General features: G+C 38.2%; 6 protein-coding genes and 1 non-coding gene across 27 annotated transcripts in view; 4 read left to right on the top strand and 3 right to left on the bottom strand.

Moving 5' to 3' along the window:
- KTN1 (kinectin 1) overlaps positions 1-95982 on the bottom strand; it is a 101806-nt gene extending 5824 nt beyond the window's left edge. For 2 of the 8 annotated variants that reach the window (XM_058162981.1, XM_058162979.1), the window contains exons 1-38: positions 95693-95981; positions 67433-67984; positions 63863-63997; positions 60678-60854; positions 58853-58983; positions 57657-57773; positions 56701-56841; positions 51078-51184; positions 49279-49411; positions 47076-47163; positions 46132-46298; positions 45262-45330; positions 44572-44609; positions 42617-42707; positions 41322-41390; positions 39023-39060; positions 38799-38889; positions 37653-37721; positions 30154-30188; positions 29392-29482; positions 28043-28111; positions 25724-25761; positions 23792-23882; positions 23562-23630; positions 20437-20474; positions 18124-18214; positions 18003-18040; positions 14090-14180; positions 13940-14008; positions 12469-12506; positions 10868-10958; positions 7848-7934; positions 4484-4573; positions 4104-4184; positions 2523-2612; positions 2332-2424; positions 907-990; positions 585-668 (exon numbers count right to left, since the gene is read on the bottom strand). In XM_058162981.1, coding sequence (XP_058018964.1) covers positions 585-668; positions 907-990; positions 2332-2424; positions 2523-2612; positions 4104-4184; positions 4484-4573; positions 7848-7934; positions 10868-10958; positions 12469-12506; positions 13940-14008; positions 14090-14180; positions 18003-18040; positions 18124-18214; positions 20437-20474; positions 23562-23630; positions 23792-23882; positions 25724-25761; positions 28043-28111; positions 29392-29482; positions 30154-30188; positions 37653-37721; positions 38799-38889; positions 39023-39060; positions 41322-41390; positions 42617-42707; positions 44572-44609; positions 45262-45330; positions 46132-46298; positions 47076-47163; positions 49279-49411; positions 51078-51184; positions 56701-56841; positions 57657-57773; positions 58853-58983; positions 60678-60854; positions 63863-63997; positions 67433-67955 — 3642 coding nt within the window. In that variant the 5' untranslated portion in view covers positions 67956-67984; positions 95693-95981. Of the gene's footprint in view, positions 1-584; positions 669-906; positions 991-2331; positions 2425-2522; positions 2613-4103; positions 4185-4483; positions 4574-7847; positions 7935-10867; positions 10959-12468; positions 12507-13939; positions 14009-14089; positions 14181-18002; positions 18041-18123; positions 18215-20436; positions 20475-23561; positions 23631-23791; positions 23883-25723; positions 25762-28042; positions 28112-29391; positions 29483-30153; positions 30189-37652; positions 37722-38798; positions 38890-39022; positions 39061-41321; positions 41391-42616; positions 42708-44571; positions 44610-45261; positions 45331-46131; positions 46299-47075; positions 47164-49278; positions 49412-51077; positions 51185-56700; positions 56842-57656; positions 57774-58852; positions 58984-60677; positions 60855-63862; positions 63998-67432; positions 67985-95288; positions 95555-95692 lie in introns of those variants that run through there. The other 6 variants (XM_058162982.1, XM_058162980.1, XM_058162986.1 and 3 more) reach the window with 6 other exon arrangements.
- Positions 95983-112267: 16285 nt separating this feature from the next.
- TRNAK-CUU (transfer RNA lysine (anticodon CUU)) lies at positions 112268-112340 on the bottom strand. The gene has a single exon. It is a non-coding gene; the product is annotated as a tRNA-Lys (tRNA).
- Positions 112341-112514: 174 nt separating this feature from the next.
- On the top strand, positions 112515-132070 carry PSMA3 (proteasome 20S subunit alpha 3). 2 transcript variants are annotated; one of them, XM_058162977.1, is made up of 12 exons: positions 112540-112697; positions 117009-117101; positions 119832-119914; positions 120987-121110; positions 121612-121713; positions 122131-122204; positions 124732-124804; positions 127830-127895; positions 130070-130116; positions 130856-130923; positions 131119-131183; positions 131908-132070. In XM_058162977.1, exons 3-12 carry the CDS (start codon positions 119892-119894, stop codon positions 131950-131952), a joined length of 687 nt encoding a protein of 228 aa, XP_058018960.1. In that variant the 5' UTR covers positions 112540-112697; positions 117009-117101; positions 119832-119891; the 3' UTR covers positions 131953-132070. The 2 variants fall into 2 exon arrangements, with proteins under 2 accessions (XP_058018959.1, XP_058018960.1); XM_058162976.1 differs by lacking the exon at positions 117009-117101 and having other exon boundaries at positions 112515-112697.
- Positions 132071-138400: 6330 nt separating this feature from the next.
- ARID4A (AT-rich interaction domain 4A) lies at positions 138401-195623 on the top strand. 4 transcript variants are annotated; one of them, XM_058162975.1, is made up of 26 exons: positions 138401-138726; positions 139956-140078; positions 140295-140362; positions 141812-141922; positions 143229-143294; positions 144520-144610; positions 150813-150892; positions 150979-151073; positions 152383-152515; positions 157690-157769; positions 161085-161152; positions 161913-162082; positions 173058-173130; positions 174356-174450; positions 174552-174649; positions 175237-175462; positions 176561-176805; positions 181610-181804; positions 182699-182783; positions 183484-183685; positions 183884-183946; positions 184989-186101; positions 187585-187689; positions 191460-191669; positions 192221-192367; positions 192994-195623. In XM_058162975.1, exons 3-26 carry the CDS (start codon positions 140357-140359, stop codon positions 193095-193097), a joined length of 3861 nt encoding a protein of 1286 aa, XP_058018958.1. In that variant the 5' UTR covers positions 138401-138726; positions 139956-140078; positions 140295-140356; the 3' UTR covers positions 193098-195623. The 4 variants fall into 4 exon arrangements, with proteins under 4 accessions (XP_058018958.1, XP_058018957.1, XP_058018955.1 ...); XM_058162974.1 differs by lacking the exon at positions 139956-140078 and adding an exon at positions 140114-140211 and having other exon boundaries at positions 138403-138726; positions 181607-181804; positions 192994-195622; XM_058162972.1 differs by having other exon boundaries at positions 138403-138726; positions 181607-181804; positions 192994-195622.
- A 1462-nt stretch (positions 195624-197085) lies between these two features.
- Positions 197086-205535, top strand: TOMM20L (translocase of outer mitochondrial membrane 20 like). 2 transcript variants are annotated; one of them, XM_058162969.1, is made up of 5 exons: positions 197086-198276; positions 201465-201508; positions 202663-202744; positions 204094-204240; positions 205276-205535. In XM_058162969.1, exons 1-5 carry the CDS (start codon positions 198144-198146, stop codon positions 205281-205283), a joined length of 414 nt encoding a protein of 137 aa, XP_058018952.1. In that variant the 5' UTR covers positions 197086-198143; the 3' UTR covers positions 205284-205535. The 2 variants fall into 2 exon arrangements, with proteins under 2 accessions (XP_058018952.1, XP_058018951.1); XM_058162968.1 differs by having other exon boundaries at positions 197096-198276; positions 204094-204236.
- Positions 205410-211121, bottom strand: TIMM9 (translocase of inner mitochondrial membrane 9). 2 transcript variants are annotated; one of them, XM_058162971.1, is made up of 4 exons: positions 210892-211121; positions 208948-209011; positions 208579-208674; positions 205410-205968 (listed from the first exon to the last, which is right to left on the bottom strand). In XM_058162971.1, the coding sequence occupies exons 2-4, from the start codon at positions 208984-208986 to the stop codon at positions 205834-205836; spliced, it is 270 nt and encodes an 89-aa protein (XP_058018954.1). In that variant the 5' UTR covers positions 208987-209011; positions 210892-211121; the 3' UTR covers positions 205410-205833. The 2 variants fall into 2 exon arrangements, with proteins under 2 accessions (XP_058018954.1, XP_058018953.1); XM_058162970.1 differs by lacking the exon at positions 210892-211121 and adding an exon at positions 210732-210823 and having other exon boundaries at positions 205414-205968.
- A 176-nt stretch (positions 211122-211297) lies between these two features.
- Positions 211298-282347, top strand: KIAA0586 (KIAA0586 ortholog). 8 transcript variants are annotated; one of them, XM_058162964.1, is made up of 33 exons: positions 211298-211449; positions 213458-213699; positions 214238-214323; positions 215349-215415; positions 216979-217048; positions 218088-218250; positions 218983-219219; positions 220410-220572; positions 221371-221550; positions 222906-223017; positions 223537-223681; positions 226376-226417; positions 227161-227268; positions 228326-228534; positions 229479-229551; positions 230421-230570; positions 231560-231737; positions 234123-234311; positions 235232-235425; positions 237556-237651; positions 238771-238854; positions 240407-240600; positions 241284-241402; positions 242689-242879; positions 244618-244759; positions 244972-245191; positions 248396-248637; positions 249297-249373; positions 251539-251673; positions 252511-252682; positions 254861-254985; positions 256726-256813; positions 281965-282347. In XM_058162964.1, exons 2-33 carry the CDS (start codon positions 213465-213467, stop codon positions 282108-282110), a joined length of 4632 nt encoding a protein of 1543 aa, XP_058018947.1. In that variant the 5' UTR covers positions 211298-211449; positions 213458-213464; the 3' UTR covers positions 282111-282347. The 8 variants fall into 8 exon arrangements, with proteins under 8 accessions (XP_058018947.1, XP_058018948.1, XP_058018946.1 ...); XM_058162965.1 differs by having other exon boundaries at positions 211308-211477; positions 223579-223681; XM_058162963.1 differs by having other exon boundaries at positions 211308-211477; positions 223540-223681.
- Positions 282348-288358: the final 6011 nt, after the last annotated feature.

The raw sequence follows: 288358 nt of genomic DNA, 5'->3' as shown, positions 1-288358 counted from the left end.
AATTCTTATATTCTGAAACTACAGAGAATAATTGTGTAACCCTGTTGCTGCCTCAAGGCTAAATATATCCAACTCCTCCAACTGTCTTCACAGGCTTAATTTCCAGTCCTAGGATCATATTCATGTCTCTTCTGTGAATCCTGATAATGTCCAATGCTGAGAATTGGATAAAACTCTTGAGGTATCATTTGTGTATTCCAACATATTTGCATAAAAGATGGACTTGTTCATTTTTCTTTTCAGCAACTAAAACTTCTTTCAGTAAAGGAAGTGCAGAGTTCAAATGAAACTAAAGATTTTCCTCCAAACAATCCTACACTAAAAGCCAAGCCCAGGTCCTCTGTGTTCTGTGAACATCATGTTCCAAATTCACAAAGTATAGAAATATGAATCCTTTAGTAAGGGAGAGGCAGTCAGATGAAAAGGTATACTAAAGCACTAGTCATGTTATTAAGAGGCAGAGAAAGACTATAAAAGTGGCTAAAGTGGACAAAAGCTAATCGAAATGGTTAGCAGACAGACAGGATTTGGAAAAGTTTCTCCACTTTTCAACAGATATAGTCAGTGGAGGACAGGCCTCTTACCAATGTTAACTCTTCATTCTGCCTTACTGCTTCAGAATATGAGTCATCAAGTTTTCTCTGCAATTCAGTCAACAGATCTTTAAGCTGAAATGAAGTTTTCAGAGGCTTTAGGATGCATTACCATATGTTCCCAACTGACCCTTTATTCAGCAATATAATTTATTTTGATGTAATAAATTAATTTAAAAACATAAAAATCTCCCAAATTGTTGGATGAGCAGGCTTTTCATCTTTGGGTCAACTAAATATTCATACTTCCTGGTAAATATATACATGTGACAGAAAACAAATCTGGCTTCAATAGTTCAATTAGATACATTACCTCCCGGACTTCTGAAACATATGTTGATCGCTCTATTTCTGCTTTTTCCAATTCATGTTCCAAATGTTCCCGTTCCTTTTTAAGCTACAAAAGGAACAGGCAGTCACAAATCACACATTTTATTTCAAGTCTAATCTGGTCTTTTCTACCTCTCTCCCTCCTTCTCTCTCTCTACACACACACACACAATAAATGATATCCAACTTTATCCAATTTTATAATTTCATTCAAATAATTTTTATCTTTAAATTACTGTCTGCACTTTATTGACTATAAAAAAATAGCTACTAATAGAATTTATAATAATTCTAACCATGTAGCTATTTTTTTCACTAAATAGCCATGTTTGAAAACTGGTAGCAAAGCAATGCTGTTTAATCATTGGGTTGTAGACTGGTTCACTAGGTCTTGGTTTAATATCCTGACTTACTGGGAAGACCAGAATGACTTTCCTAATGCATGATGTGGGGAAACTGTTTCCAAAAGAAGAGGTAGGACAAAGAAAGAACAGTACATCCAGATACATATTGTATTCCTAGATGAATAAACTATAATGTATCCATATATTCAGTTTTCTGACAGGTGAGCTTGTTGAGGGCATCATTCAGTGCTGGCAACAGAAGGTCAGGAATTATTTCATGGACCCTTCATGAAATAACTCCTGAGTGGCCCCTGTCAGCCCCAAGTGGCCTTTCCCATTTGTTGAGGGCCTCCGAAAGATAAAGCAACAGATGTAATGTCTAGAGCACAGGCAGAGGAGGAAAGAGTGAATCTGACTGAGTGTGGGTATGTGTGCATGTTCAGACATATTTTGTGGTGATAAGAGAGGTTAAATGTTCTGGATGGAAACTAACCAAGGAGAGAACAAACCTAGAAATAAGGAGAAATTTCCTTATTTAGGAGTTAGAACAATTAACCTCAGTGGAGGTATTTTAGAAGAGAGTGGACAACCGTTTGTCTGAAAAGGTATAGCATTTCCTGTTTAAACAGGGGTTGATCAGAAGACATTCAAGGTCCCTTCCAGTTCTGTTATTCTTTCTACACCAGCATAGCTATGAACTCTTAGGGCAAAAATTAGCTTTGTTTTCTTTTTTAGTTAGTAGCAATTACAGAGAAATCTGAATGAATTAATGGAAGGGTTAACAGTTGGGCTGATCCATAAATTAAATAATCAATTGTCTGATAATCTAATGTATCAGTTTGGGTTTACCTGTGTCTGCCTAATGATTCCTTCAGATAGCTTTCATTTGTATCTTTCATTTTATCCCCTATATTAAGAATTATCATACTGAGAGGAAAGCTGTATTTTTTCTAGACTGATAAAATAATTAAACACTATAAGGATATTTTCAGTTAACAGCTGAATATAGGCTCTAACTAGCTCCCAACTATTTTCAGCATGAATACTGGATTTTTAAAAAATACCTGTTGTAGTTCCTTCTGTGATTCTTCAATTTTTATTTTCCATTTGCTCTCTTCTTCTTCTACACTGCGCTGTAGCCTTTGCAAGATTCCCTCCTAGTGATACAAAATTTCAGTTATGTTGATGCCCACAAGAAATTGAGGCTGAAGAAATATTACCAAATATAACCAGATTTTATAAAGCTCCTTCCTACCGTCTCTGCAAGGACAACTTTGTATTTCTCACATTCTTGCTGCAACATGACATGTAGTTCATCTGCCTCTTTCAACTTCTGTTCCATGACCTATAATAATAAAAAGATTCCATTGATATCATGTACAGAATGCAAGGCAGAGAACTCTCTTTATTCCAGTGAAATGCTGTATGGCTACATTTTGAAAGTTCCATTAGCAATGGATTCTGCATAACCAAGCAATCTGGACAGGTAGCAGGGATTATAATAATAGAACAGGGATAATAATAGAATGTGAATTCAATATATGTTTAGGGAGTGACCACAAACTAAGAGGAATGTTATTTATTTCTTCATGCAACTCACATCTATTTAGCAATTACGTGTTCATCATTTGTACACAATTCTATTTCAAACCCAACCTTACAATGTTAAAAAAAAATATTTTACCTACTTTAAATCTTTTTAATTAATGGTAAATAAGAAAATAAAATAGTGTTTGCTATTATTTCTCATCTACAAAATGCTTCTTGTGCCATATACACACATCTGAAAACAAGATGTTGCTTTTTATTTATTTATTTATTTATTTCACACTTGTTCCTTTAAGAATTTGGATAGGTGGCACTGATAATAATAGAATACAAATGTGAGATGCTAGAATTTTGTCAAAGGGAATACAACATAAAATCAAAAAGAAGAGCTGATGGCAGAGGGACATAGTCGCCACTGGTTTTCTTATTTACCATTAATTAAAAAAATTTAAAGTAGGTAAAATAATTTGTTTTCGAACATTGTAAGTTTGAGTTTGAAATAGAATTGTGTATAAATGATGAACACGTAATTGCTAAATAGATGTGAGTTGCATGAAGAAATAAATAACATTCCTCTTAGTTTGTGGTCACTCTCTAAACATATATTGAATTCACATTCTATTATTATCTCTGTTCTATTATTATCATCCCGATTACGAATTCAACATAAGTTTATGAAACAACAACAAACTAAGAAGGACAATTATTTATTTCCTCAACCAACTCAAACTATATTGAAATTATAATGCCAATGAAAAACTTGAACACAAAAGAAACGAAGTTGGAAGAGAAAACAAACCCAGATGGAACAAAGACAAAGAAGAATAGGGTTGTTAATCGTTTTTGCCAAAGGTCTGAGGAAAAAGCCATATTTGTGGCAACCCATGCTTTTAATCATATTTTTGAACTCCTTAGATTGGATCAACAAAATGCAGTGCTAAATTTCAGTAGCAAAGGTGCATGCTTCTGTTGTTCTACAAAAACGCTTTTCATGTTTTGTTCCGTCAAGTCTGAAAGCTCAGGATTCTGCAGAGGACAATCAATTCTGTAATTAGGCTCTGCAGAAATGTAATCATTCAAAACATTAAAGAACTTTGGGGAAACACTTGTTGGACAAATTGTAAGATTAATCTTGGTGTTACCTATTGTCAATCAAATCTCAAAATATTACCAGTTAATTCTCAAGCACAGAACATCAGTTTTCTCTCTGTTCTCCAGAATAAAAAAAAAACCTGACATAAAAAAAACTACTTAGCTAAAACTAAATTCATATCCAGACTGCACTAACCTTAATGTCATCTGGTCGAGGAGTCTCTTTTGTATGTTCTCTTACTGCTTTTTCAAATCCACGCATCCACTCACTGTGACTCTGAGTATGAAAAAGCACATTAAAAGAATTTGGAAATAAATAAGTAGCACTGCTAATTAACTAATACAGCCAGGTAACCAGAATCTTGAATGGTATGTACAGAATAGCAACTTAGAATTTAGCAGTCACAATTTTGCCAGATAGTAGAAGTGAATCATCCAAAGCTAATTATAATTAACAAGAGAACTAAGGTCACATTAGCAAACCCATTTTTTTCTACTCTTCAGTATTGTCTTAGAAAGCAGTCTCACTTTAAACATGGTTACCCATTTGATAAATTTAAACAAATCAAATCTTACCAAAGTGGAAGGAAGAGAGACTATAGGAAATAGCTTCTGCAATATGTTTCTCATCTCTGCTTCAACAGCCTCTGCATGTTGTTGACTCTCCTGGATTGATAAAAATGAAAGAAAAAAAGAAAAATTAAGTATAAATCTTCTACCATGATGTCACATCAATCTCTATTTCTTGGCCTAAATAGTTCTCAGTTTAATACTAATTCTAAGGAGCAAAAATGATTTCATCTGCTGCCCTTGCATTTAGAACATGGAATGATTTGCTTTAAAATTAAAAGTTTTATATATGCATATATATTTAATATAAAGATTAAATAAAGTTTAAAGCAAATGAAAACTATAATAATCATCAACTTACATTTGGAGAGTCATTTACATTAAATGGGTGCCAGGAAGAAATTTATTACCCAAACTAGTTTGAAAATCATCTTTATCACAGTCTTGATAACAATTAAGTTGTTCTATGCTGCCCCCACACCAAAGAATTTTATTACAATATTATTCCACCTTGCATATTTCTGGATACAACAACTTTTTTATTTTTTCCACTTATTTGCGTGCTTGCTGATCCTTTAAATCAGGATTGAATATTTACACATGACTGAATTAAGGCAAGAAAGCAATACTATATGGGTTGTATTTTGAGAGGCTCAAGCAATTCTGGAACTAACTTCAAATAGTCCAGATTATTTCCACAGCAGTTATGCCATTATTAGGAAACAGTTTTTCTTATTGTAGGAAGCTAGCTCCCAGGTGAGATTCATTTTTCTGCTTCTCCTTCCCTTATCCACTTTAGTCCCACTATGAAAATTCCATGCAGTATTGCATTGGAAATACAGCTGTTATTAGAAAACTCAATTTTGAAGAAAACTTCAAAAGTGACCAGAGCCTTCCAAATTCATTTGCTTATTATGCTAAAGCACTTGAACAGTTATGAGTGGCTTACACACACACACACACACACGTGTGTGTGTGCCACTTGATCTCTCACTGTTTGACCCTCGCCTGAGACTCTATCTTTTGTAACAACAGATGGTAGTTCCTGTTTGCTTCCTCTTGTAAGCAAAGGCAGCTAAACTCACTTAAAATTAAGAAGGAAGCATTCTGACCCCAGGTTTCTAGTTTATGGACACTTAACCAATCAAAGTCTAAAACTCTATTTTCAGCAGAGTGTTATGTGTGTTTGCACCTCAAGGTGCAAAAATGAATGTGATGGAAGAGAATATTTGTAGTCAGGGTTGAACTGGTGGAGTCCTTGGTGCTTCTGAGCTTGGTTGTTTTCTTGCAGATGTTTCATCACGAAACTAGGTAAATTATCAGTTCTAGAGCTGATCATCATCATCCTAGCCCTGATGATGTCACCTAGTTTGGTAATGAAATATCTAAAAGAAAACAACCAAGCTCAGAGAGCAACAACGACTCCAGAAAATGCGATGGTGATCAGGCAATATTTCTGGATACAACTCCTCTTCTATTTTTTCCACTCATTTAAATGCTTGCTGATCCTTTAAATAAATGCAAAGCAAAATTATCTTTTACGTGTCAAGGCAAAAAACTGTCTTTCACCATATACTTTAAGAGGCAGCTTTTATTTTCCTAGAACACTATATAATGGTGACAGAGCTGGGCAGCATTTTTTTTCCTTTGATAAATAATCTGGCCAAAAGAAGAAGGTTCAAGGATTTCAAAGATCGAAAAGCAAGCAGCAACCAACATTTGTTCCTTCCACTTGTTGCTCTGCAACAGAGCAGAATCGAAGGGTAGGTGGGAGAGCCATGGCGGATCTTAAAGCACAGTCCATGGATTAAAGCGATGTTCTTCAGACAGATTCAGAAACAGAAACTGTTTCCCACTAGGTGGACTGCAAATATTCAAATTCCACAAAAAATGAACTTCTCTGGTTCATAGATCTGCCAGATGTTCAAGTTCTCTGTGAGTTATTGAAGTTTTATTTTGCCACCATTCACCATAGTTGAGGAACCTAGCAGTTCTATCCTGTAACTCAACTCCAGCAAACTCCATAAGCATTGCAACACATGCCTGGCAAAACTTTACTGTAATTTTTTTTAGGAGAGGTTCTTCCTTGCAGTTTATTTTTCATCTAGGTGAGTGCTGCTTCAAAACAACTTGAATTTATGGATTATATCACTGGATTAAAAATGACAAATCTTGCACCACATTATATACTTACAAATTTATTATTCTGTACGCTTTTGTGGATCAGCCAGTCCACTACATCATCACACTGTATGGTACAGTTTGTACCCCAAGATTATCATTTTTTATGCAAAAGAATCAGCATGATTACTCTTCTGGAGAGTGTGATTATATTAAGTTTTTTTCCCCAAAAATATAAATCAGTGTATTTAAAAATAAGAATATATAGAAAAGAACTGCTAGTTTGGCTGAAAGCGTAAAAGGAGACTTGCTAATAGAAATGTACAAAACTAATAGTTTAAACTGCTTTCTCAACCTAGCACACACCAGATGGTGCAATATAATCCATATCATCCTCAACAAACAAATACATTAGAACCTTTGGTTGTGAATTAATGGGATTGTAGTTGAGCACAATTAGCTACAATGGGTAAAGCCAGAGTTATTTTCAGTTATCTTAGTTTTAAAGCACATTTTAAAATTTCTGAACTCTAATAAATCTTAAGATTGGTTAAAAGAAAAATTCAATTATTACAAATCTTAAATCTGTACTGTAAAATTCTACCAAAAAATCAGGATGTAGCAAACCTGAATCTGGTCCTATTAAAATGAACTAGGAGTCCCTGTGATAAATTTAACACTGACATAACTGGGTCCTAGTTAAGCGCTTTGAAATATCAGTGGGAGCCTGTGTGTGTAATGCTCCCAGCAAGATCTATGGGTATTAAATTTTATCCAGACAACTGGGACACTGAATTGAGTGCTAAATTTCAAATGTGTTATATAATAGAAGCAAAAAATTGTCTTAAAAAAAACTTACGGGCAGTTCTTTTATGACAGAGTTCCTTTCAGCACAAAACAAGAGAAATTTTCAATGACCAAGAGGATGGCAGATCATCACTCTGCAGACTAAACATCACAGCCCTACAGCTCTAGCATCTGTCCCAAGCAAAACCAAAATAAGCAGCATGCTCACAAATTAAAGGTTTAAAGAAAGAAAGAAAAAGAAGGGTATAAAGATGACAGGCAGAAGCAAAGGTGAAAGTACATGGAGAAAAGAAAAGGAGGAAGGAAGGAAGAAAGGAAGGAAGGATTCAAAAGAGTGTATTTAAAAACTGCAGTAAAAGCTAAATGCTTCCATTTGATTTTAGAAGGCGGCTGCAGAATCACTTCTAGCTAATGCATTGTTTCTAGCAATTAGCATTACAACCTTGGCAGTCTTGTTCACTCTGTCCTGCAGCAATTTTTCAGTTGAGGCCAATGCTTCCATTGCTTTCCAGTTTTTCTTTCGAAGGTCCTAATCATTTTTAGAAAGAATGGTTTCAGTTCAGCCAAAATAAAACGATTTCTGCTTTCACCTCAAAGAGCGAGCATTTGCATTTGAACACGGGGTCACTGCAAAATGGGTCGGTGCTCAGTTTAGATGAGGCATACTAGCAAAAGACAAGTGTGATGTTAAAAAGACAGAGCGTTGATATGGCAAAAAATTCAAAAGCAAAAAAAAGAGCATCTATTTCTGATTTTAGGGCCATAATGGCATCATGAACAGGAACCTCCCCCTCCATACTTTGACTGCATTTGTAAAGAAGAAAATGGAGAAATATTCAAAAGTTATCAGCATACATACATGCATACTGACAAGCATACATACGCTAAATCAGATACCCACTAAGTTGGCTGCATACTCTAGAAATTAACCCAAACAGAACACCATTGAAAATTTAGTGTCATTTGAAGGAATGCAGGGAGGGTTTCTCAAAGAGGTGCTTGCAACCTCCAAAGCATCAGCTTTGTCTTTAAACACTGCTGGGAATGTAGTATATTTTAGGAACAAAGCAAATTATGCCATAGTAGCAAATATCTGTAGCTCAGGTGTAGGACGAGGGTGAAGGTTCATTCTCCGAGCTTGTGGGTTGGTTTCCGAATGTTTCACTACCAGGCTAGGTAACATCTTCAGCGGAGTTTAGGGGATGTTGGTGTCAGTGTTCTTCTGTTTATAAGGGCTTCAGGTGTGTGTCAAGTGAAGGTCTTTTGATGGGTCAGGTGTGAATCATCAGTGGATCTTGTGATAAGGAGGTTATATCAGGTCAGGGTCATTGGGAGGTGACCTGCTTGGGGGGGGGGTTGCGTGGATTAGGGTTATGACCCATCATAAGACGTCACTTGACATGCCAACACCTGAAGTCCTTATAAACAGAAGAACATTGACCTGACATTCCCTAAACTAAGCTGAAAATGTTACCTAGCCTGGTAATGAAACATTCAGAAACCAACCCACAATCTCGGAGAATGAACCTTCATCCTCAAAGCAAATTATTTTAAGAGTTGGAAATTTCAGGCCTACTTCTTGGTACAGAAGGATCTAAAAGGATAATATAGGAGATGAACGCTGTGGCAGTGTAGTTATTGCTGGACTCCAATTACCCACATCTCATACCTGAATTTTGGATAACCAGACTGAGGCTGATGGGAATGTAACAACGGTGTAAAAAGAAGCACCCAGTCTTCTTAGGACACTTTAAGGGAGATCCGGCAAGAGTAAAAAGTGTTGAGCTAGATGAACCAATGATGTGAATATTAGATTACGATTCACATTCTTCTCCTAATTTCTGGTGGCTACCAGGGGAAGGGCAAAACTGTTTTAGTTTATGTTCACTGAGTGGATCAGAAGACAAACTAGGAATTAAACTTTTTTGGCATTATAATTTGTACTTCATTATGTGTTTAACGTGAACAATCACATTTTGATAAAATAATCAAAACTGTGTTAAAATACAAAGCAGCAGTACATTAATCAAAGGAGAAATTCAAATCGGAATTCTGTTTTCCTAGACAATCATCATATTATAAGGGAGTGATTTTCCTCCATGGAATTCCAAAGTTGACAGTTGTGTATTGATTTGAAGGGGAGGCATCCTTATTTTCCTATGTCACAAACGTCTCTAGTAACCTTTTTAGTTTGTCTTCAATATTTTTATAGAATGAAAGCCTAAAATAGCTTTCTAAGAGTGAACAGGAAATTTGCTAATTCAATTATCCCTACTGAATAAACTATACAGTCTATATATCCACTGTCTCTTCCTCTTATGGTGACTGCTGGAAGGAGATGAAATATATTTCAGGGACAGGAGAAATATTTGGGAAGTTCCAGAAGAAAAGTTTCAGAGCACCTTATGCAGTACCCAATAGAACAAGAGATTTGACAACCCTGTGTGTTTCGTTTTGTTGAGCAACAGAAAGATTTAAGAGAAAAGATGAATCATAGAGCTGGAAGTGACCATGGAGGTCTTCTAGTCCAACCACCTGCCCAAGGCAGGACCATCCTAGATAAATGAATGTCCAATGTTTTCTTGAAAACCTATATTAATGGAACATCCACAGTTCCAGAAGGCAAGCTGTTTCATTGACTAACTGCTCTCACTGTCAGGAAATTTCTCAGTAGTTCCAGGTAGGATCTCTCTTTAATGAGCTACTGTTGCTTCTTGTCCTGCTCTCAGATGCTCAAATCAAGTCAAAAGATCTCTCAGCAGGTGAAATGAATAAATATTAAGTTTGCTTCTTTGGTCAAGGAGCTTTTTCTTAATGTTTCAGAAACATTTTCCTATCAACTCTCAAGAAATTTACTTAACCCAGGGGTGTCAAACTCATGGCCCCACCCCCACCCAGTTTAGCGAAGGGGGGAAAAGTCCCGATATGTCATGTGACGATGCCGTGACGATACAAGTTTGACACCCCTGACTTAGCCAATTAGAAAATACCTCATTTTCTTCTTCTGAAATTTGTTTATTATGCAGTGGGACCCTCTCAGATACTTCCAAAAACTTTTCATCATATAAAAGGAAGAGTAAAATCTACCTCTGACTATCTCCTGAAGAGCCACCCTGCTCTTACTGCTGATGGAAAGGGGAGGCCTGAGATATTCATATTCATTTAAAACATTTGTGTTTCACTTCACATCGAAATAATCTTAAGAGTGTTTTATAGTAAAATGCAAACATAAAAAATGGTCAGGTTAAAACAACTGATAAAAGTGTATATTAAAACATGATATAAAGGGTGAAAGAAATCCTCTAGACATGCCGAACTACAGTTCCTATGAGTTCCACAGGGCATGCTGAGGAAAATGGGACTGTAGTCAAGGGATATTCTAGAACGAGAACATTCGGTACCAAAGGAGTGCTTCCTTCAACATCCGTCTGTCCAAACGTTATTTTAGAAGGAGTTACTTACATCGTTCTTTTGCCTCTGTTGCTCCACTGCAAGTTTCAAGGAGCTCAACTCGTTCTGAAGGCTGGTGTTTTCTTGTTCTTTCCCAGAAATGCTAAATCCGTACAAGAAAAGACAAAGTCACAGCCGTGTAGAAGGGAGTAAGACAGGGACTGTGAAGAACATTCCTGTTTTTGTTTCTTCAACAGAAAAGACAGACAATTGATTTCCCCCGTCCATTGTCAATATATATTCAGGATTCTACTTTGGATCATGAGAACTAGAGAATCTGCTCTTTTAAAAATAGATAGAGGCAGAATCCCAGTTCTGATGGATTCAGTTGGAAGCAAGAAGGCAGCAATTGCAAATTCCTCTGCCTGTTATTTGCTAAAATATTTCTCTGCCCTCCAACAACAATTCTGTCAGTTTTAAAAGCTTTCCTTAAAAAGGAAGTGCTGCAAACAGATGCAAAATTTGGTAAACGAAGACACAGACAATATAAAGCATTTTTCTTCTCCCTACTGGCTGACTCTCCCTTCCAAGCTGTACCCAGTGAGGAGAGGCCATAAGGTTGGTATTCCATGCATCACCACTAAGCAGGGGTGAAATCCAGCAGGTTCTGACAGGTTCTGGAAAACCGGTAGCGGAAATTTTGAGTAGTTCGGAGAACCAGCAAATGCCACCTCTGGCTGGCCCCATAGTGGGGTGGAAATGGAAATTTTGCAATATCCTTCCCCCAGGAGTGGGAAGGGAATGGGGATTTTGCAGCATCCTTCCCCTGCCACGCCCACCAAGCCACACCACAGAACCGGTAGTAAAAAAAATTGAATTGTTTTACCTAACGTGAGTGTGAGAATAAAACTAGGAAAAAGAGAGCCCACCAACATTCTCCTGAGCATTTTATAGGAAGCATGTCATAGAAATATAATACATGCCACACAATTATCATTAAATACATTTAACATGTTTGTACAATTTAATTGCCAATAGCTAAATAGTATTTTAGCAAAACCAGCAACAGTGTATAAATACACTGCAACATCACTTTGAGGGCAGAATACATTTTTCTAAAGGATATGAACTGTGCAAGCCATTATTCCCAAGTAAATAAAATGCAAACTTTCTGCACCACTAAGAAACCAATGTCTCTTAACTGTTCACAATAAATATAAAGCCACAGGCAAAACTAGGAGTATTACAAGTGAATGTCAATAGTCAACTATTTTTAAAGGGGCATTTTAAATGCCAAGGAGGTTATTTTTCCTCACACAAATTGTCAGAACAGTACAGATGTGACAATATCTTTGTATTACATATCTAGACCATGTTCAAGGAAACACAAATACGGTTTCTCTACCACTTGTATATTGTTTTTCAAGCAATGGTGTTCAAGGCCACTGCCTTGAGACATATATCAGCTTCATACATCTTGGTATCAACTCTGCTGAAGCTTATAAAGCTTTCCAGGATATACCAGTGAATTTAGACTATGAATACCCAATGTAGCTGAATTGCTGAGGAAAGAGTAACTAATGAAGGGAAACAGAAATGAAGCAGCATCCAGAAGAATATTGTGGTTCATACCTATGTAAAAGACATGCTGAAATAAGTTAACAATAACTTACAGCTGTGAAAGTTGCTCATTTCTGATAACCAAGGATTCCTGAAACAAAGGAGCACTTAATCACTTAACTGAAATGCAGTGAAAACTTCCCCAACTTTAACAGTATTTGACATGCAGCCATTTGCCACCTCAAGGTTTTTCTCTATGCTTTTCCCAGGAGCCTGGAAGCCAACCCATAAATTACACAAAATAATTAGAGCAACATTTATTGCAATATTTATTGCAATATCCATATATTAGCAATATATGGAATTTACCTCTGGACATTTATCTGCTTTTCATACTGATGACACCACAGAAGACACTGAGGTGTTCTTTCAAATTTCCTGCAGTTAATTTACTTCTGATAAGTTTTATTTTGATCTTTAGGGTGTTCTAGGGCACCACTGGACCAGTAGCATTATGATGTATCAGAATGAGGGATCTTTTTTTGTTGTTTAATTCTTTGGGGGCGGGGGATTTGGGAAAATCAAAGAGCAAAAATGGGTTCTTAAGTATCTTAAACCTGTGTGAGGCTCAAGACACATATTTTGCCCCTTTAAATGTGTCTAACAATAGGTAAAACCTCCTCCTCCATGTTGTTGTTGTTGTTGTTGTTGTTGTTGTTGTATGGAGTTGTTACATTAGCCAGGAGACCACAATGCTATTGCAGAGTAGTAGTTTGGCTGCCAATTTACCAGTTCTGTTGTAGAACACACTTGCATGCTTCCCAAATTATGCTGCAGGAGGATGAGCTGGCTTCGCACCAGAAAGACAAGTGGCTCTTCCTGAAGCGTCATCCTAAGATCCCTTCGTTCCCTGGAACCGTTTCGTAAATGGGCGCCATAACTAAGAAAGTTCACAGCTGGCAGGAATCTGCCTGCCTGCACAGAGTACCAACTTGTCTCTCCATCTAAGTGGTATTTATTTACTCACATAGAACATGCTTTCGAACTCTTAGGTGGACAGAAGCTGAGGTGAGTGATGGGAACTCACCCTGCCATGAAATGCTAGGACTTGAACAGCTGGAACAGAGACCATCCCCAGTGTCATTAAGCCACAGAGCCACCATGTCTCTAAAACCAACCTGATTTGAGGGGATGGTTTTGAAGGAATGACATAGGTGTATTAGGCTTATGTCATTTTATATGCTGCTGATCAAATTAAAATTTACAGAAAAACACCTACGGTGCTGCAATGGAATTAAGAAAGGATGGAGACCTGACAAAGGAGTGCTGACGCAATTAAAATATCATTATTATTGAAGTGCATGCTCTGAGAAGGGTAAAATGATAGTCTAGAAAGTAAGATCCATTATTCCAATAAATGAACAGGAAAATCCTTTCTCCTTATCTAGCCAAACACGAGACCTGGCCGATAGTAATTTCAATAGCTAACTGATTTTATTCAAAGTGACTCTTAAGGCAGAGAGCATGCAATACATCTACTGTCTCACTTTTTAACTCTGTAAATTTAGTAATCTGGGGAAATACCTGTTTGCTGTTTTCCTGCTTGATTTCTTGAATCTGTGCTCTCAATAACCTATTCTCTTCCTGTACAGCCTGTAAGAGAGGATAATGTTTTAAATCTCTCTGCCCACTTCACAACTCCCCTCCCGCTCCTCTTAAAACTGTCACAGGCACCTGCAACTCTTTTCTTTGGTGAGCAACTTCTTTTCCCCTCTCATCTAATAATGTTGCCATTTCTTGCACTTCTTCTTCTTTCTCTCTCAATCTGTGAACATGGTTTAAAAAATTACTCATAAAAAAACAAAAAGAACCCTTCAGCAAATTACTCAAAACAGAATCTTTTAGCCAGGAAGCAGTCAGGGCTGAATGATATGGAAACATTTTTTATGACAGGATTGCTTTTCAGGTTTCCCAACTGATTGTTATTGTCATGCTTCTTTGACTGCTCTGGCAACCAACTGTGCCAGAAACTCTCACTGTTCATTTGAAGATTTACTACCCTGATACAAGAGCAAGTCTTCAAGAAAGAGGGCATCACCCAATACAAAAAGCTGTTCCAACCAACACCAAGGACGGGTTTTGGAACCCCGAGAGATGGCATGCCAAAAATAGGAGACTCAGGGGATTTTTAATTAATTATTTTAATAGGGTTTTTAAGGGGAATTTTAATGGGACTTTTAAGGGGAGGGTGGGAACTGACGGGTCTGGGTTGGAAGGGGGGGGGAGGGTAGTGTTGGGTGGGGTGGGAGGTTAGGGTGGGTGAGGGGTAGCCCGTCGGGAGGAAACCAGTTCAAGCGCATGCTCGTGGCGACTATCAAATGGGTTCGGAGGTTATGAAGTGTGTTCCTTTGTGTGAGGTGAGTCTATTTGCAGTAAGTGGGAGGGGCAGATATGGCGGAAGGGGATCGTATCGACATAGGGGTCACGCGTTCGATGTTTGCAGGCGATCGCGTGCCCGATCTGACTTCTCCCGTTCCCCGGATGGTCAAGACCCTCAGAGCCTGGGCCTTCGTCTGATGTTATGCAACGCACGGTCCGTGGCCAATAAGGCCCCCCTAATACATGATCTGATTCAGGGGGGTGCCGCGGATATTATAGGCGTTACGGAGACCTGGTTGGGCACTGAAGGGGGTGTGCCCCTGCTCGACATGTGCCCACGGGTTTCCGTGCATTCCATCAGCCGAGGCCCAGGGTAGGGGTGGAGGGTGGCGGTTGCTATTAAAGAGAGTCTAGAGCCGAGGAGACCACTGTACCTCAGATTGCGGGTGTGAATCCCTCTTTGTGAGGTGGGGTCATAGATGTCAGATGGGCTTGCTGGTCGCGTACCTGGCTCCTTGCTGCGTGACAGCTGCCCTGCCCGAGCTCCTGGAGGTGCTTGCCGGGGTGGCAGTGGAGACCCCCAGACTTTTAGTCATGGGGGACTTTAACTTGCCATCTGCCGGCTCGTCATCGACGGTAGCTCGGGAGTTCCTGGCCTCCATGACGGCCTTGGACCTGACTCAAGTAGTGGATGGCCCCACTCACATCGGGGGAGGCACACTGGACCTGATTTTTGTCTCTGGTCAGTGGTTGAGAGATCTGGACTTAAAGGAAATAGTCATTGAACCTTTGTCATGGTCAGATCACTCTCTCCTTCGCCTGGACTTTCTGACCGCTACCCAACACCGCAGGGAGACGGAACCATTACGGTGGTACCGTCCCAGGCGCCTGATGGACCCAGAGAGGTTTCGGACGGAGCTTGGGCCACTTCCTGAGGGTCTGGCTCACGGCACGGCAGAGGAACTAGCTGCAGCCTGGGAACGGGCTGCGGCTGGGGCTTTAGACCGTGTCGTGCCTTTGCGGCCTCTGACCCGCCCCAGATCCGAACCGGCTCCTTGGTTCTCCGAGGAGCTGAGGGGGATGAAACGCCGGAGAAGACGCCTAGAGAGTTCCTGGAGGTCCAGCCGTTCAGAGGCTGATCGGACACTAGTTAGATCCTATACTAGGACCTACCTAGTGGCACTGAGGGAAGCGAGGCGTTCTTACGCCTCCTCCCTCATTGCGTCGGCAGATAACCGCCCAGCTGCCCTGTTTGGGTGACCGCTCCCTCCTTCACCAGGGGAGCGGGATGACCCGCAGGGACGTGCTGAGGAGTTTAACGGTTATCTATACGATAAAATCGTTCAGCTTAGGGACGGTCTGGACCAAAATTGTGGCGATTCAGGCGGGGTATCTGAGGCGGTCTTGGTGATGTTGTGTGGGATGAGTTTGACCCTGTGACTCCGAGGACATGGACAGGTTGCTGGGTAGATTGAATGCCACCACGTGTTTACTGGACCCGTGCCCCTCCTGGCTGGTGCTGGCCACTCAGGAGGTGACACGAGGCTGGCTCAGGGGATTCAGTGCTTCCTTGTTGGAGGAGTCTTTCCGGCCGCCTTGAAAGAGGCGGTGGTGAGGCCCTCCTCAAAAGCCTTCCTGGACCCGGCTGTTTTAGGTAATTATCGTCCGGTCTCCAACCCGCCGCGGCGAAGGTTGTAGAGAGTATGGTGGCATATCAGTTTCCCCTGCACCTGGAGGAAACTGTCTATCTGGACCCGTTCAGTCCGGCTTCCGACCGGTTACAGCACTGAGGCGGCTTTGGTCGCGTTGGTGGATGATCTCTGGAGGGCCAGGGATAGGGGTTATTCCTCTGCCCTGGTCCTATTAGACCTCTCAGCGGCTTTTGATACCATCGACCATGGTATCCTGCTGCGCGGTTGGGGGTTGGGAGTGGGAGGCACCGTTTATCGGTGGTTCTCCTCCTATCTCTCCGACCGGTCGCAGACGGTGTTGACGGGGCAGAGGTCGGCCCGCGGCGCCTCACTTGTGGTGCCGCGGGGTCGATCTCTCGCCTTCTGTTCAACATCTATATGAAGCCGCTGGGTGAGATCATCAGTGGCTTCGTGTGAGGTACCAGCTGTGCGCTGATGACACCCAGCTGTACTTTTCCACACGGGCCACCCCAATGAAGCTATCGAAGTGCTGTCGGTGTTTGGAAGCCGTCTGGTCTGGAGGGGGAGAAACAGGCTCAAGCTCAATCCCTCCAAGACGGAGTGGCTGTGGATGCCGGCATCCCGGGACAGTCAGCTGAGTCCGCGGCTGACTGTCGGGGGGGGGTCATTGGCCCCGGTGGAAGGGGTGGCGAATTTGGGCGGTCTCCTGGATGAACGGCTGTCTTTTGAAGATCATTTGACGGCCGTCTCCAGGAGAGCTTTCCACCAGGTTCGCCTGGTGCGCCAGTTCGCCCTTTCTGACCGGGATGCCTTGTGCACAGTCACTCACGCCCTTGTGACGTCTCGTCTGGACTACTGCAATGCTCTCTACATGGGGCTCCCCTTGAAGGGCATCCGGAGGCTGGAGTTGGTCCAGAATGCAGCTGCGGGTGATAGAGGAGCCCTCATGGCTCCCAGTGACACCTATCCTGCGCAGGCTGCACTGGCTACCTGTGGCCTTCGGGTGCGCTTCAAGGTGTTGGTGAGCGTCTTTAAAGCGCTCCATGGCATAGGGCCGGGTTACTTACGGGACCGCCTGCTGCTACCAAATACCTCTCACCGACCCGTGCGCTCTCACAGAGAGGGACTCCTCAGGGTGCCGTCGGCGCGACAATGTCGTCTGGCGACACCCAGGGGACGGGCCTTCTCTGTGGGGGCCCCCGCCCTCTGGAACGAGCTCCCCCCAGGACTTCGTCAACTTCCGGACCTCCGAACCTTTCGCCGCGAGCTCAAAACTTACTTATTTATTTGCGCTGGACTGGGTTAGTTTTTTAAGTTATGGGTTTTTAAATGGGTTTTATTTCCAAATTTTAATTATGGCCAATTTAAATAAGTTTTTTATTAGTATTTTAATTGTATGTATTGTGCATTTTACTTGGCTGTGAACCGCCCTGAGTCCTTCGGGAGAAGGGCGGTATACAAATTTAAATAATAAAATAAATAAAATAAATAAATAAAATAAGTACAAGGTAATGTCTCTCTTACTCATTCACACCCCAACAGCATCAAGAATTTACCCCAAGTCAAAATGTGGAAGAATAGATAATGGTGGAAGAAGTTTCACTTTGTTCACTTACATAGCCTCATGATCTTTAATAGAAGTAGCAACAGAAACCTAGTAGGAAAGAGATGGAGGAAAATTAATGTGACAAAATAGCTACAATCACCTGCTGGGTTTTAAAGTTTCATCAACTATACCTGAAGGCATTCTACATTCTTCGAAATCTCACTCTCCTTTTCCTTCAACAATACTTCTAGACTCTTCACCCGTTCCTCTTTCTCCTTCAGTCTGCAAGAGAGAACAAGAGAAAAGTTACATTTGTATAATGGGTGGCTCTTTAAATAAATAAACAGACAATAAATAAAAGCAACAGCAATTGTTATATGACTTCACAGACAAAAGAGCCAGATGGTGAATTCAGGACATGATCACAAGGCCAGCAATGTGGGTCAGCATCTCACCAGAATACAAAGAACACTAGGGTAAAAGCAAAGAAAAAGCAGCGAAACTAACGGTGTAAGTAAGTATTTTGAAGAGTCCTCATGATGTCCAATTAGGTGCTGAAAAACTAAGAAGAATTAACCTGGATTTGTATATAGATGATAGAGTCCCAGAAATACAAGGGCTATAGATTAGCCTGGGAAATTAAAAAAAAAACTTACAAAAAGGCAATGGCAATACATTCAATTTACTGCCAGGAAAAGCACAAGACTAAACCCATGCCTGAAGGATCATTATTTTTTTAAAAAAGAAAATAGAACTATTGAAGCCTAAACCCTTCTTGAACTGGATTTCACTGATATTTCAGTGATTTCATGAATTCTTTACCACTCTTATTAACACAGTAGGCCTACCAGACCTGGCAAGAACTCTTGAACTCTGATTGAGCAGTGACAGGGATGCTGCCTATCAGAAATCTGCCCACTGTCCCCAGGGTTTCCCAGAAATGACTGGGTGTGAGAGCCTTTGCACAGATTGGCTATAAGGGCATGTTGAGATTTCTGTTGTACTGATTGCCTAGTATGACTTTTATCAGCTCTAGCTGTATTTGGTGCTGGTTTGGGAATTCCAGGGGTTACAGTTCTTGCATTCCTATAATTACAACGCCCTGGAAGAGAAATCTTGCATAGTTCATGAGTTCCTCAAATAGCCTTGAGCCACTTGCACATAATTATTGCTTTGGACATACAAATATGTATTAGATATGGTTTTCATATTAGAGCAGAGGAGATCTTTGAATGAAGGACAGTAACTACTGTCCTTTGCTGTACAAATCACTTCCTGAACAGACCACAGGTTATGGCATTTCTGAATTCTGCAAGGGCAGAGCACCTATTAAGATGATCCACTCCTAGTATCTGATGTATTCCTAAAATTTTCAAACAGTACTAGGAGTTCCCTTGACAATTTGCCAAGAGCTGTCTTGTGCATCTTTTCTTATTTAGAGTGACTGGATCCTTTAACAATAGAATTGTGGGACAAAACTCCTGCATACCAGCTGGTATGTTTGTGGGTTTCTTCATGGGAAATATCACTCATACCTACTCTAGTCTGGAAATCAATAGTCTACTGTGGGGAATCCAGCATTTTGTGTCAAAATCTGGGATTCTTGGGAATTTATACAACTGATGAACTATAAAAGATGGTTTGCAGTATGGGCTATTCCACCATTGGATTAGATCCATGCCCCAATTGGATTTTTAGGCAACCAGAGAAGGTATGAGTGGCTGTATACAGCAGGTGAGTAATGTTTTCTTGAAGGAGAATGTCAATGTCTTTAAAAGAAGTGTTGCTGCAGCCTCTCTTGGCATCTCTTCAGTCAGTCACACATGACAAATTTTCCTTCTTATAGTACCTAATTTCCAGAAGAGGTAGACTAATTATCTTGACCAATAGCCAATTACAGTTGTTTCAATATCTTTACTTGCTGTTAAATAACAACTTCAATTTTAGTTACCTAACCTCTAATCAGAGACTTACGATAAGCCTTACCATAGTTTTCCAATTCTAGATTACGCAACAACTGTTCAGCTTTAATTGCAATAATACTAGAGCAACTAATAGATTTAAACTTAATGTCAACCGCTTTAATCTAGATTGCAGAAAATATGAGTTCTGTAACAGAATCATCAGTGCTTGGAATACTTTACCTGACTCTGTGGTCTCTTCCCATAATCCTAAGTTTTATCCAAAAACTTTCTACTATTGACCTCATCCCATTCCTAAGAGGACCATAAGGGGCATGCATAAGCGCACAAACGTGCCTACCGTTCCTGTCCTATTGTTTTTCTTTTCTTCTTCCTATATATATGCTTATACCTCCTTATATTTACCCATATATGTGTTTATTTACTATGTAATCTTTTTGTATGATACCTACATATATTGTTGTGACAAAATAAAATAAATAAATAAATAAATAAATAAAATATATTTTATTAACATTCTATTAAAAAGGACTGCTAGAAAACACCTAAATTCTTGTTATCAGAAACACTGTTATCACTTACTCTTTTTGAAGATCTTCAACTTCCTGAACCAATGTCACCTAACAGAAAAAATACACATATAGGTAGTCAAAAGAAATGTGCAAAATGATGACAAACTTTAAGTCCAAGGGGGGAAAATAAGATAGCAAGCTACAGTGCTACTATGAAATATATACAGCTGTCTTTTGGAATACTTTGACACGTCTGTAAAATGCTACTCTTGGGAATTTAATTAAATGCAGTCAGACTATTTTAGAAAAAGAGCGTTTGTCTGTGTTCTGGAAGACAAAAGAAATAATGGGCAATAATGAAAAGGTGTTGAAATAATATGTTCCTTGACTTCCAGAAATCAAACTAAGCTTTTTCTGAAACCAGCCAAGCTGGTAGCCAGCACACCTCATGGCACTGAAATCCAAAAAAGAATCTTTTTATCCTGATTCTTCCATGATTCAGATTTATTGACTGATCCCCATTTCCTGTATTTTGGGAAGAAGGAAATAGTTTTTCCTTGTAGACTTTATCCATGCATAATCTGTACACCTCAATCCTGTCCCCTCTCATTTGCTTCTTGTTAGATTAGAAAGCCTGCAATATCGCAACTTTTCATTATTGGGAAGCTATTCTACTCTTTGATTATTTTAACTGCCTTCTTCTAAACTTTCTCTTGCTCTATTATATCCTTTTGGGGTTTGTGACCACCAGAACTGATATTCCAGATGAGTTGCACCATTGATTTATATAAGTATATTACAATACTGGCATCTCTAGATACCATTTAGAGTAGCTGTTTTCTTAAAATTCTTCTTGGAATTTTTTTAAAATTCTTCTTCTCGCATTTCTGTGAGTCATCAGAAATATCATTCATGGAAATGCTAGGTCTATCTTTTTAAAAAAATACTTTATTATATTTCTCAGTTTTTCTAGGAGCACAAGGTAGCTTTCATAGAATCTCCATTATTTGCCGCAATAAAGTCAGTGCTTTTTGAGCTCTCCCAATCCTAGTTATTTAACATTATAGTCACTACACTAGCTTGACTGTATTGGTCAACAATAAGAACAATGATGACAATGATGTTAGGAGCTTGAGTTGATGAATTAAATTTGCATATGGCAAAAAAAAATGATTGTTCATTAAAACTATCATTTTTTACATGATGTTTTCATAATGATTACATGGTGTAGACAAGACATATTATCTTAGGAAATTGTTGGGGGCGAGTCATTGGCCCCAATGGAGAGGGTGCGCAACTTGGGCGTGCTCCTGGATGGGCGGCTGTCTTTCGAAGACCATTTGTCAGCCGTCTCCAGGAGAGCTTTCTATCAGGTTCACCTGATCCGCCAGTTGCGCCCCTTCCTGGACCGGGATGCCCTATGCACAGTCACTCATGCTCTCGTTACCTCTCGTCTGGACTATTGCAATGCTCTCTACATGGGGCTCCCCTTGAAGAGCACCCAGAGACTCCAGCTAGTCCAGAATGCGGCTGCGCGGGTTATTGAGGGAGCCGTTCGGAGCTCCTATGTAACACCTATCCTGCGCAGACTGCACTGGCTGCCTGTGGTCTTCCAGGTGCGCTTCAAGGTGTTAGTTACTACCTTTAAAGCGCTCCATGTCTTAGGACCGGGATACCTACGGGACAGTCTACTGCCAACGTCTATCTCCCAACGACCGGTGCGCTCCCACAGAGTGGGGCTCCTCAGGGTGCCGTCAGCCAAGCAATGTCGGCTGGCGGCCCCCATGGGGAGGGCCTTCTCTGTGGGGGCTCCTACCCTATGGAACGAGCTTCCCCCTGGACTCAGACAAATATCTGACCTTTGGACCTTCCACCGCGAACTCAAAACCTACTTATTTCGTCTTGCTGGACTCGCTTAAATTTTAAATTTTAGATTTTATATTATTAAATTGTATGGGTTTTTAAATTTTTTAGTAAATTTTAGTGGGAATATTTTTATCTATAAGTAGCCAAATTAAATAGGTTTTTTAAGGGTTGTTTTTAGTTTTGTACTGTTGTTTTCTTTCTGTATTTTACTTGTGGCTGTACACCGCCCTGAGTCCTTTGGGAGAAGGGCGGTCTATAAATAAAAATATTATTATTATTATTATTATTAGGAAATGCCTTCCTCCTATTGCATACATACTGATAAACCTTTTCTAAGATTTTTTTTTTGAAATATAGAAATCTGCTCAACATTAGAGGAGGCCATGTCCTTCTTTAAAATTTAGTACTCCTAATCAAATTGAATTATCAATTAAATACGCAATCCTATATAATTCATTGTTTTTAAGCCTCTACTGAGAGTTTATTTATTTATTTATTTATTTATTTTATTAGATTTTTATACCACCCTTCTCCCGAAGGACTCAAGGCGGTGTACAGCCAAAAATTAAAAAACCCACAATATTCACATTTAAAACAGAACTTAAAACCGAGCATATTACAAATGGCTGAAATTTAAAAATTTAAAACCCTAAAATAATAACCCCAATTAAAATTTAATAAAACCTTTAAGCCAGTCCCGCTTGAATAAATAGGTGCATTTTCAGCTCACGGCGAAAAGTCCGAAGATCAGGCACTTGGCGTAAACCCGGGGGAAGTTCGTTCCAGAGCGTAGGAGCTCCTACAGTGAAGGCCCTACCCCTGGGGGCCGCCAGCCGACATTGTTTGGCGGACGGCACCCTGAGAAGGCCCTCTCTGTGTGAGCGTACAGGTCAGTGGGAGGCATGAGGTAACAGCAGGTGGTCCCGTAAGTACCCGGGCCCTAAGCCATGGAGCACTTTAAAGGTGGTAACCAAGATCTTAAAGCGCACCCGAAAGACCACAGGAAGCCAGTGCAGGCTGCGCAGGATCGGTGTTACATGGGAGCAACGAGTTGCTCCCACTATAACCCGCGCAGCTGCGTTCTGGACTAGCTGCAGCCTCCGGGTGCACTTCAAGGGCAGCCCCATGTAGAGAGCATTGCAATAATCCAAACGAGTAGTGACGAGAGCGTGAGTGACCGTGACCGTGAGGGCAGCCCCATGTAGAGAGCATTGCAATAATCCAAACGAGAAGTGACGAGAGCGTCAGTTAGGAAAGAAGCACTCAGATGTGTAGGGAGGAACAACGCCAAGTAAAATACACCAAGCTGCTAGCTCATAATGGCTTTACCTGAGTGTCCTTCTCAAGCTGGGCCTTTCTTAGTTCTTCTTTCACAGCCTCTATTTCCTGTTCCAAAGCCTTTTTCAATGACAAAACATATAAAATTGTACAATGGAGACAACACAAAATGAGAATGTTACAAAAACAAATTTGACTAAAATGCAGTGCAGGGACAAACACACTCACAGGTTAATGCTACAAATAATGGAGCATCGACATCCAAATGATCCAATACTTACCCCAAGAGTTTTCTCCTTGGTTGCAACTTTAAGGACTTCAGCTTGAAGTAGTTCCTCCACAGATTTGATCTTTCCATCTTTTTCACTAATTCTTTAGCAAGGCATAAAATTGAAAATGCAGATATAAAGAGCATATTTTAGAAAATAAACCTTAAATATATAAATTCTTGTACAAGATGAAAAAGAGCTTAATCAGGAAGTAGATTGTAAATGCCAGATGGTGGAAAGCAAGCAATATTTCTACATCAGTAACTGGATTTAATAAATACAACAGCGAATAAAAACCTAGATATGGAAGAACTAATAATGCTTGATAGTAAAGAAATATCCAGTTTATTCCATTAAAAAAACATTTATTTTGATATATCTCAGTGTGCTTTTGTATAAAATAGCAGACAGTATATGGAAAACCAATTTCAAAAAGTACATATAGGAACTATTCATATTTACTGAAATTTATTTAAATTTAAAGCTCAGCCATAGCAATTTTAGACCATTTTTAAATTGTTCCAATTCTGAATTTCAAATTAGGCAGAAAGAACAGAACAGAATACTTTATTTGGCTAAGTTTGATTAGACACACAAGAAATTTGTCTCTGGTGCAGACGCTCTCAGTGAATATACAAAGGAATAGAATCATCATCATCATCGTGCCAATAAAAGGGGAAGGGAGTAAAGTAGATAATAATAAGGATAAGTGAAAATACTACAGCCATACTACATGGGTAAATACACACAGACATTAGACAGCACTGTGAGAATTAGCAAACTGATGATACAAGGAGAAAAACTATCCCTGTGTCTAGTTGCTTTGGCATGCAATGCCCTGTAATGCCGTCCCAAGGGGAGGTGTTGAAACACTTTATGTCCAGGATGTGAGAAGTCTTTAGATATCTTCTCAGCCCTCCTTCTATGGAAGGCAGGCTAGTTGCAATTACTCTTTCTGCAATCTTAATTATCCATTGGAGTCTATACCTGTCCTGTTTGGTTGCAGTACCAAACCAGACAGTTATAGAAATATAAATAACAGACTCAATAATTTCTCTGTAAAATTGTATCAACAGCCCCTGGGGCAATCTGCACCTCCTGAGTTGACGCAAGAGGAATATTCTTTGTTGTGCCTTTTTAATGATGGTTCTAATATTAACTGTTCATTTCAAGTACTGGGAGGTTACAGAACCCAAAAACCTGAAGGACTCCACTGCTGATACTGTACTGTCGAATATAGTTAAGAGGTGGTAGAAAAGAAGGGCTTCTCCTGAAATTCACTCTCATTTCTACAGTTTTTAAGCATGTCCAGCTCCAGATTGTTCCAGCTGTAGCACATGGCCAGTTAACATCCCATCTATACGCAGACTCATCACTGTCTTGAATCAGTTCAATGACCATTGTACTGGAAACTTCAGTACTTTACCAGAGAGTTGTAGTCATTGGTATATAGAAAGAACAGCAACTGAAAGAGCATATAGCCCTGAAGAGCACCTGCGCTAGTTGCCCAGGTACTAGATGTAATTTTCCTAGCTTCACCTATGTTAAAAAGCTTATGATCCACCTACAAGTATGAACAGAGAGTGAGCTGATAATCTGCTTAATAATAATCAGTTATTATTCCTTCAATCTACAATTAAGAGTAGGATTAATGCAGGGTGTGGGCTTGGGGGAGAGATAGGCCACTACCTTAACAAAAATCCTTTGCTCACAGAAAAATTCACTGATCAAATATTTTGGTGACTGGGGATTTTTTAAAATATAAAAAGGTATACTTTTTTGGAGAGAGGTAAATGCTGGGATACCAAATGCAACATTCACCATTTCATTTTATATATGTTATCGTTCAGAATTTTTATGTCAATATTTATCCACTTAATTTCAAATAGTAACAGAATTTAAGCATTAAGAGCATATTAAAATTGAAGTCATGCTGCTACTTACACCCTTTGCAGGTCTTCTACCAAGGATGCAAATGATACCTTTGGGGAAAAAAGATGAAAATATATCAGCATTTAATAGGAAAGACTCAAATCACTCTGAAGTGATTGGATGCTTCAAAGGATAATAATGATTACCTGGCACAAATGATACTAGTTTGTATTCATTATTATATAAATAAATAAATAAATAAATAAATAAATAAATAAATAAATAAATAAATAAATAAATAAATAAATAAATAAATAAATAAATAAATAAATAAATAAATAAATAAATTGTTATATTGATGTACTAAGAGAAACTAGGAATAGAATTACAACTGTATTTGTAGCATTGTAATTATAATTACAAACTAGAAAACTAATTAGTTCTATTATTTAATCAAACTAAACAATAGTATTTGGCAACTACTAGTAATTTAATCGTAAGCACAGCTGGCACAGTTTAGTTTCCCAGATTCTTTGTGAAAAATATTCTGTGTGTCACATTTTCACGCTAGTGGCATTCCACTGGAATCCAGTTTTCCCTCCTCTGCGATTTTTGGAACATGGGTCCCTGGAAGCACTATATTAGGAATGATGGGCATATATCTTACCACCAAACAATTGTATTTAATATAGACTGGTGTCTGAGATGAACTTTCCTTCCAAGAGTAACCCTTAAGCACAGCTTAGCTTACAATACAAATTCTCTGCCTGGTAACATTAACTAGCAACCAGAGTATTGTGCCTTCCTCAAGATGTCAATAATATTTTAGAACTGCAGTAAAATCTGTACCATGTATCTCCTACATAAAAGATATAGTGCAGACTCTAGCTGGCTTTTCGGTGTAAAAAAACCTCACAGGATATAGTAAAACAAGTTGTGACAACAGATATGAAATTAGAATAGCAACAATTACAATTCAAAAGTTTCAAACAAAATTCTCTAGATATACAAAAAATATATATATTTATATATATTAAATATATATGAGCGGTGTGGCTCAGGCTGTAAGATAGCCTGTTATTAAAACACAGCTGCCTGCAATTACTGCAGGTTCTATCCCACCAGGCCCAAGGTTGACTCAGCCTTCCATCCTTTATAAGGTAGGTAAAATGAGGACCCAGATTGTTGGGGGGGCAATAAGTTGACTTTGTAAATATATACAAATAGAATGAGACTTTGGTTATTCGGGTTTTCTCCCGCATAAAATTGGAAGTGTCTTGGCGACGTTTCAACGAAGTCTCATTCGTCATCTTCAGGCTTCAGCTTCGTGCTTCTGGGAGCAATGTGTGATTGCAGCTGTTTCTTCCTTTTTGACTGCTAGTGGGGGTTTGAACTGATTGGGTGGGAGCTTGGCTGTGATCTGATTGGATGGGGGTTTGTGCTCTGATTGGCTGGGGGTGTCCTGTTTGGGTGGGGCTTGGTTGTGCTCAGATTAATCTGAGTTGCAGGGGATTTGAGCTGGTGAGCTGCATTGCTGTTGTTTGGCTTCGTGTTTGTGGTCGTGCTACATCTTCATGGTTGGTGTCAATCTGCTGTATGTATGGATTGGAGGGGTTTGAAATGGCTAATGATGCAGCTGCGGTCTGCCTTCTGGTCCTTGGTCGTGCTTCCTGATCAGTGTGGGTTTGGGTCTGCTTTCTGGGTGGATGTGTGGTGGTGACATCTTGTGTGGACCTCGTGAGTGTGGGTCTGGTGTCATTCCTCGTGTTAGGGACTCGTTTGTCAATAAGGGCGGGTTTCCAAATGGCTGGTAGGCGGGAGGTATCATCTCGTTTGTTCATGCTGTGTGGGCGTTTTTCTATCTCGATGGCTTCTCTGATTATTCTGTTGTTAAAGTGTTCAGTTTTGGCGATAGTTCTAGTCTTTTAAAGTCAATATCGTGTCCTGTGGCTTTAAGGTGTTGGACCTTAAAGCAGTTAAAAAGGAAGAAACAGCTGCAATCACACATTGCTCCCAGAAGCACGAAGCTGAAGCTTGAAGATGACGAATGAGACTTCGTCGAAACGTCGCCAAGACACTTCCAATTTTACGCGGGAGAAAACCCGAATAACCAAAGACCTACATATATATGTAATATAAGACAAGAGCACTCAAAACAATATAAAACAAAGGAAACTGGTATTCCCACAGGGGACTCATTTCCTAACCTAGCATCTGGGGGAAAAGCCAGATCATCAAAGCTAATTTAAAATAAAATATTGTCACAGCACCACAATTCTCCAGTGGGATACTGTTATAATTAGCAGGATACTAATAGATGGAAAATGTTATAGCTATAATTACCAGCAATCTATTTGAAGTTTAAAAAAACAAAGTTCTGATAAGATATACCTGCTCAGTCTGTACTTTCCGAAGATTTTCAACTTCACTTTTCAGGGATAAGTTGTCTGTTCTCAATGCCTTTTTACAAACAAAACAGTTTCTAGATTGAAGAGTTGCAAAACTGCTACTGAACTTTAAATAATAATAATTGTTACTATTAATTAAATGTATATGCTGCCCAATTCCCAGTGGCACTATAATGTATATATTATATAATTTATAAATTATTTTTATAGCTTATAAATTATTTAAAACATTAAAACTAGACATTAAAAACAAGAAACAATAAGGAAGATAAAATGGCAGGCTGACAAGCAGAGTGTGGGAAATAAACCAACTTGGGTCAAAGTCATCTTCAGCAAAGGCCTATATGAAGAGCCATGACTTCAAGGCCCTTGGAAACATCAGCAGGGTGGGAGCCATCTTGGGAAAACCTCATTCCAGAGGACAGGCATTGTGACAGAAAAGGGCTCCTTCTTCAGCCCCCATAGAGAGTGTTACTTAAGCACATCAATCCTGGGCAGATTGAATTGGCAAAGCAGGTACAATGCAACATAGATAGTCCAGTGGTGAAATTCATTCGGTTCTATCCGGATCATGCGATCCGGTAGTACTGGCGGCACGAAGCTCCGCCCACCCACCCAGACATCATCATGTCCCATTTTTGACCCTCTGCGCATGCATGGAGGAGGTGCACGCTCACATTTGTGAACCGGTAGCGAAAGTAAGTGAATACCACCCGAGATAGTCCCTCAAAAAATAATAAATTTAATAAAAATTTAATTAAATGTGAACTTAAATGTAAATCCTCAGTACAGATTTGACAAACTTTTATTATTATTAATGCAATAATATTTTAATATAGAAGAATGCTTTACAATTTTCCCTGGGCACTGCAAGACATACCAGAACCTGGCACATATATCTAATGTTAAATGTGTGTACCACATGGGATCATGAATGACACCTTCATATTTATTTAGGCATTCCAGCTTGACAGTCTAAAGTGCACTCAATGACACAGTATCAAATGACACCCTGATGTCCTCACCACAAAAATCTCTGAAGACCTAATCTTATTCCAGCATAAAGAACAGTAACATGTCTTAATTCTTTCAGCAGAAAGGTGGGTAGGTGGGAGTAAAAGAAGCAATTAGTTGTCTACAAGTGCAGTTCTTTGACAGTCATCTGTGGGTACTTATATGTGAGTTGTGTGTCCACACAGAGGCTCATTCCAAACCCTACAAAATCTTCCACATATACTATGCAACTTGGCATGACTAGCTGAAGTACTATGAAATCTTACACACTCCCACACCACTCAGAAGTAAGCCGTGTAACATTCATAAAGTCATTACCTTTAATTCTTCCTCTTTATTTGCCATTTCTATGAGCCCAGTTTCAAGGAGTTCTTCAACTGTCTTTATTTTGTCATCTTTATCTGTAATACTGTAGCGGAGAACATGTACATTGACAACTATTCAAAACTGGTTAAAATAATCAGGATGGCAACTTTATGCACATTTCCTCAAGGGGTGCTTACCACTGAATAGTCTTCACAGAACCAGCTGTAACACAGCCTTAATTCCTCAGAATATCACTTCGTCCAGAAAGTTCCTTCCCATCCTACTTCCTCAATTTCTTTTACTTCAGGGAAGACATTCTTTGGGGGGCTCAGAGGCCACACTTAATTTTGTGAAGGTGGATGGAAGCTAATGATGTTACCTTTCTCTTTGATGTCCTTCTTTCTTGTTTATTGTGGGGGAAGGGGGAGAGAATTGGATTTTATTTTATTTTTTTCACCAATTACCTTAAGCCTACTTTAGATATATATGAGGTTATTTTTACATCTGAAAATAGGGGGGGAAATGTGCAGCTGGAATTTTGGAAGCATTATCCAGTATAAAATTGGGAGAATGCAAGCTAAAGTTTCAATAGCCACGATTTACCAATTTCTGCTTTGCATAGAAATGTCAAGGATGGAACTTGAGAGCGTCTCTATGCCAAGCCATATTTTTCAGAAATCTGTAGCAGACACATCCCACCCTAGGCTATACAGATTTACAGCAAGGTAAACTTGAAAAATGATTAGGAGGTCATTTATTTCCCCCATTCCTTACCTTCTTTCCAGTTGCTCCAGCAATTCTTTGTTAGCCTAACAGGTAAGAAACAAAGCAATAAATGTTAAGTCTACAACTTTCATCCTAAGATATTCAGCTGCTTGGAATCGAATGTTTACATTCACTTAAAGTCATGGCAGAAAACCCACTCCAGATATTTCAATATCATTAGCTGAGCATTCAAATGGAGTATGCCATGGATTTGTTAAAAAGAAGTGGCAGAGAAGGGAGGGAAAAGGACAGTATTTCTGTGGTAATCTGAGAAACAAATATAGTCTGTTTCTTTCACTTTCTCTTTTCTGTTGTTTGCCTGGAACCGAATTAGTTGAGATGAGAGATGAAAGTAAAGTTCTTGGTGCCCTCAGAATGATAGTTTCCTTGTACTATGTTTCACTACCAACCAGATAACATAATAGTGCAGAAATTATAGTCATCAATGCCACAGGTAGCAGTTTACAAATGTGCCCTTTTTTGGGGTCTTCCTCAACTATACTCCTGCCTATACACAAGACTGAGTCCCAAATTTTGTGGCACCTGACTTAGTTCTTCTAACTCTTCTAACATTGTGAGTGAATCTTTCCTTGGCACTGCTCTCTACATTATCTTGCCATCTTTTATGACTGCAACACTAAATTTTATCAATCTTTTATCAATCACAATTTTGATAAAATGAATAATGAAAATTATTCCAAATAGTACCAATTTGCTTCATAAATTGAAGTTATCCATAGTAAAAGAATTCTATTGTTAACATAAATGTAATATTACATTTTTCTTAATCAAAGAAATTTGAAGGATTTTATAACTTCTACTGCTACATATTTATTTATTTATTTATTTATTTAATCACATTTATATACCACCCTATCTCCCAGAGGACTCAGGGCGATTTACAGCCTAATAAAAAACATGCATATAAATACAGAATAAAACACCAATTTAAAAAACTTATTAAATAAGGCCGAATGTTAAAAATTGCAATAAAAATAATAAAACCCCATTAAAACCAAATTAAAATTTGGTGTGTACCAAGTATCCTATACTATTTATACAAAACCAACAACAACTAATTGCATGCCATCAAGTCAGTATTAACTCTTTAGCAACTTGTAGACAGATTTTCCCTAGGATGACCTATCACCAACCTGGCCTTGAGATCTTTCAGAGGGACACCCATTCATTCCATAGCAATTGAGAAGCCTTATTGCTTCTGCATAAGAAGCAATCAATAAGCACCTAAATCTTTGGTCCATTTCAATCGAAATTATTTTTAGTCAACATTTTTTTAAAAAATCAAATATCACCACAGATCCTTTAACATGGGTGGGCACTCCAGATATTATGAACTACAACTCTAGTATCCCTCCTCATGTATGTTTGCATATCTATAATAGCAAAGTACTTTATAGTTTAGCACTATAACTTAATTACTGAGACTTGTTCAAGAAATTATAATAAAAATGCATGATATAATTTTTGTGGAAAAATTGTGGAATAAGATTCAATATATAATGGAATGGATCACTTTTTCTATCATGTATGAAGAGTATGAAGGGCTCCTATTTTTAGTACAGTAAGGAAGACCAAAGAGTTTTCTGTAGACCTTAGATGGCAGTAAAAACCAAGCTTCTAGCAGTTGAGAGATAACAAACATTATTAAAAAATAGTTCTGTAAGTTGAAGTTAAATAAAAACAGATGTAAGTACAAGTTTTACAGAAGACACTCCTCCTTAGGAAAAATCCCATAATGGAAAGAAAAGGAGCAGGTACCTTTCATTCCTAGAAGAAAAAAGAATTTCATAATAAAGTTGATGTACCATTTTCTTACTTAAAGGAAGATATCCTTATCTGGAGTTAGAATGGTGCCCAAAAGGGTTTGAATGACTCATTGAGCAAACTTATAAAGTACTACATATTGCAAAGCTTTTCTCCTGAAAGAAATGTCAACTCTGATTTGTGAATTAAAAGAGTCGTACTCTTCTTCCTTTATAAGGCACCACATATTTATCTCACAAAGCTCAGCCTAGTCTAAGGATCATGTTGCTTCCCTGCATATAACACCGAGGGGATATTAGTAGAGAAGGTAGCCAAACTGCTAGCAAGATATACTGAAGAGTAGATGAACCAGACAATACAACTGTAGGCTTCCATGTACTGGGCTAGTCAATGAATAAGTTGAAGGAGGCCTTGACATGTTTTATTGAGTGATGAAAGATGTGACTCTGATTATTCTAACATTGTTGAGGTCTCCCTCATGAGAGAAACTCAGAATTGTAGATTGCTAGCCTAATTACTTTGAGTTCCAAGAAGTCTGTTAATGAATCCGACAACATTCAACAACCTAAGCCCTGTGTCCACAGCACAAGTCTCCTAAACCCCAAATGCTGGCATTGGAACTAGGATGGGTGAGAAAGAACTTCCAAAGGAACACACCCTTTTCAAGGGCCTTAGACATCCATCATATGAACAACTTTCAAATGCGGTCTCAGTGGAATAAATGACTTGGTCCCGTTGCTTCTCGTCTCAAGAAGGAAAATGATGCCTACTGTAGGGAGTATGAGTGAGCCCTGGCCCATGGAACTGAGCTTTAGAGATGACCTAGGGCTGTTGAATTTCAACCATTTGGCATGCATCACTGACCTGATTAATTCCTGTAAGGGAGGAGGGCCAAGCCTGCCAGAATAGTTCAGCTTTGTTTCCAGAAGCTGCAGGCATTAAGCAGGGGCATCTGCCTCTTCTCCCAGTTGATGCAGAAGCCAAGGTATGATAGGCAACAGACTATCTTGCTCACTCTGTTAAAGAATGAGAACAGAGGAGAAGGTAATCTAAATAGCAGTAGGTATGAATTTTGTCCTAAGAGAACACTACATGTGCTTCAAGGATCTTTATGTTGCCATGTCAAATGGGAGAGCAGTGAGAATGATGGCCCAGTTCAAATCTCAAAAACCTCCAGTAGATGGGGAAATGAACAAGGTTCTTGGAAATAAAGGAAGGCTAGCTAAAAGAATGGAATTTTGGGTTGCCACATGAAACTTATTGCCAGTGAGAATGATTCTATGACTTTGATAGCAAACAGATGGTTGATGGCTTGAAGTATGTGCTTTGCTTTCTGGAATTTCAGGGAAGAACTTCATTAGCTATGTCACTGTACGAAACACCCAGGTGCCTGAATATTAGAAGACTAGCACTAGACAAATAAGCAAAGCCTGTCCACCCAGACTCATTAATGATCTTGATAACATGGTGTCCATTTATGAAGAAGGACTCTTAGATTCCTGCTGCTTCAGATGATAATCTGACTCATGCCAAAAAATTATGGATCCTTGTGTAACTTTGGTTTTGGATAGGAAATGAAAGGAAGTGACCTTAGGCTAAGCAAGTTGCTATCCACTCTTCTTGTGGAAATAGCTGGAAAGGCTTTCTTGTTGTCCTTGTTTTCAGCCAAGAAATCATCTAATGATTTTCAAGAGCATTTTCACCAAAAATGTTGAAAGTTAATTGCAACTAGGATTTATTATTTATTATTTGATTTACAACTTGTCTTTCTCCTGTGGAAAGCACTCGAGGCAGCTAACAGAAGTTAAAACAAAAACTAAATACAGAAATTTAACAAACTGATTCAGAAAATAACGAAATAAATAACAAAATCATCTAATAAATCAAAGTGCTGTTATACTATGTGACAAAAAGACGAGTCTCAAGACGTGCTCTCTACTGATCTTAATAACTGGGCAGATTAACAACCAGAGGTCTAGTCTGCCTTGGTGACCCTGCTCAACACATCTGCAGAGGAAACATTTTCTGCAGGGTTTGAGGCTACAGGAAATACTTCAGCCACCCTTGGAACTAAAAGTAGACCATCCAGGAAATCTGTACCCGCATTCTTAGGAAATGCTTCCTTCTCCACTGGCTGTGAGACTTCTGAACTCTTTGAAAGCTTCTTAGGGATGAAAAAGTGAAATCCCCAAATTACAATCGCCCACACGGGCAGCTCTGCTGATCTGTTTTGAAAGGACTCTTCTTTCTTGGGCTTCAAGATATGCCTTCTTCTTCTGGGTGACTTCAAAGATGGCTGTTGCCATGTGCTTGACTTTCTGGCCAATTTGTTTGGGGGGTTCTCAATTCCCCTAAGAGATTGAAAATATATCACTCACTTAAGTGGGGTGAGCAAACTACCACCTCTGCATAATTAAAAATACTTTGGCCAAGACAGAAGAATACCTACCTGGAAAGGCCTGATCAGGTCACCTGAAGAGGTCATAGTTTGGAGGGTCAGTCCCTGAGAATGGTGCCCCCTAACCACTAAAATCTCTCCTAATATGTCCAAGAAAAATGATGGACATTTTTCTGGATTATCAGAAAAAGTAATAAAGGGAAAAAGGAAGAAATCGAAAAAAGTAGAAAACCATTTAGTCAACTGATATAGGATAAAGCTCTTGTAATGAGCTGCTTACTATGACAGGCAGGACCAAGGAAATGGCTAGGAAGTTATTACAGGGTTACAAAGTTTCTTTGGCTTCCCAATGAAGCAAGCATCTAAGGACACTCTCAGCCATAATAGGAACCAAAATTATGATATGTTGATTTTTACTCTATCAGGTTAAAAGATCCGAGAAGTCAATTAGCAAAAGAAGTCAAAAGTTCCCTTCAAATCCTAACTCCTGCTGCTTTTAGATCAGACCTTAGAAGATAGCCTGTATAAAATAACCTATTATGAGGAACATCAAGAAATATTATGACTCAAAATGTCTGCCTCTACTCCAAGCCTCTTTGTGTCAAAACAAGTCTAAATCTTTTTCCCATTGAAAGGCAAAAGGTAAATGCCTATCTCTGTCCATCTCCACCCATCGCTGCTCCCTTGGCTATCCTGCACTCTTTCACTTTTGCTGCCCTCTGCTCCTACAGCCCTGCCAATCCCCCAGCTGACCTTCATCTCCTTGCCCCCCCCAACTGCAGATGAGGCATGGCTGGCCTTTCTGAAGGAGCTGTTGGCCACATGCAGCCTTCTTGCAAAGCAGCCTTGTGAAAAGTCCTACTCCATTTGAAGAAGGGTGTGGACAGCATCAGAAGGCAATGGGGACTGCTAACGGCCACTACATCAGCCTCAGTACTGTCAAGGCCACCATTGCTGCTGAGGGGTGCCACTGTACAGGATGGCCAAAATGGCAGAGCTTTGGGGAGGGGGGACATAGGTAGGTGGGGGTTGTTCAAGAAGAGGCAGTTTTACAAAGACTCGGGGTTGGGGAAATCTATCCAAAAGTTATTTGGATTGGAGCGTGTTCTCACAAAATGATCAGAGGGGATTTGGTTAGTGAAGGTAACGTGGACTGCCAAGATGCTCTCTCTAATCAATACAGTCAGGTGACATCTTGCTTTACAACTGCTCGGCAATGAAAATTCTGCTTTTAATTACCATCGTTACTGGAGAATTCCTCATATGGTAATATATATATTATTATAAATTAAAATTCAGTAAAGATTCTTGAATAAATAATACTTTTATTATGACCTTGAATTGTTTCCTTACCAGGCTTTTCTCTCCTAACATCTATACTTTATTTGCAAATTCCGCTGAATGTATAGATTTTACAAGCAATTTTTCTTAACGTTGCATTTTTGTCATTATTGTTACTAACCGAGGTATCGCTTGCTAAAATTTTCTCTAGAAGTATATTGTGCACGTGAGTAAAGTTTGAATTTTGAAGAACAGTTGTTTCAAATCCTTTATTCAAAAAGGAAAGTTTATTCTGCATTAAAAGGGGAAATACATTTATTTCTCCTTGAAGACTGCTTTCAACAGATATACCACTAAAGGCTCTTCTGTATCTAAAAATGCCAGCACAGGCGTGGTTGACTATACGGAAGAAAAAACTCAAAATCTAATGTTTTAGCAAGATCACTCAGTAAGTTCATTCTCAACTAGGCATGCTTTGTTTAATCTCTCAACCCATCTACCAACCATGCATATAAAAACTAATAGTTGACGACATGAAAAGTTATATTACACAAATAATGTTCAGGGAATGAATAATGGTTCCATCTGAATGCTTTCCAATCCTATGCTTTTTATTTAGAATAAAGCGTTTAGAAGGAAGCACGAGTTAAGATAATAAAGCATTTTACGAGCCTGAGCTCCTTATAAACACTTACATAAACATTCATTGAACAACACACTTACGCACACACACATATATATATAAATTATAAATATAAGTATATATATATAATTTTAATTATATATATATAAAATTAAAACAAAATCAAAATGACCCAGGTACCTATTCTGTTTTCTATAATCGCTTTTGCAGCAACACTACAAGATCTTACAATGTTATTCACAGCCTCAGAAGTTCCTACTTCCATTCATCTCATTCAAAAAATTGATAGCAGAAACAGCAATATAGAAAACCTATTTGGGGGAACTCTATAAGTTCCTCCTAAACTCTCTTTATCTTAAGTTGAAGTTCTTTGTATAAAGGAATTACAAAAGTGATTTTATCAGAAGGCAAGAGCTCTGCATGGCCCTCAAAACTCAAAATTCCAGAGCTACAACCGCAAAGGTAAATAAAAGTGGCCACCTCCGTGTGACTCCCAAAGCAGCCTTTCTTATAGCTGAACTAAACAAGCCTTCCACCTCCTGGTTCAAACCTAGTTATGCACTTCCATGCCAAACTAGGGAAAAGAGGAGGAGGAGGAAGAGGTTGTGTGTCTCATCAACCTTGGCTATCCACAAGTTATTGTCTGTGTGGCTAGATACTAAATTCAATGTATCATTTTTATTCAAGTTCCACTGAAGTGACAAGCCAGTGGTGGAAGAGAGAAAAATAAAAGGAGAAAAACGAAAAGGAATGAATGAGGATTGGCATCGTAGGATTCCAAATTGTACCATCATTTCTGCTTTTGTATCCATATGTTTTGGGAGGGAGTACTGTAGGTGCAGACAGCTATCTGGAAGACCTGTTGCAAGTCTGCTAAGGACATACGGTCAATGGCAACAGACAGGGACAACTCGCCATGGCCAACTTGCGGTGGCCAACTCGCCACAATATAAGTTGCCACGGCACAGTTTAACAAATACAGAAGTTAAATTAATTTTGACAGAACCTTGGTCAATAATAATAATAAAGAAGATCAATCCAGAAATACAAGAGTTATGTGGCCACCAATAATAAAAGTACCTGAATGAAATGATTAATACAGCACTGAATTATCCTGCAATGAATTGTCCCATGGTGAGTTGGCTGCGGCAAATAGACATGCCGAGTTATCCCAGACCTCATTGACAAGAACTTGGTGTAAACAATTTATTAGAAAGGGAATACCAATAGGTTTACACAGTGGATGAGGCTGCTGCTCAGCCTGGTATTGTACTGCCATATCCAGATCATGTAATGTTGTTCTACATCAAATTAAACTTTAGTAAACATAGCCTATTTATTTTCATTAAACAGAGACTGAACATCCTAAATTATTATTATCTGCAGCAAAGTGTGCCATACCTGCTCAGAGAGGACAGCCTGCAGTTTCTGAATTTCCAACTGAAAAGTTTTGTTTTGATCCTTTAGATCCTAGAATGTAATTGTCAGATCATACTGTTAATCTGGAATTATAAACTTGGGGTTGGTTCTTATCATTTTCTTTAAGAGGAATAGCATGAAAATATGAAGAAATGTTAAATGATTCCTACTGGAACTCGCTTCTATTACTGTCTTGAAAAGGTAAATTTGGGGGAAGAGACACAGCTCTTTATATGCATATCCTCCTATTTCATTCCCTAAACATGGTTTAATTTATCCTTAATCTGATGATTTTAGGATTTTCAAAAATTCCAGATGGAATGGTCCTTGGCAAGTAATTTCAAAGTGGGGTTTTTAAAAGACAATGAACATAGTAACTGCAATTTAGCAGAAGTTAATCAACAAGATGGAATACTGCCAAAATGTGGGGGGAAATTAAATGAAAACAGGAAAGGGGCAAAATAAGATCCAAACCGCTTTACAAAGTGTAAGGACAGCCATCCTGGACGTTTCTAGATATTTCAATTCCCATAAACTCCAAATTTGGTTAATCTGAGAAGTACAGAATATTTATTGTGTGACACATTCACATCACATTTTGATAAAAACACAAGAGATAAAAATACAACATATAAAATATATAATTTAAAATATTATAACCAAGAAGCATAAAGTAGAGGCATCAGACTGCCTGCTCCTGGTTCAGGAACAGGAAAAAAATAAAGAAAACTAATGCTGAAGAAAAGCCAGCATTTAGTAACATTGCCACAATCATAAGCTTTTGGGGGTCTCCAACCTTGGCAACTTTAAGCCCGGTGGATTTCAACTCCCAGAATCCCCCAGCAAAGCAAAGCTGGCTGGGAGATTCTGGGAGTTGAAGTCCTCCAGGCTTAAAGTTGCCAAGGTTGGAGACCCCTGTTATAGACAATAATCCAGACTGAGACCACATTTCAGAATGGACTCCTTAGGTATTTTGATGGAATATGTAATATTCTCCACAATTTAGAGCTTTAGAGCCCATCAATGCATAAATAATTTAATTTTGGCTTTCCTGTTTCATTCCTATTTATACTGTCAAGAGGTTACTGTCTTTTATTTCACTGTAAACAGCTTTGTAAAATGCCATACCTGAAGTTCCTCCTTTGCATCTGAAGCTTTGGAATAATGTCCTTGCAGCTGATCTTCCAGTGTTCTGATTTTGTCATCTTTGACCTGTACACTGAAGGGGAGAAAAAGATTAAAATTAGTTTCCCCCTTGCTCACAAGACCTTGTATGAGACCCTCCCAGTTCCGAACTAATGCATAATAATCACAGCATTGGTTTCTCAAGAAGCAACCTTCACTGGTTTTACCTTTTCTGTATCCGCTCCAGCTCACGAATGGCAACCACCTAGACGTAAAAAAAGATTAGTACAATTTTTCATGTCACATCACAGTAAAATTCAGCAATTATACTCACATTCAATTTTTTTAAAAGGTCACATTTAGTTTCTGGCTCTGCTTTTTGTTCTATGACAAGAAAAGGGACCACACATATCCTTCGCTTGGCTTGAGAAAGGACATGTTGTTTGAAAGGCTATGATGTTTTCAAAGCATCCTGATCTAAGAAAAAACTTACTATCTTTAAGGTAATATCTTAACAAGTGGAAACACTCTAGGAAAAATGGCCATTTGTAAATTTTATTTACAACGGTACATGAATAGATTTAAACGTTTGTATATCGGTAGGAATGAGATTGGCAAGTCAGGTATGTTCACGCATCTCAAGATGTGGATTCTTGAACTTAATGAGGGGACAAGTGCATCTACTTCAGGGGTCCCCAACTCACACGAGCCTTGTTGCATGCAGATCCACTCATTCTCACCTCGTAGTAGGCACTTGTGTACCTATTCGCATGAGCATTGTCGTGGGCACTCACGGCCCCACCCACAAAGTCATTCTCTCTTTTCCCACTCTCTCCGCTCTGGGCCACCAACCCAGAACTGTTGGGGAACTCTGATCTAGATGCGCTAGCTCACATATAAAGTTTTTGTTGTTTCAAATTAGAGGGGGAAGTTGTATACCGAGATTGGTACAAGAAAAGTACAGGTAGTCCTCGGCTTATGACCACAACTGAGCCCAAAATTTCTGTTGTTAAGTGAGACATTTGTTAAAGGGAGTAAAATAGAAGGGCTAAAATAGGAGGAGGAAAGAATATTGTATATGGTCACCACTCGGAGTTATTTATAAAAATAAAAAGATGGGATTAAAAAACCTTAAATAAAAAATATATATAAAAAAGATACATTTGTACAGATAGCCCTCAATTTACGACAATTGAGCCCAACATTTCTCTTGCTAAGCGAAATAGTTGTTAAGTGAGTTTTGCCCTATTTTACGACTTTTCTTGCTACAGTCCACTTGCTACAGAATCACTGCAGTTGTTAAGTTAGTAACACGGTTGTTAAGTGAACCTGGCTTCCCCATTGACTTTGCTTGTTAAAAGGGTGCAGAAGGTGATCACATAACCTTGGGACACAGCAACGGTCATAAGTATGAACCAGTTGCCAAGCATCTGAATTTTGATCACATGATCATGGGGATGCTACAAAGGTTGTAAGTGTGCAAAATGGTCATAAGTCACTTTTTTCAGGGCTGTTGTAACTTTGAACAACTGTTGTAAGTCGAGGACTACCTGCAATCTAAGCAAAAAGAGACTAGGGAAAAATTCAGAGAAGCAACAGAAGGATATTGCTTCTGGAATCCATTTTTGTCTACCAAATAAGTAAACAAGCCTAGGCAGAAAACAATGTTATGCAGTATTCTTTATTTTGTGGTAGGCTCATGTTTGTATGCAATACTGTGTAGTGTATGTTTTCAAGCCAGAAGTTCCTCTGAGTAGGAACAGAGCGATATTATATTGTCTGCAGGGAACCTTATACTTAACTTTTTCTTCTGTTACAATTTCTTTTAAGATGTTATGATTTCAACTACTCTGTATTCTTATGTCCTCCATTGCTGAATGTTTTCTCATGATAACACTTAAAAGTTAAAAGGGATTTTTTTTCATTCTCCCTTTTCCTTTTTAAAATTGTTTGATTCCATTTATTTCCTTTGAGATAAGACTATCTCTCCAAATGGGACACCAAAGAAGGCACTGATTTCCCTATCCATATGGATCAGTGGTATTGAAGCAGATTATCTTTTTTCCTTTTTAATTTATCAGAAAACCCACAGAAGTGGAACTTCTAGTGAAGGCATAGTGAGTTAAATATGTCTCTGTGGAGAGTGGAGACAACTGTGAAAAAGACTGAAGAACCAGTGAGTAGACTCAGTAAGGAAAAGATGACAGACTGCCCTTATGTATTCCAGACAGCTGCTTCTCACAAGGGTTACAGTCTACACAGTGAGTCTGAGTGCCAGTACCTTTAAAAGGACACTAAGTTCAGTAACCTTAATTCTAATTTTGGAAATTGCTTCTTGTTTATGAGCATATGCCAGTACTTTAATATTAGTGGTCTAATTGTGCAGCTTCCAGAATAAGCCTAATTTATTTCATTAAGCCAATAGGATGGTGATTTTTCCAAAATCCTTCTGCTACTGAATAAACAATATTTAGCATTATTAATGGATTAGTCATCACCCTGACTGCCCAGAAAAAGACTACTTACCTGGTTATTTGTGAGTGCCTGCAACTTTTGCACTTCTGCTTTCAGAGACATGTTGATATTCTGGACAACCTGCAGAGGGGAGAATGAGCGTACTTAGTTCTTCTATTCTAGTTCTTCTTAGTTCTTCTGTACTATTTGACAAACTGGATTAATGTTAAAAAACTTTCCTGTACAATTTCAAAATGGCTAACAAAGATAGAAATCAGCAGAAGAGGCCACCAGGGCAGTTTGCACAACCAACTGTAAAATTGACTTTACCCATTCTGAGGTCAGATTTACAAATGCAGAAGAATGAAATGGAAGAATGGACAGTCACCTCAGGCTACAGTTGCCTTGAAATAACAGACACCTCAGAGACTCCGCAGCTACAAAACTAGACTTTCAGGCAACACATTTGAATTTTGATGGATCTGTTTGCGCTACTGAATTAGCAGAGAACTGTTTTGCATTTTGGAGAACAAAGAATGGTATTTCTTCTCTGAACTTGGATAGCATCCAAGAGTGAGGCATTTATAGCATGATAGGATGAAAAGAAAAATGTTCGTGAGGTTTAAACTGGCTTGTTGCAGGCTCAAAAGATTTCTGAAGAAAAGTGGCTTATGGATTATGCTGGTATCAATTCTCACTGTCTGTTCATGTAATCTTGTTTCAGAGTCTAACTTGCCAATTTGTACTCATATAAAGGAATAATTCATATAAAGGAACAATTTAATAATTACCATCCTCTAGATAAAAATTCTCTTAAATCTAAATGTTAAGCATTTTCCTTCCCATCCATGCAACATAATCTAGCTTTTTGAGAGTTAGGAAGAGAAACTCTTCCTAGAGTAATTTGCAATAATTGGGAATTGATCGGAAGCTGACTGTGCACTTTCTAAGATCTACTGCATCTCTTAAACTGCTGACGTTTTTACTGCTTTCATTATAGGTGCCTTCATGCTTGCACAGGCATATCCCTTCCCTTCTCTCGAAGGCAAGAAAATAGAGAGTCCTGAAGTCACAGAACTGAACTAGACCAAGTAGAGATAGTGGTTATTATGAATTGATGAGCAATGCCCCGCTGATAAATACAAGTATAGGAAGAGAAAGAAGACAAAATCAAGGTAACTGCTATCATTGAAATTAGACAAGAAAGAGGAAATGATTAGTCCACTTTTTGTTTACATGAAATATGAACTACATCAACAGCAGCAGATATAACCACCTAACTAATACAACTTGACTGCTACTATTATTTATTTCCACAACTGAAAGATAACTCACTCCACCTTTTCACAAAAAATGTTTCACTGTACCATTAGATCTTCTTCCTTGCCAGTTAGTTTGAGTCGTTCATTGGCTAAGGACTCCTCAGACTGATTTATTTGCTGGTCTTTTTCTGCAATTCTGCAAGCATAAAAAAATCAATAGTGATCTATAGTGGCCTTCTTAAAAGGTAGGCACAATATTCTTTAAAGTTGTTGCAGTGGATTATTCTATTAGTGCTTTTAGAATATACCAGTAAGCAGACACTGTGCTCTCTTGATGAAATGCAGTTTTTAAGGTTTCTAGTATATTTTATTCATAATTCTGCAGATCAACTTGGGTTGAACAGGAAAAGGTAATACAGTAACTAGCAACAATATATATAACAATACATTTTCCATAAAGTAACATCAGCACTTAATTTCAAGATATAGCCATTTAAAGAGGCTTTAGAGCAGGGGTCCCCAAATCCCCAGCCCATGGCCTACTCAGAACCAGGCTGCGCAAGTGGCAGGTGAGTGTGCACATGTGCACAGCTCTGCTTGCATAAATGGAGTTGTGCCCACTTACACATGGCTGCCACTCACTCACTCACACAGAACCATCCCCTCCCCCCTACCAGTCCATCAAGCTGGAAAGTTTGGAGATTGTTTCTTTATAGCAACCTAGCAATAACATACTATTTAAGATGGAAGAAGGAAAGGAATACTTTCACTATTGGGTTCAAGACAGTAACTACTCCATTGAGAATTTCATACAGTTTCCAAGCAATACATGTTTTATTTCCTTATGTTGAGTTGAGGATTTTTTTTTTGTTTACATTTATATCGCCCTTCTCCGAAGACTCAGGGCGGCTTACAGTGTGTAAGGCAATAGTCTCATTCTATTTGTATATTTACAAAGTCAACTTATTGCCCCCCCAACAATCTGGGTCCTCATTTTACCTACCTTATAAAGGATGGAAGGCTGAGTCAACCTTGGACCTGGTGGGACTAGAATCTGCAGTAATTGCAGGCAGCTGGTTTTAATAACAGGCTTCTTACAGCCTGAGCCACCATGGCCCTGGTTTGAGAAACTGGATTGAGAAACTGTGTCAACAGAGAGCCTGAAGTTCAATACATATTACAGAATTCAGGACATTAGTTTTATTCTTCTCTGCTTTTAACCTTTGGCCTTTGTGTTCTGATATAGAGGTCAAAGATCAAGCCAGGTTGCAGCATTTAGTCCTATATGACTTAAACTTTCTTTAAACCTGTCTGACCCTAGCAATGCTAAATCAAGGCCACTACACTGCCTAACCACAGCCTTATCAATGTAATGTTAACTATTATACTAAGGCAGATAGTAGCATTACATTCCCCCTGTTCCCCCCCCCAAAAAAAAAAACAACAACAAGGAAGAGAATTGATAGGGAGATGGTGAGGAGAAACTGTTGAAAAACTGTGATTGGGAATGAAAGAAAACAGCTTACGTACTGCTTTTCAAAACAGTTTCCAGGACAGTTTGTAAAATTTCCCTCCATACAGAAAGTTTCAGAATTAATTGCAAATCTCATTACAGAACCGAAAAGTCATCACCTGTTGCATTAGGGTGCAGGAGTACAAAAATAGTCACAGAAACTAAAGCTATTAGAAATGTTTATTTTTAAAAATGTAGCAGCTTCTCTTCCTGTATCTCATACACAAAGCCCCACAGCTACACACTGATTCATACACAATGCTATTTCACTGTAATGTATGAAAAACAAGAAGGCAACAAAGGTAATTTTTCTCCTAAAACAACATAAAATACAATGACCTGAAAATGTTCAAGCTAAAAGGAAATCCTTAGGAAGATGCCTGTAACTTCTAAGAAGAATTTGTTACAATAGAAGGTAAAAATATTGACAATTACTGTATTTCCTTCAACAAAATCTCTTTCATATGCCCTCATACTCCTTACATGTACAAGTTAGTAATTAGCAGAAGCAACAGAAGGCCTGGCTGTACATGTGGAAAATACTTACACTTTGTGCAATTCTTCAGCAAGGGCTGAAGCTGAATTCTGAAAGTGAAAAGAAACAATGGGAAATTACATTCAGAATGGATCTATGAAAGAATAAAAGGTTTAAAGCACTACTAAATTAGAAGAAGGCTAATTCTTTCTCAGTATTAAAGATTTTGTTTTATTAGTGTTTAAGATGTTGCACTAGGGTCAAGGAGAGCCAGGTTCAAGATCCTGGAGAAAAGGATATTAGAAATCTAATAAATACCTAAATAAATCAATAAATCATACCAATGTAAAATTATCAGCAGGGATGTAACATGTGATTTGAGAAGAGTGACCCATCGCTTCCATCAAATTAATCTGCACTCTCTTTCTCTAGTAGCAATGGCTTTGCCTCTATCCTCCAGCTATCAAGCTACATACTTCCGGTAATAGTTATCCACTCTGAAAGAATTCTGAAAATGAGGTAGAAGATAGCTACTGCAGCTTTCTGTGCCAGAGCACAGTATGGCCCTGTTATAATATAAGATTCACAAAATTCTCATGGAAAGATGCAGGCAGAGCAGTAAGCTGCTCTAGCAAGCTGCACACCTGAAGCACAAGGAAAGAGCAGCAGGGAGAAGACGGAAGAGACTGGCTCCTAGGTAATTGTGGCCACCTGTTCTAGTCTGATCCCAATACATCTAACAGTAGGGCTTGTCACATATACCTGGACTGCCATCTGTGAATGGAACTTCTGAAGCTGAGTTTTCAAACCCTCATTCTGTTCCATCAGCTCCTTTACAAAAAAGAAAATACAAACAGTGAAATACTCTATTCTAAACTAGCAATGTGCATAAATACAATTACACTTTTTACACAACTGTCCTACTAAAATTATTCACTCTGGAAAAATCATAAAGTTGCCCCATGCTGAATCATATAGAAATTACAGAAACATCAACAAACCTGATTATATCATGGAAAGTCTTAATTCACTCAAAGAAACTCATTCACATCAGGGTTATTCAATACTGTCTGTTAGCCCTCCCAGGCAAAACAGACAGAAAACAGGATTACATGAACTAATTCAACTTTATTGTAAGGCTACCTTAGCAGAATCTTGTAAGTTTGAAAGCATAACATTACTACCTCCACTCTTAACTGCTTGATCCATTAGGGTGGGTCCTTCCTAAATTTCTTCCCTTGACCGTTAAGTCACTGTTTCCTAGGCAGCATCGCTTCCCCCCCCTTCCTCAATAGCATCCACACACTCCATTACGGTGCCTTTGGAATCCTTTTCTAAGATCCCCTATGCAATTTCCAAAATATCTGCAATCACAATAGGAGCACAAAGTCAGTGTAAAACAGGATTTGCCCAACCATGCAGATTGTACTATATGTAACAAAAGCCAGGTGACAGCTCACCAATGAACACCCCAGGGAACTAAATTCATTTTTCACATTAGCATTCTGACTCGGGATAAATTGGTTGTTATCAAATTAACAATCTTAATATGCAACAGATCCCGTACCACTGATGTTGTAAAAAAAAATCGAAACTTTAAAAGCTAAACATGATCCCAGCAGAATGTCATACCTGCACCTGTCTCTGCATAGAATCCTCAGTTGTGACCCTCTTTTGTTCTGCTTCCATTAATTGCATCATTCTTTGTTCCAGCTGTTGTTTTGAGACCATTGTATCAGTTAGCTTGCTGTGCAGACTCTGGATTTCATTATCTTTAGTCACAAGTTTATTCTGCACATCTATTACAAGAAGCAAAAAATTACTGCTACTAATTATTTGTTGGGGAGCTTCTTACCATTGTCAGATATCTGCACTATACGAGTGTGAGTGGTCATACTGAATTTTATGAAAGTGTAGGGCATAAATATTTTAGACATACAGAAAAAGAGAGACTGATGTAGGAATGATCTGGCTCAGAACATAAGCAGCACAGTCTCAGCATGAGATCATCTCTCTGGAGAATAGAGACAGAAAGTGCATCACTCTCTCAGATTACTAAGAACAAGCTATTACACGTTAGGGGATTGTAATAGTGACGAATATCTGTAGCTCAGGTGTAGGATGAAGGTGAAGATTCATTCACCAAGCCTGTGGTTTGGTTTCTGAACATTTCATTACCAGGCTAGGTAACATCTTCAGCAGAGTTTAGGGGACCCCTAAACTCCACTGAAGATGTTACTTAGCCTGGAAAGAAATCATATGGAAACTAACCCCCAAGCTCGCATTAGGGGATGTAGCCAGTGGTGGTTCTATTCTGCCAGAAGGCAGTTATGCATGCAAAGATAGCTGAATTTTGCAGTCCCCTTGCCCTTCCCTTCAATGGAGAGACAGGAAAGCTATAGTAGGTAGAAGGGAAACCAGCAAAAATTAGATGCCTTGCTTTGAACAATGTAGGAACTGTATCGGAAATCCCATGCTCCCAACAACACAAAAAGAACTTTAAAGAAACCAGTTTTATCCCACTGATAAAAAAGGAGGGATCATATTCAGCAGCAAGGAAGACGCTCTGAATGCACCTTGCTGGGCAGCCTCATGTTCTGCTGTCCGTTTCCTGAGATAACTTTGCATTTCCTCCCATCTTCGTTCAGCTTCCTGTTGTTGTGCCTTCATGTTTAAAGGAAAGGAAAAAAATATACATGACTGCCTGTATTACTACATCACCCATAAATCATAAAAGAAAAGTCAAATATTTCTTGTTCTTAATAGTTTTGAGTCATGCACTAATGCAAACATATTAAAAAGCAGATTAGTCAAATATCTAAGTGACGTGGAGTAGAATAAATAATTCAAGGCTGAGCCTAAAAAAAGGTGGCCTAAAAATTGAATAATTATAATGCTTATAATAATAAAGGTGTGAATATATTCCAATGTTTCTCAACCTCAGAATTTTAAGGTTTCTTCCAGAATTTTTTAGCTAATATGCTGGCTGGGGAATTCTGGGTATTGAAATCCAGACATCTTAAAATTGCTGAGATTGAGAAACTGACATATCCTTATATAACAAACACATTTTAATGTAAACTAGATTAGCACCATGTTTGCAATTCCACAAAATTCAGAGTCTAAAAAAATATGGCAGGAGCAAATTAAGAATTGTCTTACAAACCTACAAATCAAGCACTATTACTTATAGTCAGGACAGGAACTTATCCATTGTTATCATCACAATAAAATAAGAACAAAGCTATAGAGCCCATACCACTAAATCAGTTGAAGTAATTTACTGAGATAGCTATTCTATTTTTATAGTGTAACCAGTCAGTCATCCAGAATTCCTTTACCATCAGTCTGCCTATCTGTATGCATATGGACATGAATATGAAATTATCTCAGAAGAGGACCTATGCAAGCTCATTAATAATACAGGCTGTTAGGGTGATTTTTATTCATGCTGCCTGCTTCCAGGGAATCTTGTTGCTGTAAGAATAAATGTCTTATTCTATCAGAAATAGATCATTAAAACACAATCTTTAAATTATCTTGTAGCTGCTCCTTAAAAGCAACTTTACTGTGCTATTTTTACAATGTTTTTATACATGTATTATGAACTGATTTAAGAACCAGTATAGAAGAGATGTAATACAATTTTTTAAATAACATATAAAGTAGTACTTCTAATCTGACAAGTACCAATTAGAAAACACAAGTTACTTACATAACGTGTTTTAATAAAATTATGGTTGGGTGCCATCTCTATACCCAATCGAATGAAATTATGAGGCATTTTTATAGAATGCTACAACATATACACTGGCAATAAAAGGGGAATTTATAACTTGGCATTGATTTATAGACAGGTCATAATGTTTCTGTAGCTGGTAATTCATTAAAAGAAGAGTTCACAATGATTGTGTATTCTGTTTGAACTAGTAACATATTGCTTGCCTATGCATCTCCTTTGCGGGGGGTCAAACTGCCCTTTGCAGAATTTTTGCATGATCATGAAATACAGCATTGCACTGATGAAAAACAGGCAGAAAATACAGTTTGTAAGCATGGCAAATCAATACTATAATAGAACTGCCACTTTCACCTCTCTGAAAAAGTCATGCCAAGGTTTCTCTAACATTCAGGAGGACTTTTCAGAGATATAATGGGCATTTGAAAGAGGAAGTAAGAAAAAACAACCATAATTATTTTATTGGTGTAAAATCACACAAACCAACTGGTAAAGGAGGCACTTCAGATGCAACTCCTCTTCCTGAAGCTGTTAGTAATTTTGGGCCATTTTGTCACAATTTTGTAATTTTGTCTTCTTACTATACATATAACAAAATAACAGAGTTGGAAGGGATCCTGGAGGTTTCCTAGTCCAACTTCCTGCTCAAGCCGGAAACCCTATACAATTTCAGAAAAATAGTTGTCCAATCTCTTCTTAAAAAACTCCAGTGTAGGAACACCCACAACTTCTGGAGGAAAATCGTTTGATCTGGCATGAGCATGCTTACCATACCTGTCAGTCATATTATAGAGAAGTCATACTTTCTTTGGATTTCATACAACCAAGAAAAGACAAAATTTCATTAAGGTGCTTCGGGAAAGGATGGATGATTCCAAAGTACTTTCTCACTTTGGATCCAAATGCTGCACACTTCTATTGGCAACCCTCACACGGGAGAAACTGCAAAGTCACATTTCCTCTTGGCGGCTCTGAACCATTTGATTTGCACGTTTGCGAGTACAGAATTTGCCATAACTATGAGACAAGTTGATACTCACCTTTAACTGATTGATGGCTTGTTCTGCATTTTTCTTTAGGAGCTCCTCTTGCTGCAGTTTGTTATTCTTTTCTGTCAGCTCGTTCACTAGTCTAGTGCAATCTTGACGCAATTTGCTCAGCTCTGAAGACTGCCTAGATGCAAAAACAATTGGTTGTTTTCACCATGTTGGCAATGTGAATGAAGAACATTTGGACACAAGATCAAGTCAACATGAGTGAAGGTATGGTAATATTTTAAACATATATGGCAACTATTAAAAATATGACTATGTTACTGGGACAGGCCAGTTCCTTAACTGGTCCAAATATATGTTCTATCAAAAACGAAATTCAGTTTCCAAGTTAAAGAGCAAAGAATCAAGGGAAGCAATTCTTGATTAAATTTTGTTCCGCTCACATGTACAGATTCTGAAATGCTAAAGCAACAAATGAAAATTTACCTCTGCCTCCAAACGTCTACTGTAAAGAAAATCTCCAAATCATCACCCAAAATTCACCAAGATGATTAATATACACTTTGAACAAAGAAGACCCTACGCAAATAATTTCAATGCAAAATAGCAGGAGAAATCATTCAGGCACAGCAATAACTGTATAGTTAACTATAACTAGGTATATTGGTTCTACTTAGTCAAATATAAGTACTGCCTTGAAAATCCAATGCTTGAATTTTACAGGGAGACAGGGAAAATAATTATGGTAAAAATAATGAGAAGAGTTGAGCAAAACATGAGATAGATTATGAATTTATTAAGCATTCTCCCTTGTGCTGCTCAGAGGCAGAAATTCTTCTAAACTTAGTTTGACACTAAATGGCAGAACAGATTGGGATAAATTCCCATGCTATCTCCTACAGCTGAAAAACTAAAATTAATGACAATTAATGCTGAGCTCTCTTTTTATTATCAGCAAGCCTCTTATCAGACTAATCTCCCCTACATTTTGAAAGTAATATGAAGTATACACAGATTGATAATGCTGATTTTTAAAAGCAAATAAAAAGCAATTTTAAAAAACCCTAGAACCATGATGGGGAACCTATGGCATGCATGCCACAGATAGCACACGGAGCCATATCAGCGGGCACACGAGTGTTGCCTTAGGTCAGCTCCAGCACGCGCCAGCTGATTTTTGGGCCTTTTGGTCCCACCGGAAGTCAGGAAACGGGCCATTTCCGGCCTCTGGAGGACCTCCGGGGGTGGGGGGGAAGGTCGTTTTCTCCCTCTCCAGGCTCCAGAGACTTTCTAGGAGCCTGAGGAGGGCAAAAAAGGGGCCTACCGGGCCCACCGGACCATTGTGTGCCAAAAGCGGGGGGAGGGTTGCGTGCGGGGGTGGTCACGTGCACATGTGCGGGAGGGCTGGGCACACTGAATTATGGATGTGGGCACGCGCGCCTGCGACCCCCCACGCTCCCCATGCTTTTGGCATGCAACGGCAAAAAGGTTAGCTATCACTACCCTAGAATTTACTTTCTGTTATAGAAATAGAAAAATATTCATTTTACAGGATACAAAATTATATGAACACTACCTTTTTCTCGGCCCTTCTGAATCCCTCAATGCACTACAATGGATCTAACAGAACCATGCAACTAAGATAAAAAAGATAAAGAGTCTCCTTCCTGCTTAGCTCCGGGTAATTTTTTGGCAACAGTGCACAAGTGGTTTACCTAACCTTCAAAATCTCATTATGATTGTCCACAATAATACATCATGATTATAAAATAACAACAACAACGACGTTTGAAGTTCAAGGCCACAAGATAAAATGTTTTAACGAAATGACTACAATGGCGTACTTGCTTTCCATTTGGTTTGTGGAAGTACTGACAGCATCTCTCAAAATACCATTCTCCTGCTTCAGGCGACTGATCTCTGCTTCCATCTGTTCACGAAGCTGTTGAAACTGTGACCAGGAAAACATTATTGTATTCATTTAAGATAACCGCTTTAGAATTTATGTAGTTCCATACAAAACACAGGGTCTTATTGTTTACAAATCCAAACTGTGAGCTACTTTCATCTTTATTTCTTCAAGAAATAAAATAGTAGTTGTTATGTTTGGGTATTGACGAGGCAGGAGACCAGGTTAGTGACAACAGCTCTTTAATATAGTGTGACCCAGCAAAACTCTGGAGAAAAACCTCTCCTTATATACACTTCAGCCTGAGGCTGCATCCAATCAGAAACGAGATATTTCCCGCCTAAAACTCCCGCCAAAACTTACAGTAATACATTACACTCCTTCCCTCCCAGAAGGCACTTTGCCAATATTTGCATATTACTTCTCTACGTAGTCCTGCAGGTACGTGGGGCGTCTCCTGACTCTCCCGGACCTGCGCAGTTCACTTTCTGGAGTTGAGTCGAGCTTGCCGGAGGGACTTTTCGTTCCTCTGAGCTCCTCCTCCCGGCCATCCGGCCCTGGATTATTCGCCGGCTCGGACCTGCTGTCCTCTAGAGGGACCGGAGGGTGTCGCTGGACCTCGCCTGACTCAGATAAGTCTCTGTTTGGTTCTTTGCTTACGCTTTCTGTTTGTTCTTGGCTCCGGTCAGCTGTGGGGTTAATTAAATCATAGTCAGGGCTGTTCTCGCCTAATTCTGCCTTATCGCTCAATCTGTTTCTTAATTGATCTATGTGGCGCCTCCAGACTCTGCCATCGTCTAGTTCCACCAGATAAGATTTTGGGCCCGTTTTGTCTATGACTATTCCCCTCTTCCAGTTAGGGCCGTCGCTGTAATTATGTGCCCACACCGAGTCTCCTATGTTTAACTCTCGGATTCTATCTGGTTTTGTTTTGAACCCGTCCTGTACGTAGTTCGGGTGTAGCCGGTCTAGCGGGCACCGTAGCTTCCGCCCCATTAATAGCTCGGCTGGGCTGCGGCCGGTGGCCACACAGGGGGTCCTGTGTTGGACGGTTAGGAATGCGTCGATTTGTGCCTGCCAATCGCCGGGGCCGCTTCGTGATAGCGCTTCTTTCGCACTCCGAACAAAACGTTCAGCAAGGCCGTTCGACGCAGGGTGGAACGGCGCTGAGAGGGCATGTCGGATGCCCTCTTCAGCCAGGTACCCTTCAAATAATGCTGCGGTGAACTGTGGGCCGTTATCGGACACGAGGGTGTCCGGTAGCCCGTCGTGGCGAAAAGGTGTTTTAGTGCTGAGATGACAGCTCCAGCGGTTGTGGATTTCATTAGGATGATCTCCAGCCATTTGGAGAATGCATCCACCACAATTAGAAATGTTTGGCCGTGGAAGGGCCGCAAAATCAATGTGTATGCGGGACCAAGGGCCTTGGGGTTTCTCCCACTCCAAAACTGGGGCCGGGGGTGGTAGTGGTCTGGATTCCTGACATACTTGGCATCGGCCAACCCTGTCACTGATTTCCCTGTCCATTAGGGGCCACCAGACATAGCTCCTAGCCAAACCCTTCATCCTCACAATTCCTGGGTGACCCTCATGCAGGAGTTCCAGAACTTTTTTTCTCAGCTTTTCTGGAACTACCACCCTATCCCCCCAGAGCAGGCACCCCCTTGCACAGACAATTCCCTTTTTCTTTACAAATTCCTTGAAACGTCGCCGGGCGGCCATCCCTTTGAACCCAACTGATTACAGTTCTTAAAACAACGTCCCGGTAGGAGGCCGAGCCACTTCCTGCGATGTGACTGGCCCGAGTCCAAAGAGTCAATTAGTAGAACGGGTGTGCCCGGGGTGGGGTCCTCGATTTCCCCTGGCAATGGGCATCTGCTCAATGCGTCCGCATGCCCCAGCTCCTTTCCAGGCCGATGCTGCAGCTTGTAGGAGTATGCGGTCAAAAAAATAGTCCATCTGGTCAGTCTAGGTGAGAGTGCTACTGGCGTTGGGCGGTCGCCAGCCAGTAACCCCAATAGCGGTCTGTGATCAGTAACAATTTCAAATCTCTCCCAAAAACGTATTCGTGAAATTTTTCACCCTGACACTATTGCGAGAGCCTCCTATCTAGCTGGCTGTAATTCCTTTCAGCCGGGACATCGTTCGTGAATAGAACGCTATAGGGGCTTCAGTGCCGTTTGGGAGTCTGTGGCTAAGTACGCTCCTACTCCATAGGGGACGATCACAAACCAATACTAACGGCAGTCTGTTGTTGTATTGTATTAACAGGCTATCGCTTGATAGCAAACTTTTTACTGCCTCAAATGCCCTATTCTCTGACTTCCCCCACGACCAAACAGTGTTTTTTCCAAGCAATTTATGCAGCGGTTCAGCAACGGTTGCCTTGTCTTTTAAAAACACGGCGTAAAAGTTTACCAGACCCAGGAAAGCCTGGAGTTCTGTCTTGTTTTTGGGTGCTGGGGCTCTCTTTATCGCCTTGACTTTGCTCTCAGTGGGGTGAATCCCTTTTTTGTCTATTCTATAGCCCAAAATTCAACAGATTCGACCCCTATCTGACACTTGCTTGCTTTGACTTTTAATCCTGCCGACCTAAAAATGGCCAAAACTTTCCTTAATCGCTTCCCCAGTTCTCTTAAATCTTCCCCTGATACCAACACATCATCGAAATAGGGTACGACTCCCGGTAACCCTTGTAGGAGCCGCTCCATCAAATTTTGGAATAGCCCCGGGGCCACACTCACCCCGAACTGTAACCGGGTGCACTTAAAGGCACCCCGGTGCGTTACAATGGTCTGGGCTTCAGCTGTGCTAGCATCTACGGGTAGCTGTTGGTACGCTTGTGCCAAGTCTAATTTGGCGAAAACTTGTCCGTGCCCTAGTGAGTGCAATAAGTGTTGCACTACTGGAACTGGGTAGGCGCTCTTTTGCAATGCTTTGTTCAAGGTAGCCTTGTAATCAGCGCAAATCCTTATGGACCCGTCTGGTTTTATAGGGGTGACGATTGGCGTCTCCCATTTGGCATGGTCAACTGGCACTAGTATCCCCTGGCTGACTAATTTATCTAACTCTTTGTCGATTTTAGGTTTGAGTGCAAAAGGAACCCTCCTTGCCTTTAACCTAATGGGAGCTATTTGGGGGTCTAAATTGAAGGAGATAGGGGTCCCCTTGTACTTGCCTAAACGGTCCTCGAATACGTCTGCGAATTCCTCCAGTAGGGCGTTTTGCAGGTTGCATCCGCTCCGGTGGACGCCAGTCACCCCCATTCCCAACGCCCGGAACCAGTCTAGCCCCAGCAAGCTTGGCAAGGTTCCCTCGACTAACGTGATGGGCAGGGTCTTTTCGTATGTCCCGTACTTGACCTCGACGGTCGTTGTCCCTCGAACAGGGATGCGGTTGCCCTGGTAATCCTGCACCCGGAGCCGTTGTTTCTGTAGCTTGCGCTTTGCGATGTGCGGCAAGGCTTTCACAAAAGTGTCCCAGGACATGATTGTGATAGCTGATCCTGTGTCTACTTCCAGTCGGCACGGTACGCCTTCAATTGTCGGGTTTGTGAAGATCTTTTCTTCGATGCGGGTAGCTGCGTGGTCTATGGTAACAGTCATTCGGTTTGACTTCGCTCTTTCTTTCCTGGCCAATCGCGGGTCGCCTCGCCGATCTCGCGCTCTGATTGGCTGGTTTGAAATTTCGGCGGGAATGTGGGGTTTGCATCTCTGACTCAGAGCCGCTCTGATTGGCCGATTTGAATTTTCGGCGGGAAGGTTGGGGTGCTCGGCAGACTTGAGCCAGGTGCCCCTTCCTTTCACACCGCCGGCAAATGGCGTCCCTGAACTTACATCTTTGGCGCTGATGTCGCCCCCCGCAACTTCCGCATTCCTCCGGGTCTTCCCTTGTCGATTTTCCGGTGTAGTGGACTTCTTCCTCCTCTTCGCTGGTTGACTCACGATAGGTTTCTTCGTGGTGGACTGTGCTCGGCTTTGCGCCCGCCATCGGCGTGAGTCGCTTTTGTAAGGTGTCTGCTGCATGGTTGGACATCTCATGGGCTCTGGCTTCGTCCAGAGCGTTTGCCAATGTCAGGTTGCTCTTGGCTAGCAACCGTCTCCTCAAACGGATGTCTCTGACCCCCCGTATAAGTTGTTCCAGCAGCTCTTCGTCCAGATCGCGGTACTCGCAATGCTTGGAGGCTTGTCTCAGGGCTGCCATGTAGTCGCTGATAGACTCGCCTTCTTGTTGCCTGCGCTCCCCAAACTCATACCGTCGAACGTATTTGGACGGGGCTGGTGCGTAGTGATTCTTCAGGAGGGTCTGAAGGGTCTGCCACGATACGGAGTGTAGCGGTGTTGGCTCCGCTAGGGCTTCTGCGACGGCGATGACTGCGGACCCACAGTGGCTTATGAAGTAAGCCCGTTTGCGGTTGTCGGAGACTCCCTGTAGCTCGTTTGCCTCCAGGAAACTTTCGAAACGGGTCATATATATTCCCCATGTCTCCTGGGCAGGGTCAAACGGAGTGGGTGGCGTGTAGCCGGTCATCGCTGCATTCGCCGTCACCTTGCTGGGTTTGATTCTCGTAGTGAGTTCAGCTCTGTTCTGGTGCTCTGCCTCAAGATCCCATCCTCGTCGCCAATGTTATGTTTGGGTATTGACGAGGCAGGAGACCAGGTTAGTGACAACAGCTCTTTAATATAGTGTGACCCAGCAAAACTCTGGAGAAAAACCTCTCCTTATATACACTTCAGCCTGAGGCTGCATCCAATCAGAAACGAGATATTTCCCGCCTAAAACTCCCGCCAAAACTTACAGTAATACATTACAGTAGTCCTATCAATGCTTCAGGGACAAAGCTGATATTCAAATATGCAGTGTCTACTAATCATCTAGCCCTGGGGTCTCCATGTAAAACTCATTTGATAATTAAGAGGTATACATGTAACAATCATGACTAATGAAATCAAGATATGGGAAAGAAACTGATGCGAGACTCAGTGTCATTTTCTCTGTTCAACACTGTACAGAAGAACAATTACACAATAATTCCAGTTTGCTTAACATGTTTATTTAGCCACAGGTCTGCAATATCTTGGCATGGAAGCAGGAAAGTCTGCTTGCATAGAGACTGAGCAGATGGTTTAGAGAAACCATCTAGCTAGGAATGTTACAGGATTTTGTTCAGTCTACATTTTTAAAAGAACAAATCTGATTCACTCTTACTAGAGAAATAAAGAACTTACAATTACTTATAATTTGGTACAGCTGCTGACTAATTTTTTTTAATCTACTTGTTAGCCACCCAAAGAAAACACCATACAAATATACAAAAGAAATTAGTATCCTGTGGGACAAAAGCAATTTAAAATTATATAAAGATGAATTCTTTAAAAAATTCTAGCTTATTCACGTTACATGGGACAGAAAAGAAGTTATCAATAAACACAGAGAAATGTAATATGCACCCAAGAGATATATGCACCCAGGAGATATAATGCATATTCCCATCCTAAGCATCTAAATACTCAAGTCAAAATGAACATTTTCATTTTCATTGGAGATGATGACTTTACCTTCATTTTCATCTGCTGGGTTTCTTGATAGCCCCCATGGATTTTGTTTTGGAAAACCCCATGTTCTTTTTCCAATGTGTTAACTCGCTCTCTCATTTTTGCCATAACCAAATTGCTTCTTTCTTTCTCTGCCATCAGTTCCTAGAACCAAATCAGAGAGTATCTCTTTTCAATAGTCCACCTCATTCTGAGGCCCGTGGCCAGTTTACACAAAGCACAGGATTGCAGTTCCCTATCATATTTCTAGGTATGTCTCATAGCATCTGTGAGGCTCAGAAAGCATTCCTGGAAACAAAGAGTATACTTAAGGATTACATTTTGCTTTACAGCATTTAAGCATCTATTTTATTTCCTTTTAATTAAAAGAATCTTAAAAAATATAATCAATAGGACTGACAGACAGACATAATGCTACCAGTAGGTGCTTTAGTACACGGATGTCAAACTCGCCATCTTGTGACGTATCACTACATTTTTCCCCTTTGCAGAGCTGGGGTTGGCGTGGCCTGTGCATGACGCATCCAGCCCATGGGCCGCCAGTTTGACACCCCTGCTTTAGTAGGTTCCCAGATTTTAAAGACATAAGATTTGGACACAGCTCACAATAGAAAAACAGAAAAAGTTAAAAAAAAGTTGAAAAGATAGCTGAGCAGGGTGTAGGGAGGAGGCACCGAATTCTGAATAAAAATAACAAGGAGTTGCTGGAAAGAGTAGGGAGAACAGAGACTGTTATGTATGTTTCCCCGATGGATTTGCCCCATCTTGTCTTCACACCTGAAGTGTTTCCTACTGAAAAGATTTTTTTTAAAAGCCTAATATCAAACCTCCCAGCATAACTGTTTTTATCAGTGGTTTAAATGACATACTGAGCTGTGCTTTCCATGAATGATGGTTTCTCCCTTTATATCTGACTACACCAGTAATGGTACATTTACTTATTCTGGGATTCACTGTACCTGGGAAAGCTGTTTGCATTGTTCCTTTGCAACAGCACCTTCTTCTTTTGCTGCCATAAGCAATTTATCTTTTTCTTGCAGCTGATGGAGCACTGCAGCCGGGTCTCCTTTACTTGCCTGCATGAAGAATAGAAAATGAACTTAAGAAGGAACTAAGTACCAGATCACATGTCACAATAAATCAGTTTAACTCAATCAGAAACCGCAGCAAATCAGAATCATTTTCCTGCCACTTATTTTCCTCCTCAAGCTCACTTCCTGACATATAGTAAGTCTCTGTTATACGTAAGTCCTCAATTCATTCATATCGATGATTACATGCAGCAGCAGTTTCAGAACCGTTGATCTAAGATGATCAATAATTCATCAATTTGGATAGCCAAAGAATTTCTGAACCAGTCAAAAAATTATTGTCAGGCACGTGGTAGATACTATTAAATTCACTAGTATGCATGTGAAATATTTTAGGGTTGCAATAAATAAGCAGCAGAATCTAATTCAAGAACAAAAATTGGCTAAATAGGACCAGAACAGAATATCCTCTGGAAGAACAAATATTGCTGGGAAATAACTTATCACAAAACCTCAATGATTCCCAGTTACCCGTACACCCTCTTTAGAAGCAACTACGCATGCTATTGTACAAAAGCCAAGATGAGCTTTTGTAATAAAACAATGCATTTGTGAATAGAATAGAATTAGAATTAGAATTAGAATTAGAATTAGAATAGAATAGAATAGAATAGAATAGAATAGAATAGAATAGAATAGAATAGAATAGAATAGAATAGAATAGAATAGAATAGAATTCTTTATTGGCCAAGTATGATTGGACACACAAGGAATTTGTTTTGGTGCATATGCTCTCAGTGTACATAAAAGAAAAGATACATTCGTCAAGAATCCTAAGGTACAACACTTAATGATAGTCATTGTGGCATATGTTTCTGCTCAAGAACAGAATCTCTAACAACCAGCAACCAGGAAATGTATCTTATGTGGTGCAGGAACAAAATAGTGACATTATTTGTATTTAGAAGATTTTAAAGGTTTCCTCAAAAATGTTCTAATCCATTGCCTAAAGAAAGAAAATCCAGATTTGTTTGTTTGTTTGTTTTCCAAAGAAGGAAAATGCAGGTATTTATCTGGATGGTAAGCAAATGTAATAGCAATGCTAGCCTCAAAGCACCAGTTACCTTTTGCAGAATTTCCTGTATGGCATTAGATTTCTCCTTCAATAACTCCACCACATTCATGGCCTCCTCTTCTGTGAATATCATGTTCTTCATAACCAAGATAAAATCCTTAAATTTCACATCTGCATTTTCTATAATGAAATCAACAAGACAGTTATAAGAAGAAAGCAGCATATTTTTACAGTAAGACTAGAAGGAAAACTATTATTCTGTGATACATGGAAGACCAATTTTCAGCAGGCTTCTTCATAGGAGCCAGCAAGCTATAAATATAATAAATACCAGTCGTCTTTGCTTACCGACTGCTTATTCAGTGACCACTGGAAATTATGACAGTGCTGAAAAGATCCTCAAAATTGGTCCTCAAACTTGCCTTCATAGCATCCCCCTGTTCAGGAGAATGTGATTCAGGTGCTTCACAACTTGCGTGCATTTACAACAGTTGCAGCTTCCTATGGTCATGTGATCGTCATTTGTGACCTTCAAAGCTAGCTTCTGACAAACAAAATCAATGGGGAAACTGGTCGGAAGTCATGTGCTGGTCACATGACATTGCACTTGGTGACTATGGGTGATTTGCTTCACAACCACAGCCAGAAGTAATATCATAAGATGGGCACAGTCATATGATGCTTCACTTAACAACCATGTCACTTAGCATCAGAATTGCTAGTCCTAATTGCAGTCAGTAAGAAAGGACTACTTGTATTGGCAAATAAATTTTATGCTCATGCCTAGGAAATGTTTGCAAGACAAAACTCCAAACTATAGTCATAAGATCTCTAGTATATTTGGCGTGTAAGGCACAATTAAAAAGAAATAATAGATTAGTGGCAATCTACAGTCATATTTTCCCTAAGCACAGAGAGCAGCTCTATTGGAAAGTGTATTGGAGCCATTTTTGTTCCATCAAAAGCTTATCTTATCATAAATAATAATTTTAGTTTTTTTCCTCTTAAAGATAAACAGAAACAAGAACATCCAATGTTCAGATTATTTCCCACCCAAGATAAAAAATGGATTTCCCGCCAAAAGATAGATTTTTTCATATGTCAACTTCAAAAGAAAAATAAAGGCTGATTATTGGCAGGTTACTTCAAGGGTCCTTATTTTTCTTTTATGAAACTTAAAATAAAAGCTACTGTTCTGACTACTCTTCAAACACCATAGACATCAGAAATGCAGTACAGTCATTACTTTCATGTTTGTGCTCATATTCATCTCAGAACTCTGCTATCATCTTCCGAAAAACGTATTCCAGGAACTTAAAGTATTCCTCTACTTGGAAATTAACATCAGAGTTCAGGCATTTTAGCTTGGTGAGGCCATTAGCAAGTTCTCTGATCATTGTCTCAGAAATATACAGTAACACCTTACTTAAAATACAGAAGTTATTCATTTCTGGAACAGGCAAATCAGCCACAAGCACCAATATCAAGCCTTTATCAGAAGGCCAAGCCAACACAACTCTTGAAGTGCAGTACAGAAAGAATTTTAAATCTTTTTGTATCACCTGAACAGGATCTCTTCTCCTTTTCCTTTCCTGTTACTTCTTCTTGCCTTATCTCCTTCCAATTTTCTTCCTTTCTTTCCTCTCCATTCCCTTGGATTTCTGATGCAACGTGTTCAGCCCTTCCCTTCCATTTACCATTTGATTTCAATTCATTTATCATAAATTCTGCATCTGCCCACAGTCTAAACTTTTCTCAACTAAAAAACCAAAACCCTCAAATTCTTAAGAATATTCTGGCAATGACTATGTATCCGTGCATCATAGCATAACCAACTAGTTTTCCTGGCCATGCCTTCTCTTTTGCACCAATACCTTTATCAGTTTCATTCTTCAGTTTCTTCACACTGGTTTTCTGCAGACCTTCAAGACCATCATGCCTCACCAAATCAGCTGCTTCTCTCTTTCCCTCTGTTACGCTTGAGTCTGCATTATCCATCAGAGGAATATATGTTGTTGCACGAATCAAAGGTTCATCCACTAAAGTCATAACTGGAAATTTAGGAAACACACTGACAATAATACATGGTCACATGAATTTAAAAAGTAGCGCCACTTGGCGTCTTCCAACTCAAGCTACATATGCACCGGCACTTTGGTTATTTCTTGAACAGGTATATAGTCCCTTGATAAAATTAATGTTTTATTAATTATTTATTGCTCACTTTTGATGGTTTGGGGTTGTAAGTTGTTTTTGATATATTATTTTAAAAATTGAAACAAAATGCATATTAAAAATGCATATAAATTAGCAGTTAGGAACTATGTTTCTAATTTTCAGCCAATATAGTATTTGAATATATTCAAATAAAATATAACCTCTGGCATGAACTGACTACACAATTTTAAGTAAACATTTCCCCAAGTCTTAGTCTTCCACATCTATAATATAGGAATAATACTGTCTAAAGTAAAGCACATGCAATATACCTTGTGATACCCAGTGTACACCTGTAAATGAATACACATGGACATGAAACAAACACACACACATGCTATTTCATTATACAATAGAAAATTCTGATGCCCCTTATGTGTACTGGTAGTAAAGAAATTGGAAAGAATTCCAGAAACCATGTTTTCTGCATGCTTTCCCTAATTTATTTACCATAAGGAAAGTTTAGAATGAAATGTCTCACTACAATATAGAAAGTCATATAATAATCTATGCCCTGCCTATTAACACATATGTAACAGTACATGCAAAACCTCATATTCTGGATTTGACTAAGCTGTGCTGTATTGGCCAAAATCTAAGTTCAGCTACCAGAGGAATTCTTGTTGAAGCTATCTTTCCAGTAGATGGCGCTGCAACCATCTTAAATATTTACTTTCAACATGAGAAAGTCCAGTGACCCTAAGAACAATGAGCAAAGTTGTAAGAAATATGATTCTCCAAATGTGAACAATCATGATTTTGGCTTAAAATATATAAACTATTTTTATGGGAATGGATAGCCCACAAAACTTACTACATGTAGTTCTCATCTTATGATCAGCAGTGTCTCCGAGATCATGTGATCACAATTTGGGTGCCTGACAACCAGCAATTTGCAATTTACAATTTACAAGAACAGTAGCATCCTGGGGTCATCTGATTGTTATTTATGACCTTCCCAGCCAGTTTCCAACAAGCAAAGTCAACAAGGCAAGCAGGATTCATTTAACAACTGTGTAATTCGTTTAATGACTATCGCAATACAGATCATAAAACTGCATGCAGTCATGCAATGACTCATTTAATTATCACCTAGCTTAGTAATAGAAGGCCAGTCAGAATTGCAGTCATAAGCTGACGACTATCTGTATATAAAAAACAGACTTATACAGAGAGGTAGAAAGATGTTTGGTAGAAAAGACTGAAGAAAGCAGTGAGTGGAACTAGAGACCAAAACAGAAGAGTTAGTCATTCTCTCTCTGAAAACCCTTGTCACCTTATTTCATCCCCAGTTTATAGAAATATGGACAATTATACCAGCAATCTGAACTGATCATTCACTTGTGTAGGTTTAAATCAGTTCAACTGCCATTACTTGGACCTAGGTTCAGAGTCTGTCCACCCTGACCAATGACACACCCATCTTTAAATAGCAGGTTCCTTCATCCTATCCCATCAAATAACAGTAAAGCATGTCCAACTTTTGCTGGTTCAGCAGCACCATTTTATCTCAAATCAAAGTTTGTTGTTCAACAAATTGGTCTGATAATACAGGAAACAGATGTCCCTTGAAGGATATGCTTCCAAACTTATAGTATGGATAAAACTGAAATATTCCACACAATTGCTCAAAATGGATAGGGGGGAGAAAAACAACAGAATAGGTGTATGTAATGGGATACCTCTAAAGTAGGGATCCCCAACCGACCAGCACCAGGCGGTGCAAACAAGCAAAGCCCCATCCACAGGATGCAGGCAGGACACGAAACCACACACACCCCTCCAGTCCATGGAAAAAGCTCTCTTCATGGAACCACTTTCTGGTGCCTAAAAGGTTAGGGGACACTGCTCTAAAGGTATATTTATACGGTTAAGTGTACAATAATAAATATACATGCAAATGTATTTGCAATGTACCATCATCAGACAGAGGAGGAGGAGATAAACAGAGTAAAGCTTCTAGAGGAAAGGCAGGATGTAATTCAAATGAATGAATATACATTGATTCAAGAAGAGCAAGCATTTTTCTTCTACCAAAGGTAACAATTGTCAGTCATGTCTTAGTTATCTCAGATCTTCATTAAGAATAAAGAAATTATTGAATGCCTGTCAATTGGCACAAATTTTCAGCACGCTATTTCTGCCCTAATCTTTTTGTTGTCAGGCAGGACCTCCTTGGTTCTAGAAACAAATTGTCAGAGAAAACTACAGACTCACAGAACTCTGGATACTGCTATTCTTAATGCCTGTAAACTATAGCCCAGTTCAAGTATATGGATTAAATATTTACAGTTCATAAATAAATCATTTTAGTTAAATGATTCATCTTTTGTGTAAATTAAGTGGATTCCAGACTATGAAAGTCTATGCCTAATGCAATTGGTTACATTCCTTAAGTGAAAAAGGATTGTCATTTATCACAATTAGTAAAATAGGAGAATTCTAAACTAACTAGATTGCATTTTATTAATGTAATTAAACAAGCACAGATTCCCCAAAGTCAAGTATCTGTATGCATACCACAAGCCAGATCTTCCAGTTTTGTGTTCCATTTTATGGGACAACTGGAGGGAAGAGAACATTTCAACTTCAGTTTCTTCTAAGTATATTTGATTCATGAGAATGATGTTGCCAGCCATTTTCCCTCTTACTAGTGCATTTGAGAAGGAAGCCTCTGAGGATTAACACCAAAATTACATCCTCATTTCCACAAATGATCATTTGATTTGAGAATAATTTTGTGATTGAATTTGATGCGCTGAATCCAGAAATACTTAATCCAAGAACGATCACCCACTAAAGGTGATTATTAAAACATCAGATATAAAATGCACTTTGTTACCATTATCTGTCTTTTGTTTTTTTGCAGACACTTTCTTCTTCCCAGAGCTTTCTTGCTTTATCTCAGGATGCAATATGAGAGGATCTTGCTTTCTGGATGTGGACAGAAGTGAATCACTCTTGGCATCCTGATCATCTGTAAAAAGGGGGAAAAAAGGGAGCTATATCAGGCTTTATACTATCCATACATGTTTGTAGGTATGCATGTATGCTGTACATATGTATAGCCATGTACAAGTTGCATGGAACACTTGAATTCATATAATATCATATTATATGTGATACAAGTAGTCCTTGACTTATGACCACAATTGAGCCCAAAATTTATGTTGCTAATTAAGAAATTTGTTAAGTGAGTTTTGCTCCATTTTATACAGTTTTTCTGGCCACATTTGCTAGGTGAATCACTGCAGTTGTTAAATTAGTAACACGATTGTTAAGTGAATCTGTCCTCCCCATTGACTTTGCTTGTTAAAACATCGCAAAATATGATTACATGGTCCAGGGACACTGCAATCATCATAAATATAAAACATTTGTCAAGCATCTGAATGTAATGTGGATGCTGCAATGGCCGTAAGTCACTTTTTTTTAATCCCATTGTAACTTCGAAGGGTCACTAAACAAACAGTTGTAAATCGAGGACTATCTGTATACTATATGTACACATATCAAATTAATCCAGAATAGGATGTGGCTTTGGTACTTCAAATCAAAATAAGTTTAGAAAAACCAAGTAAGATATTTCAGTGGGGACATGAGGATAAAATTACCTTAAAGAGAGAAAATGTAGTATCTATTCCAAAGATGTTCAAGTATTCCATCCATAGTTTGTCAGGGCAGGGAAGCCAAAGGTTTGCACTCATCTTGGTAAGACTGCTGAGGTTGTGATGTGATGTGATGTGACCATGAACCTCTGTCCCCTCCCGGCCTCAGCCATGCGAGCTGGCTAAACGAGCCAGTAATTGAGTTCACGGCTGCTATCAGTCCTGGCAAGGAATCTGCAGCTGCCTGCCAAAGTCTCCCTTATCTTGGGGTTGCCGGGCAACCAGGAAGTCAGCAATCCAGGCCGAATGTTCAGCTCAATTCTCCACGAGTCAAAGAGTTCAGCTCAATTTTTGCTTGTCACAGAGCAGAAGAGCAGCCAGGGCTGCTTTTATACTCTGTGGGGTGTGGCTCCATGACTCAGCACTCTCTTAGCCTGCCCCACCCCTTCCTTTGTTGTAGCCACCTCTCGTATCTCCGAAACCTGGGATCTAGCCAGGCCTGATTGCCAGCAGCCGGGTCTGGAAGCGTGGCCTGGGGGGGGAGAGTCAGGGGACGGAGACCTCGTTATCTCCTCCACCTGGCCTGCTTCTGGCTTCTGGAGCTGAGCCAGAGAAACTGGTGCTCCAGAGGTAAGTCCTGATGGCCCTTCCCCCTCACTTTCCGAGTCACTTTCTGGCAGGGAGGGGCGGCTTTATTAAAAGAAATAGTTTATTAAAAGAAATAACACATTCTTCCTTGTTTGCATGGTCTATGTAGTGTTTAAGTCTTAGGATTCATCAGCCTGTCCCTCTCACAGTGGCATAAAGTTTTCTTACTAAAATGCATGACACATATTTTATGCTACAACATGGTCTAAAAAGAGGATAAGGAGAGACTTGCACATTTTATGTATACTAAGCATGCCCCAATAATTTAGTTTAATAGTAATCTTAAGTATGTCAAAATAGTGTGACAAAGATCACACAGTACAAAATGTAAATGTATTTTTAATTAAATACTAACAATCTGGAATTTATCACTGTATGAAGAAACAGAAAAAGAACTATTCTTCAATATTGTAAATCTAGGGTTGTAGTACCATCTTTCTCATCTTGAATCTACAATACCTCTTGGGTTTCTTTTGGAAAACTGGGCCATATTACCCCACATGGACAAAATGTAAAACTGGCCACGTAATTTTCTTTGTATACAATACAATCTTTTTTTCTTTTTTAATGTTTCTTTTTCCTTTCCTTTCCCTTTAATATATAAAAAAAGTTCCTATCCAATAGTTTTTGCTAACTACTTCTTTGGTTTGCTGTAATTGGATGGAAGGAAAATACGTGTATTGCTTGTCGAACACAGAGATAATGAAACAAATCTTGCTGATTTTGATTTAAGGATCCAGCAATGGTTAAAAAAAAGGTTCTCTATAATCCTCTGAAATTCAGACCTCTTTATGAGGTATATGCTATGCCTGGATCGGCTTTAATATTTTAAACCAAGCAAGTATGAAATGTCACTTACAGCCAATCCCAGATCTACCTGTCAAGAAAGAATAGGAAGCTGCCAGCAGAGCAGAGCAGAGCAGAGCCTTATTTTCAAGGCTAGCAACTTCAAGACAAATTACAGCCACATCCATAATTGCCAGGCTGTGCATCGAAAGACTGTTTTTGAACTGTTCACCTCATTTTGATTCTAGTTGATCATCATCATCATAGATAACATTAAAATCTGGTGCCTGAACTTGCTTAATTTCACTATTGCTTTCCTTTACCTTTACCCTTACCTTTGGGGCTGTGTCATTTAAACTGTAAGCCTGCAGTTAATGACTTTTATTCTGTAGTGGTAGTGTGACTTACTCTTTCACACAATTAACTAACTCCCCGCCAGGGATGAAATGCTCCCAGTTCGGACCGGCTCGCGCGATCCAGTAGCGATGGCGGCGGCTGGTTCGGAGGACCGGTAGCAAAAATCCCTGGCTCTGCCCCCTGCCTCTGCTGAGCCGCACCATCAGCAGAGGTTGGGGTTTTTTTACTTTTGAAAGCAGTTTTTCTTCATCCGAAACATGCCTTTAAAAGTAAAAAAAAAAGCCTTTGAGGATCCCGTCCCTCAGCTGAGATTGGCAGAAACTTTAAACTAAAAAAAAATAATAATTTAAGTCTCCTCTGGCGATCTCACCTGAGTTCCTCATCAACAGAACCTTACTTGTACTCTTACTTGTAGAAAACATGTTTTCTACAAGTAAGAGTAGAGATTCTAAGGCATTTACCTGATTACTGATGAACGCATGGCCACAGCCCAAAAGCAGTTTCACTTTCAGCCCAGATAGAATCAATTGCTTAGCTAATCTATTTCCTCAGAAATCAACTAATGCTGGCTGGCTTTGCTGGCTGAAGAACTCTGGGAACTGAAGTCCACAATAAAATAAAATAAAATAATAAAATAAAATATTTGTGCAGCTTTCTGAGATTTGGTGTGTTTCTGTAGTGTTTCACTCTAATTACACAAACACACAAAATCTCAAAAAGCTGTATGTGGCATTGTGTGTGTGTGTGTGTGTGTGTGTGTGTGTGTGTGAGTTGTGTTGTGTGTGTGTAAAGTGTGAAAGTTGGTTTTTGGTACCTCTTATTGTTTTTTATACTTTGTTTATTATTTTTATTATTTATTGTTATTGGCCACCCCCACCCAGTCATCTGATGACCAAGCCACGCCCACAAATGAAGCCACACCCACAGAACTGGTAGGGAAAATTTTTAGATTTCACCCCTGCTCCCCGCCTCCCCCCCCCAAAAAAACCCTCCAACTAGTAACACAGTCATACCTATTCCATTTTTCTGCTTTTTTTGTCCAGACTTTTTTTTGGACCCAGCTGAATCTGAAGGTGGGGTGGGCTGTTTTGTTACAGGTACAGGCTCCATTTTTTTTCCTGCAGGCTTAGAACTCTCCAACTCTTTTGGCACCAGTTCCTCTGAGTTGCCCTTGTGTTTCTTCTCCTTCTTCTTGCGCTCCCGGAGGCTGCTGGGGGCCTCTGTCACGTTCAATGGAAGAGGGACAATGTGCTCCTCCTCTGACCCCAAAGCATCTGACAGTCGGAAGTCCCGAGCGGTACTCTCCGAGTCAGACTCATGGAGGTTCCCATTCTGGACCTCTTTTTTCTTGCTCTTCTTCTTCTCTGCTTTCTTTTTATCAGTCTTACTAGGCAGAAGCTTTTGGTCCCTCCTTTGTTTGGCCAGGACTTCATCGTATAGTGTTTCTTTCATAAAAAGCCAAAAAAAGAGGAAGATGACAGCAATCACAACCGAAGGTACTAGGATGATAAAATAGGGAGACTCGTAGAATTCCATTGTGCTTTTTTTTAACTACAAGAACAAATCTGCAAAACAAAAATAAGGACAAATGAGAATAAAAACGATTAAGAAAGCTTAAAGGCAGTGTTTTTGCAGCTATATCACTGAAGCGATCATATTTCCAAATAGCCGATCAATTATAATGATTATAATGTTTAGAATAAGCAAAAGGAGAGAAGAGCAGCAATACCATTTTTCATTGTGCTCTGTCAGGCGCAAAGAACCAGGAACAACACAAAGTGTTGATCAGAGCAGGGGTCTCCAACCGTAGCAATTTTAAGCCTGGAGGATAGCAGAATTCTGGGAGTTGAAGTCCTCCAGGCTTAAAGTTACCCAAGGTTGGAGACCTCTGGATCAAAGTCGTTTATTGCTATTGTCAGGAATCTTAGCAGACTAATGCACTCACTACAGAAACTACTAGATAAGCACTGCAAAGTTTAGAGAGAATCTGCTTTAAGAGGCTTCTTCCTATCAGCAATTCAAGGCTAGCCAGTCTTTTCACGCCACTCCTCACTTCAGCTTCAGATTCCATAATGCCTGATTAGAGAGAATTCTGCTTTGATTTGCTTCTCTTAGTTGTAATTTACCAGCAGCCATTCCAAGATAAGAATTATAACTTTAAACAATGATGCCCAAGATTGTTTTTTCTTCTTCTTCCTTTCCTTTCCTTTCCATTCCTGCTTCTTATAGGCACTACCTTTTAAACTATAAAATTAAAGAAATTGATGAATCTAATTGATACAGAAGATATTATATAAAACTATTAAAATCAATTTTATGCAAGAAAATTAATGGCAAGATCAACTGTCTTCAAAAGAAAACAGCAAGACAAAATTTGAATTTTTAATTTGCCTTAGGAAAAGTAAGAAATCCTTTAGTTAAAGAGAAGTTTAATCAATAAAATTCCTCTAAGGTGAAATGTCTACAACCCAAGTTAAAGTTAAAACGTTATTTATTTGATTTGTGAATGCTACAACACTGGTAGTTTTTAAGAAGAAATTGGGCAAACATTTGTCTGAAATAGTATAGAGTTTCCTGCCTGAGCAGGGGCTTGGACAAGAAGACCTCCAAGGTCCCTTCCAACTCTGTTATTCTATTCTATGCTATTTAAATTCTGTCTTTTTACTTGAAGTACAAGAGATAGTAATGACTACAATACTAATACATATCTTTAAAAACCAATAATTTAACCAGTCGTTTAAAATCTAGAGATGGAAGAAGATGGCTTGGGTAGTAGGCCTACTTCAAAGGGCTGACAAAAAGTTCCAAAGAGTGACACGTCTTACTAAACCTAAGCCAAGATTCTGATGCAACTGCAAAAAAGTAAATGCATCCCTTATTTCATCAGCAGAGGTATAGAGCCAAGATCAAGAACAAACATTACTTCTCTTTATGTTGCATACATCAGACTAGACTTAGAATACTGCATCCAGTTCTGGATGTGTTTCAGAAAGACTCTGACAAACTAGAGAATATCTGGAGTAAAGCAACCAAGATGATAGAGCCTGTAATATTTACCAAAAGAAAAATGCAGGGAGGCAATTTAGCTAGCTTGAGGTATCTAAAGGGCTGTCATGTAGAAGTCAGGGCAGAATTGTTCAGAGTTATTCCAGAGGTCAAGAAGCAATATGTCTCAATCACAAGAAAGTAAATTTTGGGTGGGGAATCAGGAAAAATTCCTAATGCTACAAGTAGTTCAATAATGAAATTGATATGTCTCAGGAGACAGTAGATTCTTTTCCACTGGAAGTGTTTAATGGAGAGTTATATTGTACTGTATTCCATGGCTATACAATTCAATTTATGACTGTGTTGTGGAATACCAGTTGTTAATAGCAACACAATTCTCACTATGTCCTTCCAATGACATAGAATATAAAAATCAGTCTCCAGTTCTACAGAGGACAAAACATAAAATAAATATACCTTAATGTCAGAAACATCTTTATTGGACGCATGGGCTTCCTGAAGTGCTTCTTGAACCACTGAAATTATGTCTGCCTCTGAAGTTAAGCATAAGCAGGGAGAAGAAGTGGGTAAGGCTCTTGACTATCCATGGCTTGCTTAGCCAAGCATCATATGAAAACACTGGATTTAGATTTTGTGTGCATCTACAATATACAGCCTGACTCGTTCTTTAATTTCTAAGCTAGAAGATCCCCACCATTCATGTGTCATATTAAGCTCACATAATCAACTTGCAGACAGCGATTGCAGGAGGAAGCATATGAGCATTTTTATCACTAACCCATGGTTTAGCCTGGAATGCTAACTGACCTTAATGAGAAGGGCACTATATTACTATTGTGCATCAGTCATTGCATTTCACTGGAGTCAGGAAGGAAGTATAAATCTCCAGCGTACTAAGTGCTCTACACAATGATCTTTTCCTGAAAATGCTAAAAGAACTATTATATGATATTCACATTCACAAGCCAAAAAAATTATAACAGATCTCTTTGGGGAACCCAACAGAATTTTTATACATCTACATTTATTCTAGCTGAGGCACTAAATTGTAAAAAAAAAGCAAAAAGCAAAAAGCTGTATGCTTGTGAGTAAGCAAAGTTTTTTTTTTTAATTTACATTTATATCCCGCCCTTCTCCGAAGACTCAGGGCGGCTTACATTGTGTAAGGCAATAGTCTCATTCTATTTGTATATTTATATACAAAGTCAACTTATTGCCCCCCCAACAATCTGGGTCCTCATTTTACCTACCTTATAAAGGATGGAAGGCTGAGTCAACCTTGGGCCTGGTGGGATTCGAGCCTGCAGTAATTGCAGGCAGCTGTGTTTAATAACAGGCTATCTTACAGCCTGAGCCACACCGCGGCCCTAAAGTTAAAGTTAAATAATATAGTTAAATAATATAGGATAGGCTGTGTGCCAAATAATAATTATATGATATTAATAATTCAAATTACATTAAACAATAAAACTTTCTAACTTTAAGCTCTCAGGAAAAAGTACAGTATCATCTGTTCAATGAACATTAATCTTTTTTCTGTGATCTAGAAGGCATACATGGATAAAATCAAATAATGCATTCTGAATATCATGAAAGCCATCTAGATGACTTTAATCACTCTCTCTCTCATCCCAACCTACCTCACAGGGTTGTTGTGCAGAAAATTGGAATTGGAACTTTATTTGACCAAATATGATTAGACACCAAAGGAATCAGTTTCCAGTACAAAAGCACTCAGTGTACTTGCAAGCAATAGAGATAATCATCATCATCATCATCATCATCATCATCTGATCAGTCTTAGAGGCTGTTTCCAATTATCTGAGAGCCAAACTGGTGGGAACTGACAGGTTTGTCCCTGGGTGATTTCACCCTGCCCTATTGCTCAGCCTCTTTTTGCCCCTTGGCGATTTGATGGTCCAAGGCTTTCTGACGCCTCTTGGCGTCTTCCTCAGCCTTAGAAGTCTTTCTCAAGGCAACGACCTTCAATTTAAGTTTTGAGGCCGCTCTCTTCACTGCGGACCTCAGCATAGAGGAACTGTCTCTAGGGTTGTGACTGACAATTGGGAAGGCTGATTCCTCACCTCGAGCCCTGGGGTCTCCGCCACAAGCAGCTGCAATCTCCTCCAAAAACCTGAAGGACTCTACTGCTGATACCATCCTGTAGAACAGGGGTGTCAAACTCAAGGCCCAGAAGCTGGATCCAGCCGTGGGGTGCTTAGATCTGGCCCACAAGGCTGCCCTAGAAACAGCGAAGGAACAGTTCACGGTGCCTCTGCCAGTGAAAACAGAGCTCAGGAGAGCACCAAGTGGCCCTCCAGAGCTCCATTTTCGCTGGCAGAGGGTTGCAGGAGTCCGTCACAGCTGAAAACGGAGCTCGGGAGCCCATCTTTGCAGGCAGAGTGCTTGGGCCACCACAGGCGCCCCCGACACGAGTGACGTCAAGCTGGCCACACCCACCTGTCCCCTCCAAGATCAAATACAACCCTGATACTGCCCTCAATGAAATTGAGTTTGACACCCCTGCTGTAGAATATAGTAAAAGGGAGTAAAATAGAAGGGCTAAAATAGGAGGAGGAAAGAATATTAGATATGTTCGCCACTCTGAGTTATTTATAAAAATAAAAAGGTGGGGTTAAAAAACCTTAAATAATAAAAATAGAAATACTACATTTGTACCAGTAGCCCTTGACTTATGACAATTGAGCCCAACATTTCTGTTGCTAAGTAAAATAGTTAAGTGAATTTTGCCTTTCTTGCCGTAGTTGTCACGTGAATAATTGCAGTTGTTAAATTAGTAATACAGTTATTAAGTTAATCTGGCTTCCCCATGACTTTCCTTGGCAGAAGGTCACAAAAGGAGATCACATGATCCCAGGTCACTTATACTCGAGTTTTGTTTTTTTAAAGCCCTCGCTTATACTCGAGTATATACGGCTTATACTGAGTTTTTTTTTTCTTTTTTCACATTTTACGGACGGAAGCCCTGCGGTGCAGTGAGAGGCGGGCGGGGAGCCGCCAGCCTTCTCAGCTGAGGGAGGAGGGTTTCCCCAACCGGTAGGTGCCTCATTTCCCACCCTCGGCTTATACTCGAGTCCCCAGTTTACCCCAGTTTTTGGGGTAAAATTGGGGACCTCGGCTTATACTCGGATCGGCTTATATTCGAGTATATACGGTAAGTGAATTTTGCCCCATTTTACCTTTCTTGCCGTAGTTGTCACGTGAATAATTGCAGTTGTTAAATTAGTAATACAGTTATTAAGTTAATCTGGCTTCCCCATGACTTTCCTTGGCAGAAGGTCACAAAAGGAGATCACATGATCCCAGGTCATTGCAACCACCACAAATATGAGTCAGTTGTCAAAGGTTCCAACATGCTGCAACAGTTGGAAGTATGAAAAACGGTCATGTCAATTTTTTCAATCCTGTTGTACAGTAACTTTGCACCGTCACTAAATGAACTGTTGTAAGTCAAGGACTACCTATATTCTGAATTCCAAGTATCAACATTCTTGTTCTAAACTCCTTTTCCCTGATCTGATAAATGTCATAGTCATCATTAAATAATTTGCTACTCTATAAAGACTTTAGCTTCACAAAACTATCAAAAGTCTGTGTTAATTAGAGCAATGAACCTTCTGAAAATCTTGTTATATTCAGAACAGAACATGAATTGCATTAATTATTCTGTAGCTAATTTTTTTTTATTGAAAAAGTTTTTACAAAAATTTCCCCCTCTTTTCCCCCCCCTTCTCCATCCCCTCCCCCCTCCCTCCAAAACCACCCTCCTCCCTCCCCACCCCCACTTCCCAGAACAAACACAAAGTATAGTTCAAAAGAAAAAACAATCATTTGCTAAATTTTCCCTAACATAAATTATAATTCTCCCCTTCTTCTCAAATCCTAACTTCCCCCATACAAATCAAAGATAAATACATCCTAATCATTCAAAAGCAACTAAATGTAGCTAAATTTCTTAAAGTGTTTCGAGAGCGAAAAGAATTCAGACTAAATGGGTTAAATGCCTCCTAGATGTGCTGGATTACAATTTATATAAATCTCAGATAGAGAAAGCTAATCAACTATTTGCTATTTGTGCCATCTAACAATTAGGCTGTTATATAATTTTTAAATTACTGAATGGGATGCAACTTTCAGTCAAATAATAGTCAAGTCTTCCCATTTCTCCTATCCTTTGAACAGATGACTAAGTACTGTGTAAGTGCTATGTAAGCATGTCAGATCACAGTTGGGGAATGGTACAGCTATAAACTGAATATTGCATTGAGCAAGTGGAATCAGGGAGTTAAGCAGAGAGCTAGCCAGTTCTCAAGAGCATTTGAGAAGTTAATATGTATTTTAATATGTAGTATGATTGAAATGTCTGCAATACTGAGAACCTTGGTTTAGAATAAGTTATAACAAATCTGAAAGAAATTAAGGAGAATATAAATCCTCTTAGTACAATATTTCCTGCATAATGAACCACAGAACCCCACAAGTACTGAATATATCTTTGACAGTCAGTAAAGTCTAAAGAGTGAGATAGGCAAACACATCAGACTTTATTAATACAGTCAAACATGAGTGATCATGAAGTTCAGCATCATCTGAAAGTCATACATTACTCATCCATACCCTGGATTAAAAGAAGGATACACAGATTCAAAATTCCCCTAAATATAAAGAACCATTGAGATGGCCTTAAAAAAACTATGCAGAAATGGTTAATTGAGGACAGCTAACTAAGCAAAAGGAGGATAAAATTGGAAGGGATTGCTAGGTATAACACTTTGAATTTCTGGAGGAATATAAATACAAAAACCAAGTGACTAAATTATTACTTGTGGGGTATCATTATAAATCTGATAAACTGAAAGTAATGCATATTTATATTATTTAAAGAAGCACTGCTTCATTTCTATTTTCATATTCTATTTTCTATGTTCTTAGCCAGCTTTTATTATTTTTGTTAATAAAGTTATAATAAAGCCAGTTTTATCTATTTTTAAACATAGGCAAAATCCAAAGTCTTTTAAATCATGCAACTCTTCTCTTGATTAAACTGATCCAATTAAGCCTTTTGTTGAGCACAAGCTCAGCCCTCCAAATATCCTCTGGGTAAATGCTTTACATTCCAACTATAACAGAGACACATCAAGTCAAACCCATAGTCCTTTGAAAAAGAAAGATCTGAGCAAAGTTTTTTTGCTTTTTTAAAAAAATTGGGAATGTACCCTCTAGAAGTACTTGGTTTTAATCAAATTCAAAATGTCTTTATAGGAAAAATATTTTAAGAATTTTAAAATTAATATAGAATAGAATAGAATAGAATTTTTTATTGGCCAAGTGTGATTGGACACACAAGGAATTTGTCTTGGTGCATATGCTCTCAGTGTACATAAAAGAAAAGATACATTCATCAAGGTACAACATTTACAACACAATTGATGGTCAATATATCAATATAAATCATAAGGATTGCCAGCAACAAGTTATAGTCATACAGTCATAAGTGGAAAGAGATTGGTGATGGGAACTATGAAACGATTAATAGTAGTGCAGATTCAGTAAATAGTCTGACAGTGTTGAGGGAATTATTTGTTTAGCAGAGTGATGGCCTTCGGGAAAAAACTGTTCTTGTGTCTAGTTGTTCTGGTGTGCAGTGCTCTATAGCGTCGTTTTGAGGGTAGGAGTTGAAACAGTATATAATATAATTAATAATTAATATAATACTATATTAATGCATTTAAACCAAGAGTTTGCTAGTATGTCAACAATGTCAGCATTAGACACAAGTTTTAAACATGATTACATTCTCCCCAAAAGAACATTCCTTGAATCCCAGCTATTACTGGATTTGTAGGTAGTGGAGTGTACTTGTGCCAAAAATTACTACTCCTGATTTGGCTGGAATTGGCAAAAGGTATCCCACCTTGGGGGTTGAACTAGAAGACCTCCAAGGTCCCTTTCAACTCTGTTGTTCTATTCTATACCTTGCCTAGTGCCTGACTACCCTTAAAAATGCTTCTATATATTTTAATTGGTACAATTAAAATGTACCAATTACATTTGGGTAGACTATTAATCAAAACAAATTACATGATGTTGATTCTAAAAGACTTCCATGGGGTGTTAGTCACTTATTGGGAACAATTTGAACTGCTGGGGATGAATTTTAAAGCCCTTAATAGCTTAGAGCATCATTATTGGAAGAACTTTTCTTCTATCATGAGCCTGTCCAGTTACTTAGATCAGCAGGAAGACGGCCCTTTGAAACTGCACTTATTCCTCAAAGTTGATTATCTGGCAAAGAGAAGGCTTTTTTCCCATGTGGCTATGAAATGCTCTCCCAGGGAGGTATAGCCATGTGAAAAACAAGATCTTATGCAAAGTTTTCCCCCTTTTTTAATAATTGTAAGACATATCAATATTAATAAAAGCTGCAAGACTCGGCTCTTCACCCAGGTCTTCCTCATGGGAAACTAAGACCTTCACTCGATCACATTTGCCAACTTTTATCTTTACTTTTTATGATTTTATGGCATTTTTGTTTACTTGTTATGACTTGGCCAGAGTCATTGGGAGTCAGCAATTTAAATTATTTTACTATTATTATATACTTTATTCCTTAAACATAAAACTCAGTCAACTGAACATTCAAAAATGCTTCACAAATACCATTGACTGGTGCCAATGGTTGATACAGGTTGCTGCCAGCGTCCTAGGTATCAACCAAGTACCTTCTTAAAATGTACAATGTTCCAAGTAGCGCAGTTTTTGCAGTTCCGCTGCTGTTATTGCAGGTAGTTGCAATTTGTTGATGTATATTATAAAATTCTTGGACACGGAACCAAGTGCCCTGATGAAAATGGATATCACTATTACATGTTTCATCCATAATCGCGTAATTTCAATGGCCAGGTTGCGATATTTTGTAATTTTTTCCACTTTACTATTCCCGTTACTACTGTTACTATTATTTCTTTATTCATATAGTATATAAAGATAAATATTGATGCTGCTGAAGAACTATAAAAATCAATTTTGCTAATCTTTATTTACCCAAAAAGAATATATTTCATTTCCTTCTGTGGAAAAACTAAGTATCTTTGGTACTAATACTTAGTATTGTTCCTTTTGCCAGAAACAATCTCAAGTAGGTGTCCCAAAGGTGCTTTTTCAAAAGACAATTGGACTTTATTTTTCTTGAAGGTGCTTTGGTTCTCATTCAAGAAGCATCCTCAGTTCAGACTGAATGCTGGGGAATGGAAGGATTTATATTTCTTATAACTCTCTACTAGTCTGACATTGACTGGAAGGAATTTTCCCACTTGTCCATGCAGAATGTTTTCAGCTATGCAAAGTTTGAGAGGTTTCTTGCTTGCACAGCCCATTGCAAGTCACCCCACAGCACCTCAATGGGATTTAGATACGGGTTGTGACATGATAATTCCAGAGCCTCCATTTCTTTTCTTTTTCAGGCATTCCTTGATGGGTTGGTTGAAATACTTGGCTCATTGTCATGTTGAACTTTAATTAACAGATGGACTCACATTATCCTCAAGCACCCTCTGGTACAATGAGGAATTCATAATGGTGAGCTGCCCAAGCCCTGTTGCAACAAAGCAGTCGCAAACTATAACATTTCCACCCCTCTACTTTACAGTTGGCATCAGGATTTTTTTTTTTGGTGAAATGTTATCTTTCTGGTACTGTGGTGAAATAACTCTATCCTTAGTTCATTTGTCCAGAGCACATTACTCCAGAACTCCTGCTCATTGCTTAAGGGTTATGAGCAAACTTTAGTCTTCTCCTGGTGCTCTTTCTGGGCAGCAAAGATTTTTCTCCTGGCCATCTTCCATATAGATTTAATTGGTGCAGCTTCTTTTGAATAGTAGATGCATGCACTTTGACATCAATCATGATGAGAGTTACTGTAGGCCATGTGATGAAGTTCTAGGGTTCTTGAAAACTTCTTTCAGCATCTTACATTCTGCTCTCAAGTTGAACTTGTTGGGACAGCCTGACCAAGTTGGCAGTTGTCTGAAATCTTCTCCACTTGTGGAAGATCCTCTATGGTGGAATGATTGATAGCTAATTGTTTGGCTATCTTTTTAAATCCCTTCCTAGATTTGCAAGCATATATAGCCCTATTTCTGAAGGCTTCAAAATGGTTTTTGAGCTTGGCAAGATGATAGCATACACACTTCAACAACAAAGAGCAAATCAAACTAATATTTTAGGTTTCAATAAGACCTCTCAGATCCTATCTAATGATGTTGTAATCAGTTGTACCTGATCAGGGGAAACCGAGTCTAATTTTAGGTATTTGAGGTAGTGATAAATGTTGAGGTGTATTTACTTTTCATACATGTGAAACTGCATATGTTTATTTAAAATAATAATAACAACAACAACAACAACAACAACAACAGAGTTGGAAGGGACCTTGGAGGCCTTCTAGTCCAACCCCCTGCCCAGGCAGGAAACCCTACACCATCTCAGACAGATGGTTATCCAACATCTTCTTAAAATTAAGATAAATGGTGCATGATATTTTTTATAATATGTCCCCATAGATCTATACTGTTAATGTCACATATCTAATCTGAAATATATAGAAAAAGTCAAAAAATTTCAATGGAGTGTACTAATTTTTTCACATGATTATGTTTGGTTCACGAGCCATCAGACTGTGTAATGATAGAGATATAAAGTTAGCAGGTGTGGAATGTAGATTTTGAAGATTTCCCTCAACTGTTCATTAGTATCTTTTCTTTTATGCACACTGAGAGCATATGCACCAAGACAAATTCCTTGTGTGTCCAATCAAACTTGGCCAATAAATTCTATTCTATTCTATTCTATTCTATTCTATTCTATTCTATTCTATTCTATTCTATTCTATTCTAGGAACATGTACATTTTATCCAGTGGTGGGATTATGCCGGTTCTAGGCGGTTCGGCCAAACCGTTTGTTAAATTGCCGGGTCGCCCCGCCCCCTTGCCCCTTCCCTCCCCACCATTACTTACTGGTGTTTGTCCATGGCCGCGTGGCGCTTGGATCCGGTGCACAGCGAGGCCACCAACCGAAGCAGGCCTCCATCCAAGTGTCTCTCTAGCCAGTGATTAAAGCACCTCGCTGGCCATGTGGCCAGTGAGGCGTTTTAATCGCTGGCTAAAGAGACGCTTGGATGCAGGCAGGCTTCGGTCAGTGGGGGCTTTAATCACGTGGCGCTTGGATTGGATGGGGAGCGTGGTGCATGGATCCAATCCGACAGAAGCCTGCCTGCATCCAAGCATCTCTGTAGCCAGCCCATTGAAGCACCTCACTGGCCAGCGAGACGCCTGGATGCAGGTAGGCTTCGGCCAGCAGCTGCGTGGTGCTCGGATCGGGAGGGCAGAGCTGCATAGATCGAGGGGGCAGATTTCTGACAGGTTCTCGCACTTTTGACCTCACATTTATGACCGTCATCATTTATGCCTGTTTGCAGCATTTTGTGCATAGGGACTACTCAGAGGGCTGAAAAAGTTATTTTTGACCTGTCCTCACACTTTTGACTGGTCCTCACACCTACAACTGTCCTCACATTTTACATTTTGCGCCCTATCTTGTAACTATGGTGAAGAGAAGCAGTTGTGAAATGAGTGACATGGTTGCTAAAAATGCTGCATTAATGTGAGGATGGTCATAAGTGCGAGGACCAGTCAAAAGTGCGAGGACTGGTCAAAAGTGCGAGGACTGGTCAGAAATGACTTTTTTTAGCCCTCTGAGTAGTTTCTATGCCCATAGCCATGGCCACCTGGTCACATAACCAGCCAGCCACGCCCACCCAGTCACATGACCAGCTAGCCACACCCCAAAATAAGCCACGCCCACAGAACCGGTTGTTAAAAAAAATGATCCCACCACTGTTTTATCCCTACAAAAAAGACAAGCAAAACTTCAGAGAGGTTCTTAATCACATTTCAACTTGAAAAAGAAATTTCATCAGGAAGCAGCAGCTGGTTTGGAAGATACAAAAAGTCAAGCTGAGCTGGTATCTGGCTAGGCATAATAGGAGAAGAGCTATATTAGTCCATGATGGCAAAAAATGCATCTGGTGAAGTGAGCTGCAGTTCACAAAAGCTTATGCCTTTTCATAAAAACTCTAAGCTGGAAAAAGTGCTACCCACTCTTTCTGATTTCTTGGAGAGAAACCACTTGGAAATGTCAAGAGTGATAAATTATAGTGGAAAGCTTAAAAACCCAAAAGGTGTTAATGGCAAATATTTTCTGCATTATTGTCAAAAAAAATTATAAAGACATGTCCCCATACAAACCAGGACTCAACTTACTTCTCTCAGAAATTAAAAAGAAAAACACATTCCTTCTTTTATCATTCTTTCCTAACCACATTTCCAAGCAAGTGAAGGAAGAAAGCTCTCCTCCACAAAGTTATGTCTAAATACTATAAGGAGTATTATAATATAAATAATATATTATAAATAATAATTATAAATAATCATTGTAGGTAAATGCAAAATGCCAGCAAAATCTGAAAATAATTTATGTTGGGAGTATTATATGAAGGAAGATGGTGATATAAAAGCAACCAATTTACTATGTCCCATATCCAGGACCAACAATCAAGGCATTACAAGGTTCTGAAAACAGAGCAGAGTTGATGTGTCGATTCGGAGACATAACATGAAAACTGGAAAGCACAGTATTCTTCTTTTCTCAAACATGTAAGTAAAAAAATGTAGCTTGGCAAAGTTTCAAGGACTTGGAATGGGGCAGGGAAGAGAAAACAGAGAATTGCTGCAATTTTGCAATTTTCATGTCAAGAGTATAATAACCTGGCCAATGGCAATCATGAAATATTTACTCAGTTTTATCCTCATGGAGAGCAGATTCACTGCAACCCAGCATATTTGAACGACATGAAACTGGAAAAAGACCCTGTTGCGTTCATAGTAAAGAGCATAGAGGAATCTATGCCCACTTGTTTTGTTTAAAATGCTGAGTGTTATAACTAGTTAACAGATTTCTCCAATTGCCAGACAAGATTCAGTATCTTAATGCTTATCCTATTTTCCAATAGGAAAATGTGGACAAATGAACTGACATTTACACTGAATTATAATCTGAAAAGGTTTTTTTTTAATAAAATGATGTATCGATATTTAACACCTGAAAAATTCTCAAAGGTGTATATTGGAATGTCAAACTAATGATTCTTAAAGTTGATGTACATTTGAAACCAGCATTTCTCCTTTTATGGTTGATGGATAAACAGAATGAAAGTAAATATCAGACTTTGTTCTTATATATGACAACTGTTGCAAGGCTTCTATATAAAGGCAGAAGCATATGCAAATCTTCACGAATGGATCATGAAGTTAATGGAACTAATGAAGATGGCAAAACTGACTTTGATTATAGATAACATTTTGATTAGTTTTTTCCCCTGCATGGAAACCCCTTTTTGGATTTTCTGTTCAATAAAGATAAAAATGAATTTTTACTTTGAGAATTGAGGATTAGATAGGTTTTGATTATAGCAATATTATATACTGTATATTGTTTAATAGATATACATTTTTTTTTATGTCATGATATAATTGGATATGGGTAGTTGTGAAGCTGTTATGATTATGGTTTATCTGTTATGTTAAGATTAAGAAATCATATTATACAGTTATTTTTTATTGATATATATATCTTTTATATCTTTTATCTTTTCTATTTTCTATTTTATATATATATATAATATTTATTTTATTTATTTATATTTATATAAAATATATTTATATTTTATTGATTGATTGATTGATTGATATTGATATTGATATTTTATATTTTCATTTTCTATCTCTTTTTGTTAAAGTAAAATAAGAGAATGTTATATCTTATAATTGTATCCATATTGAAGATAATTGGAAGTATCTTTTTTGTTATTGTTTTATGTCACTTTTTAAATTTTCCCTGTTGTTCCTTTGTTCCTACTTTCCCCTTTTTATTGTAATTTTGCATTTTAACTATCTTTGATATTTAATAAAATTTGGCATATAAAAAAGATTCAGTATCTTACTGCAGAGATGCATGACTTTCTTATAGGAGTATTTTTTTTAATATCCAATCAGGAAAGTGAGAACATGCTCAAAATTTACTCCCACTTTGTCTTAGTTAACCCACAGTGTGCTTGTGCATGAAAAAGAGAAGCAAAACCAGAGTGAACAGACAGGTACCGTGTTTCCTCAAAAATATGACCTACCCTGAAATTAAGTCCCAGCTTGATTTTTACATGTGCACCCAATACAAGCCCTACCCCCCAAATTGCGCATGCTCGTGGCGGTAAGTCAATAGGTCCGAGGGTCACGGGGGGAGTTTGTGTTCCACTGGTTGAGGGTGGTTCTATTTGCACGGTATGGGGGAGGGGCAGATATGGCGGAAGTGGGGGCTCGGATCGTGTTAAGGGGGTGCGCGCTCGATGCTTGCAGGCGATCGCGCGCCCCGAGCCCTCAGACTCTTCCCGTTCCCCGGATGGTCAAGACCCTTAGAGCCCGGGCCTTCGGCTGATGTTGTGCAATGCACGGTCCGTGGCCAATAAGACCCCCCTAATTTATGATCTTATTCAGGGGGGTGCCGCGGACTTTATAGGCATTACGGAGACCTGGTTGGGCGCAGAAGGGGGCGTGCCCCTGGTGCAAATGTGCCCGCCGGGTTTCCGAGCATTCCATCAACCGAGGGCCCAGGGTAGGGGTGGAGGGGTGGCGGTTGTGATTAGAGAGAGTCTAGAGCCGAGGGAGACCACTGTACCTCAGATTGCCGGGTGTGAATCCCTCTTTGTGAGATGGGGTCATAGATGTCAGATGGGCTTGCTGGTCGCGTACCTGGCTCCTTGCTGCGTGACAGCTGCCCTGCCCGAGCTCCTGGAGGTGCTTGCTGGGGTGGCGGTTGAGACCCCCAGACTCTTAGTCATGGGGGACTAACTTGCCATCTTCCGGCTCGTCGTCGACAGCAGCTCGGGAGTTCACGGCTTCCATGACGGCCTTGGACCTGACTCAAGTAGTTGATGGCCCTACTCACACTGGGGGTGGTACACTGGACTTGATTTTTATCTCTGGTCAGTGGTCGAGAGATCTGGACTTGAAGGAAATAGTCATTGAACCTTTGTCATGGTCAGATCACTCTCTCCTTCGCCTGGACTTTCTGACCGCCATCCAACACCACAGGGAGACGGAGCCGATGCGTTGGTTCCGTCCCAGGCGCCTGATGGACCCGGAGAGGTTCCGGACGGAGCTTGGGCCACTTCCTGAGGGTCTGGCTCACGGCACGTCTGAGGAACTTGTTGCGGCCTGGGAACGGGCCGCGGCGGGGGCCTTAGACCGTGTCGTGCCTTTGCGGCCTCTGACCCGGCGCAGGTCCCAACCGGCTCCTTGGTTTTCCGAGGAGCTGAGGGGGATGAAGCGCCGGAGAAGACGCCTAGAGAGTTCCTGGAGGTCTAGCCGTTCAGAGGCTGATCGGACACTAGTGAAGTCCTATAATAGGGCTTACCTAGTGGCATTGAGGGAAGCGAGGCATTGCTACGCCTCCTCCCTCATTGCGTCGGCAGATAACCGCCCAGCCGCCCTGTTTCGGGTGACTCGTTCCCTCCTTCACCAGGGGGAGCGGGATGACCCGTTGCAGGGACGTGCTGAGGAGTTTAACGGTTATCTATACGATAAAATCGTTCAGCTTCGGGACGGTTTGGACCAAAATTGCGGTGACTCAGGTGAGACGTCTGAGGGTGGTCTTGGTGATATTGTTTGGGATGAGTTTGACCCTGTGGCTCCCGAGGACATGGACAGGTTGTTGGGTAGGTTGAATGCCACCACGTGTTTACTGGACCCGTGCCCCTCCTGGCTGGTGCTGGCCACTCAGGAGGTGACACGAGGCTGGCTCCAGGCGATTACGAGTGCTTCTTTGGTGGAGGGTGTCTTTCCGGCCGCCTTGAAAGAGGCGGTGGTGAGGCCCCTCCTCAAGAAGCCTTCCCTGGACCCGGCTGTTTTAGGTAATTATCGTCCGGTCTCCAACCTTCGCTTCGCGGCGAAGGTTGTAGAGAGTATGGTGGCATATCAGTTTCCCTTACACCTGGATGAAACTGTCTATCTAGACCCGTTCCAGTCCGGTTTCCGGCCCGGTTACAGCACGGAGACGGCTTTGGTCGCGTTGGTGGATGATCTCTGGAGGGCCAGGGATAGGGGTTGTTCCTCTGCCCTGGTCCTATTAGACCTCTCAGCGGCTTTCGATACCATCGACCATGGTATCCTGCTGCGCCGGTTGGAGGGATTGGGAGTGGGAGGCACCGTTTATCGGTGGTTCTCCTCCTATCTCTCCGATCGGTCGCAGACGGTGTTGACAGGGGGGCAGAGGTCGGCTCCAAGGCGCCTCACTTGTGGGGTGCCGCAGGGGTCGATTCTCTCGCCCCTTCTGTTCAACATCTATATGAAGCCGCTGGGTGAGATCATCAGTGGCTTCGGTGTGAGGTACCAGCTGTACGCGGATGACACCCAGCTGTACTTTTCCACACCGGGCCACCCTAACGAAGCTATCGAAGTGCTGTCCCGGTGTCTGGAAGCCGTACGGGTCTGGATGGGGAGAAACAGGCTCAAGCTCAATCCCTCCAAGACAGAGTGGCTGTGGATGCCGGCATCCCGGTACAGTCAGCTGAGTCCACGGCTGACTGTTGGAGGCGAGTCACTGGCCCCGATGGAGAGGGTGCGCAACTTGGGTGTCCTCCTGGATGAACGGCTGTCTCTGGAAGATCATTTGACGGCCGTCTCCAGGAGAGCGTTCTACCAGGTTCACCTGGTGCGCCAGTTGCGCCCCTTTCTAGACCGGGATGCCCTATGCACGGTCACTCACGCCCTCGTGACGTCTCGCCTGGATTACTGCAATGCTCTCTACATGGGGCTCCCCTTGAAGGGCATCCGGAGGCTGCAGTTAGTCCAGAATGCGGCTGCGCGGGTGATAGAGGGAGCCCCTCGTGGCTCCCGTATGACACCTATCCTGCGCAGACTGCACTGGCTACCTGTGGCCTTCCGGGTGCGCTTCAAGGTCTTGGTAACCACCTTCAAAGCGCTCCATGGCATAGGGCCGGGTTATTTACGGGACCGCCTACTGCTACCGAATACCTCTCACCGACCCGTGCGCTCTCACAGAGAGGGACTCCTCAGGGTGCCGTCAGCGAGGCAGTGTCGTCTGGCGACGCCCAGGGGAAGGGCCTTCTCTGTGGGGGCTCCCACCCTCTGGAACGAACTACCCCCAGGACTTCGTCAACTTCCGGACCTCCGAACCTTCCGTCGCGAGCTTAAAACACACTTATTCATCTGCGCAGGACTGGATTAGATTTTAAATTTATTGGTTTTAAATGGGTTTTATTTTTTATATTGTTTTTAAACATTCGGCCTTTTAGAATAAGTTTTTTAATTGTTATTTTAATCTGTATTTATGTGTTTTTATTTGCCTGTGAACCGCCCTGAGTCCTTCGGGAGATAGGGCGGTATATAAATACGATTAATAAATAAATAATAAATAAATAAATAAATAAAATTAAGCCCTAATTAAGACCCTGCCTACCCCAGGGTGCAGGGGACAGCGCGAGGCGCACGGGTAAAAATTAAGCTAGGGTGGGGATGAGGGGGTGGAGCTGCCCATACTTACCAGGCCTCCTAAACCTCGACATCTGCCTTGCCTTCTTCTGTGGCTGCTACTTCTGCGGCCGCTTGCTGCCACTTGCACGCATCGCCCTGGCCTCCATTTCACCATCAGAGGCCTTCTGGAAAGCCCTATGCAACCAAGAAATGAGGTCCGGATTGACACGCGAGTTCCCCCCGGCCTCCATTTTGCCATCAGGAAGTCTTCTGCAGCTGATAACAGAGCTCCAAATTGATTTCTCAGCTGCAGAGGGCTTTCTGGAAGGCTCTGACAGCAAAACAGAGGGCGAGGGTGACACGTGCAAATGGCAGTAAGTGGCCTCAGAAGTGGGCAGCACTGAGCTCCTACTGGGTGGGGCTGTCGGTGCCACCGCTGTGAGGTAAGTCAATAATTAGACCCCCTGAAAAGAAGCCCTTGCTGTTTTTTCAAAAGAAAATAAGACTCGGCAAAAGAAAATAAGACCGAGTCTTATTTTCAGGGAAACACAGTAGTTGTGCCTTGCCATCTGTCAAAAACTTCTGCCACGTTATCGCTTCTAAATTAATTACGATCTTTGGTCACTTCTGATCAGTAGATATTATCTGCAATACTATTTAACAAATCAAAAGAACTTTGAGAAGAATTTTGCTTTTGTTCATTAAATTTTTTTATTTATGATAACTGAATCTGTTTCAAGGGGGAATGCCAACTCAACCTAACTCAAACTAGTTCTCTCTTTATTAAGCAAACAACCAAGCTCAGAGAGCACCAAGAACTCCAGAGCTCTTTATTATCCTTTCAAAGGGATGGGCAAAAACATTATTTATTCAAGTATGCTTTCAGGATGTAAATACTTTTGACCTTCTGAGCTTCACGGGTGTTCGATTCTGGAACATTTTTGGTTGCTCTTTTTAAATATTCCTTCTGCTTACTATTTTGAATATTTTTCTTTTCTGAAAAAGCAAAGTATATATTCAATAAATTTAAAATTTATGAAGAAAAACATTTCAGGAAGAAAAAATTATTTTGTTGGTCTTAAAGATGACCTCAATTTACTATTGGCATCTAGTTAGAATAACAAAATAACAGAGTTGGAAGGGACCTTGGAGATCTTCTAGTCAACCCCGCCACTCAAGCAGGAGACTACTATGGTATTTCAGATTGTCCAATCTATTCTTAAAAACCTCCAATATTGGTGCATAACTTCTGGATTCATTTCAACATATAAAACACAAGAAATAATAAAATAATAAATAACATAATAACATAATAAAATAAATAAATAAAAATAAATAAATAAATAAAAATAGTCATTCCAGAATCAGTCATCTACAGCTCCATAAACACTTAATGTTGAGCTTGGGAAAATTATTATTAGCAATAAGCAGTAAATACATTAAAATTGTTCTGAAATCCAAGAAATGTAATGTTCTAAATAATAATAATAAACCAAGTTTTGAGTAATATGAAAGAAAGGGAAATAAATCAAAACAACATTTCCAAGGAGAAATATATGTTAAGCCATATCAGGAAATAAAATTGTGTGTCCAATCACACTTGGCCAATAAAAAATTCTATTCTATTCTATCAGGAAATAAAATATCAACATATATTTTGAACTTAGAATAAAAAAAGAATTAATTAAATGGGTCAGCTCTTTCTAAGGGGTTTTCTATCTTTGATGCAAGGAAAAAGAACCCTCAAAATTGATTGCCTTTACACAAACGCATGCACAACATATATTCTTAGTGAATGTTTCCAAATGGTCTTTCCTTATGGATTAAGTGTTTAGATGTGTATGTTACATAGATGTATTTACAAAAATGGATGGAGACAAGGAGCTTACAAATCAGTTCCTTCCCACTGCATAATGCCAAGTCTTTCAATTCCAGCCTTACTTCACAGATTCTCTGTTTTTTGAATCAGCTGTGAAATCCAGCCAGTTCTATCCAGCTCATGCGAACCGGTAGCGCTGTCAGCGGGAGGCTCCGACCACCCTTTGGAACATCATTACATCCCGTTTGTTACCCTCTGCGCGTAGGGCCCACACGTTCCCGTTCCTGAACCGGTAGCGAAGGTAAGTAGATTTCACCGCTGTTTTGAATCCCACTTTTTCACTGCTTTTTTTCTATTCAATCCCAGTCCTGGTTTACTTATTTCATACTCACTTACTGCAATGACTCTTACTGGAATTCCATTTATTTACATGCAAGTATCTGATTTTATTGGTGCTACAATCTTATTTTTCGGGTGGTAAAGCTTCAGTAAAAATATCTTTTGGTGGCACAATCTACAATTCTTTGCACTAAATGTTCAAATGCTTATTTGTACATTTCTGTCCTAATAAACAGAAATATAGTTACTACAACAGAGCATGTTAAACATCCAAAATTTCAGTTTCACAAACGTTTGTTAATCCTAATAAATGCATCAAAATGTGTTGTTCTCAGAATGTGAATATAGGAATTGAACAAACTAAATCCAGTAGAATTTTTTTCTCTAAATAACTTCCAAAATTTAATCTGGCCTTGGAGAAAGCCTACTTGTTAAATAATAGGACACTCCTCATTAGGATACTTCTCATGCTTCCTCTATTTTGCCTGGATCCAAATATCATCTTTGAGATTATATAATAACTTGCTGAACAAACCACAGTGGTTTGCTTCAAAAAAGCTTCATGTACTGCATATTCAAACATTGCCTTTCAGTGCATATTTTGACATCTAGAACTAACAATTAAACCAATGAGCAAACTTGAAAATGTTAATTAAAGGTCATATATGCAACAAAATTATCAGTTAAAAATTAACTCTCAATCATGTCATCACTGAGGGTTAATTTTTAACTGTTGTCTTGCCTGTGTGCACAAGATACATTAAATTATATAAGGATGGAAATATCTTTAGTGATTGAAAGTTCCTAAAATGTTGTTTTGCTATTTAGAAATTTAACTGTAATTTCATTCATGTCCCTGCATAAATATTGCACAATTTTGACCTTTTTTAGAACTTAATTTCCTGGTTTTAAAATAAGAGAATGAGAGCAAAGAAAATGAACAATGTTAAACAGCACTAATAGCTTTCAGTCAATTCCCCCTTTTTGACTTGTTAATCTTATCAGAACTGAAATCACAATTTTATTAAAAGGCGGAAGTTTTTTCAGATTTCCAGAGGAAAAAATGCCTCAGTAATCCTTTTATATCTCCACTGTCCCAATGACAAAATTCTTCTTTGCCTTCCAGCTCCTCCCAAAATTGCATTCTACATATCGCAGTGGGAGACAATGAAGAAAACTTCCTGCAATGACCAAAGTTCATTAGTTCTCACAATGACAAAGCTCATAATCTGGTTCAAACTGCAGCTAAATGCACTTTGCCCTCTATTCTGCAAAGCAAAAATAGGTGGAGCACAGAATGACTATGGGGACAGGAAAGAGAAAAATGTTTCATAGCTAGTTGCATCATCATACCACCCTGCACAAGCTTGAACAAGTCTAGGGTTTTTTTAAATATAGCATGAGACACAATACAACTCTCAATATTATTCTCAGAAAGGAAGAGTAAATGTGCTTTAAAATTCCGTATGTTCTGGGCTTCACCCAGAGCTACCAGCAGACAATACTACATATTTTACAGTATGTATATTATTACATGTTTTGAAAGACAAAATACAAATCTAGAATTTATCAAAAGAACAGAAATATGATTCCCACAGTTTTATATTTTATATACCAATCTTCATTTTGGTGTAGAAAAAATATTTTAATTATGAAAATTGTGCACAACTGTAGAAGTTCAGCAAAGGTAGCTACAAAGCTAAGCTTTAGAATAAATGCCACTGGCATTTTTTAGCATTAGCACTCTGCTAGGAAATGTCCAGAATAAAGACAAAATTATACTAAATAAGTGGGAAGAGAAAATTAAAAGGACTTCTTCCAACAAAACTTTAACTAAATTACTTTTACTAAGAAGAATATTTTTATACATTCTTTCTGGATCCCACCATCTCTTTCAAATCACAGTGAGTAACTTTTATTCATCTTCCTAGCAGACCAATATTTATTATTCACATATTACAATGTAGTACAGGAAAACAAGCTAAAATGCAGTCTTCTGAGTAGGATACAAACTGCTTTGTTCTGGGTGTTTAATAATTCTATGTTTTACCTGGAGGGTCATAAGCCATTAAACCTCTTCTGGAGGAAGTTTTTTCTGATGCTTTCTATAAGTGGACTACGAAAAGCTCATTCAATTTAGGCAAATAAAAGAACAATCAGAACCATGGCCTAAATGAAACAAATATAATTAACAAATACTCCCCCCTATATCTATTTCAGTTATGGGATGCTTAAATACAGGTAGTCCCCAGCTGACTTAAAACAGCTTGTTTAGTGACAAAATTAAAAATAGCAATGAAAAAGTGATTTATGACTGTTTTTCACACTTACAACAGTGGCAGCATTTCAATGGTCACATGATCAAAATTCAGACACTTGGCAACTGACTTATGTTTATGACGGCTACAGTGTCCTGGGGTCATGTGATTTCCCATTGACTTTTGACAAGCAAAGTCAATGGGAAAGCCAGATTCACTTAACAATCATGTTACTGGTACTAACTTAACAACTGCACTGATTCACTTTTTTTTTTTTTTTTGCATTTATATTCCGCCCTTCTCCGAAGACTCAGGGCGGCTTACACTATGTCAAGCAATAGTCTTCATCCATTTGTATACTATATACAAAGTCAACTTATTGCCCCCCAACAATCTGGGTCCTCATTTTACCTACCTTATAAAGGATGGAAGGCTGAGTCAACCTTGGGCCTGGTGGGACTTGAACCTGCAATATTGCAAGCAGTTGCTGTTAATAATAGGCTGCATTAGCCTGTTGCACCACCAGAGGCCCACTTAACAACTGCTGCAAGAAAGGGGCAAAATCAAACAGGGCCAAAATCCACTTAATAACTGTCTCACTTAGCAACAGAAATGTTGAGCTCAACTGTGATCTAAGTCAAGAAGTACCTGTTTCTGTGTTTCTACACAGAATATATGCAGTAGAAATAAGAGAATTTGTGTGCGTGCGTGTGTGCATGTGTATATAACAGTAATTGTCTCAAGAGAGTTAAACTACTACTACTAGCAATCCCAGAATCCTGCTAATAATGAGGGCTACAGGGAAATGCAGTTCAGGAACAGCAGGCTGGGCAGGGGTTCTTCCATATCCGTAGGGAAGGGTGGAATGACAAATGTGGGAGAGGGGTTCAATCAGACCGCACAATCCTCATAAGAATCAACGTCTTGCTGACTGTTCTTACCAACTCATACTAATCAATGATCTCATTTAACAATTTGGCTAATCAAATATTGCAATCAAGACAAACACTAGCCTATTACAAAGAATTAGTACCATGCTTCACTGGTTATTTTGTAGGCATTCTTCAAATAAATGCTACTCTCATTACTTGATCTGATCAAAAGATGATTACACCAAGCTGAAATTGCGAGAAGTGAAGCTTACAGCTTGTTCGTATGCCGAATCAGACATTTTCAAGTCCACATCTAAGAATCCACCGGTCTGGACACATCGTACATATAAAAGCTTGGTCAAGAATACTTTCAGAGTTTTTTTAAAGTCTATCTCTATTCCGTGTGAGATTTTACCCCCTGATCCTTACATTACAAAATATTTCTGGATATTAAAAAGTAGAAATTACTTAGATTAAAAGGCTGAAATGTCACAGTTGTCTGCCTAATAACTTTAAATGGTTAATATTTTTATAATTCAAGTAAATATATTTTCATTAAAAAATTACTGAGGTAATATCAGCGGCCAATAAATTTTACAAATAAATAAATGAAGATCCTGATGTAGAAAATCAAAATCTTCCTAAGTTTGCAGCCTATTATCAGGCTAAACTTTTCAGCAGATCTGAAATACCACTCAGAAGCCAGAAATCTCATGCCTACGTCATATGGAATTTCCTGCCATTAAACTTTGCAAAGTTTAGAGCACAATCCACCAGCATATTTAGGAATAAACACTACAGAATTTTATTCAGAAAGCATATAGACAATATGTATAACACTGCCAATTTTTCTGAACACAAGGGATTACATTGCACATTATTCAGAGACAACTTTGTGATTGCAAGGAGACCACTAAGCATTTCTTAGTGGTCTCCATTACCTCATGTCTTGCCATACTACTACTAGATACAGAGGTGTTATTTATTACAGTATATATTTATAACATCTAATATTATAGAAAACTTGATGAAAAATATTAATAATAATAATAATAATATTTTAATTTGTATACCGCCCTTCTCCCGAAGGACTCAGGGCGGTGAACAGGCAGATAAAATATAAATACACACAATAATTAAAAACATCCCTTAAAAAACTAATTTAAATGCCCAAAATGTTAAAAAACGTACTCCCCCGTAAAATCACAAAATTTTAAAAACCCATCCAATAAAAATAAAAATCAGGCTAGTCCAGCCATACGAAATAAATAAGTTTTAAGTTCGCGGCGAAAGGTCCTAAGGTCAGGTAATTGTCGAAGTCCGAGGGGAAGTTCGTTCCACAGGGTCGGAGCTCCCACAGAGAAGGCCCTCCCCCTGGGGGCCGCCAGTCGACACTGTTTGGCTGACGGCACCCTGAGGAGTCCCTCTCTGTGGGAGCGTACCGGACGATGGGAGATAGAAGCCGGCAGTAGACGGTCCCGTAGATAGCCCGGTCCTAAGCCATGGAGCGCTTTAAAGGTGGTAACCAATACCTTGAAGCGCACCCGGAAAACAACAGGTAGCCAGTGCAGTCTGCGCAGGATAGGTGTTATGTGGGAGCTCCGAGATGCTCCCTCAATTCTGTTGTATTCTCATGATACAACAGGTACATAGAAAAAAATTCAACCTTTCCCAAATAAGTCTTTTCTAAAAAAAGGTTGGACTATGATTCTTGCTGTAGACCATACAGCTTCAGTACTGAAGTTTTAACTAATGTATATGAAACATCCAGGGGTGAAATCCAGCAGGTTCTGACAGGTTCTGAAGAATCGGTAGCAGAAATTTTGAACAATTCAGAGAACCGGTAGCGGAAATTTTGAGTACCTCCCACCGACCCGTGCGCTCTCACAGAGAGGGACTCCTCAGGGTGCCGTCGGCCAGGCAGTGCCGACTGGCGACGCCCAGGGGAAGGGCCTTTTCTGTGGGGGCTCCCACCCTCTGGAACGAGCTTCCCCCAGGACTTCGTCAACTTCCTGACCTTCGGACCTTCCGCCGCGAGCTTAAGACACATCTATTCATTTGCGCAGGACTGGACTAGGGTTTTAAATTTTTAATGATTAAATTTTAGCTTTGGTTTTAAATTGGGTTTTACTATTTATATCTGATTTTAAATATTTGGCCTTTATAATAAGTTTTTTAGTTGAATGTTTTATTTTGTATATTTCTGTGTTTTTATATGGCTGTACACCGCCCTGAGTCCTTAGGGAGATAGGGCGGTATAAAAACACGAATAAATAAATAAATAAATAGTTCAGAGAACCGGCCAATACCACCTCTGGCTATCTCCAGAGTGGGGTGGGAATGGAGATTTTACAATATCCTTCCTCCAGGAGTGGGGAGGGGATGGGAATTTTGCAGTATCCTTCCTCTGGAATGGGTTGGGAATGGATATTTTGCAGTATCCTTCCCCTGGAATGGGGTGGGAATGGGGATTTTGCAGTATCCTTCCCCTGGAATGGGGTGGGAATGGGGATTCTACAGTATCCTTCCCCTGGAATGGGGTGGCAGCAATCAATTTACATTAGCACAATCTCAGTTCCAAACTCAGGTTAGTTGCCTTTGTGACTTGAAAAACTTGCATTTTTTACATAGGCATTCCAGAGATCCTGTCTAAACTTCATTTTCTGAATAGATGTGGGGTGGGGTAGGGGAAAGGAGACAAAGAACATTATTGTAAACTTTGCTTATTTAGGTAATAGGGCTACACAATCTGGCATTCAGCTGCAAACCTAAGCAGATACTTAATTTGTGGTTCCATTGAAATCTATTGTACAAACCAAAAATATAAATTTGGGACTGCTTCATTTGCTATTCTATTAACATAAAACTCTTTCCTAAATTCAGTAACATTTGAAGCATTCTTTTAAGGATATGCAAGCAAACAAATCCTTAGGACATTCTCAGCAAACTACCATTAAAGATCACAGAGAACCACTTTTATTATGCTGAATTATGATGATTAAAACATGACAAATTATATATGAGTCTCATCATAGGCAGGGTTAAAGAGACGCACTGTTATAAAAACAGTTACACTCAGAATATATAATAGATATAGTCCTTGCTTCCTATCTGCCTTTAAAGAACATATGCAATACTTTTAAAAAGGACAAGTGGTGCTGGTGCAATGAAAACACAGTTTTCCTTTGTATACTGCAGTGCTAAATGTTGTCAATAAACCAAAATAATGAAAAGGGGGAGAACTGCATTAAAGTGACAAAATTATTCTGTTTAAGCCATTACTTTTCTCTACTTCATAGTCATCTCCAAAGTCCAATGACAATGTGCCTTTACTGACACTATATATTTTAGAAGGCCACAGAATACTGAACAATATCTGTGTGCATGTGTGTATACACAATTACATTTTTTTAAAAAGGAATTATTAAAATATATTAAAATAGTATTCTTTCCCTTGTGTTTACTATATTGACATTAAATCCTAATGGGTTGAACAAACTTAAACATATTTCACCCATATCAGAGGGAGACTTGTCAAAGAATGTCTTAGAATTGTAGTAACATTCAATCTATTTCATTATCTGATTTTGTCTGAACAACCCTCAAGCTGTTAAGGCATTCTATGTAACAGTTCAAGAAACAATGAACCACAGCATTAAAGAAAATCAATCTCAGCCCAATGCACTGCTAGAATCATTCCAAACTATGAATTTTAAAAGAAAGGACTTAGTACAGTTCAAACACAATAATTGTGGATCAGCTTAGGATTCTAAAATCAAGCTGACACAATACTCAGTAAGGGGTCATAGTTCAATAGCAAAGAATATCTTGGTTTCCATTCTTGCCGTTTTCCAAGGAAAGCCATGAAAAACCCTCGGAGATCAGTTTTCATTTAATGTAATATATTCAATATTAACTACTATACACAGATTAACCATCTGACTCTGTGTAAATCAGTTTCATACAAGTTCTAATCTTGTACATAGAAAATTAAAATTCCTGCTTCACAAAGAACACAAACCAGTTTGTACTTGGACATCACAGAAAACCATGATCAGTTTTAGATGCTTCTGATTTTCCTTTCATAGAAGAAATCAGAGAGACCCTAACCAGGGGCTCATTCCAATTTATTCTATTATACTATGTAAGAGTTCAATGTTGCTTCAACCAGCCCTTTGTTTCCTTATCTATAACCAACCAAAAGGAATGCCTTAATACTTTTTTAAAACTTAACACGAAGTGTTGGGTTAAATATCCTCATATACATATGCTGAATGGCAGTTCTTGGATTTCCCAAAAAAGCAGCTCAGACTTGGAAAGAAGAGAAGTAGAGAAGTGAATGCACATAGGTTTTGTGCTGAATGGACTAGCTTTCTTTTTTCCAGTTGGATATACAATACAGAGGTTTTCTTGTTCCCCACCCAAGCCACACTTAAAACACATCGACTTGGAAGCAAGGCTGACTCAACCCCAGATATATACACCCCAAACTGCAATTCTGCAGACCCCTTCCCAAAGATTGCCTCCCCTCCTTTTCCCCTTCCAGCTCAGTCTCCTGCACCCAATCCCTTGGGGCACATTTTGACAGAAGTAAAAACCCCACAGTCTTATAGAGAGGCAGAGTCTACTTTGGCCCCTTAATCTATATCTATACAAGGGCATTCATTAACTCTGATTAAAATCACGCACGAACATTAAAGAATAAATAAATGGAGAAGGAGAGAAAGGTGGTTCCTAGTAGTTTCAGGAGAGAAAGGAATGCAAGTCCTCATTATTCACCGCACCTTCACACCGTTTCCACAGAATGAAAAGACGGGGCCTTTTAGAGAAGCAGCGATAGGGAAGGAGCCGTTTCTCCCTATTTCTGAGAAAAAAGGGAGGAAAAGAGCGCTCCGAAGACCCCGTAGAAATACAGGATACTACTGCAAGGCTGTAAAGAGTTACTTACTCTCCCGATTCACTTCCTTCCTCCACAAAGGCCGTTCTCTTTCTGGGGAGCAGAAGCAGCGCTAGAGAAAAAACCCTCACAGGTCGGGAGGTGGGGGGTCTTCGGCTCCCCTTCCCCTGCCCTCACTCGCCCGCAAATAGGGCCTGCAGAGAACCTGAGGAGACTCCTCCACGCGGCCACCCTAAAACCCGTGGCCGGATGGCCCCGTCAGCCACTCCCCGCGTACCCCTCCCAGGCCTAGCGGGCCCAGGAATCCCAAGCAGCGGCCCAGTGCCACGGAAGCAGCCCCGTTAAGCGCTCCCACTTCCTCGCTTGGGCGCAGCCGCCGCCGCCGCTGCTTACGAAGTCCCGAAAAAGGAATCAGAACAGGAGGAGATGGCGACCGGCCGCCCGGAGCGACGTACCTGAGGAGGGCAGGAGCTTGGCAGCCGGCGGAAAGGGGAAGAAAAGCTGGTACGAGGAGGAGGAGAAGGAGCGGTGGCGGCGGCAGCGAAGCCAGCAACGAAGAGGCGGCGACGGCTCCGCCTCACACGACGGGCCTTTCGAGGCGGAGAGGAGCCGGGGAGGGAGGGGGAGAGGCGGTACCGACACGTCCGCGGCGTCGGCCCGACCCGGCCCTTCATACATCCAGACAGTCATCCATCGCTTCCTCTCCCCGCCCCGCCGCCTGTTAAAGGGGCGAGCGACTCTCGGCCTTCCTCCCTCCCTCCCTCCCTCCCTCTCTGGAGCAAAACCGGCGGCTGTTGGCACTCTTATTCCTGCAGCCTGCGACTGACTAGAACAGCCCTCTTTGCGGAGGGGGATCTCTGTACATCCTCAACGGCGCGCATATCCTCCTCGCGATCTCCGGTCCAAGATCTTGGCCATCTGTGGAGACCGTGAATGAGAGGGTGCCTCTGAGGATGTGCGAAGTGCCCGCTTTCCATCGCTCGGCTTCTCGCAGCGGTAGAGACGAGGGGGGAACCAAGATTTGTACTCAATTGCTTATCGCTACCGTTGCAGCCTCAGCGCTTGCTGTTAAATTCGGGCATTTGTGTATTTATCGCGTTGGGATTTCTCATGCAGGCTTTCTATTCCGCTAACTTGTCAGTCAAACCAGCCCGCGGTGGTTTCTCCATGTGGCCAAATACTTTTTTTTTTCCAGGGTCCCCATTGCATAGGCGAGAATCCCGTCTTTGTATAGGGTAGCCGCATAATGAGCACATTTTTCGGATATATGAACACGTGGAAGTGGGAGTTTTTATTTATTCAATTTATACAGCCCCTCCGCCCCCATCTCACAGTTGTGACACTGGGCGGTTTATAATTAAAAAGGTGGATGAAATCCCACTTCCTCCATCAGAAATAAGGCAGCAGACTAGGGGCCCAAGTAACCAAACGTTTCGCTTTTCAGAATGCCTGTGCACAAGCAAGACAAAAGGACAGTGGTGTTTTGTAACTGCTCCTATGCAGCTGGCATGCAAGAATATCATGCCTGGGCATGGGGAGAACACAATGCTACTGTTAACTAATAGCCATGTCCAGTGGGTGTGTTCACAAAACAGTAAGCCCATAATCAGAGTTAACAAGTATGTATGCATATCATCACATCCTACACATTAACCAGGATTTGGGATTTATTATGTTGTCAGCCACAAAAAGGCACATTGCAAATTCTTCATTTATTGAATTCTTACGATTCAGCTTCAATCTGTGTTTCAAAAAAAGATAATTGTCTCCCCGTCCAGTTCTCCCGGTCCATTTCCCACACATTCTGCATTATTTGTTAAACCCTTGTGTTCCATAGAATTAAATTAACTTATTCTTTCCTTACTGGATAATGTTTAGTATTACCAGCGTTGGCTAAGACTGATTTATTGTACCTTTTCCTTATAAAGCATTGTGGTTAAAAGTTTGTAGTTAGTCAATAAGCTAAAAATCTTTGTTTCAAATGAAAGGAGTTAATTTTAAATCTTATGAATCATCATTTTAGCCAGTCTATCCACTGCAGGATGAATTCATCTTCTGCATGTTTCCAACCAATACGGTCCTGAGCTTAAATCCTATGAATATTTCACATTAAAAGTTTTATGTCTTGTAAATTACATGTTTTATGTCTTATAATTTTATTAGTTTAAATATTTTGCCTATACTTGAAAAATATTTAATATGTACTTTGATGGGACACCATCACAAATCCAGTTTTATGTACTAAACCAAATTTTTTAAAAAACTTCCAAGGAAATGGTAAACCATTTCTCTATTGTTGCCAGGAAAACATTATGAATTTCTCTAGGAGTAGTCACCAGGAGTGAAGCATAACTCAAGATAAATTTTACTTAAACTACATCAAGCAGGCTTTACCTTGAAGACAATATAAAAATAGAATAAGTATGTAACGTATTAATTTAGTTTTTGTCTAGATCTCAAACTAGTATAACAAGCTAAATTTATTCCCCCATATTCCCTGTGCTAATTCCTATCAGTAAAAAATGAACCTTCCTTTGCCTATCTTTCAAATAATTTCCTTTATTTTAGGCAATTGTTGAGCCTAGAAGCATATCACAGTTTTGTTTTAATTATTTTTATTTAATTTATGTTTACTAGAGCCTTTCTTGAGCTGCATTAATCACAAATGTGTGATTAAATATCAATTTAGAAAAAGAGCTCCCCCTTCTGTCAGCATAGTGAAGAAATACCTATGTATCTCAGTATGCAAGATGAATGGAAATATTATTTTATGCTTTTTATCTGTGGACATATTGCAGAATCCTATCTTCGTGATCCATGAAGCATTAGACTCAGCATTTTATTAGTGAAATTTACAAGAATCCTACCAGCTGGAAAAGAAAATTTAAGATACCTGCTGTGGGACCTTTGGTTATGGATGGGAAATATAATTCAAAGGCTTTAAGTATCCTCATTGTCAATTCTAAGGCTGATTGTTGTACTTGTTGTCATTAGTTTGATCTTTACATTTAATTTTACTGCCCTTTTTCACTGTGTTCCTTGACTTTTATTAGTACATCTTGCAGGTTCTTTCTTTTTTTTTTTCATAGTGTCATCAGCAAGTCTATTTCGCCATGTTCTGTCCATATTGTAGTTTCCTGATTAAAAAATTCTTTCTCATGAGGACAATAAGATGTTCTGGGATTCCAATTTGTCTAAACACCTTCTACAGCTTGATGTGATTGGAATGATCGAAGGCTTTTTGGGGTAAATGAGATGCATATTGATTTCTTTTTGGTGGTCTTTGGCTTTCTCAGTTATCTAGTATGCATCAGCAATAACAGTTTGTATTCCTCAGCCTTTTCTAAAGCCACCTGAAATATCTGGCATCCCCTTTTCCATTTAGGGCTCTAATCTGCATTGGATGATCATAAGCATTATTTTGCTAGCAGATTAAATTAAGGATACTAAACCATAATTTACACCCTCTGTTGTTGTTATTCATTTTTGTTGGTGTTGGAATGTAGATTAAACTCTTTCAATCTGTTGGCCAGTGTGTCAGTCCCCAGATTTGCTGGCACAACTTGATAGCCTAAGCTTGTAGGTCTAATTTCTTTTTGTGCTTCCTGTGTGATTGGTAATGTCGATAACTATTTGATGGGATGGCTCATTGGGAGGACATTCATATAAAAATTTTATACAGTTAGTACTTGACTTACTACTGTAATTAAGCCTGGAATTATGGTTGGCAGAGTCGTAAAGCAGGTGATCACACGACCAACCTGATTTTATGATATTTACAGACTATAGACCAGTTGCTCTAAATCTGTAGTCATGAAAACCTTTGAACGGCTAGTGCTGTCCCATTTGAAAACCATCACAGAACCGCTGTTAAACCCCTTGCAATTTGCAAACCGAGCAAAGAGATCAACAGATGATGCTGTTAATATGGCTCTGCACTACATCCTTCAACATCTTGAATCTCCAAAGACCTACGCAAGAGTCCTCTTTGTAGACTTTAGTTCAGCATTTAATACCATCATTCCAGACACTCTTCTAACTAAGCTAAACCAGCTACAGCTACCTGAACACACTTGCAAGTGGATCATAAGCTTCCTAACAAACAGGAAGCAGTAGGTGAAGCTAAGCAGAATCACACCAGATACCTGTATAATTAGCACAGCCCCCCACCCCCCAAGGCTGTGTGCTCTCCCCACTTCTCTCTCTATACCAGTGACTGCATCTCTAACGATCCATCTGTTAAACTACTGAAGTTCGCAGATGACACAACAGTGATCGGTCTCATTGGAGACAATGATGAATCCCCATAAAGACAGGAGGTTGAACAACTAGACTCATGGTGCGACCGGAACAATCTGGAACTGAACACACTCAAAACCATAGAAATGGTGGTAGACTTTAGGAGAAATCCTTCCATACTTCCACCTCTTAAAATACTAGACAATACCCTCAAAACTACAGAGCACTGCACACCAGAACAAGTAGACACAAGAACAGTTTCTTCCTGAACGCCATCACTCTGCTAAACAAATAATCCTATCAACACTGTCAAACTATTCACTAAGTCTGCACTACTATTAATCTCATTCCCATCACCCATCTCTTTCCACTTACGATTGTATGACTGTAACTTGTGTCCTTACGATTTATATTGATATTGTTTCCTGATTGCTTATTTGTACCCTATGACTATCATTAAGTGTTGTACCTTAGAATTCTTGATGAACGTATCTTTTCTTTATGTACACTGAGAGCATATGCACCAAGACAAATTCCTTGCGTGTCCATTCACACTTGGCCAATAAAAAATTCTATTCTATTCTATTCTATTTATTTGAAGCATTGTTAACCAAATGCAGCACTCATTAAGCAAATGCTGTGAACCCATTATTTGCTATGGGGCCAATTTTTGCCAGAAACCAGAAATAAATGTTTGTTTCCAGGAAAAAAATGTCATAATTTGTGGTCATGTGACTTTGAGTTGCTGCAAATAGCCATAAATATAGGCCAGTTCCCAGGCATCAAAATGCAGTCACACGACTGTGGGGGGAAGGGCAGCTGTTGGAACTTCAGAACCAAGTCATAAGTAGCTTGGAGAGGGGGTGCTTTGTAACTTAGATGGTCACTAAACAAGCAGCTGTAAATTGAGGATTACTTGTATTCAAACTGAAGGATGATAAAGCTGCTAAATACAGATAGTCTCATTTAACCTTGCTTACTTGCAATTACGATGGTGATGAAAAAGTAACATTGCAAGCAATCCTCTCATTTACAATCTTCACCGATCTTTAAAGCAAAGGAAAGTTGAAATAAGAGCATAGGCACAGTTATAGTTTCACTTAGCGGCCACACCCCTTAACAACTGAGTTGCCAGTCCCAATTGTAGATGCTAAATGAGGACTACCTGTACATTTTATTCTCCTTCATGTAAGTTACTGAAATCCAACCTGGTAAAATTGCCTGCTGTTCTAAGTACTGAAGATAAGGGGGAAACCACAATGACTCCTAGTGATTGTAGAGCTCAGTAACCTATATAGATGGAATACATATGGGAAACTTTTTTTCAAAAAAGGAAGAGCCTCTAAGGAAGGGTAAAAAGGCATAGATGAAATCATTTTGCAAGTTTTCAGTTCTTTACATACTGGTAAAACAATTCTGTCATAGATTAATGGCATTTTGCAAGAATCTGAGCTCCAGCCATGTTTCTGGAACTATCCCCAGATCTTGATGCTAGCAGAATCCGTTTTTATTTTCAGTACATCAACATATTTGAAATGTAATATAGTTTCTTCTGTGTTGTGATGAGTGGGAGAACTTGAAATCCCACAGGTAGTGAGTTATATGTACCTAGGAATCAGATTTTATTTATTTTATTTATTTGTTTCAATTTCTATACCGCCCTTCTTCCGAAGGACTCAGGGCAGTTTACAGCCAATTTAAAACAACATAAATATACACAAAAATTTTAAAACATAATTAAAAACTAATTTTGAAATTTGGCCCAACAAATTAAAACAATCCTAAAAAACTTCATAAAACCGCCACTAAAATTTCATTAGGCTAGCCCGCACGATGGAATAAAAAAGTCTTAAGCTCGCGTTTAAAGGTCCGGAGGTCGGGGAGTTGAGGCAACCCCGGAGGCAGCTCATTCCAAAAGGCAGGAGCCCCCACAGAGAAGGACCTCCCCCTGGGGGTCGCCAGTCGACATTGTTTGACTGACAGTACCCTGAGGAGGCCCTCCCTGTGGGAGCGCACAGGTCGATGGGAGGCAATTGGTGGCAGTAGGCGGTCTCGTAAATAACCCGGTCCTATGCCATGGAGCGCTTTAAAGGTGATAACCAACACCTTGAATTGCACCCAGAAGACCACTGGCAGCCAGTGCAGTCTGCGCAGGAGAGGTGTTACATGGGAGCATCATGGTGCTCCCTCTATCACACGCGCAGCCGCATTCTGGACCAGCTGGAGTCTCCTGGTGCTCTTCAAGGGGAGCCCCATGTAGAGAGCATTGCAGTAGTCCAGGCGGGAAGTGACAAGGGCATGAGTGACTGTGCATAGGGAATCCCGGTCCAGGAAGGGACGCAACTGGCGAATCAGGCGCACCTGATAAAAAGCTCCCCTGGCGACGGCTGTCATATGATCTTCTAAAGACAGCCGATCATCCAGAAGAATGCCTAAGTTGCGAACCCTCTCCCTAGGGGCCAATGGTTTGCCCCCAACAGCCAACGATGGAATCAGTTGGCTGTACCGGGATGCCGGCATCCACAGCCACTCCGTCTTGGAGGGGTTGAGCTGAAGCCTGTTCTTCCCCATCCAGACCCGCATGGCTTCCAGACATCACTTCGATGGCTTCATTGGGGTGGTTTGGGGTGGAAATGTACAGCTGAGTGTCATCAGCGTATAGATGACATCTCACCCCAAAACCACGGATGATCTCACCCAGCGGCTTCATATAACGTTGAACAGGAGAGGCGAGAGAACCGACCCGTGGCACCCCACACATGAGGCGCCTCAAGGTCGATCTCTGCCCCCCTGCCAACACCGTCTGCGAACGGTCAGAGAGATAGGAGGAGAACCACCGAAAGACGGTGCCCCCCACTCCTAAACCCCCCAACCGCTGCAGCAGGATACCATGGTCGATGGTATCAAAAGCTGCTGAGAGATCTAATAGGACCAGGACAGAGGAACAACTCCTGTCCCGAGCCCTCCAGAGATCATCAACCAACGCAACCAAAGTCGTCTCTGTGCTGTACCCAGGCCTGAAGCCGGACTGGAACGGGTCTAGATAGACAGTTTCCTCCAGGTACCAGGGAAACTGACATGCTACCACACTCTCAACAACCTTCGCCACAAAGCGAAGGTTGGAGACCGGACGATAGTTTGCTAAAACAGCTGGGTCCAAGGAAGGCTTCTTGAGGAGGGGCCTCACCATCGCCTCTTTCAAGGCGGTACGAAAGACACCCCCCATTAAAGAAGCATTGATAATTCCCAGGAGCCAACCCCGTGTAACCTCCTGTGTGGCCAGTACCAACCAGGAGGGACACGGGTCCAGTAAACAGGTGGTCGCATTCAGCCTCCTCAGTATCCTGTCCATGTCCTCGGGAGTCACAGCGTCAAACTCCTCCCAGATAATATTCTCCAAAACTACCCCCGTCATCCCACCCAAATCTACCCAATCAGCGTCCAGACCGTCCCAGATCCGAGCGATTTTATCGTACAGATATTGACCAAAGTCCTCAGCATGGCCCTGATGTTTTACAGTCCCAGAGATTGTGTGAATTCTGAACTGATCGGTTATTAAAATTATTGACAATACAGAATACAGTATCAGGGAAATGAAATCAAGTTGCAGGGACTTTTGATGATACAGACGTTGAGAAAATCCATGCATTCTCAGATGCACTTTTGAGCTCCAAGTTTAGGAGTCTCCAAATCAATAATTTCAATTTTGACAGGGAGATGGGCAGGTTGAACAAGAAAGTCATATTTCTGTGAGGATGATGAGAGGATAAAATTACACGTGGCACCTTTTAATTTGGAAACTGATTAGAAATGGCTAATGAATATGTCTTTCGGAGCCTAATGAGTAAGACTTATTCTAAAGAAGAATTCCCAAAACATATTCAATAGAAGAATTCAAGCACATGTTCTGTTTTCAAATGAGAAACCTATACAGGTAAATTAAGGAAGCAATATTCCAATTCACATTTTTCAGTGTAAAGGGAAGTCATTGATATTTGGGTATTATATTTCTTATCAACGTAATACCAGTATTCACAACCAACACCAGGATCTACAGTATGTACAGGTTTCGTTTGTACACCATGTGAGTCTGAGCATAAAAGATCAGTTATTATGTAGTGTTGTATGTAGGGGTTTTACTGTATTTACTGTCGAGCACAGCTACATGACTAATTTCCATCCAGACAGATTTGGAGTATTTTGTTTGCAAAATGCTCTCCCTCCCCACATTCCTAGAGACACAATACATTCCTAGTGCTTTGGTACTATGAGTGGGGGAGTGGCGCTGGGGGTTTCTTAGCAGTCTACTTGTGTGAAATGACTAGATAGTGTCCGGCCAGAGATCATCTAGTGCATTGGCATAGCTTTTCCCAGAAAGAGCATCTGCTGGTTCCCACCTGCGCTTGAAACCTATGGTGAATAAGTGATGTACAAAAGAAAATAGCAATATCTTCTCCCATCACCTGTACTCTGCTCCAATTCCTTGTGTCTTCCATAGATTCCCAAGTAGAAATTTATTAATGCAGAGTCTAGGTGCCCTGATAAATGAGCTCATCCCATATTTTATCTGCTGTCTCCACTTTAAACTGTTCATGTAAGCCTTTTTCATTGCAGCTCCCATCCTGAGCTAACAGCTAAAAGTCAGCAACATGTTTGCGCAGAACATTTACTCAGTCTTAGGCAATGGATCTCACAGTTAGTGGATTGACAAGCCTGTTACAATCAGTCCCCAAGAGTCTCACAAAAGTGTTGTGTATGTATCTGTAAAATTTGGGCCATTCCACAGTTGAGACTGGTTTTCCTTTTGCCAGTTCTCTCTGTCAAGGACTCAATTAAAAATCCTATCTAAAATCATTTTTGGGAAGTCGTTGGGGGTTAAGAAATACCTAAATCACATTGAGCGAGATGGATAGTAAATTTCCTTGCATCCCCATATTAACCAGGCAGGCAGCTGTTCAGTATCTGAGCACAGCCGCTGCTGCTACTACAGCTGCTGGATGCTAGATGCTGGGCAGCACAGGAACTATTAGTGAGGATAAATGCTAGTTTGGTTGCTTCATCATCTGGCTTGCCATACGACGCTGATTCTGGAACCGAGAGGACCTGACTTGTGGTGAATGGATTTGTGAGTGGGTGTAGAACCATGCTTTAATCCTGGAGTTTTGAGTGTTCTTTTTCCTCACATAAAGTTGAGAATAGCAGTATAGGAGTTCTTGGTGTCAGGATTTCATGGAGAGCATGACAATAAATCTCTTAACAACTTGACTCAGCACTCAGGAGTTAGCAATAAAAGAGTCGGTAGCAGAGCTTGGATAGGAAAATTGCTTTTGTAGCAGGTTTTGTAAAAAGTCAAAGTAAGAAAATGAACTGCTGTAAAACCCTTCTTTCCATACAGTAAGTAACTGCCCCCAGTATTTTAATCTTGTCTCCCACCATTATGTAGTAAAGGACTTCTTCCACTCACTTCTCATCTGTGGAAGTGGAAGACATCGGTATCAGATTTTGTTAATGACCCAGTCTGGTCTCAAGCTATTTAATTCTCACTTTGGTAGTTTCAGCCCTCATAAAAGGTGGAGTGTATAAATATGACATCAGCATGTAGATGGAAGTGTACTATGATAGTATCAATGGTCAAAGCCCTAAAATATGTATTGTTAGGCCCCAAGAACCAATAACTTGAGGAATTACTTCTAAGTAGTTTCTTTATTGTTCACCTACAGACAGAATCTTGCCAGGCTAAAGCAACTATCTGGAAAAGTATAGATATATACTTTAGATATAAGTATGGATATACTCTATGAACTGCTAAGGAGAAGCTACGGTCTTCCTGCCTACCTGAATTTCAAAGCTCTGCTCCCACTTTGCCCTCTGGGATACAGCCCCTCCCTCCTGATACTTCAGACTTCATTTCACCACAGTATAATGCTCAGGAATATATACAGCTCTTTTCAAATAATTAAAACAGCAACATCATTTACAAGGACAATACAGTTATGAAGTTGAGTACTCCTGCAAGCACATGCACCCATGAGTGAAGACAGCCAGGTTGCAATTTCCAAAGCATGAATATGGAATTCAAGGTTGGTGGCTGAATACAATTCGAATAATGCATAATGTACTTAGTGAATATTTAAACATTGAATATATAATATTCCCTTATTTGTTTAATGATCTACAGATGAGTTTATAGATAAATTATGAAAAACTATATGGGTCTATGCACTTTGGTAGACAGTTTACTACAGATGGAGAAATGGATGGAGAAATATTAAGTTGTGCAAGTGGTGTTTTTTTTTTAAATTTTATTTATTTTTAAACATAAAATAAAAAACCTCAACAAATCAATTCTATTACAACGTGTTGTAAGGGTGTTAACATATCTTCCTGTGCATTCACAAAATAATCATCTCTTCCATACATATATCTTATACTCATTTTTCCTAACATATCTTTCCATTTAACCAATTATAGAATAAATCCCATATTTTATAATATTGTTTATCTTCTTGTTCTCTAATTTCAAATGTTAATTTACTCATCTCTGCACATTCCAACATTTTTCTAATTATTTCATCTTGCAAAGGTAACTTTTCATTTTTCCAATTTTTTGCAAATACAATCCTATCTGCTGTAATAATATTCACAATCAAATATTTTATATCTCTAGTATATATCTCCGGTATAATTCCCAAGAGAAAGATTTCTGGCTTAAAGTCAATATGCTTTTTAATCATTTTTTCCAACCACGTGTGTATTTTAGTCCAATATCTTTTAGCTTCAATGCGTGTCCACCACATGTGGTAATATGATCCAGGTATCTGATAACATTTCCAACATTTTTCAGATTTGTCCTTAGACATTCTAGCAATTCTTGTGGGGGGGTGGTAGATGCCACCTGTAAAACATCCTATACAAATTCTCTTTAAATGCTGTCGACATCGTCATTTTATAATTATACATCCACAATTTCTGCCAGTCATCTAGATCTATCCCATGACCAAAATTCCTCCCACAAGCAATCATTATCTCTTTAACTTGTTCTTCCTCTAACTTCACCTCTAGTAAGTATCCATACAGTTTCTTGATCAGGTTGTCATCTGAACCTGTTAAAATCTCATCAAAACTCATTAGGTTATTATAAAAGCCTTCTGTTTTAACATCATTATCATATCTGGATTGTATTTGAAGTTGTGCAAATGTTGATAGAAAGGTATCAACATTTACACTCTGTTGTGATGAAGAAATTAGAGATAAATACATCAAGAGAAATATAAAAATAAGTTGAATACATGGGAATGGAGTACTTAAGAAATCAAGTTGAATCAAATCAAATGTTTATTATAGTCAATGACTATACTTAAGATGCCTGTATAGTAAAATAAGAGATTAGTTTGCTGTGATATGTCTATGGCTCTCAGCAGGACTAGAAAAAAAGCTACAGCAGATTTTTGCAACCTAGATTTGGCAGGTTTAATAGTAATAACAACAACAACAACAACAACAACAACAACAACAACAACAACAAAGTTGGAAGGGACCTTGGAGGTCTTGTAGTCCAACCCCCTGCCCAGGCAGGAAACCCTACACCATTTCAGACAAATGGTTATCCAACATTTTCTTAACAATTTCCAGTGTTGGAACATTCACAACTTCTGCAGGCAAGTTGTTCCACTGGTTAATTGTTCTGTCAGGAAATTTCTCCTTAGTTCTAAGTTGCTTCTCTCCTTGATTAGTTTCCACCCATTGCTTCTTCAATTAGTTTACATCCTGCCTTTACTTGAAGGATCCAAAAGGGGTCATACTGAATCTGTCCCCCAACTAATCTTCACAAAAATCCGAGAAGGCATAGAGGTTACACAATAGTGATTTTGTTAAATATGACAAATGTAGTTCAATATGAACACATGAAAAGTAATTATGAAAATGCCAGCAAAGAATTCCAGAACTACACTAGTCTCAAAAAAACTACCTAGAAGAAGACTCTAAGAAAGCACTTCCATAGTATTGCCAAGAAAATTACACAGTCTTATCTTTGTAGTTAGCTGGAGATGAACTTTATCATAAGATATAGATATCCTGAAATTCCAGCAATAATAGACCAGGGAATCGCTTATTGAAAGTCTCAGCTGTATATGCAATAGAATATTTTTAAAGTTTTCCTGTTAGGAATCATAGTGAAGAGGATTGAAAATTGAATTAAACAAAGCAACAATATCTTTATATATATCTGTGGCATACTTGGTATGATGTAGTTTTCCTCTAAAAAGTACGTAAACTTGAAGAGGAAGAAATGGCAGATAAAATGAATGTGCTAGGATTGAGATTCTTAAGACCTGTGGTCTTCTGATTTCATCAAAATAAATCAATCAATCTGTGTGATTTACTTGTGGATACAACTGATCAGTAGTAGTGTGCCAGCTAATAATTTAGCATCAAATGGGTTCCTCATCTCATTCTTTATCCCAATAGTTCCTAAATGTTCTCAGTTCACACCACCCTTAGTATTGTTGTAATATTTTCATGGTCCCCCTAAACTAAAGAAATATCTAACAGCTGTGTTTCTTTCAAACATTTAAAATATCTGTCCAATTTGACAACTGCAGCCTTATCCTTTTTTTTAAAGAAAGTTGAAGCTCTCTTTTGCCGCCAGCTTGCTCAAGCAGACTGGTAGGAATCCTCTCTAGTTTGTACATACAAACCTGGATTGCTGTCAGAATGCAAGCTTGCACACACAAAGCAAGATTGCTACAGAAGACACATGGACAGGGACAATAGGTAGACCAGATGAGGATTCCAATTCCACAGGAAAGCTACACCTATGTTTATGAAGATTTGCTGTTGTTACAGACTCTTGCAAGTCTGATCGGCTGAACCTCTTTGTATACCCTGCCTGAGCCACCTCCAAATGTTACCTCATTGTCACTGCAAGAACTCCACATCTTTAAAACTGTTCTTTATTCCAGGGATTGTAGGCCATTAGGAAGGAGGGAAGAAAAAGCAGGGCCTTCTGAGGATCCTCTGTAGGTCAGCCTGCTCCTCCACCTTCATTTTCAAAGCCTATTACATCCTAGATACCCGTTCTTCTCCTCAGAGCCACCATTTCTCTCCCTCCAATTATATCCCTATATTTTTCCTTTCCTTTCTCACTCCCAATTTTGCAGACCTGCTCTGTGTTGCATGTTCCTTTAAAAAAAACCAACCCAAAAGAAAAGTGTTCCTTCCTTGCTTCACAACACAAGGGATTTCTATAGCTCAGTCATCTCAGCCTAGCCATCAAAGAAGGCCAACTGGGTGCAGGACAAGCTCTGGTCCTGTTTTACCTCTATATATGTTGCCACCCGCTTTTCTAGGCATCGCTGCATGGCATAAAGCATTTTGTTTCCCTTTACAGCCTGCCCACTTGGCTATATTGAACAAGCCTATTTCTTTATATCATGTGTGGGATTGAGCAGGCTTGCCGTCAACAATCCAATTAGACAAGCTGCCTTGGTTCCAAACTGCATGGTCAAATACAGACCACCCACAAACTAGCCTGCAGGACCAAGACTTATGCTAGATCCAGTGATAATGGGCCCAGACTACTCATCTGTGGAGGGAGACCAGGGAGTCAATCCCTGCATGGGAGTTCATCTGAGCATCACTGAGTGAACACAGGCTGCCATCCTGCTCTATTCCATAGCAGAGAGGAAGTTCTGGTAGCTGGTGATGCTCCAGGCAGAGGGCTTCTCTATTTCCTTTGAAAGGGTGAACGTAGCTTACTAACCCTTTGGTTACTTAGGCTGAGCTGGGAGCTGTCTTTTCCACAGATAGGAAGACCTCCCACCTGCTGATCTGATCTGCTCGCTGCTCGTATGCAACACCAAATGAGGAGGGAATGTACCGCATGCCACCATGCTCGAGTATCAGTCTTGCATATATAAAACCTGAACTCTGTGAGAATTCAGTCTTGTTCCGTCTGGACAAGTCAGAATCCAGCATGTTTAGGCAAGTACAATTAAGTTCACATAAGAATTTGACTGCGTGCTTTTCATTGCACGCCTCCTCTCCCGTCTCAAAATTGCTTATGATCCCCTGGCCTACAGTTTGAGAACTCCTAGGCCAGAGCATTATCTTACAAGGAAAAATGATTACAGGTAGTCCTTGACTTACAACAGATTGCTTAGTGACCGTTTGAAGTTACAACGGTACTGAAAAAAAGTGACTTATGACCAGATGTGAGATTCACTTACCTTCCCTACCAGTTTGCAAATGTGAGCGCATGCACCACCTCTGTGTGTGCGCACAGCCTTCTGTGCATGCGCTGTAGAGGCAGATGGGCAGAGCCTCCCGCTACCGGCTTGCGCGATCCGGACAGAACCAGCTGAATCCCACCACTGCTTATGACCATTTTTCACACTTATGACCATTGCAGCATCCTCATGGTCACTTGATTTACATTTGGATGCTTAACAACTGACTCTCATTTATGACAGTTGCAGTATCCCGGGGTCATGTGATTACCTTTTTATGACCTTCTGGCAAGCAAAGTCAATGGGGAAACCAGACTCACTTAACAATCATGTTACCAGTTTAACAACTGCAGTGATTCACTTTAACAAATGTGACAAGAAAAGTCGTAAAATGGGACAAAACTCACTTAACAAATTTCTCACTTAGCAACATAAATTTTGGGCTCAATTGTGATCGTAAGTTGAGGACTGCCTGTATTTGGATGCTCTTTGAGAAGGCGGACAAAAATGAAAGAACAGACTAGAAAAATTATTTGCTTATTTTTCTTGGGATAAAACCGGTAAAGTTCTACATTTTTCAACAGTTTCCAGCCCAGCCTAAATAACCAAAGGGTTAGCAATATTTTTGCACTTAGAATATTTTGGCTGCCTTTACATAGCATGCATGCCAATCTATTTTGCTTATTCACATTTTGTTAACACATTCCAATTTTGTGTCTCTGCACCATATAGGTAATCCTCGATTTACGATTATTCATTTGGTGGTTTTTCAAAGTTACAAGGGCAGCAAAAAAAGTGACTTATGACCATTTTCCACATTTACAATAATTGCAGGATGGTCGATTGTGATTGTAAGTCGAGGACTACCTGAACACTACAGGTGATCTGCAACTTATTGCCACAATTGGGATCAGAATTTTTGTTGTTAAGCACAGAGATTGTTAAATGAGTCATGCCAGATTAACCTGTTTGACATGGTTAAGGAATCGTTGCAGTTGTTAAGAGAATGGGGTTGTTATGTGAATCTGGATTCTCCTAATGACTTTGCTTGGCAGAAATTGTCTGGGAAGGTTGGTGATCCCGTGAGCTTGGTGTGTGTGTGTGTGTGTGTGTATAAATTATTTTATGACAGATACAAGTGTAAACATAATTAAAAATACATGTAAAGGATATGAATAAAAGAAAACGTTAGGACAGGGATGGTAGGCACACTGGTGCTTATGCATGTCCCTTACATGCGTCTTAGGAATGGGGTGAGGTCTACAGTAGACAGTCTAAGGTTAAAGTTTTGGGGATTTGGGGAAGAAACCACAGAGCCAGGTAGTGCATTCCAGGCATTGACAACTCTGTTAATTAATCTCTAATTTGGATTGGTTTACCATGAATTTGTATCTATTGTGTGCACTTGTATTGTTTTGGTTGAAACTGAAGTATTCATTGGCTGGTAGGACATTGTAGCAGATGATTTTATGTACTATGCTTAGATCAGACTGAAGACGTGAAGTTCTAGTTGTCTAAGCCCAAAGAGTCTGGTGGCATAAGGTATTTTGTTGCAAGCAGAGGAGTGGAGGACTCTTCTTGTGAAATATGTCTGAACTCCTTCAATTGTATCAATGTCTGATATGCAGTGCGGGTTCCAGACAACTATCATAAATACATGGTGGCTGCCAAGCGTCAAATTTTGATCATATGACTGGGAATGCTGCAATGGTTGTAAATGCGAGAACCTGTCGTAAGTAACTTTTTTCAGTGCAGTTGTAACTTCTAATGGTCATTAAATAAATGGTGGTAATTCAAAGCCTACATATATGGCAAAATATGACTAACAAACTATAATGACACAATATAGTACCCAAAATCAAGTAAGTCACATTATGGCTTAATGCCATGTGCTACCTTGCCTTTAGTTGCTGTACGAAGAGCCATTTGGACTCCCATAAAAAGAATAAGAATTTATATTAAACTTCTCCCCAAGATGTAAGAGAAGTAGTGATGACTGGTGATATCTACTGTAATGTACAGATGCCCCAACTAACAACAATTTTGTTTTTTAAAAAAACTAGTTCCTTTTGTAAGAAAGTATATTTAGGAATTCTGAAAAAAGGATCAGGCTAGGTGTTAAGCAAAATACTGTAGGTATTTTGGGAAGAGCAAAGTCTGGCTAATTTTTCTGAAGAATAAAAAGTTTGTTCCTTTTGTTCTTTTATCTTGATAATAAAATTAAACAACACAGAAAATAAAAAGAAAACACTTGCATATTATTTTTTCCCTACCTATGTGGGTTGTGTGTTTTGTTTTTTTTGCTTTTATATATTTAAACAAAGTAAATTTGGAAGTTCTCTTTCTCTTAGGTCCCTTTGCCAACTTTATACATCTGTATTTCCTCGTGGCTAGTAATACTACAGAAACAGGTTTCAAGTCCATTGCTTATCCACATCTACTCAGAAAAACCAATGGATATAGTAAAATTTCTTGAGCTACTGTTGCTTTTGATTTCATCGATATCATTGGTTTTCTTCCCTAAATTTTATTCTGGAAGGAAAAATGAGAAAAAACAACAACCGCCCAACGTGGGGCTCGAACCCACGACCCTGGGATTAAGAGTCCCATGCTCTACCGACTGAGCTAGCCGGGCCCTGGAGCTCCGGCTTCCTGTATTGAATATCACTCCATTATTATTTTTTTTTCAATGAAGCGCGCGCATCTGAAAACGTCCGCAGTGACTCGACGATCCTGCGTGAGCGCGCCCCCGATACTTTGTGCGGTTAGCTCCACCTCTTTGGGTCCGTAGCCTACCGGAAGAAATCATTCGTCAAGGCGCTTGGAGGCAGCGTCCAATGGACGTGCGCGTTGTTGAAGAGCGACTGAGATGCGCGAGTGGGTGACCATCTGAAGGAGCGAAGGAAAAAAAAAAAAGGGAAAGTCCGGATAGGAGCTAAAAGGGTGGTTTGTTTTTGAAGCTTCCTTCACCATGAGCTCCATCGGCACCGGGGTAAGTGAGCCGGCGAAAGACGAGGGGAAGGAAGCGCTGACCCTCGCCCCGGCGAAGTTGGAGATGGGGGGTATTCAAAGGTGGGAGAGGAGGGGCGCTGGGGGGGGGAGGGGAGGACGAGGAGACGAACTGCTCTGCGCATACGGGGTCTGTGAGGGAGCCACGCGCTTTCTATTACGTCACCAGCGGTTGTCTGGAGAATTGGGGTCCTTGTGGCGGTGCTGAGTCACAGAAGAAAATCGAAAGCGGAAGGCGAGTCTTGACTCTCTTCCTGGAATAGAGTGGGCCTCGGCCTGGGAACTTTCCAGAGCGTCCTAAAACGCTTCCAAGTCTTGGCACCCATTGTCTTTCCATTGACAGGGCCATCGAAGTACGGTTGGGGAAACCCGGTTGGCTTATTGACGACCCTCTTTGGTTTGAAAACTTCCCTGCCAAGTTGCTACCTAGCGACCGGTGTGGGCTGAGAATCTTGAAAGTGAAAGAAGCCCCAATCATGCATTCCCTAGTTACGGGGGCGGAGGGGGGGAGTATCCAGTTCACTAGCGACTGTCCTTTCTTTTATTAATTTCACTTGTCATCTTTCAGAGTGAAAAATGTGGACATTGTTTTACCTAAGGACTTTAGTTTCCTTTGCTATTAGTTGACTAGCCAAATAGCAGCTTTTGAAGGCAGGATGGATTGTTGTATTTCCTACGGTAGGTAGGACCCCTATCTGGGAAGGCAAAAATTCTGACAGGTGCCAAATGAGAGTACTGGTAAGTCTGTTTGCTACTGTTCAAAGATTGAACAAATTTTGATAGCATCATTCATGAATATGAAATCTTTTTTTAAAAAAGCACATTAACTGTTTGTATGATGCATCATTTAGCAATTTTTCTGGGGTTGCAAGATACACTGAAACACCCCCCCCCCAAGTAAGTCAGCTTGAATTTATAAGATTCATGCTTTATACTTAATGAGGATAGGCAGGCAGGTGATAACTAGATTTTTTCCAGTAATGCTGCAATGTAGCAAATACTTAAGAAATGCTGCCTGTATTTCTAGAAGTTATAAACAGTCAAAAAAAATAAGCAATAATATCCTTTATATTTATTTATTTATTATTTAGATTTTTATACCGCCCTTCTCCCGAAGGACTCAGGGCGGTGTACAGCCAGATTAAAACAGTGCAATATACAAATTAAAACAACAGTTAAAATAACATATTATATAATTGGCCGAAAATTAAAACCACCAAATTTGACCCCAAAAATAAAATACCCCAGTTAAAATTATTAAAATTCAAAAAATTTAAAAATTTAAAAAGTTAAGCCAGTCCCGCTTGAATAAACAAGTACGTTTTCAATTCACGGCAAAAGGTCCGAAGGTCAGGTAGTTGACGCAGGGGAAAGTTCGTTCCAGAGGGTAGGTGCTCTTACAGAGAAGGCCCTTCCCCTGGGGGCCGCCAGCCGACATTGCTTGGCGGACGGCACCCTGAGAAGACCCTCTCTGTGTGAGCGTATGGGTCGGTGGGAGGCATAAGGTAACAGCAGGCGGTCCCGTAAGTACCCGGGCCCTAAGCCATGGAGCGCTTTAAAGGTGGTAACCAATACCTTGAAGCGCACCCGAAAGACCACAGGTAGCCAGTGCAGACTGCGCAGGAGCGGTGTTACCCGGGAGCAACCTGTGGCTCCCTCAATCACCCTCGCAGCTGCATTCTGGACTAACTGAAGCCTCTGAGTGCACTTCAGGGGTAGCCCCATGTAGAGAGCATTGCAATAATCCAGACGAGAAGTGACAAGAGCGTGAGTGACTGTGCATAAGGCATCCCGGTCAAGAAAGGGGCGCAACTGGCGAACCAGGCGAACCTGGTAAAATTATATAGCTGTCCAGTCACTTTTAAAATTCTCAGGTGCCATCATCAGCAAATTCTTCAGTTAATTATGCTTGCAAGCATACTAGGCTAAAATATTTGGTGTCATTAGGGAAGTTGTTATGTGTGAATACAGTATGGTGTGTGCCAAATGTTAATCCATAGTTTATTTAACAACAGAAATTAACCAATTGCAATCATGTTATATATGATCTCATAATTTGTTTGTTTTAGCTTGTTGCCTAATTGAAGGGAATTCAAGATGGTAATTGCTTTAAGTTATGCTATTTGGCAAATTTGAGGTCTATGTGATAGATGAAAATAGTGCAAATCCTGAGAGGCACGGAGTTCCAAAGAACAAGAGTTGAAATGATAATACCCTTCTGCCTAGTAGTCCATGACCTCCTTGCCTCATGCAGAATGGGAACTACAAGTAGACAAATCTTACTATATTCTTACTGGCCAGGCAGATTCCATCTTGGGAAAAACAGTGATTCATGATAAAAGGTTTGTAAAGCATCACTAGTACTTTGAATTGGCCCTGGAAACCTAAAGGTAACCAGAGCAATAACTTTCCTAATGCTGTCACATTGTTATGATGGAATTGTCCTGTGAATAAACTCACTACCACATACTGAACCAGCTGAAACTTCTAGGTTGTCTCCAAATGCTGTCTGGTGTAGAATATATTACATTAACCACTCAGATAAAGGTAATTCTTGACTTAACAACTGGTCAAAGTTATGATAGACCTGCCTGGAACTACTTACGACCTGGATTCAAAATTCCAATGGTCACATAATCAAACTTTGGAAAATCAGCATTTACAACCATTTGTACCATTTTGTGATCACATGGCTATATTTTACAATGATTTTACCAAAATCGAACATTTACTTCCAAGTTTTTAGCAAAAGTGCACCCATAGCAAACCATTGGTATACCTTAACAACTGTTGTTCACTTAATGACCCTGATGGCTGCCCTATGACTGTTGCAAAACAGATTGTAAAATCAAGTCAATCATCTGACTAAATGCTTATGATCCTCGTGACATGACTGTCATGGGCAAGTTCCATTATGGTCATAACTTATACTAGTGATCGGAGTATAAGTTACTATTATCAATTCTTCTTGATCCAGGTAATTCATAATAGACAAAATAGCCAAAACTGGACAGAAGTCTTTCACCTGCTACTGATAGGCACAAGTCTAAGAAGATCTTCAGATTGTGAACCAACCCTTTCAGGTAGAGTTCCATCCCATTCAGAATAACTACTAGGGTCAAAGTTGCTGATTTTTTTTATTGAAAAAAACCAACTTCATCTTGGGAGTGATTCAGTCTAAGAATAGTTTGTTCCCTTCAGCCCATTTTGCTGATGGAGCCAAATAATTCATTTAATTCTATAAATCGTGATACATTTAATAATGGTGTAAAATGTGTAACACGCAGACATGATTTTCCTCAACCTGTATTCTCTATATACTCACTTAACAAAATTTTCAATAGTCATATTGGCTGGAGAGTTTGGGGATCATGAGGGATGTTGGTTGAAAGTTTAATGTGATGAATCAGTTGCTATCTCCATTAAACAAATTTGCTGAGGCACACATGTGACCGGAACTACTTTTTGTGGCCTTCTACACAACAACCATTAAGTGAATGCCACACTCATTAAATGAACCCATTAGAGTGGGCATTGTTTTTGTTGGAAATCCATAAAAAATATTGCAAATTGCAGTCGTCACCACAAACCCCTGTAGTGGGTCAGAAATCTGATCCTAACATGCATTTATGTGACTAAAGAGGTGGTACAAATATTTACAATGGCTGGGGATGCTTTATGGGCTGTGAAACACCTGTTTTATGATAGTGGTATCTTTTAACATTGCAAAATGACAAGTTGAGGCGTACATGTAGAGTACAGGAACAGTTTCCAAACAGCTATTGCAAATCATTATTTGAAAAGAGGTGCTTCATACTTTCCTACAAACTATGGGAACTGGGGCAGATTTGGACTCAAAATGCAATATAATGTGATTTTATGGAAATTAATATGAATCTAGTAAGTACTCTCAACACCTGCTATTAATCTGTTAAATGATTCTAAGCATAAAAAGTTGCAGTTTGAAAAGTTAAAGCAACTCATTGCTGTGCTTAGTCTACCAGCAGAGGTTGCTGTTCATTTATGTCAGTCAGTCAGTCAGTCATATGTAAATCACTAGAAGCAAACTTAGTTTCAGCAAAACAAATATTTTCATTTTTTCTGATTGGAATATAAAATATATGGGCACATTTGTTTTTGCTTAGTGTGTTGTTTCAACCAAGGTATGATTATTTGTAAACCATGGTTTATGGCATATAAATTGTAATTCAAAAATAATTAAGAAAACCAGAGTTTAGCATGATGGACAGATCCAGCTATGGACTGATATTTAAAATAATCTGTTTTTATATAGAAGACTGGATAAAAATACTGTTTATTAATCAACAACAGTTATGATTCGATAAGCAAGATGGTGTAAATCTGCCCAAGAATCCCCAAGAATCAGGCAAGTTGTTGTTACTACATAGTAAAAAGTGAAAGTTGATTAATATAAATGGCAATATTATACAGGTAGTCCTCAATTTATGACCATGATGGAGACTGCCCATTACAGTCGCAAATTATGATAGTTGTTAAGCGAGATGACCATATTATGGTTTTGTGTAATGACCCCAATCCCTGCTCCCCGATATGATTGTTAAGCAGAGCACAGGTTACTTCAGAGTTGCTCCCTGCCTCAGGTCTCCCAAGGCCTCTCCCACCCTGAGACATCCCATGCTCCACTAGCTGCCCCTTAGGTTCCCTGCATGCTTTGGTCCTGGGTCCCATACCCTCCTCCCCACTCTCAGTTATTGATTGTGGACTTACTTTTAGAGGATCTCTGGACCTTGTAGGAGGGAAGAAGAGTAGGCTGCTTTGTCTCTGGGCCACGTGGGTCCAGCCTGGAAGTGGGTACCATTTTTGGAACAGGCAAAATTCATTGCAGCTACTCCAAAAATGGTACCCACTTCCAGGCCGGAGCCATGTGGCCCAAAGACAAAGCAGCCTACTCTTCTTCCCTATAACACAATCTCTCTTGCTAATGTGTGGTATGTTGGTAATTGGAACAACCCTTAAAGTCACTCTTTTTTGTCAATAGAATGGTCATATTGAATCCTGCGGCTATATGTTTGTTTTTCAAATTTTGTGACCCAAGGCTGTAATACTTGTGGGTGGTACAGATCTCAGCAATTCTGCCAGGATGGTATCAACACCTGGAGCCTTATTTGGCAGTTGGCTCATAGTTCACACAACTTCTTCCTGAAGGATGGCTAGTTCTGTTTCTTCTCTTTCTTCATCCTTGGGAGGCTGAGCCTCTTTGTTGCTGGTATGCAGATGTTTGTATATACTTGCCACCTTTTTGGTCACCCGTATGTTCCCTTTTTTGCTTTTGATGTTGCTTTTACAAGCAGTAAAATCCTTTTTGACTTGGACAAGTACATTCCTGATATGCCCATCATGCAGTCCTCTTTTAGCTCTTTGCAAAGTTGGTCCCAGTAGAATTTGTTGTCTTTCCTTAATACTCTTTGGAAAACTGCATTCAATCTACTTACTTCTACCTGTTTGCAGCTTTTATTCACTTGGCTATTCCAAGTTTCATCTGAAAGCCACTGGTACTTTTTCTCTGGCTTGTATGGTGTGTTCAGCAGTTGCTTCAATGATGGTTGACTAAATTTCTTGCTAAAGTTGGCAGGCATCTTCTCAGCAATGTCCAGCAATTCAAACTTATTTTTCATCTCAATAGCACATATGGAAGGGATTTTGGTGATGTCAAACTTCTTTTGATGTTGCATAATGTGATTTTGATTATAGCTGCCAATAATTCATGATCTGAACTGTAATTGACAGCTGGATATGTGTTTGACGGCAAGGAATGGACCATTGATTACTGCATAGGACATAGTCAATTTGATTGTGGTGCAGTTTATTTGGTGAGGTCCAAATTTATAACTAATGCTTGGGTTGTTTGAATCAGGTATTCATGATTCAAAATTGATTTTCATGGCAAAATTGAACCAAAGAACTACTTGCATCATTTCTCACCCCAAAACCAAAGCTGCCAGTGATGCCTGTTTCTGCTTGGCTGCCAGTGATATCTTTTGGGGACACTGTTTTAGAATATTTTTGTTGCTGGCATGAAAACCTCTACAGGTAGTTCTTAACTTACAACCATTCATTTAGTGACCATTCAAAGTTGAATGCTTTTTCAAAGTGCTGGAAAAAAAATGACTTATAACCATTTTCTCACTTAAGACTGTTGCAGTATCCCCCATGGTCACGTGACCAAAATTCAGACATTTGGCAACTGGCATGTATTTGTGATGGTTGCAGAGTCTGCAAACAAAGTCAGTGCGGAAGCCAGCTTCACTTAACAATTGTGTTACTCACTTAACAACTGCAGTGATTAACAACTCTGGCAAGAAAAGTCGTAAAATGGGGCAAAATTCACTTAACAAATATCTTGTCTAGCAACAAAAATTTTGGGCTCAATTGTGGTTGTAAGTCAAGGACTACTTGTATTTCAAGCTCTGTTGCATTAGTCATTGGGGCAGAGACTTGGATAACTGATTTTGAGAGGTTTGGCACAAGATTCAGATAGTCATCCACTTATACCTAAAATATTTAAGTATTAAAATAATGTTTCTGTCCCTTAAAAAAATTAGTATTCGGAATATATGCCGAGCTATAATGATTACCACAAAGTTTAAATGAAACCTAACCTGTAATACTTCAGAATGAATTTCTGATTCTTTTTTGGGATGGGAATAAATACAAGGAGAATGCTTATGAACTGTTTTTGCTAATTAGAATAAATGTTCTGGGACTATTCTCTAAGGCTGAAGTCTGCATTCTTCCTCCTGGTGAGTAAATGCTATTGAGTTTAAATGACTGATTTTTTAGAAAATATGATTAGAGTTGTATTTTTATTCTCATATGGGGCTAATAAAGAATATTGTCTTATGTGTTTACATTTGTTTAATAAGTACAGAACTCCTTTGCATTTTGGAGCCTACATGTTTTAATAGTGGGAAACCATTAAATATTGTATTTTATTTATTTATTTTTTATTCCACCCACTTCTCCTGTAAGGTGATTCTGGAGGCTATTCAGGTATCAAAGGATGCAATGAAAGGCTAATGAATACAATTCTATTATTTTTACTTTTTAAAAATAAATCTAATTTGTTTTCTTACAGTATGATCTGTCAGCCTCCACATTTTCTCCAGATGGCAGAGTATTTCAAGTAGAGTATGCTATGAAAGCTGTAGAAAACAGCAGGTAAGATTTGAATTTTTATATTGTGCAATAATGTAGTCAGTTACTTTTGTGGATTTCACTAGTCCAAATAAATACTGTATTAATATTTTTATTTGAACCTTAGAAACAAAATATAAAGAATTATGTTGCAGCTAATTCACTGTAGAGAGACTTCAATTAATATATCTAATTATATCAAGAAAGCAACCTTGAAATATCAACCTTAAAGCCTAATAGGGAGAGGGTCTATTGATTTGGCTTGCCGGAGATGACTAATGGATCCTGTTGGACTCCAGGAGGAGCTTGGGATTTTCCCCAGGGACTTATCATACACTTCACTAGGCCTTCGCTGCAGTCTGGAATAGGCATGTGACAAGGACTATCTGATTGCAGTCAGTTTTTTATTTAGTTTGCATGGCCACCCATCTCAACAAGTGACTCTGAGAAGTGAGCAATATTAAAATAAAAATAAAATGATATTGTGATAGAACATCAAGAGTTGTTGTAGGTCCTCTGTAGGTAGGCTATTGGTTTTACTATTACAGTTTTCAAAGTGGAATGGAAGGCATATGGGCGCGCCAGAGTTTCACCTATATTATGTAAGATACTGTATTGCTTATAAAATTAATTTTTGATATATCAGTCTTTTATATAGTGCCTCTTTATAGGGTTAATCCCATACTGTACTGTACTTGTGAAAAAAATTTAAAATTTGATTTGTCTAGAATTGCTGAGAAGCATTGCTTATTACCTAACCTGTAGTTGTGCATATTTTAAAACAAATGTTTTATTCATTAATTTATTTTTTAATTGAGACTGTTTTAAGTAGAGTTAGTTATTAAATCAACTCACTATTTTAGATTTGGCTTTTAAAATTAAATAAATTCCTAAAATTAAATAAATTTCCCTAAAATGTTTTCTTTTTATTAGGTTACTCAAGTATCCCCAGACATCACAGAATTAAAGAGTTTGAAGAGGCCATTTTGGCCATGCAGCCTAGCCTCTAATCTGTGTAGCAATACAAATTGTATCAAACTAAATGCAATGAAGTATATTATATTTGACCAATTATTATGCTTTATTTTCTCTTCAGTACAGCAATTGGGATACGATGTAAAGATGGTGTTGTCTTTGGAGTAGAAAAATTAGTTCTATCCAAACTGTATGAGGAAGGATCTAATAAACGTTTATTTAATGTTGATCGACATGTGGGAATGGTGAGTTGGTATTTATTATTTAGCTTGTGGCTAAGTGCCAGCATCTTGGCTGATATTAAAAAACTGGGGAGAGTTGAACTTGATTAGGAACTTCATGAGAGACTTAACCTATAGCCCTGGTAGATTCGTACATTTAAAAAAAATCCTACTTTTGTAAAGTACTTCTGTACTAATGCCAAGAAAACAACATAGATATATCCATGTAAGCACAAAAATATCAAGCTTGATTCATGAGAGACTTAACTGAAGTTTTAATGGAAGCAACCCTATAATTAAAATGTGTCTTGGATAATCAACATGTAACTTTCAACATGTAACCAGGAAGCAATTGGGACTTCATCTTGTAGGGGCAGAAATTCTGGTTTATCGAGTTCTCAAAACATGTGCCTGGCAATCACATTCCTGATATAAAGGATACTGTCAGAATGAGGTGTAGAGATTGGCATGTTGAGTTTCAAATTCCTGTCTCCTTAGGTTGTGAAATGTGCTTCTATATTTCAGGCAGTAGCAGGACTTCTCGCTGATGCCCGATCTTTGGCTGACATAGCAAGAGAAGAAGCTTCTAACTTTAGATCCAACTACGGTTATAATATTCCATTAAAAGTAGGTTATGGTTTTATTAGAGCTACTTTTTATCACACCTAAGAAACACCTAAACCATATTAAATTATTGAAATTATTTTAGAAACTTTTAGTTTCCCATACTTTATTATGAATAAATCAAACCAGGATAGCATCTGATTCTATAGTAACTCTAATCTACAGCCAGATTTTTAATCCATAGCTTGGAAGTTATCTTGTTTTGAAATTAATTGTACCTAATTAAATTATAGTTTGTTATTCTAGATAGCATGAAAAGTTGAACAAGGGAAAATAAAGCCACAAAGAGGGTAGGGCTGAGTGGGTGATCTTGGGGCTCACCACTTTTTTTAAAAAAATATAGATTGAATTTACCTCAGTTTATTTTAAACGGAAATATTACTGTCAGTGCTGTAAAATTATTTTCCTTTCTCCCTATAGCATCTTGCAGATAGAGTGGCTATGTATGTACATGCCTATACTTTATATAGTGCTGTAAGACCTTTTGGCTGCAGGTATAAATTTTTCTTATTATTATTCAGTATACCCTGGCATTAAAATTTTAGAGCAAGTAATAACTCACAGTCTATTTCTCCTTAGCCCCTGAATGCTGATAGAATAAAGACATTCTGTAGATCTTATACTTGATTATTAAAGACTTGAGAGAATTTTCAAAGCTGGGAACACACTGCAAATGACATTTTTTGTTTTTGCACTGCTGGCAATTGCTTGGATTAATTCCTGCAGTTTGTTGGCGACAGGTTTTAAATTAAAGAAATGGTTTGTTATTACCTCCTTCCTAGGATTGAGAGCTAATAACTGGTCCAAGGTCATCCAACTGGCTTTGTAGCTAAACTGAGTCTACAACTTAGTCTCCTGATTCCTAACTTGATGCCTTAACCATTATACCAAACTGAATCTATAGGCTCACCCTATATATTCTAAATAACTAGCAGTAACAAATATAATTATAGATTTTGGGGCAATCAGATTAAGTAGAAAGAAAAGCTACAAACCATCCAAAATAGCAACAAGGAGGACACAGTGAGGGAAATAAACTGATACCTATTAGAAAATTTATTGTATAAATAGTACATTCCCAATTCACCCAGATAGATTTTTATTGAGAGAAATGGATTACTATTTCAGTGAATTTTTTTTCTGTCTGCAAAAAGATACTCAAAATGGTAATCGTTAAAAAAAAATCAAACCTTTAGAAATGTTACTAAGTATTCAGTGACCAGGTTAACACATATGTTGTAACAAAATTTGCTCAAATAAGGTTTATTGAATAAACCACGATTTACTTGATTTGCAAATCCTAGATCATAGCAAGAGTACATTTCATAGGTGAGCCTTGTTGAAGAAGTGCAGAACCATTTCCAAATGCTCTGTTCTGCCTAGATGATTATGGTTTGCCTTTTCCAAGGATGTTTCTTGGTTCTCAACATAACCATTTTAGCTTTAGATGAAAGCCTCTTCCGCATGCTTTCAACCAATACGTTCTCAATATACTCCTTATTTATTGACAGAACTTACAGGTCTGCCTATCTCATACAACTATCCCAGGTGGCTCACAACAATCAATAAAAACAGATAAATACAACACTACCTTTTTCCCTAGCCAAGGCGTTAGTTAATTAGTTCATATGCATGTTCTGTTAAAAAGAGGGCATATTTAAAGCAGGAAAACCTATGAATGAATGTAGATTATTGTCTTACAAAGTAATGTACCAAATTGTACATATGGTCCTTGTATTATTCCTCCACTATCCATTTCAGGAGTGTGACTAAATTCTTTTTAATTTGGAAGGATAATAAAAGTGATTGTTTTAGCACTATGAATACCTTACTCTTAGATACCGTGTTTCCCTGAAAATAAAACCCTCTTATATTTTTTTGAACCCCAAAATAAGGGCTTGGCCTTATTATTGGGGGGGGTGTCTTATTATTTTGGGGATGCAGGAGATGGCGAGTATGGCCACCTCATGGCTGCTGTGTAGCAGCGCAACACAGCTGCTCGTCAGCTGTTCATTGGGGCAACCAAAGATAGGAATCTCCCCGGCATTCTTGGCACTTGGCCGCCTCCCATCCATCCCCCTCGCCTGCAAACTCCCGCCCCGCTCCTGCCTTTCTACCGGGCAGCCCCCAATGCCCCCCTCTGGCCCAGCTCCCTTTTCCACAGCATCCGGCTCTTTATCGAGGGGGGTGGCATGTGCGGTGGGGAAGAAGCAAGATGCATGGAGTGAATCTCGCAGTTGTTTGCAGGCAAACATGTAGGGTAAAAAAACCCTCACGAGTTCAAACTTCTTGAACTCACGAGAAGTTTGGTTTTACCCTACAACGTGTTTGCCTGGAGACAACGGTGAGACGCGTGACAGAGCTGCAAGGCAGGTAAATGCACATCTCATGTCTCCCTGGCCCCACCCCTCCCCACCTGCCACCCCCAAACTTCATCCAATTTGGGCAGGGGCAGGAAGCTCTGCCATGCCTGGCGAGAGGGGGGGAGAAGAGATGGCAAGAGAAAGAAGCCCTGTCTTGCTCCATGGATCTCGTTTCTCCCCCACCCCACCTGCCACCGCCCTCGATAAATAGCCGGGTGCTGTGAAAAAGGGAGCTGAATGGGCACAGGCTTTGGGCATCTGATGCTGCCGGGAGTCGCCCAGCAGAGAGGTGGGAGCGGGGCGGGAGTTTGCAAACGATTGCTCCCCTTTACCTTCTGTCCCAAAATTGCTGGCCATGCCCACCCCGTCACTAGAGCTTATTTTCGGGGGAGGGCATATATTTATACCCAAAAATCAAGCTTGGCCTTATTTTCAGGACATGTCCCATTTTCAAGGAAACACGGTACTTAATCTTAGGAAACTACAACTTTTATTCTATGCCAAGAGATACTGTTCTGCTTAATGCCAGGCTGTAGTTTATAGCAAGTCTTTCAGTGAAACAACTATGAATGATGTAGACTTTGCTTTTCTATAATTTATTGACGATTGGGCTACATTTCTCTCTAATAATTTCTAATAAGAAATCTTGATTTTCCAGCTTCATGTTAGGTTCCTATGATGATGATGATGGTGCTCAGCTTTACATGATAGATCCATCAGGCGTTTCATATGTAAGTATGTAAAACTACATCTCTTTAAATGAAAACCAAGAATATTATCCATGAGCTTAGTGAAAATAGAAGTAATTAGAACATAGCAGAAAAGTGTATTAATGGAGGCGAGTGTGAATAGCTAAATCTATTTAACATTAAACAAAATTTTGAGACGTATGTAATAACCATAAGTATCTAAAATCATAAGCTGGTAATTGAAATGCTGATAGTTTTTATTCCAACTATGTTCATGGGAAAATCATAGGCATTCTACAGCAAAAGTGTAAAGTTATCTATTCAGATAAAGATTTAAACCCATTGGCCAGTAGTAACCTTAATTCTGAATATAAGGTAAATTGATTAATCCACAATGCCTACTTCCTGCTTTTACTTAATAGAATAGAATAGAATTCTTTATTGGCCAAGTATGATTGGACACAGAAGGAATTTGTCTTTGGTGCATATGCTCTCAGTGTACATAAAGAAAAAATAAAATATATTCTTCAAGAATCATAAGATACAACACTTAGTGATAGTCATAGGATACTAATAAGCAATCAAATCATACTAGGAAACAATAAAAACATGTAAGTTATAAAGATACAAGCAACATGGATATAGCCATAAGTGGGAAGAATAAGGGTACTAGTAAGGTTGAGAAGAAGAATAGTAATACAGTCTTAGTAGTTAATTTGACAGTGTTGTGGGAATTAGTTGTTTAGCAGAGTGATGGCATTTGGGAAAAAACTCTTGTGTCTTGTTGTTCTGGTGTGCAGGGCCCTATAGCATCATTTTGAGGATAGAAGTTGAAACAATTTATGTCCAGGATGTGAGGGGTCTAGATATTTTCACAGCCCTCTTTTTGACTCGTGCAGTATATAGGTCCTCAATGGAAGGCAGGTTGGTAGTAATTGTTTTTTCTGCAGTTCTAATTATCCTCTGAAGTCTGTGTCTGTCTTGTTTGGTTGCAGAGCCAAACCAGACAGTTATAGAGGTGCAGATGACAGACTGAATAATTCTTCTGTACAGCTGAATCAGCAGCTCTTTGGGCAGTTTGATCTTTCTGAGTTGGCGCAGAAAGAACATTCTTTGTTGTGCTTTTTTGATGTTTTTGATGTTAGGTGTCCATTTTAAGTCTTGAGATACGATAGAACCTAGAAACTTGACAGAGTCTACTTTTGATACTGTGTTGTCTAGTATTGTAAGAGGTGATAGTATAGGAAGGTTACTCCTAAAATCTACCACCATTTCTACAGTTTTGAGTGTATTTAGTTCAAGATTGTTTTGGTTGTACCACAAAGCAAGTTGTTCAACCTCCCATCTGTGTGCAGTTTCATCTTTATCTTGAATGAGACCAATCACTGTTGTTGTCAGGCCTGGAAACCATATTAGACTTTAGGGTTCCAGACGCTGCCACATTTTTCCCGAGGGGAGGAAGGGGGGCTGAGGGGTATGGTAACATTCTTCAAGCGGTCAAGGTTGGATGGTGTTCACATCTGCAGGAAGAGTGGCAAGAAGATATTCGAATGAACTGGAAGAACGTGGGACCATGTGACCATCAAAGGGGTCAGGGGGGTGGGACTCTTGGGGTTTGTATAACTGGGAAAAGAATCCGGAAATTCAGTTTTGGAATTTCACTCATCGTGTGCCAGTTTCCTCATGCTAGTAAAGAACTCTGGAAAACAATGGCTTCTGAGTTTTTTTATGCAGAAGAGGTTTTTCTGGAACCTTGACATTATTCCAAAACTCATAACTTTCTTTTGCTAACGGTACCCTCTCCTCCGCTCAGAGGGGGCCCGTTAGGGGGGTGCTGTTCCCCAGCCTCCGCAACCTCCACAGCGGTGCAAAGACCCAGCGAAGATGGAGGAGCCACGACTCTCGCCTAGGAGGTCACTTTGGATTTTTAAAGACTCTCCACTTGGCTAGAAGACAATTCTGGTGGCCAAAAATGAAATCAGATGTCGAAGACTATGTCCAGAGCTGTGCTACCTGCGCTACCATGAAGTCCAGACCAGGGAAACCCCCTGGACTCCTACAACCCGTAGCCGAACCCACCAGACCCTGGGAAGAGATTGCCATGGATTTTATTGTTGAACTCCCATCTAGTGGGGGAAATACAGTGATATGGACCGTAGTGGACTTGTTCTCTAAACAGGCCCATTTCACTGCGTGCACCGGATTGCCATCGGCGAGAAAATTAGTAAAACTCTTCGTCAAACACATCTACAGACTGCATGGAGTTCCTAAAAGGATAATATCCGACAGGGGTGTTCAATTCACAGCCAAGTTCTGGAGGGAGTTCCTACGGTTCATTGGGTCGTCTCAAGGACTTAGTTCTGCAAACTTGAGTACTTTAACAGAGGGATCTTTTGAGATGCAGTCATTGGTATATAGAGAGAAGTGGAAAAAACATACAGCCTTGGGGGGCTCCTGTGCTAATTATACAGGTACCAGATGTGATTTTGCCTAGCTTCACTTTCTTTTTCCTGTCTGTTAGGAAGCTTATGATCCATTTACAAGTGTGGTCAGGTACAGCTAGCTGATTTAGTTTAGAAGAATATCTGGAATGATGGTATTGAATGCTGAGCTGAAGTCTACAGAAAAGATCTTTGCATAGGTCTTTGGAGATTCAAGATTTATAATAAACGGGCAGAAATGACAGTATTTGTTTTTTACTCAGTGTGCTAGAAGTTAATTTATAACTGGAAAAAGAAGCAAAAAATCTGTGGATTCAATTTCTCCCTCCATCTCTTGCCTCAAATGTTTGTGTTCAATAGTAATGGTGCTACATCACTATCATCCTCTGAATTGTTATATTGTTAAAGGCAGCTTCTAAATTAAGATCAACAAACTGATAATTTTTATTAGATGAAATTATCAATTTGGATATATAAAATATGTTTTGAGAATCACATTATAAATGTTTGTGCACATTTATGGTATATATAATTGTGTGCCATTTTTAAACAATAATCTGTAAATAGGTTTGTTTCAGTGATGATTTTTCTTGAATGTGGTCCTTTTTATTTTTTGCTTTTTGCAGGGTTACTGGGGATGTGCTATTGGTAAAGCAAGACAGGCTGCAAAGACAGAGATTGAAAAGCTTCAGGTAAGACTATATTGTGGCATATTTATTTATTTATTTATTTTATTAGATTTCTAGACTGCCCTTCTCCCGAAGGACTCAGGGCGGTGCACAGCCAAGATAAAAATAAACAATATACAATTAAAAATAGATTAAAAAACTTATTATACAGTTAGGCCGATAAATTAAAATATATAATCTAAAAAACCCCAATTTAAAACTAAAAAATTAAATTTAAAATCTCCCCAATTTAAGAAAGCCCCGCGCGAACAAACAAATATGTTTTCAGTTCGTGGCGAAAGGTCCGAAGATCAGATATTTGGCGTAAACCGGGGGGAAGTTCATTCCAGAGAGTAGGAGCCCCCACAGAGAAGGATCTTCCCCTGGGGGCCGCCAGCCGACATTGTTTGGCGGACGGCACCCTGAGAAGTCCCTCTCTGTGTGAGCGTACGGGTCGGTGGGAGGCATGAGGTAACAGCAGGCGGTCCCGTAAGTACCCAGACCCCAAGCCATGGAGCGCTTTAAAGGTGGTAACCAGAACCTTGAAATGCACCCGAAAGGCAACAGGTAGCCAGTGCAGTCTGCGCAGGAGAGGTGTTACATGGGAGCTACGTGGAGCTCCCTCTATCACCCGCGCAGCTGCATTCTGGACCAACTGAAGCCTCCGAGTGCATCTCAAGGGGTATTACATACTAAAAGCAGTTCTTGTTCTTCTGTACAAATGTCTGATATTGACTGGAAATCTATATGGAGGTGCTTCTGATTTTCCAAAGTTCTTCAGTCCTTTTGACAACGTAAAAGCAATTAAATCATTGACTTGCAATGACATAGCTACTCTATCAGTTCTAACTAGACTCCATCAAAGTATTGCTATCCTTGTAGCATGTATATATAAATCATTGAATGAATCTACCTTTGCACCCTTTGTCTTATTTCAATCTATGGGAGAAAAATCTCACTAAAAAAAGTTGTCCTTAATCATTGCACAATTAAACTAAGCAAGTAAATATAAAGGTGTGCGATGGGATAATTTTGGTAATAGTCACAATATGAAACTTTAGTGTCTTGATAACTTTTTCCTGTGTCACTCAGGCTTTGTAAGAAGACATGGATTTCCTTTCTATAGCTTGAATTCATTTCCAACCACTTTTCATTTAAGATAGGGTGAAAGCTTCTGTTTCTAAATTGAAATTGGTATTCCTTATTTATACTCATTCAAAGAAACTAGGATTGTAGGGTTGTTAGAAGCACTTGTATACATTTTTAGAGCCTGAATTATTTCCTGTTCAGCCTGAGTAGATTAAAATAAATGAAAAACTAAGATTCATGCGACTTCTCATTTAATGCATATGCCATAGAAAACCATAGAAACAGAAAACTGACGGCAAAAAAAGATCTAGTGGTCCATCAAGTCTGCTCTTAAAGTTTTTGTTTCTTTTTTAATTTGTTTTTATTATTGCTTTTTATCCCAAGCATGTATAAACTCAGTTACAGATGATTAAGCTACTGCCTCCATTGGAAGTTGGTGTCAAGCTTCCACTTCTCCTTCTATGAAGTAATACTTTCTAACATTACTTCTCTCCTGTTGATTTGAGGTTATGCCCAGGTGTGTCTTGGGGTTAAAGCAGCAACTGGGATTGTGGTTGCTAAGCAATATAGTCATGTGTGGTCATACTTATGACTGCATCACTTAACAGTGGCAATCCTGGTCCTATTTGCAGTTGTAACCCAAGGACTACCTGTAATAGGATAGATGAAGTATATCCTCCCAATATTTGTTTCCAGATCTCTCTTTGGAGCTTCCCAGTTCGGTTCTCCAGTCCCATCCAGACATGGTTGAATTATATTTTACATGTAGACGTATCAACACTTAATGTTTTTAAATATGCCTTATCTCAGGAAGTTGATACTATCCCAGGAATTGTTGGATGAACAACAACAAAATAAAATAAATCCCAGCTTTAGTAACACATCACATTTGATTCTGTTTTGATGGAATTAGTACAAGATGGAATATAACCTTCATGAGCACTATTTAATATAAATTCTTATACTAAAAGAATTATGCATTATGCATTAATTATATACATATACACTCACACATATACATATATCTTTATAATTGATGCTCTTGAAATCCACTGTTGTTTTTACAATAGTGTTTAACAATTAGTAAAATGCTAATAATACATTCACAGATGAAAGAAATGACGTGCCGTGATGCTGTTAAAGAAGTTGCAAAAATGTAAGTTTTTTTAAAAAGTGACTTTCATGCCAGTTTTTAGGCTAAAACAAAAATAATTACAGGTTGTCCTTGACTTCTGTACTGGAGTCTGCCCTCATGATTGTAAGTCATAATGATCGTTAAAAGACTCAATTGTGTGACAGACTTGATTTTACAACTTTTTGGAGGCATGGTCATTAAACAAACCAATGATTCACTAAGGGTGTGCTTCTTCTGAAAACCAAAAGTAAATGTTGGGTTTTGGCAGAACTGTCGTAAAATACAATCACATTACCAATGGACACTGCAAATGTGGCCTGGAGTCAAGCAACCAAATCTTAGTCATATGACTGAGGTGGGAAGACTGTCACAACTTGGAATCCAGTCATAACTAGCCCCCAGTAGGTACATCGTACTTTTGAATAGTTTTAATTCAAGGACTACCTACTTTTATCTTGATCCGATTCCCAAAGAAAGTGGTCACATGAGAATATTTTGTTATTCTGATAATGGGGCAGGAGATCCTACAGTTTAAATAAATTAGACACAGTTTAAATGAGATAAGAGGCTCTTAGGCATCAAATTTGAATGGGCCAAAAAATTAATGGCACGGCTTTTTATTCTTGGTTTATATGAAAAATATATGAATTTTTATACTATTTAAAATCTGAGAATACGTTGTACATAAATATGGGTAAAACATTTTAATACATATCATTCTACCTGAAGTAACAATTATATTCTCTATTTTTCCTTCTAGAATCTACATAGTCCATGATGAAGTAAAAGATAAAGCCTTTGAACTTGAACTAAGTTGGGTTGGAGAAAGTAATTATCACATTTTTTTTAAAAAAAATTCTTAAATAAGTAAAATCTTGCTCTAAACTTAGATATTTTATATTAATCATTGATAGATCATTGTTTGAGGTATACAACTGACACTATGTTAAGAAAATATTGTTGAATTGAATTTTATTCTCCAATTATACACTGTGTTCTAACTTTTTTTTTTTCCATTCACAGTAACTAAAGGAAAACATGAAATTGTGCCCAAAGATGTTAAAGAAGAAGCAGAGAAATATGCTAAGGTAACTTTGGGAACTTCAGAGCAAATGAAAATGGCTTTTAATTTTATACAATTCCAGACATTTTCAAATAGTTTAGTAATCAAAATTAATTATGCAGTTAATAATGAAAAGATTTCAGAGCAAATGAAAATGGCTTTTAAATTTATACAATTCCAGATATTTTCAAATAGTTTAGTAATCAAAATTAATTATGCAGTTAATAATGAAAAGGTTTAAATATATACTGCTCAGTTCCCAAGATTCATAGTAATTTATAAGAATCATAAAACAGAGTCCAGAATACTTATCCACCTTAAATAAACATTAAGTAACATCAGAATAGAATGTGTCTGTGTTCAAACAATATCAGCCTGGCAACTTTATGAAACATGGTAAAGATGATGCTAGGGGTATCTCCTAGAAAAGATATACCAAAAAAATAGTGCTATCACTGGGAAGATATTTTTATTAAATCTTGTCTTATTTCAATCTTATGGGAGAAAAAAGTATATTTCTGATGTAATGTTGACTATTATTAGATAATGTATAAAAAACACCAGAAAAAAAAAATAAAGTGAAAGGCTGCTCTTGAATTTGTATCTACTTCATTAATCCAATATATCCATATCAAATAAGTAATTTAAATTTCACTATCTGAAAATCTGAATCTTTATTTTTATGTTGCTTATTGGCTTTTTTTTTTAGTAAGGTAGATAATTAAGGTCTGATTTTATTTTCTTAACAGGAGTCTTTGAAAGAAGAGGATGAATCGGATGATGAAAACATGTAACATTTTTACTTGAATTCATTTTGTAATCTGTACTACAGGCCTGCTTATGTATTTTCCATTATGTATGTGCTAGACAATATTTTAATTACCAACTTGCACTAAACCATTTTCCAATTACTGTTTAGAGTTCTTTTTGAGTGACTGGTCCAAGAATTTATTAAAGGAAAACTAAAAGAGATGAGATAGGATAGATTTGAATATTCCTTTACAGACAAGATTTTATTCCTACACATGCACATCTCCTAGTGTGTTTCAAAGCATTGCAAATTGTGTTTATATATCAAGTTTAATCCAGTGAGCACAAGATATTTGGCATATTTGATTAGAATCCATGGAAACATGCAGCTTGCTATGCATCTAATTTGTTTATTCTAGGCAGTGGTTGTGGGAAGTGTTAAATAGACAGTTGGCAAATTTGGAAGCAACAGGAGATGAAAAGTTCCATCTTAAAACGCCACCCCCCCACCCCCACCCCCCTTACTTAACCCATCATTGTCTGGGAAGGGTCTCCAACTTTCTGGAGGAGAACTTGTCCTTTTAATTCTCAATGCTGATACATGGGAAGTAGCATTTCAATTCATATATAATGTATATTATGACTGTTTTTCCTGTTGTGATGAATAATACAGAGGTATTGGACAGGATACCTGTGTGATACTTTAAAAAAATCCTGAAGTACTTATACTAATTACTGTATTTCTCGGAGGATAAGACACACCTTAGTTTTTGGGGAGGAAAATAAGAAAAAAAGCTGATTGGCAGGTGGATTGGCCTCCCAGAATACCCCCAATCAGCTGTTCCCAGAGGTGAATTTTAGCAACAGGTTCTTTGGTTGTGAGCTCTGTGCCTTGCTTTTTTTTCTGCCTCTGAAAGCCTCCAAAACAGAACTTCTGAAAGCCTCTGAAACTCTGTTTGGGAGCTTCTTTTCTGAAGCTGTATTTGAGGGCTTCTTTTCTGAAGCTTCTTTCAGCCTCTGAAACCTCAGTTTGAGAAGCTGGGTGAGGCTACATTCGGAGCCCCACCCAGATTTTCACCCTTTTTTTTGGGGGGGGGGAAGGTGCATCTTATACGCCAAAAAATATGTACTAAATGAATGTGACTAATATGAAATATTTTCCAAAAGTATACTATTATAGCATTTAAATGAGAATGTAAAAGAAATATGTTAAATATATAAGTTTAGACTGTTCTATAAAGTTTGTCAGTTTGTAATTACAGAATAGAAATAGCTTCCCCAGTATCTTATCAGGCATCCTTCAATTATCACTTTCTAGTTAACATCTATTCTGGCATATTGGAATATGACAAGAGATGGGAAAGCAGTATTTACAAATTTGGATAGTGCTATTTTCATCCATTAAACTTTCAGTCAAAACACTGCTTGAGAAAAAAGTTCAGAAGAAAAAAAAAACCTTAAATGTTTTATTCAGTACTTTTCCAGTGAACTTGTGTAGCACATAAAAAATTTCCAGGACTTTTCTAAACGGATTTTAGCTGTATTATATATTTGCTGGCTGTTCATGTACTGTAATGTACATGGCAGTTTTTGCCAAAATGTTAATAATTATGGGCCAATTAAATAATTTAAAACCTGGTTAAATAATCTAAATCCCTTTAATATTATTGTCCTCTCTACTTGCCATGAATAGTAGTCCAAATTACCTAGTTTTGTATAGAAATTATTTTTTAACTGCCCAACATCATACTCGAATATTCAAAGCATGAGGTTGGCAGTTAAACTATTATTGTTTCAATAAATAATTATTCAAAGGCACATGTCCTACCTTAAACTATGTATTTTGCATTTAATTTCTATGCAGGCCACAGTCTCACTTGTTTGCCACTGTAGATTGTCACCCAGGGATTAGATTTGCCAAAAAACAAAAAACAAAACCCTTCCTTTTTGACAAAGCCAGATACTATGGTCCTCCTGTTCTCAGGCATCTATGTTGCCATATTATTAGTAGCTGTAAACTGCTATAATTAGATCTTTATGGTTAGAATTAAGTAGACATGAATAGCCAATAGACTACGAAGACTTTAGGATTAAAAAAAAATCCCTATGTAGAAAAACACATTGTACCCTATGGTGTTTTAATAGCTAGATTCAAAGATTATATACATGCAGCTTTTATACTTATAAAAATAATTTTTCCCAAATAGTAAAAGTAATTGCATAAAAGCAGTGAAGAAACTCTTGGGAACAGAATTAGTTTACATACTTGTACAAATGGCTTGTACTTGGCTTTGGAAAAGTTACACAAATTGTGTAAGCCAAAACAAAAATACAGCAGCATCTTCATATAGCACCAATATTGCAATTTTTACCTCTTATAATCCCACAGTAATAGCCAATCAATATTCTTCTCTGCTTAAGTTCATCACAGTCTTGAAGGCTGTATCTCTCCATATAAATTTACATAACTCTAGCAGAAATTTCTCATTTGTGACCTCATAAAACAGCTAGAATTTAGAAATCCTATTGCTTCAAGCCTTGAAATGTATTGCCTTACTCTTCAGATTGAATCTGAATCATAGACATATTTCTATTTAAGGAAAGTGTAAGGCTACAAACTTAAACATGTCAAAAAATCTTCAATTTCTTATTACAAATATTACAATCAGAACCCAATGGTGAATGGGCAAATTATACTCATGTATAATTTGATGATTATACAATTATATCTTGATGAACGTATCTTTTCTTTTATGTACACTGAGAGCATATGCACCAAGACAAATTCCTTGTGTGTCCAATCACACTTGGCCAATAAAAATTCTATTCTATTCTATTCTAGTTTGAAGAGCAGTGCATCAATCAGGCAAAATTCAAAGACTGATCATCTGAAAAAGTTATGGGTACATATGCTAGCAAAATGGCTGTGAGATGCCATTAATGCGTTATGTAAAGACAACACAGGAAAAAAATGAAAGCCAACAGCATGCATTTACTTCCCCTGGGTTCTTCTATTGGTTTTGAGATCATGAATACTAGTAAAACAGTTTGACTTACTATAAATTTAGCAGACACCTTGTCTTTACTATTATCCAGACGTATTGAAAGGATAATACTTAGAATGGTACTGTGTGAAATATATAAACAGTTACAGATCAAAGTGTTTGCTATCCATAATCTGCCTATCATGCACATAGATGAGGAAACCGTGATTTGCCGAAGACAGGATAAGCAGAACAGGACTGGGTAACAAGGATTGCAAGCATCCCTGTGGTCCGTGACTAATTTTATTCATTTTCTTTGCCTTATTGCTCCCGACTGAGAACTAGTAAGAGTAAAGCTCTAGTCTTAACTGCTTGCAGGAACATCATCAAAGTTTTTATTAGCCACTTCCACAACATGAACTAAATAATCAAATGTATTCATAGTCAAAGATTTGAAAGATCTATCAAACATTTTCATACATATCCTAGGCTATAAGGATACAACCTATGATTTCAAAGTACTTATTTTAGGGCCTATAAGTAGATGAAATGCATCAAGTAATACAATTGTTTCATTACAAGTTACAATTACCATGATTCCAAAAATATTTGGCATACTTAAAAGAGAAAGTCATCCAACAAGACATCTCAGTCATAAAAGTCATTGTAATGTATCATTGGGTGAAGTCTTTGGAAGCAAATAATTTAAATATACTTAAGAATTTGTTTCTGAAATTGGATGCTAAGTGTCAAAGAGCTGTAAAACAATGTATTATGTCCTACTTTTTTTCCTCATCAAATCAGCGTATTTATTTATAACATAGTATTTTATATAAGGTAAATAACTATGGAAAGACAAAATAGAACACTAATCCAGCACTTCCATTAACAGGACATCTCTGCCATCAAATTGGGTGGATAAATACTGTTATTTAGTCGAATTTAAAGGAAAAATATCACAAATTTCAGGATTTCATAGTGAAATATCCCAGAATCAAATTATGGTTCTATCCATGGATGGATAATCCTTTTGTGGCTTTGGGCTTAAAACAATTGGGAAAGTGGCAGCACTGTTTAGGGAAGAATAGTGGGAAATTGGCTATGATTGTATCATGCAGGCATGATCAAGGTTTATATTTGAATTTATTGGGTACGGCAAGTGTCTTTTTCCTTCTGGCTTGTCCCTCAACAGTTTGTCACTTTGTCAGTATTATGGTACTTTTTTTGCTGATTCTTTGATATCTCCTATTGGGAACATCACACCAAGAAAGACACTTCCTTGTGGTTCCGTCAACAATTAAAAGATTAATATAAGGGTGTCAAACTGATGGCCCACTGGCCAGATGCATCACATGCAAGCCATGCCCACCCCAGCTCCACGAAAAACATTGCAAAACATTATATGATGGCAACATGATGCTGTGAGTCTGACACCTATGATATAACTGATAAATAGGAGGTTGCTGTGCAATTGACCTATGGAAGGGAGTAGTAAGATTAGCAACAACAGCCACCCAAATATTCTGGCCCACAGTTAAATGCTGTACTGTTCTGCATTTTCTGCCCAGATTCTGTAGTTTCCACTGGTAGCTGCAATTTTCTGAGGCAGAAGCAGACATGAAGAGCAGGATCAGGCAACCTATTGCACCCTATTATATACATTTTGGTCTGCAATTTCTGCAGGCTGTGTTGCATGGGGCTGCTGGGAGTAGATGGCCAGCATATCTGTATTCTGTGTACTCTCTCTAACCGGCATGGCTGCCTTACTTTGGATAAGGCTTCCTCATCAATGATTTTATTTGAATTTATGTTGATTTTCAATATTTTTAGATAATGGGCACATGTGACTACAACTAATGAATGAAGCAGAATCATACTGACTTACAAATAGTCCTCACTTAACTCATTTTACAATCATTTAAAATTACCAGAATGGGCGCTTTATGGCTCTGCTTTAAAACTTGATAATGCACTTCTGGCTTTTGTAAACTGTTGGGCCCCTGGGCAGTCACATGACACTATTTCAGGAGTCAGTTTTATGACTTCTCAGGGCATTCCTCAGTCATGTGTCCATAATTCGTTATGGGTTTTTTACCTGGTTCTAGAAGTGCTTTTTTGATTCCCCCCTCCCCAAAAAGCCCATTCAAATGAATGGGTGTCTTTAATGACCACGGTATTACTTCCTCCGGTGAGTGTCTCAGTTTATCACTATAACATCTTAATGACTAATTCTGGGGTCACTTAACAGTCAAAAGGCAATGTCTACCCTTAATACATCCGATGAATCAAGGTTCCATCACCAAAGCTTAGATAAATGCATCAGATATTAGTTGCAACTGCTAGCCATAAAGCCCTCACCAGCTGTGAAGACACCACCAGCATCCCGCCCAAAAGCGATAGAAAAGCTGAGAAGAAACACCCATTTATTACAATGGACTTTCAGTGCCTCCACCGTGGTAGACTCCGCAGTGGTCCGATGACTTGCACAGGAGAGGGTCTTCTTCGAACCCGAAGGACCAACCAGGATTCCACGAAAGTCGACCACCTTCAAAAGGCACTCGGGAGAACTTCCCACCGAAGGGAGCAGCACAAACTCCGCCTACCTCCCAACGGCGCTTGCGCCAATCCGGACGTCATACTCCGCTTCCACTTGGGTGCTCCGCCCCCGCCTCCACCCCCGTAATACTGTCCGTGGCCTACGAACCACTTTCCTCTGTAACGGTCGTCACAATCTTTGCTTCCTCTCTCGTTGCTGCCATCGCGGAAGTCGGCTGTTTTCCGCCTAAAGGCGAAATTCCCAGGGCCTCCTTTACTGAAGGTCACCGTGCCGAGGCTTCGTGGCCGCAGAGCTAGGCAGCTTCTACGCAGCAGTCTTGCCTTCTTTTTCCGGCTCCCTCCCTTCCCCTCAGGTTTAAGACGTGACTGAGCGGCGCATAAAATGGCGCCGGCGAAGACGACGGTAAAGGAAAATAAACCCCCCCGGCCAAAAACGCATGCGCATCAGGAGTGCGGTGCTTTCGTTCGTCACCGCTGTTCCCTAGTTTCACCCCTCCCCTTTCCGTTTTCACGAAAAACCAACAAACCAATCAAGTTCCAATCCCCCTCCTTATTTTCGTCGCAGCTTCCGGCCCCGCCGGGCTTCCACCAATCCAGGCATCCGGGGCTTCCCATCCGGATGTTTTTTTTAAAAAAAACTCGCTTATTTCCAATCAGGCAAAGGAACGAGGGAGAGACCGGTGGAAGCTTTGACTTCACTCCCTTTTAAAGTCCGGGCTTCCAACAAGGCTTGGCTGCTCTACGATTTAAGCCAATAAGAAGTCGCTTCCCCTTTCGCTCTCTCTTTAAAAAAAAAGCTTGCCCGTTAGCCCAATCGTCTTCTCAGAGAAGCCCTTCCGCAGTCCAATGAAAGGCGGGAGGCACGCCAAGCACCCAATGAGAGAAGGGCATGGCCCCCTCCAGCGTCAAGCGTGCGGAGGGGGGCGCGCGAGGGGAGGAGCCAATGAGAGGCCGCGCAGCGCCCCTACTGCTCAACAGCTTGTTATTCGGGTGGTGAGAGCAGCGCTGGGCTAAAAGAGTGACACTCGGTCCGTCACTGAGTGGGAGCCGCCGAGTCCGGGCTGCCGAGGGGGCGGAGAAGAAGAGAAGGCGGAGCAAGGCGGGACAGCCCCTATTGCTGCTGCCGCTACTGCTGTCGTCGTTGTCGCCCTCCTCCTCCTCCTCTTTGGCCGCTGCTGTCGCGGCTTGTTCCTGGTGGGGGTCGGACGGTGCCTTCGGCCGGGCTGTCCGCGCTCTACGCCGGGCGAGGGGACCTGCCGCCGTGGACTGCACTCAGCAGTGAGTTTGAGAGGGGTTTGCAAGCGGTGGGGGGGGAGGGGACCGGGAGTGAAGCCGTGGAGTTGAGAGGGGGCCGGGCCGGGAACCCGTCCTCAGTCCGGGGGCGGCCAAGGAGACGGGCTGGCAATTACTCGGGGAAGGGAAGGGAAAGAGAAGATCGGGATGCAATCCTCTTCCTCGGCTTGGAAGGTTGGCTGAAGGCGGGGGGGGGGGGTTCGGGGTCAACCGCGAGGGAGGGGTGGTGAAATTGTGTGTGGGGGGGGGCGTGATTTATGCTTTTTGCCCTTTTTGGGAATAAGCTAGTCCGGTCTTTCTCTTTCCTCACTTAGAAGATGGTCCGGGTGGGATGTTGCTTCTCCCCGCTGCCTCCTCCTCTGACCACATACCCAGGCTGGCCTCGCTTGGTTGTGGGGGGCTGCCTTGGCTTTCTTTGCCGGTTTCGTTCCCTCCACCTTCGCCAGTCGTATTATAGCCTTCCTCTTCTGTCTCAGTTTTACTCACCTACTTAGCCCTCCTTCCACTCCTTCTTCTTTCACTCGGGCCCTCTTCTCACCCCACCGTTTACAGTCAGAAAGTGGGATGGGTGGCTTCCATGAGTTGTTTTGGGGGGCAGGAGAGGCCTCTAGGGTGAACTGAAGGAGTTGTTGGTTGGGATCCTGTTGTACAGGATGCTGAGTTTTTGTGGTTCGAGGAAGAGACCAGGGTTTGTGGGATGGGGGAACATTTCCTTCTGTGGTGAGAACAGAACAAAGTAAAAACAAATGTATTGTAATGGAGGAAGAGATGTACTTTTTTGAAAATGGCACCTGAAAGAGTCCAGACCACTAGACAACACCATATGGGGAACTGCTGGGAAAGGCCTTGAATCATTTGAGGGAGGCTGCTGCTACCAGAAAGGAATAACTTTTTAAAGTGCTTAAATTATTATCACACATTGAGAGAAGGCAGTACTTTGAGAGACTGCTGCAGTCCCATGTAAACGTGATAATAACTCCCACTCCATATATACTTTTGACTAAATATGATTAGAAATAGTTTGAAAGTCTACCTGTATCAGTAGACTGGCCTGTGACCTTAATCTTTATTTGCATAGCTAATATCTTGGTTTCAGATTCAGACATTGACAATGACAGGTGCAATATGTGTAATTTTTCACCCATTACCTGAGAAATCTCTCCCGTATTATTTATATTTTGCATGTATATGGAGTTCCTTTATTTTCCTAACAGGTTGCAAAGAAAGAGGGAGCAACAGTGATGATTGATACAAAGGAAGTGGAGATGAGCAAGAGGAAACTAAGGCTGAATGTAGTACCATCCATTCCTCTTCTAACAGAACTGAAAAAGACCTATGTAATTCTTTACAGCCCTTTTTTCTTATTTTTCAGATGCAAGCTATGCTGACATGACTATTCTAGACTTTTAGAGATTGCTATTTATAGCACCAAAAGTCAGTGCTTTTAATGACTGACAACAGTTTTCATAGGTGATTCTCTTATTCAGAGGTCATTGATCTTTCTTTAAAGTTGATGAATCTGATAACAGTAATCTTTTCCCCTTTGCTTCCAGATTTTCTTCAACTGTGGTACACAAAACGCTTTGAGCTGGAATCCCTCAAATAACCTTCAAATATGAAGGTAAATCTCCATGTCTGTTTTGGAGTGTGTGAAAGCTTTCCATGTCTTACCTGTTCCTCTTTATTTGCTACTTGAGGATGTAACATTTTGCTTAATTTAAAACGAAAGCATGAAAAGGATGTCATTGTATTCCATACACATCCTGAGTTACTGTGGTATCACTGAGCTGTCAAAACTTGTAAAATCAGGTAGTAGACTCTTTCATATTGGACATCAGCGTCTTTTCTCTGAAGTTTGTTCTCAGAAATTAGTAGATAAGTTGTACCTGGGAAAATGGGTCCTAAAACCTGGAGGACAAAGCCTTCATTCCCCTTGTAAGATAAAAAATAATTAAAGGAAATGTTTGCATTTGACTAAAGCAATTAGAATTTAAAAATGCAGAAATATGTTGGACTTCGGTTCATTTCACTTGTTTTTCTGTATTTCTGCATTCATCTTTGAAATGTACAAATTTTGCTATATTTACAAATTACACAGTAATAAAATAAGTAGCAGGGCTGAACTTTTTATCATGTATTAAGTTGTGTAGCAGTCTGTCTCACATGACTGAGCAGCTTACAATATTAAAATTCTGTTTTTATTGATACAATACAAAAATAACCAAATAACAAAAACAATGAAAAGTCTTTTTTTTTTAAAAAAAAGGCTGGTCACCAAGAGAACACAATTATTTTCACTAAGATTACAGTCAGTCTGCAGGCTCCACACCATATTTACGTGATCCACTGGCAAAATTACAAAACCATGTCTTCAGTTCTTTCCAGAATGCCAAACAGTGTCAAAGCCAATCTGCTATACAGTATATTATTTGCTTATAGAAGTAGAAAAATAATTTCTACAGTATGTTGAAAATATACTTTTCCTATTGTGTTGGAGAGAGGAGTAAGACACTGTTTATGCTCATAATTGACAATTTTTTGTTGTTTTTTCTGATGTTACTTGTCTATTTTGACTGATATAGGTGTGGAATTGATATCATTCAACATATACAGTTCAAGAAGACAGATGTATAGGTTTTCCTAAAGTGAAAATAGTATTCAGTATTTAAGATTTCTGGCAGAACATTTGTTAGTGTGGTATAAATGTTACTATGTTGTTTAAGAGTATGCCATTCATTCATTACACATTATGTTTTAATGACTTCCATCCTGACTGTAGGATCAAGCCTGCAGTCCAGTGCAAAGTTACTTAGTCTTAAAAGTGGAACTTTCTTTTGTGTGAGCTACTATACTAGCATCTTTAACATTATTACAAATTATGACATAGGTAGTACTGTGTGCTTTGTTTGGGAGATATAAACATATGTTTTTAAAAAGAAAATGTAAGCCTTTTGATATGCTCTGTTACTTATGACAAAGCTGGAGTAGCAGTCCTGAAATCTGAGAAGCATATCTAAACTCTTCTGTCAGTTCAGCTTTGTTTTTATTGATTTTTCCACTTTTTCTTCAGGCAGCAGATGAGCCTGCCTACCTAACAGTGGGGACTGATGTCAGTGCCAAATATCGAGGTGCTTTCTGTGAGGCAAAAATTAAGACAGTGAAAAGACTAGTGAAAGTTAAGGTAAGAAGAAATGCTAACAAGAGTTTAAAGACCATTAAGGAACATTCTAATCTTCCTTGTGCAAATTCTGGCAATAAATCTGTCTAGATCTGTTTTGTCTAGTTTAACTGCCAATAGTTTTTCATGGCAGCCAGGTTTTCACAGTATAATTTTCCCTGAGAAACTATTAACCAAACATACAAAGAATATGCCCTCCTTATAATTATTGACCTAAGGAAGACCCTCCATGCAGATACAGGTTTACCAAGATGCAGGATAGCTCATTACATTTCTGTTGCATGAATTGTCACTTTCTTCCGATACCTCAGTTAATAAGTTGCATGTACAAAATTTGAGAATTGAATTTCCTCATACAGCTTTTTCTGACTGAATTAGACTGAAGCTGCTATTGATATTTAATATTAGTTTGTTACAAAGAACTAGAAAACTTTGTAAAACTGATATGTTACCTTGAAATTATAGATGTATTTCCCTATGTATTATAAATTTACAAACATTGTGCAGATTCAGAATTTCTAGTTCGTTAATGTGTATAATTGATGCCATCTGCAATTTTTCTCTAAAGAATGAAAGGCCAGTTTTATTTGTTCAGTCATTTCATAGGAAAGAATATCTGAATTAATAGTCCACTTGTATTAAATATGAGTTTTTTAATGATGGTCTGCTAAAGTGTCACCTGATTTAGATTAATTTTAGATTAAAATTTTATGCTCATATTCCTTTAAACCAGCCTCGTTGAATTCACTAACATTACTTTTGATAGAGGCTTATAGTTTGCTCTGTTAGTTTGGCAAACAATTTGTGGAATATAGTTGAACTTGACAAATTTAGTTAAGAATGTAACTTGCTTTCTCACTTATTTGATAGGCATTCTGATAAGAGTAAAGTGTTTTTTTCACATTTGATAGTTTGGCAAACTTATATACAATCTACTCAAACTGCTCAAGCTCCAATGTTACATTAAAGTTTATTTTGTACAAAGGTTGAAATACACTGTAAGACACTTTTATTTGTAAGGAAATTCTAAGTTGCACACCAGTAAAGATGGGGAGAGTCTGGTTTTTCTCTTTCCATAGTAAACTGCATTTCTTAGATAGACCTATGTGCCTGAAATCTCCTGTTGAAAAAGATGAAATTATTTTCACTAACTTTAGCCTGCAATGATGGTCATTTCTTCTTTCTTCATTGGGAATGTCTTGTGACCAGATTTCTGTTTTAGGCTGGGTTTTAGCAAGTTTAAATTATGCATATATTTTTAAAATATTGTACAAATATAATTCTTTGAAATTTCTTTCAAAATAATTAGGTGATCTTAAAACAAGATAATTCAACACAATTGGTGCAAGATGATCAGGTGAAAGGACCTTTGAGGGTATGTGTATAACACTTTCTTCAGTTATACTGATAAGATTTTAAAAATTATATAGGATGACTGAAATAAAACTGTAGTTACTGATTTGGTATTGGCTCTCCAAGAAACATGCATATGTTTTTCATTCAGATGTTGTAAAAGAGAGTTCACTAACTATTTTAGTAACAGGAAAGGAATTGCCAATAGAAGAGAACATCATTAAAAATATTAGAATTTATTTAGATCCACATATTCATGTAACAATTTCATTCAGGAGACAATTTCTAAATTCAATAGTATAGTTTCAGTTTTGATAGTATATATACACAGCTATATTGAAATCAAAAGTTTTAAATTCAGCTGACATTCTTTGGACTGAGGATTAGGCTTGTTATTTTATAATGCTTTACTGTTGCTTTCTACTGATCTAATTTTACTGCTGGGAGTCAATTTGAAAGTGCTGTGAGAAAATTAACTCACTAGACTGATTCAAGTGGTAGATGCAAGATTAATTTGCCCATACTGCTTCTACTAGTACATGAGAGTAGAGAGGGTAAGATGATTGAACCTATACATTAATAAACTTGATAATACCCTAGATGTATTGTCCAGAATATATCAGTTCTTTAGCCTTGACTAAATGGGAAGAGACGAGGACAGATGCTGATGGAGCTTTCTTGACTATTTTAAGCAGTGTGTAGTTCTGCCAGATTGAAAAGTGTGATTTGAGATTAAAGTTTTAATCTAAAGAAATTGTCATTAAACATTTGGGCAGCACTTGTGAGTGTTGAGGCAGAAGCTATCCACCATTTCAGTATATTCCTTGTCAGTTGTAAGGCTGTTTGCTGTACCTGTTGCCTTTAGTTAGGTTTTCTTTATATTTAATCTTAGTTCCATTTGTTTCACTGTGCTCCTTAGCATAGCACAGGTTATTAATGTTTCTTTCTCCAAGTTTTAAAATTATATCCATTTTTAAAAAATCTAGCTGCTTTTGATACATTTTCAGCATATTTCTTGGATAAATAAGGGGAAAGTATACAGCTTTGTTTCACTTCTTTGCTAACCTGGAGCCAGTCTGTTTTGCCATGTTCTGTTTGGCTGTGCTTCCTGTCCTGTCCTGTATATAGTTTTCACATGAAGAAAATAGTGTTCTTAGAATTCCCACTTGGCTAGTGAAATACCTTACTGATGTAAATAAAAAAATCTGCAATAGTACATTAAATATAAATAAACATCATCATTTTAGGCTGGTGCAGTTGTTGAAACCAAGATGCCTGATGGAACCTTTCAAGAAGCTATCATCAGTAAATTGACAGATGCAAGCTGGTATACTGTGGGTAAGTATTATTTTAGGTTTTTTTTATTGCTAAAGACTAATTTTCTTGCACCAAGATATATTTGAATTCCTTTCCATATTGCACATCTTATTTTCTCATGAACAGTTGCCTAGTTTTTATGTTTACTCAGAGACATTCTCTGTGAAAAGAAAATGGTCAAATATGGTGCAGTAATATATTTAAGAAAAAGGACTTTGGGTTTGTTTAAAGCATTTAATTTCAGGAGAATAAGTGGTGCTATCTTAACATGCTTTGGACGAAAGAGGCAAGACTCAAATCTTTCATTAGATTTGAAAGCTCCAACCTCAGTTACATTAAATAAGAATGTATAACACCTACTTTTACTGGTGGTCATGGAATGTTGAAGAAAAATCTGAAGTATTTTTGGGGGGAACTTTTTCTGGGAATGAACTGGTGGTTTTCTGGAAGATAATTCTATATTGGGAATAGTCTGAAGGAGAAATGGTATGATAGGTTTTATATGGGTCTACTGTTAATATTGCATTAAACTCCATTGATTAACCTCATACATTAAAATTACTTTCTGAATCTAATAAACCTATTATTTAAAACATCTTTAATATGCACAAAATATTTATAATGGACATAGTGATTCTATCAAGTTCTTCTACCAGCTTTCTAAATGCGATCAGAGTTCTTGTGCTATCATTTAGGCCATTTGTAAATAAACTTAGCAGCATAAAAAAGTTGAAAACATAAAGGAATAGTTTCAATATTTTTCCATGCAAAAGTGTTCATCTTTTTTTCAATTTTTCAAAAATATTATATATTCCTTGGAAGATTTTGTTTGTGAAATAAAAGAAAATAATATTAAATTTTAGTGTTACTAAAATAGAACCTGTTACATTTTTATGTAGCGATATGATAATGTGAAACACTGATAAATTTCAGGCAAAACATGCAAACATTAAAAAAACCTTTTATTAATGTTTTTTTTTGGTCTTTTTTATATTGATACACTAGAATCAAAGGAAGTGATACATTTGGTTATGAGTTTCAGTAACTGTATATTTCTAGACATTTCAAATAACGCATCGATCTTCTGATACACAAGAATTGCTTTCACAATTGATTGTTGAATATATGAAGTTTTGATATCTTTGGCTTCATAGTACTGCCCCCCTGAAATTATTTCAGAAGCTAAAATAGCATTTACTTTAAATATTAATAAAATTATGGAAATCAGCATTGTACGGGTAATTTACATGGAAAACTTTCTTGATGTTTTTAATAATATGAATAGAGCAATCACTGAGTCACAAACCTGTTTGGAGAAAATTCACAATCCAATCTTTTCTAGTAATAGTTTTATCTTAGGCATGTTTCCAAGATGTTTTTCTTATCTCACTGAAAAGAAAATTATTCTGAATTTAATATATACCCACTCTTTACAAAAACAGAAATAAGATTGATAAAATTAATCTGACATTAATACATCTTCAGTAATTCTAGCAGGAACTTCCCATTTTAACAGCACAGTACATTGACTAGGGGAGGGGAGACTGATATGCTTTCAAGTAGATAATTCCCCACCACCACCGATAGCATGATCAATAGTTGACATTTTAGTAGGAAACACTGTGATAAATGGGGCAGTGATATGGCTGATTGTTAGATAGCTTTAATTGTATGAAGGCCCTGTGACCATTGCTGACTATAGACCATTTTATAGGCAAATAGCATGACAAAATTTTAATGAGTTTTTGGTTAGCTTTCAAGTTAAATACTGCTTTTGTTCTAAACCCATGTAACTATCTGCCAGCAAGTTGTAGAACAGTTTTCCTATTCTAGGAACACTTGATATGTAATTTGCATCTTTCCCTTCGTTTCCTACATACTTAGTGAACTTTGTATTTTAACTGATATTGATTCCTGGAAAAATGCAACAAACATTTTAAAACTGTTTAATGCAAGTGTCATGGATGGCACTATGGAAATACTCAAATTTAGCCTTTTTGATTGTACAAGTAAAAAGTTAAAATGGGCTTTCAGGTGAAAACTTGAATTTGTAAAATTTGTTGTACGGTAGCAGTGAGGCCCCCCTCTTGATTGTGGTTTGTCATATTTGTAATGATATTTGCTCCTTACATCCCTGTAGCTAAATGCTACGTATCTTTTTTGCTCAAGGGAGCAGTAATTAAAGTTGCTCACAACCAATTGGTGGAATTTTGCTATTAAGCCAATGAGCCCAGGGGGTGGGAGGCAGGCAAGGGATATGTTGTAATGTCTTGATTCAATCAAGCAACATACTGAAGGCCAGCAATAAACGAGTGGGTAGTATGTCATGCTAAAAGCTAGGCCTCTTCACCTTTTTCTGCTAATTTCTACATGCTTCTTTATTTCTCCTTTTATTATTACTGTATTTATGATCCTCTTTTTCTTCACTTGCACTATTACTTCTTTCTTCTACTCTATATTAATCTTTCTTTCACTTTGCTGTAAAATTTCTCATAGCAGATATTGTTACCGGGATTTAAGAGACTAATTAAAAAAGATGTATAAAGAATCCTATTTAAAGATAAGCCACTCTGAGCTCTGTAGAATTTACTCCATGGATTATGTACATGGGATTGTATTTTGAGGCAAGGAGAATAGATTATATGAAGATAGCAATTTAGTCTGTGAATATAGGTGCATAAAAACAATGTGGATCAGTACATTCATGTTCATTATTGGATGCAGCTTACATTTGAACTTCACAACATTACCAAAAAACCTCCACATGAAGATTTGAACATTTGTCTTCCAATAATGACATGGTTTTCTTGGACTACATAATTCTATATGTTTAGTATATGTATATAGTGCTTACTATTATTTTAGCATATATGGAATTGCAACTCTAAAAAGATGACAGAATTGACAAAAGCACGAACTTGTATTGCCAGACAAAATAATTTTCTTTCTGTGTGATATTTTACAACCTGATTGCAATACTGTAATTCTAATCAGAATACAGCCTTAATTGCATTTGTAGTAAATGGGTTTTTTTGCAAGAGAAACATGGATTCATGGTATCTTACCTCACAGTATTAGGCTATCTTTGGTAGTTGGTGTCTTGGTTTAAGGTGATTGAGTAGATCATTAAGTTCAGTGTCCAGTCTAAGCTTGCCACCTATTATACTTCACAGCATTTCTTCAGAGGTGAAATAAACTTGAGATCTGCCTGGAACTTTCTGTAAGAACATGACTGGAGTCTTTAATAATGAGAGGTGGGCAAGTATTGAATAGAGAGGTGCTTCATCTCTTGTAGGCACAAAGAACTTTTCTTCCTATCAGTAAAGCGGCCACATATTTTACAAGCTAGTGTAGTTACTTCAGAACCTATTAAAGTGGTACCTTGGTACTCATCGTTAATTGGTTCCAGAAGGTGCAGTGAATACCAAAAACGAGTACCAGACAAATGTTTCCCATCAGGCATAATGTAGTGAGTCACAAGGCAATCGACATTGACAAGTTCTAGCTGTGTGTTGAGTACCAAACAAATGATGAGAACTGGGACAAAACATTCACACTAAAATGCACTGAGTACCAAATTTGATGAGTTTCAAAGCAGTTGAGTACCAAGATATCATTGAATTGTTGACTCCTTATGTGTGTACATGCGCAGTTACTTGTATTGTTGACAATCCCAGAACTGTTGACTGTACCTATGCACATTTATAGTTGGGAACAGCTTTTGATATAGCCATGTGAGCTTTAAAAGTAGGTGCATTTTGCTTATGCATATTATGAAACTTCTTTTTAAATGTTTGGCATGGCTCAATTAATAAAAATGTAATGCCTGGAAAGAAAAGGATCAGTTGTTTCTAGTTCTTCTCTATATTTTATTCTCCAGTGCTTCACACTGTGCTTTTACTTTGAATACTTATCTACTGGTAGTTACTTACATAGTTACTTACTGACTAGGCTGCCCAGTTCAAACTGTGACTCTGGACAGCATACAGCAGTAGTGGTTTTCACTTATCTTCGCTACTGGTTCGGAACTGTGAGCATTCACATGTGCACGCTCGTTTTGTTCACACGTGGGTCTTCTGCGCATGCGCAGGGCATCTGTGATGACATCTGGGCAGGTGGGCGGAGCCTCCCATTGCCTCCACTACCAGTTCGACTGAACCGGGGTGAACCGGTAGAAACCCACCACTGGCATACAATAAATGCAGACAATTTGAGCTATCATAGGTCTTGAAACATTTGTGCAGTAATTGTGAAATATCAAAGCCACATTATTAAACTTACATATTTTAATTTAAATATATTTATTGCTAAGAAACTACAAATGTTTGTATGGGCACTATAACATTGTAAGATAGCAAAACAGGAGTACACTGGTCAGATAGTTCTGGTTTCTGGTATCCTTATTTTAATAGTTTCTTGATAGTATGTTTTTTAAGAACAGCTATATTATTGAAAAAGGGCATGCTCAGGATGACTTTAATTAAAGAGATTTAAAACAGTAAGGAATATTTAGCTGAAAATAAGTAGAATTTGATGTATTTTAGAAAACATTTGTTTCCTCTTTTCCAGTGTGCTTATGCCTGTTCATTGGAAGGTGTTATTATGTAACTTTGACGAATTTATGACCAACAGTTTATTCTAGAAGGTAGCAATAAAAGGAAGGCTCTGTGGAACTAATCATAAATATATTAACCCCCTTTCAGATTTTTGGGTTCTAGTATATCTTTGACACTGAATATTAGCAGTGCTTCCTGTGGGTCATACATATGTTAAGGGAGGGTTTGTAGAAAAAAATATCCTTAAAGCTTGGTATTTGTGCCATTTATTTCATAAAGTCATCGAATTTATGATACACCTGTATGAAAGAGTAATTGTCCTTGCTCCCATTTCCAAAAGTTCAGACAACTCATTTAGAGAGATAGAAGAGCATTTTCCCTGTTTATGAATGGCTAAGTTAAAGTCCGGACCTAAATCCCATAGACATTTTAATTATAAAAAAACTGAACTAAACAGTTTATGTTAAGAAAGTATTATGTGTTATTTAGTTGGAGTTGCTTAGTTGAGGAATGGGCCAAAGCTCTTGCACAGCGCTAGAAGAGCTTGATCATGAGCTACAAGAATGTTTGATTTCAGTTATTGCATGTAAAAGTGATGCAGCCATTTATTAAATCTAAAAGAATAATTTTTCACACTGGAGCTTATATGTTGGAAGTCTACCTTTATGAAACAATTAAAGCTCTAGATTTATTTATGGTTTTTTTTTTTGAACAACTAAGAACATTCAGTGGCATATATGTGCAAAAATTAAAAAGGGAAATGAGCAAATAGTTCTTTACTGTATATACCAGAAAGATACAGTTTGAATTCTGTTCACTTTTCCATTAAACAATGGGGATTAGGATTGTATCATTTATATTCCACTTTTCTAAAAATCAGCAAAATGTAGCAGCACTGTTCATCAGGATGAGAAGAACATATAGAAAATGCTCATCACTGCATGTATGCAAGGTTACATATTTATCTTGTTAGTTTTACTATTATCTGCCTCAACCGAGTGTCCTGTGTTGTTTTAATGATACTGTGAAACATCTGATTTAGGAAGGCTGCTCTTTGTTACTCAAACTTTCACAGAGGGTATGTAAATGTATTACAGAATATGATCAGGATTAGAATAATAGCTCTTGAAAAACAGATGTCTTCAATTTTGATTCCATAATTCCAAGCCAATGTGGAAATAAAAGTCCACACATGTCTGATGCATTATTTGGTTATTTGCTCTCTCTCCCTCCATCTCTCTCTATAGCACTTATGTATTGTACTACTTGTTGGCTGAGCAAAAATTTAATATGGATGTGTGTTACCCATATTTGACTGTTCATGGTCACAAACAGTAAGCCAAGACACAGTTCAACATCATAAAAATAGTTTATTCTGTAGAAAATAAATAATTTCCCCAAATGTTGCAGTAAAATCAAGCAGATGAAGACTGCGCCCTGAGTAGGAGAGATAAAGCTGTGAAAGAGCAGGATACACAGGCAATATCTTTCTTTTAAAGAGAAAGATTATGATTGAGGGTGCTTTTGCTTACAGAAGTCTTACATCTTACACACTTCGATGGTGTGTGTTCTAATTGTTCCATGTATATTGAAAGAACACTTGAAACAAAGACTCCAGTTGGAAAATACTTTACTATTTAATTAACAATAGTTCTGGCTTTGTTTAGTTTTTGATGACGGTGATGAGAGGACATTGAGACGGACCTCACTGTGTTTGAAAGGGGAGAGGCACTTTGCTGAAAGTGAGGTAGGATTTTACAGTTGTTTTTTAAAATGCTGTTTCACTTTTTATTGGGAAATCAGCAAACTGTCTTTTCTAATTTCCTACCTTAGACACTTGACCAACTGCCACTAACAAATCCAGAGCACTTTGGAACACCTGTAATTGGAAAGAAATCTAACAGAGGAAGAAGGTCGTCTCTTCCTGTGTGAGTAACTTTTACAATGCCATATATTTGTAATAGTTTCTTTTCTTTTTTTTGCCTGGGATGAGATAAAGTAATTGGTACATGTCTTATACAAATGTACTTGAGAATTTGGGGAATTGAACTTTATGTTTTTGCACAGTCTACTGGTCTACTTTTTATTGTCATTATATCTGTCAAGTAAAGGAGGAGGGTCAAGTCGGTGCAAACAATAAGGCTACTTGTTTAAAATGTGCCTAATGATTATAGAACTAGTTGATAATACTTTGGACTCAGATGAGGAAGTTGCAGCCCTAGGCCAGTTGTTTACAATCGGTAGAACAGTTCCTGAGGTGGTAAAGAAAGAGGGAGTTCAATGTCTTTTTTGGACAAGTATAGTGGCAGAAGCATGCAGAACCCATGTCCTAAACAACAGGAGATGTCTTCCTGGGTTTATTACAGATTTAGTTATCTATGCTAGAATAATTTAGGAATGCATTTCTAGGCCCTTGTTCTGTGAAAGACTTTAAAATGTGATGGAGGACAAAAGTGATCAGAGGGCAAGATTTCCTATAAATACTGCTATTCAGTGTCTGGTAATACAGGAATTATGCAAAAAATGTTGCATTTATATAGCATGTATTATATATGCAATTGTGATTTTAGCTTTCCTTAGAGCAGGTCTGTTTATTATTTCTTTATGCATGTTCCTAATCTGTATATTCCATTGTTTTAAAAAGGAGATAAACTTAAACAATGAACAGTTTGGGTAGGTAGACATATTCCTGAATATAGCAATAGGGCAGCCTTTAAATACTCCAGATCGGTATTTCTCTATCTAAGCAACTTTGAGATGTGTGAACTTCAACTCTGAGAATTCCCTGGCAAGCATTCTAGCTGGAGAATTCTGGGAATTGAAATTTGCTCTAAATTAAAACCTCATACCTCAACATATGGGTAGAAGCACATAAATCCAGTGATTCTCATTTCTTATCTCAGTATTTCCTTAAACATTTGTAAAAGATCTCTAAGATGTTTTTTCAAAAGGCAACTGGACTTTCTTGGTTTTTTTCCTTGCCTTTTGAAAAAGCACATTTGGGATAATCATGACCTGGATGATTGAGAATCTCCATAGACATTTGTAGATTAGCATCAGAATGTCTACTGATGCTACTTTTAAACGTTCTAGTATTTGCTGAATTGTTTCCCACAAATTTCCAAGAACCTCTGTCATATTGAACTCAAAATTCAATAGCTACAACGAAGTTAGTCTCCTTTCAAGTATTACTTCACATTCTGACAGTATAAATTTTTATATGCCTAATTCTTTTAGCAATGAAGATGAAAAAGAGGAAGAAACTAGTGAAGAGGAAGAGGAAGATAAGAGACGTCTTAATGACGAATTGCTTGGTAAAATTGTCAGTGTAGTATCCAGTACTGAAAAAGGAGAATGGTATCCAGCTTTGGTAAGTAAGAATTTAAAAGTCTTTAGAATGACATCAAAATGATATTTCACCCCAAATTCATGAAATTTGCATCTTGGGAGCACAATGTTTCACTTTTAAGTTTGTACTTTTCTTTATAGCAAAAAAGCTATTTGTGTAATTTATAGAGAAGCTTTATAGCAATAATAATATATTTTCATGTCAGCTGCCTCAAGAGTATATAAATTTTTTTTACTCCTAGTTTTCATTTGAAAATACATATAAAGATATTTTAAATATATTCTATAGAAATATATATTCTACTAATGATATTGGACTGGCAGCGAAGAGACCCAGATTTAAATCTTTGCCATAGAAGCTCACTGGATGACTCTGGACCACCACTGTTTTGCGTTCCAATCTACCTCACAGGGTTACTGTAGCTAAAATGCAAGGATGGAACTCTGCGATTCTTTTTTGACCTCTTGCATAGAAAAACAGGAGAGAAATCTAACAAAAAATGGTAGTATTCTACAGAAATCAGTTCTGTACTTCTGATTTATATGCTGTCCATTCTGTTTATATAGTATAGTAAAGCATCCCTATCATCAGTATTAAAACAGGAGTCACGTGTGAGATGGGCAGCCATATAAATCCAATAAATGAGTGAGTGAGTTGAATGTGTGACAGATATAAAATACCAAATAAAGTTGCAATGATAGGCCTAAATAAATATGTAAATATAGCAGGAAGTAGTGTTTCAAGTCTATAGCAATTTAATTTATTCAAATTTGTTATAGCTCCCCAACTCTAGTGGGTAGTATATAAAACCAAAAAAATCCATAAAAACAAATAAAAGTACACATGCAACCCAAACTAAAACTATGTTAAAAAGAATGCAATAAAACGAAATAGCCATCTCCCAAATACACATTGAAGAAAGGGCAAAGCTGCCACACCAGGTAAATCTGTACAAAGCATTCCTGGTCACAACTGCCACAATTAAAGCAATAGCTACAGGTACAGAAGGGCCCTTGGGTTGTTCGCCAATCTCAGTTGGGGAGCTCTATTAAAAACCAATAATGGTAACATCTCCAACTCCACAGGTCCAGACAGCCACTGTCACTCAGTCACTGTCACTGTTTGTTAAGATTGAGCCAAAGTTTGTTTCACCTCATCCAGATCCAAACAGCCTCCAGACACTGGATTGATATATTAATAGCTTCACCTCTGCAGACCAGGATTGAAATGCAAAGCTAGATATTATCAGTATATTGATAATACTGAACTGGCAACTGACCTCTCCCAGTGGCTCATGTAGATCAGTATTTCTCAACTTTGGCAACTTTAAGATGTTTCATGTAGATCAGTATTTCTCAACCTTGGCAACTTTAAGATGTTTCAAATTCAACTCATAGAGTTTCTCAGTCAAGTGTTGAAGGCCAACACTTAAAATTGCAATCTTAAAGTTGCCAAGGTTGAGGAATACTTATTGGAGGTGTCTAGTGTACAACCGCAATTAAGAATGACCTTGAGAGATAAGAAATATTTCCTTTGGTGGAGCTCCCAAAGGCTTAATGCTCAGAGGAGGAAATGAGAAAGAATCCACTGCAATTGAATGAGCTGTTAAAAGTGGTGGTTTTATTTTTATTTTGTATGGTGTAATGAAATGCAGCATAAAATTCACAGAAACAAAATTTAAAATGTGTATCAAAATATAAAACACCAGAGTAAATTATTCTACAAACACACAGTATGAGTCATGAAGAAAATTATGAATAAAATTAAATCGGGAACCTTTTGAGGGGACATTCCATTGCAATATATGATGTAAAGTTTGTGGGATGTCCTACAGTCACAGTTAAGGATTATCAATCAGCCTCCATTTATATTTCCAGTATTGGCACCTGCCACGGATCTGGTTGTGCGCTATCCAGATTTTCCTTGGGAGGTCAATGTCGAAGGGGCATTGTACTGAATCAGACAGTAAATTAAACAGATCTAGGTTAGAAGTTGCCCACTCCTAAAACAATGTAGACTAGCCTCCTCATGGTGCACCCTGGGCAATGTGACTCTGTCATGGCTAAATAGTCTATACATTCTGCCTGGTGGACTTCACCAGGATCTCCCAGCAGGAAGCAGCAGCATGAATATATATATAAAAAAGGGTGAGATTAGTATGTTCAGGCTTGCAAGATTCTCTTCATGAAGCTTTACAATAAAGTAGAATTAGCTCATCTAGTTGTATTTCCTATCTGGCTTACATCCCCAACAGAAGAGGCTCTGGATGGGATCTATTCCCTCACCTCACCCCCCATGAGCATCAACTAGAACCAATCACTGAGGAAGGGTATGAGCCAATGAAGCAGAGTGCTACTCCTAAACCCCTGAAGCTAGTCCCAGAAGGATAGTGGTTAACAGTGTCAAAAGCTGTTGAGAGGTCAAGGAGAACTAGGATTGATGTCCCACCCTCTTTCAAAAGTAATGAACAAGCACAACCAGTGCTTTCTGCATATTGTTCCCTGGTTTGAAACCATACTGAAATGGGGTCCAACAATGACCTCTTGAGGAAGGGACATACTACCCTGTTTTCCCCCAAATAAGACATCCCCTGATAATAAGCCCAGTCGGGCTTTTAAGCGCATGGCAATAAAGCCAAGCACTTATTTTAGGGTTCAAAAAAAATATAAGACAGGGCCTTATTTTTAGGGAAACACGGTATTGGTGGGACCATTCCCACTCAAATAGGCTGAAATCACCTGATGAAGCCAACCTGTGGTCACCTCTCAGGCTGCTTTAATAATCTAGGAGGAGCAAGGATCTAACAAATAAGGGGCTGAGCTAACAGACAGAGGATGTGTCTACTTCTTTGGGTGCAACTCAAAGAATAAGATTCATCCAGATAACAGCACAAAACTCTGCCTGAGCAACTTGACTAGCAACTCTGACTTGCCTAGTCAAGGTTAATAAAATCTTAATGATTTTATCTGCTCTGCCAGATTAATTGATTATTCCTTACCTAGGTCCTGCAGATGATTCTGTGATCCATCTATCACCAATAGATGGACCAACAGCAGCTACTATAAGGGCAAAGAAATAGTGATATTTTGCAGACCTTATATCTATAATGTATATTTGTACTCGTATTCAGTTGGATTCACTCTTTGTCTTTCTCCAGAGACTCCCCAGTTTTTGTTTCTGGTGTTTCACCTAGTGGAGCTTTTCAGAAAACCAGGGAGCATCCCAGGATTGGTTTACAGAGAGAGTTTGTATAGGAACAATATGGCCCAGTCACAAGCCTATGATAGGCTATAGCCAAGGCCTCAGCTGAACTGCCTGAAAGGTGTTCAAGATAATCCCCAACCTCCCTCTGGAAGCCAACACGGTTCATCAGTCATCTAAGGAGGGTCAACCTAACTTGTCCCTTCTCCCTCCGAAAGTAGGTAGACCCAGAATGTTAGAGGGCAACCAGAGAGAGTTATGTTCATGGCAATCAACTAATGATAATTATAACAAAACTAATGATAACAAAAGGAAATTCAATGGTGAAAAAAGTAAGGTTCTACATTTAGGCAAGAAAAATAAAATGCACAGGTACAGTATATGTGGTACCTTGCTCAATAGTAGTAACTGTGAGAAGGGAACTTGGAGTCCTAGTGGACAACCATTTAAATATGAGCCAGCAGTGTGCAGCAGCTGTCAAAAAAGCCAACACAGTTCTAGGCTGCATAAACAGAGGGATAGAATCAAGATCACATGAAGTGTTAATACCACTTTATAAAGCATGAATGGGTTATATGGGAATAAACCGTCTTGTAAATAGCTTGACCTTGCACCAGGTAAAGCATTACATAATATTATGAGCTTCTCAGATTGGAGTCAGACAATAGTCAGCCTCTATTGAAGCTGTTGAAGATGTGGAATAACGTGGAAGCCGCAAGAAATATAACTCAATAGCCGTGTTGCTGCATTCTGAACCAGTTGCAATTTTTGGACTGCCTTCAAAAGCCATTCTATGAAGAGGTCATTGAATAGTCTATTATTGAGATTATCAGTAAATGTGTCATCAATTTTGGATCTGTTTCTTTTAGTAGGGATGTTAAATAATAGGCACATGTTGGGATAGTTCCTAAGAAGTTATGCGGAATCTTCCCAATATTATTTTCTAGCAGGCTGAATATAGAACACTGGATCCTGGCAGATCATTTTAAAAATCAGTCTGTTCCAATGATTTTGCAAACAAGGTCCATGTTACTGTTTCTATTATGATAATAGAGAACTTATCAAGAAAAAAGGAGTGATAATTGGTTGGATAGAGGTTTTAACGACACTTAAAAGCCAAGCAGATGAGAAATTTAATATTTATTTTTTATTTCTTTTATTTGCTGCTTTCTTGCACAAGCAAATCCAAGAACCTTATTTTGCTTTGTGAGGAGGCACACATCAAATACAATCAAAGCAATGGAATAGGTAGATAATTATTGCTTAAAAGGATGAATCCAAGTGGTATTTTCCTCAAAGAATTATACAATCTCCTCACAATACAACTCAAATGATATTAAGGTGCTGGTCACTGAAGACTGCTTTATAAAGCTCCCATAGATGTTTCTACCTATGCAATAAGGTAGGAAATCTGTAGCTGCTTCTCCTTTGCAAATGCCATGGCAAACTCAGTTCCTATAATAAATTTGGTGGTCTGAATGACTCATTTTAATGCCTACTTTTGCATAATACTATTTACTTATTTACTTTTTCTGTCTTAATCAAATGAGAAATTTCTTCAAGATTAAATATTTGAGATGTGTTAATGGCAAAAATAAGCCTGAGAACTATTTCAGTTTAACTGCATTATTGTTAAAATATTACATGCTTAATTTTTACCTCCATATTACTAAACTTTTTGTGTGTATCTTCAATTAGACCAAAATGGTGTATCATATCACAAAATTTTCAAACCAAGATACCTCAAATATCTGCTAATTTAAACAATGTATACAAAATCCAGGACCCATTACAATTCTTTTGTGTAATTGAAATTATCTTCCTTCATAGTGATTACTTAAGATTGTATTTTTTTCCAGATAATTAAGTGTTCCACCTGGGAGATGCCATAACATAGTTGGAACTTACATAGTTGAAATTTACATAAGATATTTTTTAAAACTAATGGAAGATGGAAAGCTGCTCAATCTAATGTGTTTTATTTAAAACCCCAGGTCTTGTCCCCCAGCTGCAGCGATGACATTTTAGTGAAAAAGGACCAGTGTTTAGTTCGTTCTTTTGCAGATTCCAAATTGTGAGTAAATTTTAGACAACATTCCTATATATAGTGGTGAGAATTTGTGTGTGTGTCTATATGTATGTGTACGTGTACATATGTGTATCTGTGTATATGTATATATACATATATGTAAATATTGATAGATTGTATATTATAAATATTATATAATATAAATATATACTGATTTTTAACTTTTAAAGCAGAAACCAGGAAGAAGCAACTTAAAAGTATTTAATAGGGAACTATTTATTTATTTTACTTCATTTGAGATTATCCTGCGGCAAGTACAACTATTTTGGAAGTCTTAATTATTGGTAACAATTAACAATTACATGCTATGTGTAAAATTACAAAGCATGATTCAGAAGAAGGGCCACTGTAATAATTCATTTTTCTTTTCCATTCCACTAGTGCAGGGGTCTGCAAATTTGGCTCTTTTAAGACTTGTGAACTTCAACTCCCAGAGTTTCTCAGCCAGCTTTGCTTAAAAGAGCCAAGTTTGCAGACCCCTGCACTAGTGCATCTTATCTTGCAGTCCAACTGACATTTAAGTCAAAATATAGCTCTAGATAAACCTTGATGGAACCTACATTTTTTGCAGTCTGGAAGTATAGCATATGCTTCAGATTAATCTAGCAGAAATACCAGACGTATACAATAGATATCCATACATTTGAACATAGCTTGTTATTGACAAAACTTTCACATGACGGTCTCTTACAGTTTTTAACCACTTTTACAATCAGCATATGCATCAACAATTTTATCAAGTGAGTTTTTATAGAATTGGAATTCAAACTTTTGGATATTGGCTTAATCAAAACCACCAGTAAATCTATAGTAAAATCGGAATAGTAAAATCGGAATTTGAACCCAAATCCAAATCCATGTTTTGTTGTCTGTTCTTTTAGGGCCTGACCTAATGTTGTCTTACAAGAAAGGCAAGCCAAACTAGTAAAATTTAAAGCTATTTATTTTAAAATATTTGGATGACTGTCCATATTTAAACAACTCTGCTCACAGCAAAAAAAACATGTCTAGTTTAATAAAAAGAAGGACTAGGGAAGACATGATAGCTGTGTTCCAATATCTCAGGGGTTGCCACAAAGAAGAGGGAGTCGGGCTGTTCTCCAAAGCACCTGAGGGTAGAACAAGAAGCAATGGGTGGAAACTGATCAAAGAAAGAAGCAACTTAGAACTAAGGAGAAATTTCCTGACAATTAGAACAATTAAGTGGAACGACTTGCCTGCAGAAGTTGTGAATGCTCCAACACTGGAAATTTTTAAGAAAATGTTGGATAACCATCTGACTGAGATGGTTTAGGATTTCCTGCCTGGGCAGGGGGTTGGACTAGAAGGCCTCCAAGGTCCCTTCCAACTCTGTTGTTATGTTATGTTATATAAAAACTAAAGAAAAAAATGTTGCCTCAATCAACAACTCTCTTTAGACTCCACCACTCTATCTCTGTGCTTGGGTAACGAGCCAGATTTTAGTGGCCTTTCAGAAGACCAAGAGATGGGGGATTTCTGGATTGCTGTGGGGAATATATTATATAAAGTAGGGACAATCATGGAAAGCAATAACATTGCTTTAGTTATGTATTAGTTAGCTTGTACCTTACAAGGTATGGTTAACAACATCAGATAAATAATGGCTAAATATGAACAAACAAGATCAGGAGAGTACATGATTCCCATGAAAGAGGAAAATAGGTTCAAACGCCATTGTGGAAAATGTCCCTTGGGTGCCATGTAAGGTGAATGTGGCCATCTCTACACTCATTCATCATCAGCCCTGGTGATCAATAAATTTCATTAATTTATTTGTTTTTAAACATTTTCTATGTTGCTGCAGTTGAAATCTCAACTTCTGTAGAAAGGGTACAAGTTTATACATGGTTAAAAAAAGTAAGCTCTAAAAAGGTACAAAAGTAAAAATGACCCAAAGAAAATAAAGATAAACGAGAGTAGAGATGGACACATTCACATCAGGGAAAATTAATAATAATAATAATAATAATCATCATCATCATCATCATAATAATAATCATAATAATAATCATAATAATCATAATCATAATAATAATCATAATAATAATCATAATAATTTAATTTTTATACCGCCCTTCTCCCGAAGGACTCAGGGCAGTTAACAGCCAGATAAAAACACAATACAATATACAATAAAACCCATTTAAAAAACTTATTCAACCGTGGCCAAATTAAAACTATAAAAGACATGATATAAAACCCTGTTTAAAATCCAATTTAAAACCCATATTATGCCAGTTCTGCTCGGAAGAATAAATACGTCTTCAGCTCGCGGCGAAAGGCCCGGAGGTCAGGAAGTTGACGGAGTCCAGGAGGGAGCTCATTCCAGAGTGTAGGTGCCCCCACAGAGAAGGCTCTCCCCCTGGGGGTCGCCAGCCGGCATTGTTTGGCTGACGGCACCCTGAGGAGACCCTCTCTATGGGAGCGTACCGGTCGGTGGGAGGCATATGGTAACAGAAGGTGGCCCCGTAGATATCCGGGTCCTATGCCATGGAGCGCTTTAAAGGTGGTAACCAGCACCTTGAAGTGCACCCGGAAGACCACAGGTAGCCAGTGCAGCTTGCGCAGGAGAGATGTTATATGGGAGCCACGAGGGGCTCCCTCTATCACCCGCGCAGCTGCATTCTGGACCAACTGGAGCCTCTGGGTGCTCTTCAAGGGGAGCCCCATGTAGAGAGCATTGCAGTAGTCTAGGCGAGAGTTGACGAGGGCATGAGTGACCGTGCATAGGGAATCCCGGTCTAGAAAGGGGCGCAACTGGCGAACCAGGCGTACCTGGTAGAAGGCTCTCCTGGAGACGGTCGCAAATGCTCTTCGAAAGACAACCGTCCATCCAGGAGAACACCTAGATTGCGCACCCTCTTCATTGGGGCCAATGAAATTGTTCCGGAACAGTTCATTCTTCAAGAATTTCTGAATGCAAAGCACAAGCAGCTTGATCTTCATGGGGAGGCTGTTCCACATCATCAGTGCTGCTGTAATTTCCTGAGCTTCCCCAGTTTCTTCCTGGTCAAAGTAATCAGTTGGACCAGTAATTGATGGGACCAGGTATTTAATTAAAATGTTTTGATAGATACCAAACTTAACCTTTCAAAACAAGTTTGATATTATATGTGAGGACATAATCTTTCTAAATGTTAAATATTGAAATAACATTTTTCCATAGAGCAGAGAAATTTTTAACATTAACAATACAAGTAACAGCATAAAAGGAAAGAGAAATAGCAGTTAATCAACTTTTTAGGACAAATGTAATGTAAATAATTAATTTTATTGCAGTTATTCAGTAGCAAGAAAGGACATTGAAGAATTAGGTTTTACAAACTCAGAGCTGCCTTCCAATAAAGGTAAATGTTAACATTTGTTAATTAGATTTATAAGTTGATTGTGCTGTATGTATTTAAGTGCCATATGAAGCTTTTAACATGAAAGAAAGAGGCAATTGAAAGTAATGCTTACTGCTTATTGACAGTCCTGTTTGTGCTCTATTCAATTCTGATTCCAAGAAGCAAAATCACTGAAGCACAAAATTCCAAAATATAGTTATGTATGTTACATTTATAGTATCAGAACAAAATATTATGTCACCACTGACATATATGTTATTTTACACAAGAATACGTAATTATTTCAGAGGTGTTTTATAAAGAAAGCTTACTTGACAAGCTATAGCAGTTTTGTTTTGCCACAGGAATTGAATATTGCCACATTAGAACATTATATGTTCAGAGAGGCAAAAGTTATGATGGACATCAGACATCTTGCAACAGTCAATGAATGATAAATTTCACTGGCCCTGCCATAAATTCATCAGTAACAAGTGAACAATTTTGGGTTATTTTAATGTAATTATTTTTCTCCAAGATTAAACATCTGGAACATAAATTAACAGCAACAATAAGCCTGAGAAATGTATCAGATTAATCATACAGTTGTTAAAATCTAACATGCTTAAATCTGACATCTTCTAGAAGTAAATAAAATTCAGCACTGAATTTTATTTACAATCTGAAATCAAAATGGCTAGCAAAGAAGCAGAGTTATTAGTGATTTGCAATGATTATGTAATTTATTCCGAATACCTTGATGGGTAATTTTCCTCCCAAGGGGTACAAGAGGCAAGCTCATTCTTCCATTGGAAAACTATTCCTTCTAATTGGAAGATGGACATGCGTGAAATCTTGGAATCCTCCAGCAGTGATGAAGAAGATGGAGGAGAGACAGGAAGTAATGATGAAGAAGAACAAAAAGGAGAACAAAAAGAGGAAGAAGTAGTGGTAAGCATATTAATTTTTTTCTTCAATATGTCTTAACCAAATATACAGCCACTGTTATTTGTCTTTTATATAATATTGCTCCTCAAATGATTACTTCAAAAACCACAGCCTTTGCTTTCTTCAATCTGGCATTATCCAGATTCTCTGGAAATCCCATATGCCTCAAAACTCTAAAAATTTTAATCCGATACATCTGGAGGATATTAAGTTGAAGGAAGCTGAGCACCTGTTTTCAAAAAGCAAAGTTCATGTGTTCAGTTATGTTTGTCATCAGTGGTGAAAACTGAATTAGAAAGCAAAAAAGCAAAAATTGTTGGAAAACCATGTTATTGGTAATGAGCTAGCTTGAGGGTGCATGCTTCCTGATTTCTCCTATTTAACTTTTTCTGCAAGTGGGAGCAGTTTACAGTCACTAGGAATTTAAATTATCATAGAAAGCATAATGTAAACATTTGAGCCTGGACTCCTCATTTGGATTCTTCTCTAACAAGTAATTTTGGACACTTGCTTGTTACCAATAATCCATAATTGCTATGAATTATTTTGTGCATCTATAACTAACTAGTGAATGATAGAAATAGGAAAAACCTCCAGATTCTTCTATTCCTCCTCAGTTTGAGGACACCTTCTGAAGAAAGACCATTTTTTGTGCAGTAACACAAAGACATAAGAACAGAGATGTTTTAGTAAGCTCTCCAAAGAAGAAATTCTGCGTTTCCAGTACTAACCAAAAATCATGATTATGTACCTCAAATGAGGTTAGTAAAAGGAATAAAAAAACAAACATTCAACCTAGGATCTTAAATACCTTTCTGAGAACTACAGAAATATACTACAGAAAACTACAGAAGATACCAGGGCTATGCAGTGCTTCATATTTGATTCTAAAAAAAGGTGCTTCAGATTTCATGGGGGCACAAATATATCTGCATTTTCTTTTATAATTGGGGGTAAGAGTATATTGTTACGTAGCTCAGGTAGCTATGGGTGCTCTCTGAACTTGGTTATTTGCTTACAGATGTTTCATTATTCAACTAAATAACACCATCAGTGCCATTAATTAATCAGTGCACTGATGAACAAGTTGAGTAATGAAACATTTGCAAGCAAACAAACAACCAAGCTCAGAGAACATCAAGGACTCCACAGTCCAAATACTGGAACCAAACAAATCAACCAACAAAGCTCACTTAACTTCCTGGCCCCAAACTCTGAAAGAATAGCCAGAGATTTAATGAAAGCCAACAGGATAAGAGCTATTTGGATTCCCATGGAGTTGCTGTTCCATAGGGCAAATACTGCATTAGAGAAAGCATGACTGCTACGTAGGTTGCACAAGATGAAACAGCTGGATACATGTGACCTAGAGTAAGTGTAGCCTTCTGGTTCTTGTGGCATGTCTATCAAATAATTTGGCCCTGGGCCTTGCAGTATAGGCAAGTTTGTCCTGCCTTTTGTAGTATTGTAAAGAAGTAGCATTTTTAAATCATTTTAAAAAATCTGAAGTAGCTTTAAATGCTTTGAAAGATATGCAAGGCTCATATTGTACATCATAAAGTTGCTGACTGTGATATAACTTAAACATGGTATTTTAAAATTGTGCATACAGAGTGAAAATATGAACTAAAATGAATCTGAACTTTCTTTGTCTGGGGGCATTTTTAAAGACAGCAAGGCAGGGGGGTTCAATATCCTTTTCTTAATTTCATTAATTTTACACCAAGAATTAAGTATTTTTCCTTTTAATGCACTTTTTATCTGAGTATGTTCTGTATTTGCTAATTTTTATATTTTGACTATGTAATCTGTCAGCTTTAAGGCACTACAGGCAAAACGATGTGATTTTTCTTAATACATTTTCTGGGAGTCAAGAATTTAACTTCATGACATGTATATTCTAGATTTTTTTTTTCATTTTTCATTTATGATTCTGGCTTTGTACATTTAAATAATCCTCCATGGATTTTTCCAGTTTTTCTTATTAAAGGAAAATGTACCATAATTTGTATACATAATATCTTGGTGAGGAAGTACAATTGTTTTGCTTTTCTCTAGACTTTTAACCTGTTTAATATTTTTCATAGCTGAACTCTTTCACTATACAGTAGAATGAAAAGCAATTTTAACGAAATGAAATTTACATTATTTTTTTCTTTCCTATTTTGAGGAATCCTCTCTTGGGTAATGACTGATCTTGTCAGGATTTGAATGCCTAGTAGGCTTATGTCTGGTTAAAATAATACTTACTATTAGTATTATAGTATTATAATTTTATCTCATTCTTTTTTAAAACATCCCAGAAGGTGCCAGCACCTCGTACTGCTTCAGTTCTAGGAAAACTGCATGAGCAAGTTAATGAAATTAGAAGCTGTAGGACCTGACTTTAGAGAAGAGGAAAGTGTACTTTTTTAAAGTTCAAAAGACAGAAGCCTCTGAAGGAAATATATTCATTATAATAGATGAAGAACCTATAGTATGAAGACTGTAATAAGTTATATAGTGTAAACATGACTGTAGTATTATTTGTGCCAAAATGTCACATTGTCATATCTTCTACAGCAAGGAGCTGGAAATATTGAAATGGATATATGGTAACCTGACTACTTTTTTTGGACAGTTGGTCACTGATTAGGAAAATGATGGAGGGTTGGTTTTGTGTTGTAACCCAGAGTGTTGTCTGAGTGTTGAAATTGGTTACCACAAAGTATCAAGTCATATTCTTCCATACCTGCTTTCTTAGAAATGCAGAACTACTTACTGTAGGAAAAAACCAAGAAGTCCTTTTATTGATCAACAGCAACACCATCAAATATTTTTATTTATTTATTTTTGAATATACATCAATATCAATACATGAGCTGTGAGGCATTTGAGTATCATTCATTTGAATACAAGTAGTAGTGATAGTATTAATATAATTTGTTTAAATCATACATGATATTGTAATGTTATACATATTTGTGATAAAATATAGGCCTTCATTATTTAGTTCAATATTTTAGTCCCCCATTCTAATAATATCATTAAAACATACACAGTGTCATCTTCAACATCTAATCTTTCAACATCTAATCTCTGCATCTAGGTGTTACTTTTATTATATTATATAAAAATATGCATAATAATCCCCCTATTTCTTGTTTCTGCATCTGTTCTAGCTACTAGTAAAGCCAAACTTGTGTTACAAAATATTTCCTCAACACCATCATAAATTTTGTATATAGAACTGTTATCTGGAAAACCGCATTATTATTTAAAAAAAAATTGTTTATGGCAGGCCAGAATTTGCTCAAATATATTTTGATTGAGAGAGCAAATAAGAATTACTGGTTCAGATGACAACCAGTTAAATATACCTTGGATGAGTATATCTGTAGTTTATTAGACATTTTTGCTAACATACTAGCTAGTGGGATGGATCAATAGACTGCTAAATTGCAATCTAAACTACATAAATTCTTACATGACACATCATGTATATGATCTGAATATGTTCACTGTGTTAATATTCTGTGTGTTAGGTATACAAGTTTTTTTGAAGCATCATATAGCATCAATTACTTCCTAAAAGTAATACAAAGTATGCTACACAAATAGGATAAATAGTACATTTTTTCATAAAAACCCTCAGCCCTGCATTGATCATTCTAATTCAAAACTCACTTGGCTATAATGCATGTGAGAGCTTATGTCTTATCCTCAGCACCTTCATATGGAAGATAAGATCAAATTACTTGCTTTCATATTAATATTTAGTATTAAGAAAACAGATTTTACTCTCTATAACCATGACTACAGAATGAATTTCTGATTTAAAAAGGAGAATTACTGTGTGATGCCTTCTTACATCTCGTGAATCCTGACTTTAAAGTGGGAGATCTGATCACTACTGGTTAAACTTAATCTCCTTCCATTTCTGGCAAAGAGCTTGTGGCTTGTGAAAAGCTTTTAAATCCCAATTTAAAAGTTACTTTCTAGTCCTCTGACTTGTGGTAGAAGGCTTTTCAGAAAAGCCTTATTATTTCTATGCTGGTTTCTAGTGTTTGTCCCCCCCCCAAAAAAAACAAAAAAAAAAACACCACCCTCTAGTGTTATTTCAAGGCATCTGGCAGGTGAACATTGTTGTATTCCCTTTCCTTCTTTACACCGTATAGCTTACCTATTCTTGTGTAGATATGTTTGGAGACTGGAACTTCTAGGGTGAGGGTGAAGAATTATGTAAATACTGGTAGCTGTTGCAACCCATCCTGAGGGTATTTGGAAAACCTGCTCTCTACATCCTTCTTCAGTTTTGTAACCCATATAGGGAAGCTGTATATGCCGTTAATTTTTCAGTACTTGCTCTGTACTGTAAGTACAGGAATTGTGAGTGGATAATTAGATAATTAGATAATTAGTAGGGACATGGTGGCTCAGGGACTAGGACGTTGAGCTTGTCGAATGAAAGGTCGGCAGCTCAGCGTTTCGAATCCCTAGTGCTGCCGTGTAACGGGGTGAGCTCCCGTTACTTGTCCCAGCTTCTGTCTACCTAGCAGTTCGAAAGCACATAAAAATGCAAGTAGAAAAAATAGGGACCACCTTTGGTGGGAAGGTAACAGCGTTTCATGCACCTTTGGTGTTGAGTTCGGACAGCGCTGGCTCTTCAGCTTTGAAACGGAGATAAGCACCACCCCCTAGAGTCGGCAACAACTAGCATGTATGTGCGAGGGGAACCTTTACCTTTACCTAATTAGAGCAGTGGTTCTCAACCTCAGTAAGTTTTTAAGACCTGTGGACTTCAGCTCCCAGAATTCCCTAGGCAGCATGCTGCCTGGGCATTTCTGGAAATTGAAGTCCACGCATCTTAAACTTCATGTGGTTGAGAAAAGCCAAAACTGTTTCTTCAGAAACTAATGATAAAATATTATACCTTTCTCTCTACATATATTTTTTGCAAACCAATGAGTTTTGTTCACTTTGTTTAACCAAACTTTTGCAGTTTACATACTTTTAGATTGGCTTTAAACACTAGCCAAGATTGGAAGAGGAAAAACAAGCCTAGGGTGACAAAAAATCAGGAACTTTCTGAGTTTGTGCATCTAACACCTGAAGGTTACGTTTATTGAAAACAGAAAAGGAGAAGAAACTTGGATGAGTTAAAGTACAATCTTGTTTCCCTTTCACTTCCCCCTGGAAGTCTGTGGTCTTAATAAGGCTGAAAACAGAATGGCTGTTCATGGTTAGAGGCTGCCTACCGGGTTGCCATGGTAATGCACTGTTGGTTGCAAGTGAGCATGCTCAGAGAAGGGGAAGATTTAGCAGAGGCTTGGCAGACTGCCCGGGGAGGCTTACCAGATGCTTTGAAATGGGCTGTCTCTTTCTTTTCCTTTCATGTAATGTCTGATTTTTTTTTTTAACATGGAAGAGAATGTAAGCAATGCTGCATAACATTGGATTCAGTGCAGCAAAAGGAGGAACGCAAATATTTGCAAGTTAGGCTGAAGTGCATTGAGGCTCCGTGAGCTGATTAGGTAGAAAAGCAAATGTAACCATTTTACATTTGAGAGAAAATGCAGCACCTGGGTAAGGACTATTTGTGGATTCAGGCTGTAACTTATTTAGTGTGCTGTGGATATGGGCCTTGAAGAAGAAGGGTTGGGTTTAGATTTTGTAAGTTTCTGGGTCTTTTTTTCCGGCTTTTTCGTGATGCATGTATTTTCTTTCCTTTGCAAAACGACAATTGGAATCTCGTTATAGCTTTTAGTGTGCCATAAAATAATGGCTTTTAACAAAATGGAGTCACTTTCCATGCAAACATGCTAATACTGAACAAAGTGTGGAGCTTGATCGTTTGTGGAATGTGGAATCTCACCCTTTCCCCTCCCCCTCCCTCATGTTGTTATACACAGTTAATAGGCCACATTTTGCTGGGTGTGAACTGTTGCAGACTGTACTGGCTTTTAGTGCTAGCATTTGTAAATATCCTGCTGTTTTAGGTAAGTGAATAGAAGTCTAGTCTGTAAAAATCTAAATGTTGTTGCTAGAATTTCATTCTAAAGAGCTTTAGCTTTTCAAACAAAAGAGAAGGGGAGGAGAGGAGCTTTGTTGGGAAAAAAATAAAAATGGCATTCCTGTAGATATTTTTCAGACTTAATTTGAAGTAAAATAAACTATTTGGCAATTATTGGAAGGTAAAGTAAAAAAAAACAGATTACTAGAAAAAATAGCTGAGTATTGTTTTATGAAGCAGTGGAGATTATTTCTTCAAAAAAGATGAATATAGGTGTGGAAACAGTGGCACATTTCTATGCTGTCAGCAGAAAAATCAACATATTGAATGCTTGAATTTATAATTTAAAAATTTTACATTCACTGTTCTTGTCTTTCTCCATCTCCATTCTTGTTTTCCACATCTGAAAGGAATAGTCAAAATGGTTTTTTATTTTTTTTTAACAAGCAAAATGCAGTAATAGAGAAGCCACTAGGTAGTTAGAGACCTTGTGACTGCTATAGCTGAATTTTTTAAAAAAATAATCTTTCACATTTAACAGGGTATATAGTTCTATATTAAACAATTACATTATTTGAAGAAGCCCCTATACAAAATTTTTATCAGATATTTATATTGCACGTTTGGACAATGCAGTCATCCCAGGAATAATGGATCAATTCTTAGAAAAAACGGATTTAGGTCCAATCCAGCAATTATTGCTTTACTCATTACAGTAATGTTTGTTTAAGACTCCAGTCTGTCCTCTTGAAATAAATAGAGGTTCTATAGCAGCAGCCTCCTTCCCATTACTTTTCAGCGTATTTAACATGATTAGGAATTTGAACTCAGGACTTCCTTGTTGAAACATAAGCTACTTTCTATTGAATATTGTAACAGTCTTTAAAATATATATTTAATAGATTATGTAAAATAAATTTGAAGAAATTATCACTAAATTATCCAGAAATATGCCTATATAGAATATTTATAACACGTCTAATAGTTGCATATCTCTTGTTTGATGTGATTTGCAAAAGCTGTACATAACAAGGATCCCAAAGTTGTCCCAGTATTTTTAAACCAAATTTTCTGCAACTTCTGTGCATTAAGATACTTTAACCTAAATCAAAAGGGGTTCTCTTTTTTGTCATTATCCAAACAGTGTACAGTATGTGAATTTGGAGACGCTTTAATGTATTGCTTTTTAGTCACAATTGAAAGCATTCATCTTGAAATTTTATTAGTTTTGAAAGCTATTATGAATCTCTTTTAACTAAAAGCAACTCATCTCTCTCTTCAGAGATTGAGAGTTAGCTTCAGGTTTGAATAACTAGAATTCTATTTGAAATATAAAACAAGTTGTCTCTATGATAGCATTAGGCACTTTTGTTTTTAAAACAGCTCTGTTGGACTTCATACTGAATCAGAATGTGTCTATGTTCTTTAGTTTAAAATTTAAAATGCTTTTATTCTAAGAGTTAAACACTTTTTCTACCCAGCAAAGATTTCTGATTTTTTTCCCCTTCAGATTACTTAGAGGTTAATTTCTCATTAGGTACATAGTTTATTAGGAATCTTATTCTGGGCAAGGATATATCGTTAATTTCAATTTTTAATGGCTGATTTTTGACACCATCGTAACATCTTGATTTGAATTTAATGAAACACTTAGATTGTGTTTTAACATTGAAAATAATTCTATCAACAATTGGAACTTAATATATTGTTCAGGCTATGTCATCTAATTGGTGTTAGGGGATTGCTACTAAAACTGTTTAGTTTTGTTGCTATATAAGGTATGTTAACCAAGCACACAGAGCTAACTAAGATTTATCTTTTGCAGTTCCATAAAACCTTGTAAATATAAAAAAAATCAACCTCTATTTGATTGAATGTATTTTCACTGCCCTGTGTGTTCTAGAATGTACATGTACTGCAGCCCAAATTTGCAATATCCATTTGACTCTTATGTCCTTGCAGAAAGGTGGTTGCATGTACATTGGATGAGATTTTCTGCACTGAACATTTCAAATCTGTCCAGCAATTTAATAATATTTCATTAACAAATGTAATACTGCATTTTTCTTAAGAGATAAAACCTAAATTATAACTTTTCTGGAACATTGTAACATATAATTGCATATATAGCATAGTGACTTCTAAAATGAACATTATAGTATTATGAACCTTTTTGCATAAAGTATACATACTGATATATAAATTTAGTTATTATGAATGTGTTCTTTCATACTTTAAATAAGATCGTGTATGGCATCTCTCACTTACAGTATCTGATATCCTCTACGGATAAATAATATTCTGCAATGTTTCAGCAATTCTTACATTTTATTTTTATAGGGAGGCAAAAATGTATTATATTCCAGTATTTTTCCTTTAGAATCTCTCTGAATTTAAATGCATATAGCTATAACCATATTCCATAACCTAAACAAAGATTTCATTTAAAATAGTTACGAAGAAATGTAATTACTCAGTTGCTCAGATTCCTTCATTATACAAAGGTTTGTATGTGTAAGAAGTTCTTGTTTTATTTTGCATAAGGAACAAACAAAAATTAGACTACAGTAAATCTCTAATGATTTTTCCTTTGTTAATCCCACTGCCTTCTAATTTGGAATTTTAGAAAGAAACAGTTCCTTTATTGATTTAAAACAGTACCTGAAGAGTGTTACTGAAGTTGAATACAGCTGGTTGTTAAAGGCTATATAAACATAGATTTATATAGCTGATACGATTTATATGTCTGAAATGGTGTAGAGTTTCCTGCCTGGGCAGGGGGTTGGACTAGAAAACCTCCAAGGTCCCTTCCAACTCTGTTATTACGTTATGAATAGATGTTTCAAAGAAGGAACGATACATTTACTTCATCTGTATTATCTTGTCTGATTCTTTAAAAGTTTAGCTTATTGCCATACCAAGTTAATTGAAATAGTGATAACTTTACAAGGACATTGTTGAGGACATATGAGTGTCATCCTATTTGTGATCTAGTATCCTAGAAGCCTATTTGCTGTATTTTGACATATTTTTGTACATTTAATATTTGATACAAAAATCTATGCTTCTCCACTACTTTTGTATATTTTATTCTTTTGCAAACTTAAGTTTAGATTGCTGTCGTCTAGAGGTTTTCATGCAATACCATAGTTTAGATATTTTTGCTCTTTACCTATTTTATTTTCTTACCAGAGAGATCAAGTTTGTGTACAGTTATTTCCAAATAAACAGGTTTAAGAATAAGGCTGTTTTCTGCAAGATACTTTTCTGGAAAAATACAGAGAATTAAAGCTTTAAACACTTGAAGCTTCAAATCACATTTGTCTTGCTTGTCTTTGTTCAGTTTCCTCTTGAATGAAAAGAATCAAATTACCAATGGGCACACATTCAGAACTTCACATACATTGATTTTACTGAAAGCAACTGAAAGCCTAGGAATTTAGTTCTCTGGTGTTGCTCATATAAGGTTACCCTACTGATCCTTAAAATTTTGACAAATTTACATTAATCTCAAAGGTATAATTTTAACAAATAAAAATCAATATTGATTTGAGTTGCAGTAGACATTTCACTCAATATATCCAATAAACCTCAGTGGCATCAAATGAATTTCCTAAACCTCATGCCTGCTTACGTTTTGCACCAGCCATCATGCACCAGCAGACATGAAGTTCAAGAAATTCATATGCCATTGAGGTTTATCAGATATATTGAGCAAAATGTCTACTGCAATTCAAATCAATATTGATTTTCATAATATATTTACAGAAACAGAGGCACAAATTAATCTTAGGACCATTATGCAGGATTTTAGGACAGGGACACTATAGGAATGAAATACTACTTTAAAGACCAATTTTGAGATTTCTGATAGGGCATTGATCCCCAATCAGTATTTGGAAATAACAGGTTTGCTATAACAATACTGCACGTGATTCATAATGCAGGCATCACTGTTTTCTTTTTAGAAAAGCAGGAACATTGCAATAATTTCAAGCAGGAGCATCAGCATCTTAACATTTTGCAGGATAATACAGTTTCATCCATCTAATTAAAATGTTAATTTTATTTAATATTAGGTCCTATGGAGGCCATCTGTAGAGTTACATGTGCTACATGGCCCCAAGGCACTAACCTGCCAACCCCTGCAATGCAACCCCTGCAATGTTCCTTGGAAGCTTTTGTGTTGATGAAGTGATCTGCATTAAGGAAAGTATGGGAACCACTGAGCTAGAATTAGATAAGAAAATTACGTAGACAAACTCAACTATCGTAATTGTTCTGAAAGCAACTTTCAAAGAATTTAAGCAAGTTGCTGTGATAGCATATAGGGTTGCTAGATAGCCAGATTTGAACTAGAGTTAAGTCACCCCTATCTCCTCTAATTAGAGTAAGGTCCCACTTATTCCCCATCCAGTTAGCTAATCAATCCACATATTATATGGTTATAGAGAGTGAGCAAAGAGAAATGTTATGCCATTTGAAGTAAAGGATGATGAAAGTACAGTAAGAGTAGATTTAAAAAATGCTTTTTGAAAATGCACTGTAACAGAATTTTATGTTTACCATATTTTGATGGAATTGGCTACTTCATAGCCAATATACTTTGGAAAGTGGTAAATACTAACAAAAAATAGGACGTTAAATAACAAGAGGGAATTATTGGAACACCTAGAGAAAGGTGAATTAACACAGAAATGTTATGGAGATGCTCAGTAATTATAGAATGCTGAATGTTAGTTTAACATCTAGTTTTAGTGGCTTCATGATAGTCCCTTTTTCAGGGCTATGTGCTCTTGAAACAGCCCAGTTTTAAGGCTTCTTCAAGCTAAGGATTGGTAGTTGGCTGGGGTCATATGTGCCATACAAACTTAACTGGGATTTTTCTGAATAATTTGATCCTCCTTGTCAGTTTTACTTTTGTTTACAGATACAAAATTTGTTATTCAGATACGTATTACAATGTGTCTTTTTTATTTTTAAAAGCCTGAGGAAGAGCTTGATCCTGAAGAGAGGGACAATTTCCTCCAGCAGCTTTACAAGTTTATGGAAGACAGAGGTAGTATGTTTTAATTTGCATATATATAGATTGCAGCCTGCCAACTCCTCTAGGAATTGCTTTGGATCCTAACCTTTATAATAGGTTTGATTCAAGTTTATCAACAAAAGAAATTCCAGCCCAAACTCTGTCCTTTCAAACTGAGATATGGTTGTATTCATTTTTTGGTTCTTAATTCCCAAAGTATTAATTGCACCTATTGGCCATCTGAAATGTTGCCTACTTGTGACAAATGGTTTACATAAGTTGTTATAGATAACAAAATGTGGAGTAATTTCCTAGGACTATATGTTCTTGAGTGGGAAACTATCTTTAGGTAGGCTTTGCTATTCTGAACTTTTCAGTTGGCCTTTTCACTTATTAGTAAATATCAAAATGCTATATTTTCCATTGATAAGATTTTAAGTCTTGAAGTTCCAATAAGCATTATATTCCACCAACTTTCTAGTAGTGGTTAATATAATGAAGAAATATTATTTATTCATTTCTTATTACTTTTAGATTGAGATTATTATTTCTCTGGAATATGGGGGTCATTGAAGCTTTAGTCTTTGTATTATATATTTTAAAAATATTATCTCACACACACAAAAAGAGATCCTGGAGTACTTGACTTATGACCATAACTGGGGCTAGAATTTCAGTCATTAAGCAAGTCATGTGACCAGACCCAATTTTATGACCATTTTTACCATGGTCGTTAAATGAATCATGCTCTTGTTAAATAAATCTGGCTTCCCCAATTGACTTTACTTATTTGAAGCCAACTGGGAAGTTAGCAAATTGCTATTGTGTGACCATAAATTGTTGCAACTATCATAAATGAAAATCAGTTGCCAATCATCCAAATTGTGATGATGTTGGCCGCTGAAATGGTGCAATGCTCATAACTTCAAAGACATAAGCTATGCTTTACAAAACCACTGTAATTTTAAAATGTTGTAAACAGTTGTACGTCAAGGACTACCTATATTGGGGATAGCATCTATGTCGATGTTCACTTACATCCATGTTTCTAGTATTTGTAATAATACCATTTTAAATATATATTGCTAACTCTATACCTTTAAAATGATCTGTTTCACCAAAGCAGTTACACATGAATTTTTATGTACAGTACTAATCATGATTCTGCAGGCATCAGACAAGTTGAAATGCATTGTTGTATGCTCTAGTGTAAAATATTTGCATCATAATATTCTGTTCTCATGTTTTCATTAATTAGGAACTTCTATCAATAAACCACCTGTTCTGGGCTATAAGGATCTTAACCTCTTCAAACTTTTCAGACTGGTATATCAGCAGGGTGGGTGTGACAATGTAAGCATAACTTTTCTTAAATTTATTCTGAGTTCATGCTATTTAATTTGAAACTAGCAACACACTAACATCCTTTATTTTCTCCCATTCTTTCTTCCAAGATTGATAGTGGAGCTGTATGGAAACAAATTTATATGGACCTTGGCATTCCTATTTTGAATTCAGCTGCTTCCTACAATGTGAAAACTGCGTATAGAAAGTAAGTGATCTCTTTTCTTTCTTAATTTGTATTTAGACATGAACTGGCTGAAGAACAAGAATTGAGTACATTTTATCAAGCTTTTCTTTGAGCAACTCCTTGTCAAATGATCAAATTAGTCTGGATTCAAAGGAATGTAAGAAGCAGAGGGGACTGGGATAGGCGCTAATGATGGCATCTCACTAACAATAACTCCTTTGTGCAGGAACATTTCATTATTCGTAATTTTTCTCTCCTTTTAGCCAAACCTACTTGTAGACTGTTTACTTTCTGTAAAGAAATAAAAGTTTCAGAAAAAAGCAAAACAGTAACAGAACCAACAAATAGAGTTAATAACAAGTGAAGTGCCTGCAAGTCTCATGTATCATACTAAAAATTATTATTGTAACTCAGAAATCAGAAAATTGGAAAGGAGGGGATGGTAACTTGAGAAGCTAGTGTTAACAGCCCATTTTTTAATCTGTTACATTTGAAGGAGCTTGTGGGGATTTCAAAAAGGGTATACTGTCCCTGTGTACTCTTTTTAATTTTGATGGGAATTATTTTTAAGGATGTCCCATAATGAATATGTATTTAAAAATCTGTAGGTATCTTTATGGTTTTGAAGAATACTGCCGTTCTGCAAACATTCAGTTCCGAACCATCCACCACAATGAACCAAAAATAATTGTAGTAGAGAAAAAAGAAGAGCAAATGGAGGAAAAGGTAAAAGAAGAGCCTGAAATGTCTCCTGTTGAGGTTCAGAATGAGATGGAAGAAAACAACTGTAGCAGTGAAAGTGAAAAAGAAGAACTGGAGCAGAAGTCTCAACGGGTAAGCAACTGCCCTGTAAAAAGAATTGTTATAAAATAAGCAATGACTTTCGTAATTTAGTTGAGAACACACATCCTTCCACCGGCTTCCCATTTTCCTCAAATACTGGCTGCATTATCTGTTCTTGTAACACTCTGAACTTGTCCAACCTTTTCAAATGTAGTTTTATGTCCATTATTTATTTCCAATATTTCTACTTGCCCTATAATAAATCTTCAGGATGGCTGAACAAATTCAACAAATTTGTCTACAGAAAGTTACCTTTCCTAAAGCCTGTGGGATTCAGTTAACAGCAAACTAGGATTGCTGTCACTAAGTGATGTGCTTGCCCTTTATAACCGCATCTCTTAGCAACAGAAATTCCAATTCCAGTTGCTGTCGTAAGTCAACAACTACCTGTACATGGGCCTTCCCCAGCATGAGAAAAAAATATTACCCCTTTGTTTTCATGCTGGAGGAGTTGTTGCACTAACTTTATCAGGGTATTATGAAATGAAATGTATTCTTAATAAATCATGATTCCAGTTCACAATTTGAGTTGCTACAGAATTTATAGAGAAAAAAGTTGCATAGGGATTGGCATTAGCAAGTACATTTCACCTTACATATGTATTTCCCGCTACTTCAATTAATATGACCCAGTTATTCCTATCACTGCTCTTCCAGCAGTTGTTCAAGTATCAAATTATAGAGCATTGAGAAAATGATAAACATTTGATTCATTTTGAAAAAGGTTGACTTGCATACTAACTTTATAGCTTGGTTCGTGTATTGTAGTAAATCAAAGTTTAACAATGCTTTATTTTAAAAAGTAACAATCATAAAACATCCTAAGTCATAAATCAAGCATGTCACATTAGAGCTGTATGTGATTAGCCACTGTAATTTCTTGTGTTCTTTTCTTGTCTGGATTTTGTGCAGCAGCAGAATTTATATGTTATGAAAAGCTAACTCTCTTCTGTTGAGAACTATTCTAATTGTCCATTAATTCTTCAGTTAGCCATTAATTAAGAAAAAAACCATCATTATAGAATCTTGCTTCCTGAAAGCAACAATGCATCTTAAGCGGGATGATATTTCACTTCTTTCCTTACACAGGGACGAAGAAGACATATCCGTGATGCGTCTCTCGTTAAAAAAGAAGGTGAAGATGATAAAATACAAGATAAGCTAAAAGACAGCAATAAGGAGAACAAAGACATAGAAGAGATTTCCAGTAATGCAGAGAAGATTGAAAATGATATGGCACTTGCAAACAGAAAGACTACACCAAAGCAAAAGGAAAAGAGAACAAAACAGGAAGAGGAATCTGACAGGGAGTCAGATGAAGAGGAAGAGAGAAGGCAAGGAAGTTTCTTCAGGCTTTTGTCTGGGTTGCTGAACATTACATGGCAATGATAATAATAACAACTTGTGAAGGGGGGTGTGTGTCATTATTTAATAGGCTCAATTTAACAGCAAGGATAGAGCTATATTGGGGTCAGGAGTCTTTTTACCTAATCACTGCCAGGAGGTAGCAATGCCAGTTCCAAAAAAACACAAATGTAACATTTTTTAAACCAGCCAAAATCAGTACGTTTTGTAAAACTTCAGCAAAGTCCCCAGGGCATCTCATGTTAAATCTGGTAAACTTTGATGGTTTTACAAGATTTCGGCCATTTTTATTGTCTGATAATAGCACATTAAGGGGATCTGTATTGTCAATTCCTGACTTAAATGAAGTGTTAATTTTCTTTTCAAAATTAATTCATAATTTTAGCCTTTATAATTACTGAGGTCAGTAGCAGAATCTATAGCTGGATACTAATTCCTATCATCGGTTAATGTTATGTCTTAAGCTTCCTGACACAATGCTTGCATTCTCCTTACTTAGGTGTAGCTACTTTAACCTAAAGAATTCCCAGGATTGTATGCTGTACCCCTTCCTTTTTATAGTTCTTGCATTCCCTGCTCACCTCACTGTGGTTGCTGAAAATTCATCACAATTTTATTTATTTATTTATTTATTAAATTTTTATACCGCCCTTCTCCCGAAGGACTCAGGGCGGTTTACAGCCATGATAAAAACAACAAAAGGATACACATAAAACCATAATTTAAAAAACTTATTTTACAAATGGCCGAATTAAAACATTTAGAATAATACCCAAATTTTAAAATGTTAAAACATTAAGACTAATTTAAAATCCTATTAAAATCCTATGCCAGTCCTGCGCGAACAAACAAATAGGTCTTCAGTTCTCGGCGGAAAGTCCGAAGGTCCGGCAGTTGCCGAAGTCCAGGGGGAAGTTCGTTCCAAAGGGTGGGAGCCCCCACAGAGAAGGCCCTCCCCCTGGCCTTTATATCATTCTAAAATTAAAGAATACATAAAAATACAAGGATATACTCTTAATATGTATACAGTTTTTAATGTATCCTCCCCTTTTACCAGAAAAAGGGGAGGGAACCCATATATATAGTATGGCCCTTTCTACATTATGGATGTAGTCCTGCTTTTTTTAAAAGGAAACATCCATTTTCAACCGTCAAAAATGGTTTGTTCCTTATCTTAATGTATGATTAAAATTAATCCTGGATTAATAGCGATCCATATTTAGGCAGGCAGTCTGTAATCAACCTAAAAAAAGTGGTGGTGCTTCCAAATCTTTATGACTGTAATGGAGACTGAAGATGCTATGCTTGTTTTCAACATGCTAATTAATGCCTTTACATTATAAAATTCCCACAGTGTCATGTCAAAAGACAAGTATAAAGAAAGCCCTGTGTGGGTTTTCTGTGTTGTGTCAAAATGTCCTTAGGACAAAACAAATCTCCTAGTTTTCATCATTCTGTATTACCAGAACTCTAAAATTTGGATTGTTTCTGAGCAAATAGTTGAATTTTATCCTTATATAAAAGGTTTGCAGAATGCAATTAGGCATTGCAATTCTAGCACACAGTTATAATTTCATATTGTATATTTAGGGGAAAGCAGGGCTACATAAATGATATAGAGAGAGATGAAGCACATGACATACACCTTTTCTAATTTTTTTGATGGGGGAGTATCTTTTACAACAGTAATATGGGAATACTATCTGATTCTACAAAGGCAATTTGAGTAATTGGTCCCTTTTCTCACACTAAAATGATAATTTGATAACAGCTCTTAAAGGCTGGAACTCAAATAAAGGCATTCCAAAACCTGAGAAAGTTGCACTTCTCTTCTGTAAGATCTCTCTGTTATCCCCACATTACTAAAGTGGGTATGCTGAAAAATTACTTTTATAACTTCTGAGTCTGTGGCTGAGATAAGATGTAAATTGGAATCTTTATGCTTTCCATATTTTCATCACATTCTAGTTTTTTTTACTATTGGATAATATGTATCCTGCCTAATTAAAAAAAAAGGTTTGAAAGCAGACAATTCAGTATTATGGCAAGAGAGAACAATCTATTTGCTGTTAGTTCAGTGAAAAACATGATAGTTAAAGAACAGTCCTGTGGGTTAGTAAATAGCTTCAAGTAGATTATTCCTGAGAGAATGTAAACCTATCAAAACATATGCCCTCCCCTGCCCTCAATAGGTTATAGTCCTCCCTTAGGAATGAAAGCTAGCTGGGCAACTTTGGGCCAGTCACTCTTAACCCAACACATCTCACAGGGTAGTTGTGTGGAAAATAGGATGCAGGAGTATTAGATATGTTTACTAACTTGAGTTTTTTATATATAAAAGAATTTACTACTTCTTCGAACCCTGTGATGTAGCATATTATCACTCAGCCTTTTAATAAAAACTTGTAATTATTTAATAGTAATAGTTATACACAATGATCCTGAAACCCACTCAGGGGAATGCATAACAAAAAAGTATAGACAAAATTGTGCATCTATTGTAATGTAATATTAAAATACTAAGCTAAATCCATCTTACCTTTTTTTTTCAAAGTAGATAGCAATAGCACTTAGATTTCTATACCACTTCACAATGCTTTACAGCCCTCTCTAAGCTGTTTACAGAGTCAGCATATTGCTCCCAACCATCTGGGTCCTCATTTTACCAACCTCAGAATGGTGGAAGGTTGAGTCAACCTTGAGCCATTTAATATCAAACTCCTGGAGCGAGCAGTGAGTTAGCCTGCAGTACTGCATTCTAACCACTGCGCCACCGTGGCTCTAATGGGGACCTCTCAAAACTCCCAAGAGCTGCTTTCACATATATTAATCTTTTTCATTTAATTGTATTCTTGCGGCTTCTTAACACAGATCATAACTGCTAGGTAAGTTCATAACAAATGCAGCCTTTTGACTTTGCAGGCTTTGCAATCCATTTAAAGTTTTCAAAAGTCAAAATTAGAATAAAAAGAAACAACAACAACATCAACAACAACAAAAAACCCTGGTGACCAAAGTAGAGTTTTCAGTACTGCATTGATGCCATGATGTGTTTAGCAACTGAAATGCATTGATTAAAGTTTCTGGAATCTTCTTTTTAATTTAAAGAGAGAGGAAAATGCAAGCCTGAGAAACCAGATTCCTCAGGATCAGAGAGCAGAACAAAAATGCAATCTGTATACAGGGCATATATTTGGATTGAGCTGTCAGTAAGTTTATTAAATTTAATCTTAGTGTCAAAATTGTATATTGTGATAGATGATCCTGTAGCCATTTTACAATATAATCCATCTAAACATCTAGACACATGAACAGATATATCCATACATAAATATTCTGTCCTATTCTGTGATATGTTCCTGGCTAAATATTATGCTTTTCATTAAAGTACAAGAAAAAATGTAAGTCATTGAGGTTAAACAAACTCATTCAGCATAATTATAGATGTTATTCACAGGGTTCAACATCATCCCAATCTCTAAATTCTCTCTTTTTTAAATGTAATATTCCAGATATAATATTGTTTGAATTACTTGATATCTTCTTGGCATTGTGATATCCTAATGGATTTTACAACTAGAGAGCTCCATTGTAAAAGTAAATGAACAATTAAAATTTAGGAAAGGATTGTAAACAAAATATAGGTAGTCCTAATTTAAAATAGGAATTGGGGCAGGAATTTCTGCTGCTAAGTGACATAGTGATCAAGTGTGATAACACATCACCGCACCACTTAGTGGTGGCAGTTGCAGAACTTTTGGTTGCCATTGTTAGAAAAGCCCATCACTGCCATGGTTTTTATTTACACCCTCCCCCCAGCTTCCCTATTGATCTTGCTTGTTGGAAGCCGGCCGTGAAAGTTACAAGGGGCAATCACATGACCATGGGATGCTGGAAGCCAAGCACCTAGTATGATCATGTGATTGCAGAGATGCAGTACTTGTTGTGTGAGGACCAGCCATAAGTACCACTCGTTCAGAACCATTGTACGTTTGAATAGTTGCTGAATGAGTGATGTAAGGAGGAACACCTATAGATGTACAGGCACCTATAGATAATTAATAAATTAGGTCCAAAATGTTTCTACACATCATTAATTGAAAAGCATTATGAAAATTTGGAGTAGGTAGTTACTGAAATTGAAAAAAGCATATGATTGAAAAATGTTAAATGAATTTTAAGATAGCATATGTGGGAAATTAAATAAAAATGCATCACTTTGTGTAAAACCTGCGAAACTTCAACAAAATAATTACAGTTCTTTATCTGGGACATTGTGCTACAGAAAACAATGAAAAATGCATTACAATACCATGCAGTTTCTGCATGAAATTATTTGCTGTATAAGGGATAACTACTACACATACTATGATTTTAGTTTTTAACTTTTTATTTCATAACCAATTTAGAAGTACCGTTGGGAAGGATGATGCACAAGTAAAAGAAGTATCGTAAGTGGTAGGGAACCACTTCAGAAAACTTCAGTGCAGTAACAAAAGTTAGTCATACAAAGCTGATCATAGTTTTCCTTGCGACTGATCTGGGCGTTGCCTTTTGCTAATCCTTGACATGGGATTGATCAGATGTGTGTAGAAGATTCATTACTTGGAAAGTGCAGGTACTGTCAAGATTTCCTTTCCGAGTCATTTTCCTTAAAGGAAACGGTGACAGCACTATAGGTAACTTGAAAAGAGTGGCATAAATGGGGAAAGTCACAGTTGTCTACATTTGGCCTCTTAATTAATTGATACCTTGTTGTCTATTCTTCAGCAGGGAAGAACTTGACAATCGAGAATCGGAAGGAGAGGAATATGAAGAAGATGCAGAACCTTGTCTTACAGGAACCAAAGTAAAAGTAAAATATGGCCGTGGTAAAACACAGAAAATATATGAAGCCAGTATTAAAAGTACAGAAAATGATGATGGAGAGATTTTGTATTTGGTGCATTATTATGGCTGGAATGTTAGGTAAGGAGAAGAATGGTTACTTGAACTGAATATTGATTATTACCCTGTAAATGTTTAAGGTGTTCAGGTCTATTTCAGATGCCTACAGTATTTCAGTCCTGCTCCCACTCCTTTTTTCTTGAATATCAATGTTCTGAAATATGGTCTGATACAAATATTGTCACACTGGCTCTGTTGAAAGATGGGAACCGGAGTTAAAGTGAGATTTTTTTTTCCTAAAAAAAAAAAGGTTATGGAGAATTGCCCTTCCCTTCGATTTGTATATGGTAGGGTTCTTGTAGAGGTTGGCTCTACATGTAAAATTTGCTGCTGTACATGTTCTGTTCAAAATCAATAATAATTTCATAGTAGATCATGGACAGAATCTGTCCTGTCCTTGCTGTCCCAACAAATTTTAATTAAAGGCTCATATCTTTGTTCGTAAAAAAGGAGAAAGAATAAGAGTTGAAAATTGTATCAGATTATGTGGGAAAATTTAAAAGCTCTGTCAATAAATTATTTGCCAATTGTATTTATCTATTGTTTGAAATAGAATAGAATAGAATAGAATAGAATTTTTTATTGGCCAAGTGTGATTGGACACACAAGGAATTTGTCTTGGTGCATATGCTCTCAGTGTACATAAAAGAAAAGATACGTTCATCAAATAGGATGTAGGATTTATTTATTTGCCTGCTTGCTTATTATGCTAAACCGAAGCAGGATTTTGAGTTGCTAGGATTTTATATCCAGACTTAAAATTTAAAGGGATGATTCTTAGAATTCTGGATGTTAACATGTAATTCCAGATTGCAGGTTACAAGTTATTTTTGTAGTTACTTTCACAAAAGAAGGGAAATTTACCTCTGTGATTTTGCACTGAGGTAACTGGATGCAATATTCCTTTCCTTGTAGATACGATGAATGGGTAAAAGCTGATAGGATTATTTGGCCTTCAGAAAAAGGAGGACCAAAGAAGAAGCAAAAGAAAAAAGCAAAAGTAAGTCACGTTCATAAATTACTTTTCACATCTAAGTAAATTTATAAAAATCTTTCCCTTCCCCTATTACATATTATGAAGTAAGAGAAAATGTATCAACATTAAGACCAGGAAAATGCCCATTTGGACAAACCCAGGTTTTTCTGGAAAGTTTGTGAGTAATTTTTTAAAAAAAATTGCATTTATATCCCGTCCTTCTCCGAAGACTCAGGGCGGCTTACACTATGTTAGCAATAGTCTTCATCCTATTTGTATATTTATATACAAAGTCAACTTATTTCCCCCAACAATCTGGGTCCTCATTTTACCTACCTTATAAAGGATGGAAGGCTGAGTCAACCTTGGGCCTGGTGGGACTAGAACCTGCAGTAATTGCAAGCAGCTGTGTTAATAACAGACTGTCTTAACAGTCTGAGCCACAAGAGGCCCTTTGAAGGGATGCTTCACATTTTTTATGAAATAAAATATTGAGGTGCTTAGAATTATAAGATTTATGATTGAGAGTTCTGATTTTCCAAAGGGTTAATTTGATCTTTCAAAGCAGATCTAGGGAACTCCTATTCCACAAATGGAGATCAGTCATTTGACACTGGTTGTATCCTCTGCTGAGCAGAAGCTCTACAGTGGATATTTTCATGGATTCGGTGATGGAAAAGTCTAAACTTCCTGTGACAATAAGGTTGTTTATGTTTGTATTCAGAGTAAAGAAGACTCTGAAAAAGATGAAAAGAAAGAGGAGGAGAAACAAAAGGGAAAGCGTGGACGTCCTCCTCTGAAATCAACTCTTCTATCAAATCTCTCTTGTGGCCTGTCTAAAACTCCTAATAGTGACAGCAAATCAGGAGTGCGAAGTGCACGCAGCAGCTTGCTGGATTGTTCACCCTTGCTTAATGGGACAGAAGGTACTGCTTACATGTCATGTGCTGTGGCAGTTGGTTTTTTGCTCAGTTGCTCAAGCTGGCAGTGAGGCACATTAAGGTAGAAATGGTTTTCTGATTTTAAAATCAACACGTTCTTGTGTGTGAAATATACAAATAATTGCAAAATTATTAAATGCTTTGCTCTCTACCTCTGTATTATAGCCTCTTTAATTTTTTTAGGTATGCCTCGCAGGCAGACAAGACGTAGCTCAGGAATGTTGGATTCTGACAGAGGGTCAAATGGTGAGAATTTTTAAAAATAAACTTTAGGGAGAAATTTCATAAATTTGGGGAAAGAAAGGGCAAGTGCCAACCCTTAGATGACGAAATATACGGTGCTATCGTCAATGAAGAAAGAATCAAGTATATATTACTTGCCACTTACTGACATAATGAACACTTCATTTACATGAAAGACTTTTTATAAAACAGTTGCACAACATTTTGGAGGCTGAGAGGTGTACTTGGCTTTAAAGTGATGTCTGGGTCTGGACAAAAATAACTTACATTTAAACATAAATATACTTTCCACTAACATAATCCTACAGTACACACACACACACACACACACACACACACACACACACACACACACACACTCACACTCAATCCAAAGATGATAGAAGGTTTAACCCCAATTAATACCCTTTTAAATTATATTTTGTGATATTTTTTTAGAAATTAAAGGGGGTATTTTTTGTCCACAGCGCCTCATTAGAGGCCAAAGACCCACTGAAACAAAATGATTTTCAATGCTAATGAAAATATCAGAAGAGAAAGACTAAATATGCCACTGGAAATAGTATGTTTCATAATGCAAGGACTACCACAGAGAAATATTGAAATTCTATTCTTTTAATTTTATCTTACATTATAAATTAAAAATTAGGTGGCAACTTTTGAAAGGATTTCACTAAAAGTTCTAGAATAGCCACATACAGCCCTTCAGTTTGTAAGGCCTGCCATGTAAGTTGAAGTCTTTTCTTTCTTTATTAAATATTAAGTTCGGACATGACTTGAAATATGAAAAAATGAAATTTTCTTTCTGATATTTTATGTATTTTGCAATTACAAATTACAATTTCCTAAATAAAATTGTGTGGCTGTGTTTATAACTAAAGATTACTTAAACATTTTATATGTTTTTAGATAGTTCTCATTGGAGTACTAAAAGCAAAAATTGCTTTAAACACTATGTTTTTTCTATGTAGTGTATAAATACAATATTTATGTAGATTTCAATCTGAATTTCTGCCTTTTCGCCCTTTAATGTTGTTTTTGATAGACTCCGTTTCATCAGATAGTGAAGCAGATGAAGCTTCTGAAAAGAACATTAATGAAGAATTTTCTCCAGCTAGTTTTGAAATGGAAAATGAAAAACGAACAGTTGATAAGCCTGTGGAAGATATTGCAAAGATCTCACAAATGCTGAAAGAGAATGATCAGAATCAAGTTCATCCTTTAGAAAAATTGAAATTAGAAGGTGAAGAGAGTGAACAAGTGGTTCAGAATTGTGGAAGTAAAAATGATCAAATAGAAGATGTGAAAAAAGAGGTGGAGAAATCACCTAAAGGAAAAGGCCGGAAGAACCGAACAAGAGATTCTTCCCTAGAGAATTCAAAGAATACATTACTAAATCAGGAAGAAACAACCAATGAACCTGTTGCAGAATCTGAACGATTAAATACTTCTTCCTTGGAAAATAAAGGTTTGAGCTCTACTTCTGAGAATGAAACAGATCTCTGGGCAAAAGATAAGAAGCTTATGAAAAGAAAAGTGATAGAACAGCCATCACCTGACAAAAGGGTACGACAAGAGGGTGAGCTGACTGTGCCAAATATTGTGACTAAAGAGAAGGCGAATGAATGTTATGGGGCAGAAGAATGTAAGGATTTCAGGGGTGATGACTCTCTTCGAAATGAGAACGAAGAAATGCCATCATTGGTGGCAGAATCAGATCAACGGCTCCATGTTCGGGGAAGTGAACCCTTCGATTGTTCTTCAGAGGAAAACCGTAGCACACTGTTGAAAGAGGAAGATGACTCCATGCCTCAAATTGGTCCTGAAACTCTCCTTTGCCATGAAGTGGACTTGGATGATCTTGACGAAAAGGACAAGAATGGGCCTGAAAGTTTGGTTGCAGAAAAACAAGATGGTAGTAACCTCACTTCAAATCCCCCAATGTTACCTTCTGTGATCCAGCCAAATTTCTCTGTTGCCTCACCTCTAACGTTCAGTCAGGATGAATCACCAAGCATAAAAAGTGAAAGTGACATTACCATTGAAGTGGACAGTGTGGCTGAAGAGTCTCAAGAAGGCCTCTGCGAGAATGAATCTGCCAATGGGTTTGAAGCTTCCAGCAACTGTAGCATAGCTGGTCCAGAAATTGGAGAAAAGGGTAAGGACTACCTATTCTAAGTACAAAGTTTCTCTGTGGTGATTTAAATTCAGTGAAAATGCATTTTGCAATATACCAAAATATCAAAACTCAGGTCTTCTAACTAAGGGGCCTCTGTGGCTCAGACTGCTAATGCAGTCTGTTATTAACAGCAGCTGCTTGCAATTACTGCAGGTTCTAGTCCCACCAGGCCCAAGGTTGACTCAGCCTTCCATCCTTTATAAGGTAGGTAAAATGAGGACCCAGATTGTTGGGGGCAATAATTGACTTTGTATATAAATATACAAATAGGATGAAGACTATTGCTAACATAGGGTAAGCCGCCCTGAGTCTTCGGAGAAGGACGGGCTATAAATGCAAAAAAATAAATAAATTCCTTATTTAACTTTTTGAAGACAAATGTGGGATTTCTCACATTTTAATTCACTTTTATCCCACCAAGGCTTATAACAATAAAATAACAAGGGTGGGGTGGGGGAGAATAGAAGAATATTTTTCATATTTTTTATCCTGTTCAATTTGGATTGCCTTCGACTATTTTATCTGATACGTATTAATGTTGCATCCATTAAATCAATGGTTTAAACCATTGAATTGAAACCTAATTAGGGTGTTTACTGCAGTGTTTTGATAAGTATATTCTCAGATTTATTTTTTACTGGATGATATCCAGTGGTTCCTTTTTAGAGGAGGATACAACTTGTGCATTAGCAGCAACTTGCATCTGTTAGCAGGAAGTTGTGATTTTGTTCACTGTGACAGCTGTTTCTTCATCTTTAGCAAGTATAAGGAGGCTGTGAGAAAATGCCTTGGAAGTACAATATAAAAAAATAAAATCAAACTATAAAAGTAATCTCCACAATTTCATTAACCTGGTAAAGTACATCTACTCCATAACTGCAGCAGCAATTATTGCATGGGTGGTTTCAGACACACCCACAACACCCAGGCATTCTGTCTTGGGGAGAAGTAAATATTTAGAAATTTAAGAAAAGACAACTTTCCCTTTTATCCTGTTTTTCTGTTTTGCTTGTGGTTTCCCATGTAACTCACATTATCCTCTTGCCTTAAGAATGCATTAGGTCAGGGGTCTGAAAACTTGGCTCTTTTAAGACTTGTGGACTTCAACACCCAGAGTTCCTCAGCCAAGTTTGCAGACCCCTGTATAAGGCGAACTTATAGGAATTGCCTCTGCATGTCTTCGCTGTACTTTCCACACTCTACTCCATGTCCTTCACAAGATGACTCTGTTGCCTTTTTTGACACTTTCCCTACCACCCCTTTGGGGCAATGTTATTATGTCTCTGAAGTTAACTTTCATTGTACAGTGAGTTTGGACTGCTACATATTTTTTCTTTCTGCTGTCATTACGATCTCTTGTGAATGGCAATTTTTCTGGTTCTTTTCATTTCTTATACAAGTAACTTACATTTTAAACAATGAAACATATTATATAGAATGGCAACTTTCATTTTACTTTCAGGACAAAAAAGGCCTGGGGATAACAGTGGTAGTTCACTGGCAAAGCGGCAAAAGCGAACCCCCAAACGAGCAAGTATGATAGTCAAAAGTGAGAAAAATGGAACAGGTATGTAGGTTTTTTTCCAGAAAGGAGTTTGTTCTTTTTGTTTTACGTACTTCTGAATGTTATAAGTACTGTATACAGACCTGAATTTCCTTGAAAATATTTAGAGAAGTGCTCTTAAGAAGAAATTTTGTGGGTTCACAATATATAGTATCTTCTTGTTAAGAATAATGGATAGAATTCTGCATCTGTGTCAGTTTGTAAAGTGCTAAAGCTTTGTGATCATCATCATCACTGCCTGGGTCAATGTGAAAGGATGGGGTGTGTGTGGAATTACAAGTAGCAAAACGGCAGTCCTGGACACTCTGATCTGCATATACGTTTAATAGGTTTCATTGACACTGGCTACCTTTTATTTTCCATCCATCTAGCAACCATTACACCCCAAGCCCATTTCTTCATGTGAATTGATTCACCTCTTCCTGTTAAACTTTAATATTTTCTTTCATTCATATGGGGCTGTTACAGGTCAGGACAATCTTTTACAAGTGACCCTGGCATTCTATGACATCATTTCCAGACAGATATATGCCTTTTGGTTTTTGCAAGCCATTGTTGGCCAGGAGTTATTTATTTATCTAGGGAGCTCATAGATACAAAAGACCCTGCTGAGAGTTTCCTCCCTTCCCCTCCCCCCCTCGATTCTTAATCTCTGAATAATTGTGACCACATTGACTGCTTTACAACCACTATGTTTACTTAATGACTGAAAATTTAGGTTGGAGACTAATCAACCTGTTTTATGAGCATCATGATTTATGACTGTGATGGGCAAGTTCCATTATGACTGCAGGTTGATGATTACCTGTAATATGTTTTGGAAGTATGTACAGTATGTGAGTCTCTGTTTTAGCATTTTAATCTTAAACTGTCATGACTGTATAGCATCCTAGTTGTAGTTCTCTCCTTTTCAGAAATAGTTGTGGGACATTTCATGCGGATGTACCATTTAAATATAAGATGTTTATAGTCTTCTATTTAGATGAAACTTTCAGTTTAATTGTAGTACAGCAAGGTTGTTAAACTCATGGCTCACGGGCCAGCAGCGTCATGCTGGCCCTGGGTACCCTCGGTTTAGTGAAGGGGAAAAAGTCGTAATACGTCACGTGATGACGCGAGTTTGACACTCCTGTAGTACAGGGTGTCAGGAAATTATTATTTGCCTAACTAGTTGGCCAGACAATATATAAACTAACTATGTATGTTTGTAGAAAGGCATGATATTGCTTTAAGGCTGTGCTGCATCATGGCCTCTGGTGGCTTAGCAGACTAAGTCTGTCTGTTATTAACAGCAGCTGCTTGCAATTACTGCAAGTTCAAGTCCCACCAGGCCCAAGATTGACTCAACCTTCCATCCTTTATAAGGTAGGTAAAATGAGGATCCAGATTGTTGGGGGCAATAAAAGTTGACTTTGTATATAATATACAAATGGATGAAGACTATTGCTTAACACATTGTAAGCCGCCCTGAGTCTTCGGAGAAGGGCGGGATATAAATTCAAATTAAAAAAAAATACTGATTGGTTGAGTTCTGTAGCCAATGTATAAAAGGACTATTAAATTATAGCTTGTTTGGGAATCTACAGAGAAGCTACAGCATTGTAACCTGATGACATGCTGCAACTGTATATGTGAGCTTTATGATCGTTGCTTGATCATGGCTAGTTACTGATTCCTCAAGATACTGACTGTTGTGTATTGAACTGTGTTTTGCCAAACTGAAAGAAGACCTTGTTTGTTTTACATGTCTACATTGGTAAGAAGACTTACTGACTGACTTTATACGTGTATGACCTGAAATTGTTTTTGGACTATGTCTTTGCTTTTTCCCTAAAAGTAAAGGAATATCAAACCCCAGTTTGTCTGCAAGCGACTGTTATTGTATACAACCAGTCTCAGTCGTTTTCATGCGTAGGGTACTCTGCTCAACAGTCCACAACCTTGGTTGTGAACCCAGATTACCCTTAACACAGGGCTAGGTAGTCCTGGTGCCCACTGGACATGTTATTCAACTCACACTTATTGCTATATAGGCTTTATTGGCTTGGGCAGATAAAATTAAGAAACTTCTCTTAGTACTACAAACAGTATTCCAGGACAATCTGAAAAATTTCCACATTGTGATTTAGGGAGCATGAAAAATATAGTTGCTAGCTGCCATTTTATCCATATTCAATGTCAGGTTTTAAATACAATTGGAAATAATTCTATAGTTCCCAATAGTTCTGTCTTTTTGTAAGTTTGCACAACCAGAACAAGTCTTAGAATTGAGAATTACAACCAAATCAATTTTGAAGGAGAAATTAGGGAAGCTGATGGAGCCACATCCCAAATGTTACAAATAATGCCCCCAGTCCTGATTTTGTTTGAACTATAATTTTTTGCAATTAGAACAGCAAAAGCTAAGTTCAAATGAATTCATAGTAACAAAACTGACCTTAGAGATATCATTCTCAATCTAACATACTTCATAATGTTATCTATTTAACAAAATGAAATTCAACAGTGAAAAAAGTAAGGTTCTACATTTAGGCCAAAAAAAGCAAAATGTACAGGTACCGGATATGTGATATCTTTCTCAATAGTAGTAACTGTGAGAGGGATCTTGGAGTCCTAGTGGACAACTATTTAGATATGAGCCAGCAGTGTGCAGCAGCTGCTAAAAAAGCCAACACAGTTCTGGGCTGCATAAACAGAGGGATAATATAATATAATGCCTTGGTAAGGCCACACTTGGAATATTCCATTCAGTTTTGGTCACCACGATGTAAGAAAGATGTTGAGACTCTAGAAAGAGTGCAGAGAAGAGCAACAAAGATGATTAGGGGACTGGAGGCTAAAACATATGAAGAACGGTTGCAGGAACTCAGTATGCCTAGTTTAATGAAAAGAAGGACCGTGGTGGTTCAGGCTGTAAGGAGCCTGTTATTAAAACACAGTAGCCTGCAATTACTGCAGGTTCAAGCCCCACCAGGCCCAAGGTTGACTCAGTCTTCCATCCTTTATAAGGTAGGTAAAATGAGGACCCAGATTGTTGGGGGGGCAATAAGTTGACTTTGTAAATATACAAATAGAATGAGACTATTGCCTTACACACTGTAAGCCGCCCTGAGTCTTCGGAGAAGGGCGGGATATAAATGTAAAAAAAAAAAAAAAAGGACTGGGGAGACATGATAGCAGTGTTCCAATATCTCAAAGGTTGCCACAAAGAAGAGGGAGTCAAACTATTCTCCAAAGCACCTGAGGGTAGAACAAAAAGCAATGGGTGGAAACTAATCAAGGAAAGCAACTTAGAACTAAGGAGAAATTTCCTGACAGTTAGAACAATTAATCAGTGGAACAACTTGTCTGCAGAAGTTGTAAATGCTCCAACACTGAAAATTTTTAAGAAAATGTTGGATAACCATTTGTCTGAAATGGTGTAGGGTTTCCTGCCTGTGCAGGGGGTTGGACTAGAAGACCTCCAAGGTCCCTTCCAACTCTGTTGTTGTTGTTGTTGTTGTTGTTATAGTATGGGGAGGATAAAATGGAAGTGGCGAAAAGAAACAAAATATATGATCTTGAATCATTTCCCCCCCCTCAGCATGCAGTATTGTTTCAAACTGCTCTGTCTTGCAGACATGTTAGGATTCCTGAGATTATATTGTCAGCCACAATATTAAAATGTGTTATGTAAATACATATATATGTGTATGTGTGTATATAAACATCTGACACCTCCTAGCACACACATATATGCTCTACAGTATAAATCTGTTTGTGTCTTGTTCTAGGTCAAAGCAGTGACAGTGAAGATCTTCCTGCCCTAGACAGCTCAAGTAAATGTACCCCTGTAAAGCATATTGGTGTAACGAAGCCACAGAAGCTCAATCGATCGCCTGCCAGAGTGGTATCTCCTAATATCAAAGATGGGGATAAGGAGAAGCAGAGAGAGAAGAACCATCATGTTTCCCCAAGAGTGTACAAATGGACGGTCCAGCTTAGTAAGTCCTTTGTATAAATAAACACATATGCAGTGGGTTCTTTTTATTCTGTTTCTGTTTTAAATTGATTAGTAGTTAGTAAAATGGCCCCTTCCTTGTGCTAAAGGGTGGAACATGAGCTTTGATCACTATAAACAAATCATCGGACTTATTATTCCTATTTGATTTTTTTAAACTAGCTGTAATACTACTGTGGTAGTATAGTTTTGGTGATGGCAGTTCCAGTACATCTGGTTGATTTGTTTTATGAATCCTGTGCTATTAAGCAAAATGTTACATGGTTGCCGTTTGCTACCTCCTGCCAGCTTCCCCCTGACTTTGTTGGAAGCCGGCAATAAAATTTGCAGTTATGTGGCTGTAGGACACTGGACCATCAGAATTTTGAGGACTGGTTGTAGGTACCACTTGTTCACTGCCATCATAAACTCAAACAGTTGCTGAACGAATGGTTGCTAAGCAAAGACCACCTGTATATGTAACAATCGCACTTTAGTGTTGTATTTTAGGCTTGTATTAAAAATCTTTTTGCTGATATTTGATTGTATAAACAGATGAATTGGACAATATGAGCAGCACAGAGAGAATCTCATTTCTACAAGAAAAACTACAGGAAATCAGGAAATATTACATGTCTCTGAAGTCAGAAGTAGCGACGATTGATAGGAGAAGAAAACGATTGAAAAAGAAGGACCGAGAAGGTATGCTATATTCATTTGAATGAGTGGTCAGACCATAACTCTTCCATACATCTTTTGCTCCTAGATATTGACTTAGTTTTTCTATTATCATTTGGGGGGGGGTGGGATTAAAATCTATAATTAAGAAAATTATACTTAGCTATAATTCCTGGAAGAAAAGTATATATCAGGAAAATGCAAAATAAAACTTACACAGTGGGGTCAAAACACAAAATATTTGAAGTGCTGGTCCCTTGATATGTGGTTGATCTTATTTATTATTTAATCTTTACATAGAAATTGGCCTGCATTGTTTAGAGTTTGTTATAATTGAAGTGGCATGTAAGTTTAAATAATTAGCCTGTTCTTATGTGTGAACATTACTGAATTCTAAACCCCAGTTCTGGGATGCATTACAGCTGGTTGTTTCCAGATGTTTAAGGTTCCAACTTAAGCTAGTAGTTTTTTGGCAACTTTCAGACAATTTACTGGCCTGGTAGCTGATAGTTAACCTGAACGTGTTGGAAACTTGACACAAAACTTCCCAGTTTGGGTAGATGATTTAGGGTGGGAGTAACATTGCATTATAGTACCAAAGAAAATTGACAGCCATTAACATGGGAGCATATTTTTTTCTTATTTTACAGTGTCCCATACTGGAGCTTCCATGTCCTCTGGCTCTTCAGACACTGGAATGAGCCCATCCTCACCCTCCCCTCCACAGAGTGTGCTTGCTGTTGAATGCAGGTGATACTGGTCATTATCTCCACTTGCTTCATGCAGCAAATTGCTGCCATGGACAGAAATCCGAAAAACTCACAGAAAGCACCCAGTTGGTTTGACATTGCCAAGTATATTGTGTATACTCTTCCACTGCTGGACTTGTCTGTCTCTACTCCTTTGTGCCCCTTCCTCTATTTTGTCCATATAGTTTTTTTAAAACAACACATTTTATTGTGGAGAATAATCTAATTGGCAACTAAAAGATTTATGGGTGCACTTAAGACACCTCTGTCTTATGCTTTGTTTTTTTTAACTTTGCTTTAAACAGAAAAAGGGCACTTAATCTGATTTGAAAACACAGGTATCAATGAAGCATTGGGCATTGTAAAAAAACAGCTTTATTTAAATAAAAGAGCAAGTGCACCAAAAATGGCATCAAAATAAATTAATCAGAAAATAATTACTGCTGCACTTTTTTCACCGAGCTATATCTTAATTCTGAGCAAGAGTCCCACTTTTATTTTTATTTTTTGGAGATGCAGTTGCTTTGTACAGACCTGCCAAAGTAGGTACTCAGCATTGTGCCCAGTTTTAAATTGGACAAAATAAATTGTGAAAGGAAGCGTAGTTGACTGGAAACTACCGTCTTAATGAGTCTTCCACTTTTTATAGGATTTTTCGAGCACATGATTATGCAAATATTTTAATGTTTAATGTTTACAGTGGAATTGTGAATAGGTTTTCAGTGGACTATCTTATCCCTTGGCAAAAGTATTTTGTCTTTTTCTATGTAATTTCAGAGTTTTTATTTTGTTACAAAAGGCAAAAAATAAAATATATAACAATGAAGTTATTTAACAAAATTTCTAAAGCTGATTTTTTTGTGTAAAATAAGGTATCTTGTGACTTGTTAAATATATTTATTCAGACATTGGATGTTGTATTTTTATGTATTTTTTTAAAAAAGAATAAAATTGGGGAGAAAAATTCAAAGTTAGGCTCACTCATTCAATAAAAAATACTTCATTTAAAGAGTTCATATACTCATGGCTTTATGTATCAGCCATACTAGTATATGGAGTCCTTTTGTCTGTTCAATCTTTCACAGTGTACAACTATAACCCAGCACCCTTTCTTGAAAACTTTGGCAGCCCTCGTACTTCTGTTACTTCTGAGGAACAAATTTCTTGGGTTGCCCTTACAATACTTTGTCACAATTTTTCATTTGTTGCGTTGCTGAAGTGAGTTATCTGCCAAAGTTGAGATGTAAAATGACTGTTTTAGCTGTGGATTGTTCCCACAGACTGAAAACAGTTTGTAAATAACTCCAGAAACCATGTATTTAAGACGGTTTGCATAGAATTGTAAATAGTGATTTTTAATCAATTTTTAAAATCCATCTTTGTACAATAAAAAGGGGAATTCTGCCTTTTTCCTTGTTAATATGCTGTAGAGTTATAACAGATTCTCTAGATTGTCAAATTATTAAACATTCACAGTATCTGAAGGTCTCAAGTGGGAGACATGTAAAGGGGTCATTTACTTAAGGCTCAATGTCACCTACAGTTCCATTTTACCAATTTGTCAACCTGTGATTCCAATTCCTTCCATTTTCACAGAGAACTAAAGAAAAAAGTACTCTTGTAAATGCACTTTTTCTGTCTTTTTCTTAAGCAGAGCTATTTCAATGTATGATACAAATTAAGCTCACTTGTGAGCATTAATAAAAGTTACATTTTTAAACTTAGGCCTTATTTTATTTTTTACAGTAGTTGATTTTGTATATTCGCTGTCAAATCCAATTGTTACAAGAAGTATAGAATCATAATAGGTTGTGAGGATTAATTGATAGCATGGTACTAATAGTCTCAGAGAATCACAAAAAGGATAATGCAGGTAGTCCTTGACTTATGACCATTCATTAAATACTTCCAACCATCACATGGGTTAGAGTTACATGATCAATGTTAGGGTATTTGGCAACTGGCATGTATTTATAATGGCTGCAACATCTTGGGGCTCATGGGATTGCCATTTGTGACCTCCAAGGGGCTTCTGACAAGCAAAGTCAATGAGGAAAGCTGGATTTGGTTAAACAACTATATGATTTCCTTAACAACCACAGCAAAAAAGGTGCTAAAATTAGGGACAACTCACTTAATTACTTGGCTGGTCTCAATTCTAGTGGTAAATCAAGAACTACCTGTAACACTTCTACCACCATTACTTATAATCAAGACTCAGAGCAAGTAGAAACATATAGAATTTGAAGTTTGGTTTGAAGTACTACAGTTCCCACTCACTACCAACATGCCTGTCCTAAGGTTAGCTTTTTTTTCAAGCCACTTGATACTTTTCTCACATGAATGACATAGCTTTTTCTAATTCATTTATATGAACTAGATTTACATTATGTTTGAAAACCATCTCTTGTTTTATCACTTTAGAGATCTCATTCTTTTCATTTGCTGCAAAATTGGAAATCTTCCAGAATAAACCCTTCTGCTTTTTGTGGCACACAGTATTCTGAATAGGTCACATGTATTTTCATACATGCCCATTCATACCTTCAAGCAAGTAACATGGCACAAAATCTATTTTTTAACACGTGCACCAAACAACTACAAATCAATATATATTAAACTTAATTACTGTATCAATGTGGTAACATCTTAGGATAGTTATTCTATCAAAATTATATATTGGAATGAGGAAGGCAATTTTCAGTGGTCAGGGCCTCCACTACAAAATTTTTGAGAGTACTGAGGACTACAAAATTGGTAGCACTTCATCATAATTGAGCAGGACTGGTGTTTGGGCTTTTCTGCAACATTGGTTTCCTTAATTTAAGAACAGTGTTATACTTCATATCTATTTCCCATCTCAATATGTAGAGATAACAACTTTCAATTTTTAGTAATACTGTAATGGGTTAGAAGGCTTAAGCTTGCCTTCCTTAAACTGCAACTGCATTAATAGGCAAAACTGTCAGAATGTATTTCCTTATGGGGAAAGGAGCCTGTTATAATGAACAATTAAGAATTAGATTTTTCTAAATAAAGTCTAATAGAATAACTACATTAGATCATTATTGTACCCACAACCGTGAGCAAATTTTTAGAATTTTTAAGGTTCAGTCTTAAACAGAAGTCAATTTTGGAAGATGAGAGAAAAAAATGATCCCGATTCTGAAAACTCATCTGTTCTCAGGCAAAAGTGTAAAGCAAATAGTTTAATTAGTTACCACTTGAAATGAATAATAAAGCAAAAAATAGATAAATATTCCTATGCTGTACATTCCTGTCTTCCATAGCATCTATTCTTCCAAGGTTAGCAATCTTGAGTTCCGTCAATTAAGCAAAGTAATGTATTGGGATTCCAGATACGTGCCTTTTCTGTAACAGCTCCTGCCTTCTGTAACAGCTCCTGCCTTCTTCTTCCTAAGATCCAGAGGGCACCTATGTCTGCTCAGAAAACAGTGAAAACCTGACTCCTCACACCGGCCTTGGACACCTGCACTGTTGCACTTCTCTTTTTTTTAATGGTAATTTCTTCTGAGCTGCCCAATATCAGTGGGAATCAGGCAGTATACAAATTAAATAATAATAAATTCAAACAGACAACCACCTGCCATAACATTCTGAAAAAAATGTAGCCCAGAAGATCCATCTCGGCATGAAGGAATCTTACCAATTTACTGATGTATGAATGAATGAAACAGACTGGCACACCAACCTTGGCAGTCGTTTTGTGAATTCATGTTTCCCCTGTGCAGCCTTTTTAGAGCTTGAATAAGCTCTTAAGGTTTTAAATACATAATAACCCCATAAATGTCTAAAGGTCCATTTACCTTCCTGTTGATAAATTCAGGGAATTATTTCACATGATTTTAGTTTATCATTTTAAATTAAGACATATTCTCTTTTGCTATATTCAAATATCTGTAATCTATCAACATCTACAAGTATGAGTTTGCATGCAAGTGATAAAAAATGACCTGCCTTGCAACAATGGGTTGTTACCAAGTAGAGGCAGTTAACATTTGAATTAGTTTTTTTAAAAAAGAGAATGTTTAAGAGAATGTTGAGCAATCTGTTATATTCTTTTTAAGTTTTGTTTATAAAATTTCTAGCTCTACTATATCACCATTTTTTTAAATTTGATGTTTTCCTAATTTTGTTCATATGTGAAGGAACTTGGTTTTTTTAAAATCAGCTACAATAAAATTTCACCAGCATGGTAAAAGAACCAAGTATCTAGATTTACTTCAGTTAGGTAGCTCTTCTTTCAGGGGCTTTTAAAAAGAATTCTGTGGTGATAACTGAATTGCTCATATTCCTGATGTATGAGACAAGGAAAACTTTGGCTGTAAACACATAAATTGAATTTTTGTTAAGAAGGTACATAGAATCCATTTAGATCAGAGTCCTGGTTTCAACACAGTAAAGTTATTCAATAAATTTCCTATTATTGCTGCCCATTTTCTGTCATGAATGGACTTTGTGCCACTTCTGACCCTCAAACTGTAAATTAAGCGAGATGAAATGTTTACAAACTCCACCCTGAAAAAAAATCAGTGAATGAGTACAGGATCAATTAAAAGCTGATTATTCCCTTAAGACTGATCAAGCGGTAGAAACAAACATACTTTGTGAGTGGCTGATAATTTAAAAAAAAAAAACTCCCTAGGCTTTTGACAGAATCCAGGGAAGAAGGGAAAGACGCCGAGAAAGGGAGACGGGGGCCACAAGAGTAAGGTCCTAAAATGCTTTGGACAAGCTAAGGATTGTTGCTAAGAAAAATCGCGGGAGCAAACGGGTCGGACTAACTGGCAACTAATCGAACATGAGTGTGTGCGTGTGCGGAAGAGAGATCCTGTTTACTGCTATATTTCTTCTAACCAAGCCCGCCTCCAGTGATCACAGCCCAGGGGCTGCTTCGCGGAGGGAGGGAAGGCCAGGCGAGACCGTTCTGCATTTAGAAGCGCCGCCGAAGCCTCCCTCCCTCCTTTCCTCAGACCGCTCCGGCGGTCGGGAGAAAAGGAGGAGGAGGAGGAGGAGGAGGCTGCCCCGCCATGGCATGCTGGTCGCGGAGCGCCCTGCTGTGGCTGCTGGCGGGCGCCTGTGGCCTGGCTTTGCTCGGCTATTGCTTCTACTTCGATCGAAAGCGGCGGAACGCCACAGACTTCAAGCAGAGGCTGAGAGAAAGTAAGTCGCGCGGGAGGGAGAGCGGCCGCCCCTGCGGTCTTTCCCCCGCCTTAGGAAGAAGGCGTGGCCCGGGATGCCCTTGCTAGGAATGGCGGGGCGGGGTTGGGTTGTCCGGAAAAGGGGCAAGGGGACCCGCGTCCTTTCGCAGGCCCTTTTAAGCGGGAGGAGTCAGCCCCACGCTTCCTATCAGCCTGGCCGTAATTTCCCCAGCCCGGTGCGCGGCAGGGCAGATGATTTGGCGGACGGATGCAGGCTGGGGACGGTGGAGGCAGCTTCACGCTTCTAGAAGGGGAGAGAGAGATTTGGGGGTGGAGGGTGGGGAGCTGAATTGCGGTGGAGCCCCTCCAATGGGTGAGTGAAAAAAGAGGTGAAATTAGCGCTATAAACTCAACTCTTTTTGTCTATGGAGACTCTCCGTCACCCAGGTCATAGTTGTCCCAAAGACGCTTTTTTAACAGGCAAGTGGAGGTTCTTTTTCCCGAAGACGTTTCGCTTCTCATCCAAGAAGCTTCTTCAGTTCTGAAGTCTTTCTCTTCTTCCTTTGCCTTTCCCATATGGCAGTGATCCATAGCAGCCCCTGTCCTGGTTATATACTGTATGAAAAATAACAGACATATCGCTGGCAAACAAGGATGTCTTCCTTCTGTTGAGACATAAAGCAATAATTGAGTCCTTGGCCATTACTCACATAGCCCATTATTATCCTCACACTCACAATGGCTGGTAGTGGTTTCTTGGGACAAATTCACAAAACAGCCCAATTAGACCAATGCTACAGATGCTTAGGACAAATCCTCATACTCTTAGCTGTAGATGTATGTGATTTATATGCTCCTTCAGAAGCTCAAGGTGACCTATATAGCATTCACAGTTTTTCCTTACACCCTTAGATCCTCTGCCTATACTGTATTAATTTATTAATTTTCCATTTCATCCTACTTTTCTGTGCCCAAAGAAAATCTGTTTGGTGATAGAAAGTGAATCTAATGGAACAGTATTACTATCAATGCTATTTCATTATTATAAATATGTTTGGCATTTTATCACATTCAATTTTATTTATGTTTCTTTATATTTATGTATAAAACATTTCAATAGCTCATGAATGAGAATTACAAATAAGGAAGAAACCTCTTTCCACACCAGCCATGCACATCTCCCATTTCAATCCTATACAAGTTACTTTGGATCAACAGAGTTTATTGTGACATTTATGTGAGCAGGATTTAGACTCAATAATTTACCTTCGAGAGATCCATCAGATTGAAGATGTAAATGGCTATTCAAGCACATTATAGTAGCAACTTTTTTTAAAGTACCCTTGAAGTACTTTAAAGTACTCTTGAAATGTCAAAAGAGAAATTGGGGAAGTAATTTATTAGGAAGGGATACCAGATGATAGTAATAATTATATTCCCATGACGTTATACTTGAAAAGTAAATTATGATGCTTACAAATTACATTACACATTTTTGCCCATGAAGCATTTAGTTAATAGTGATCAATATTTTAGCAGTAAATCTTTAAAACTGGGTCCCCAAACCCTGGGAAATGGACTGGTACCGATTCACAGTCTCTTAGGAACTGGGCCACGCAAGCGAGCAAAGCTTCATCTGTGCAAGCGTGGGATCTAGGTTGCATGTGAAATCATCACCCATTCACCCGGTCTGTGGAAAAATTGTTTTCTACAGAACCAATCCCTGGTGTCCAAAAGATTGGGGACTATTGCTTTAAAGTATTTACCAAATTTATATGCTGCTCATCTTACTGTACAAGGTGACGATGAGCGGCTAACAACATAATAAAACATATGGAAATAAAACAATTTTAAAATATAAAAACAGATTAGCATTTCAGGAGATAATTTTTTTAAAAAAAAACCACGGGTTTCGAGTGGAGAGAGGTTGTGACCTCTTTGCTACTACAATAGCCCCTTGCCAGCCAACATCTCTACCAGGCTCCCCTGCCAACCAGCATAGCCAAGTTTTACGGCATTTCCTGAAAGCCAGGAGAGAGGTGGCAGATCTCATCTCCTGTGGCAAGATGTTTCAAAGGATGGGGGCCATGGCAAAAAAGGTGTTTCTCCTGGACCCCACTAGTCCAAACTCCTTGGCTAATGAGGGGTGCAGTAAGGCCTTTCTGTCAGCACAAGTTGGGCGGCCAATATCATTGGGCCAAGATGGCTCCTAAAGTATTCTGGACCTATGCTATAAAGGGCTTTAATGACCAACACATTGAATTGGACCCAGAAATAAATCAGCAGTCAATGCAGCTCAGGTAATAGCGGTATTACATGTGCCATACTACGGGCCTCCAAAACACTATGCACTGCTACATTTTGGACTAATTGTAGCTTCCAAATATTCCATTGCATGTTGTGCACATTGCAATAATCCAAAAAAATACCAGTGTATGGGTGACTGAATACAGAGCCTCATGATCCAGAAAAGAGTACAATTGGCTCACAACCTGAAGTTGTGCAAAGGCTTTCCTAGCCACAACTGTCACCTGTTCTTCAAGCATATCCACAGCCACTCCAACTTACCAGAATTCAATTGAAGCCTATTGTTCCCCCATCTGGGCTTGGATGCGGGACCACAGGCTTCAAATAAACTCTGATAAGATGGAGCGGCTGCGGATATGCAGAGCCTTGGGAACCAGAGGTTTATCATTCTTAGTTCTGGGTAGGGTGGCACTACAAACGGTAGCCACAACATCACTTAGATCACTAAGTATGGAGATGTAAAGATGAGTAGAATTGGAATATTGATTATATCTCATCCCACAGTGTTGGATGACCTCACCTAGTAGCTTCATGTGGTACCCTACAAAGGAGCAGCTGTGGGCTGGACCCTTACTTCCTATCAACACCAATTGAAACACTACACTGCCCAGTCCCAAAGAGAAAAATTGGGAAATTCTTAATCAGACTTCCTTGCAATTTTAATAAGTCTAATTTCACACAGACTCCAGGGTCAATTTTTTTTTCTATCACACAAGCTTCCTACTTAGTTATTTCTTTATGTAGGAAATATATTTATCTAGAAGAAAAAAAGTTGAAAATCTAAATATTTAACCTTTGTAGAATAGTAGTAAGGCAAGATACCAAGTTTTTAATTTATTTAAATATTCTCATAGCTCTAAGTTATTAAAAGTAGTTACTAAAAATTTCATATTACTCTTACAGAAAGAAGAAAAGAACAGAAAAAAGCAAAAGAATATGAAGCAGAGGTGAAAAATAATCTTTGGAAATCCTGCAGATTTCTTGGATAGCCTAGTCTTAAAATACAAGTACCATATATTTAAGCTCCACATGAATATTGTAATAGTAGCCATAATTAAATGTCATAACTCTTAGTTTCTATTCTAATTCAAAAAGGCAGCAATACATTAAGAACCTTCTAAGTAGAGGCAAGTTATAGCTGGAACAAAGCTGATTTTGATGCCTAAACATCCATTATTGAATTTGTGCAAAAATTTTACTTTTAGCACTTTTTCCAGATTTTAATGTAGTTGATGGGGAGAATATATGTGCTCTGAGTTTATTTCATAGAATTTCATTAGCACTTTAATGAATTGAAGGGTATAAAGGTATAAATTGAAAGGTATAAATAAGAGAAACTGGGAAAGGATACTCTATGTATTCATCTCCATAGCTATGATACATCCCAAATGAGTCCAGTAATGGAACTACATGAGCATGTTTGACTGTATAGATCTCCCAGTTTTAAATATTTAGTTATACTGTTAAATGTTAAAGTACTAATACAGTAATTGAAACAATAATATGATAATAAAATGCCTTTTAAATGCCAGTACAGGTAGTCCATGTCTTATGACACAGTTGAGCCCAGAATTTGTTACTAAGCAAGAGAGTTGTTAAGTGAAATTTGCTCCATTTTACATCGTATTTTGCCTTAATTAAGTGAATCACAGCAGTTGTTAAATTGCTAAGATGTTTGTTAAGTGAATTTGGCTTTCCCATTGTCTCTGCTTGTCAGGTCGCAAAAGATGATCACATGATGTCAGGACTCTGCACCTGTCATAAATACATGCTACTTGCCAAGTAGCTGACTTTTAATTACGTGACCACGAAGTTGCTGCAGCAAACGGTTATAAGTCACTTTTTTTCAGTGCCATTGTAACTTCAGTCACTAAATTAATGATTGTAGATTGGAGACAAGCTGTAGTCATGAAATATTCGTAGAAGCTGATGCTTTTCTGAAACAAATGGCCATCTTTATAAATTGTAATTGTAACGCCTTCACAAAATCTATTTCCACAACTTAAAAACTTAATTATAAATTTTAAAAAAAAAGCTGTCATCAACTCAGATTAATTCACTGGTTTCCATTTCTTTTTTTTAAAAAACCAAAAACCCTTAGTTACACAAGCTAAAAGAATCTGAAGAAGTACAAGAGTTCTTTCTGCATGAGATACAGCTAGGGGAACTTTGGTTGACAAAAGGTAAAGTTGAGAGAAATATGATAAATATTTAACTTTGAAAATAGTAAAAGTACCCATTTTAATGAAGCATGGTTTGGGAGCATGTAAGGAACTGAATCGAATGTTTCTGCTTCTGAAAATTAAAGTGATGAATAAAGGTGGCATTATTTCACTTGATGTTCATCTACAATGCTGGACGGTAAAAACAAAATGTGAAAGTTAGTTCAGGCATGGAAATCTGAACTGTGATTCCCACTGACACGCAGCATTGGCTATGCTTCCTGGTCCTGTTGAAAATACGTCCAACATTTGGAGTCAATTTGATGCAGTGGTTAAGGAACAGATTAGAAACTGGGAAACTGTAAGTTCTAGTCCTACTTTAGGCACAAAGGTAGTTGGATGACTTTGGGTCAGTCACTCTCTCAGTCCTAAGAAGCAGGCAATGGCAATCCACTTCCAAAAATGTTGTGAAGGAAATTAGACCTAGTCCAGGCATTTGCCAGGAATCAACAGTGACTTGAAAGCACAATAAATAAAAAAAGGGCTTATTTAGAGGGCTTATCTCAGCATTAGCTTACCACAGAATTACCATGTCACAACCCCCACTGTCACTGTTTTGCTTTGAAAGTGGCTTGCATTATAGGTTACAGCTCTGACTTCACTCATGGGACTAACATGATTCCAAACGATACTTCTGTTCATATAAATTTGAAGAATACCTTATTTTATAGTAATTATAAACAGAAAATACTTGAGATATAAAAGATTTCTCATTGGGACAATTGCTGACTTAGAATAATCTAGATTGTTTTATTTGGCATATTTTACAATCCAGTCCTATAATTATAGAAATAATTCACAAGGCAAAATGCCCTAGAATTTTTCAATATGGTAAACAATAAAGAGATATAATTTTATGGCTCTTCTGCCTGGTTAACAGTTCCACTGGTGTTCTACAACCTCCTTTTTTTAAAATAAATCATATGGGTCAGGAATTTATACACCTATTATGAAAACAAATCTATGATGGGCATGTCGGTGATTGGTATTTTGGAAACTCGTAGTAAGCTTGTCATCTGAAATTTTTGTAGAGAGTTTTATACACTTGCAGGGAGTTTTTCTTTTGGCTACTTTTAAGGTAAAGGCTGCAGGCAGAGGGGATGTAGTTGCTGGTCATTTTACTCACCTTTGCTTCACTTGCTGTAGCAGTTAGTATAATTTTATCACATTGCAGCATATAGACAGCAGAAGGTTAAATCAATGTTTAGGGTTAGATACTGAATACAAATTGTAGGTGCATATAATATAAATGATTGAACTGGTTTTAAGAATGATGGATTGAATTTTTTAGAAATATGAATTAATTACAGGAGAGCAGAAGAAGAGTGTTGAGCACCTCATCAATGCCATTTCTGTGTGTGCACAGCCAAACCAGCTAATACAAGTCTTGGAGCAAACTCTCCCTCCGCAAGTATTTGACATGCTTGTGCACAGTATCCCATATACTATTCAAGTAGGTAAATTTGAAACTTTTTAAACATTAACGAATGCAGTAGAATCATGTTTCTCTGCTGTTCAAAAGTGGAACAGCATTTTATATTCATGGCTCATAAAAGACCCTAACATAACCTGCAAAATTTAGAATTCATTAATTCCAAAATCAGACACACAACTACTGGTAGCAGCTAAGCTTTTCAAAAAAGAAAAATCAAGAAGGTATTTCTATGCAACAGTATAAGGTCTTGGGTTTTTTTTCCTGGAAAAAGAAAATTCTTTCAGGCCCCTTATTTTTTGTAGAGTAGCAAGATTTCAATGCTGCTTCATTTTTCTGGGCAAAAGATGAATTAAACTTTTCTAATGCTTTTAAAAGATAGCAGTAAATTTAATTATACTTAAATTAATATTCCCCTCTCACAATCATCAGGCTCACACAACAAGCTAGGCTAAACAAAAATGGAACTGCGTACTTAGAAGACTGAGCTACTATTCTATGCTGTATGAACCAGTGCATTCCATTAAATGACAGATCAATTTATTTATTTAGGTATAGTATGTGAATGCAAGAATCACATTTGTTAACCTGGTGGGTAGCGTGTTATATCAATTAAACCATATTGTTTCTAATGATCTATACCATTCAAGTTGCTAAATTGGTCCATAATTGTTAACTTTTTTATTCTTGAACTTCATATGCCTCTAAATTATTCCCTAGACCAGGATTGTCAAACTCCCAGGCTGTGGGCCAGATGTGTCACGTATTGGCTACGCCCACACCTGGTTTAGCAAAGGGGGGGGAAAAGTGCTGATAAGTCACGTGACTCCACTGTGATGACATGAATTTGACACCCTGCCCTAGACCATCAAAAGTAGTCTCTTTAAGTAAGTTAGAATGTTGTATTCAGAGAAAAAATAAGACTTGCAACCGTCCAAGGAAAGTAGGAGGTAAACTTTGTTATCTAAGAATATAAATATCTTCTTAGAATATAGTTTTTAGAAAATCAAAAAGTTTGACATCTAAGTGCATTATTACTCTATTTCTCCCCATTTACTAGCGATTTGAGACAGCTGTGAGCCAGCAGAATGCTAGAGATGAGTGAGAATGCAGCGTTGCACAAGGTTTTTAAGAGAGTACCTAATGACCATTGATAATTCCAGAAAACCTCTCAAAAGTAACAGTAATTCTTATCTCTTTTACTTTGATTAAATAAAAAATAAAGCTTGTTTTAGACACTTTTACATATAATTTTGGACAACAGATTTTTCTTTTAAAATGAATAATCACTGTATTAGAAACAATAAAAAATAAGATATGTTTTCGTTCTTTATCTGTAACCGATTAACATGTAGAACCAACCCATCTTTCCAGAAAAGATGGAATCAACATTATTCCTGCATTACAGTAAAAGACAATCTTGAAAAAAGCTCCATAAACTCCATGGCTGTTCAATCCCAACTGTAGACCAGATATTTCGAGACAACTGAATCATTCTTTAAGCAATCCTATTTTCAGCTGGTGGTAGGTGTTGCTAGAATAGCACTAGACACCAGGCATTCTCACTTGTAGTATAGGCAATGCTGGCACTCCTTCATGTGGGACAATCTGCTGTTTTCTAACGGGGCTGGCTGAGAAGTCCTGCTTTGGCAGCCAATGCTTCGTTCTGCTGAATATGATACTCCTGAAATCTCATAGATATCCTCTGGGTCATTTTTAAATACTTCTGTAAACAGTGTTCTGAACAAGTTATCTGTATAAGGAAAAAACAGGCGGAACCTACTTGTCATTCAGTTTTTTAATATGCAAAGTATTTTAAAATGCTCTTTTTTACATACACATATACATGCACTACTTTTCATAAACTCTCATCCCAGGGCATCTGATACTACATTTAAATATCTATAGAAACGACATTAAAAACTTCATAAAACATTAGAGATATAAGCAGAGACAAGTACCCAGAACTTGATCAACCCTTCCCTTTTGAGCTTGCTATAATGATAATTTAACACTGTCAGTGTTTTCAAATCAAATTATGAAAATTAAGCATTAGAATATCTTAATTTTTAGACACTAAGATACTAGTGTCTAGTGATGCTTTTTAATATACTTTTCTTTCATTTCTAGTGACAAATGATCAGATATACTACTTTAAAGAATTTTGAACTTTTAGCTTTTATCTAACAATAGAAAGTAATTGCATATATCCTTTTTCTTTAAAATCTATTCCAATACCAAAATAAATGGGAGATTTGGACAGGTCACTGTGTCTATCTCTGTTACTACCAGATTGGATTATGATTTTTTTGTTGGCAATGAGGAAAAACAATTCCAGTACTTAAAAATAATTGTTTTCTTGGATTCTAGATAGAGACTGTCCTACTGCTCTATATAATGACAGCTGCTAGCTTGTATGATTATAACAAAAGAACTTGAAAATACCTGGGGTAATAATCTATGTCACTGGCTATTAACAAGGAATTAATTTTATTTTAACAGAAGTAGAATGCAAATTAAGAGGCAAAAAAATTGCACTATTAGTGCAAGATTTCTAACTTTGCTGATCCCCCTTAGATAGAGCTCACTATGTTAAATACACTTCTAGTAATTTGGGAAGGGAGGTGGGAGATACAAGAAAATACAGAGGACAAGAAAAAAAAATCAATCTTACAAAAATAGTATTCTACCTGTACATCAGATTTAATCTATTGACAACTAAATAGAATAACTATATTCAATTGCATGTCATCTGTCCTCAATTTGACCCAACTTTTTAATTAATATCTAGAAGAGGCTGCTTAGACAAATGAAGTGTTCTTATTTACTCTTGCAACTTGTGAGACAACAAACTACCCATTCTAACTCTATTAGAGGTAGTCCTCGCTTAACAACCACAATTAGAACCAGAATCTCAAGCAAGAAACAAAGCTCTTGTTAAATCTGTGACTGTGACTGCATTCTCAGCACTCTTGGTTATGTTCATTAAGAGAAAGCCACTTGGTCCAGTGATTAAGGGACCAGGCTAGAAAGAAAGCAGGAGACCATGAGTTCTAAACCTGCTTTAGCCACGAAAGCCCGTTGGGTGATCTTGGGCCAGCCACTTTCTCTCAGCCCCACTCACCTCACGCGTGTTGTTGTGGGGATAATAGGAAGAGGAAGGTGTGTTGGATATGTCCACCACCTTGAGTTATTTGTAAAAATAGTAATGGTGGGATACAAATAAATAAAAGTGCTCGCGCAAGAAGTCCCAGGCAAGGAATGCATAGTGCCTATTGCACTCTACTTGGATTTCGGATCCCTCTCCTCTCTAGAAGGAAGTGTCTGAAAGAACTAGCTATTGAAGATGTCAGGTCTTAGCTCTTCCTCCATGGAAGAAAACTCCTTCCACGGGGTACAGAAATGGAGTTTAAATCATCAGGATTTAAGTTCCATTTCTGCACCCTGCAAGAGGATGTCAGCTCTCTTCTATATGTGGAAGGGAACATTAATGGAGCTCAGAGGCTGTGAAAATCACAGCAAGGGATTTCAGCTCCCCTTGGAAAGCAGTTCTTTCAGCCAGCTCAGAGGTAAGAGGGAGTCTTCCTGGCAGACAGCAGCAGCTTGCAAGATTCCCTGCCAGATTCCACATTGACATTCTGGGAAAGCTAGCAGAGAAGATTGCAAATAGTGATCATGTGATTGTAGAACACTTGGAAATTGGTCATAAGAACAGGTTACCAAGCACCCAGACTGCAATCATGTGATCATATTTTACGATAGCCAGAAGTGCTTTAAACAGACCATAAAGCTCCCAGATGTCATTGTAACTTTAGTCATTAAATGAGTGGTCCTAAGTCAAGGACTATGTGTAATTACTTCCCACATTGCCTGCTAGACTCCCAATATGTAATATTCCATGCTGATACCTAAACTAAGCAACTCCAGGGCTGAAGGGGAAAGAGGTATTGATATAATTTACAATTTATATGTCATAAAATATAAAACTTGCCCAATGAAAGCAAGCCCTTTACAATTCATTAATAAACTGTTACTATTAACTGTAATTACTTAGCATGTTTTGTATATACCCTAATATATGAACTGCAAATTTTAAATTAGCTGGCAAAACCATCATTTCCCAGAAATATCTTATCTTGTCTGAATCGCAAAATTGGAATTGAATTAGTAATTGGATTTTGGATTAGGGTAAATATCAATTTGATCCAAGAAGGATCTTTTTACATTTGCTGTTCTAATTAAAGTCTGATTATTGTTGATGTTTTAGCACTAAATCATTTATCGTTCCCTCGTCATGCTGCAACTTTCTAGCTGGCATTAACTTATTGGTTACAACCCAAAACAAATACAATAAGTCACATACTTCTTCTGGCTTCACTTCTCGGCTAGTGAAATCTTTCACACAATCTAGGAAGCAGGTTTCTGTTAGTTTGTTGTATGTTCCAAGAAATTCCTTAAACTGTGAATAAATAAATAGGTATTAAGACTTGGCTGTGCCCGTTCTTCACAGGAAAAAAATATGAAGGACAGATTGAGAACAAATAACATCCACAAAAGTAGGGGCATTTGGGTAGTATCAAATATGTACTTGTTTTGAATTGATAAATGCATTTGATACAGATATTAACTTGCTTTCTTTCTAGGGAAGGCTATTCAAGTGTCACATTATGTGGTAATACAAACATTCAAAAGCACCCAGACACAAACATTCAAAAATGATAACCGTATTTACCTGCTTGATCTGATCTGATTCTGATATTTGTCCAGCCATATTTTAGTTCTGAGGTAACTGCCACCTATGCAGAAAGCAAGATATCTAAGTCAATGTTTATTCCAAAACATTTTTCAATTCAATACTTTGCTGTTTACATCTTTACTGTTTTTAAGGAGGAAGAGCACTGAAAGAATACGAAGGCTCACTGGTCATTCTAATGCTGCTCTGTGAAACAATTCACAAAAAAGACTTGAAGAATTCTTCAGTCTGTAATTTATACAACATTTTTAACCAGCAGTATTTAATATACATTTTCTTACAATCTTTTTGGTGAAAGCAATTATCCAGACATGTGATGGTCTTTTATTACTGGGTATATTTTATATTCCAGCAGAAGCTAGCCAGCCATTTCTAAGAGATATTTCAATTTGGATTTGTACGTAATGCATAAATTGAGTCTCCAGTATTTTAATCACACAAGATTCAAGTAATACAAACTGAAGCGACTTCATAACACATGACAAAACGTTCTTGTGGATTTTGCCTTTGAAATAAAATACGCATTGCAATCTAGAGATAACCCTTTAAATCTCTATTTCTGTTTATTTAATAGATGTTTCCTGATAAGAACTTTTAAGTATTGAAACTGATTTTCTCTATTCTTCCAATAGTATACATTATTTGTGCATTACAATATATTCCGTCAATCCATATATTCTCGGAGCCATATAAGCTTTTGATCATTTCTTCCAGCTCTTTCAGAGGCCCGACATAAGGTGAGGATGGTAATGGCATTGAAATGGACTGTTTCAGTTATTTTGAATCTCAGCAAATAATAAACCTTACTTGTCTTCAATAGAAGAGGTTATCAAGCAATCAGGATATTTTTCCTCTGGGAAACACTTCTGCCAATTTTCTGAGAGGCAAAAGTTCCCTACATTAGTCTGGGAACAGCATGTACTTTATTATCCCTAATACAAAAATGTGTTTTTAAAGAAGGATCCTATATGATGACTCCTGAGCTTGGATTGATATCATGGATAGCAGCTCTGAAGATAAGAGAGAAAAGCTAAGGAAACATTTATTCTCCATTCTTCATAAATAATAGGCTATGTATATCAAATTAGGTGCACATTTTGTGTACAATTTTGTCATGTTTAAGCAACTGTAAATTAAATAAATCCAAGGGGAGTAAGGCTTTGAAAATCACAACAATATTCAACATCAGAGCCAGTACATCCTCAAGGAATATGAGATACCATCACTTTTGGCTTTCCCCAGGCATTTATCTGCCCGCTGTAGAAAGAGAATTTCGGAACAGACAGACATTTGGGTGGATCCAAAAGGATTTTGTAAAACCAGGGCTGACAGCTTTTTTTTGTAATGCTATATTTAAATTACACTTTTAATATTCAATTGCTGATGGCCTTCATAATATTAATTCTAAATCACATTCCAGTCTCCTGGGTCTAGTTTTGAATGAGCCGTAGACCTCATTGGTGCCCAGGAAACAGCTTGATGGATTGTCAAGGTCATGATGAAAGCTTGTACATCTTTTCTTTCCCCAGAGGCGCTGCAGCGCCAGAACATATTGAGAAACTCAGAAGCTCAAATCTCTTTTATCACTGCGGTCCAACGTCCAGAAATGGAAGCAAACGAAGCTTGCTCTCGGTGATTTTGTTCATTCAAAAAAAAAAAAAGCTTTTTCTATCCCACTGACTTTCTCCAGGGAGACTTAGTAAAGGGAGACAACCGCAATCTTTAACAGATGCAACCCTACCGAATGCATTACAAATTCTTACTTTTATTCTTCGTTTCCTTCCTTCCTTCCTCACTTGTGCTTACGACAAACACCAACTCCCCACCATACGAGTGCTTCCCTTTCGTTCGCCTCCACTTACATACCTCGTGGCGGTGGACACGAATCAGCGAACGGCGGAGCCGTCAGGCGGGTTTACCTACCGTAGCAACCACCAAATGTGCGCCACACTGTAAAAGGTCCCCTTCCTCTCATCTAGGCGTTCCTATTGCTTACAAAGGCTGTTTTGATCTCACTTTCACTTAGTAAAGGCGGCAAATCAGGAACCCATATATAGAACGGAATAGCTCTATAAAAAGGGCATGTGAATAGAGGAACCACTCATATAGAAAATTGTTTCTACCCGGAAAATTACCATAACTGAACTGGTGAAGCGAGGGGGGAAAAAAGGGGGTACCGCGAATGGGAACAGGAGAAGAAAGTCGGATTTTGCGAGGCATGCGCAGTGTCTTCGGCTCTTTAGATAGCGGAAGTTCCATCTGCACATGCGTATTCTTTACTCAGGCAGCTTCCTCCTCCCCCTTAGGAGGAAGAGGTTGGACTTCATTTGTCAGTTTGGAAGCGGCGGGAGCTGCGTCTGTAAATGGTTGTTGTGACTATGACAACCAGCGTTTCTAATGGCTGATGGCCGGACGATCATACAAAGATTGATATACAGGAAGAAAAGTGTAGGGAAGTCGGGTCCCCAGTGGGGATGAAAGGTGAGGGGAGATTGAAAGCTATGGCGAGGTAAAGCTCGGAAGATCTTTTCCCCCCCCTCTCCAGTAGCTTTATGGGTTAGTTATGGTTTCCTTATCTTCTGAACAAAAGCAAAACACACCGTCTTATATCCACCTTTGTCTTCATCATACTGCTTCATGTAATTTGGGCAGCTGGAAGTAATGGCACACGGTTTACTATGTTGTAATGGAAGACAGGATTGCCAGCATGATCTCCAACATCCGATGATGGATATGGCACAAGATGAAGAAGAATGGAAGACAGACTAGGAAGACTGTAGATTGTCAGTCATTCAGGACATGGTTGTCCCAAAGGTGCTTTTTCAGGAGGCAACTGGACTTTCTAGTTTTTTCTTTGAAGACGTTTGGCTTCTCATCCAAGAAGCTTCTTCAGTTCAGACAGGATAGTGGGGAACAGAAGGATTTATATTCCTTGCAGACAGCGAGTCATTTGCATCCTTTTAGAGGGTCCTTGAAGCACTCGGAGGTGTCCTCAGGATCACCTGAGTAGTGCTTCTGGTTCCTCTGGTCTGCAATTTTTCTCTCTGGAAATCCATTCCTACTCCCACACTATTCAAAGAGTGTTCATCCCAAATATAGCTAACAGTCAGAAGATTGAGAAGATTTTTCTTTCTCGGCTTATTTGTACCAAAACTGACTCAGAGCTGCTGGAAATAAGACTTCAAAGAAAACCAGACAGTGTTCATGGTTTAAAGGCCTCTGTAGCCATAATGTAACATGGGAACTGTAGCTTGCAGCTATGGAAATCATTCTTTAGTAGCAGATATAAATGTCTTAGCAAAGCTTGAGGTGAATGGATAGATACTTTTGTCAGGAACAACCATCTATTCATTTACCTCAAGCTTTGATATGACCCTTATGTCTGCTATGGTGCTAAATAATAATTTAGATAGATGTTTGCTATTTTAGGGTGTGTTTTTTTGTTGTAGATTGTTTCAGAGCTTAGAATTCATAAATAGTATCTTTAGATATAAATGTTAAGGAAATGAACTGCTTCCTGCAGTTTATGAGTTTGCAAAGAATTTTGGCAGGGAATATTTAGGCAATGCTTGCTTTTTGTAAATGTCTTTGGAAAAAATGAAGATATTTAGAACCAGAAACAGTTATTATTATTATTTCATCTGTGTATGCATATTGAAACCATGTTAACTTTATTTTTAATTTTAGGATGTAGGAATGAAGGGGTGAAGGGCTTCATAAAACCAGGTTTTCTCTGTGGGCAAGTTGACTGTAGAATGTTCTTTAGGATGATTCCAGATATCTTTAATAAGAGTATATTTAAGCAGAACTGTTCTTGCACTCTTTAATAGTGGTATGCCTCATATTTCATTCTGTTAAAGTTCATGGTGATGATTATCTTTTGATAGAGCAGCAGAGTTCATTTTGGTTGAACCTGAAACATGAAGAACAGTTGCAAGTACTTGGCATTGCTAGTGAAGAGAAGGACCAGAGGAGACATGATAGCAATGTTCCAATATTTGAGGGGCTGCCACAGAGAGGAAGGGGTCAATCTATTTTCCAACGCATTCGAAGGCCAGACAAGGAATAATGGATAGAAACTGTTCAAGAAGAGATTCAACCTAGAAATAAAGAGAACTTTTCTGACAGTTAGAACAATCAACCAATGGAACAGGTTGCCTTCGGAAGTTGTTGGAGCTTCATCACTAGAGGCTTTCAAGTAGAGATTGGATTGCCATTTGTCAGAAACGGTGTAGGGTCTCCTGCTTGGGTGGGAAGTTGGACTAGATGACCTACAAGGTCCAACTCTGTTAATCTAATCTAATCTTCCTTTTTCCTCCCTTGTTATATTTAAAACACTGTGTCATCTATTTAGTGTTGTGATTATTTAATAGAAACAGGGCCCAAAGGATATGATGTGAGCTGTTAAAGGAAGTGGAAGACGTTACTAGCTCAGGCAAAGATTTTTTGGCCAGCTTCACTACCAGTAATTTTCTCTTTATTCCACCAGCATTCGCATGAAAAATAAATCCCTTGGTGTTTGGGCAGCACCTACTAGCAGCAAATCTGATGTCTCTGCTAGGAAAAAATTAACTATTTCAGTGAAGAAACTTCGAGAAGTGACTCCACTCAGTCATCAAGAACGTTTAGCATTGGTTAATGATGATGCAGCTAATGTACCATCAGTACTGCTGGCAAACAAAACTCTACATCATAAATCAAGAATAATATCTTCTGGATACACTGCAGAAGGTATACTTAATACTGTTCTTAATTTTCTGAAGCTTAGTAACCGGCATTTTATTTGTACGAAAACATCAAATATCAAATTATACTGTAGATATCTGCAGCATTTTAACTGAGGTTATAACACTTTATAGGAATTTAACACTTTAAATAAAGTCAAGCTTGCATGATCATATGTAATGACACATTAATGCAATGCCTATTTGTTTATTAGACTTATAAAACATTTCACTCCAAAATGTTTCCTGGTTCCTAATTGCATGGCTGTTTTCTGTTAAATTGCTAGCATAGGTGGGACATTCTGTAACTTTTGTGGTTCTATGTTGGTACTGGCATCAGCATATTAATAGTCTGTGTTGACAATATGCTCCATATAACTAATTCCTGCCTTTTCCTTTGTTTAAATGCTATTCTGCAGTTATCTTGATTTGTTGTTCACTTTCTGAATAGCAGAAATAAGAGTTATGCTAGGATGATACTAGAAAATGTTCCATGGGTAAATTAATTCTCGTATAGATACTGTACCAACCATACTTTTTTCTAGGTCTTGTGAACAAGCATACTGGCACAGACCCAGAACAGTTAGCATTACCTGAAAAAGATGCACAGTCTTCACGCTTTTCCTCAGAGGTAGGCTTAGTCATGTTCTGAACATTTCATATATTCATTGATACTTTCCCTCTTTGCCTCTCAAAAATCACAACAGTTCCTCACTCAGGTGAAGCCATTTGCTTTCTCCATTTCAACTGTCATGGAAAATCACTGGGCTTTAAAGCTGTCTCCAACCTCCTTCCTCATCAGTCTCAATTTACAGTCATATTACCATAAAAAATGAATTGGGTTTTTTTTTCTTTCCTTGTTCTTTTCCTCCTTTCCTTGGTTGCCTTTGAAGTTTAGATACATGCAATCAACCAAAGCATTTTTGCTATTTACTTGCATATATAAAATCTGTAATTTGTTTCAGACCTGGAGATAAGTTATAAGCCTTAGTAGCATCACTCAACTCACTAAACATTTTTATATGTTTATATCTAGCTAGCTGATCCAAATGCTAAGAAGTATTTATATTTGTGGTTGTATGTTCACTTGTGCTTTATTAAAGGAATGGCATACCAATTTGGAATGTATTTCATCAGTTTCACAACGTTATTTTGCAGCTGCTGTTCTCAATTTGAAATGGCATAAAATAGCCAGTTATTTATTTCTTTTTTAAGAAAGACTAGATATTTTCTAATTGTACATTGCCTAGGCTTGCTCTGTGAGTGAAATGGGCAATCTATAAATTTGATAAATATATGATTAGTCAAAAATCTATTTTACTTAATTTCCTATTCCCATTGCAACTTTACTATCTTATTTTGCAATTTTTCTGCCAGTCAAAGGGAAATATGGTGTTTAAAAGTTTCCAAGGTGACAATAGCCTGACAATATTCAGATTTTGCACGTAACTGATTTAAATGTGCCCATTTAATGGAGCTTTATTTATTTTTCATATTTCTATGTTGCTGTAATCAAAGGAATCTTGGAATATGGTACCATATTGCTTTCTGCTTTATGTCTTATATAGATATATATCTACTTTTTAAAAGAAAATAAATATATAGTGATGTAATTCTGAAGTTTATTTCAAGTTTCTTTTTCCTTTTCTGAGATAGACATATCCACATAAACCTGCAGTGCAGATTACTTCAGAATGGAAAGGAGATGCAGTTAAGCAGAAAGGTAATATTTTGCCTGCGATTTCATGTTACTGCATATATTTACAACTTTAGGCCCTCGTTTTTGTTTTTTGGAAGGAGATTTGTTTGCCATATTTCAGGTAGCGAATTAAATTAAACCTGAATCGAAAAAGAGAATAAACCTGTTTTTTAAAGCATTCAAACAACCTATTGAAATATTTGCTGACTGTGATAAGAATCAATTTGACACATCCTAGAAAAAGGAAACTTTGCCAATGGCATAAGTTTGAGAACCGGATCTGGAGAATGTACAGCAATGTAAATGTAAACAGCAATATATGTTTATGACAGAAATCTAACTAAGGTCATTTAGGAATAGCATCTTATGCAAAACATTACCCAGCAAGACTGGGTAAGAAATTTAGAGTATGGCTTTTGAAGAAAAGGGACAAATATATTAAAAAAAACACTTAGGAAATGTTGTAAAATATAAATATAAAACTCTAAAGTATAAATGGAAAAGTGGAAGATGAACAGTTAAAGAGACAATGATAGTATGGCCAAAAATTTTGGATACACTATAGAATTAGATAAATGGCAAAGACTATGGGAAAGAAATGGTAAGTTGACAGTGGCAACTGCCTATAAAGAAAACTTATACAAAATGTTTTATAAGTGGCACTTACCACCTGTGAGACTAGCAAAGATGTTCCAAATCATGTCCGCCTAATGCTGGAAATATAACCAAACACTGGGCATATATTATCACATATGGTAGACATGTGTGACACAAAGAAATATTGAACAAAAACACATACATGGTTAGAAAAAATGTTAAATCTGCATATAGATTATAAATCAGAAATATTTTTGTTAGGTATAATACCAGAAAAGTATGATAAGAGGAAATTGTATTTAATACTGCATGTTCTGACAGCGGCAAGGATTGTATTTGCACAGTGCTGGGAAAATAAGGAAACACCAAGAAAAGAAGATTGTGCAGAAATGGATAGACTGACATTAAAGATAAAAAAAAGAAGAAGATACACAGTACTTTCAAACATGGGATTTGTTTTATAAATGGTTGGATAATAGAAGTCGAATTTAGGAGCTGCAAAAGTGTTATGTAAGCAAATTGACCTAGACAATACACTGTACACAAAGCATTTATGTATATTAAATGAAAATGTATAAATAAACTGTTAAAAAAACCCTTTAAAGTATAAATAAGTAGTAATTAGTTCTACTAAAAGAGGAAGGATGCATTATCGAATGCTGCTATTTATAATATACAATATTTTTATTCTGTATCTACTTGAATGTCTAATTTTTGATATTGTATAGTAGTTATGCAATAACAAAACTAAAGAAACAAAACATTTTTTTGCAATCTCCTTGATAGCAGGATTGAAGCTATGCCTTAATACGAATCCCAGATTCAAAGAATAGAATGTTTCCATCTGAGATAGAGTTGCTGAAAGCTATGTATGATACTGTGATTGAATTTCTCCTTGCAAACAGTGAAGTAGCCTTTCCTTCTTTAGTTTTTGCTAAGAAGGGACATTTTGGCTCCTGATTAAAATAGTTCACTCTCTTTGCTCTACAGCATCAGATATCTTCATCTCCCAGTATGACACTGGACAGAAGGAAGCTGTAAGAGCTGCATTCAAACAGCGGTAAGGACAATCGCCTGAAATGATGTGTTATCATTTTTAATCAATCAGACATGTTGAATATGAAGTAAGAGGGTAAAGGACGTTTGTCTCAGAATTTATTTATTTATTTATTCACATTTCTGAATCGCCCATCTCTCGCAAAGAGTGACTCTGGGCAGGATACCATAAAATATCAGAATCTAAAAATAGCATATAAAAATAAAGTTAAATTTGATACTTTTTGAATTTGTACATAATGTTGAGCTATCTGGCATATGTTTTTAGTTTTATTAAAAGGTAATTATATAGAGAGGAAGCTTGTTAATGTATTATATCATTGAGCTTTGCATTCCAGTTAAAAGGATTAGCTGGTTGGTGATAGGAAGGATTTCTGTCTGCCTGAAATTTTAAGCAGAGGAAACCAAATGGGGAAGAGAACCCCAGACAATCCACTTTTATTATTGAAAGGAAATTTGTTTCCTGAAAATATAACAATAATAATAATAACAACCACAACAACAACGAGTTGGAAGGGACCTTGGAGGTCTTCTAGTCCAACCCCCTGCCCAGGCAGCAAACCCTACACCATTTCAGACAAATGGTTATCCAACATTTTCTTTAAAATTTCCAGTGTTGGAGCATTTACAACTTCTGCAGACAAGTTGTTCCACTGATTAGTTGTTCTAACTGTCAGGAAATTTCTCCTTAGTTCTAAGTTGCATCTCTCCTTGATTAGTTTCCACCCATTGCTGCTTGTTCTACCCTCAGGTGCTTTGGAGAATAATTTGACTCCCTCTTCTTTGTGGCAACCCCTGAGATATTGGAACACTGCTATCATGTCTCCCCTAGTCCTTCTTTTCATTAAACTAGGCATTCCGAGTTCCTGCAACCGTTCTTCATATGTTTTAGCCTCCAGTCCCCTAATCATCTTTGTTGCTCTTCTCTGCACTCTTTCTAGAGTCTCAACATCCTTTTTACAGCGTTTAAATATCTTTTAAAAAAGAAAAAAAATTGTCTCAAAAATACTATATATCCTTATATGTCTGTATTGTACATACAGAATCCAGAATGTTCCTGTTTTTAAAGAAGTGAAGGTAAACCTTCTAAATCACGTGTGTCCAGATAAGGACAGTTCCAAGTCAACTCAGAGTGAAATGGATTCAGCAGCAACCATTGCAGCTGCAACAGCAGCAGCTATTGCTTCCACAGCCCCACTTTTGAAAGTGAGTGATACATTTCAGTTTGGTGTAGCTAAATAAAACATAATAAAGTCCTGTGAGTGGGATGCATCAAGCAGATTAAGCATGTGTTCAAATGTGCATGCTGAGTTGTCATGCTTTTGTCTTTTCTTTTTCAAACTGTGTAATGGGTCTGTGGGAATATTAAGCACTTCGTTGCTGTGTTCCAGCAAGAATCAGATGAAGAAGGTCTATAATGGGGAATGGTTTAATGTTTATGGATGCTTATCCAACTCTCCACTTCAATCCTTTCAGACAGTAGTATACACCTTAAAATCTTACTAATTCATAAATAGCATTTTAAAGATTATAATCACAAGTTTCTATATTTTCTTTACTCCTGCCGAAAGATTTGTCATGCATTTGTTCCTTTGGTAGTCATTTTATTATTTTTAATAAATATTATTTTTAAACAGCTCCATTGCTTAAAAAACTAAAAGCCAGTTGGCTGATTCTTTACCCACCCAGCCAATATATATACACCTTTTAATCATTCTGTATCCTCTAAAGCAGGGGTCTCCAACCTTGGCAACTTTCAGACTTGTGGACTTCAACTCCCAGAATTCCTCAGCCAGCAAAGCTGGCTGAGGAATTCTGGGAGTTGAAGTCCACAAGTCTGAAAGTTGCTAAGGTTGGAGACCCCTGCTCTAAAGCTAAGCGATAATTAGTCTGACTTTAAGATGAAAAGGCCCATAAGCTCTGTGTTTTCTCATTCAGGTCCAGAGTGACTTGGAAGCAAAAGTGAACTCTGTTTCTGAAATGCTAAATAAGTTGCAAGAGACAGATAAGCAGCTGCAGCGTGTGGCTGAACAGCAAGCCAGTCTGAAGACTCAACAGCTTGAGGGGTCTTCTAGCAATCAGATGGTTGGCAAACTTGAAGAACAGATGAATGTCTTCATGGAACAACGAATTCAACATCTGGAAAATTTGCAGCAACAACAAATGAATATTCAGGTAGAACAATAAAATACAAATCTCTGCTATTTTATTTTATTTTATTTTATAAGAATCTTCTCTGTATCACTGAGAAGAAGGGATAAATGTTGTCCAGCAGAATCATGGATGGGGAAATGGTTCATTGTGATTTATCATCCCTTCTTCATTGAAACCGTATTGATACCTTTATATTCTATAACTATTTAAAAAATAGGATTTTCAGATATATAGCATATGTATGATTTGTTCTGTCTGTACATTTAATCATATTTCCATATGAGGAATTACCAGCTAGCTTGTGCTGACCAGCCATTTCTTGATTTAATTATCACTTTTTAAATAGATTATCAATATACTTGAGTATTTTCAAAAGCTTTATCCCCTCGTTTTTTTTTACCTGTGGCTAAACACCAATGCCTTTCAATTTGTGTTGAATTTATATTTACCGACAAAGAAATAAAGGCGAAAGCAGAAGCAGTATGCTCTGTCCCATATTTGGGTAGACCAGGTTGCCCTGATAAAAAACACTTATGCCTTTCACTTGTTCATGAATTAATTATCTTTTAGTTGACCCAGTTGTGTATTGTACAAGGATAGTTCATGGTCATTAAAAATATTATCTAAAGCATCACAAGGCATTTCAACAATGTGTTTTTGGTTTTGGGGAGTGTTGTCTTCTATGTTCTTATGTTGGACTGATCAACAACTGTAAGAAATATTGATTAATTATTATTTCCAACTTTAAAGACAGACTAAAGTGAACAGTTGTAAAGGCAATGATCACCCAGTTCTTCTGTGAAAAAATGTAGAGTTAGAAAGGAGAGCATCCAGCTTTGTACAGCCAATTTCTGTTTACTTATATACAACAGCAAAAAGAGAAAAGGGTCCTTCCTTACAGTTGGAGTGAGAATGTGTGGCGGTAAGTGAGATTTTTCTTTAGAAATGAAAACAAAGTTGGAATACTTCAAGTATTAATGCAGGAGTGGCTCTGTTATATGGTCCTTTCGGCATCCTACATTGTTTTCCTGGAGGACTGTTTAATCATATGCTACCCAATAGTTCAGGCTCAGATGACACACCAGTTTGTGGTTAAGGTAAGGCAGTCAAAATTGAGCCATTGTTACAGAAGACTGTACAGGTTGTCTTTGCTTAACAACCACAATTGAGGCTGACATTTCTCTTTTGAACCCTTAATTTCTTCTTCACAGTCTCAGTTAATTAGCTCAGCGCTGAATTCAGGTGGTTTCCAAACGGTTAAGGCAGCACCTTTCAAAGAATTATCAAAACATGCTGTGAAGGCAGGGAAGCTGCTTGGTAACCAAACCACACCTCAAGAGGACTTATTTCTGTCTAGGGCAGCAAACACACAAGGTGAGACATATTTGATTTATTTATATTTAAACGTAATGTAAGATTAGAACAAAGAGCAAAGTTGTATGTCAGTTTATTTTTTAAAATTAACATAAAAACAAGTAAATTAGAATTGCTTGATAGTCAAACAAGCAAGCAAAAGAAAGCCTAGCTCTTGTTTTAATAGTCCACTCACCACCTTTAACTCAACTTTCAGTTTTGGAATAGCCAAAACACAGTTTATTAGTGGACCATCTTTATATTTGCATAAGGTTCTTTTTGAGAGAGCAGTGGATTTACTTCTTTGATAGTTCACTCATGGACACCAAACTTTTTTTTTTTGGCGGGGGGTGGTGGTGGTTCAAGATCACATGTATTGTTGTGATGTCTGGAAATAAGCCTCTATGAAGAGAGGAAACAGAGTTAAGTATCTGAATCAAAAAAATAATCAGCATGTATTCTACCCATCATACCTTAAACTTCCAAATTAGAATGAAATTGGCAAAGGCTGGAAAACATGGAAAGGCAGAAACTAGATAATCTCCCTTCTTCTCTTTTCTACTGATTACTAAAAGTTCCCAGATTTTGGAAATTTTGGATCACCTTGTTCAGGCTGAATGCAGTCCTGGGATCAGCATTGTGCTGTAGAGCTTTGCCCCTTGCTTATCTCCAGATTCATAATTTCACCTTCAAAACAGATCTGACACATGTTTTGATTAGTTGAGAGAATCATGACTAAGGCATAATTCTTACGGCTTGAAAATAAGGTATTCTATTTTTGTTACTTGTAATGTGTATATTCATATTCCTATATTCCAGTCTATTCACGGCAATTGGAAAAACAGGGTGTTCATATACAGAAATCCCCTTTGAAGACACCGGCACCACGGAGATATGCTCCTATGCCTGTATCTAAAGATGCTCAAATTTCACAAAAGTTGGCAAAGAAAGAGCTGTCTTTTGGCGAGAAAGAAAATATGTCCTGTGGTAAAACTCTAGGTAAGGAAAATGTAGATTCAAAACCTGTTGCAATGTTTCCTTTTATTTGGTTAATTGTTCATTTAGTATGTTAATTATAGAAGAATAATATAATATCCTTTGGGTTTACTAGCGTTTGAGAGGAAAAATACTTTACATTTTAGCTTTGAGAAAAGTTTAAATAAAACCCTTTTGCTATCTAAGAAGCTATCATTTTTATAAAAGACAGAATTGTGTACATGCCAAAAAAGGTATTGCTCCTTTTCAAACTTGATGTCCCGATCTCTTCCTCTACAAGCATTTTCAAGTATTTCAGTTGTGTCTTTAATCTTTAAATTACCTTAACTGTTAATATGTCGGTGTTAGGAACCTATGCATGGTATTAAAACAATGTTTCTAAGTGACAAGATTGTGCTATTGAAGCTCCTTTTACTAGGCTTACTGGCACAATGGGATCTACATGGAGATGTCTTTTCTGGGCTTTCTTCTTTGAAATTCGTTAGAAAATGAATTTTGTGAACTCTGTTTAAATTTCATGAATTCCAATTAATTCATACGCAATGCATTTTATGGTCTGTTCTATATTTACACATGGTGATTATTACATAAACTCTTAATTTTATTTATTGGTGAGCAATGCACACCAGAACAGCTAGGCACAAGAACAGTTTTTTCCAGAACGCCATCACTCTGCTAAACAAATAATTCCCTCAACACTGTCAAACTATTACTAAATCTGCACTACTATTAATCTTCTCATCATTCCCATCACCCATCTCCTTCCACTTATGACTGTAACTTTGTTGCTTATATCCTTACGATTTATATTGAGATTGTTTCCTGATTACTTATTAGTAGCCTATGACTATCATGTGTTGTATCATTAAGTGTTAAATTTGTACCCTATGACTATGATTAAGTGTTGTAAGTGTTGTACCTTGATGAAGGTATCTTTTCTTTTATGTACACTGAGAGCATTTGCACCAAGACAAATTCCTTGTGTGTCCAATCACACTTGGCCAATAAAAAATTCTATTCTATTCTATTCTATTTGCAATTTAACATGTGATATTTTTTCAGATTACTCTGTATTGACTAGAACGTTTTTTCAGCGTCGTATTAAATTATAGCATGCTTTTTTACAGAGGCAATGCAGTGAAATATGCTTACGTTGATTAAAATGCATGCCAAGATATCAATTCTAAAACTGAAAGCGCCTGCCAAGAAAAGATTTTAAAATGGGAAATGCTAATTCTCTCAGAAAATAATATGTATTCCTCACTGAAAATTCATAATCTGTTTCTCCCGCCCAACCCACCCCCGAATCTTATTGAAATACATTACAATATATGGATGGGTTTACTTCCCTCCACTAGGTGGCGGGAAACTTCTGGAGCAAATCCTGAAAGCACACGAAACTCCATTAAATCCAAGCACATCCTCAGAAGTAACCAACCGGGCAGTGCCATGGCACTTAGAGAGCGAGCAGTAAGTATTTCTCTAGTTCAGTGTTTCTCAATTTCAGTAGCTTTAAGATGTGTGGACTTCAGCTCCTGGAATTCCCCAGGCAGCCTTAAGGCTTAAGTTACTGAGGTGGAGAAACACATCTCTACCTACTTCAAGTCATTAACTTTTAAATATGATTGGAAAAAGTCTGATTGTGGAAGATCCTTCAACATTAAACATAAATTGTGCTTTACTTTCTGAGCAGCAGTATTACAATGATTTAAATGTTACATTTACATATTAGGGAAAACTTCACAACTTTTTTAACTGGAGAAGAAATACATGTAGCTATTTGAGTTTATGTATACCAAAACAAGGTAAACTTTATATGCTGTCATCTGTATGGGATGGTATTATAGTATGTAGCCTGGTAATTTCTGAAAGAGCAAAATATCCTGAGGGCAGTTGGTTGAATGTGACTGATTTAGAAAATCTTGGAAGATAAAATATTATTTCTAATCTCAGTCAGGATTAATGACAATTTGAAAAAAATATTTTTAGCAGAATCAGCATTCCTCAGACAGCATTTTCTGTATTTAAAAGTGCAAGTGAAGATCTTGATTCCATTGGAAGAACTGTGAAAAAAGCAGATGATGTGCTTCATGATCTTGGGCAATTGAAAAGAGAAATGCATAATATCCTGCAGGTAAAAATGCTTTTGTGTTGTTTATTACTGAAATAATAGGTAAAGAAACTTGACATGCATATATATTTACTGTGATTTAGAATATTACTTCATAAACATTTTTAAACTTCCTCATAAGCACACAAACTTACATACAAATGCTATTTTGTAAGAAATGGTTACAGTCAATATGGGTGACATGCAGTACCTTAAATAGCACTCTGAAGCCTAATGGCAACCAGTGGAATTTGTGAAATAACAATGTTGTATGGGCATAGTGTGCTGCATTCCAGTGCACCACTGCATTCTAGACCAGATACAGCTTCTGAGTAGTTTAAAAATGTGTTTAGAAGTTGAGCATGTTATCTTAGACTTAGCATACAAAAGACGAAGAGCAGTTTATAAGTATCTTAAATAAACAGATATAACCTCTCAGTGAAAGAATGTTACACAGTTTTCAGAGGAATATAAATTGTATAAATAATTGTCCTCCATTGTACAGAACTGTAGTATTACCTTTCTATAATGCATTTTTGCATTTGGTTTTCTGAGGAGCTGAGGGAGATGAAACGCCGGAGAAGACGCCTAGAGAGTGCCTGGAGATCCAGCCATTCAGAAGCTGATCGGACACTAGTTAGGTCCTTTAGTAGGACCTACCTAGTGGCACTGAGGGAAGCGAGGCGTTTTTACGTATCCTCTCTCATTGCGTCGGCAGATAACTGCCTGGCCGCCCTGTTTCGGGTGACCCGCTCCCTTCTTCAACAGGGGATGCGGGATGACCCGTTACAAGTTTAGTTTAGTGGTTATCTATACGACAAAATCGCTCAGCTTCGGGATGGTTTGGATCAAAGTTGGGTGGATCCAGGTGAGATGTCGGAGACCCGTCTTGTTGAGACTGTTTGGGATGGATTTGATCCTGTGGCTCCCGAGGACATGGACAGGTTGCTGGGGAGGTTGAATGCCACCACGTTTACTGGACCCGTGCCTTTTCTGGTTGGTGCTGGCCACACAGGAAGTGACATGAGGCTAGCTCCGGGGGATTATAAATGCTTCTTTGTTGGAGGGGGTTGTCCCTGCCGCCTTGAAAGAGGCGGTAGTGAGACCCCTCCTCAAGAAGCCTTCCCTGGACCCGGCTGTGTTAGGTAATTATCGTCCGGTCTCCAACCTTCGCTTTGTGGTGAAAGTTGTAGAGAGTGTGGTGGCATGTCAATTTCCCCGGTACCTGGATGAAACTGTCTATCTAGACCCGTTCCAGTCCGGCTTTCGGCCCGGATATAGCACGGAGACGGCTTTGGCCGCGTTGGTTGATGATCTCTGGAGGGCCAGGGATAGGGGTTATTCCTCTGCCCTGGTCCTATTAGACCTCTCAGCGGCTTTTGATACCATCGACCATGGTATCCTGCTGCACCGATTGGAGGGATTGGGAGTGGGAGGCACCGTTTATCGGTGGTTCGCCTCCTATCTCTCTGATCGGTCGCAGACGGTGTTGGCGGGGGCAGAGGTCAGCCCCGAGTGTTGGCAGGGGGGCAGAGGTCGGCACCTCACTTGTGGGGTGCCACAGGGGTCGATTCTCTCGCCCCTCCTGTTCAACATCTATATGAAGCCGCTGGGTGAGATCATCAGTGGCTTTGGGGTGAGGTACCATCTGTACGCGGATGACACTCAGCTGTACTTTTCCACCCCGGGCCACCCCAACGAAGCCTTCGAAGTGCTATCCCGGTGTCTGGAAGCCGTACGGGTCTGGATGGGGAGAAACAGGCTCAAGCTCAATCCCTCCAAGACGGAGTGGCTGTGGATGCCGGCACCTCGGTACAGTCAGTTGCATCCGCAGCTGACTTTTGGGGGCGAGTTATTGGCCCGATGGAAAGGGTGCGCAACTTGGGCGTTCTCCTGGATGGACGGCTGTCTTTTGAGGATCATTTGACGGCCGTCTCCAGGAGAGCTTTTTACCAGGTTCGCCTGGTCCGCCAGTTGCGCCCCTTCCTAGACCGGGATGCCTTATGCACAATCACTCATGCGCTCATGACATCTTGCTTGGATTACTGCAACGCTCTCTACATGGGGCTCCCCTTCAAGGGCATCCGGAGGCTTCAGTTGGTTCAGAATGCAGCTGCGCGGGTGATAGAGGGAGCCCCTCGTGGCTCCCATGTTACACCACTCCTGCGCAGACTGCACTGGCTACCTGTGGCCTTTCAGATGCGCTTCAAGGTCTTGGTTACCATCTTTAAAGCGCTCCATGGCATAGGGCTGGGTTATTTACGGGACCGCCTATTGCCACCGATTGCCTCCCACCGACCCGTACGCTCTCACAGAGAGGGACTCCTTAGGGTGCCGTCTGCCAGGCAGTGCCGACTGGCGACACCCAGAGGAAGGGCTTTCTCTGTGGGGGCTCCCACCCTCTGGAACGAGCTTCCCCCAGGGCTTCGTCAACTTCCTGACCTCCGAACCTTCCGCCGCGAGCTTAAGACACATCTATTTATTTGCGCAGGGCTAGCCTAGGGTTTTTTTTAAATTTAGTTTTTAATGGGGTTTTATATTATTTTATTTTAGTGATATTTTTAATTCGGCCTAATTAATAAGTTTTTTAATTGTTGTTTTTACCTGTATTATTTGCATGTTTTTATCTGGCTGTGAACCGCCCTGAGTCCTTCGGGAGATAGGGCGGTATAAAAATTCGAATAAATAAATAAATAAATAAATTTTTATACTTTACAGGATGCAAAGGAGTGGAAATCAGACATGAACGATTTCGTGAAGGTTCTGTTTCAGTTTATTTCTTATACCATATATTCAGTGGGTCTTAATTTGAAGGCACTCATGCTGCCTCATTAAAATGCACTAAAATGAGCAATACAGTAATTGCATCATAGTATTATCACCTGCTTGAATTTTTATTCCTGCAATTAAATTATTAGTCATGATGGCTATATATTATTTCCTATATAAAAAACATTAGATATGTCTCTCAGTTTACTTCCTGTGAAAGTGCTATTGTTCTCATGCTTGCTGATCGACTTTCCACTGGATTTGGTGGATCTACTTTAGGAATAGAATGGTGAGCTGGATAGGCCTCTAATTTTATCTAGCAGGGATTTTGAGTTTTCATTTTTAAAGGTTTTAAAAACATGAAACTGCTGAAATTCACTATATTGGTAGGTTATGTCAAAATTTAAAAACTGGGACTGGATACAATATTTCACTTGTATCTGCCAAGTATGAATTGCTTCCTAGATACATCAGAATTTTGCTCCTTTCAACCAGTGCAAGGCTGGCACTGTTAGTCTAATATCCACCCTATGTAATTAAGGCAATGTGTGCTTCTTCTGCTTCAAATTCACCCACATGCTATTTCTCTGTACCATACTTCTCTGTAAGAGAACTGATACCTGGAAGGGTTTGCAACTGGTTTTCTTTTATTATCTTCTTCTGTAGATAGCCTTTGTTGTTTTCTTCATTAAAATACCTGTTCAGAGACATCAGTTATCTTTTCTCTTAAACAGCAGACAACCTCATACCCAAAAGAAGCTGAGAAAAGGAAGGACCACCTTTCTTCTCATCAGCCTGTCCCCTCATCAGAGGTCCTTCTCAAGATGCCACCACAAACTGAGGTATGACAGGGAGCAACCAGGTAATGGGCTCAATTACAGTCCCTGGATGTGGATCCCTAAGGTTCATCTGATAGCCACACTGCTGTTTGGGGTGGGATGGAGGCATAAATCCCTAGAATTCAGTAATTCTTTGCAAGCCCATGGAACTCAAACAAAATTTAATTTTCAAGTAGAACATATAGCAATGGACTTCTGATGTTTCTTGGGGGTTAGTGTACTTCTGTTCAAATGCTTCAGGAATATTTATATATGTTTTTATGTCCATAGAGAACCTGTCATGTAATAAAATAGTATTATTAATTTCAGAACTGCTTATATTCCAGGAGGTTCCTATTGGCAATCTCCTTGAGTGCTTCTCTCAGTTTTCCTTTGTGCTAGTATCAGAAGAAGCTCTTCTCATTTCATTGATAGAAGAGGTGTGCAGTATTTTATGGCAATAGAGAGAGGGCCATCTTCCTTATAGATCTCTGACGATGAGTGTCCTCTACTCACAGAGCTGGCTAGCATCAACCATTAGTTTAGTTTTAAATACAAAAATATACTTTGCTATTATACAAGGCACTTAGCTGAGCCTTTTAAAACTGTTCAGATTTTTATTGCACTATGCTGTTTTTTTCTGACTGTATTAGACTTCCAGATCAAGTAATATATTGCAAGCTGTAAGCATTAAAGTAAAGAATTAAAATAATATTTAGTTCTTTTCAAACTGCATATAAGAATGATTATTTTATTCTAGTTATTCTTTCTTCTGCTTTTTTCATATTTCCCCCAAAAGTAAGCCCTTCTCCGATAATTAAAAGTTGCATAAAAAAGGGAAGTCAGTATTGTAGGAGTACTCTATGCTTGCAGTGTGGATTTCTGCCTTCTCAGGTGTGCATCTTTTCCCAGCTATGCTACAAAATCTGCCGATTCTTTGGAGCAGATTCTAAAAGCATAGAAGAAACTGCAGCTGCAACTGATTTATTGTCTTAATTTGTAGGGAGTGTTTATAGATAAAATTCAACATACCTTGCATTGTTAGATTTTAGTGACATTTTAAAATTTATTCGGATTTCAGCAAAGAGATCTTCTCGAACTTCAGCAACTTTCCAAGTCATCCATTCTTCAGTCAAACAAGGCATCCAAATCTATACTGAGAGATGCTGAAAAGATCCTAAGAACAGTGCGCAAGAATAAAAGGCTTCTTGAAGAAAACCTGGAAGCCATTATTCGTGCCAAGGATGCTGATGCTTTGCATGCCTTCATAGATGAGTTGACAGCAGATCGGTAGAGTTCTGTATTTTGAGTTTGCATTTTCTTTGTTCTAGGAATATTATTTCCCCCTTCAGAATTGCAACCATTTAAAGTGGACTAATATGAATTTTGCTTCCATCCTTTGTAAGGGAGGTTCAGAATTGTGGACAAATATAAAATCATATATGACTTGTATAGGGAAATTAACCCCCAAAAGTTCAAGTCATACCATTAACATGAATTAAAAGAGCTACTCCACCAACTCCTTATCTATGTTTAGGAAAACGTTTAGAAACATTTTGATCTAAAGGTGAAAAGGGTAGAGTCTTGGCAACCCTGACTTTCTGAAAATAGATTTGACACATAAAGAAACTTTTCATTTCATGCATTTCCAATAATAGATCAGTGGGATTAAAAGCTCCTGAGATCCAAGATGGCATGATATTCATCCAAGATTGTTTTTAATTAAATAGTTAAAATAAATGGAAGGGAGATAAGTGAGAAGGAGGCAAATTGTTTTCTGTGCCTTTATTTTGGATGGCCATGGAATTACAGTAAATATGAGCCTGATATGATGACATCATGCAAATAATAAGATGGGATCCTTGTATTGGATGCTTGTAGTTGCTTCATTTATCCCTGACAACTTGTAGGCTGTTTTAAGTTTGTTTATCAATGGATTGCAGACAAATTTCAGGGGCAAGATTTTATTGATAGGGATGGGTGAGTAGGAGAATTTTTTAAAAAAAGTTCAAGGCTTCATGATTGACTGTGTTGTCCACCTGTATAGTTTAAGGTGTACACACACACACACACACACACACACACACACACACACACACACACAAATTAGTGGTACTTCTAACTCTCTCTGTCTTTTTCTCAACTGTATGAGCTTCAAACTCTTTATTAAAGCAAAGTTTTTCATTCTTGATGATATGATCCTCTAATTTTCTACTGCTGTTTCTCTGTTCCAGAGATGTCCTAGAGGAAATAAGGATCAGGAAGACAGTAGACGAGTGGATTAAGACAATCAGCATGGAAATTCAGGTGTGGTAGCAGAATGGTTTGTGGCAAAATACAACTCTGCTAAATGATTCTCTAGATCTTTTCCAAAGAAAGACATTTCACATCTCAGTTTTGAATTTCTTTGGAATTTTTGCAAATGCTAACAGACCTGGCTGTGTCTAGTTTTTGAATTCAAGGCCCTATTTTGCATAATCAAGTGGTAAGGACTTTGCTGTATATAGCAAAGTCCTTACCACTTGATTGTGCAAAATTTATTGTAGAACTGTCCATTTATCTATGAATATGTGGCTCCTCCAAATGTAGCAAGTTATACTAAAGACTGCCTAAATTACAAACTGTGGGCAAATAAGTTCTCCCTTCCCCTTTCTTTGCACTGATTTGAGTGCTTTAATATATAGTTGAAGGAAATACCTACTTTTGGAGAAAAGCAAAGTTAGATTAACGATCTTGGGGTTTCACTAAGTCGTTAGATAACTGTCCAGATTGTTTTTTTTTTCTTTTAAAAATAGCAGCATTTTGCATAGGAAATTCTGCAGCAGCAGAATTTAGCAAAGTTGTAGAAGTGCTGCTTATTTGCATAGCCTTTATGACAATTTAGACTGCAGAAAATTGGTAGAATGATAGGACAGAAACCAGTAAAAGCAGTGTACTTCCTTTTTGAGTCTTCAGCATTTTTTTTAAAATGTGCAAATTTATTTTACGTCATTGCTGATATTAGGCACAAGCCCTTAAATCTTGAATGGTATTGCATCATAATACCAATTGCCTTCCTTCCTATGGATACTGTCAGTACTATTGTTGAAAGCATTGCTCACACATTAAAACTCCATCAACCTTTATGTTAATCTAAAAGCTATCATTTTATTTCTACTTTTACGCTTTCTTTTTAGGATGAAATGGCAAGGAAGGACTACCTCAAGGCACAACAGGCCGTCAAGACATCCAACAGAGAAATTTATGCAAAATCACATTATGGTCAAAGAATCCCCCCAAAAAGACATTTGCCTACAGCAAAGCCGTCTCCAAAACGGCCAGACAAAGTGAGAATGCATTATATGGGAGCTATTGTGGGTTAAATCTAGTTCAGGTTGGAACCAGCAGAGGCCATTTGATCAGGAACTTCATGAAGATGAGGAATTGGCCCCTTGCACAGGCAGTCCTCGGGGTACGACAGCAATTGGGACTGGGATTGCTGTCCCTAAGTAATGTGCTTGTAAAGCATGATGTCATGCGACTACATCATTTAGCAACAGCAATCCTGGTTGCCATCATAACTTAAATGGAATGAGTTAGGAGTCTCAGGAAAGGAGTTCAGTGGGGCTGCGCAGGTGCTTTGAGGTGAGGGTGAGGTGCAAAGCATGCGGGTGTTGGAGAAGGCAGGTAGGCCGATGGGCCTTGAGTGAGCAGAGAGTGCTTGAGTGGGCAGACGCAAGAGAACACAGGTTGGTTGGTTGGTTGGGGGGAAGGACATTATAATTTCAAACTATCACTGAACAAGTGGTCATGTTGAAGACAGTTTTTCTTATGCGCTAGACCTTTAACAATAATTTTGGGGACTTTCGGTTGAAGTAGAGGATAAATGCCTTAGGTGCCAAGAAAGCCCAGCCTTGGTGCTTCCCTAACTTCGAACAGTCACTAAACGAAAGGTTGTAAGTCAGTTTAGTGACTGTTCGAAGTTACAGCAGCAATGAAAAAGTGATTTATGACTGTTTTTCATCCTTTTGACCGTTGCGGCATCCCCATGGTCATGTGATCAAAATTCAGACGCTTGGCAACTGGCGTGTATTTATGACGGTCGCAGTGTCCTGCGGTCATTGAAAAACAGTCATGTCACTTTTTTCAGTGCTGTTGTAATTTCAAACAGTCACTAAGTGAACTGTTGTAAGTCAAGGACTACTTGTATTGTAATAAATAAATAAATGTGGCCTTCTATCTCCTAACTCTAGATTTAGGTGGCTAAATATAACGATTCTTATTTAACCATCTACTTATCTGAAGTCAAATTTCAGAATGATTTTTCTTTTTTAAGCAGAGTTCTCTGAAAACAAGGTTAGAAGCACAAAATGAAGAGTATCTTTCTCAGGTTTATGGCAGGCCAGTTTACCAAGGTCACAGAAGCACACTGAAGAAATCTCCATATCTGCGCTTCAATTCTCCACCTCCCAAATCAAAACCTCCACGACCAAAAGTAATAGAAAGTGTTAAAGGTAGGTAGCGTTTTATTTTCTTTTTCCCTTAAGAACATTTCAAACAGCTTGCCTTTCTATTTAGGATATGTTTTATCCCACCGTGATCTTGTAAAAATTCTGTAGAGTAATATAGCTATTTCTGATAAATAAGACATTCATGACAAATATTTAATTATCTTTGCCAGCATACATGCATTAAAATGGATGCTAATATAAAGAATTGGGAAAATCTCTTTGTTGTTATAGAAATGGCTAGTTTATAAAGGTAAAGGTAAAAGTTCTCCTCGCACAAATGTGCTAGTCGTTCCAGACTTTAGGGGGTGGTGCTTATCTCCGTTTCAAAGCCGAAGAGCCAGAGCTGTCTGAAGACATCTCTGTGGTCATGTGGCTGGCATGACTAAATGGCAAAGGCTCATGGAATGCTGTTACCTTCCCAGCAAACGTGGTCTCTATTTTTCTACCTGCATTTTGTATGTGCTTTCAAACTTCTAGGTTGGCAGAAGCTGGGACAAGTAACGGGAGCTCACCCCGTTACGTGGCACTAGGGATTCAAACCACTTAACTGCTGACCTTTCGATCGACAAGCTCAGCGTCTTAACCACTGGCTAGTTTATACTACTATGTAAAAGTAAAAAGTTGAAGTTTGATGCTATTATCTTGTTGTACTTCACCAAAGGGAGTCAGAAGTCAATGTCTTTTCTTTCTTTTTTCCCTTTTCCCTACACTTTTCCTTTCCCGTCTCCCTCCCTTATTTTCCTACTATTTTCTTTTGTGTTTTTGTATTTTATATTTTATAGTATAAACTAATAAAAATAATAATTAAGAACTAGGAAAATCTCTTGAGCCAGTCGTTCTGTCTCTCCTGAAGAAGGGCAGTCTTTGATTTCTATAAAATGGAGGATTTCTTACCAAAGTAGGTCATAGGAGAGGGTTAGCCCCTCTGCCATTCTCCTTCCTGCAGGGATAACTGGGCAAATCAAATAGAATAGAATAACAGAGTTGGAAGGGACCTTGAAGGTCTTCTGGTCCAATCCCCTGCCTAGGCAGGAAACCCTACACCATTCCAGACAATTGGCTGTCCAATCTCTTCTTAAAAACTTCCAGTGTTGGAGCATTCACAACTTTTGGAGGCAAGTTGTTCCACTGATTAATTGTTCTCACTGTCAGGAAAATTCTTCTTAATTCTAGGTTGCTTCTCTCCTTGATTAATTTCCATCCATTGCTTCTTGTCCTGTCCTCAGATTCTTTGGAAACTAGCTTGACTCCCTCTTAAACTATGGCTTACTTCAGAATTGATTTTGCAAAGTGTGTGAAAACAAAATTAATCTGATTTCACCAAGTACAAAAGTAAAATCTACCAGGACACAGACTGTCTTAACAGCTTTGTCATTCCATGTTGTTTGGGGTGCGTATGCAGAACCAGCTAACATGCCTTCCTTGCTTTCTGCAAAGGAGCAGGGTTCACAAATCTACCTCCTGAATTTTTAAGGAATGTAAGAAACTGTAAGAAGAGGCTGTGCCTGATTTTTTAGTTTGAAGAAATTAAAAGGTGGAAGTGGAAATGAGACTCTTTTGGTAGTCAGATATTTCTATTCCCACATTTAACATCCCTCCATGACATGAGCCAAAATTCCACAGCTAATTTTTAGTATCAAAATTGCTGAATTTCAGTGACACAATTAGGGGCTGTTTGGGGGTGGGGAGGTGGCAGTGGGAGCTGTTTGCCTCCCAGCAGGCTCCCATTTCTATCCCTATCTTTCATTTTTGAAAGTAAGAAGGCAGAGCAGGAGAGGCAGAAATCACGCAACTGGCTGTGTGAAACAAATTTATCAGCAAATTTATCAGGGGCTGAGAAACTGTAATTGGGGGCTAGGGGGGTTGCAGATTGCTACAAGAGTCCAATATCTTCTTGAACACCACCCAAACCTAAAAGCTTTTGTGTGTTTAAAAATATTTTGGTTCATTTATCATGCTAAACTATAATGTGGTTTATTTGTTTAGTTTTGCATGTTGCTTGAACACAGCATTAGGATTTGTAAACTACAGTGGTATCTTGATACCCAACTGCTTTGAAAGTCATCAGATTTGGTGCTCAGTGCATTTTGATGTGAAAATTTTGTCCTAGTACTCATTGTTTGTTTGGCACTCAATGAACAAGCAAGAACTTGTCATTGTCGGCTGCCTTGTGACTCACTATATTGTTTCTTATGGGAAAAATTTGTTTGATTTTTGGTACTCATCGGACCTGCCAGAACCAATTAACAAAGAGTACTGAGATAGCACTGTAGTTTATAGTGCGGGATGTGCTCTGTTAATAGCACAATTGTGATTTCTTAAACTATGGATTACTTCAGAGTTAATTTGGCACAGTGCGTGAATACATAATTAATCTGATTTCACCAGGTACAAAAGTAAAATCGACCAGAACACAGACCAGCCCCCATCTGGACAATAAAGTTATCAGTTCTAAGAAGCCAGAATTAGTGTCTGCTTTTCATCAGGAACTACAGTATCTTTTCAGCCCAACAAAAGCGATTCGTGAAGCATCTGGTTCTCTTGAAGGTCATCTCATTCCAATGGCAATTCCATTAGGTATGAATTAAAAAGTTATTCAAGCAGACCTTGATTAGCGAAAAGTGGATAAGGTAACTGGAGATTCAGTGGGTTTTTTTCTTGTGATTATCTTTAATGCCAAGGCAATTTGATACCTCTCAGAGTCACTCTGTAGGGGATTTGGGAGATAGATAGATAGATAGATAGATAGATAGATAGATAGATAGATAGATAGATAGATAGATAGATAGATAGATAGATAGATAGATTAATTCTCAAAGCTTGAAATTCCCACAAATGAGGGGAAAAGTCATTTGTCAAATAAAAGTCAAATGAAAAGTCATTTGACTTCCACTTTGAAAATTATGAAATAAAATTGTGTTCATAATCTCCAGATATCTCAGATTTGATTAGCCTGACAAACTGAGGGACTGAAGAATTAGATCTGTCTTTTTACTGAAAAGATTGGCCTGCCTTAAAATATTTGCATGGGTGAATAGGCCTCTCTAGGACAGCATCCAGTATGCAGCATTGGCTGATGAGATTTCTCTGAGAAGGAGATAAGCAGATCATGAAGGAAACCACCCTCTTCCATTTAATATTGAATGATACTCTCTGAATATTGCTTGATTTAGCCCTCATATGTATAGTCATTGATACAGCAGAATTGAATAGGTAAGCTCCAAGGTATTTTCTGATTTTTGACCATAAATTCTGATTTATGACTTTTCCTCCATGAACAAACGAATGGAGGTGCTTGGCATGCTATCTAGCTTTACATTTGTATATCGAGTTGCAATTTTTCAATTTGTTTTGAACTTCCCATTGTTCTTTTTCTTTGGATATCTTTTTATCAGATTCATCTTTTTTTTAATTTTAACTTTGCCTATAGTTTTGTTCCTGGTTAGAATCCATTCAAGATAATTTTCATTGCTTTCTTTTGTTTTGAACTTTCATAGGGCAAAAACAGATCAATCTCATCTCACCTCAGCCTTCAGAAATAAAGATAGGTGAATTCCATCCTGTTACTGTGGCAACTTCTATTCTTCCCCCTTCCTCTGCCCCACCATCAAAGTCAAAAGTAAGCAAGCCCAGTGTCACAATAATAGAAATGAAGTCAGAGAAAAAGGATCCTCCCAAACTAACTATGCAGGTATGGAATAAAGAATAAGAAATATTTAGTGACTTAATAGTCACTTTGAGAAAAAATGTGTCGTCCTCTGTTTCTGTAGAAAAACACAATGCCCACTTTTATACCTGGAGGCCACAGAAAGAACACACCATTTTTGAAAGGGAACTTGTAAGGGGGAGTATAGGTGGGAACATTCATAAAATCAAATTATAATAATTACAGAGTTGAAAGGGACCTTGGAGGTCTTCTAGTCCAACCCCCTGCCCAGGAAGGAAACCCTACACCACTTCAGACAAATGGTTATCCAAATTATGCTGACTTAGCTGAGATATTCTTAGTCTGTTATTATTTAAGCGGTTGTGTTTTCCAAAACACATAATAGTCTTCTGAAGTCACACTTTAGAGTCAATAGAAGTCTGTTTAATAGACTGACAGTTTGTCAGATAATTACTAATTTTTAGTGCTGGAGTGGACATGATAGCAGATTCCTGTCTAAGTACAGACATACTGCAACTACATTTGTTTAAATTTAAATTGATTTTTTAAAGAAAAATCCTTTATAAATAAATGTCCCTTAAATCAGAGGTCTCCAACCTTGGCAACTTTCAACCTGGCGGACTTCAACTCCCAGAATCCTCCAGCCAGCAAAGCTGGCTGGGGAATTCTGGGAGTTGAAGTCCTCCAGGCTGAAAGTTGCCAAAGTTGGAGACCTCTGCCTTAAATTACTTAGATGGGATGATTCCCCCTTTTTTGTGTGTGTAGCAAATATTGCATCAAGAGCTCAACCTTGAGAGATGTCATCATCTTTTTTCATTCAATTGTTGCTTCTGGAGAGCATAGAACAAACAAACCATTTTTAATCTTCCCAGAGTTTCCTTCCTGTCGCCTTTGCCACCACCACCATGGCAGGGCAGTGTGTTTTTATTTTTGCAAACAACGTAGAATCCTTGGAGGCGACGAGAGGGAGCAGTGTTCACTTGGCAATTGGACTTCTGGCTTGCTGATTGAGAAATTCTGGGAATGAAGTCCACATATTTTACAATTGCCAAATTTGGAAAATGCTGAGTGAGAAGTTGTGATTTGGATACAGTTCCCTCTCCTAAGAAATATCAAACTTATATTAGGTGGTTTCTGTTAGCCTTCGTTCTTAGCCATTTTGAGAGCCCTTCAGTTTTTTAAAAAAAAAAGTTTTTAAAACGCTAAACTTTAAAAAATAGATTCAAATTTATTAGGAAGAAATACCGTAGTATTAAGCAGTTTTTGTGCATGCAATATATTATTTTGCCCTCATTATTTGCTTTTTATGATAATGTCAGATTGATTGATGCCCATTCCATTTTCAGCATACCAGAACAATTGTACTCTTTGATTTTACAAATAGCTTGTCAAAATTAATTAATCCTTAGACTTATTGATATTGGCTAGACAGTTTCCCTTTTCAACAGAGAAAACTGCAGCTTGAAGTTTTTTCTCTGAAATAAAAATAGCTGCAGCTGTCGGGTTGGTGTTGAAGGATCTTTCCCATTTGGCTACTTTCCTCCCCGCTTTCTTCATTCTGGATGCAGTCTGGCTTGGAGAAGATATTAGTGATACTGACATCCCTACTTTCTGTCTAGACGATAGGTAGTCCTCAACTTACAACAGATCATTTAGTGACTATTCAAAGTTACAACGGCACTGGAAAAAGTGACTTACGATGGTTTTCACAGTTATAACCTTTGCAACATCTTTTTGATCATTGATTATGTGATCCAAATTCAGATGTTTGGTAACTGGTTCATAATTATGATCATTTTAGCGTCCCTGGATCATGTGTTCACCTTTTGCAACCTTCTGACAAGCAAGCCAGTGGGGAAGCCAGATTCACTTAACAACCAGGTTACTAAGTTATCAACTGCAATGATTCTCTTAACAACTGTGGCAAGAAAGGACGTAAACTGGGGCAAAACTCACTTAACAAATTCTCACTTAACAGCAGAAATGTTGGGCTGAGCTGTGGTCCTAAGTTGAGGACTACCTGTATTAATACATTATAACCTACTTGTGATTTGTGTATCCATTGCCATAGCATAGATGATACAAGATGTGATTGAGATGTGGCTTGTATCCACTTCAGAAATGAAAAACTCGATTTGTAACCTTTCTTTGCAGACACTGCCTAATATTGATATTGACAGCATCTCAAGTGACACTACAAATGAAAACCAGGTGTCTTTACTATCTGGTCCTGCAAAGGCTACAATACAGGTATCTGTTGGTTTCCAATAAGCAAACTTTATCTAATATTGCAAAAGGGTCATTGCTGAAAAGAGAATTTAACATTAATTTAATATGCTTCACCTGATTAATTTCTTACAAGGAAAGCCTTTATATATAATGGTATATCCTCGTTTGAAAGATCCAGGTGATTACTGATAGATGTTGAGTATTGTATAAAAACAGCCATATTCCCTCACTTTATTCAAACCAAATTCTTGACCTTTTCTCATTTTACCATACAGATTTCTTCATTACCACCGCTTCAACTTTTCTTTTCATTCTGACGTACTCAATTCTCGCTTCTAAATAACAGAATTGAGAGAAGACATTTTCTCAACTTTCATTCATCTTCATTGATCATATATTACGCTATCTTTCTACCACGATTTGCGGGCCTTCATCCCAAATCATTTCATCACTTTTATTTTTAATGTTGTTCATTCTATTGGGGTCTCCTTTAGCTTTTTTCATCCACTTTTAATACAAATTTTATTTTTATCAGATTAACTACATTTTTTTGCCTTAATATTAATTGTGATTTGCTTTTGCTACATTATTTGGAACTATCCTTTTCCTGCTATTCACATTGAACAGGTTTTTCTTATCCTCATTTTTGCTCTAATTCTGTATTACAGAAAATATACATTCATTGTGTTGAAACGTATTTCTTGTTTTTATTTTCATGCAGGACTTCAACTTTCATTTTTTATTTTCATTTCTTTCATTTTCTTCTATGCACATTCATCACCTTGTTAAAAATGGTCTGTCTTATATCAGAGAATTTTTCTTCATCCTAATCCATCACTAATTCTCTCAGTCCTTCATCATAAATAATGAAAACAATTATGCATTTAAGCGGGAACAGACATGCTTAAATCTTTATTAAAACAAACAAAACTTTTCCTAAGCCACCAGTTAGTATTCTCATGGGTCTTTATGTGGCCAAATCACTTTGTTTGTAGGCTCTCATCCTGTTTCCATCCATTATATGTGACATTCATGTCACATATCTGATTTTTCCCCCCCAATAACACATTCTTTCATTTTTTATTACTGTACTTGTGTAGCTAAATTTGAGAGATGACTGAAATCTAGTCTTTTATGTAGCCAACTTCAGAAGACAGCTTGCTTCAGGATGAAGAGCTGAAACTTCCAGGTGCTAACTTTGTTGATGCTACTGATATTACTCAGGTCAGTTTTCGGATACTCTTATCTTGCAATATAAAAAGTAGCTTAACCTTTTTAAACACTGCTGTTCTTACCCATTACAGCTTGTTGGCTTTCATGCATGATTAACTATTAAATGCATGACAACCTATTATAGTAGGAACAAATCACATTTTGTGCTTCTGTTGTGTTTATGCTTTAAATGACAGGATCACCATTGATTGGTACTAACAGTATGGTAATGGAGGCAGATGGGCTTGTTTTTTCTGTCTAACATCATTGTCATCCTGCTACCTTAAATTCTTAAAGGAAAAGGTTATGAGTTAAATGTGTAACATTTCCCTATATTTGTAGGAAGCAATACCTTCCTGCTGAAGTAAAATTAAGTGAAAATCTTTTTTACTTAAATGAAGCTTTTACTTAATCATTTAGTATCAACTTATGCAAAAAAAGCAGCTTATGAAATAACATTAAAAGACACTAAGACATCACTTTATAAGATGTGAAAGAAATTTCTTCCTTCCCCATTTCTTCAAGAATTACTTTTATCATGCATTTGCTTATAATAACAAACCTTTCAAAATCAAGCTGGATAATACACAAGAGATAGTTTCAATCTGAAAGTCTACTTACTTATATTTGAAAATGTAAAAATACTTTAAGCATTAAGGAACATTTTTAACAAGTTTTTGAAAGTACAAGCCATGCAGGTGTCCATGAAATGCTCAGCAACCTATTTACTTCATATTAAAAAGAACATATGAGCAAAGAATAATATTGCCTTCTCCTAATTGCTTAATGCATTCCTGGTATTGCATCTTAATGCTGGTTTTGTTCTTTCACTGGTCTTAACTTTGTTAGTCCCCATTGCTACTTGTTTGTTTTGTAGTACAATTTGTATGCTACCTTCTGTGATGATGCATGCAACTTCACTGATAGGTAATCGGGGTACCATCACATCAGTAAAGTATGGTATCATCAAAGTAATCACACAACTCTTTGTTTTTAAGCTTTTTACCTCTCCATATGAATATTAACTTGAAACTATCTCGATTGCTGTAATGCCTCCATCTGCCCAGATCAAACTTTAGTACTGGTCGTCCAGGATATGACCCTAGAGCAGGGGTGTCAAACTCACGTCACAGTGGCATCACGTGATGTATCAGGATTTTTTCCCTCTTTGTTAAACTGGGCATGGCCAGCACGTGACGCATCCAGTCCGCGGGCTGGGAGTTTGACAGCCCTGGCCTAGAGTGTCTAAAATCCGAATAAGCTCTGCTGATTTTTTTCAGTCTGGGGTTTTATATTCACTCTATTATTAGGAGCTGTGGTGGCGCAGAGGTTAGAATGTGGTATTGTAGGCTAACTCTGCCCACAGCCAGGAGTTTGGTACTGACCATCCTTCTGACATCAGTAAAATGAGGACCCAGATTGTCAGGGGCAATATCCTGACACTGTAAACCTCTCAGAGAGTGAAGTGCTGTTGCTATTAATGTGGTAAATAGAATGTACTGAATTCAAAAGCAGTGATGACTGTGAAAGTATGCTAAACGTTGGTTGGCTGTGTTGCAATCAGGAAGAAGGAGACGATGACAGGATGTCACAATTCTCTGAACCATTCCTACACTTTAGCAGACAAGGAGACATCAGTTCTCCAAAATATAATGGACCTCCATTTCCACCAGTGGCTCCAGCACCCCAAGTTTCAGCCGATATTCTTGATGAGATAATAGAAAAACAAGAGCTCTTGGAAAACAAATTGATTAGTTGGTGAGTTCTCAATGACCGTGAAATGGTGATCATTATGTTTCAGTTCCATTCAAGCTTTGTAATGCTTATTTGATTTTTCATGATGTGTGCAGGTAGTCCTTGACTTACAATCACAATTAGGACTGGACCATCTGTCACTATGACCAATGATGCAATTGCAAATCGTGTTTGATTTTACAGCTTTTTTTTGCTCCAATTGTTAAGTGAATCATGCAGCTGTTAAACTAATCTGACTTTCCCCATTCACTTTGCTTGTCAAAGGCCCCTGGGACACTGATGATCTTAAGTGCAAGGGCTGGATGTAGGTCACTTTTTTCAATACTGTCATAACATTAAACCGACATTAAACAAATGGTTGAAGGCCAGGATTACCTGCAGTCAATTCACATAGTCAAATATCTCAGAATACATTTCATCATCAGTGACAATAAGAGGATGAAGATATTCATTTGAGAGAAAACTTTACGCAGCACTGATAGAAAATGAAGTGTTAAGGGGGCAGATAGGGGTAGATAAAAACAGAAAGGTTGACAATGAAGAATTTGAAAGGCAAGAAAAAGGAATTATTTATATAAGAAAATCTTAAACCCATGAACTAACACTACTTAACTTAACTATTTGTATTCAGTACGCTGAACAGTTTAATTGCAGTTAGAGAAAATATAAACATTATATTCCATCAGGGTAGAACAAGAAGTAATGGCACGAGTTATCAGTGGAATGTATCCAGCTCAGAAAGAGGTGATTCGCAACTTAAGCTCATCAGAGAGTGAAGAGAGCCAAGCAGTATCCTCGGACATTGGTAAGTAAAAAAAAACCAGCTGTCTTATCCTGGTTAAAGAAGAATGGGCAGCAAACTTTTACAGAAGGTGTCTAGGAAAAGGATTCCTATAGTCAATTTGATCGGTGAATAGTCCTGCATTTACTGAATCTGATAAATTGGATTTTTCCTCAATTCACTAGTTCCACTGTTTTCTTAAGCATGTGCTGTGGCCTCCAACACATTTCCTCCCACATTTTTGTTCTGTAGCAATAAGAAACACACTCCAAGCAACCAACATAATAAAACATATTGATGCATTATATTGTCAGATCATGTTCTCTCTTAGGAAATGAAGAATGTATTTATATTTATATTATAAATATAATATAAATTATAAATATAATTATATATATATTGCTGTAGTCATATAACACAAGCATAAACATGGCTTCATTGTTTCCCAACAAGAAATTAAAAAAAAATTCACTTTGTCAAGAATTGCAGAGGACAGATACTAGGTGGTCATGGTTTAATATCAAGAGAATCTGATCAACTTCCATACTGTTCTCTAGCCAGATTTAGATCCTGGCCTCGGAAGGACATAAATAGTGTAACATGGGGAAGATAAGATGCTAAGTCAGGCCATTGATCCACCTAGTCCTAGTCCAAACTCCTCAAAATATGCAGGATGTCTTGGCCACTCAAAAAGCGTACACGGCAGAACATCCAGCTACTCTTTATCTAAAAACTTCCCACTATCGAATTTCCCACCTGGGTTTAGAAACAAATCACCACTATCCCGACTCCTCACCCTAACTTCTTTGCTGAATTTGAGGATAGAGGATATAGACATGGTTCAATTAATTATTGCTGATGAGCATGAAGACATTCATGGAAGAGTTATTGCTCATAGCAATACATTGATGTCCTGGGCTTTTATATATACTCAAAGATTTAAAGTGGAAATGTTTTCCTTCCTCTCTTCTGAATTAACAAATATTGGTTATAACCCTTGCTAACCCTTGCAGTCAGATGTTTGTTACTTCTCCCATGTGTCAAGGAGGAGATGCTGTAGTTTGAAACTGAATTTTCTGCACATAAAGCAGATGGTCAGCTACTGAGATATAACCCTCTTCAAAGAATATATTCCTTGCATTGTATCTCATATCATTCTTAACAATACTCCGGGTCAAGATCAGTCTCGGGATAGCAGAAAATAGAAACAACTGAAAATCAGGAATATAGTTCAAAGTTCTTCATATCCAGATCTTACTGTGTACAACTTTTAAAGTTGAATGTCTGCTTGTTTTCTGATCCATCTTCAGTTGAAGCAGCAGGCGCTAAAGGTATTCAGCTATTTGTTGATACTGGCATCCCAGTAGATTCTGAAATGATAAGGCATTTTGTCAATGAAGCCCTTGCTGAAAGAGTAGCTGTAATGCTGGGCAACAGAGAAAGTGAAAAAGCAGCACTGGCTCCAGTCGTTTCTTCCAGTGTGCCGCAGTTGCCAGAAAAGGTAAGTTGTTTTCTTTTGTACTTAGTTTGAGAGCAATAAAAGTCCTTTGGAGTTGGGCAGTCAATAATTATTTAAAGTTATTGGCCGCTATTTAAATGGTTTAAACCAAGGGTCTCCAACCTTGGCAACTTTAAGCCTGGCAGTTGCTGGCTGGGAAATTCTGGGAGTTGAAGTCCTCCAGGCTTAAAGTTGCCAAGATTGGAGACCTTTAAACTACAGGTCGTCTTCGACTTACAACCATTAGTTTAGTGACCGTTTGAAGTTACAATGGTACTGAAAAAAGCGACATGACCATTTTTCAGCTTACGACCCATGGTCACATGATTAAAATTCGGCTGGTTGGCAACTGGCACATATAGATGACAGTTGTACTCTCTTGGGGTGATGTGATCGGCATTTGTGATCTTCTGCCAGCCAGCTTCTGACAAGCAAAGTCAGTGGGGCAAGATAGATTCGCTTAACAACTGCATAATTCTCTTAAGAACTGCAATGATTCACTTAACTGCAAAAATCGTTATAATATGGAGCAAAACTCACTTAACAACTGTCTTGCTTTGCAAACAGAAATTTGGGGCTCAATTGTGGTTGTAAGTCGAGGACTACCTCTCCTTAGTTAGTTTCCATCCATTGTTTCTTGCCCTGCCTACAGGTGGTTTAGAAAATAAGTTGACCCCCTCCTCTTTGTGGCAGCCTCTCAAATACTGGAATGCTGCTATCATGTCACTCCTTCCAGACCAACCACAATAGTTGCTCTTCTTAAAGTGTATTATAATAATCTTACATTATCGATGCTTTAGCAAATTATAGTAAGCATCCAGGAATGGCCACACTTGAAAAATCAACCAAAGTTGGCAATAAGTCTTTCTAGCTGTGCAAGAAGTCATTTGAGCTTCCAGTGTGGATGTCCCTAGATGCATTCTTGACCTGAGTAGCTGTTCTTTCTGAGGAGTGTAAATTTCCCAGTTCTCAAACCCAGAAAATCTTTGCCTTCTTGGGATTCAGTCTCAATGTAGTAGTCTTCATCCACCTCACACAGTCACTACTTCAGGACTTGCACAGCGTCTCCTTGTTCAGTTATTACCTGGTGATACCTGGCTCCAAACTCTTGGATAACCATCCCAAGCAGTTTCATACAGATAATAGCACTGAAGATAGAACGCTGCCTTATGGCATAGCATAGTGAAACTGGCAAGATGTACATAAATAATATCCAGGACCACAGCACCACAAGGGCCATTTAGAAACAGCTGAATCAGTGGCCATTCTGTTTCTCCATAGGGCCTGGAGAAGATCAGTGGCTTTGTATATTCTTTTGTTCAGACAGTGGCTTGGACAGCAAAGAAAGATTGGTTTAACCTTCTTATTCTGGGCATATAGAATTCCAGAACTAAGCCTTAGTACAAAGGCAGATCTTGGCTTGCTTTAATATGACATTTTATATTTGTACTCTAAATCCAGACTTATTTCTTACGTGGTTTTGTATCAGGCTGAAGAATCAAATGCATTAAATTAACTTTTGACATTGACCAGTAAAATATTTGTGCTTTAATAAGCTCTCCCTTCTTGGAACAGCAAGCATTTAGACTCGTTTCATTGAGGATTATTAATTGATTGGCTAGATAAATTTCAATCAGAATTAAATGCTTTAGCAGAGATGAGTTAAAAGCAGTAGAAATGAGAATGGTTTCAATAGTTTTAGTATTTTTATTACCTTTGTGTGTATTTTTTCCCTTTTCAGGAAATCATATTATCTACTCCATCGGTCACACCTGAATCCACACCATCACAATCACCACCACCTATAAAAGAATCCTTTACCGTAAAAACCCCAGAGTCCTCTATGTCTATTAACGAGATGGATGAAGATGTGGGTGCAATAGGTAAAAATACAGATTTGCAGGCTACAAAATGAATTGTAATTTATATGTAACCATCTTTGCCTTGAAGCATGATTGTTTTTTTCTTTCAAAGGGGACCCTTCATCTTTCGAAGGTGACCCTTTGTCTATCTATTTCTTTTGAATACATAACAATACAATCTGACTTTGCATTTTCTTTGTCTCCTCCCCACCCGCCACCCCTAATACATGCAGGGTCTGAGGCAGTAGTTGTCAGTCCGGTTCATACACCTGTGGTTACCCCTACAGCAACACCCATAGTAGGCTCACCAAGCCCTCCTATATCAGACCGTACCCTGGACACAGGAGTGATGAAAAGACAACCCCTTCCCAATGCATGGGGAGATACAGAACTTCCTTTGGAAGAAGAAAAGCCGAGTCCACAGAGTGAAGATGATTATAATCCAACAGCTGTGTGAGTCTTCCACATCGTTAATGACTCTTGCAGCCCTTCAACTGCAAGAATAAGACACCGCCAAAAGAAAAGCAATGCAAAACTAGTTTTTATGTCAAGTTGAAATTGTGTTTCTGACATTTCTACTTGGCCAGGTGGGATGCAAAGAGGCTTTTTTATATTTTGGAATATATTGAGCTTTGCATCATATAGCTTGCTCATCTCTGTGCTGTCTTTATTCCAATGCTAGCCCCCAAAATATATAATGCATTTTAAAAAATAGTAGGCCTTATGTTATTCTCTTCAATGAACTAGCAATGGTTTTTAAAGAAATCCAATGGAAGAGAATATATAGGTAGTCCTTGATTTGCAACAGTTCATTTAGTGACTGTTTGAGGTTACAACCGCATTGAAAAAAGTGACTTATGACCATTTTTCACACTTAGGATCTTTGTAGCAGCCCCGTGATCACGTGATCAAAATTCAGATGCTTGGCAACTGGTTCGTACTTATGACCGTTGCATTGTCTCAAGGTCACTTGATCCTCTTTTGTGACCTTCTGACAAGCAAAATCAGTGGGGAAGCCAGATTTATTTAACAACCGTGTTACTAGCTTATCAACTGCAGTGATTCACTTAACAACTGTGGCAAGAAAGAAACTATGACATTGTGGTTGTATGTCGAGAACTACCTGTATATAGCTCAGGGTTTAATTTTGAAGTTCTTGGTGCTCTTTGAGTTATTGTTTGCTTGCAGATGTTTCATTGTCCTACTGGGTCAGGGGTCTCCAAACTTGGCAGCTTTAAGACTTGTGGACCTCAACCTCAAAGTTGAAGTCCACAAGTCTTAAAGCTGCCACGTTTGAAGACCTCTGTACTACGTAGTATCTTCAGTGTGGGTGAATGTGAGGTTTGCTCCCTCCACATTATATACTATAGCTTTCCCTGGCAGTGTTTTTGGAGCTGTTGTTTTCTCCTTGATTAGGATATTGTTGTCTGCTTGTCTGATAATAATCCTTATTTATCTGGATGTTGATTGCTGGAGAGAATATATTCTGGTTATTTTGTTTCCTTCTTAACTCTTTTTTTAATTGTCTCTTTGTCTGCCCATATGTTGGGCAGATTAAGAAATTTTCATTGTGTCTTCTAACTGCTAGCTAGTTTTCATAGATGCCCTCTGCTAGGGCAGTCTTCTGCCTGTCTGACCTACATAGGGCTGTGACAGTCCTTACATCGTAGTGCTATAAATGATTCCTGTTTTTTTCTTCCTAGATTCCTTGGTCTTTTGGTTTACTTAACATGCTTTGGAGAGGTTTGTTTAGTTTGTGTGCTGTGGTTGATGCAGTGTGCTTATAATAATTTGTTAGCTGTTTCTGAGATATCTTGATGTATGGCAGCGTTGTCATTCATAGCTTGTGGTTGATTGTGCTGTAGTGTGTTGAATGATCAGGTACTTTTTGAAAAAGTTGCATGGGAATCCATTTTGTTGGAAGATAATGTATAGGCAATCTGTTTACCTTTTCTGATACCTTGGGTAGCTATAGTACAGGAATGTCAAACTCAATTTCATTGAGGACTGCATCAGGGTTGTGTTTGATCTCGGGTGGGAGGGGGGGCTGAGGTGGGCGTGGCCAGCTCAATGTCAGTCATGTCAGGGTGCTTGTGGTGGATTGAGCACTCTGCCAGCGAAAATAGGCTCCTAAACTCCGTTTTGGACTGTGACAGCCTCCTGCAACCCTCTGCCAACAAAAAAAGTTCCGTTTTCTCTGGCAGAGGTACCACAGGCCTGGCCTTCGCTGTTTCCAGATCTAAGCACCCTGTGGGCCAGGGCCAGCCCCCGGGCCTTGAGTTTGACACCCCTGCTATAGTGCATTTGCATTCATCTGATAATGTTCTTACACAAGTCCTCTTGTTGGAGGTTGAGTTGTTACTTTGGTAATGAAGCATGTCGTTAGTGTGGGTTGTTTTTCAATAGACTTGTCTTTCTAATTTGCTATTGTTTCCTCCTGCTGATGAGGATATTCAGGAAGGATATTCTTCTCCCCTTATGAATGTTATTCTTCTGGAGATGTTGTTGATTAATGTTGTTCCTTTGTTATTATGGCAAAGATGATGAAGCTGTTGTGTACATACCAGATGCATAATTTCGGTTTTATATGTGGGAGGGCCATAGTTTATAGTAGTCTCTGCTATGAGTCCCATGGACCTTCCTCTGAATTTTGGTATATTGGTTCATCAAACTGAAAGATAGTGCAGAGATTGGTGCAATCCATGATTCTGGACATTTTGATCATAGTGCATTTAGCTAGATCAGGAGAGTGGTATAGTATTACTGCCATGGATTCTTTCTCTAGTTCTGTATCTATGGATATAAAAAGTGTGATGGCTTTGAATGAAACCACAATTTCATTTTCAATTTCTAGTCCCCTCTATAACAGTGCTCCCTAAACTTTGCATCTTGGCGGTCCGATGGGGTGTGGGGGGGAAGGGGAACTGAGCTGCGTGAGTGGTAGGCCAGTGTATCCATATGTGCACTGCTCAACTTGCGGAAGCAACAGGCTGGTACATATGCACACCTCAATTTGTGCAAGTTGCACTCTGCACTCATGTGCACATGTAAATCATGAGTGCACTCTGCACTCATGTGCACATGTAAATTGGCCACCACTTGCGGGGCCTGGTTCTGAATAGGCCACGGCCTGGTAGTGGGCCGCAGTCCAGGGGTTGGGGACTCCTGCTCTATGAGACATTTAATATTTTTTAAAAAGTTCTTTGGCTATGTTGAATGCTGGAAGCCCTGCTAATGATACAATTGGACAAAGAGGTATGTTGGACTTGTGTATTTTGGGGCATTCATGGAAGTGTAGGAGGATGGATCCCCTGCTTTTCATCTGCCATTGTTCCTCTTTTGTGATTTGATCTTTCTTGGTTAGCTCATTAAGGATGCTCTTGATCAGGTTGTCTAGTTTCTGTATTGGGTTGGTATTTGCTAGGATGTAAACTTATTTGTCCTCCAGTAATTCTTTGGCTTTTTGTATGTATTGTGTTCTGTCTATGATTGTTGTGATTTGACCTTTATCTGCTAGTAGGATAGTGAAGCATTTTCAAGAAATGGTAGCAAATATGTGCCCAAAGTATGTGTCAAAAATATGAGAAATATTTTAAAGAAATGCTAGCAAATCTGTGTCATGTATTATTTATAAGGGTTTTCTTTGGTCACTTTTAGTATAATGTCCGTGGGTCAGCATGAAGAACCAGAGATTTTGATATTGCCAATCTCTCCTGAGTTACCTCAGACCCACAGTCCACTTCCTGCAGAACCTAGAGCTCCATCACCTTCCGTGGAAACATCTAGTTCTGACCCATCAGAAGAAAGCAGTCCAACCACCACAGAAACTGAGGCTCCAGACAGACCAATTTCTGAAGGAGAAATTCTGTACAGCTATGGTCAACTGCTAGCTGCAAAAGGTGATGCTTTTCCTGACCTATCATTCTTGTAGCATTTTATTTTTTTTAAGAACTCCATATCCAAGAGAATCAAATCCCGACGTATGTCCTATAGTAACGCAATTCCAAGGGTAGGTTTGTAAGAGATTTAGAATTTTTTTGCTGGTTTTATTTTTCTGGAGAACACAATGAGAGTTTTTAAATGTTTAAGTAGACTGGTTTGATATAATTCTGGACGTGTTACTCTAGATAGCAAGGGTTGAGAATATTTTGTAACACAATACAAATAACACAGCTCTGGAAAATGTTTTTGCAATGTGAGGCATTCTCTCTTCCATCGCACAGTTTTGGGGTTTGGAATGAAGTAATTGCTTTTGTTTCCCTCATGGGTATTTTGTAACCGGATTGGACATGGTACTCTGGCGCAATCACATTTATGAGTCCTACCAATCTGGAAGAAAGAGGAAGAAATCCTTTCAGATTAAAGGGGAAGAGAGAAGATGCCAAACCAATGGAAGAGTGATTGCTGTAGACTTTGGCAAAAATAAATTTTGAACCTAATCTAAAGGGAGGATTTTCCTATCCATCTCAAAAATCTGTTTTGCAGATATATTTGCAGACAAAAATCCAGTTGCAACCCAAGTGTTCATTTTATAATTGTGTGTTTCTCATCTTTATAGCTTTGGCAGAAGGAGGACTGTCTTTTCCAAATCTCAGTGACAGTTTGGCCAGCACCCTTCATGATGCCCATGAGATGGTAATAAAATCACTTAAAAATTAAACATTGAAACAAATATGATGTTGTAGCCTAATGGACTATGTATTTAAACTTTGAATAAATGTCAGTTTTGGATAAACAGTAAATATAGAGTAGGACATTGGCTTATAAAATAGAAAAATGATCATACTTTCATCCAAGCTGGCCAAAATGGTAACTAGTTTGCTTTCATACAGAGTAAATGTCCATTTTTAAATCCAAGTCGATGGGCTAGTAGTAGAATCTATGGGAAGCCCAAATCAATGATATGCTTCTTAAGTTGAAAGCAGTAATTTATTTACATCAGTAACGAGGTGTTGACACAGTATGTTATGGATTTCGTATCCAAAATTTCAACTCTTTTCTATTCTTGTTATCTTTTCCCCCAGTTCTTTCGAACATGTAAGATAGAAATTGTCCTTGCTGTATACTTAGTTTGACTAGTAATTCCAATATTGTCTAGGAAGCGATGTTCTTTAAGGGCCCAGTACTCAAAGAAGGTTACTGTCATATAGGTAGTCCTTGGTAGTACTTGTTCTATGACCATTCAAATTTACGATGGCGTTGAACGAATACTGGTTACAACCAATTTTCAAAATACCAGCTCTCCCAGCACCCTGTGGTCATGCATTGTGATCAGGGCATTTGACAACCAGCTTGCCATTATACCAGTTGCAGCATCCCACAGTCACATGATGTCAATTTGTGACCTTCCTGACCTTCCCACAAGCAAAGTCAACAGAGAAGCTTGAGTAAATCTCCCCCATCTGCACACTCTCCCCAAAGTTTGCTGCACTCACACTAACCCTCCCCGCCTCTTATGTACCCTCTCCCACCTGGCAACAGCCACCCCAAATCTCACCACTGAGCTTCTACTGTGCCTCTTCCCACACCTCCCCTGCCACTCATGTACACTTGTGTAATCTCTCCCACCTGGCTGCAGATACTTATTTGCTGCCCAGCCTGCTTGTTAGCCATTTGGGATTTGCAACTTCCTGCTGGCTTCCCCGCTGACTTTGATTATTGGAAGCCAGCAGGAAGTTGCAAGGAGGTGTTAACTTAACAGCCCTCAGTCCTTGCCTAATGACAATGGGAACTGCAGAGATTATCATTACTAAGTGATATTGTCTCATGGCACTGCACTTTATGACTGCGTTGCTTAGTGATGGAAATTCTGGTCCCAATTATTGTCATAACTCAAGGAATACCTTTATACCTGTTGACCATGGTCTAGCTTAGTCCATGAACGGCTAGTTTGTAGTCATTTCTAGGTACTGGATAAATGAGACAATTTATTTTGGTAATAGGACCTGTAATATGTGTGCGTAGTAAAATCCAAATTTAATTAGCAGGATTTTTCCCTATTCAAAGGATGGGAAAGATTGAGTAAATGCCCCACCTGGTATTTCAAATTACCGTATTTTTCAGACTATAAGACCCTCCGGACTATCAGATGCATGTAGCTTTTGGGGATGAAAACAAGGGAAAAAAAATCTGCCTCCCAGCATCTATCCGGTATTCATCTGGTCCATTTGCCGCAGCCCATTCGCCATGTCCTCTTCACCACCACCCATTCGGCACAGCCCATTTGCCGCTGCAGCCCATTTGCCACTGCGGCCCATTTGCCGCAGCCTGTTTACCGCCACAGCCTGTTCACTGCGGTGGCAGCCTGTTCTAGAACAGCTGATCGGTGCCGCACCAGCCCCCCTCCCCCCTCATCGCAATATTCGCTGTATAAGAAACACAGACATTTCCACCCACTTTTTTGGGGGGAAGAAGTGCATCTTATACACTGAAAAATACTGAATTGAAATTACAACTCTTAGCCTTTGACTGTGCAAACTGAGAATTCTGAGAATTGCAGTGCCAGTATATCTGGCTGGTAGACGATTGGGGATAGTTTCTCAAGAATGTCATGTTTATTATTTATTTATTTTATGCAACGTGAACACAGGCTGACTCCAAGGTATACATACATCTATCTGTACATACTATACGTGTATATTGATCCTGTAATAAGGATTCAGTGCTTTTTCTGATAAGTGTTTTAATGCTCCTATTTTTTTAAGTTGTTGTTTCATTTTGAGAGCTCAGAATGTCAGGAATGTGGTTTATGTCTTTTATGAGTAGCTTGGGAAATAAACCCCCACTATTATGTCTTTTAGGATTATGATCCTCCCAGTGAGGGACAAGTAATACAGAGACCTCACAGAGGAGCCCACAGAGATCAAGTCCTTTCTCTCTTTTCAAAACTGAACCAAGCTCCACTTACTTTGCCTGAAGAGAGTTGCCACTCAGAGGTATCATTTACTTCTAAATCTGTTGTAATAGAAATGGCCAACTTTTTCCTTTTGAAAGCGGCATTCCTTTATTATGATCTATGGGAGGCTCATTGGTAGTGGAGCTGAAGCCACATCAAGAAAAAGCAAAGTTTTATTAGCATTTTTGCTCATGGGTAGCCCATACTTGTATTTTTAAAACTCACTGAATGTGGGATCATAGCGACGGCTGATGAGTGGAAGATGCCTCTTCTAATACTGACAAACCATATTTTTTCCAATCACCAACGTTGTCTTTCTCTACTTCATTATTTTTTCTGTAAATATTTTAATGTCTTTACTGACACCAGTTGTTTCCATGTATGGAACACCAGTTATTTGACGATCCAACTATGGGGTATTGAATCAGACTATTAATAGTAATAGTCTGTGTAGTAGTAGTAGTAATTATTAGTGATAATAAGTCAAATTATTATTATTAAAAAGAGCTTCTATGCATGCTTGTGAGTAGTTGGAGAAGTCTTCTATTCTACCTTTTTGTAAACAATAGTGACTTTACCATAGAATGTTGCGTAAGCACCTGATTACAGAAGAGCTCTGTGTCTCTTAAGACAGATTTCTTTTTATAAAAAGAAAAGAAAATGAGATAAAGGTAAATTGATGCTTCTCTCCTCCCCCCAATTCAGGGCTCTTTTTCATAAATAAAGAAAAGCTGACCTCCCTTGCCTTTGCATTTGTATTTTCCTCCACTTTCCTTTCCTTGATTCCATTTAAGTGTTCCCTCTGCCCACCTTCATAAATAGGAGCCAGTTCGAAATGGAGTAGATCGGGCAACTCTCTGTCTCTTCCTCTCTTTAGGATTCTGACAACAGTGCTGGGGAACTTAGCGAAGGTCAAAGACCAAGGTTAACCAAAGCTGCTGAAAGTATCCTGATGGGACACTCCGTTTACATGGGCCAGGCTACCAGCCAAGTTTCTAAAGAATTAACTCAACAGATGACACCATCAGGACAGTGTGATCATTTTGCAGGTATTAGTTCATGTGAAGTATTAGGAAGTATACAAACAGATCATAGTATAACTTGAAAAAGTTTCCGATTACCCATTTGCAACAGAAAACCATGGGTTTAAAACATCCGGAAGGGTTACTTCTTAATTCTATATGCTGGGAGATAAGTAAACCCTAATGTCACAAGGTGTGCTAACCAATATCTAAATTATGTAGATCAAGGGTGTCAAATGCACGTTGTCATGTCGTTGTCACATGATGTATCAGGACTTTTTTCCCCCTTAGCAAAACCAGGCATGGGCGTGGCCAGTGCATGATGCATCCAGCCCATGAGCGGGAGTTTGACAGCCCTGATGTAAGTCAAAGAGTTTTAAAAAGGTAGCCTTTCTGGCTAAGATTTGCTGGCTTTTAGAAAGCAAAACAGAATGTGCGTGTTCAGACTGACATACATTACTCTTTGGAAATTGGAGCTGCTATTATTCTTAAGGTATACGCCTTGGTTTAAATCCTGAATTTCTGTTGCCAATCAAGCAATAGCTTAGGCAGAGGTCATAGCTCAGTGGGGGGAGCCCTTAGAAAGCATCAGGTCCTGTCCTTGGCTGTATGGTAATAAGCTGTGTAAAACCTTTGACGTGACCTTAGACCTCATGAAAGGCCCAATTCTGTAATAGGCATTTTCCAATATCGACATACATGTTTACATTTTAATATTTTCAGAAAGCAAATACTTCAACTAAAAGTATTTTCCTGCTTCAAGAGTTCTTGATTTAAAACAGCCAAAGACAGCATACTTAGCCCAGAATATATTTTTTCTCGGGTTGGTAGGGTGGTGGAACTCTTGAATAGTTGCAACTTTGTATGCTAATTCTGTAAAAAAAAATGTGACTAATGTACAGCATGGTTATATATCATTCCATCAACAGTTTAGGGTAAGTGCACATATTTTATTTCAAGCTTGTTGCTTGCATTATAATTCAGAATTATTAACTATTAAATAACATGAGAGGTCATCTGGTTATAAAGATGACGTATTTTCAGACTTTGACTTTATGCACGAATTAAAAACTTGTTAAATGAGCTTTTTAAAATAAACATTGACTCAATTGAAATATGGTTTGAAAAAAAAACCTGAAAGAAGTAAGACTGAAAGTAGAACAAACTGTAGGAAGAAAAAGTAAATTTCATTATGCACTGTTGTGTCATTGCAATAATTAAGGTATAATGTATAATTTGAAATTGTCCCCATTTTGTGGGGACAACTCTTTATAAAAACTTTCATTATGCTTTCTCCCAATAAAGTATTTTTAAAAGGTGCTATTAAGAGATTTATGATTGAACTTTGTTTATGCCAACATGGACTAGTTTAGGAGTTTCAGTTTCAAAACATTTTCTGTCTGTTGGCAAAATTCCCACCAAGTATTTCAAAAAATCATGAGCATGCATGTAAATTACAATGAGTTAACATAGGGGGCATATTCAAAATACAGTGAGTAAATGAAAGATTTGCTCCTGTTGTCTGAGAATAACCTACGAAGAATGTAGATAGCAATGTTTCAGCCATATAGTAGTGAGCTATAAACCCATCTTTATAGGTATGCACTGGAAATGGTAACATATTTATTTATTTATTTATTTATTTATTTTGTCGAGTACATATTAGATAATATATATAAGCATAAGCATGAATTGAATACATAAAATGAATACAATTAAAGGGAACATTAGGACAGGGATGGTAGGCACAGTGGTGCTCTTATGCATGCCCCTTACAGATCTCTTATGAATAGGGTGAGGTCAATAGTAGACAGTCTTAGGTTAAAGTTTTGGGATGAGACCTCAGAGTCTGGTAGTGCATTCCAGGCATTAACAACTCTGTTACTGAAGTCATATTTTCTGCAATCAAGATTGGAGCGGTTCACTTTAAGTTTGTATCTATTGCGTGTTCCTGTATTGTTGTGGTTGAAGCTGATGTAGTCATTGACAGGTAGGACAATGTAGCAGATAATTTTATGAGCTATGCTCAGGTCATACCGAAGGCAGCGTAGTTCTAAATTTTCTAAACCCAGAATTTCAAGTCTGGTGGCATGAGGTTGCAAGCACAGGAGTGGAGGACTTTTCTCGTGAAATATCTCTGGACTCTCTCAATTGTATTAATGTCCAATATAAAACCGTGCTTTTAATATGTTTTTAATCTCTCAGGAGATATTCTTGGTGTTCCTGATGTTACTCATGGGCCAATGAGCATAGCTGAACTTGCTCAACCTGACTCTCTAGGGGCATATGGAAACGCCAACCTGACACCTCAGTTGGATGACTCATTGCAGGTACGTAATACGACTGAATAGTCCTTGCCAATGTTTTTGATTGTTTTAGTATTCTTTTAAATATAGAGTACTTAAATGGATGTAATTGTGCTAATGACTCAAAGCCAAAAAGAGGTGTTCTGGATTTTGCAAAAGCTTTTCTGTATATTATCACCCTATCACCCATCTCCTTCCACTAAGGACTGTATGACTGTAACTTTGTTGCTGGCAATCCTTATGATTTATATTGATATATTGACCATCAATTGTGTTGTAAATGTTGTACCTTGATGAACGTATCTTTTCTTTTATGTACACTGAGAGCATATGCACCAAGACAAGTTCCTTGTGTGTCCAACCACACTTGGCCAATAAAATTCTGTTCTGTTCTGTTGTATTCTATATTACAAAGCAGCCTCTTCCTATGCATTTTACAAGATTTCATTAGAGGTAGAATCACATGGTTTTTTGTGTTTATTACCCTACTAGTTTGCATCTGAAGTGGTTTTTGAAGTATTATTTTGACCTCAGCAAAAATATTTTTTTTCTAACATGAATTCATATAGACTGAAGTTGAATTCAGATGTTACAAGACCTTTTTCTTGATAGTCTCACTGACCATGGAGATAGCTCTCTAGAGTTTGTTTCTTTGCATGGAATATTTGCATTCCATTTCTCATTACTCATTTAAAAAGGCACATAATTCATATAAGCAAGTGCTGGTTGTTACTTATAATACCTGTCAGGGCATGGCACTGGATTATTTGTGGGATTGCTTCTCTCCAGTTGTGAGATCCAATAGGACAGGCATGTTTTGGATCCCATTTAGTTAGACCCAGAAAATGGGTCTTTGGAACTCTATTACCCCTGCAATTCAACTTGCTATAATCCTGCCAACTGCTTGTAAAGCCTTAGACCTGGTTGTGTTCCCAGGCTTGGGGATAGCAGGTGGGCTTGTGCCCAAGGTATGTTATGGCTTTTGTTATTTAAGTATTGCCTTGGTAGCCATTTAGGTGTATATATGTTTATGTGTATGGTTATGGATCTGGGGTCGCACATATTATATATTCCCTGTATTTGTTTTTTAACGCTTTTATGTGCTTTAGCCACTCAGAGTCACTGTGGTGAGTTGAATGATGAAATAAATACAGAACCAAACCATACTGTATGTACATGACTTGTAGTTAATTTTTTCCTGTATATTTTTTAAACTTCCCAATTTGCCTACATTCTTAGTATCTTCTCATCCCCCATCCAATCAGATCTAGCCCTGCTTGGCTTTTCAAGATCAACCCAATTTAGTGAAATGCTGCCACTGGAATTAATAAAGTAAAATGATCTCAAAGGCTTAGCACAAACAAGGATTTTGTCACTTTTGAAAGGTATCAGGAGCATCTCCTAAAAGTTTATGAGAGCACTTACTGAGAAATGTCTGTTTTTGGTAGATGGTATGGGTAGATCCACAAAATGTGATTTCTCGCATCCTCCGTTATTCATTTCCAGGTAGAAAAAAATATCTCTGTGTTCAGGGCAAATGTTATAAAGCTACAGTCTAGTGTTCTGTTTGTTCTGGCTGGCATGAATGGACATTATGGATTACCGGTAGGCCTCATTTTATCAGTTCTGCTTTAATTTCTGCTGGAAAGAAAGCTTGGACAGGGATAAATGTGGAACAATTTTTTGTTCTTGAAGTTTTGTTTGATGTTATGTGATCAAATTAGATATCATAATATTAACACATGTTTCATAATTGCCATGCAGACAAAGCCCCAGGAAGCTTTCCAGGAAATACCAGTGAATTCTAGAATCATCTGTGTAAAACCAAAATCCGAACATACACAGCAGAAAGGTAAATTATCCTGTTACCGTGTTTGAAACCTGTTGTCCTGATCCATATTGAATTGTCAGATTTGGGGGGATGTGAATGTTATGTAAAGTCGAGGGCTGCGTATATTTGCGTCACTCTTTTTAACCCACTGCTTGAACACCAGAGGTAAGGAATGGACACTTGTGTGAAGTGAAGGTCTAATAAGACACATGAGAATATGCCAAAGAGTTCTCTCCATTCTGAAACAGGGCTTCCAAGTAATCCAAATAAAAAATTGAAGGGTCTTAGGCATTAAAAAATGAAATCAGCTGGGTGACCTTGGGCCAGTTACACTTTCCCAGACCTAGGAAAAAGGCAAAGGCAAGCCACTTCTGAAAATCTGAGCAAGAAAACTACAGGAACTGGTCCAGGCACTTGCCAGGAGTCAGTACTGACTTGGAAGCACCAACAAAAAGAAAAAGAAAAAAAGGGAAATTTCATTTATTATATGTTGTTAAAATTCAGTGGTATAGATATTGAGAGAAAGAGTGAGATTGAAGGTTATAGATTGCAGAACCATGCTTGGGTCTCTTTTGAGATGCCGAACTTTTCAGAGTTTCCTGAGGAATAATAATGCAGAGATGTCTAGCAGAGTATAGAAAACATATTTTTTGCATCTTCTTATACACTTATATTTGTCTGAAAACTGGGATTAGCGGTGGCTCCCACGAATGATCTCTTTTGTAGTAAATCCACATTTGGTGCTAGAGAGCATATGTGAAGAGTTAGCCAATCTGGATGTATCTGAGTTCTTGACCACAAGATGGCAGTGGCTTGTGCTTATACAGGAGGAAAGCTAGGAAGAGAGCTCCTCTTCTTACAAAATGGAAAACGTACACAGCCAACAAAATTATACATGATATTAGTAGTTGTTTAAGGGATAATTGCTTTGCTGTAAATGCCATATAAAGTAGAATTTAATTAGACTGCTGTAACAGGATAACTGGAGATGTTTATTATTTTATGGTAAGCCAAAGTCTTTTAAGCCCTAGATCAGTTGGAGATAGCTTCAGATTACAGCCTTTTTTAACATAATAACATGTCCTGCTGGACATAAAGGAAATTATCTTGAAATTAAATGATTAAGAATGATTTTACATTCAACAAATAATCATGCTAATATGTGTTTTAGTTTTCAAATATCTATGCTGGAAAATTTTATAGGCTATTCAGTATAATATAGTAAATATTACTTATTTTTTTAATAACAATCATTATGGACTACCATCAGTATATACTTGTCTACAAGTTTATAAAGAATGAAGTACTTCTTGTTTGAATCAAAATATGTGTATATTGGGTGTGTGTGTGTGTGTGTGAGAGAGAGAGAGAGAGAGAGAGATTATTTTATGTTACAAATATTACAATTATATTTACACTAGTATATTCACCTGATGGTAATGTTAAGGAAAACTATTTCAGGTAGTAAATGACTTCAGAAATGTATCTTTAAATATTATGAAGATTTCTTTATGTTCACTGAGAATACAGTAAAATAAAGGTTTCTTTGCCAAACATATTTTTGGGTGGGATAAGATAGTTTTAAAAGATCTTCCTTTTGCATAAATATAGTTGTGCTTCTAATTTCATTTTTGTTCCATATATACTTGAAAAATCCTCATGTGGAAAATTGATATTCAATTTTTTATACACATGTGTACACGTGTGTGTAGTATATTTCATTATATGTGTATAATTAAATATATAAATACAATACAGTGAAATGCATATATAATCCAGAGTGCAGGGGAAGTTACAATAATTGATAAAGATCAATTATTGGAAGGGTGCTATTTGTTCAGATAAGAATTATTAATTTTAATCTGGAACATTGTTTTGGACAAAATTATATAAGGTTGCTAGACTTATTGGAAATATTGGGAAGCCTTTCGTTGTCTTTGAGTCTCTTAAACTTTCTCCTGTTATCTATATTAAATACATTACAAAATTAACATTTATTTTCAGAAGTTCTGTTGGTAAATTCTGGTAAGAAAACCATATAAGTTGTTAGTTATGTCTGATACCAGTAACTTCTAGATTTGCAAGATAATTAGCCTTTTAACTTTTGAATGAAGCCTTGCTTTATACTTAAGGCCTGAATCAGGTGCAAATAAATATGTTGGTTGTGTCCTGTTGATCCTACAGTTTGGACAAAGTTGCTTTGTGCTGCAGATTATTGCTTCCCATTTCAGCTAATAAGAGGCACAGGATGGGCAGTGCCAAATGCAGGGAGGCTATGAGGAGAGGCTTTCTGATCAGCTACCCCAGAACTTTCAAAAAAAAAAGTCCCCACTTGATATGTCCTGTTTTCTGGAAAAGCAGTACCTAATACTGTAGCACATGGGTGTCAAGCTCGATCACACCAGGTCTATACACACATACACATTACGTGTGTGTGTGTGTGTGTGTGTGTATTTGAACTTGGGCTCCTTCGAGTCCGAGTAAGGATATGGCTAGCTGATGAAAGCTAAATAGCTTGAAATAGATCTATACTAGTTTCCCTTTATTTCTTTATCAGCAAATATAAATTTGGTACAAAATAGTTTGTTGTAAAAGCAACTGCCTGAGGGCTCCTGGATTGGAGTTGAACGGCGAAAGGGAAGCAGTATGCTCCCTCCCATATGTTGAGTTAATACAAAGGTAGGATATAGCTCTGATAAATAAAAATAAACATCAGTGGTAAGTTACAGGAAAATATTCAGAACTCTGTACTATTACTATCTCTCACATTTTTTAAACATATGATTTTGTGAAAATCTTGCTTCCTACATGAATCTTCATTATTGAGCCAATTTTAATATTGGACCAACTTCCTATACCAAATACCATATGGGTTCTATCAGGCAGTAATAGCAATTATTTGCCATTTAAAATTGTTGGATCTACTGTGCATTGCTATCCTTGAAAATATTAAACATTCCATAAATTTAGCAAGCAGTGCAGCTGTCATGATGAAATGGATGATCAAGGAACAGTCTGTAAAAGCTTACAAGATTCCTGTGCAGAAATGGAAAATAAGAATTGGAAGCTAATATATGTTTACAGAACTAATTTCTTCTATTAATAAATTAATTGCTTAAAACACTTTGCTGCTGTTGCGTTGTCATTAATCACAAATTATTCTAATGAATTACATTTATTTTAAATTCCTACCAGATGCTTTAGCTGTAAGTAACAACACAGTCAAAACGAACAATTCATACAAAAAAATAAGAGTTTATGGGATAATTTTTCTTGATTTTCTTTTGATGATTGTTTTTGAAGGACAGAATGATGTGACAATTATATGCCATGTTGATTGAAATAAAAGCTTGCAGTATAATAGGAAAAACAGGGATATTGTCAAGTAGCATAGAGCAATCAGTAGGAAGTATGTTTGGGATGGTACAAAACTGGTTGGCATCAGAACCTGGACAATTCCTATGGACTGGAAGAACAGATTTGATGGGGATTGAGGCTAATCACTTTCAGAAGCCTAAGCAGAGTTTACAATGCTTCTCTGCTTCTATCAACAGCCAGACCAGTTTGATCCTGAAAAGGTCTGGGTGCCAAGCAGTGATCGGATTCAAGTAATTTAACAACCGGTTCTCTACCCTAATGATTTCTTCCAACAACCAGTTTGCCAAACTGCTCAGAAAGTTAACAACCGGTTCTCCCGAAGTGGTGCGAACCGGCTGAATCCCACCACTGGTGCCAAGTCATATAGAATACTACTATATAGAGTTGATAATACACTATTTAATGAGCAGTTAAATAGTATAATTGGAGCACCTTGTGTTAATTTTAAAATAGCCTTCATGGATTATTATTTTAAATGTAATTTGAAGGTTGTATTTCTTCTCATAATATTTCAGCAATTTAGTTCTCTTTCCTATTCTTTCATCTCCCCATAACATTTATCATTAGTTCTGGTGGAAGAAAAAATACGAATAGAGTGCCGGTATTTAATCCAAGAGGAGCTAAAATGAGGAAAAAGGATTAAAGACTATCTCCCCTAATTTTACTTTGATGAAGGCTGAAGGCCCCAGCAATTATTTTGAAAAATATTTTTAAATCCGTAGAATCAATTTCTGATCTCTCACATTATATATATATTTGTCTGTAAGACAGTAGTCCATCACTACTTCTTATAGCAGTGAAATCCTTATAAAACAAGTGAAGAAATGCTTCCTTTTCTCTATCTTAAATCTATTCTTCAGAAGATTTGAATGTGGATATATATCAGGGGTGAAATGCTCCCGGTTCGGACTGGATTGTCTGATCCAGTAGCAATGGCGGTGGGTGGTTCGGAGAACTGGTAGCAAAACTCCGTGCCCCTTCTCATGCCCAGCTGAGTCGTGCAATCATCAGAGGTGTTGTTGTTTTTTACTTTTAAAAGCATTTTTTCTGCCAAAGAAAAAATGCTTTTAAAAGTAAAAAAAAAAAGCCTTTGATGATCACGCAGCTCAGCTAGGTGCTAGCCAAAAAATGGGAGGGGGGGAGTCCGTTTTTCCTCCCAGCAAGCTTCCCTGAAGTTTCCCTGAAGCCTGCTAGGAGGAAAAATGGTGTCCCCCCACCCCCACCTCTTTTTTTTTTTTTTTTGGTTTGCCTAGCAGAGCCTGCTGGGAGCAAAAATGGGGTGTATGGGGGGGGTTCGTTTTTGAAAGAGAGAGAGAAAGAAAGGAGGGAAGAAAGGAAGGAGGAGAGGAAGGAAGGAGTACAAACCTGGCACTAGATGCCGCTTCAGAGGATAATCCAGGACTGGAAGGGACCTGGAGGTCATCTAGTCCAACCCTGCTCCAGCAGGACATTGCTAGTAAGTTTCTGTTTTTTGATCCCCCAGTCACATAGCCACATCCACCCAGTTACATGACACCCCCACAAAGCTGCACCCACAGAACTGGTAGTAAAAAAAATTAGATTTCACCCCTGATATATATGTGTATGTGGTGAAATTCCTAAACAGAGATAGAGAGAATGAGAGGGGGGGACGGGGAAGTTGTTGGATGGAGTTGATGAGGTCCTGAAAATAGAGAGGTAAGAAGCTTAAAAAAAAGAAAAAGTCAGTATATGAAGTATCGTGTCGATGTGGTAGAAACAAGTTTGCTATGATGGAATAGCCTTACAAATGTTAATGTACAATTGTTTTCACAATGCCTCTTTTTTTCTTATCTTAGGCCTTAAAATAACGAGCTATTTCTAACTCCTTTTCTCATTCCACAAATGTTTCCTATGTTGAGAAGAAATATTGTTGCAATATGTATGTGTGTGTGTGTGTGTTTGTGTGTATGTATATATGTATACTAGCTGGACGCCCATGCTTCGCTAGGAAACTATGTGCTTGGGCTTGATAAATTGATACAGCCTGAAACTTAATGTGGAATGTGTAACTTCGTAGCATCAGAGTATGTTAATATAATGCAACTGGCAATTGGAACAGAGGGGGAGGGGGAGGGGGAGTAGAATGTCCCAGCCCACAGCATCCATCGGTATTCACCTGGCTAGCATCCTATCAGTGTGTGAGAGAGTTGAGGGGTGTTTGGAAACTCAAACAGTGTGAACAAGAAGGAGACAGGAAGGAGGCTGGGCGTGGGTTAGCTCAACTGTTCTGTAGTAAAGCTGCTTGCTGCTGTGAAAGTGAAACCCCTCTTCTCTGCTTGTATTTTGCATTTGGAGCAGATTTCTTTTGAGGTGGGGAAGGGGAATAGAACTTCTTAGCATCAGAGCATGTTAATAATAATATAGGAAATACTAATGCTCTGATGGTCATTTTGAAAAATCCTTTCTTAGTGAGCACCTAGAAGCCAAAGGGAACATATGTGGCAAATTTCAATTTTGTAGGCTTTATGGTTCTGAAGATTTCATAATTACAGTGTGAGTGGTTTTCGCTTTTATATATGTAGATATATATATTAATATTACTAAAGTATTAAATATTAATAAATATATTGCTTATTTAGTATCCTATGACTATCACTAAGTTTTGTATCTTATAATTTATGATGAATATATTTTTATGATGACTATGATCATGATTTATCACGTATATATATGTATGACTAATCTTATAAGACTAATCTTATCGCATTCTTTGACAAAATGACAAAATTAGTAGACCAGAGGAATGCTGTCGATATAATTTACTTGGACTTCACTAAAGCATTTGATAAAGTAGACCATAACCTACTACTAGATAAAGTAGAAAAATGTGGGTTTGACAGCACCACCACCAGATGGATTCGTAACTGGCTGACCAACCGCACTCAACGTGTAGTCCTCAACGGAACTACATCCACATGGAGGGAAGTATGCAGTGGAGTACCCCAAGGCTCTGTTTTAGGCCCAGTACTCTTCAACATCTTCATCAATGACTTGGACGAGGGGATAGATGGGGAACTCATCAAATTTGCAGATGACACCAAGCTGGCAGGAATAGCCAACACTCCAGAAGATAGGCTCAAGTTACAGAAAGATCTTGACAGACTTGAACATTGGGCGCTATCTAACAAAATGAAATTCAACAGTGAAAAAAGTAAGGTTCTACATTTAGGCCAAAAAAAACAAAATGCACCAGTACCGTATATGTGGTACCTTGCTCAATAGTAGTACTGTGAGAGGGATCTTGGAGTCCCAGTGGATAACCATTTAGACATGAGCCAGCAGTGTGCAGCAGCTACTAAAATAGCCAACACAGTTCTGGGCTGCATAAACAGAGGGATAGAATCAAGATCACGTGAAGTGTTAGTACAACGTTATAATGCCTTGGTAAGGCCACACTAGGAATATTGCATCCAGTTTTGGTCGCCATGATGTAAAAAAGATGTTGAGACTCTAGAAAGAGTGCAGAGAAGAGCAACAAAGATGATTAGGGGACTGGAGGCTAAAACATATGAAGAACGGTTGCAGGAACTGGGTATGTCTAATTTAACAAAAAGAAGGACTAGGGGAGACATGATAGCTGTGTTCCAATATCTCAGGGGCTGCCACAAAGAAGAGGGAGTCGGGCTGTTCTCCAAAGCACCTGAGGGTAGAACAAGAAGCAATGGGTGGAAACTGATCAAGGAAAGAAGCAACTTAGAACTAAGGAGAAATTTCCTGACAGTTAGAACAATTAATAAGTGGAACGACTTGCCTTCAGAAGTTGTGAATGCTCCAACACTGGAAATTTTTAAGAAAATGTTGGATAACCATCTGACTGAGATGGTGTAGGGTTTCCTGCCTGGGCAGGGGGTTGGACTAGAAGGCCTCCAAGGTCCCTTCCAACTCTGATGTTATGTTATGTTATGTATGTATGTATGTATGTATGTATGTATACTGAGAGCTTATGCACCAGAGACAAATTCCTTGTGTGTCCAATCACACTTGGCCAATAAAGAATTCTATTCTAGTCTATACTATGGTGCTGTCAAAAATTGATGCAAAAATGAGGATTTTTAGGTCAGCTACCATACCTGTAAAGGGTGAGATAAAGTACTTAAATGCTAAATCAAAGTATGAGGATAAAAAGATGCCTGAAAAGGGAAAAGGAAGAAAGGTGGGTTCTGCTTCTACTGAAATTTCCTGACAGTTAGAACAATTGATCAGTGGAATGGCTTGCCTTGAGAAGTTGTGGGTGCTCCATCACTAGAGGATTTTAAGAAGAGAAGAGAATAATATCTCCTGCTTGAGCAGGGAATTGGATTAGAAGACCTCCAAGATCCCTTCCAACTCTGTTATTCTGAAAATGCTCCGTTTTAGACCTGTTCCAGGCTGCAGGGATCGGCACAGCACATCGCTGCCTTCGCGTATCACATTTTCAACCTCCATGCATTGCGTTTTTGGCCTCTGCATGCCCCGTTTTTGGCTGATCCCCGCCATCTGGAACTGGCCAATAGCGTGGTATGCAGAGACCAAAAATGGGGCATGCAGAGGCTGAAAACACGATGTGTGGAGTCTGAAAACGCAACGCACGGAGGTGGCGATCGGTAGCAATGTGCTGTGGCGATCCCGGCAGCCTGGAACAGGTCTAAAACAGAGTGTGCGTAGACTGAAAACGCAACACGTGGAGGCCAAAAACACGATGTGCAGAGGCAGCAATGGTCTGTAGCAATCCCCGCAGCTTGGAACAGCTGATTGGCGGTATTCCAGCAGGCCGATCCAACCGCCAATCTGCTGCTCGTGCTGAATCAGGCTGCGATAACGTGTTGAAGCTGACCAGGCTGTTTACTGTTTGCTGCAAGGATGCTAGCCAGACGAATACCTTGATTTCCTCCCCAAAAACTAATGTACGTCTTATACTCTGGAGCATCTTATACTCCGAAAAATACGGTATTTTAAATGCTACTACTAATTGCTACCACCACCATTAAGAGAAGCCAAATATTCAGGCAGGGCACGAATCCCACTGGCATCAAACTTGAGTGATAGGGAACAAAAGCAGATAATGATAAGATGGTGAGGCTGACCTGGTTTCATCTTTTCAAGTATTGGTCATATTGCATAAATGTGGAACAGTATTAATGGTAAATACAGGAAAACCGCTCTGAGATGCTAATGACTGCATTTGCCCAAGAGCTATCTCATTACCCTTGCCAAAGTTTCTCATAAATTGGATCTGTCATTCACAGCATGGTGGCTGTCATTCTGACACATACCAAGCAGAAAATATAAAAGTGTCCTTAACTGCCCTCTGGCTTAACCCCCACCTCCGTAACTTGAATTTGCTCCGAAATCTGTTTTATCTATACAAAATGAAGCTATAGCTGAAACTGCTTAGAAAAATCATATTACCTGATTGTAAATATCTGCATTTGTCTGTTTTAATAACTGAATAGTTGTTATGTCTATAAAATAACCATCAGTTCTTCAACCTCCCTGGTGCAGATTCTCATGATCTTTTTGGAGCTACGTTATTCTGCATTCTGTATATATTTATGCCTCTGTAAGTTAATTCCTTTCGTGGTAGTTCTAGATTGCATTTCTGAATTATAGTTAGAAAAAGTAATCAATATCAATGTTTTATTTTGAAATGCAAAGGTATCAGTCTCAAAACAGTTTCAGCCAGTAAAAAAAAAATCATTTTTTATAAATGGATTTAGAATCTGGTGGGAAAAGGAGGCTTAGGTGTAAGAGTCTGTAATTGGAAACTGGTTCTCAGACTTTGGGCAGAAAGGGTCTGCTATTAGGGTCATTGCTGATGTTGAAAAGATTATCAGTGAGATGAGTGATGCTGGTGAAAAGATTTTGGTATCCAAACAAAAATTATTCCCAACTGAGATTTGTGGATATAGTCTGTGGATCCCAAATGTATGGGACATTTATTCTGCTAGTCCATCTGAATTTGTCCTTTTAGCAACTTTCCTTATTTTGGTGCCTCCAAAACAACAGAACAGAATAACAGAGTTGGAAGGTCTCCTATTCTTAGAAGTCTTCTAGTCCAACCCCTTGCTCAGGCAGGACACCCTATACCATTTCAGACAATGGCTGACCAACATTTTCTTCAAAACTTCCAGTGATGGAGCATGCACAACTTCTGATGGCAAGCTGTTCCACTGATTCTAACTGTCAGGAAATTACTCCTTATTTCTAACTTGCTTCTCTCCTTGATTAGTTTTCACCGATTGTTTCTTGTCCTGCCTTAAGGTACACTGGAGAATATGTTCCCCCCCCCACTTACAGATATGTTACAACACAATTTCCAGGATCCCTAACAGCAGAGTTGGCCTAAGGATGGCTCACCAACAGAGCAGCACTGCTGAATGAGTTCAATATTTGGTACTTCCCACAATTGCCATCAAAAGCCTATAAGCAGAGCATAAAGGCTATAGCTGTTTCCCACAGCAGCATACCATATTTTTCAGAGTATAAGATGCACCATTTTTCCCCAAAAAAGAGGGTGAAAATCTGGGTGCGTCTTATACTGCAAATGTAGCCCTGCCCAGCTTCTCAAACGGAGGTTTCAGAGGCTGAAAAAAGCATCAGAAACGAAGCTTCAGAAAAGAAGCCCCCAAATAGAGCTTCAGAGACTTTTTTTCTGAAGCTCTTTCAGAGGCAGAAAAAAAGCAAAAAAAAGAAGAAGAAGAAGCAAGGCACAGACAAGGAACCTGTTGCTAAAATTCACCTCTGGGAACAGCTGATTGGGGGTATTCCGATCTACCTGCCAATCAGTTTTTTTCTTATTTTCCTCCCCAAAAACTAAGGTGCATCTTATACTCCGAAAAATATGATATGTTTTTTGTTTATTATGAAATGCCTTCAACACATTTTCTAAGCAACATATAAAATACCCTTTTAGCTTTCCAGAAGGCTCTGAAGTCCTGACTATTCCCCTAAGGATTGGGCTAGGATGGGATTTGAGTCAGGAGGTTAATAGCATGGTTGGTCTGGCACCTGGTGGGAAGAGTTGCTGAGTTTCTACTCTTGCATATATACACACACACACATCAGTAGCATTACTCAGTATCATATCTACAGTAACAGTCATGATAGAGCAGCAGATAAAATTTCACTTCAATTTATACTGTAGTTCCTAATATGCTTCCAAAAATGCCTGTGACTAAAGAACCATAATGTATGTGCCAAGTCTCTCTGCAGATGGTATTAAACAAAGAAGGAGGTATTATTGAAACAGCCTTCATAATGCAGGGGAATCTAGAAAACCACCTCTGTTGACAAGGTTAGTGTCTAGGTAAGAAAATATGTTAGGAGTTAAGTCTTCAGGTCATTCAGCCTCAAACATTTTGAACTGGCCTACAGTGATGCTTAAAGGCTTGCAGACCCCTTCTGAATTTTCAATATTTCTGCATAAGAAATCTGCATAATTATGACCTAAAATATGATCTTTTCGCCACACAAGCCCTAAAGCTAGGTAGGAGAACCTCAGTTAAACAAATTATTTATTTGTTTATTATTGAGAATGATCCAAATCTACATATTCATGTGTGTACCTCTAGGATTATCCGTTCATTTAGCAATCCAGAAAGGTTTAAATGAACCAAACCAGCTTTGCCTAATTTTCTGATACACCCAGAGTTTTCAGCAGCAATGCCTGCAGCCATTTGCAACTCTTGTTCATTCTTTTGTTTTTGACAACTTCTTACCCTGTAATCAACTGAGAATGCCAGCTTAGTTTACAGGTAAAAAATTGGAGGGAAAGATGCAGTATAACAATTTGCACATTGTTTTCAGAAGCAGCCCCATGTATAATGCATAACCATTGAAGGCGTTTCCAGAAGGTGAAAAACTCTAGGGATGCTTTTGTTCAGACAGGGTTATATATCAATCATATTGTAGGCAGTAAAGAGACTGGACAGAAATAGGCAAGATCCATTACCAAAGCAACAAGGCAAAAAACAAGGTTTCAACCCAAGTGCACAGAAGGTTTATGAAAATTTCTCAAACACCTCCCTAACTCATAGGAGTATAAAAGGAAAGGGAGGTAAAGCACCGTCAGACCCATAGTAACCAAGCTTAATCCGGATAGTTTAGTCCTCTGGGGGATTTATTTCTTGGTCTGTTCTACATCATGGGGCTTATGATTTATCTGAATTTTAAATGTATTTTTTTTACACCTGATGTAGCCCTTATTCTACTGAAGACAGGTTTTAGGACATCAGTTAGCACAATGACATTTGCTGCAAAAAAAACACCCTGAGCTTATTATTATTTAAATCTCCTTTTGAAACCACTGAACACAGTACCCCATCATTGTATTTTTGAATTTCGCTAATTATCTATGTGTGACAAAGATTTGCTTTTTTTTATCCAAATCTTGACAGTTAATTGCCTTGAGACAAGCAGAAAGTAATAACTTTCCCATTTGCGGCACAGTTCAGCATATCCTTTTTTACCCTTGTAGTTCATAGTTTTAAAAAAATGATTTATTTCACATAGAATTGGACAAAGTGAATTTACTTTGACATACACTCATTGCAGTGTAAACTCCTAGTTCTCACCCTTAGGGTTGCAAAAGAGGATGTACTAATACTGCACATGTAATTCCAGCAATGTTGGCTTGATGTTTGTAACACTCCATCATTGTAAGACTGTGTGCTTTGTTCAAACATATAATCCAACATCAAGCAGATCTATATTAATTCACTGAAATGTAGCACTTAACTCAGAAATCCATTTAAGATATTAAATGAAAGTCATGCCTATTTCGGTAACAATCTAATTGCCAGTGTTTCAATATGCTGTATGTGCCTCTCCCATCCCATCCCCCTAAAGAATAACTAGTTTTCAACTGATTGCTGTGTTTTTGGCAGGCCTTAATGATTTTTTTAAAAACTAGATCATGCTTTTTTTTTAAAAAAAAATCAAGTTATTTATACTAGTCTTCTCTGCTTTAATATCACATTTCTGTGGAAAAATTACTATACAACCCTTCCATTTTGCCCTTGGTAGGGCAGGAAAGCAATCCTATGTAATGTAAGTATGTATCAATATGTACTTGCAGAAGCCACATTCTGAACGAGGGTAGGGCCAGAGCAAAATGGCAATAACTGGGTGGACATGTGGCAAAGGGCCAAAATAACTGGACAGGGATGGAAAGGAAAAAGAGAGACTTTGTTCAGGCATTATTGAAAGGTTAACATTCAGCTGGCCCTCAGCCCTTCCTAAGCCTAATCTTCAAATCTACATTGACTTTCAGCAGTACCTCTGCAATTAATTTCACATTTCCTTGATTCAGAACCCTCCTTACAAATGATTGTTAAAAGAAAAACCAACTGTAGGAGATGACCAGGCTGAACCCAAGGGTGGGGTCAAATGCATCATCAGTCATGAGTCCCTTTGCACCTACAAGAGATCTAAGTCCAGCCCACCTTGAATTCTACTGACTCTTATCTACTTCCAATTTACTTAGTAGCAATTAGTTCAGATTAATGTCAAACTGAAATCGGAAGGTCCAGACAATTTAAATGGATATAAAGATTTATTGCAAGCTTAAGGTCTCTACAAGAATCTGAGCTACTAACTGGTCCTAAAATAACTTTGTTTTCTCATCTAGTCCAACTTACACCTACTGTCAAGGTTCCAGAAAAACCTCTTCTGCATAAAAAAAACTCAGAAGCCATTGTCTTTCAGAGTTCTTTACTAGCATGAGGAAACTAGCACACGATGAGTGAAATTCCAAAACTGAACTTCCGGATTCTTTTCCCAGTTATACAAACCCCAAGAGTCCCAGCCCCCTGACCCCTTTGCTGGTCACATGGTCCCACGTTCTCCCAGTTCATTCGAATATCTTCCCGCCACTCCTGCAGATGTGAACACCATCCGACCTTGACCGCTCGAAGAATGTTACCATACCCCTCAACCCCACTTCTTCCCCTCAGGGGAAAAATGTGGCAGCGTCTGGAACCCTAAGGCCTAGTATGGTTTCCAGGCCTGACACCTACATCACTATGACAACTAAACATATAACTAAATATGAGCATAATATAAACCAGGGGTGTCAAACTCGCAGCCTGCGGCCTGTATGCATCATGCACTGGCCACACCCATCCCCATTTTAGCAAAGGGGGAAAAGTCACAATATGTCATGTGATGGCAATGTGACGCTGTGAGTTTGACACCCCTGATAGAAACCCTTCAGTCTTGTAAAGTACATGTTTTTTGTAGTCTTAAATTTTACTACTGAATTCATCATCTTTTGTAACCGTAGTATGCGGTGCTCTTGCTACTGACTGTGATTAGATCATTATTAATGCAAGAAGGAGTCTGGTAGCAACTTTTCAACCTGACAAATGATATTAAGAGGTATGAGTTTTTGTGAAATACAGCTGACTTCCTAGGTGCGTCGTCTGACTATATTGATGTAGGATTTAAATTGGGTTCCCCTTCTGTCCTCTTCCAAAACTGATAATTAAGGAATGCCTTGACAAAAGGACCAATATGGCAGTTTTTTCTTTTCTTTTTTTTGGCACCAGGCTAGAATTGAAATGTCTGTGTTATAAATGTATGTCGTATCAATTAATGCATTTTGCTTTATTATTGTGATAATAATCTGAACTAGACCACTGTGAAACTATGGCAGAGAAGCGGGAATTTCCAAGAAATCAAATTTACTGTGATTCTCATGCACAAAACCATTTCTGAACACTTAATGCAAAATGTGTTCAGCAGTGCTAATGATAGATGAGTAACTGAGCCATTTTAGAATTAACAGCGGACCCTTCTTGGAAACGTTCTGCTTTGTTAGGTACTTTTCAAGATACAGTGATTAGAAATAACTCGTTATCCTATTGAGTTTCTTATACACAAGTGGTTTTTTTTTTTGCTTAAAGCAAAATTAATAAATTGCATAGATATTGGAAGAAATGAGGTAGATGGGAAGAGGTCTGTAATCTGGAATGAAATAAATTAATCTAAGAGTTAGAAATCAAAACTTTGTTTAGTCTGAAGAGCAGCAGATCTCCTCACCCAGAGCCTCACAACTGTTTCTTGTTTTTCTTCTATTCCGGTTGACTGTTGTGTTCTGCTCACTCTCTCTTGGGCAGTGACTGCTCAACTTTTGTTGAATGAACCCATTGTTTTCTTTTTATGTTGCCCATCAAGTGAGCCCCCATCTGGTTTGCATCAGACTGTTTTCACAGCCAACAACTGCTGCTTTTTCTATATCTTGACACTTAAGGGCCCCCATGCTATCAAAGCATTGCTGTGAAAATCTGTCTGGCTGGACTGGTGCAGCTGTGCTACAGCAGCTTGAAACTATTAACCAAACAATGACAACTTAGAACTTGAACCAGTTTTTATTTCCAGTGGTGTTATGTGTGAATGATGATCATCAGTACAGTATTGCTGAACTCAACTGTAAATTCTCCGTTCCAGTGAACTTTTCATTTTTGTATAATCTGTATATGGTTTAAAGTTTTGTTTTTTGTTTTTAAATTGCAAATGTATTATGCACATGTGCACAGCCACTTTAATTTCTTGATATTATCCAAAATAATATATGACATGGCACAATAAAGGGGTTTGCTTGTCTAAGTGATGGTTACTGCTAAATATCTAATGGGGATAAGGTTTAAATTTATAATTCAATAAATACAAGTCGTGTGAAAAACTGCTTACAAATGATGACTATAAGTAGGCAAGCTGTGTATATTTATATGAATTCTTACATGATGTATAATTAGGATCCTGAGAACTTCTGCTTCCAGGAAGGACTAGTAACGGCATAGTTTACTTTTTTTCTCTGCAAAAGGTGGCTTAACATGGCAGGAGGAACGTCTCCTCTGATTGCATTCCCACAACAATTGCATATGATAACTTGGTCTAAGCATGAGCTATTCCTCCAAAGTTTTATTTTTAGGTGAGGACTCACACCTGGGACTTCCTGTTAACACCTTATCCACTATGCCCGTGATGGCGAACCTTTGGCGTTCCCAAGTGCCCGTCCTGCATGCCGGAAGTGGCACCTAAACCATCCCACGAGGTATGCGCAGTCCCGCTGGCCTTTGCGCACGCGGGAGCGGCAATACTCGGAAGAGCGGCAGTCCATTGCGCATGCGTGAGCCGGCACCCGGATACCAGCATGGCAGCACGCCCGACGAACAGCTGGCCAGCGTGCATGCGCCCGACATCAACCTGGAAGGTCGGGTGCCGGCCTCTGCATGTGTGCAGGAACACCACTCTTCCGGGTTCCACCGCTCCCATGACGGCCAGCTGACCGGCGCGCATTTGAGCACAGGAACGTGGAAGAGGAGCTGGCAAGGCCGCGCATTCTTCGCTGGACGGTTTCACGTGCCACTTCCGGCACATGTGCCATAGGTTTCCCGACACTGCACTATGCTATACCAGCTCTTGTGTTCAAAGAACATCTTTATAAATGCTTGAATGCTACTTATGAAAACTTTGAAAAACAGAATCTGTGCCATATCATTGTTTATTTTCTGGGTCATTCCTCAAATATTAAAAAAAAAAAATACTATGGGAATATATGGAAAAACTTCAGGATAATAGTTCTCCACATAACGATAATGTTCCTTGCAAATTCATTCCCCTTGATGAAACCTGCATTCTAGTTGGGTTCCCTCATCCATGCTGATAATGCAGATAAAAGGACTGCTTCCAAGATTCTTTCTATAGTGTTAGTTTGTCAGCACAGTTTCATAATATATTTTAAATACTACTACATTCTGTGGTTGTCACAATCAGAGAGAACCTTTAGGAATATACATAATGCTTTACTTGTATATGCCTGATCTAGCCCTGGTTAGCATTCTTGACTCCATTAGCAAATAGTTTTGCTAAAGTTCTTGGGAGAGCAGCCAAACAGATAAAATGGTGCTGGATTGTCAGTGTTCTTTATGATTTATAAAAAACTAGAATGTAAAAGGATAGTAGCCTTCAGCTAGCGGATGTGTGGGAAGGATAATTTACACTTATAATCTAGTTTACACTGTACTTCTATGTAAAGATTCAGAGCCGCCCTGTTTGAAAAACATTCCTTCTTAATTAACTAAACTAAAGCAATTAAGTGGTTAGGGCGGCTACTGGGTTGGCAATCTGGTTAACTTGAAAACTTGCAGTGGCTGTGAAAGCTTTAAGACTGCTTCCACTGTTAGGGTTTAATATGGAATTACCACAAAGTTTTAACATTTTATGGAGTGTCCGCATATGCCATGGTTCAATCAGTATCATTCTTGAATTTCCTTGTAGTTCTTCCATCTTTTTTTAAATATCAGGAAGTCTTAATATATTTCATTTCAATAATTTTATTAAGGACTGTATGAAACAAGTAAGGATAATACAAAGAATTAATGCAGAAATATATATTTAAAAGTTTTGTGTGTGCGTGCATAGAAGAATCTATAAACAAGCTCAGATTGCACCCAAGGACATATATGCAAACACATTCACATAGAAACCCCCCCATCAAAACCTAATTCAAAATTAAATAATTAAATTAAAACTAACTAATTAAAATTTAGAAGAAGAAACTTCCTTTACCTGCAGCAAGCACAGTCAACACTAACATCTTACTACTGCCTGTTAAAATATTAGTTAATATTTCTTCATTCCTACCTCACCCCTCAGGAAGCCTAATATATTTCAGAACAGTTTTATTCCACGTCTTCATGATTTTGCCAGCATATCACAGCTGGAACATGGTGAGGTATTGCAGTTGTGCTATTATAAGGATCTTAAGCTATGTGAAGAAATGTTAAAAATACAAACAAAAACTGTTTCAGTACAGGGACGAACAAAAGGCATAATTTCCCAATGAAAGTTTTAAATGGAAACCGAAGAGAACTGAGTCTTCCAGAGATAAATGCAAGTTTCTAAACATGCTAATTTTAATGAGTGCTATAATTCAGTATATTCACCGCGGAACTGCCATGTGAACTGTAATTGCAAACTATCTTTTTAAAATTGAAAGTGACAGGTAATGGTCAATTCACAGTCCTAGAAACTTGGCATTTGCCTGGGTCTACTTACGGAGAAACCAGATAGTATTACTATTATGGAACCAATATGCTTCTAGTTGTGGAAACTCTTCCTTGTATATGTGTTGCAGAAACTAAAGATCACAAGATTGATAGCGCAGAGTCCAACTAACAAATGTTACTGAAAGTCTTAAAGTTTTCAATAAATTCTGTGGGTTTACATTTTATATTCATTACTTATATAAATTATAATTGGTAGTCTGTCTTACATCTACATAATCAGCCTGTTTTCTTCCCACCTCACCTCTAATCAGACATCATTCTAGTTATTCTCTACATTTGATGAAGTTTCTGCTCACAAAAGCATATTTATTTTAATAAAATTTGAAGCAATAAAAGTTACTACCAAAACCATTCTGAGTTTTTGTCACTGTAGACTAACACTACTCTCCTCCTAGTGCAGAATCTCTTTGTTTGAGATGGCTTTTAGCAATTAAACTTCTAAAAAAACAATTTATTATTTCGGGAAATTCCATTTGGAATTTATTTCCTTTGAGAACATCAAAAATAGAACATTGCAATTGTATCACTTCTGTGTACTTGGAGGATTCTTGAAATCATTAATACAATTTGCAGAAAAAAATTGGATTAAATTTTTTGGAAGGGACTTGGAGCTCTTCTAGTCCAGGGCTTTCAAACCGTTGTGCCACGTGGCAGATGCGTCCCGCACAGGCCACGCCCACCCCAGCTCCACAAAGGGAGAAAGTCACGAAATGTCACGTGACAACAACGTGATGCTGTGAATTTCTCACCTGTGTTCTAGTTCAACCCCTTGCTCAAACATGCTGAACTAAGCCTCATATAATTCTTACAACAGATAGAGAACTCCCAATTGTCATACTTCGATCTATGATTTTAAGAATCTATATTTTCCTGAATGGTTCATTCTCTATCCTTGTCTATGTAATCTATCAAAGCAGAAGCATTTATACCTGCTTCTTATTCACCTTTTAAATTCCTGCATGAAGTCAACTTTATCGTGGCATTCTAGTTGTAATTATGTTGCTAGCAAGATACTTTAGCTGTGGTAAGGAAACATGTTTTAATTTCTAATTCTAACTTTAAACTCAAGTGGTAAATGTATTTATGGGTTATACCTCATCAGAATGACAAGTATGTGTAAGAGAATATCTATTCACATGGTTGCCTTTCGCATTGAAAAAGAGCTAAACATATAGGACCCCTATCTATCCATACTTGTTTTTCCTACCTACCACAATTAAGTTCTCATCCTCTTCCAAATATTCTCATACAGTGCTAAACTACATGGGATGGTAGGATATAAATTGTAGTTCTTCGAGCAAGTGCCTTGTCTGCCAATAAGCCACTTCCGAACAACAATAGCCAATATTGTGAATCAAAGACAAGATGAAGTTATTATTGTTGTACATTTCAGTTAAATAAAGGTAAAAGTTCTCCTCACACATATTTGCTAGTTGTTCCCGACTCTAGGGGGCAGTGCTCATTTCCATTTCAAAGTCAAAGAACCAGCACTGTCTGAAGATGTGTCCGTGGTCATGTGGCTGGCATGACTAAACACCAAAGGTGCACGGACCTTCCCACCAAAGGTGATCCCTATTTTTCTACTTGCATTTTTTACGTGCTTTCAAACTGCTAGGTTGGCAGAAGCTGGGACAAGTAACGGGAGCTCACGCCGTTACGCGGCACTAGGGATTCGAACCACTGAACTGCCGACCTTTTGATCAACAAGCTCAGCGTCTTAGCAACTGAGCTACCGCATCCCCAACATTTCAGTTAGCTGCCTAATAATCCAAACATTTTAAATTATGAAGACGGGATCAAGTTGGACATTTTAGTTCTTTAGAGCTTCTGCATTTTCTTTAGTACTTTTCTTCAGACTATAAGAATGACTACCCCAGCAAGGATAGTATAACTTCCCTATTTGGATTCCCCTCTTGCTGCTATCTAACTATAGAGTTGCTGCCATGTTCATATGGAGCTGTAGTAAACGTTGCCAGCATGTCCTCAGCAATGAGTTTGTTTTACAAATAATTGTATATACAAATACAATCCAGGTGCTTTAAGCAGGCAAAAGGAAGAGAGAAAAGAACAAAGAGGAGCAGAGATATGATTGTATAAAGAGCAAAAGAATTTTGCTTCTTTTCTGGAAACATATAAAGCATTGAGTTAGGAGGTTGCAGCTGTCTACTTAGATGTCTTAGGATCAGGCTTGAAACAAACTCATTGGAGGGGACTAGGACATTGAACACAACAACACTCAAACTTTGAAATTGATATTCAACAAAGCCAAGCAGTCAGAACCTGGCAGTAGAAGAAGCAAGTTACTTTTTCTACCCTGTTCTTAATGGAAGATGAATATTTTGCTAGATATATTTTTCCAGGTGTTCTTTTCATAGATTTCAGCCATTTTATTTTTGTATTAGGTTGCAAACTTTGTAAAGTGATACTTTTTCCCCTCCTGGTTTCTTATACGTGGGATTGGAAAATAGGACTGTAGTAATATCAGTAAGAAAATGCTGTAATTATATGGAGTTTTCTCTTCAATTTTTTCCATGAAAAGCATTTCTAAAATCTCTAAAAGTATAAACAACATTGCTAAGAGATAAAGAGAAAACAAATCAAATTGGATGATTTGGGCAAAGTATGGCATTCCATGCATCTTCTTTCCTAGTTGGTCAATGTAAATACTGTGATGTGAATGTGCCATACAAGAAAAAGAAAGGAAGGAAGGAAGGAAGGAAGGAAGGAAGGAAGGAAGGAAGGAAGGAAGGAAAGAAAGAAAGAAAGAAAGAAAGAAAGAAAGAAAGAAAGAAAGAAAGAAAGAAAGAAAGAAAGATGTAAATACTGATGGCAAAGCAGCTTTCATGTCGGTATATGTGTCCATTTCCAGATGTGATGGTGTAGGCTTCCCAGTTTGGTCAGTTCTGAATGTGCTGGACTTTCACCTTGATGGCCATGTTGGCTGAGATATTATGCACACTGAAATTCTAACACATCTGAAGGAGATGTTTGAGAAAATAGTGCAGAATCCACATTCATACATCTGGGAGGAGGATTTGTCTGGATTTCAAGGTATCCTTCCTAAACTGATGCCTTTGAGATATGTTAACCCTAATTCCCATTATCCTTAACTGGTTATGTTGTCTGAGGAGTGGTGGGAGTTGTAGTCAGATATATCTGGAGAAGCAATAAACTGAGGAAAACTTTTGTAGGAAGCATCCCAAGCTGCTCTTTATTCTTTTAAAGTAAAATCTGGAAGAAGAACAGCATTACAGAGTTCCCAAAATGCAAAATCTATATAAACATTAAGTAGAGAAACATTTTGCCTTAAGTGCTGATAAAATGCAACTGAAGCAGTACCTTAGAGAAAATATGTATAAATCTTTATTGCAGTTTTGGATTCATCTAACCAACCTAGCTGGTTATCCAAAATCTGTTATCATTTTATAAATAGTAATGTCAACCCCATATAAGAGTATTATCAGAAGACTTTATCAAGTGATAGATGAAAGCAGGATGGGTGATTGAGGGTAACATTAAAATTAATTAACATTAACATTACAATGTTACAGCAGCAACATATATGTAGGGCAGAATGTTCTCAGTATGAACAAGTAGTTTATTCATGGCCTGTAGCAGAAAATTAAATTAAAATCATGTGTTTCTTCAAAGGGCCATTCAAAGGTTTTAGATTGTTGAAAAATATAGCGTACCAAAAGTAAAGTTTATTACTGTATGTAAAGATATTTATTTAGAGAAAAGAAGAGTGGTCAGCACAGGACAGATTAAAAGAATGAAATAGGATGGCTAAGGTAAGTTTGGGCAATATTGAGAGGAAGCAGCCTATCGTCCTTCAAATCGAGACCATTTTCAGACCAAACCCATTATATTGTACTAGTTTCATTTTGAGTTTGAAAAGTGTCTGATTTGCCACAGTGGGAGCTCTGGCAGCAGGTATAATTAATACAAACTGGGTTAAAGCAATTTGTGTTGAACCTCTGGGCTTTCAGGGCTGAAGCAGTCTTTGACTTGGAGGTTGATCAGTGGTGGGTAGCTACCAGTTCTCCCCGGTTCGGGAGAGCCAGTAGTGGAAATCTTGATATGAGAGCGAACCAGTTCATTCCTAACATCAGCTGGGCCCTCCCGCCCACCCCTGCACTATACGTACCTTTATTCCTTTGTTTTTAGCTCAACTGCCTCAGCTGTTTTTTTACTCAATGCGCTTGCGCGAAATGCAACTTTGCGTTTGCAGTCGCGTGCAAAGCGTGTGCGCGATGTAAAACTGGACTGGTTAGAACCCACCACTGAGGTTGATGGTTCCAAAACAGAACTTGAAGTCCCAAAACATCCAGAAGGTGCCAAGTTGAGATTTATATAAATGTAGATTAAAATAATGCCTCCTCTAATTTCAATGCCTTCTCTAACAGTTTTCAATATGTTGCTAAGCCATGTTACATTTTATTATAGCTTAGTCAACAAACCATGGTTGTTCAAAACACATTTACAAGTCATCAAGATTAGATCCATCTAGCTTATTAAGCCAGAATCTAAGTAATTCAATAGTGTGATGAGTTAACTCCACTAAGATTTGAAGGGGTTTTTTTCACTGCTGTTCATATCCAGCAGGCATTTTTGTTATCAAATATCCCTGGATCCTATGTTCTCTTATCTACCAGTACTTATTTGCTTTCTGAGTAGAGCTACATCCTCTACAGTTACACATAGTAGAGCCAAATGCAGCCTCTCAATGCCTCTCTAGAAGTTACCATCAGTGTACAATTTTAACAGAAGGATATTTTATTTTGTATAATTTTATTGAACTTTACATTTTAATTATGACAATTTATTTTGTTGGACCCATCCTTTTTATGGGAATACTATCATCATTGAATGACACCATTATGTCATTCAAATTATCAAATGCGGCTCTTAACTTAAATCTCAATATTGCTTACCCTTACCTATGAGAAAGTCTTGATAAGCTTTTACAGGAAGCACAGGACTCTCAGGCCACACTTGAAAATATATCAATATAAAATATGTTTTTAAATTTTTAGGCTTAATGCTTACATATGGTTTATAGCATTTTCAACATCTGGCTGGACTCTTTTTCTATATTTGCTTGCGGTCAAATAAGCATTTTTCCCTTAGCTTTTGTTTTTTGTTTAAATGAACAGCCTTTAAGTTGGTAGACTGGGTGATTGCTATAAAGAATGCCATTAAGGATGGACACAATTCATTAACCGTTCTGGCAGCTTTGCTTTAAAGACCATGTTTATAAAACGTATAGTTGCATTTGCATTATGACATTTGAATATTCTTTTATGCTTCACCAGCATCTAGCATCTGTTACTCAATCTTGAAAGAAAAGGGCACAAACCACAAACAACATTTAAATAAATCAGATTTTGGAATACAGCTGCAGATATTCAGTGAATACAATAAAGATATTTGCCCATTTAAGCATCACAATATTCTCTTGCGTTTAGAAAATTTGTATGATTCTTCTGAGAATGTATGCAGTAAAAGTTAATAAACTTCGGGGGGTCATTATAGTTTGAAAAATCAGAGAATACATCATTGATGTGACTTATATCCATTTTGTGACACTGCACATGTGATGGAAATCTATACATCTTTTGTATACTTTGCATAGTAAAATCCAGTGGAATTTGGTTCCTTGCATAGTGAGCCCATTGCACAGATTTCACGATATTGAAAACCCCCTTTGTATAGAGCGATACCAGTGGTGGGTTTCAAAATTTTTTACTACCAGTTCTGTGGGTGTGGCTTGGTGGGCGTGGCAGGGGAAGGATACTGTAAAATCCCCATTTCTTCCCAATCAGCTGGGACTTGGGAGGCAGAGAATAGATGGGGCCGGGGCCAATCAGAATTTTTACTACTGGTTCTCCGAATTACTCAAAATTTCTGCTACCAGTTCTCCAGAACTGGTCAGAACCTGCTGAAACCCACCTCTGAGCGATACCTGTTAGATTTCGGTTTCTCTGCATTGGGTCCTATATATATTGCTGTATATTCAAAATGTACCATAATATCTTCCAAAAGCAATGGGAATTCTTTGTGGTATATTAAAAGTGCTAAAAAGAAATACTTAATGTCCAATACTGATCCTGGAAACATAAACATTTATTTGTCTCAACCTCTGCTCTTTTCAAAACATCAGGAAAAAATACTTTCCTTGATCATGTTGGTATTCATTTGCATAGAAACTCACTACATACCGGTATGTCTAGTGTAGTGGTGGCAGTGTGCAATCCAGAGTCTAGTATCCAAAGTTCTCTAGAAGAAATCAGTTGAATGACTGATGATAAAAGCTGTTCCTTTTTTGCAACTTGTGTCAAAATGAGAATGAGAGGAGAAAACAGAAGTCTATGAAAGAGAAGCAAGGAGGCTTGAAGAGAGATGTTTTAACTTCCTTCAGTTATAACACACCGTGTTACATCCAGCAGATTATTCCCGAGATGACAGTATCCCTCCATAGCAAAAATAAAAGATTGACCCGTGCTCTTCTAATATCTTACAGGAGAATAGGATGCAGAATAGCACCCCAATGTGTAATAAAGAACTTGGCTTTTTTGAGACTCTTAACTCTCAACAAGTTTGGCTGGAGGTAGATCTTTTGGAGGCATATTATGGGCAGTCCAGGTGAAGACTTCAGAAACTAACACCCATCCTTTGGAATACAACATTGAAAGAAAAGCTTTCATGTCAGTTTTGATCAGCTAATTATTAGTCTCTGAGGTACAACTTGGAACAGATTACATAAATCTTCTGCCATTGCACAGTCATGTTAGTTAATTAAGTGAGGAAAGAGGAAAGAGTTTTCAATCCTTTAGAATTGAAGAGAAAATGTAATTTGCTCTGCATATTAATGAGAAAGGAAGATTATAATTTTGCTTGCCTTGAAAATAATGCAAACCAATCCAAAGCCTGATCCTGGAACGCAACCCACATTTTCAGGTTCCTTAAATATAATCTATAACCATGAGCCTTGTATTAGCCAAGCTTACATCCAATCATTGGATGTCATAGTATAACAATGATTTCCTGCTCTGTGTTTACTTTTAGGTACAGTTTCAGACAAAGTTAGCTAAGCATCTGCTATACTGAACCAAAGAGAGAGAGAGAGAGAGAAAATGATTTGTTTTCAGTGCAGTGGTAAGATTGTTCTTGTGTAGCCAGTATTAAAGCCAAAAGGCTACTAAATAAACTTTAAACATGTATTCATTCCTACATTGTTCCTGAAATCTGTGGTTTAAATTTGCAGACTGGAACATAATTGGAAACTATTATTTTAACAGACTGAAAAAATAAAAATGCATTGGCTGAATAAAGCTGCCAAGATATAGTCTGTAAATAAGTCTTTGTCTCAGCTTTAGCTATTATAGTAAAGATGTTAATAATCTGCATTACTTTACTGAATTTAAACCATCTAATATTTTCAGTTTTGTATTTGGAAAGATTTTCCTACTTTTTAGAAGAAAAAATAGCCATTTGAAGTGTTATTAATATTGCACACTGCTACCAGATGTTAATGTATCTAGGAAAATCTGAATCACGATTTTAGTTCTCTCTGCAAAATAGTCTCATGATTTTTTGGCAATGGACAAGTGTTCAGGATCTTAGTGTTTTCTAAAATGAAGACCGTACAGTCAGATGCTATTTTTCAGTTTGTAACTGGGTGACTTGATCTGCAAATGACTACATGTTCTTTTGTTTCAGGGACAGAAGTCATACACCATTTAAGCCCCCTTCCTGCACCAGGTAAAGTATCAGTGAAGGTGCCATCTGCTGATATAGAGGACAAAACTCCGAGCTTCAGTTCAGTTCATGGGAGTTCAAGCTCTTCTGGGCCAGACACATTTTGAAATGTGCAGACTTATTCATACATACAGGCATTTTGGGGACAGAATGTTGACAGATATTGTCTAAAAATAATGGAACATGCTAACCTGTGGTGTAGAAATGCTGCCAGCCATATTATTGTAAAGAATTGATTTGCCTTTTATCATCAGGAACTTTATGTATATATAAAAATATGTGTGCATATGTGTTGATAAGATATGTACATTTTTAATAAAATATTTTGTGTTTTTAAAATTTAAGTCTTGGTATTGTTTCTTTGTTCATCTTTTGAAATCACATGTTTGAATGGAAGGGAGAATTAGACTGCCTAGCAGAACATGGGTGATCAGGCCATTGGTCTTTCTTACTTTCTAATGTTTAAAATAGATTAGCGACATCTGCAGGGTTTCATGCCATACCTGAGGATTGAGCTTCAGAAGTTCTTCATGCTTGCTATCATTGGATCCCTTTCCTACAATTGCAGCTGGACAAAGTTTTTTTTTATTCCATGTAATTTTCAGATTACTATCTGTACTTTTGTGAAGTTCAGTGTACCTCAGGAAAAAATGGAACCTAAGTGTGGTTCCCTTAATTTGGAAGGGGAAGGCTGTCAAACCAAACATGTTATTACTTCTGACCTTTGTACAGGCATCATAGTATAAAGTAAGACAGCTGTAGTATAGCATCCAACTCCCTAATTAATATTGGAGTCTCAGCATATTTACAATTTTACATTTTATCATGATTAAAAAAATATCCCATGAGACTGTAAGAATGGTGTTGCTTCATTTTTATTTCTTTACATACATTCTATCAATTCCAGGTCATCTTATCTATGTATGGTTTGCTCCAGTAGCCCATTTATCATCAGATTGTCCTTGTTTCCCAAAGAAGGCAAAATGGAACAATTCTAAAGAGGCCTTCATGGATATGTTCAGAGCCCTCTGAATGATGAAGACGAAACAGGGCATATATGGATAATGAAAGGAAAACATAATAAAACAATACAGTACTGTCCCCTTAACTATAGAATGAGCTGAGGGTTCCAGAAGATACCAAACATATCCAGGAAAGGATACTTTGGGTATGGTAAAAATAAATGGATAACTGAAGAAAAGTCCATAGAGGTTGGCAGTTGGTAGTTGAGTAGCCATATAGGATAACTAAGGCAGAACTGGCTATCTCATATTTTGCATTTGTTTTTTTCAGAAAGAAAATGGAGATGTAGCCAATTGTGATTTTGCCATTATGTGAGGAGGGAACTACAGCTTAAGATAAGGTCAGAGAGAACTTAGCTAATTTAAATGAATTCCAAATCTCCATGGCTGGATGAATTAGATCTCAGGATGTTGAAGGAACACCTGGTGTTGGCTGAACTGGTAATCTTTGTGAATTTTGAGGTACCAGATCTTTGAGACTGTGAAGTCCCAGAAGACTGTAGGAGACAAATGTCATGGCTATTTTTGGAAAAGTGAAGGAGAATTTGAGAAACAACAGGCCTATCTGCGAACTACCATAGATATAATGTTCCATGATAGTCTTTATAAAATGGTAAAATAAGGTGGACTGATTGAATATGTCAATATAATACTCATTGATGGTTCTACTTTTAACTTGGAAGGAAGAATTAAGTGAAAAGTCTCAGAGCTGTTTCCTTAGCCTTCTGATGTTCAACATTTTTTGTAATGTCTTAGATGGCAGAATGAAGGATATACAAGTTTGCAGATGGCACAAAGCTGCCACTAATGAAAAAAGAAAATTCAAAATTATCCAGATAGATTTGAGAAATTGGTGGAAATTAATAGGATAGAATTTATCAAGGAGAAATGTAGCGATCAAATTCAGGTAGAAAAATATAAGGAAAAATATAGAAATCTGGCTTGTTACAAATATCCAGAAAGAGACCTGGATGTCTTTGTCAACCACAAATTAAAAATGAGCCAGCAATTTGATGCAACTGTTAAAAAGTCAAATGTTATATTGGGAAGCATTAACAGTAGAACAGAATCCAAATTGCAGGAAGTAATTGTTCTACTCTACTTTGACTTTAGACCAGGGATGTCAGATTCGGGTTGTCACAGCAGCAGGCCATCACTCTGCTAAACAAATAATTCCCTCAACACTGTCAGACTATTTACTGAATCTGCACTACTATTAATCGTTTCATAGTTCCCATCACCAATCTCTTTCCACTTATGACTGTATGACTATAACTTGTTGCTGGCAATCCTTATGATTTATATTGATATATTGATCATCAATTGTGTTGTAAATGTTGTACCTTGATGAACGTATCTTTTCTTTTATGTACACTGAGAGCATATGCACCAAGACAAATTCCTTGTGTGTCCAATCACACTTGGCCAATAAAAATTCTATTCTATTCTATTCTATTGGGATTTTTTTTCCTCTTCGCTAAACCGGGCATGGGCGTGGCCAGCATGTGACGCATCTGGCCCACGTGCCGTGAGTTTGACAGCCCTGCTTTAGACCTTATTTGGAGTACTTGACCACAATTTAAAAAAACAATAACAAATAGGAACAAATTCAGAAAAGGACTAGCATTGATTACATCCTGACAATTTCTTAGACCATTGAGTCTCTGCTGTTGCTGGAAACAAGAGAAGGCAAAGCTAGCACATGGACATAGCGTGTGGGGATGTGTAGGAACATAGAAAGTTATCTAACAGCTCATTAGATTCTCTCATCAATAGTTGCCCAAATCTGTTTCTGACCAAAAACTTAACCAGAGTTCTTTATCACCTGCTTGCTTCTTGTCCTTTGCCCTAGGAATGTCTTTAATGCAAAGCTTGTGCTCAAATATCACTTTCCTTGACATAATTTTACTAACCAGACTTATGTGAGCTATTTTATATGAGAGCATGTTACAAAACCTCTATTTCCTAAATTGCTCTGCTTTTCTTAAATGCTGCACTTCCTTTCCTCTACCAAACTCTGCAGGTCTCTACTTAATCTATCCACTTGTGCTTCCATTTTCCTCTTTTTCTGTGGCTAAGTAATTGCTCCCAAGGTACTGATTTTCTTTATAGGCAGTCCCTCCCACCTTGCCTGGGAAAGTTCTGCTACCTCTCAATTTGCCAGGCAGTCTTGTGGTCTATTTGCTAACTAGCTCACCCCACCCACCCTCTTAGTTTCCTATTCAGTTACAGCAAAAAGAGAAAAGCCACTTTCTCATCTAAATGTCAGTAGCCCTGTTGTTTATTTCTCTTCCTCTGGAAGGCTGAGATGACAGACACCAATTTATTAAACGTCATATCTCTGGAGAGCTTGGATCCTCCATTCAGATTTTTCACTTTTCTTCTGTTTCAAAAACCAGCAGCAGGTTCTTCCAGTGAACACCCAACTTCTCCAAAGACTTCACCACATTTTACCACATTCCACTCTTCCAAGTAGCAGCTCAAATCTTCCCATGAGCTCCAGGTCTGTGTTTAAACCCTTTGAGTCCACCTCTCACTTTCTAGAAAAGTAAAGCAACCACATGAAGTACAGGGTTTATGCAACAAGGAGTAGGCCCTATGACTGTTGACCTCCTTGGTATCATAGTTAAGTTCAAGGAACAGAGAAATTATGGAAGGGGAGCATTTGTGTTGTTGATAAAACACTGAAAAGTGGAGGACACAATTCTGTGCACATTTTTCTCAAAATAAGTCTTGAGTGGGACTTGTTTGAATCTGCATATGCAGAATTACTTTCTAATGTGATAATAAGAGGTTGGGGAACGATTGGAAATGTGGGTTGTGGAGCCAGAACCATCAAGAATCAGATAATTGCAGCCCATCTTAGGTTTAGGGCATGCTTTGTGGGCAGAGAAAAGCATGCTCAGCCAGGGATGGGAGGGAACAGCATTGGATTTTGGGACCGCATGGCAATAGACTGGGCCTGTTTTAGATGGCTATTTCCTCACTGCTAATAACAGCGAGGAAATTATGTTTTGAACCACCTTGTGGTAGAGAGATTACCATTAACTGTGAGAAGAGCAATCTTGTCTCAATATCCAGACTATGGCTGATTAACAAGTATGCAGGAATGTACATGTAAATCTTGTTTACTGACTATCTTATTCAGCAACCATTTGAAGCTATAACTGTACTGAAAGAATAACTTCAAGGTCAATGCCTGCATTTATGATCTGTCCCTCAGTCATGTGATTGACATTATAGTTAGTATGCATTACCCTCTGCCTGATCTGTTCCTTCCCCCCACCCACCCCCATCCTTGCAGAGAAGACGGATTGGAAAAGAATGAATTAGAAGAGAGGAAGCAAACACACAATGGGAATACATATCAAAAGGTATGCTTGAGGCTGGGAGTGTAGATCACACTAAACAAACACCTTGGTATATTCCCCCTTCTATGCCTACTTACTCTCCTGTAATCCCTTCCTCTCCAATATTTGTGCTCTGCAAGGAGAGGGAAGAAAAAACTGCTCAGACATTGTCGAGATTGTATACTGTCTTAGGTTTTTTCCCCCCACCCCACAGTGGAAAGATTGCGGGGGTGGGGGTGGGGGTGGGGGAGAGAACCAAGCAGTCTCTGTAGGCAATCTCTCCTACGTTTGACCCATTTTTCCTCTCTCACAGAACCGGAAACATTGGAGACAGAAAGATTGGAGACAAAAAGGATTACATGCCTATAATGGGGAACGCACCCACTGTTCTCGTAAAGTGCATCCAGCTCCCAGCCCTGAACTCATTCAGTGCTGCTAGTGCCATTGCATTACTTTTGACATATTCCCCACCAGCTTGTATGCCTGCCTACTCTCTTGTAATCCCTTCTTCTCCAATGAATGTAGATACAAACACTAATTCCCTTCTTGCTAATTATCCCAGCACTGGCATGAGCATTCCAAAAGACAGAAATGGGAAAAAGGAAAGTACCTTCACAGTCAAGTGATTTCCTGCTTAATGACAGAGCTGCTGATGTTAATTGTGGTTGCTAAATTAATGTTACCTGTGTAGCCAGGGTTCCATGAGCCATATGTAGCCTATGGTCAGGGGATCCATGGCAGGGGAATGTCAAAAAAAGCTAAGATGGCAGTCCTGGCAGTGTAAGCAAAACTGTTGCTTTTTATGTATGCTGCATGTGCACCAAGCACACATCAAAAAGTGTGGGGGGGGACTTCTATGATATGTTGCAATATCATCTTGACTTTTTGACCCTTTCCAGATGTTTCTGCCAGTAAATCTAAAGTTCCATCTGTGATCGGACTTCTCTTAGCACACAAAGTATTCTGCAGCTATTCACCTTTCTCTTTCTAACAGGTATTCAATGGACAGAAAAAAAGATGTGAACAGCTTGGGAAAAACATGGTAAAGTTGTAAATGGAAAATGCCTATGTTTGGATCCCTGTGAAATTTCTGTGAATGAAGCAGTTGGAGTGCAAAATAAAAGCCTCATGTGAAAGTACCATTAGCTAAAGCAGATGAACAGGAGTAAGAATATACTTTATATGCAAGAAAACATACTAGTGTACAATGTATTTATAATTTATTTACACAAAGGCGCTTTCCCTTGATATTGCTACAATTAAAGCCCAAGCTACTTCTATTCTTTCTCAGATGTTTTTTTCTACAGCTTTTCTTCTACATGTGCAGTGTAATTTGTTAATAGCAGTCAATTTCCATTGTTTTATTAATCTATTTTACAGTGATGGCCCTTTAATCTTTTTCAATATTTGATAATCCCTCCTATCAGCACTAACAGGGAAATCACATATTTCAGATAAGTAATGAATACATTGGGAAGGTCAAGAATAAATTTAATCACAAAGCTTTGTTTCAAAGTAGGCTAAATCTGCAGCCAGAATTCTTTTAAAAGATGGGATGTGAGGTGTATGTGATGTCTTAAAAAAACAATTACAATTAAGGAGTGAACATTTTTAAATAAGTTTTCCCCACCCTATCACTCACCACTGTTGTTGCACTCCAACTCCCATCATCACCAGCATCATTAGTAGTCCAACCCATGGCTTTGATCCCGTTTGTCTGTTACTGATTTCTGTTTCTTCTATACAGTATTTCCCCTGATGACATCCTAGTAATATATGAATTGACACAATATTCTTTCAAGAAACACTAGCTGTAAGGTGAGAGAAGCAGACATGGTTCCTTGCAAAAAGTGAAAGGTAGGATATAGTGTAGGAACTATTGATTATTTATCTTATTTTATTTCTTAAAATTTTTTAAACCAAGCTATAGCAGTCACTTTCATCAGGGGAAATCTACCAGGGGAATCGCATCCCTGTTCGAGG

This window comes from Ahaetulla prasina, chromosome 1, assembly GCF_028640845.1.
Source record: "Ahaetulla prasina isolate Xishuangbanna chromosome 1, ASM2864084v1, whole genome shotgun sequence".
Lineage (NCBI taxonomy): Eukaryota > Metazoa > Chordata > Lepidosauria > Squamata > Colubridae > Ahaetulla > Ahaetulla prasina.
Note: the sequence above shows the minus strand (reverse complement) of the source record. Positions and strands in the feature narration are given on the sequence as shown.

Coding starts and splice junctions, on each gene's coding strand:
- KIAA0586 (XM_058162960.1), top strand. CDS start 211,443: ATGAAAGGTGAGGGGAGATTGAAAGCTATGGCGAG. Junction 214,324..215,348: donor CTTCACGCTTTTCCTCAGAG/GTAGGCTTAGTC, acceptor TTTCTGAGATAG/ACATATCCACATAAACCTGC. Junction 245,192..248,395: donor GATTATAATCCAACAGCTGT/GTGAGTCTTCCA, acceptor GGTCACTTTTAG/TATAATGTCCGTGGGTCAGC.
- TOMM20L (XM_058162968.1), top strand. CDS start 198,144: ATGGCATGCTGGTCGCGGAGCGCCCTGCTGTGGCTGCTGGCGGGCGCC. Junction 198,277..201,464: donor CAAGCAGAGGCTGAGAGAAA/GTAAGTCGCGCG, acceptor TTACTCTTACAG/AAAGAAGAAAAGAACAGAAA. Junction 202,745..204,093: donor GGAACTTTGGTTGACAAAAG/GTAAAGTTGAGA, acceptor AATTAATTACAG/GAGAGCAGAAGAAGAGTGTT.
- TIMM9 (XM_058162971.1), bottom strand. CDS start 208,986: ATGGCTGGACAAATATCAGAATCAGATCAGATCAAGCAG. Junction 208,675..208,947: donor AATCAGATCAGATCAAGCAG/GTAAATACGGTT, acceptor ATTTATTCACAG/TTTAAGGAATTTCTTGGAAC. Junction 205,969..208,578: donor GAGAAGTGAAGCCAGAAGAA/GTATGTGACTTA, acceptor TTCCTTATACAG/ATAACTTGTTCAGAACACTG.
- PSMA3 (XM_058162976.1), top strand. CDS start 112,677: ATGAGCTCCATCGGCACCGGG. Junction 121,714..122,130: donor GTTATAATATTCCATTAAAA/GTAGGTTATGGT, acceptor TTCTCCCTATAG/CATCTTGCAGATAGAGTGGC. Junction 130,924..131,118: donor ACTAAGTTGGGTTGGAGAAA/GTAATTATCACA, acceptor TTCCATTCACAG/TAACTAAAGGAAAACATGAA.
- ARID4A (XM_058162973.1), top strand. Junction 151,074..152,382: donor AGAAGGTCGTCTCTTCCTGT/GTGAGTAACTTT, acceptor TAATTCTTTTAG/CAATGAAGATGAAAAAGAGG. Junction 157,770..161,084: donor TCTTTTGCAGATTCCAAATT/GTGAGTAAATTT, acceptor ATTTTATTGCAG/TTATTCAGTAGCAAGAAAGG.